Here is a 288,358-nt window from a genome sequence, read left to right on the forward strand (position 1 = left end):
AAATCTTTTTATGCGGTCCTGACTTCTTCTGCAGTGTGACCTTGATGTGCCCTCAAAGACGTGGGTGGATCTAAGCCTAACAAAAAGTGGGTACTGTCTTGTCATTGGTTTAGTTTGGGCTTAGCATGTTGTGTGAATCCACCTGTTATAGGAAAGCCATGGCTTATGACATGCTAAGCCATAATACATTGTACAATTGTGGTTTTATTCACTGTACCATGGTTAATAGTTTTGTGAGATGTGTGAACCAGGACTAAATCATGTTTTAATCCATAAACAGATAGAATTAGAAGAGAAAAGACGTTCTGGAACTATTAGAATTGCTTCCTTAAAATGTGCATTTAAAAAACATATCCTAACTCCAGATGTTTCCACAAGTCTTGTCAAAGTGTTTTAAATCCAAAAGCTGCTTTCATGTCTCTCAAGTGCCTGAAAAATCAGAGACATGTTCCTGTTACGTAACTAGAAATGCCTCGGAAAGAAGTTCTGGCTACAAGCTTTCTGCATCATAATTATTTCAGTGGGCATGTGAGTTCGGATTCCCAGCACAGGGCTTAAAAGCTTTTTCATAAATATTCCATGGCATTTTCCAGCGTGCAATGTGCCAGTGTTACATTAAAGAGGAAGCTGTTTGAAGGGGAGGGATGTCAACAAATTTATCTACCAATAGGGAGCTCTTTTGGCACAAAAGCACATTCTTATCTTTACATCCCATAATGAGAAGGCAGAGCTAGAATATGCTGCTCTAACTCTCCGGGTGGGTAAATACACTGTTGGGAGGAGGAAAGAGAAGAACGAGGAAAGAGAGAACAGCTCGTGTTTCCTTAACTCCTGATCGGCTTGCCCCAATGACGGAGCGAGTTCTGTATTTTTCCTCCTGCGGCTTCTCTAAGCAGAATTAAAGGAAACTTCCTTTCGCATGATGTCAGACTGCGAGGGAATGGCTGTGGGTAAGTGCCGGATTTGTATTTACCACACTGTCCTGGTTCACATTCTCAGCTTGCAAAAGCAGTACATAGGAAACTGGCCTGCTTCTTAAGCAGACATCCAATCCTGTCCTTGTGGGAGAACAAGAAATGAGAGTTTGGGCTGGATTTTCCCTTTCAAAGCCAGTTACATCCTGCAGGGCTTTTGCAGAGCCATAACTGGACAAATATTATGGAAGTGACATGTTCTCTTTTTGTTTGTTTAAAGTTTTGAATAATAAATGTTATTTATTTATTTGGCTTGTAAAAATAATTAACCTCTTCTATGCTGAGGGATTAGGCAAGGAGCACTAATAACATGTGGCAAAATGGTGATAGCTTACAGAGTGACTGATTCCTTTGACACAGCAATGTCCAGATTTGTGTTCTGGATCACCTTGGCAGAGACTGTCTGGAACTGAGATCAGAAATAGCACCCTGCTGTAATATATTCTTGTCATTTCCTAACTGCCAAAGGTTGCAGAAAAGGGAGTGAAAAAGAAACAGGGATTTTTGCTGGAAGATAGAAGTGCACTTTAGTATGAACATGAGTTCTTGGCACAGTATACCTAAGCACATTCTTTTACTGTTAGGAGGCTATGCGAACCTTAGCAATACATCATAGAAATTGGCTGAAATACATGTTCACAAACTTCTGAACCCTCGCTGTAAACACCACATCCTACTGTATCCATTCCAAAAAGGAAATTGCATTAAAGGAATCCAGACCAAATGAATGCTGAGCCATTCCATTTTATGAAAAGGTGAAATAAATCAATTTATTTGAAAGTACTATAGATCCAGAAGTACAAAACTTTATCCTTTTCAATATAGAGTAATTCTGAGCAACCATGGAGTCATTTTATTTCCTGGGTATGTGGTGATGTCCATTCTGGCATTTTAGAGTGCGGATTGTTTTTCACTAGTGACTTGTAGCATCTTCTGTTGTCACCCCACCATTGTTGTGGCAATATAAAAGCAGTCTTTATTGCTGTGATTGTGCCATAACACAATTGATGATTGGTCAATGCTATAAATCAGTAGAAGAAATACCAGAGACTACAGAGTGATGCTAGGCCACCAAGTATCTTCCATGGCTTTGTAGAGAATTAAGAGAATGAAGACCTAAAAACCCATTTATTCATAATATTATTTAGCTTTCTCATTTCTGTTATCTTCCATTACTCAAGTCATTTTTAAAGATTTCCTTATTCTATAGCAAGGTAGATCCAGAGAGCAGAATAAATCTTACATAATAATAAGCAAACAAAAAAAATGACTGAAAAAAATGAACAGATGCAGTCTCTGTTTTTAACAGTGAAATAAATGGCCAAACAGGGACTATTTCAATGATGTTAACCCAGAATTCTTGCATCCAGCACTACAGATATTTCAAAATTTGTATTTAATTTAAAATGCTTTTTGTTGATTTGCTTGTTTATGTCAAGTCTTGTGAGACTAGAAACTGAGGAATTATTATTAGTAGTAGTATTAACTTGTAAATCTCTGTATTCTATGCTTTAATTATATTTTATTCATCATTCTCAAAATATAATAAATGTGTCCTAAAGGATTACCAAGAGCTGAGTGATTGTGCCAATAGGTACATGCAGAAATGAGTTTTGTTTGAGCAATTTCTGTATTCAAAATTTGTATTTCTACATCTCAGAACACATCTGGTTCTAACTTCTGTGCTGAATGAAAAGGGCATCGTATGCATTAGAGGACTAAATTGGAAAAGGAGATTTTTGCCTGCCATATCAAATGGCCTGTTCTCTAGCTTGTACCAGAGCTAGCTGTTTAGAAGATAGAAGCATATTTGCTTGTTAAGCAGAGATGAGTCATATCAGGGAAATGGGAGAAGGCAGGAAGGTGGGAGTTACAGTAAATGACAGAAAGATTATTTACAATGAATCTAATACAAATTAATGCCATAATAACCATGCGTATGATGCCTTTAAAAAGAAAAAAACAGCTTAAGATACACGTTTTTGCAGCTATTGATAAGGAATATAAAGTTTTTTCCTTACTGTGGTGATACTGCATTACAAACTACTATAATCATTGATAGTTCCACTGATGCCAATAGATACTTGCCTCCCAAGGTTAATAGTAGCTTTGGGTGGGGTGATTTCTATCAGGGCGGCAATAAGCGTAAGGAAGGAATTAAAAACATTAACAACAACCCTCTTCCCATCCATCATAGTCTGATTCTGCTACAGTCTTCCTACTTCATGTCCTGATGCTAGATATCTAACAGTATTTAAATAAATACATGAATTGCTTTTATGCAATTATTATGTATAGTTTGATTCAGGGAATTACCATACATGGCTTTAGATCTGTACAGGAAGTGAATTGAGCTCCCTGCCACTTAGCTGACAATCTCTTTATTTACACTAGGTCCTCTCTCTCTCCTCCTGTAATGGCACAGCTTTGTTCAAATGTAAGTTGTTTGCTCAAAACCTTTCTTTGAAGAAGGCAGATCCTGGTGCAATGAAGAATGCCCAGAAACATTGCTGATGAATTGGTAGGGAGCTCAGTTTGGTTCCCCACTGAATCTGAAGCCACACCTGGTAATATTCATAGTATGGCATTTTGATATTGAACAGTTATTGAAGGCTGATATACAGTATTGTTTTATGCTGGTCAATATGACTCCACCAGGCCTAACCCTTCAATTCTGACCATGGATGGATCCACACAGTATGTGACTTGTTAGTTTATGACTCAGGGTATTGTGTAAAGTCAAGCAATTGGGTTAATTTTGTAAACCATGGTTATGTTGGAAGTCCTGGCAAATCTGGCATGCCTCATTAGCATATGGATGGTTGCTCTAGGATGCAAACTCTCCATGCTACTGAGGAAGCTGTTTGTTGCTACTCCAATTTCCTCTCTTTCTCTTCCTCCTTCACCATCAGAGAAGAAGCATGCTTTGCTTCTCTCTCCATCTTGGGCCTAAAGCCATATGGCTGCCACTTTCTACATGCAGCTTTTAGCAGCTATAGGGCTAAGAGATCACTAAATATAGGTAAAGAACAGAAGAAACAAGGAACATCATTTTCCACTAAAGATGAATGTAACTGGACCAAAGAATAAAGTCAGTAAGACTCTTTTTTACTTTACTTTGAACCTACTCTGTCTAAGCGTGTGATTCTTTATGCTTGGGAGGGCTGAATGTGTAAGATCAGTAACCTGTGTTTCTCTGACATGCTCATTAAAGCTATCTGAGATAATACTGTTTTTCTGTGCACAGTTTCTCCGCTGTGTTAAACTCTGCTCCATTATGTGGTCCTAGCTGGCCACTAATGGCTTCAAATTAGTCATGGGATATCATGTTGTGCAAACAGAGTCAATAAGATTTTTGTAAGTTGAGGAATCAGACCTAATGTCCTAACTTCTAAAATCTAACAAAAGGCAGTTGTAAACAATAACTTTTTCTCCAATAGGTGAGGAAAGTATAGATGATGTCTAGATATTATTTACTTTCCCCACTACTCAAAAGGAAAGAGAGAATGAGAACTCATATGGAACAGGAAGTCCATCTGTGCTGGAAAATGAGTTTGAAAAAGAAGCAGAAAGTTGATGTTCTCTGCAGGAAATCCCAAGTCATTATGGATTCCTCTGGAAATCTAATGGAAAACAGGAATCTATTGACATGCTAATCCTGTGAATCCTCATTTTTCCTCAGCCTAGTATATTTGTGTAAACACCAGAAAACCACATTACAGAAGTGTGCTATATGCATAAATAAACTAAAATAATCATAAATCTTAATTATCTTCCTAAAATTCATTCATTCATTCAATATAACTACCCATCTCAAATTCATGACTGAGTGGCTAACAACAGTTAAATACTATACAAAAACATATAACGTAAAAAAAACAGCACAAATATAATCAACAGCTGAGGTAAAAGAACTACCAGCAACAAAATAATACAACCACTGCATGGACTATGCCACATACTTGGACCCTCAAGCCAGGTGATAAAACCGCATCATTAAGGCCTTGCAGGCGTACAAGCTTTTTGATTTGCCTGTATTCCTTACACATCTTCCAAAATATCATATGCTACATATGGACTTACAAGACCCTGTTTATATTTATGTTGCACTGTATTCATGACAGTGAGATTCTCAAGATAATGCATTTCCTGGCCTTTAAGGAACACAAACACTTTTGCATATTTACAGCAAAGATTTGACAAGGAAAACCCTTTGTGATATTCTTACTGCAACCCCTTTTGAAGACTTACAAATATTGTGTCTCTGCTTCCAATCTCCAAAGCAATTTTATTTTTTTCCACCGCCACCCCAGCCTTTTCACCTGCTTTCTCCTTCCACCAACAATATTTGTAAATCCTCCAAAAGAGCAAAGAGACATTACATCTGATGATATTACAGCAATGTATGTGATAAAAATTAACTTGGTTTAGCCCACATAATTCTTAAGCTTTTACAGCAAAATGAGAAACAACAACAAAACTCCACAGAAACAAAACAAAACCAAACAAAGCTACTTCTCTATGAAGTTTGTATTTGATTGTACAGAGGTGATAGGCTACCCCAGGGTTGCTCAACCTGGGCCACTTTAAGATGTGTGGACTGCAACTCCCAGAATTCCCCAGCCAGCACGGGAGTTGAAGCCCAGACATCTTAAAGTGGCGCAGGCTGAGAAACTCTGGGCTAGACCCTATATGCAAAGCTTTCTAAGCAGACTTTATTGCCTTTTATGCTTTTGCCCCTTCTTTAGAGATTCCCCAGCATCCTTAGCATTCAAGGCTGGGGCTTGCTGAGAAACCTTCCTATAGTCTTAGTCTTAGTCCAAAGCAGCCAGTAGCTGAGTTCAGAGCAGTCCAACTTACTTCAGCTATACAATGCTCACTTTCCGTGCTTCACACACGCCACTTGCCAAGTTTACATGTCTATTCCCTGCTCCAAATATTCATGAATTCATGAATAGCAGAAAGAGAAATCAAAGCTTAAAGAGGTACCCTTCCCCCACCCCATTTCAGCGTCTTTCTTCCACTCACCCACCCCCATGTATTTATCCTTACATATTTGTTTGTTGATTTGCTGCTTTGCAAAACAGCCACCAGAATAGGCTGCTCTTTAGGCAGGTATGATGGGTAGATTGGTTTTCAGAACTATAGGAAATTTTGGCTGAGGAGCCAAAAGCATGAACTGGCTTGCAATGGACCACCTTCCTGCTGATGAGTGTGAGTGATCATGCTGCCATGTTGATGGTATTTGGAAGTCAGGATGGATGGGGACAATGCAGGAGAATAGTGTGATGTGATAGGGCTTGGGATGATTTAGGCCTGAAGCAGACAGTGGCATGGCAGAGGAAGCATACTATTTATGACTTTACAGCACGTTGCCACTGCTTTCCTGACAGGGATACGTGAGCAACAAGGACATGTCCAGAAACAGATGCAGAGCTTTTTCCAGCATGGAAGGACTCAGAATCCCCTCCTTATACAGTAAATAACTTAGCATTATCTAGCTGCAGGGCAACTTTAAAAACTATTGTAAAAAGTATACATGTTAATAAATTCATGGAATTGAAGTTTATATAGTAGTTAGAATAACCAAATGCCACAATTTCTATGCCATTTGCATAGCTACAGTATACAAGAAAGCTATTTGAACAGCTGCACAATTGTTCTTGTTGGGTGGAGTGGGAGTAGAATGGAGGCGGGAAAGGAGGAGAGCTACTGTCCACAACCAGTTTGCGAATTTCAGTAACTAGACACTAATTGGTTAATATTTCTTTTCCAATAAGAAGCTTTAATTATGTATAGTTCTTTAGATTTTAGCAGGCAACTTCTCAGTAGAAAGCATTGACTTGCCTTCTTTCATTTGAATGGAAAATTAAATGTGTGGAGAGATGAGAGGACAAGAACATAAAAGAATGGGGCGGTAGAAAAATGCATCCTGGGATTTCAAGCAAGTACAATCAGAAGAAATGCTAAACTATTCTGACATTAGTAAAAAAATAAACAAACAAGTGAGTAAGTCTGCAATCCTATAGACCCTGGGAAAGTAAGGCAGAAACAGGCTATTTCCACACACATACCAATTCTACAAAAACATCCACAGTGCTTCCTGCACTAATGTTGGCATTTTGGTGTCAGCAGAGGGAAGCAGGGAGACCTACAAATAGACTGGGGTAGATCACAAGCAGCTCTGGAGCTTCCTAATCCTCCAAATCTCATCAGGAGGGGGATTATTGTAAATCAGACTTTGAACTACTCTAGAATACTTCCCTCTCACTGCTTGCAATGGAGGTCCTTGCTAACTGAAGCCATTTAGTGGCCTGCTAGAACCACTGAAATGGAGCAGAGCTTAACACAGCTGAGAAGCTGTACTCAGAAAAAGAATATTATCTTAGATAGCTTCAATGAGCATGTTAGAGAAACACAGGTTATTGATCTTACACATTCAGCCCTCCCAAGCATAAGGAATCACACTCTTAGACAGAGTAGGTTAAGAGGTAAAAAGAATATCTTACTGACTTTATTCTTATTTATTTATTTATCACATTTGTCACCGCCCATCTTCTCCCACTGGAGGGACTCTGGGCAGTTACATCCATGTTCGGTGGAAAAGATGAAATCTTTGTTCTTCTTTTGTCCCTAAACATAATTCACCCTTAGCCCTACAGCTGCTAAGAGCTGCGTGGAAGATAGGGGCAAAATTCTTTATCAAGGCCCAAGCACATGGCCCTGATGAAGAGAGCAGCATCCATGCTGCCTGTTCAGTCAGTGGAAGAAGGAGGAAGAGAAGGAGAGGAAGTGGGAGTGGCAACAAACAGCTTCCTCAATAGCACGGAGAGTTTGCATCCTAGAGCAACCATCCATATGCTAATGAGGCATGCTGGATTTGCCAGGACTTCCAACACTAACTTGCTTTCTAGTCATACAGTAGGTAACAGGAAGAGTGCTAAAGTTGACAATGGCTCCATCAGGGCAAGGAGGATTGCTCTGCAAGAATTGAATGCAAGTTAGAAAATACATCATGTAAATATAGTAAAGCAGTGTAGTTACAGTAAGTCAACATGAATATTGTAGCCTTAAAAGAAGACCCAAGTGTCCTAATACAAATTTAGTTGTGCAATATCCTAGTACCACTCTCAGAAACCAGTTTGGATAGACAGCAACATTTCAGATCCTTGGAAAATGGTTGTCAGTCTATGAAGTCAGAACAGTGGAAGCATCTCTAAGCGAATGAACATAAGTATCTCAGACGGCCTTCTACTTATGTGGTTTCCATATCATATTAGGCCATGGTTTGATTAGCCATTGAATAAACCAAAATCAGCTGATTGTACAACATGTTAAACCAAACCAAATCAAATCACATTACGGCGGTACAATGTGTGAACCTTGTCACTTTGACAGACTCTTAGCCCATATGAGCCAATACTGTCACTCTGATTGGCTGAGGCTTTGCAAGAGGAATTTCTCTGCCCTGCTTGCCACTGTTCTTTTACTGGAGCGGTTGGATACTGAACATGGGACATCTGCTTTACTGCTAAGCAACAGGTCCTCCTTAGTTATCCTGAAAGAGGTTCCTATAAGAAGGAGTGGTAACCATTCAGAGACTGTGATCTTCCAGATTTTTGGAAGCTGCACACAATGTACTTCCTTTAACAAGCAGTTAAGTTAAAGAAAGCAGGTCGAGTGTAATGTAATCACAGTTGCACAAACAGACCCAACCATGCTGCAGCAATTTAAGATGGAGATAAAAGGGAATACTGTGTTGCTAAGCATAACTCAAAGCTCCGTTTGTCAAAGAAGGATTAATTCATAAGGTAAGCTTAAAGTAGCCATAGATGCACCTAAGAGAAAACTAGGAGATGAGATCCAGATCTGATGGGCAAAATGTGACATAGAGGGCATGTGAATGCACACATAGCACCTCTCAGGGATACCTTACATGAAATGCATATTTTTCTGAGTAATGTTGCTAACCCAGGAAATGATACAGCTGCTTTAAAATGTTCCCAACAAATGCTGTCTACATGTTCACATGTGTTTTGACTCATATTTTGTGAAAGCCCATTATTTGGATTTGGCTTCCTTTCATAGGAGAGCCTGTTAGAGATTTTCAAGATTTTGTAAATGTATAAGTGGGGTTGGACTAGAAGACCTCCAAGGTCCCTTCCAACCCTATGGTTCTATGATTCTATAAATTGGCAAATATTTATAGAGCAATGAAGGTTGACAGCCTGCGTCAGCTTACAGACACAGACTAGCTTCTTCCCATCAGATCTCTAGCGGGGAATCCTGTACCCCAAAATGTTTCTGTCTATTATTGCATACTTCCTCTGTCTCCTTTACACTCTGTTCTCAAAATGACTTCCTTTGTTTCTTCATACACACGGAGTAATGTACTATGGTATATCTGAACTGTTATGGTAGTAGAACGAAACCCCACTGAGGGTCATGCATCAGATTGTTCTATAAGAAAAAGGAACATTCCTTTGCCAAATTTCAGATACTGATCAGGCAAAGTAATGATGATTGTCCCATGGACAGTAATTAGACAGCAGTTCCATAGCAACAAAGGAAGATGTTTACCTAATTCCTCTCATTGAAAGCCAAGTCCTCACCAGAACAGTGAATTTTACCATCCTTAATGCTGATTTTAAATGAAAAAGAAATAGTCTATAGGAAGAGGGAATGATTTTAGCTTGCTTCCATAGTTGTAAGTACACTGACATACATGCTTTCCATTAGAATAAATGCATAGCTCTTCCATCATTTCTGCATGTTGATAAATGCAAAACTCATCTATTATTTTAGAGTTTCCCCTAGTATCTTTTTTGTTTTGGTAAAGCAGTGGCATTCAAACCCTAGAGGGATGAAGCTCACTATTATGTATTCAGCATTTTTATTAGACTACACATATAGCACAATCATTCTTGTTCTTATTACCACCTCTTTGACCCTGGAATAAATCTGTGAAGTTGAATAAAAGGTTCAATGCTGTATCCTTTCTCTGTTCTGCTACCTCAGAGTTGTTTGAGGAATTCAGGTTTTAGGAATTTTGATGATCTGCATTATCTGGATTCATGAGGTGATCAGAACTTAGTGACTCTCCAAATTGCACACATATTGAATGTTCTGTTGCAGTTCTTGATTTTTAAAAAATTAAGATACATTTTTTAAAAAGTGTATTTTAAGAAAAATATATTTCAAAATATTTCTTTTGAAAGAATGCATACATACATTTATCAGTATGTAAAAGAAATTTTGTATTATTTTTAATTGTGTCAGAAATACAACTAAATGGATACATACATGGAAATAATACTAAGCAAATTCAGATTTGGAAGTAATAGTTTGGAAACAAACATTTGCCAATCCTTAATATGGACATGTTCATGCATGATCAGAAAAATAAATGAAAAGTCCCTTTGCCCTGCACATGGTTTAATAATTGTGTCTTTCTTCTTCCATTTTATCAATGAATTCAGACATTATGTAGGGACAGATTGTATCACGTGAAATGGAACTTCAGTGCCACTCCCACAAATGAAAGTTGTAAGCACTTTCCTATTCAGTGGAATTTTAATTAACAATTAAACACACCTATATTTGTATTGCAAAATGTGATATATTGTAATGGAAATTTCTAATAAATTATAAAGTAAGGTACTTTAATTGTTGTATTTGAAGAACATATGAAGTAGCTAACAGAGTTTATTAAAAATTGCCATTACAATGGACCACATTTTGCAGGATAAATGTATGCACGTGCAAATAAGGGAAGACAATTTTACTTACAGTTAATTTAACCAACCTATAAATAAAATTGTTTTCCATATTTGCAATAAAAAAGTTGTCATAAAAAGTGAACCAATGAGAAGGGGATACCATTATTTGTTGCTACTGAGTAAAAAATAATTATTAAGAACACATATATGTATCAATGTGTTGTGTATATAAATGTGAAATTATTTAGAATAGATTGGGGTTAAAAATAAATGACATATTTTTTAAAAATGTATGTGGGCCTCCAGGTGTTACTGAATTACAGCTCATAACATCCCTTATTTATATATTTTATTGTTCCAATTTAATAGCTGCCCGTCTCACATATATGACTCATGGTCTGATGGACCATGCAGACTGGTTGGCTGGGAAAAGGAGGGCCATTGGTTCCAGCTGTCTGTTTTAAAGCTCTTTATTATCCCAAATAGCAGGACACAAAATAACGGATTCAAGTTATATGAAGGTGGTTGAATGTTAGAAAAAAATTGAAAAAAATGTTAGAAAAAATGGAAAGGAACAATAAAGGCAGTTCTGTAGTGGAACCAGTTATCCAGATAATCAGGGATGTCTGCCTGGAGGGGAGTCCAAGAAGTCAGGATGGGGGCACAACCATGGGATCTAAGTCCTGCCCCTTTTTATTGTATGTGCATGTAAAAAGGGAGTGGGGCTTTGATTGCATGGCTGTGGCCATTGTCTTGACTTTTTGATCCCCCCTGCAGATCCATTGCAGAGAATAAGGCCCATTGAACTATCTTCTGAGCTACTATGCATAGGATAATTTAAATCAGATTAAATCATTTTAAATCAATTTTCTTTCATCAGAGAACCATGGTAATTGTAGTTTTGTCAACTCTGTCTAGAGAGATATCTAATAGAATTGTCTACACCATCAGACAACTATAGTCCCCAGAATTCTTTGAAGAAATATGACAACCAAACTTAATTATTATTCAAATTTGTACTGTAGATATCTTTATGGTAGAAAAGATTTTAAATGAAATAAACAGTTCTCATTTCACCATTATACATTAAGATGGACAAGTGGGATAGGAAGACTAGAAATCTAATGCTTCTGAAATTACTTTTTAAAAATGTAGGTGTTAACTCCTTTGTCTTGAAATCTATCCTGTTTCAGCAAATTGTGTAAGCAAAGGGCAGTCCAAGCAGCTTTTTAAATGGCCAGGAATTAAATTGCCAACCCCTCCTAAGCAGCAAGCCTAGAGATGATGAAAAGTAGGTAAAAAGAGGCTCCAAGCAAAGGAATGTGCGTGTAGAACTAATACCCAAATGGGTTACAACAATGTAAATGGGGCCCTGCTGAGACTTATGAATGAGGGCAAGTCAGAAATAGGCTCTTGCTTTGCACAACACATTTTCATGAGCACCCCTACAATCCATGGGTGTTGCAAGCAACAAAAGATCACAAAGCCTTTGAATTCACAGCATGCAGTCTACATCTGCTACAGGATAACATTAGAGTAAAAAAAAAACCCAACAGCAACAAAGAAGAGGAAAGAAAATAGCTTTCTTTCTAAGTAAAGCCATTCTCTAGTATAGCCTGACTGAAGATTTTCACACTTGGGATATTTTTTTAAAAAATGAAACTGCAGGAGCTCTTTATCTTTTCTCTGCCTCAGATCTTACATTCAGAAAAAAAGAGAGAGATTTTAAGTAACTTGGATGTCTGAAAGCTGGGCACTCATCAATGAAATGACCTTGTCTTGACTCAGAAGGGAAAGGAAATATGGGGCTAAAATCTTTTCTAGAAAGCTGTCGCTTATTATTACAGAGGACTGTATTAGATATGCATTGTGCCAGCTTCTTCAGCAACATCATTAGTCAGACATAGGCAGGGGTGTCCCCTCATTAAAACCATATTCAGTAGGAATGATAAATGAGCACATTCATTAGGATCATTTTGTGTCTGATATACACGATGTTGAACCATATTATTCCCCTTCCTTTTACTCTTTTATTTATTTTTGCAAGTAGTCCAGAAAGAGTTTTACATAACCCAGAACCTGACATGCCACATTGTGAGCAGGGAAGCCACTTCTAGTTGTCAAAAATAGAAGAAAAATATGACAAACGAAGGAGACAAGGGAAGATGTTTTGCATAAAACTTACATATGCTAATTTACATGCTACATGGTAAATTTAGGGGAAAAAGAGGGAGCACCATTACCTAATCTCAATCTATTTTCCAAGTGATAAGTATTGATAAGATATAGCTACAGCTCAGTTTCCAACTAAACATTGAAAAAAACAGCTCAAAGTGTGACAATGGAGCCAAGTATTTGGAGTATTAGTATATTTCCTAATTGGAGTAATTCAAGCCAAATTTGGATAGCAGTGGTGCATGGATCACCTACACTCTGATTTCCATCATCAGTCTGATCATTAGAACTGATTCAGAAAATCAAGTAGATTCTATTCTATTTATTTATCTGGATTGAAGCATCATACAGCACTACTATACAACTATTTTGATGACTTGTTTTGGCTTCGGATTATTTACCTTGATAAATGATTTGGACTAACTTGAAAGATCTCCTCTGACTGTCATCCTATAAATCTTTCTATATAGACTTCAGCAATTGGGAGGATAGCATTTATAATTCCAGTAATTATCATTAGCTTTATTTTTAAATGCCTCCTCATAATCCATTTCTTTCTACTGTACATGTAGTACATACAAATTTCTTTTCAAATTCACCAGAGAAATCAGCATCCTATGTAGTGTCCTTTTCCCCCCCTTAAAAATACTTCATTGTTGTTGCCAGCATCAACAGCCATCAATCAAAGCAGTGGAAGAAAGAATAAGTAAAGGCAAGAAAGATAGTACATCTGTCAAAACCAAGAGTTTCCAAAGTCACCTCTTCTTGCAAATACATTTTCCTGTCTTGCAGCTTTAACAATTTAGTCAGGAAATAATCTTTAGAACAGCATAAATTGGTATTATTAATAAATTTGCAGGATATATATTTTGGCTTAACATTCAGTCCTTGCACCAGTTTCACCATCATGAAGAAAAATAATTAAAATAAAAATCAAGATTAAATCAATGTGCATTATAGTCACTGGAAAACAGAACTAAATCTAGGCATTAGAAATAGCAGATATAGATGTGATCACATTGTATATTCTATGTAAGATTTATTTCTGTCCATATATTTTTTCTGGAATTCATTTGAGCTAAATAATCTTTTGTTTCTCATGTTATTCTGTAACTGTTGGGTATGAAGATTAGGCTGAATGAGTGGACCTGCAATATTATAGTTGGCTTAATCTTTAAATGAAAAAAACTAAAAATATTTGTCTGGAACCTACTGTAAACATGCATAGCAAGAAAAGTGGAAAGCAGTTCAGTGGAATAGGATCAGGACCAATAGAGTAGACTTAGGCATTCAGCACAATATGAAAATCAGTCTACACGTAAACAAAATATTAGGGCTGTGCAATGCTTTGGGTTTGACTTAGAATAAGTGTTTCAGGATACATGAGACCACAAACGCAATACTCATTAAAGCAATTCTCTCTGTTTTCAGGATCATAAGCTACAGTGAAGACCTCCCTGCCGCAGCTGCATGATTTTAGAACAGCTGTATGGCTGTTTTAGCGAGATGCAGATGGGTGTTGCATTCATGTTCTCTCACGTTTCTAAACATCTCTTCCAAACTGAATTCAAAGCATTGCACAGCCTTACAAAGTTCTGTGCATGCAGCTGGAGGCCATTGAATAGGAAAGGGTTCCAAGTGTATGCATACATAGTGAGAACAAATGTGTGTGTTTTATGTGCACAGATACTTCACAGGCTATGTAGAGTAATGGGACAAATGGATAGGTTTTCCCTCCCTTGTGCCCACTTTCAATATAACACATGATACAACTCCTAAAATCCATTCAAGAGAGACAATATTCTCAAAAGAAAGATTTATCTGCATCAACATCATGTTCCTGGAAATAGGATAACCAGCAAAGGGAATTAATCAAAAGTAAGTGGGCCAGCATGCAATATTATGTTTGTGTCAACAAGCAGATAAGCAATGACTTCTTCCCAAGCCAAAATGTATAGAATAAAATGTTGAGAACTTCCATATTTGGAGCTGATCAACCTGAAAGAAAATACTGAAGCGACTATGTAAGGCAAAAACTCTCACCACCACTTCCTCCTCCTCAGATTGGCCTTCCTAACTGCATACCTAGTACATGAGTGTACATAAATATAAGTAAGGATCCTAACATTAATAACAAATTTATAGCAAGCATTTTCTTGCTATGTTAAACAAGATTTTATTGTTACTGTGCAACAATAAAATAGCATCTCTGATATTCGAGGTTGGTCCCAATATCCCTCTTTACTGATTTTCCCAATGTAGACTTGATCAACCTGCCCTCTTTGACAGCAAAGTGAATTAAAGTTGTCCCTCCATTTGGTTGATAATAGCAGGTCATTCATTCTCTCCAATGAAAAAGCCAGCCACAGCAGAAATACATTAAAATGTGTGCTCCACCTAAAGTTGAGAGGTTTTCTGAGGCAAGGAGTTTCCTGATGCTCCAGAGCAGCTAGAATATTTTGCCACTTGCAACATGCCAAAGCTGGTCATCTCTATTTGCCAAGCTGACCATTATATCCCTACATCAAAAAGTAGATTGTGACTATAAAATAATAAAGATAACTCTGACACAATTCTGCATAATTTAGCATATCTGAAGATCAGTATAGACACCATCACCAAATGCAGCTGATATTGGCTGTAGAACTTGACACTGGAAAATGGGGAACCAAGGATGAAACATAACCATGCACATTGTTCTCTAACCATCTGCCTATTTTCATCAATTGTATTATTAAGAACAGTCATGGTCAAATCTTAAGAACAGTAATGGGATGTATTAAAAAAAGAGAGATGGAAGTCCTGTGTTGTAATGTATATCTTCAAATGACTTTGAATTAAGCCCAGAAACCTATAATACATTGATTTAGATTATGGTGGACCAAGACAGCTATGAATTTTATGTTTGAACATTCTATGTGATTTATGAAATGGAATTTTCTTAGGATGAATAGATACAGTCCACCCTTGCTATTAAGAGTCAAAATACTGGTTTAGAGGTCCCACTTTCTGATTCTTTGTGGAGGACCTTGTCTTTTCTAAGGTCTCTCCAAAACTATTAGCAGCTGCACAGAGTGCTGTAATCAGCCACTAGATGTCTCTACATGCTACACCAAACTTCAGAATCAGGAAAGGTGAAGTCCACAATCAACAATAGAGCACAAGTTGTAGGTAGATTGCTGAATGCTTGTTCTTTGGCAAAGCTGTTTTGTTTTAGTGAGTAATGTCTCCTTTGTTAATTGCAACATATTTTTTGTTGGCTTTTGGTGGTCAGGCATAACATAGTGAAGAATGTGCTTTAGCAGTTGTGAAATGTTATATTTATTTCATTAACATGTTCACTCTGAACATTTTGGGATGTTTAGGCTACAAATCTGTCTACACAAACAGCACAACACACTTGCCTATGGTTAGCTGATCTATGATTTACTCAAGTAACACAATTCTCAGGTTTTGCAAAGACACACTGAATTATAATTGCACAGTCTAGATTCACAGAACAAAGTTAAAATGTGGATGATGTACAAATACATAGCCTATGCCTATTTTGCTACCAGTCTTGAACTATCGCCTGGAGGAGAATATACAATAGATGCAAATTAATGAGTAGCAGTAACAGTAAAGTAACTGTGCTAGATAGCATCTGCATAGTTCTTGACTTCTTATTCCCATGAGTACTGTTGCTGCAGAATGTATGTATGTGATTTCATGGACTTTTCAAACCAGCTAAGCAAATGGCACTGATTTCAAAGTAAGTATCATTGTATTCATTATTTCTGTAGATTTTTAAGTTCTAAAGCATCAAAGAATTAGGGTCAACCAAGACATTATGAACACCTAGTTGTCTCTCTCTCTTGTTCCCCATCCCTCCTTGGTGGTTAGGAGTGGGAGGCACTGTGTTACGGTGGTTCTCCTTCTTTCTCTGGGGCTGGTTCCAGTCAGTAATGTTAGGGGGAAGAAGTCAAACTGAGGACCCTGCTTTCCCTCCCCTCAGCTGGAAAATGGCATATTCATAGGTACTGCAGTAATGCAAACAAAAAATGCCAGAAATCAACTAGTGAACTCAGCTGATACCGTGTGTTCAGACAGGTTCACAGGAATTCTGAACTGGTGCAAAGCCTTCCTATGTTGGTCCTTTAAGTAAGACATGGTTAAATAAACTGTGGATAAGTATAGCATGCAAACACAGCCAATGACTTGAGTGGCTGCAACCTATGTAGGTTTATATTCCCAGATGTGGGCAAGTACTATGAAAATACTGAGGCCCTACTTTATGAGTTTCATAGCAGTTTCTAATAGCCTCTTTAGACTCAAACTAAGCAATGCGATTATACAAGCAATTAGAGGCATGTCTCATGTAAATTAGGTCTTCTTGCTTGTGTGTAGTATGAATCCAAAAGATATATTGGATTTGCGCCTGTCCCCCCTTTCCAGTTGAAAAGTGTAACATGGAAAATGACTCTACAGAGATTTGATAAAGTTCTTGTGTAAAACCTTTACAATATCATTTAATGACAGTTTTATAGGGTATTAATCTTGTTATTTTTCTCAGGGCCGCAACTAGGGTCTGTGTCACCCAGGGCAAACATGGACTCTGCGCCCGTTGGCGCCCCCTCAGCACTCATTTTGGCGCCCACCCAGCGTGGCGCCCGGGGCACACGCCCTGGTTGCCCCCCCCTAGTTGTGGCCCTGATTTTTCTTACACTGTACCATATTTTCATACTGTACCAAAAAAATCTCACATTCACCAAAAAACTTCATGGAACACCACTAACGCATTTTCTCCTTCCATTCAGTTCTTTACATCTAAGCCATTATGTTCTTTAATTCAGTACAATATATGAGCCTGTATGCTCCACCCCTTCTGACGTTCCAGAAGTCCCTCATGATGTCCTAACAGTCAGAAATCACGCTGAGACGAGGAGTAGGTCTCTAGTGTTTATTACTGCTACATTAAACAGAATCCTAACAAACTGAAGAAGCTTGGGAAAACCCAGACAGATAAACCCCAAAGGTTAAGGCGGGTCTGATCTGTTTCTCTTTGAATGGCTGCTTAATTCCTCAGTACTGTGCATGCGTTTTCCCCGCTGGATAGGGGCCCCCTCCTGCTCGCCATCATTACTCATGACACATGACCTGGCTATGTCACCAGGCCTGGGGGTCCCAGGGAGCCGGAGATATGTGTAGATGGCTCCACTACTGAGGTGGACATACTCATTCTCTCACTGCCTGGGGTTTGTAAAACAATATTTAATTTTTAAATACTGATGTTACATTTTATATGATAGTTTATAATGTGATTTTTTAAATCTGATTATTGTAAGCCACCCAGAGTCACTTTTTGTGAGATGGGCAGCCATATAAATTTGATAAATAAATTATATATATTGGTGACTACTGGAACACAGAACTTTGTTGAAAGCAGAATTCAGGCTATAATATATGTGAACATTTATGAGTGAGCGAAGAAATAATGTTCAACTGTGAATGAATGCAAGGGGAGAAAATTCTCACCCATTATAGTGTTTCTCAGCTATTAACCAGTTTCTTAAAAGAGCCAATGTTTCTGTAGTAGTATATTATAAACCCATAATCCCATCAAGAGATCTGGTGACAACCAAAGAATCCACAATTGGGAAATGAAAGTGGGTTCTTTATTTCACTACTGTGTCCCAAGAGGGTAATATAATACTTTAATTATGCTCATTTCAGGATTATTATTTAGCATTACTACAAAGACAACTCTCACTAGGTTTAATTTCCAACCTCTTTCAGATATATGTTCAAAAGTCCATCTGAAACTATCTGGTTTAGAACATGATTTACAGGAAAATAACTGGAGTGATAAAGTAGCGTATAAGAAAAATACATTTGTACTATCCTACAAGAACTGAATCCAGTTTCTATATTTAAAATGTTTATAATTTTAAAATCTCACTTAAAATAGTTTATTCACTGTAGAATACATTACAGATGTGAGCTTCTGTTCTACATTAATAAAGCCATATCCCTAAGTAAAAAATAAACACCCTTTGGTCTTTTTTTTCCCTTTCAAAACTTAAATGCAAATTGGTGAAAGAGATATGGGAAGAAGATCAGATTCCTGGAGTTTGCCTGTTCTATAATGCTGTCTTCTACAACCTGGTGCCCCCTGAATCGACATGCTGGCAGTGTAGCTGGGAAGGACACCAGGATGGGGAGTCTGTGATCATGTGATGCTTCAGCTATATTTATCATCCATGCTCTCCCATGGCTCAGCATTATTAGTTTTGTTTTACAGATGTCTACCTGCCTGATTACCCTATTAATTTAAGTTTCTTCCTTTATCAAGTAAAACTAAAAATGCTACTTTTCATTTTTTAAAAATTCTGTATTATATATCCTTAGTAATTATACAAAGGGTTGATTTGCATTCTTTGAATGAGAAGTTTCCTGGTTCAGATAGCAGTTTTTATGGTACTGTAAGAAAGGATGAAAATGCAGTAGAAGTTGTTTTTACAGGATGCACATTAGATTGTGAAATTCAGAAAAGAATTTAAGTTTCAGAGAACTCTTCTTTTCTAAAACACAATTGTAGCCCTCACAATAGAAAAAACCATCTCCAGCATCCTTTGGGAGTATCCTTAAGAATTAAATTGGTATCAAACAATTTGATATGTAAGTTATGTAAATATAAAGTCTATGTTTCCAAAGAAGGTGATAACCTTCACATGATGGATGAACAGATGGATGCTCTTCCACCACAACTTTTATGTACTGGATAGCTGTACTATATTAAATACACAAAGAGCCTGTTTATGCCATTTTGTGTTACCCTTGTTTGTAACCCTTGTTTGTAACCCTTCTCCTTTTGTGAAAGTCATGCAAATGAATGAGACCTTTTCACAACTACACAATCAAAGTATAGGCTACGATTCACATAAGTCTTTGAACTGGACAAAGGAGGTTTATTTTATTCAGGCACAGCAAGGGAACTTCTAATGTACCATTTTCTCTATTCCCCAATCCCTCAAAAGCAGTTTGAAGCTGACTTGCAAGCATCTTCCCTCCTGCCAAGCTACAGAGATTACTCCAAGCCATCAATAGGAGAGAACTAAGAAGGTTGTTAAAACAGTGCCCCACTGCAGGTTCTCGAATAATAAAAATCTCCTTATCCTGAAATATAAATGACTAGAGCCACCACCTAATCTATGTTGATATAATGAAAAAATCATTCCGAAGCATCCCAATTGCCTTGCCACAATTCCTTCATTGCATTTAATGAATCTGCCACATGTCTGCCCAGTGAGTAATCCCACAAGGTTTACAAGCCATCCCCAACAGAGAGCAAACCTATCCTGCTTTTCTTGTACAGTGCTTTCTCCTGCTTTGGTCTGCAGTACACAGGCTGGGAGTGAAAGGGTGTGATGTGGAGCTACCCACTCCAATTGAAAAGCCATGTATGAGACTGATGTGCCTGAAGATGCATTCCTCCTGAAGCAGCAGTGCGGCAGCAGAAAGTAACCCTTTCTTTTCCTGGTGTTCATTGAGCAGCCAGATTACCCCCTGCCCCCCATGCACTTCTGGTGGCATGAGAACTCCAGGAACAGATGCAAAGTTTTTCTTACATATGATGGGGCTCAGTAAAAATCTCCCAAGGAGAAATGGTGGCAGTGGGGTGCAGGGAAGAATCCAGGAGCAGGGAGGAGTTCTCCCAGTGATCAAATGGACCACCCAAAAGCTCTGCAGAGCCAGAGCACTGGAGGAAAAAAAAACCCACTTTGTTCCTCTTTTTAATAAATTGCAGCAGAGCCAAAAGAGATGGGGGTAAAGAACTCAGCTATCAAAACTAGATCACATAGTACATTCAGAAAGATCCAGATTTGTCCTGAAGAGGCAAAAAGCCTCACATGAAGGTGCCCTGTATTAAATGTGCCCTATTCCTTTAAATGAGCCTTTCTCAACCTTTTGACCCTGGAGGAACCCCTGAAATATTTTTCAGGCCTTGGGGAACCCCTGCACATTCAGGCTGAAATATAGGGCAGAAGTTACAAAATTATTTGTTTTTGGGTAGGCCTGTATATATGCATTAACAGTGTTCTTAAACTAAAAATAAAGAATGAAACTTACCTCTTTCATGTGAAGTTGCCCAAATTTGAAATAGTTTTTTAAATAAATCATGATCTCCCAGGGAATCACTAGTGACCTCTCGCAGAACCCTAGGGTTCTACGGAACCCTGGTTGAGAAACCCTGGTCTAAACTATATAATCAGCAAAAAAAAGTTTACCACGTGGATCTTTTATATACATATACATACACATACAGTATACATACATCTCTGAACATCCTTGAGTATGATTAGGAACTAAGCCTTTGCATAACCCTAAAACTGGGCATATTTGGCTCAAAAGTGCTTCAGCAGAAGTATAGTTTCAGGCTCAAGAGGCTATTCTGCATTGGTCAGATTGCACCCAGAATATTTTCTCCAGTTCCAGACATCATGTTTACGAAAGACATTGATAAGTGTGTCCAGAGGAGAGAAGCCAATAAGATAAGAGGCCTGGGAGGAAAAAGCTTGCAAGGAATGGTTGGAGGCATTGGATCTCTTCGTTCTGGAGAGGACTGTGACATGATAGCAGTCTAAGTCTGAAGGGCTCTTAACTAGGAAACAGGCATGAACTTTCAGTATTGTTCCAGAAGACAAGACAAGAAACGATGGGTTAAAATTACAAGAAACTCAATGTTGGTTGCAAATCAGAAAAAAATTCCTAATGGTAAGAAGTATTCAACAGCGAACCAGGCTGCCCAGGTGATGGACTGTTCATTGCTGTGAAGCCATCGGTGGACAGCTAGGACCACTGAATGGAGCAGAGCTTAACTGTCCTGGTGTTCGGAAGACATTTTCCCAAATGTCTCTTCCTTTTTTTTTTTTTGTTCCTCCCTCTTTCAATGGGAGTAGTGAGTTTGTTAGGATTGATGTCCTAACAGTCAGGAACCATGCTGAGACGAATAGGTCTCTAGTGTTTTATTACTGCTACATTAGACAGAAAATCCTAACAAACTGAAGAAGCGTGGGAAAAACCCAGACAGATAAACCCCAAAGGTTAAGGCGGGTCTGATCTTTGTCTCTTTGAATGGCTGCTTAACTCCTCAGTACTACGCATGCATTTTCCCCCCTGGATAGGGGCCCCCTCCTGCTCACCATTGGTATTCATGACATCAACACAGCGGAGAAGCTGTGCACAGAAAAGGAATATTATCTTAAATAGCTTTAATGAGCACATTAGAGAAATACAGGTTATTGATCTTACACACTCAGCCCTCCCAATCATAAAGAATCACCTGCTTAGACAAAGTAGGTTTGAAAGTAAAAAGAGTCTTACTGATTTTATTCTTGGTTCAGTTACATCCATCTTTGGTGGAAAAATGAAGATTCTTTGTTTCTTCTCTTCCCTAAACTTAATAAACTCTTAGCCTTCATAGCTGCTAAAAGCTGCATGCAGAAAATGGGAAAATCCTTCTTCAAGGCCCAAGCATGTGGCCATAATGGAGGGAGAGACAGCAGCATGCATGCTGCCTCCTTGGTTGGTGGAAGAAGGAGGAAGAGAGAGAGGAAGTGGGAGTGGCAACAAATAGCTTCCTCGCACATAGAGAATTGCATCATGGGATCAACTTATCTATATGCTAAAATGAGGCATGCTGATTTGTTAACATCTCCAACATGCTGGAGGTGTTTAAACAGAGACGGGATGACCATCTGTTGGAGATGCTATAGTAACTGTGCTGGGCTAGACATTCTCCAAGGCCCTTTCCAACCCTTACTTCTATGATTCTCCAAAATACTGTGCTAAGGGAGCCACTTTCTAGATTTAACACTGGTGAAAAACAAGCTACTCTCTATTTCAGGGTTTCTCAACCTTGGTGGCTTAAAGATGGGTGGACTTCAACACTCAGAATTCCCCAACCAGCAAGGCTGGCTGGGGAATTCTGGGAGTTGAAGTCCACCCATCCTAAAGCCACCATGGTTGAGAAAGACTGCTCTGTTTAATACAATTGTCTTAGTTCTAGCACATTTCTATCCATACAAAATGGCCAAGTGTGAATAATGTTTAATACAGATAACAGTATCCCCACATTAGGTACTCAAGGACAGAAAGACCAAAGTTTTCCAGAAATAGAATATTATTGAAAGAATATGATGGATAGTTAGTTACTAGAGATTCTACCAGAAACGGGAAAGGAAAGAGAGGAAGGGTTGAGAGTGAAGTTGTAGCAAAGCTGCAAAATATGGATTTGGCATAAGAATAAGAAAAAATGATTTAAAGAGTACATGTAGTTGGGGGGGGTATTAACTGAACCATGGTTAGGCAGCAGTAATGATATTTAGGATGACCACCAGATGGCGGCAAAGAGATATAGAAACCCCCAATGCTTTGCAGCCCAGATTTGGCATGCTTAACCATGGTTTAATGCAGTGTTTGTCAACCTTGGCAACTTTGAGATAGGTGGACCTCAACTCTCAGGATTCCCCACCCATCTTATTTATTTATTTTTATTTATTAAATTTATCACTGCCCATCTCCCAAAAGGGACTCTGGGCAGTTTACAATAAAACCTGAATAAAAATATAAAACTGTAAAACACTATAGTACACAATAAAATAAATATGATAAAAGCCCTGATGGCTGGAAGTTCTCTGTGATTTGCAAGCAAAGCAGGGTCCTTCTAAGAAACTAACCATCCCCAGGAATGGCTACTCACTCTCCCACCCCAGACATAATTACAGAACCAGGTCTTTAGCTGTTTCCTAAAGTCCAGGAGGGTAGGAGCCAATCTTACTTCCAGGGGAAGAATATTCCAAAGGGCAGGGGCTGTTGCAGAGAAGGCCCACCTCCTGGACCCTGCCAGATGGAATTCTCTTGCAGACAGGGCCCGTAGCATGCCCTCTCTGCACAACCGGGTGGGAAGGGTTGATGTGATGGGGAGGAGATGGTCCCTTAGGTAACCTGGACCCGTGCCATGTAGGGCTTTAGAGGTGATAACCAACACCTTGAATTGGACCCAGAAGCATACTGGCAACCAATGCAGCTTGCGGAGCAATGGGGTGACATGTGCTGATCTTAGGAAACCGAAGATCGCCCGCGTGGCTGCATTTTGCACCAACTGTAGCTTCCAGATACTCTTCAAGGGTAGCCCCATGTTGAGCGCATTGCAGTAGTCTATATGGGAGATAACCAGGGCCTCTCGCTCCAGGAAGGGGCGTAACTGGTGCATAACATGAAGTTGCACAAAGGCCCTCCTAGCCACGGCTGCCACCTACTCTTTGAGCAGGAGCTGTGAGTCCAGGAGGACCCCCAAGTTACACACCAGGTCTGTCTGGGGCAGTGCAACCCCATCCAGAACTAAAGATGACAATTTCCCAGAAATCGAGGAGCCATTAATCCATAGCCACTCCGTCTTCCCAAGGTTCAGCTGCAACCTGTTGTCCCCCATCCAGGCCTGCACAGCCCCCAGGCACTTGGAAAGGGTGGCCACAGCATCACTTACTTCCTCCAGGATGGAGATGTATAATTGATGATACCTCACTCCGTAGTGATGGATGATCTCACCCAGTGGTTTCATGTAGATGTTACAAAGGAGCGGAGAGAGTACCGAACCCTGCGGCACCCCACAAAGGAGGGGCCGTGGGCCAGATCTCTTGCTCCCTATCAACACTGACTGGGACTGACCGTGGAGGAAGGAGGTGAACCAGCGCAGAACCACGCCGCCCACCCCCAACTCCCTAAGTTGGTCCAGAAGGATACCATGGTCGATGGTATCAAAAGCTGCTGAGAGGTCAAGAAGAGCAAGGATGGATGCACTGCCTCCATCCCGCTCTTGCCAGAGGTCATCCATAAGTGTGACCAATGCTGTTTCCATCCCATAACTGGGCCTGAAACCTGACTGAAAGGGGTCTAGATAATCCGTTTCATCCAGAATCCTCTGGAGCTGCAAAGCCACCACTTTCTCAACCACCTTCCCCAAAAAGGGGAGGTGGGAGACTGGGTGAAAATTGTCCAGTATAGTAGGGTCCAGCGATGGTTTCTTGAGGAGGGGGTGCATCAGCGCTTCCTTAAAGGCTGCTGGGAACACCTCCTCTCTCAAGGATGTGTTTACCATTGTCTGGACCCAGCCACATGTCACCTCCCGCACTGCTTTCACCAGCCAGAAGGTGCATGGGTCTAATTGGCATGTGGTAGCATTTACAGTCCAGAGGATCCTGTCCACTTCCTCGCATTCAACAGGATCGAACTGGTCCCAGATAACCTGGTAAGTACATTCCCTGGGTATCTCCTCTGACTCTGTCTCATGCTTGGAGTCCAACTCAGTCTGGATCCAAGCAATTTTATCCTGCAGGTGCCTCAAAAATTCCTCCGCACAGCCCTGTAGATGGATTTCTGACTCCCCTTTCCCTAAAAGGGATCAGGTAATCTTAAACAGGGCTGCTGGGCAGCATTCTGCGGATGCAATAAGAGCGGAGAAGTACTGGCGCTTTGCCGCTCTTACTGCCACAAGGTAGGCCTTAATCACGGCTCTAGCTTGTGTTTGGTCGGGTTCGGTTTTTGTCTTCCTCCAGTGGTGCTCTAGGCATCTCTTAACCCTCTTCAACCCTCTTCAAAACCCTCAGCTCCTCCATAAACCACGGGGAGTGCCGGCCCACCTTAAAGTTGCTAAGGTTGAGAAACACTGGTTTAATGAATTAACCCAGTAGCTTGAATTCACATAATCTAGTGAGTCACAAGCTAGCCAACCACGTTTTTACCTTTCTTTACCTCATGTTTAATCACCGTTTACTGAATTAAACCAATTACCTAGATTCACACAGAACCATAATCTAATGATATGGGCTCAGTCTGCATTATGCATGTAATATGGTGGACTAATATATGATTCAGTGTGTTATGCATGCCCAAGCTAAATGCAACACTGTGAAAATAGCAATTCTGTGGACAGTTTTTTAAAATGAATACAAGCATTCATGGGAGCAGCTTGATTGTGTTTGGAATGTTGGGAGGGAGGTAAAATGTTTTCAACCCTTCAGTTTTACATGGTCCTGATTCAGACTGGTCCACATGCTTGTTATTTCTTTTAGAAGGAAAATCTCCCTGTACCCCAGTGGAAATTTGCTTTCCAGTAAAAATACCTGGTAAAGAAGAACTGATCTGATTTAAGGCAGAATTACAGCAAGAGAAGTATAGTTAAAATCCCATTCTCTCATTAAGGTTGTAATCCAGATTAGGGGGGCTGTTGCCTGCTATTTAAACAAATATTGCAAATAATGAATTGCCCAGTAAAGTCACATTTGATTTTCCACTATATCTGCTTAGAAGTTATGGAAAGCAGGAAGTGAAACCTAATTCTGATTCTTTTCTACCCATCCCATAGAATAAATGTGAGAGATTTTGAAGCATCTATACCTAGAGTGAATATAACCCGTTTTGTATAAATTGTATGTGTTGCAAATTTTCTAAAGTGGTTTGACAAAAATAACTGTCAAAGAACTGTGGGGCTGAGACTTTTACCCAGCCCCAGAAGATTCTCTGGTACAGATTCTTAAAATGACAACATTCTGATTAAAACCTTTAAGGTTGGTACTGAAAAGACATGCCCTAAAATGGGTGTAACAGAATGGTGTAAATTCCTTGACTCATTGCAATAGCTGCAAAGCTATGAATTAATTTTTTAAAAAAGTCTCTGACATAAGACATGGACATTTATATTGCTTTTTTTTGCTCATAGGAAATCTCATATTGTGATTTTATTCTTCATTTGGAAAAGTTCTTTTATAGCCTGACAGTGTCCTCTTAATCCCCTACTTTATAAGCCTGTTATAATCTTCTAAGTATTACCAGGCTGATTACAATTAGCAAATGTTTGTAGATGTATCTGTAGCAGCACAGTTAAAAAATGCTCCATTCTGTTTTCTTCCTTTCTTGCCCTCTGAAAGGGTATCTAAAGTGTCTCTTTCACAAGAGTAGCAGTATAGGATTCAAAGAGAGAGGGAGGCAGTGACAGATTTTGGTGATTGAAAATTACTTAGACAATTCTGCAATGGCAGGTCCTGGTAATTACAAGCAGGTCCTGGTAACTTACCTTCCTACATTTTGCTTTTAGACTTTTATCAAACTTGTTTTGATTGCCCAGGCACATGATCTGTCTAAATCAAAACGAGCACATTTCACTCATCTGAAGTGACTTCAGTGGGGCCCATTCTATAATTCAAGTGTTTTCCCCAGGGCTACCTGTATATCCCAAATCTCTTTGCAACACCCAGACCCCACCCCCCCTCCTCGGGGCAACCAACAATTAGTTGTTGGGGAACAGATGTAAACTGTAGTGTAAGCTCTAAAATAGACATACAAAAGTTAAAAAATAAGAATTTCCCCACAGTTCTGCCATAAAGTCCAGCTCCTTCCGTACACTGATGTGTTCCCATGCACTTATTGACTCTCAGTCCCCCTTCCCATGTTACTATAACTCTTGCCCATCAAAACATTGCCCGCCTTATCCTAACTGGAAGGAACCAAGTCCAGAGTGTGACTCATACTAAGATGTAGTAGGCAGTGAGGCTTCTTTTTAGGACAGAAATATCCACCTCCAACCAATATGAACAGGCCAAGGAAAAGTCAGAGCAGTGTAACAGTCTGAGAGGGTGCTTTTTTCATGAGTGCATGGAGTTCAATAAGCTAATTTACTTATTTCATGGCACACGATTTGGGAATTTCTGCTTTTGTGGGGCTGGCTTCTTCAAGGAAATGTTATAGCAAAAAGTATTGGGCTATATGCATACATAAACTGACCTGGCACAGTCTTAAGTTTCCACTTACTTTCTTGCCACAATTCTGATTCAGGTTTCCTTTGAGTTCTCTCTTTGCAGACTGGTACTTTTCTTCATATGAACTAAGGGTTACATCATTGATCTGGTGACAATAAAGGGTGTGAGAACAACAGCAATATATGCACCATGTTTGCCACCCCAGGAGCAGCTCTTCACTTACATGATCATAGGCCATTGTACAATTGTGTCAGGCCTTTGAGGTAAGCCAGGTCAGAAATAGATTCCACAAGTACTGTTGGAATTCTACTTTACCGTTAGAGGATATAACACCAGAATCTTGAAAGCCTGACAGAGCTTCTCTTTCCTCCTCTTATGCCAAAGAAAATCAAGGCAGGGCAGTGTTTTCTTTCTCACCCTTCCCTGTCTTTCAGGGCTAAGCTGATGTTAATATAACCAGTCTTGCATTCCTCCCTAACCCTCTACAAGTAGAGCCAATTAATTTCAAGCTTAATGTGTTGTGAAAGCAGCTCTATAGCTAAGATGTGGAGCTTGGAGGCATGTGTTTCTTCATTCCACCTCCAGGATCCTCAGCTCTTCCTCCTTCACACTGGATTTGAGGTGCTATAGTGCCATAGCACCCTTTCACTGGTCTTTTTAAAGAGCATAAAGGACACCATTTATGTATCTATTTGATCTCCATAATCAATTGACTTTCAGCAGTTTACAGTCCAATTAAAATATACAGTAAAATTACCATTAAAGTGTTAATAACCCTAAAAACAAATAAAATAAAACCTTGGCACCAATCCTAATTTAATAACAGTCTCAGTTAGGTGTCAAGAGTCCGATGAAAGAACTCCGTCTTCACAGCCTGATGGAAGGCTTTCATGGTATCTGATGATTGGGCCTCTGGTGGGAGGCTATTCTGCAGCCTGGGGACTACCACAGAAAAACACTGATTCCAGTTCCGTACTTCTCTTCTGCTTGTGGGTGGGGAACCCAAAGTACTCCCAAATGGGATCAGTGTACAGGACAGGCAGGACAGTTGTGTGTGGAGGAGACAATTCTAAAGTTAACTAGGAGCCAAGCCATATAGGGCTTTGAGGCTTAAAACTAGCATGTTGAATTGTACTCAGAAACTTACCAGAAGCCAGTGCAGCACCCACAACACAGGCATTACCTGGCTGGAATGGTTCTCACCCACTAACGTGCAGGCTGCTGTATTTTTGAAGTAATCTTCAAACGCAGCCCTGTGTAAAGCTCATTGCAGCACTCCAAATCTTTCGGTAGCATGCATGTTGAGATATTGTCACAAGGCCCTCACACTTTTATTTTTTAAATCACTGCAAAAACAAATGCAATATAAATTAAGCACAAAGTTGAAGCAGCAGGGTGCTAACTCAATGGTAATTTTTATGCTGTCATATGGTTCAGAAGAAGTCCATAAGCAGCAGGAGGAAGAGTAGCAATAAGTGAGGACAATTGCAGGATGCTCTGAATTCATTTATGAGGGGTTGCTGGGTGAAAGCAGCAGTAGAATTGTAGAGTTGTCCCTATTGGTGCTATCCTTCATTTATTATGCATTGATTAAATATTGCACTGCTTAGTCTTTAAAAAGGGGTATTTTAGCCTATCATGCCAAATCTAAAGTGTCTAAGAGAGTCCTATATCTGAATGTGTGTGTGAAAAAAGCTCATTTGGAGATGATATAGGCAGAACAAGTAAGATACGTTCACCTAATTTGCAAAAGCAGTTCAGTGCAAATTAAATGAAAATGATATCAATCCTTTGCCACAAATTAGGCACATGCGGTAACTACAGCTCATTTTCTCTAATACTTTTAGGGTAATCAGGTATGTTTCAAATGCTTTGATGAAATCAAGATATCTTATATCTACAGCATTACCACAGTCTATTAAAGAAATTACCTGATTAGCTGGTAGGTTTGATCCAGTTTCCAAAAACTGGCACAGAGCCAGAAAATAGCTCAACTCTTGAAATGCACCAATACCATCTGTCAGACAGGCTTAGAACTGATTTTCGACTGGAACAAAATTCTGATTAGCGGTATAATTCTTCACATATGTATTTGCCAAGATTGTAAGCCACCTTTGAGCTTGTAAATTTACTAAAATGCTTGTTTAGAAGGTTAGCTTTCCTATTCTATCATACAAATAAGTAGTGCAACCATCAATACGTTATTGAATTCCAACACATACCTTGTCGTGGCCCCTAACAAGAATTGCAGTTCAGCAATATCACAATGGAAGAAGCACTTGTTGCCCATTCCTGCTATATGATTTGTCCAGTTGAGGATTGCCAGCTTTTTGATTGGGCAGACAGCTATACATTGGCTTGAGCATTCTAATAATTAGCGGACAACCCTATTTCACATTTAGGCCTTTAAAACAGTGGTAATTAAACCATGAGATGTCTTCTGCTGCCTCAAACTGCTGAAGATCTTTGCCTTTCATTAACTGTTTGATCCTTTGGTTGAACTCTAAAGGTGGTATCACCATATTTTGTTGCTTGCTACCATTAGGTGCTTGCTTATGGGTGCTAAAATATATCATTGTTGTAAAAGCATTTGCCCTCTAAAATGAAAGCTCCTACTGTGAAACTTCCCTCTATGTTGGTGAACCTGATATGGCTCTTTCAACAGGCTGTAGTTAGCATGTTATTACAGGTTGCAAGGGCTTAATTATTTGCTGTAATGCAAGAGAATGGGGCAAGTTGCTTTTTGTCAAACTTTTCATCCATATGGAATGCTCTGACTTGCATCATCTCATGAAGAATGAGTCTTCAGGAAAATATCAACAGTACACTATCATTTTCTTTTGTCATGTTCTCAACCACAGTTTAGCTGTAGAATATGCAAAGTATTACTCATTCCAGCTGACTCCACTTAGACTGATTTCACTTCAGTTTAAGATTTGTGCTTATTTTTTTTAAACATGCCTTTAGTAAAAGATTGCAAACATAGCTCAGAAGTCAGAATGACCAGTGAAAATCCTTCACACCTAAACCAAACATTAGCTATACTTATTATTACTCATTAACTTGAGTATCAGCAGCAACAATGGTTTATTTCCACCATCCCTTCTTAAATTTTAATCTAAATTTTCAGATTATGTTATTTTCCTGCTTTTCCTTGGGTTATCAAACTCAACAACAGACAGGATGCCGAATGGTATGCAGTTGCCACCCACCACTCCTGGGGAAGAATCAGAGCTCTTCTTGGCAGGGCTGTCAAAATGGGGGGACTCCTGTCCTGTCGTGGAATCTGCCAGGTGAAGAACTATTGTTTTTATTCTGATGTGGAGGAACATTCACATAGTAAGCAAAATATAACAGTAAATTTTATAAACTGAGCTATCCTAAAAACAGCGTATGACAGTTTTGGTTGAAATACATCCTAACACTGAATAAGCTATACATTAGTTCCTTAGGGTAAACGGAAAAAATGATGTAATGTAAGCATTATTTGCCCCTGAAATATTGAAAGTCACATTAAAGTTTGTGATCAGACTTAATTATTCATATACATACTGTAACTCTTTGAAAAATAATCCTGTGAATTAGAGCTCTCTGAGAATCCAGCCTGCTTTCATGGAATGGCGCTTAAGCAAGTTCCAGTGCAGTAGGTCTGAAGCCTTCCAAAAGCTCTTCCAAAAACACCTTAGCGCAACCATTAACTTGCAGCTGATCAGTTCTGCTAACACAGCATCTCTCTCTTCTTGTGAGCATTACGGACAGCTTCTCACACTGGACAGAACACAGTTTCTTCTTGCCATCACCAGGACTAAGACCTGGTTCATCTGTTATATTGGCACTTTTTAAAAAATATAACTTTAATAGCCTAGGTGCATAAATAGTGTAAGACAGAAGGATGTCTTTGTAAGGCCTGAAAATGTGGATAAAATCCTCGTAACTGTCTCTTGACTCTTGTTCATCATGACTGATTTGGTTCAGCCAGCACAAACTGAGTGGATAGATCCGGAATGTAACTGTGTGGGAGAGTCACATATTTTAGTGTATTTGCTCTTCAAGACAAGCAACAGTGTACTTGCTGCTCAAGAAACCTGCTGTAGGACCTGTGGCTCCTAAAAACCACCCGGCTATCAATTTCGCTTTCTAGGGAGGATATTCAAGAGAGTAGAGGCTATACAGTTGCAGTCATTCTTGAAAGGAACATATCTGGATTCATTCAAGTTTGGATTCAGGCCTGCTCCAGGAGCTGAATCAGCCTCGGACACCCTAATGGTAGACCTTAACAGGGCAAGAGATGAGGGAGTGCAACTTCTTTGATCTCTTGATGGTTTTGATACAATTGTCCATGATACCTTTTTGGACTAGTTCTGTGTGACAGGAACCACAGTGGTTCAACTTCCTGTAGGACTCTGTCCAGAGGATAGTACTGAGTAATTGTGCTTTAGCCCAATGGTTTTCTGGCCTGGTTTAGTATTGCGGTCCTATGTTACAGGGTATTTATGTTGTTCAAGGTTTCAGCATCTTTTTACAGGTTTGTAATTAATTATCAATTACAATTGTTTTTAATTGTTTTAAAAATGAACTGTGTTGCTGTTTTCAGAATTGTTTTTAATGATAAGGAGAACAAAACTGTGATTAAAATAATACATCAACCATTCAAGTAAGGCTATTTGCAGTATTTTGCATGCCATCCCTGTTTCATGAAATCCACCTACATTTTCCAGTGCTCCCTAATTACCATATTGGCTGTTACTAATATATGTACAATTAGATTACAATGAAGGACTCAGTAACAGAAGCTTAGAAAGTCTGGCAGAAAGCTACCGGAGGGTTGATTATGTCTGAATTTCACTGAATATAATTCTCCAAGCTCTGCCTATCTTCATATTCCTCATCAGCTGTGGTAAAAAGGCCTCTTGTGCAACCTCTCAAGAAAGTGCAAAAAAAGAGCCAATAATCTAAAAACCAATCCACCAGCTTAGCTTTCACAACAATGTTGGACAAGTTTCTATAAAATAAAATGTAGCAAAACAAAAAACAGAAACAAAAACACCCCAAACAGTAGAGAATATAATAAACAGGAATCTTGTTAATGGGCAAAGTTGTTACAAGCAGTTCTTTTCAGTGAAATATTAGTAGCTCTGACAATGAAGTAGACATATGTTTTTGTTTGTGCTAATAAAGCAAAGCAGTGCATCTTTCCAGTTAATATCATGGCTTTTTAAAACTATCTAATGAAGGTAGGACAGCCAACAAAATGCTCTCCTCTGCCTTCAAACTGGCTTGCCGCAGGCCCGACGTGTGTACAAGTGCTGTCCTGTTCCACTGACCTTGGCATCCTAAGCAGCTTCTTATGACATCACAATAATGCTTTGGCTTAAAGGAGGCTCAGTTAATTTGGATGTGTCTGTTTTCAGCCAGCTGTCACTGCAACCCTTACATAAAGATAAGGAAGAAAAGAGAGCCAGATGTCTCTTGTGCAAAGTTCTTTGAATGCTGGGCATCTTCCACTTTCAGTTTTTGAAGCATTAGTGACAAATATGAAATCGATTCCTGAAGAACCTGTTCAAATGGATCATGTTGGACCACCTGAATGCTGTGCAGGTCTCTCCATTTTTTCCCCCCTTTGTCCCTTTAGTTTTGCTATGGGTATGTTGCTATGTCGTATTCTTTAACTCATACTGTGCTGAATATTTGTTAAGGGCGCTCAGGAGATGATCTTGTGGCTTGCGGACATTGTACTGAATATAATTTTCAGTTGCTATTTCCATGTAGAGCAGGTGTAAAAAGAGGGTCTTTTCCAAATACATGTTGCATTTCTTTTCTCCCATCCATGAAAATCCTTACAAAGATATATACTGTATAATCAAAATGGATCACTGGTGCAACTTAGTCAGTAGTGATTCCATTAACTGGAACTATCTAGCAATTCAGCTGCAGCTCCACACATGAGCACTTTCTTCAAAATGATTTTAGATGCGTGCATCCAAGGGAATACTTTCAAAGTCTGACTGCAAAACATTACATCAGAAGAACAGGGAAGGGAAGGGAAGGGAAGGAGGGGGTAGAGCAGGTATTTAATAACATTGTTTAATCTTTGTTATTTTGTGAGCTCATCAAGCCGCTTCTCTTAAGCATCATTATTTTAGAGGAAGGAGCCCTTTTTATCTTGAACTGAAGGCAAGGAACAGCCTATCTGTTCCTTCAGGATAATTAGAAAAGCTGGGCAGGTGGCTGTAAGCAGCCAAACTCAAATAATATTAACATCTTAATCTTGTTTAATAAGAAAGTGTTGTTTCAGCCTCTTGTAGCTTTTAAACAACTGTACTTTCAGGCTCTAATGAGAAAAACAAAGCATTTGTTACAGTCTTTTAGTTGTAATGTATCTTATTTCTGTTGGGTTTATTAATGCTCAGGGAAAGCAACTCTCCTCCGTGCCTGTGCATATGTGAGTATGCATGTGTTTCAGCAACTAGTTAAATAAATCTAATTTCTAGTCTTCCTGAAAGGCCATAAAGGCTTCAGGAAGTCTAGGTTCATGCTGTGACTGATCTATGCAATATAAGAGGCTTCACTGTCTTTTCCCATAAACTCATAGTAGAATGGTAAAGGCCAACTATACACAACAACAGGTTTAAGTGGGGGAGTGTACACATTTTTCTGAGTACCCTGCTCCTGATATATAGGAAATTCTGGACCTTTCCAGGGATGAGGACTTTTTAACTAATTAATTATATTAATAAATAAATAAATAAATATGAAAATGTTTTCCAAAGGCTTAGAGCAGATGAAGTGTTCTAATTCACCTCTGTTAAAGCCTGTAAGGTAGAACTTGTAGGGTCAGCTGTGTTTTTAGGCACTGTACACTTGCATGATCGTGCAGGCAAAAATAACAAAACAAAGGAGAAGCAAAATGGCCAATTTTTCACAATCTTGCAAGATTTCGTAATCTCACCACTGAGATGTCATATGACCTCTCGTAATAATTTTGAAATTTGATTGAATGTCACATTAAAGGAATACAAAGTCTTGCAAGATTTTCATGTTCCTCACTTGAATTCTCATGAGATATGGCCATTTCAGGCCATTGTACAGTATATACTGTATAATCTTGGGATTCCATAGGTGCCAACCAGGGGTCTTGGAAACACCCTGGTACTCAGACATATCACATTGCTGATTCTGTTCTGTTCTATAAGAAGACATCAGCTACAATCTAACACACACATAAAAAGGAATAGTAATGCTTCCTAGTTCAGTGATATTACCTCATCAGTGCCCTACTCACTGAAGTTTTTGCCTGTCCCCACAAAATAAAAATATGCTCCAAATAAACAGACAAACAAACAAACAAATAAATCTCTCCAAATAAAAATCTTCTTGCTCTTTAAAGGTTGCCTACTCCTGCCATAACTGATAACTCTTCAGATCTTTGTTCCCCACAAAGCCACATCTCTTTCAGCTTCAGTCCTCCTAAGGAAATAGCAACATAGTTTGGGCAGATTTCTCTCTGTCTCTGTCTCTCTCTTTTTTTTCTTAATGATTATGTCCTTTTGTTTGTCAAAGCTTATATATGACTCATAAAGAGAGAACTCAGGGGAAAATGTGTAGGGATGTCAAATGTTCTATAATGGAATGCTCTGAACCCAATAAAGGTCATTCCATGTGTTCTGAAGGTGGTTTAACTTTGAAATAGGCCAGCCAGTTTTTTCTTCCAGTACATTTGGAATGGTCCATTTCAAGGTGGAAATGGCCCTTTTGAGGGTTGGGATATTCTGTGACAGAACAGTTTGCACACCCTTAGAATGTTTATATATATTTAATATAAAGTCTATCTAAGTCAAGCTTGACTCCTGGTGTCTTCCTGGATGTGCCTATGTGCCTTTCTTGGCAACACTGTGGAAGGGGTTTGTCACTGCCATTTTCTGAGCTATTCTTTGGCTTCCCTTTCTCTCTTACAACCTGATATTCCCTGGTGATCTCGTATTCAAGTAGTAAGAAGTTCTCACTTAGCTTATCATTTGAAAACCAACCATGGCCTGCTAGATGCTTATTGTATTATAAAGAGATGCAGACTCCGAATACAATAGTTTTTAAAACAATGCCCCTATTCTGAAATCTGGTGAACATGTGAGGGACTTAAGGGGAAGGAGAGGCATACATGCCAGCCCTGCACTCAACAATCCAGTCTGTTGGATCTACTTTCAACGCATGAATACTCAGTGAAAAGATCTGACGGGGATTCTAAGAACGTTCAGTTGAATTTAGCATTTTCCCACCAGACTTTCCCAAGAAATACAAAAAAGTTGGAAATATAGCTAGTGAACTTTGGCAAGGTGGCCTGATTATGGCATCCACCCCATCCCTCTTTATGCCTGAGTATGTTTAACTTCAAGGAATTCTGTAATATTTTTAGGAGAAAGGGTTCTGCATATTGCTGATTCAAATCTGTCAGCTGAGGTTTTGTAAAACTCCTTTGTCAACAAATTTTATACATATTTTGAGTCCATAACCCAAACCAGAAACAGTTGTGGCTACAAAAATGTTTCAAAGTGACCCCTGTGATTTTTTGGAGTGAAAAAAGAAAGAAAAATCCATGTTGGGCCAACTGGAGTTGGCATCACCATGGATAGGTTTAGGGGGATCATATCCTCCCACAACTACTACTATTTATCCCCCATGTGGCTATGAGGTGAAAAGCAGAATGGTGACAAACACACTATGTGCCCAACATTATCATGTATGTCAGAAGGAACAATTAACCTTGCATGACATGAGGAAGCTGGTGAAATTTAAACTCCTGTGACTCACTTGATTTGGTGGGTTAACTCTGTCTTAGAGTTTCCACAAATTCTATCTCCCAGCCTATGATCCAGTTATACATGTTATAGGAATTTAACTAGTGGGTGTTTGGACCTAAAAGCAATTTTCCAAATATCCAATCATAGATTATTTTTCCATTAAAGATTAGCTTCTGAGTAATTCTCACAATCAGCTAAAAAAAAAAAACCTGGGACATCTTTCTAAGCTAGTGAATCATCAGTGATTTTGAGTGTGTGTGTGGGTTTGGGTGTGGGTGTTAAGAGAGGTAAAATCAATTTGAAGGGCAGTGACCACTTCCTAAAAATTAGATACTCATATGTACAAAGCATACACACGATGTTTGGATTTTCAAAGCATTTGTTGGAAAATTAAGATTAATTGGCAACGTATCCTCATATCTATCTATCTATCTATCTATCTATCTATCTATCTATCTATCTATCTATCTATCTATCTATTCTGAAACAAATCACACTAAGTTCAGTGAGGCCTATTCCTGGATGAGTAGATAAAGGATCTGAATCACTTAGATTACAGAATTCAGAAACTACACTGGCTAATAGTGATAGAAATAAAGTAGTAAGTTATACTGTATATTGTGTTGCTTGTTTTTTGCTTCATTTGTACTCAGCCAACAGTTAACAAACCATTAATTTGCATATTATGTAAACTCAGTCAAACAGTATAATATGTTATGGCTAATATTTGAAACTGAATTTCAGTGGTGACCATTTTCTCAGAGACTTCTATTGGCTTCTCATTTTACAGAATTAATCTACTATATAAAAAGATCCAGTGGTGCAACTTTTGTATGATTGTGTCACTCTACTTTCCGTTATGGTATGTTTTCAGTGTTGTGAACAATGTCACTTTAAATTTTGTTCTATTGTTTTTTTTATAAGAATTTTATTAAATTTCAAACAAAGGTAAGAACTACATAGAAATAAAAAAAAATTACAAAGAAAAAAAAGAACTAAAAAGATGTGAAAATACAAAAGAAAATATTTTTTAAAAAATTACAGAAAAAGATTACTTCTGACTTTTAACAGCAAGAGTATACAATTTTCCATAATCAATCCCTTACTCTGTATTAAACCAAAGTCACATTATTTCTATAAATTATACCATTGGCACATTATAAAAATCACTAAATACAATTGCTCTCTCCCCTTATATTAAAATAAATTTGATTGAATAACTGTGTATCAAAAACTAAGCTGTAATGAGATTTCCAGAAAATCACGATTCCCAGAATGTTTTCAAAACATTTTCCCCCCATCCCAAACATATGACCAAGGCTATTTTTAATAGTCATAGTTGTAAGCATACTTTTAGAAGCTAAGATATTATAGACATTTTGTGTGTTCATCTACATGTGTGAGAATGTGTTTGTGTGTGAGAGAGAAATCTACTTTCCTATGATGATTTAACAATGATTTTAAGCATTCAGAGTTCTAAATGTTTGCATGCAACACTTCTGTCTGTTCATTGCCTTGCCAAGCAGTGATTATTATGAATATTCATAAATCTCTTTCCTTATTCATTATTCATGAGACTTCCAAATATTTTAAGAAAAAGGCCAACCCATAGCAAATGTGAAAAGCAGGAGCGCAGCAAGTATGCAAAGTCAGCTTTCAAAAGGGGTTATCTAAATGCACCCAGTGCCCCCTTTGGTGCCATATGTGCTTATCTAACAAGTATTGGCTTCTTTTTTCCCCATAATATTGGATTTTTGAGATGCATCCTCCCAATACAAACCTAATTTTTCAGAGATAATGCTCTGGCTGCTTGCACATTAATTGCTGTGTTGTTTCTATAACAAGTAATCTCTATAAAGGATGAGACAAGATAAGCTAATTTAATGCAGCCACTCCCATTGGTTAAAACAGCATGTGAGCTTGACTTCTTTCATATTAATCGGTACCTTTGCGCCCACACTATTATGCTCCAGCATGATGTTGTTGTTGTTAGTTGCCGTCGAGTCGTTTACCACTCATGGCAACCCTATGTATAACAGAACGAAATGCTGTTCAGTCTTGCGCCCTATGCCTGACTGTTCCAATGTTTGCATCCATTGTTGCTATAATTGTATCAATCCATCACATTGAAGGTCTTCCTCTTTTCCGCTGGCCATCGACTTTACCAAATATGATGTCCTTTTCAAGCGATCGGTCTTTCCTGACGATGTGTCTGAAGTATGATACCACATCAGAAAGACTGCAAATGTAATAGCTTTCAGTTGCCATGTAGTTTCCCAAATCATTGTAAATAACAATGCTGAACCATTTCTGTTTATTCTGTGAGAGTTCAGAGTCTCAATGGATTAACTCCTGGGCTGTACCAGAATCTTATTTAAAAGAAAAAGAAACAAGAAAGAAAATTAACATTCTTGTGACAATTACAAAAAGTTGACTCTCCATTTTTGATACTGTGATGTTTCTCCCTACTTAATTTGTAAGCCTCCTAGAGTTATTCTGGAGTTGGGCAGCCCTAGAGATGTATTAAATAAATAAATAAAGTTTTCCAGCTGATTAACTGCAGAAGATTGCCCTAGATAAATGAATGGATGGATCAATAGATAGAAATATGAAAAAAATGACAGTCTATTTTGCATTTCCCAAGATTATCCAGATCTTAAAACAGTTTGGGAGCATTTGTGGAAATATGATTCAGACCAGGCTGCAATAAAAACAAGCAATTTTTGTTAAATGAGTCCTCTCTTTAAAAATTGTGAAATTCCAAAAAATGTCAAGATTTGGAAGGAATAAAAAGGGAAAAAAAGCCTGAATCAACAGGAACATGTAGATCTCTAACTTTGTGTGTGTGTGTGACACACTTACTTCTCTGACTTTGTTATACCACTTTTTTCTAGCCTGCTGCCTTTCACTTGAGTTGGGCAAGAATTTTGGGACTTGAACTTACAAATTCACCTGGAGGGCTCCAAATTGGGGAAGATGGTATAAGATCAGAGAATGGACTTTCTGGACAGCTTTGCTTGAGACTAGCCCAAGAGTCAGTAATTGATCCACCCCAGTATTTTATAGATTAAAAAGGGGGCATTCTCATGAGTTTCTAACATTAAAAAAAAGATCTACGTAAGATTTCTTTTATCATTACTTCTTCAAATAATAGCTCTTTTTTATTGATCAAATGAATGGTTTGGCTCCTAAGTAGCTTCAAGATCATCTCTTCCAGGTAGAATGGGCCTGTCCTTTGCAGTTGTCCTGGTTGGGGATATGTTCTGTTTCCCATATACAAGAGAAGAGAAGGATGAGGGTCCGGGGGCAGACCTTTTCTCTGCAGCCCACACCCTATGCAACAACTTCCCTTTGGGGTCTGGCTTGGATTGGCCCTAGTGCTATTCTCTAAGTCTGCCAAGACAGAACTCTTTCAAAGGGCCATTGGATAATAGTGTTGCCTGGCACCAATGGCTACCACTGATTTTGACTTTTTGTTTAATTGGTTATGTTGTTACTGGCTTTTTGTTTCTGTTTTGTTTTTAAATGTGATTTTATATTTTAGGATCGTTGCATAGTAAATTGCTGTGAGTCATTCAGAGTTGGTGGTATATAAGCACAATAAATAAATACTGTATCAACAATCTTGATGCAGATCTGTTGCTGAAATTAAGCTCATCTAACTCTGTAGTGGCATAGTGTACTTTGACATAGTGTACCTAGATTTCAGCAAAGCCTCCAATGACTTCTTCTGAATCTAAACAAGAGGAGGACAAAATGTGGATTCAACTGTGCTACCATTAGATCAGTACAGAGCTGGTTGAACAACCATAATTCCAAAATGTACGTCAGTGATTACACATCAAGGTAGAAGGAAGTGTCGAGTGGCATATCACAGGGTTCTGTTCTAGGCACTGTGCTGTTTAATGTATTTATAAATGACTTGGATGAAGAATTAGAAAAATGACTGTCAAGATCTGTGGAATGACTGAGAGAACAGTATCAAGATTCAGAAGGATCCAGACAAACTTGAACGGGCAAAAAACAGCACAATGAATTTCAACAGGGACAAATGCCAAGTCATACGTTCAGGTAAGAAAAATCAAAGATGTGAGTATAGGATGGAGAGGAGGGGGAAAATGAGAGCCAGTTTGGTCTAGTGGTTAAGGCAACAGGCTAGAAACCAGGAAATCGTGAGTTCTAGTCCCACCTGAGGCATGAAAGCCAGCTGGGTGACCTTGGGCCAGTCCCTCTCTCTCAGCCCAACTCACCTCACAGGGTTGCTGTTGTGGGGAAAATAGGAGGAGGGAGGAGTATTTGGTATGTTTGCCACCTTGAGTTATTTATAAAAAGAATAAAGGCAGGATAGAAAATAAATTAAATAAATAAAATAAAATAAAAACCACACTGGGCAGTAATATACACAAAGAGGATATGAACTGAATATACAACAATGTGATGCAGCTGCAGAAAAACAGAAATGTAATCTAGGCTGCATCAGTCAATGTTAGTATAATGTTAACATCATGAAAAGTCATTCCTCTGTATTCTGCAATGGTCAGACTGGCATTAGGATATTGTGTTCAGTTCTGGGTACCACATTTTAGGAAGGATATTGACAAATTTGAGTATGTCCAGAAGACAGCGGCCAAGAAGATAAAGGGCCTGGAAGGAAAGACAGTGGAAGTGTGGGCATGTTTGGCCTGAAGAAGACTGTGAGGAGATATGATCACTGTCTTTTTATTTACTTATTTTTATTTAAAAGTCACAAATTAGGTGGTGTATGTGCATCTGCCATCCTAGTTCAGCTCACAAAAGAAAGGGCAAGAGCAAGGGCAAGGGTGAGAGAAAGAGAAAGAAAGAGAGAGCCAAGGCTTTATGATGCTAAAAAAGGTGAAAGTTTTCAAGTATCTGCAGGCCTGTCATATAGAAGATGGAACTCCATTTTTCAGAGTTGTTCCAGAAGACAGGACAGGAAACAGTGGGTTAAATTATAAAGAAGATTTTGGTTGGACATTACAAAACTAAATTTAACCTCAAGAGGTGTTCTCTCACTCAAGGCACAAATGACCAGGCAAAAATTATTCTACTTCAGACACATTATGTAAAGACCTAGCTCTCTGGGGAAGACTCTAATGCTGGAAAAGGTAGAAAGAAAGAGAATAGGACAACCAACAGCAAGGTGGATGAATTCCACCAGGTTAGGGACAGATCATCATGGAGAAAATTTGTCCCTAAGAGGTCCCTAAGAGTCACCACCGACTTGATCAATCAATCAACAGCTGTTCAACATATGAGTTGATGGAATTTCCTTTGCTGGATGTGTTTCTACAGAGGCTGAATAGTCATCTGTCTGGATGTTGTAGTAGTGGCAAGGGGGTCAGATTAGATATTCTCCAAGATCCCTACCAACTCTTACATTCTATGATGGTTTTACACTACATATTTTACAACTACACACATGATGGAATTTTAAAGGTTAATAAAAGAACTCCAAGCAGCTAACAACAATCTTGCAGAGTAGAAGTGTGAACCAAATACTTGCACATTTAAGCTTAATTACATTCAGAAATAAATTCAGTCTTCACACAGTAATTAGATGAAGAAAAATATAGAGATAGCTTACATTTATTCAGTAGATCTGGATACAAGTAGATTCATAGTAGAAAGTACTTAATCATCACTGGTTCTTTGTAGACGTTTTCTATGGAAATGAAAATGTCTGTGTGCAAGCAAGATGAAAGGATGAGAGCTGCATTCTGCAGCACCTCCTGCATGCAGGTGTGCCTAAGAGGTAGAATGGAGATTGTTAACCCCACACCCAAGAAAAAGAAGGAAGTGGAAATCAGGTGACCCATGTGACATCCCACAAGCACAATAGAGATGTGTTTACTAGAAAGACCCCCTTATGCTTATGAGACAATGCTGAATTGACCCCTGATAATTCCAATACATTATTTATTATTCAAATTTAATTACCGCCCATCTCCCCCAAAAGAGGGACTCTGTCTTTTTCTAATTTTTTACAGCAGTCATTTTCCTATGCGTGTTTTCTTATCCACCAGCTTTTTCACTTCATCATTCCACTCAGCATTCTTTTTCACGCTTCCCATTTGTGTAACTCACAAGCTTCAGTGGCACTATGTAGTTTAATTGTTCTCACTCAGCTCCATGCAGTCTCCATATTTTATTTTCTTATATTGCTTTTCCATACAGGACTCATCCTTTCTCTTTTTGCAATTTTTCCCTCATGTTTCTTTCACTTCTTTTTCTTTCATGTCCATTTTCCCCCAGGATCCACTACTAAAATTATTTATATATATATAAAAAACATAAATAAAAAGGTATGTCTCATATTCAGATCCATTCATCACCCTTCTACCCTTTACTGATTTTCTCAACTGCTTTTCATAAACAATAAAATTGAGAAATTAGTAAATACATGGGGAAACGATCATTTTAAATACATTTAATTATGTTTTAAAGTTTGCCTTAAGGTTAAATCAAATTACATTTTTTGTCTTGGCCCAGCCACCTTTGAAAGCAGGCAAGCCATTGAAGACTATGTGTGACTCCTATCTCCAAAATACTGTATGAACACCTGATTCAAGATGTTTTGGGACTGCAGCCTGTTTTGGGACTGCAGTTCTGATTAAACTATAGTCCCTTTAAATGCAATAAGGATCTATAGTTTAATTTAAGCAGGATTGTGGTGCCAAAGACAGGAAAGAAGAATGTAAGAGATCCTTGTGGCCCAGTTACATTTTTAACTTCTTAAATTATGGATTTAAGGTTTACTGTGTTCAGTAAAATAGACCTGTTGATTTTGATGTACCTAAACAGACTATGGAGGGTATAGAAATTAAGATCTTAATCCAATGCATTTACCAGACCCCACCTCTCCGCTTGCTTACATTTTCTCATTAGTTCAGAACCCGGTAATGATTCCAGGTTTGTGGCAGAAATTAATGCTAGCAACAATCCTATTTGGGGCGATTTCTGTGTGTGTAAAAAAATCTGCTGATCTTTTGCACTATAAAGTGTTAAGAACGTTTTTAAAATAACATACTTCAACAGTAATGGATGCATTTTGGGGGAAGAGAGAAAGAAAGAAAGAGATGACAGAATTACCTTCATTTATTTTTGTGGGGTGCTGAGTTAGTTTGTTAGCAAAAGAACAGCCCTGTGGCATTTTAAAGACTAATGAACATATTTTGCCATCCCTCCCAAGCACAGCCTTGCATCTAGTTCCAAGCCTCATCTTGTTGCTCCAGCACAATTCAGTCTTGCCTCCAGTTTCAAGCTTTGTTGTGATGCCCCTGCCAAGTCCAGCCTTGTCTCCAGATCCAAGCCTTGCCTAGACGCTTCGGTCCAGCCTTGCCTAGCCTCTGTGCTCCAGCCTAGTCCAACCTGTGTGCCCGTTTGCGGACTCGTGCCTCAAGCCTCCTCCTTGCCATACATTCTAGCTTCACCGAGTGTTACAGCTTCAATAAGAGAATTAGCTGAGTTCTACCTCACTGTTTTGCCACAACCTGAACCAGCAGCCTTGCCTGGTCATCCTTTACTGCCAGGGTGGTCTTGACTGAATTGCATTGCCTAATCTATTACAAGGACTTTTGCTGTTGTAAATTTTGTTGTTTATTCGTTTAGTCGCTTCCGACTCTTCGTGACTTCATGGACCAGCCCACGCCAGAACTTCCTGTCGGTCGTCAACACCCCCAGCTCCCCCAGGGACGAGTCCGTCACCTCTAGAATATCATCCATCCACCTTGCCCTTGGTCGGCCCCTCTTCCTTTTGCCCTCCACTCTCCCTAGCATCAGCATCTTCTCCAGGGTGTCCTGTCTTCTCATTATGTGGCCAAAGTATTTCAGTTTTGCCTTCAATATCATTCCCTCAAGTGAGCAGTCTGGCTTGATTTCCTGGAGGATGGACTGGTTTGATCTTCTTGCAGTCCAAGGCACTCTCAGAATTTTCCTCCAACACCACAGTTCAAAAGCATCGATCTTCCTTCGCTCAGCCTTCCTTATGGTCCAGCTCTCGCAGTCATATGTTACTACGGGGAACACCATTGCTTTAACTATGCGGACCTTTGTTGTCAGTGTGATGTCTCTGCTCTTAACTATTTTATCGAGATTTGTCATTGCTCTTCTCCCAAGGATTAAGCGTCTTCTGATTTCCTGACTGCAGTCAGCATCTGCAGTAATCTTTGCACCTAGAAATACAAAGTCTTTCACTGCTTCTACATTTTCTCCCTCTCTTTGCCAGTTATCAATCAAGCTGGTTGCCATAATCTTGGTTTTTTTGAGGTTAAGCTGCAAGCCAGCTTTTGCACTTTCTTTGTTCACCTTCATCATAAGGCTCCTCAGTTCCTCTTCGCTTTCAGCCATCAAAGTGGTATCATCTGCATATCTGAGATTGTTTATGTTTCTTCCAGTGATTTTAACTCCAGCCTTGGATTCCTCAAGCCCAGCATGTCGCATGATGTGTTCTGTATACAAGTTGAATAGGTAGGGTGAGAGTATACAGCCCTGCCATACTCCTTTCCCAATCTTAAACCAGTACGTTGTTCCATGGTCTGTTCTTACTGTTGCTACTTGGTCGTTATACAGATTCTTCAGGAGGCAGACAAGATGACTTGGTATCCCCATACCGCTAAGAACTTGCCACAATTTGTTGTGGTCCACACAGTCAAAGGCTTTAGAATAGTCAATAAAACAGAAATAGATGTTTTTCTGAAACTCCCTGGCTTTTTCCATTATCCAGCAGATATTGGCAATTTGGTCCCTAGTTCCTCTGCCTTTTCTAAACCCAGCTTGTACATCTGGCAATTCTCGCTCCATGAGTTGCTGAAGTCTACCTTGCAGGATCTTGAGCATTACCTTACTGGCATGTGAAATGAGCTGTTGTAAATAGTTATTGTAAATAAAGAATTTAATAGTAATTCTGCCTGGCCATCTCATAGTCTGAACAGGACATTCTCTACCTCCTCACAATGATGGTGATAATTTGTAATTATTAACACATACATATTTCTCTAATGATATAATTCTATACAGCATTTAATTGAGTAGATGTGCCTTACCACAGTGGCTCCAGTAAAACCAGTTTGTAGAAAAAAAGGAGTGGCAAAAAAGAACATTATGGGAGGAAGAATTTGAACTGTCTTATACAGAACCACAAAGCATTGTGGCTGAATGCTGGAGGAGTGAATGGGACAATGAAAAGTATTTGAAGTGGAAAGCCTGACTTTTTTTGGAGGAAATTCTGACGTCCCATTTTAGATTTGTAGGACTTCTATATACAAAAATTGAGATTGCACATCTTAAGGATTTAATGGTATTGCACTTAAGATCCTCTGTTTTTCTGCATATGTAGGTGCCAATGAAGCATGACATGATTCTAAAGAAGGGTTTGTTCAGACTTCATGAGAAAGGGTATTGTTTGAAATCCCGTCCATTTCAAAGCTACGCTGTACCCTGACTTCTCCTGTTCTTATTGTATTTTAAACTGTTTTTATGTACTGTATTTATTTCATGTGAGTTGTATTGAATGCAACAAGCACAAAGTCATATTCTGGCTGCTGAATGGTCACTCTGTATAGAAGGTGTTTGTTTCCCAATATCCAAATGAAATATTCTGATCTCACATGATCCCAGCCAGGTTTTGGTTTATTCTTTGCGGACTCCAGGGCAGTTGTTTGGATTCCAGAAAGGATCATAGGAACAGTAGTAGAAAAGCAATATGGTAACAGGGCCATAGCCAACTTGCAGAGTTCTAAAACTGATTTAATTCTGCTTCACTCCTGGGCCTCTGGTTACTGCAGAACCAAAACCTGCATCAGGGGCAATGCATTACTTTTCCCCAGTAAGAGAAAATAGTTAGGAGATCAAGTAGCTTTATTCTTATGGTTCTTAACTAGGTTTAGAAAGGTTTTTCATGATTGGTAATGCACCTATATGGACACTGAAGCCACTCACTGAAATCACTGTACTGACAATGTGTAGGTATGAGAAATGAAAGCAGGTGGAGCTTAAACTGAATTTGGATAGGGACAACAGAGGGCATAGCCAGATAGCAGCATTAAAGGGCAATATACCCTTTGAGATAGCAGAAAAATATGCTGGCATAAATTGTGCTGTCCTGTTGGCAGAGCCTATTGTGTCCCAGTAACAAGACCAGTGAGTGATGCTGTCCCTACAGTTTTAATGTTGGGCACGTTAAACAAAGTGATTGGTAGATTTCCTAAACATGAACTTCTGGCAGGAAAAGCAACCACCTTAAATTCAATTAATTAATTACTTTGTTTTCCTTAATGAGTGATGGGGCTGGCTGGGCAGGTGCTTTGAATGGTACCTTTAGCTACTTACCAGGTTACCTGATACACAAGTCACAGACACAGAGGAAGAGTTGCAAAGAGCATCAGGGAGCTCCTTCCAACTTAACTCTGTGCCCCTCTTCTGTGCCTTTGGTCTTTAGTTGCTAACACATGAGCTCCGTTCTTCACTGGTGCTGCACAGGTAGCTGCTGCCAGCAGTACCTGGAAATAGCCGGCGGAGTAACCAAAATGGTATCTTCTCCACCAAAATAAAATTCAGCCTTGTGAAACCCTTTAATGACTGAAACAGTGAAAAACCTTTAATGCACAAACTAGTGACAGAACCAGCAGCACAATTCTGGGAGAATCCAATGCTCTTCCCCAATTTTAATCAATGTCCTGTGCAGCTCATATTTTTGAAGCACGGGTCAAACGCACTTTCAAGAGTGCTAAACCTATCATTATCCTGCATAAGACTCCATATGCACCAGTCAAAAGCACCAGTCAGGTAGTGTGTGGCCTCTGCTAAAGCCAGGGGTTCAAGTGTTCTTGCAGCTTAAGCCAAAATGACAACGGAAGGCAGTGCCCAGTGGGGAGGGGGCCTACCCACAGCAGCCTAAAGTGGCCAATAGGACCTGGGGAGATTCCAGCCCCTGATTGCATCATCAACTATATCAGTGACAAAGAATGCTAGATTGTATTCATGGCAACATAAAAGTTGGAAAAAGACAGAAAACACTACTTTAAAACTGGAACAGCTAAAAACAACTTTAAGATCCCTCAGCTATGGCCTGGAGATGAGACAAAGGCAATGTCATGAGGAACATGGCATTAAAAATGATTACTGAGGCATGTGAAGATGAACCCATAGACTGGGTTCACACATAATCCTAATCACAACAAGTTTTGTTTGGTTTTTGTTTAGAGCGCTATGTGATCACAGGCATTTTGTAGAGGCCAAAAACCACACCTACAAGAAAACTTGAAAGAACTGGTGGAGAGACAAGAAAGCAGTTTACAAGGGTATTAAGAGGTATTACACAGAAGATGGAGCAGATTTGTTCTCAGTTGCTCCAAGGAGCAAGACTAGAACGAATGAATAGCAATTAGAGGGAAGGAGATTTCAGGGTAAATATTAGGAGAAATTTTTAGACCTGTTAGAGACTGTCTATAATTGACTCCGGAGGTAGTATACTCTGCTTGCTGCAGGTATTTGTTAGTATTTAACTAGAATTGGATCTTCCTTTCTTCAAAGATGATGCAGTTGCAATATTCCTACAATGAATGATAGAATCATAGAGTTGGAAGAGAACTTGGACGTCATCTAGTCCATGGCTTCATTTGGTGCAGGATCTGTTAAAGCAATGAGCAGGAGGTAGAATTATATGAGTTCTAGAATCCCTTCCAATTTTTAAATTCTACGGTCTTTATATTAGTGCTTGTCATCTACAGAATTTTTAAATCATATAAAAAAAATCCCCTCTCACCCCTATGGGCAGTATGTGTCTTCCTCAACCTTGGGTCCTCTACCAGAGGCCTGGGAGTTTGAGGGTTCTGCACAGTATCTTAGCTGTTCCTAGCATTGCGCTCTTCTGGTCAGAGTGCTCTGATGTTGTTCCTGGGATCTTTTGGAGCTAGTCTCCCAGCTTAGCAGTCACAGCCCTGAGCGCTCCTACCACCACTGGGACCACTTTGGCCTTCACTTTCCACATCCTCTCTAGTTCTTCCTTCAGGCCCTGGTACTTCTCCAGCTTCTCATACTCCTTCTTCCTGAAGTTGCTGTCATTTGGCAGTGCTACATCTATCACCATTACTGTCTTGTGGTCCTTGTCGACTACCATGATGTCTGATTGATTGGCCAGTACCTGCCTGCCTGTATCTGGAAGTCACACAGGATCTTAGCCCTGTCATTCTCCACGACCTTCTGTGGAATCTCCCATCTGGACTTGGAAGGGTCTAGCCCATATACTGTGCAGATGTTTCTGTGCACAATGCCAGCTACTTGGTTGTGCAGTTCAGTATATGCTGTTCCTGCCTGCATCTTACACCCTGCCACTATGTGTTGGATTGTCTCTGAGGCTTCTCTGCACAGTCTGCACCTTGGGTCCTGTCTAGTGTGGTAGACCCCTGCTTCTATGGATCTGGTGCTCAGTGCCTGTTCTTGTGCAGCTATGATCAGTGCCTCAGTGCTGTCTTTTAATCTAGCCCTTTCCAGACTCTGGTAGGATTTCCCAATCTCAGCCACCTCAGCTGTCAATGGTATGTCCCATGCAGGGCCTTGTCTTGTCATGGTACTTCCTCTACCTGATCTTCCTCCTCTACCTGATCTTCCTCCCATGTCTTCTGCTGCCTCAGGCATTGTCAGCAGCTCATCTTTGGGTGCCATTTTGGATGCTCTGGGTTTCATCCAGGACAGTGGCTTTGACAGTCTCCAGACCCCATCCACCCTCTTTCCTCCTGGTGTACACTCTCTGGGTGTTGGACTTGGGGTGGAAACCTCTGTACATTGTGAGGAGCTTCTGGGTCTTCACATTGGCAGCCTCCATGTCCTCCTTTGGCCAGCTTACTATACCAGCAGGGTAACTGATGACTGGCAGGATGTTGATGGCATGGATCTTGTTCTTCCCATTGAGCTGGCTCTTCAGGACCTCTCTTATCCTTTGGTGGTACTGGGATGTTGCTGTCTTCCTTGCCTCCTCATCGTGGTTCCCATGTGTCGGTGGAATTCCAAGGTACTTGTACCTGGTCTGTATGTCTGTTATATGGCCCGCTGGTAGTTCCACCCCATCAGTCTTAACTACCTTCCCTCTCTTTACTACCCTCTGGCCACACTTGTCCAGTCTGAATGAGATCCCAATATCCTCACTGTAGATCCATGTCAGATGGATCAGCAAGTCCAATTTTAAAAATTCTCTGATCTTTATATTAGCACTTGTCATCTACAGAATTTTAACTCATATAGGAATATACAGTACACACACACGTACTCACAAGACATACTTCTATGACTTTAAAAATTAATTTAAAAATGTAATTAACTTTTCTTAATGCTTAACTGTAATCAGCTTTATAATTTTACAGGATCCTTTGCCTGTTTATTTTTCCCCGAATTGAAAGAAAGAATAGATTAATGATTTAATTCTAGGATTAAAATTCTTTCTGGAGAGTAGACTTGTCTATCATTTGCAGCAAAAGAATAAAGGGTTTGACGACATCTTAACACCTAATAAATTTATAAAAGGCTTTTTTTTCTGAGGCCATGAAGAGCCTTTGACAATCAGAGGATACAGTGCTGTTGTACATGTTCCAGGGCTGAACAATTTGCTCAGTGGAAACTATGAATTCTTTTTTCTGCTCATTCTGAGTCATAGCCCCATAATTTCTATACATCATAATATTTTCCCATTGCTATAGTGACTGACTGGTAAAAAGGGGGAAAAAAATGAGTTAAACCAAGGTTTCAGTGAGTCCAGATTACTCACTCCCAAAGGCTGGATCCTGGCTCATATAATTCCTGTTTACATTGAACTACAATCCTCAGTCTTAAATGTATTACCTCTTCCATCAACTTCCACAATGATGCAATTTAGTTAAGAGTATGCAGTTTAATTTGAATTAGTTTGAGCAGGCTATATGCATTTCAATGAAATGTTGCTAATTTTCTGGAACAAAAATTGCAGTAAATGTTTGCCAGAACTAGTTTTGCCAGCTCCCCAATTTTTTAAATTATCTACTCTAAACTAAGGAATAATCTTGTTTAAAGGCAATAGTTAATATTGCTTTATACCACTAGCAATCTCTTCCTTTTTCCTTAAAAGAATGGTTGAAATACCCCCCTCCCCACATGCTACATAGTAGAACAATAAACCTAAAGTATACAACTGAATATACCAGCATGAGAAAATATTGATACTGTCAATGACAACTTTAAACAACACAATCATGTTGTATCACACGTTTATGCACCTGTCTGGCTTGATCACTGTGAAAGTACCCCTGGGGACATTGCAAAGAATATTCATTTTGGTCTAATGCCTAAAATAGTTCCTTGAGTGAGCAATCTGGCTGCAGGGACAAGGTCTGAGGGAAGTGCTCTGCAGGGGGAAGGTAATTGCTGGACCTAGAACGGGCTGAAAGAGGAAAATGCAGTAAGAAGGAGACACACGTTTGTTCCAGCAATAGATGAGGGAAGAGACTTGAAATGTGATGCACAAAATAGAGGTTAGTTAAAAATGATTACAAGATTAGAAAAGGCTGAAGAGTTCTAAATAAGGGATCTTTTGTAAGATTTGTAAGACTGGCCCAATCTTTGATGTCCTTCCTTATGTCCCTTAAAACCTGGATATGTCAACAGGCTTGGGGGTCTCATGGGAATGGGATTGAATGAGGTAGCTACTTCATGTGTAACATCTAATGCTCTCCCTAGCCCTTCTGGTTTTTTTATAATAATTATTTTAATGTTTTAATTGTACAGTAATTTGTAATTACTGTTTTTCACGTTTTTGTTGTACACGACCCAGAGACACGTTTCTGTGAGATGGGTGGCATATAAATATGATAAATAGATTTTAGTAAAATGACATATTACATTCATTAGAATACACATTAGATTATGTTATAATATATTGATTAATTAGTATATTTGCATGCTACTTTTATAAAGAAGTTGCTTGTAATATTGGTGAAAACCATTCAGATTTATTTGTTTGTTTGTTTGATTTCTATAGCCGCCCATCTCAACAAGTGACTCTGGGCGGCTTAGTTATTCATCATTCAGTTATTTTGAAATTAATGTGTCTTACATTAATCATGACGACTAGTTATTTATTAATTTTGATGGTGCTTTTCATTAGTAACTTAATTGGATGTTACCCCATAAAAAGAAGAGTAATAACCCAGAAATGCAGTGTTAAAAGAAAACAACAGAGCTGGATCTCCATTTATACAGATGGTGGGTTAAGTTAAAGTTGCCTTTACACCAATTATTTGCCTCTCAAGGCCAAAAAGGAAAAAGATAAATAAATTCTTACTAACCTGGGAAGGAACTCTGCATTTCAGTCCTAAATGTGGAACAGTTCCTTGAAATATGGAACAGGTGGCAAGTCTAATACTCTGCTAGAGGTATCACTACATTACTGCAAGCCCTTGTTATGTTTTTTTTTTCAGAGTGGCCTGAAAGTTTCCTGAGTTGTTTAGGAAAAAAAAAAGAACCTAAGAGATTCATGGTACCTTTGAGAGTAATCAATTTTATTATATCATCATACTACATGGATCAGACCCACTTCATCAGATGAATGGAATAAATTTCCATGAGAGATTCAAGTAAATATGGTTGTAGAAGAAAAAGAAATAAAAATAGGGGCTCATGATTGTTTGAGTGTTTTCAACTTAATATTAGAGAAAAATCGGCATGGCTCACAAAGTATCCCTTACCACCTGCTCTCCTCCTTGCCCTGAAGCCCATACTTTTGGGACTGGGAAAGAGGGCAGCACCCAGAGATCTTGGCTCTCCAAAAACTATGTTTGTCAGCTGAGGACTATGACCACAAATCTCAGAATTCTCACCAAGAACCTGATGTTATGCGCATAATGTTTGCCAAGAAGGAAGCCTTTCGGAGCAGGGAAAGGAGGAGGCAGAAGCGATGCATTGCCAGATCAAGGCAAGTGCACAGTTGCAAGAGAGCCCCTTGATCTTGCTCACAGGGGTTCGAGCCAAAGTGCTCATTGAGCATCTCTGTGCAGGTGTTCACAGTGTCATTATGAAACCATTATTCAATACAAGAGCTATGGGGAAGCAGCTTCTCATGGTTGACTTTAACTGTTCAAAGCTCATTTTGAAGAGGGGAGAAATGTTCATATCGGCTGACTTCATATCAAGCTAGCATTCCTCCTCAGCCTTTTGATCTCACAGCTGTTGTGTGTTTTTTCCTCTGTTCTTGGCAGTTAAATCACTATTCTCTAGGATATAACGCACACTCTTTGCTTCCTTGTTATCCTTATGTAGCTGGCTGTTTGCCAATGCATATTCGTAATACTTGTGTTTATAACTTTCCAAAATCCATTTCAGAAGATCATTGCGTAGTCCTTTTGAACATCTGTTTGCAAATGATTATGGCAACTCATGAAACATTAATGAACATGATATTTTCAGTCAACTTCCTAATTTGTTTCAGCAGGGAGGAGCAAAAGGTAGATGTGCTGCTTCTGCTGCTCAGTTCCACCTAATTATATCATTTTCTGTAAGTTCACACACTACAGTATGACACTTGCAAATGGTGATTCATATTAGCTCTCTGTAATCCTAAGACTTTACTTGATTTCTCATTCTTGGGTGGCAGCCAAATAAAATGTAAAATAGCACAACTCTGGGGGGAAAAGGCCATTCACAAAAATCTTTTGACAAATGACCTCTTTGGTGACCAGAGCTAGAAGGGTTTTAATATTGATCTCATCTCTTTGCCTGAAAACAGGTTGATGCTTATTAAGCTGGTAATGTATGTTTACAATCTTTGAGGCATGTTGACTTTTTGCTAAATATAATAAAGCTAAAAGAAACAAGATACATCCTACTATAGCAGGGAATTAGATGCACTGCAGGAGGATCTAGGCAGAATACCTGGGCTTCAGATCATCATTATCATTTCTTTCTTTGCATTTCATTTACACTAGATTATTGGTGGTGTGGTGGTGTGAGGAGGCTGTTATCAATTGGTCAGAACTTATCAACCACATTTATGCATGTGGTACCCTATCATATGCAAACTATTCACATGATCAGATACCATGGCAGGATAATGGTATCATACATATAACGAATTGTCACATCATTAAAAAAGAACAAAAACAAGAGATGTGTGGGAACACTAGATTCTATTACATGGTTAATTTTTAATTATTTCCCAGAATTCTAAAGTAAAGTGTAGAATAACAATGACTTTAACAATCACTCTAGGTGTATAGAGTGATTTCCATGAGGCCTGTTCAAATGACAGAAACAAATACAGAATTTACCACCTCTCCAAATCCCTAATACTGCATGGTATAGGTCTACATAGAAGCATTCCATATCTGCTATTCTCCATTGCACACAACTATGCTGTGTTTGCAGGTAACTGAAATTTCACTGACAGTTCAGTTTTACTTTTCGATAAATGAGACACCATACCAATAAATTAATTAATAAATGAACAAATAAAATCTGCTTCCAAGATATGCTCAGTTGATCCCCAATGGCCCTCTGAAGGAGGACAATATCCCCCACTTTCTGGAAAGGGGATAGCTTAGTGCCTGGAGCATGCTCCAGAACATCGGAGCCAAATCAGAAAATATCCAGCCTCCTGCCCTATCATCTTATAAAAAGGGGGATTAAAAGCAGCTTCTCGTGGGAGAAACTCTTCAGACAGGTCAACTTTAGTAGGACTCTAGTAGGTAGTCCCGAACATACTGTACCTAGGGCTTTGACCTGCACCCAAAACTAGCACTCCCGAAACCAACTGGTAACCAATGCAGAGCCTGCAAAATTAGTTTTCATTCAGTGCATGAAAGATGAAATATGGTCAGCCTCAGGCTAAACCAAATTGCCAGTGGGGAAAGGTAAGAGTACAATTCAGTTTCTGTACTGTATGAGGGCATGAATGGCAACAGCCCAGCATAATGGCATCTGATGGGCTTTGGGTACAATGAATGAAAAGTAGTTCTGTTGGAAATGCTTCGGCTTTATCTAACACTTGGTGGTATTCCCAATATCAGCATGAAAACTGGGTTGGTGAATCAGAGCATCTAGATTAGTTTTCAACATTTGGCTGGCCAACTGTTGTCTGGCCAGTCGGGAGGCAGTGCAGTTGGACCATTCTGGAGATTAGGCTGCCAAGCTGGCTACAGTTTTCTCTGAATCTTGTCCTGGACTATGACTTTGTTGGATTGTTGGTGGATTTGGAGTGTAGGATTGGTGATTTTGATCTAAATGGTGGGCAGAAGATGAGTTGACTGCAACAAAGACCTTTCTGGGTGCTTTGGATGTCAGAAAGGGCCAGATTACTGTGAAAGGAGAGCAAGGGAGGAGTGGGGGTGGAGGTTTAAGAGCCAGTGAAATCCAGCCTACCTCAGTAGATCAGTATAGCCCCTCCCTGGCTTTCAGAAGGTGTAGAGAACTACAGAGATGATCTTGGAGAAAGTATGCAGCAACAGTTAACACCATGATTTAAGCCTGGGATAGAAGGACAACAATAGAAAGAAACTTAAACTAGCTCCACCTTAACACTCTTTTGTATGGGAGGGGCATTGTCAACCTTTTTAAGATTCTGTTACTATAGCCTATATCAATAAAGTCGAGTTCTAGTAAATCTTGTGGAGTTTGTTTCCTTACCTGGCCTACCTCAAAAGGTTGACAGCTTATTAAAAACAGTATTCCCAGAGAGTGTTTCCATGATTTCACCTACTGCACCACCTTTTCCTTTTTATATTTTACTGTTAGGATTATCAATTTATTTTTTAATCTTCTTTTTATTGTGTTTATATTTTAATCTTACTGTGGATGTTGTAACTTTTTTTTCTTTACATTATCTTATACTCCACCAACAGTTATAGGATTGTGGCGAGATATAAATTCAATGAGATGCTCAAAAGCCTGTCATCTCCCATTGTTTGACTCTTCCTGTCTTTTTGACTGCTCCCACGTGCACCTTAATGGGCACTAACAGTTGATAAACAAGAGGTATCTCAATAACAGATTGTGTGCATTGTATCTCTGCCAGAAAGAACCCTAGTGTTTTTTTAATACCAGGCTTAAAAAAATGGCTGTGGCACCAATGAGAAAAGCCTTTGCAAATTCCATTTGTAATACCATCTCACTCACTGCTGTAATTCTGCCCCACCTTCTCTACAGTTTGCGAGATAAATTCCAGGTTATGCAACAGAATTTATGAAATAAAATTCTACAGCAAGCAATAAGCCAAATAACAGAGTTCCTGTTTATTAGCGAAGACAAATAGAATATTCGCTTGATTTTACTTTAGTGAAGAAAACAATCAGAAAGCCTGTACAGTTGCACAGTGTTGAGTATTGTCGTTTAGGGATGAGCAGATGACTCTTGTTCTTTTTTTACAATTGCTTCTTGATTCATTGTCATGTCCTGCGAACCATCCAATTTTACATCAAACATTTTGGAAACAAATTTCAGAATTAAAAAGCATACCATTTGCTTCAGTTCTCCCTTGTTTTCTTACAGCTGAAAGAGTACTTGGTTTTCTCAATCTGATGCCCACTAGAAGTCAGATTTCACGGTCAGCATAGAGCATGCTGAGTGCAATACATTTTGAGGACAGATCTAGGTTTATCCATCAAAACTTCATATAAAGAAGACACTTTATATTATCAGATCACATTTTTATGTATAGAGTGTTTTATATAGTATGCTAAGTTCACACAAGAGAAAAAAATGTGAACTGTGAGACTGGGGTCACATATTATGATAGGTTATATTTTATTTAATGGGGGGGGGTATTCCAAAGGTGGACAGCCTGCTATTTGGCTCCCCCCCCCTCCTAGACTGGGAAAGCTGATTTAATATGATAGGTAAGCTAGATAGTATGTTGTTGTTTAAATTAGTAGTATTGCAATTTGCATTTCCAGGCAATGGATGAATCAGCTATGATGCTACTATTATAATCTTTCAATTCTTCTCTGACCAGGAATGTATGTCTTCCATTTTGAAGAAGAAAGGAGGAGATTATTCAACCCTCACTTTTGCTCCTCCCTGCAACTAGCTGCAGCTAGTATAGTATCCAGATTTTCCCTGTGGCCAAAGTGGAAGTGGAAGGTTAATGATGCCATGGAAAGTTGGGTGAGGGGAATTTAGGGCTCAAGGGGAGATTTATGCTTCTCTCTAAATGGGTCCAAGTTATTTCTGTATTGGGGCTAGTGACTCGTATTTCTGAGACAATCATAGAACAGGTGAAGAACACATTGATCCAACCAGGAATCAAACATGGAAGACTGTTTGACTAAAAATATGTTTGAGCTACTTCTCAATAGGATAATGTGTAATTCAGAGCCCCCAAATTAGGAGACAAGTTAGGATAGAAGACAGTTCCGTTAGCATTCCTAGATTTCTTATATATTTTATTGGTATTGCCAGAGGAGGATGTGATGTGTTTTAATGCTACTAATCCAAGATTTTTGAGATAAATTTGAAGGAATATTCAGATTTAAAAAAAGGAATGTGTGTGCTTGGATCAGAAAACTATATACAGCTGAAGCTTTCTTTGTTGAGGTTGACACAGCAGTCCCCACTGCTGAAACAAGCTGCTGTTTAATTCACAAGTGCCTTTTTGGCAGCATGAATAGCCCTGGGACCAACATCAAACAAAGTTCTGGCTTTGTGTGCTTATTATTTCTTTGGATCTTGGCCAGATTCAAAGGATAGTCCAACCCATTACTGCCTGTTAACCAGTCTGACTGTGTGAACAAAAGAGAGATCGGAATACATGACAGGGTTAACTAATCCACATTAATTCATCTTGCAAATGCATCTTAATGTGTGGAGTATTGATGGTAATCCATGTTTATAATTGCAAAGGTAGGAGAATAGAAAAGGGTGGCATGCTTTGTGCAATGATTAATCATGAATACATAAATCCTTAAGGGAGGGTATTTGCAACAGCTGTACCAACACATCATGAAATATGAAATTATGCAAGCAGAGCAGGAATATTGTTTCAAATTTGCAGCCAGGTACAAGTACCACTTTGTTTTTTAGAATTTGAGGCCAATATGAGGAGAGAGTACTGCTTAAAAGTTCATACTGAGTTTGTAAAACCAGTGACATGTTTCATTTTCCCCATGATACTGCCCTCTAAATTTTTGTTACATACATACATCCAGGTAGTCCTGGAATGGAAGCATAAGAAGTTCAGCATCTAAACCATATTGGAAGAAAGTTCTCAGAAAGCAGCTTGGTGCCCTCCAGAGTTTTGGAACTACAGCTCCTAGAATGGTACCTTTTCTCATGGTGGTTGGCAATTTTGGCCATCAGAGTCCCATCACATCTGGAAGGCAACCCAATGGAGCTTATTCAAAAGCTTGTAACTTAATTACCTTCTACAACATGTAATTCATAATAGGGTTATTGTTGTGTCGTGACTGCCAGGTTGAAGGCTAGTACCATGATTTTGATGAGAAAACAAACTATATACCCTAAGAGACATCAGGGGACTAAAAGGAGGAATGCTAAGGTCTATTACAGTAATCTTGTTTTCTGTGTGATAAGAACAGAGATGCATCTTGCAAAACATTACTAGCATCATCAGTTTCCTTGTGGTCACTGCTGAGACATTCCTTAATCCAACTATAATGTTGTGGGTTGCCTCAATGCAAGTTCCCACCAACAGAAATGGATTCAGATGCTCCCTTAATTCACCCAGTGAAATTGGGAATATTTTAAAAGCAGCTATTTGCTTTCATGTATTTATGCAATTCTGTGTTAATCCCTTGGAGAATTAACAATAGATTGCAAAGGCAGAAGCTTTCATGGCCAAGTCCATTTTTTCAAATATATATATAGTACTTTTTGCATCCAAATTCATCTGTTTAGAAACTGCAGTGAAAGTAAACATAAAGAAGAAACAGTTCCACAACCACTACCCTACATGGCAAGATGCCATGTTTAACCTCAGCATTCTCCAGGGGACAATAGCAAAACAGTGACGTGTCAGGGAGCATCATGAATAACTGCCTCAGAGAATTACAGGTAGTCCTCATTTAATGACCACTCATTCAGCGACCATTCAAAGTTATGACAGAACAAGTGATAGTTGTGTCTGGTCCTTGAAGTTCCGGCTGTCCCAGCACCCCCACGGTCATGTGATCACGATCTGGATGCTTGGCAACCAGTTCACACTTAGAACAGTTGCAGCATCCCATGGGCACAAGATCGCCATTTGTGACCTTGCTTGCCAGCTTCCTGCCTGGCAGGAAAGCAGAGTAGCTTTGCTCTCCATTATGCTTGACTGGTGTCCCCAGTGGGGTGTTGGTTGATACAGCTCTGTAATTGTGGCTTCATCATTCAGAGGAATACACATACATCCTCCTTTCCTAATGGATGACAAATGTTTCCCTAACTGCCTCAGAGGAAGGAAAACACTTCTGTTCCTATCTTGCAGATGAAGATGAGGGAGGTGAGTATTTGGGAGTGGATCTTATCAAAGTTTTGGAATGCTCCCTCAAAAATGGCCTCACTTGGGCCTTCCATTACAGTGATTCTCAACCTTGGCAACTTTAAGATGTGTGGACTTCAGCTCCCAGAATTCCCCACCAGCAATTCTTCTTTTATTTCTACTACTGTGTCTCAAAAATGTAGATTTCTAAACATTTTCTGTTTTTTACTTCAAGCAGGGGGTTGCAGTCCCAACACATCTGGAGGGAGGGTGCAAGATTGGAGAAAGACATAAAAAAGCAAAGGAACAACTGGATACAATCCAATGTACTGGTTTGAAATTTATCCTGAGATGTTTATATTCATAATAAGAGATGGCTGTTGGGATATGTCGATCCTTACCACAACCAGCAGATAGATTAGACAACTTATTGGGGTAGTATAGCAACACAGTCTCTCCGGTCGGAGGAGATGGGCGGTGACAAATTTGATAAATAAACAAACACTTTTGTAACCACAACAAAAAAAGGAGAGTGCATTTTCAATTTCCTAGCTGATTGTTATTGATTATTACTATTTACTATTTTAAGTAAAAGCAATTCAACATTTTACATTCCATGAGAAAATGTTTTCCCCTTTAGAACCTGCTGGTTCTAAATGAATGAACAAATAACATTTTAAAAAATGGATTGCTCGATACAAATGGATAACCTGTTCTCACAGTGGTGAATTTACAGCATATAAATGTATTCGTGTTGTAATATTTATGGTGCTGATTGCTAATTTAACCAAATGTGCAGCTGTTCCCTTGAGATGTCCCTATTTACCATAATTGCATTGTGTCTTGATGAGAAAATTTAATTTACAATAATGTAAGAAAATGGAAAATACTTTTTATCAACCAGTATAATCCTTATTACTAAGTTTGTGGGGGGTTGCTTGTCAAATTAATGATGTGCTAGTTTTAGAAAGTATTGCTTACTTGGGATTGATTTGCATAAATATTCTTCAGAAATTGTAACTATAGCCATACAGTTGTTAGATTCACAAAACATGCATAACCTGGTTACAGAGTTATTTTTATTTTATTTATTTGTCATATTTTTATTACCACCCATCTCCCCCAATTTTCTCAGTTTCCATAATATAGGGAATCATAAATTAAGCTTTAAGAAACATACAGATATACTATCCCACTATTCCTTTTCGGGGTAAGTAATGTTAAGCAAAGTGCACAAAAGGAGTAAGAAACAAGAAGCCACAAAGAAATTAAAAGCATGAGATAAAAAGGAAATACCACTATAGTAAATCTAGTTTACATCAGTGCTATTCACCATACCTCTCCATAACCTTTTATCCTTGCTTCCACCACATCTACATCATCTCATAGTAAAGGTAAAGGTAAAGGTTTCCCTTGACATGAAGACAAGTCGTGTCCGACTCTAGGGGGCGGTGCTCATCTCCGTTTCAAAGCCGAAGAGCCGGCGTTTGTCCATAGACACTTCCGTGGTCATTCTTAAAATTTCTCTTTTCAGGATCTTATAAACTTCATCCAACCAAAACTTTCTTAGTCTTGATTAGTCCTGCTCTTAACCCATTCACTCTTCCTTCATAATGTTTCACAATTCATTTTCTCTTATTAGCTGATCTGGTTAAACATGCTGTAAGAACATAGCCAAATATAATGATCCTGAGAATTATAACCACATTACACAAGTGATTATAGTATACATAAGCTAATTCAGGGAAAAGGAAAACATGGAGTATAAAACTCCAAAGTATAATCCTATGCATTTCTATCCAGAAATGAGTTCCAATGGCTCAAATAGGCCTTACTTTTCAGGAAGTTAAACCGCTGAGCTGCCGATCGGAAGGTCAGCGGTTCGAAACCGCGCAGCGGGGTGAGCTCCCGTTGCTAGTCCCAGCTCCTGCTCACCTAGCAGTTCGAAAACATGCAAATGTGAGTAGATCAATAGGTACCGCTTCGGCGGGAAGGTAACGGTGTTCCGTGTCGTCATGCTGGCCACATGACCATGGACGGGTCCTTACGGACAACGCCGGCTCCAAGGCTTAGAAACGGAGATGAGCACCGCCCCCTAGAGTCGGACACGACTGGACTTTACGTCAAGGGAAACCTTTACCTTTACCTTTCAGGAAGTATTTATTGGATTGCAATCCTTGGTCTACCAGTTTCCTCTATAATTAACTTGCCCTACCACATTGGGTGAAATAATCTTACAAGATGGGATAGGGAAGGAATGAGTGTGTGACCAAGGATCCCATGCTTTGGGAGGGCTTGTGCTAACTAGCATCAAAGGTATGGGGAAGTGGCTTTCTTCCTTTTTCTTGCCTGTAATCCTCTTTTGTACTTACGTTCTGTAGCTTTCCTAAAATAAAATATATACCCTATGTATGATTCTGGATTTAGTAGATTCTTGAAAGGAGATGGTACAGGAACCTCCTTTTCTACTTATTATATATGCCTTTGTAACATTTACAATCAGAGTTCTTCAACAAATACCCTCGGTATTTGTTGGTCCTGCTATTCTCAGAATTTATTTGTGAAATTTATACACCACCTCAGTCCAACTGGACTCTATGATATATAAATACAACAAAGACTGAACATACACTGATGGCTCCACAATCAACCCTGGAAAAGACAAGTCTTGACAGCTTTCAGGAAGGCCAACCTAACGGGGGCTATGCTTACCTCAGAGAGTAAGCTGCTCCATAGGAGGAGAACCCCTACAGAGACACCTGTCTTTGCATGCCTTAGATCACCTCCTGGTAGGTGGGAACTCTAAGCAGTTCTGACTATCCAGAACAAATGGGTAGTTCTTATTAGGGAAAGGTGGTCTCTTAGCCATTTAGGTGTTTAAAGGTAGTGACCAGCATCTTGAATTGCACTTGGAAACTGGAAGAATTCTCAGCTAGCATGATCCAAGGCTGGTAACTGTATTTGTAGCACAACTGCAGGGCACCTTGATTCCCATTCTTGCCTAGAATTTTAAGAAATGCATTTCCCACCTATTTAAAGGCACCATGTGGAGGAAGTCTGCTTTAAGGATACTTACTGTAACATGCTGATCATAGTGTCACCCTTGAAAGCTCAGTTTGAAATACCTCACAAAAGTCCTGATGATTACATGAGCTGCCAAAATGGTAAATCTAAATGCAAATACAGGAGTTATCTAGTTTATTTATAATAAGGTTTTGATGGTATAAGTGATATGATGAGGATGTTTACTGTATTTAGTTTCAAGCATTTAAACATTTTAAAGTATTAATTTGCATTTACAACATCTTAGAGCATACCCAGAACTCAGTGCTCTTGAACTAAAATTACATATTAGTCACAATTTCACGTTACAATGCCTATGGGAAGGTTTCCACAGATATGAATTACCATGCTTTTGATGTCAAAATGCGGAAGAGTATCTTTTGATATGCAGTACCTAGTAGTTTTGATAATCAGTCCTCTTGCAACATGGTTGAGAATAATGAGGGAAAATGGCAAACAGCACATTCCGTATTCAGATGCTCAGAGCATATGAGTTCTAAAGAAGATGGTAGGAGCAAAATCCCTTTTGCCTTACAAATCAGAATCAATTATACACTCACACTAAGCCATGGAGATGATTCTTAATCATTTTGCAACAGATTTTGTGGAATCCCTTTGTTTTGACAGAATATATCAGCATTATTTGCGGTTTAATGTTTTACACTGAATATATTTTAATCTGGACACTGTGATGGTCAATGGTGGTTTTGATTCAACATGCTTGTAAAGTTTACTCATAAGGAGTAAAATTTTTTTTTTAGGTTTTTGATTTGCCAGAACTATAAACAAGATAGAAAAAAATGGAACTTGCTGAATTCTCATTTGATGTAATGATGTAATGAAGCTCATTTGATGTAGTGGTTAAGGCACCAGGCTAGAAACCAGGAGACTGTGAGTTCTAGTCCCGCCTTAGGCATGAAAGCCAATTGGGTGACTTTGGGCCAGTTACTCTCTCTCAGCTCACAGAGTTGTTGTGGGGAAAAGAGGAGGAGGAAGGCATATTAGCTATGTTGGCCACCTTGAGTTATTTATAAAAATAATAAAGGCAGGATAGAAAAATAAAATAAAGCAATGAGGAATTCTGGAATTTGGTATTCTCTAAATGTACTACCTTTCAACTCCCTGAATTCTAAAACTCTGAGCATACTAGCCGGGAATTTTGGGAGGTGAAATCCAATATATCTAGAGGGTACTAAGCTGTGGAAAGGTGTCCCAGCCTAAGAGGCATAAAGATAAACCACAATTCTCAGCTAAAAGTTAAAAAGTTTGGTTATATTGTAATCAAATTAATAAATATCACCATCTCTTTTGATAATGACTACTTATGACTGAAATATTTTGAAGAAACTTTGCATTTCACAACAACCTTGGGTAATTTGCTCTAATTTAGCTTTATTGTCCAATTTCCCCAAGACATATAAAATGATATAACATTGATTCAATTTTTATTGATGGTTGCCAAATCTGTAACTAATCTTTTGCTTTGCATCAGTGTTATTTAAAAACATGGGAAATATCATTGGCACGAAAATTAATAGCACAGCAAGTAGTCAAACGAATTTTAAGAATTCTTTAAAGATAGTTTTACCCACATTTGGACTCTGGCTTTTAGATTATTAATAAAACAATTTATATTAAATTATCTTCATCTATGCAAATGTCCTTTTGGCAAAAATATTTAATATGGATATTTAAAATTGTATTTATACATGTATTTATATGATTATAAACACATGTATATTCCCAGACTAGGTGATTTTTTTAAAGAAAAAGTTCCTGTGTAGTTTCTGCTTAGTTTTGTTTATGATCTTTATTATACTTTTAAACATGTTAATGTTTTCTTGATGCATTGCTTAAATGAATGTATTTTTTAAAAAATGTGTTTAAAATGTAATGATTTTTAAATACATACCTTGAGAGAAAATGCACTTTAAAATGCTTATTTAAATGTGAATGTAGATTTTGTTTAAAATATTGATTATGTGAAAACAGAATGGAATGGATTTTTGAGTGAGTGTGCTTGAAAATGACATGAACAAAAATTAGAACTGTTCCATTTTCTTTTATGGCTCAGAGATAATAACCTCCCATTTTATGTCATTCAAAGGGATGTGCTTTCAGACAGATGGCTTCTGAATTTTTTCCCCACATAAACTAATTTGGATTTGTACAAATCCATCAACAGTATTGTTGATTGAACAATGATTTATGGAAAGATATTTTAGTGGTTGTCTCCTACTTCTCAGAGGTCCATTAAAAATGCTTCCAAATCTATTATACTGCTATGCATACTTGTAAGCATATTATTTCCCTCTGTCTCATGTTGTGCTTTAGTAGTCTAACGAGATTATAAAGCATCAAGCAATCCAAGCAATGAAATTACCAGAATGTTTCTCCTTTTGCTAATCTTTGTCCCCAAATATGATAATATCATACGCTGATATTCGCAGACTAAAACTTAAAGTCATTCTATCCCCAAAATGAAGCACTGAAAAATAACATTAACAGTAACAAAACAAAGCACTGAAATGCGCACAGGTCACATATGGTAAGTTTCCTTTACATGAGATTTCAATAATAATTAGATTAATTTTGTCTAGATGTTATTCCTTATTAAATCGTACAGCTGTAATATTATTATTTCATTTCTGAAAGCAAAGAAGGCCAATTGGCAGCCCAAGCCAGATATGGCACCTTACTGGCCTCTACAAGTGACCTAATAAAATATAACTTAAAAAATTGGTAACATAAAAAGTTCCATATGTTGATGAGGGAGGAGAGGTAGACCAAAATCTTTTACGTCATTTTTTCTCTATTTAAATCCATCAGAAAGAGTTTTTACAACTGTTTTATGGTATTTAGGATATACCTACTAAGAATTGTGAAGTAACATTTCCTTGCAGTTTTCCTGAGATCTGGAAGGAAGTGGTTTGCCACTGCCTTCTTCCAGAATGTGTTTGGACTTTCCAGTCTAGTTTGAGCCCGTGATTACTTGGGGTCTCCTTTGTTTGAGCACAAAACTGCCAGGTGCTGCTGCTGCCTGTACAAAGTTCTTTTATTTTTTAGCATATTCCATATGTAACCATATTTTTTCATTGTACATTACAGTCAACAGTAATCTATTTTGAAAGTCCAAGACATATCTGTGCTTATAAAACCAAAAGCACAATACAAAATTCTAGTACTGTATCATAATCTATTGACAACACAACAGGCTCAAATGAAATTATAAGGAAAAAATTAAAAAGAAATTGATGATGCCAAATACTGAGAAGTTACATGGCATTCAAAAATACCCTTCAGATGAAGTTCAGCAAAAACAAGGAGCAAACAGGTGTATCTGCATGGGGGGAGGGATGTCAAAATAGGCAAGATGGCAGCCAGAGTGTCACAACTGAAGGCTTTTTTGTTTGTGCTTGTGACATCTGGGAGTTGGGAGAAATGCTTCAGAATCATATAGAGATGATGCTTAACTTCTATAACATAACTTCTATAAGCTGTATACACAGGACTGTATGTCTCAAATTCTGAAGTAGTTTAATGCAACCAGAACATATGTAATAGGACAATGCAGAATTTGAGGAATATTATAATGTATGCAGTAAATCTTTGATCAAAATATACCGAGTAACTTAACCTATCTACCTGCCTTTCTTCTCTCTTCCTTCTGTCCTTCTCTCTCTCTCTGATAGTCCAAACAAAGTGATATCCTAGTTATGAGAAGATAGTTAAAACTAGCAGAAATACAAATTTTTGGTAAATGTCTGATTTTTATACATTTAATTATGGATCACTGAACTTGTAGAAAAGGTTATTAAAAAGGTAAGAATGACAATTTTTTTTCAAAATATGCCAACTTCTTTGAAATATGGCATAATTTCATTGTATGGAAAAAAAAGTTAATTAAAGGACATCAGGAAACTCCCATGCCTTGTTACAGAAATACATAAGGATAAGGATAAAATCCTTACATTCATCTAATACTGTAAACTTTCCAAAATATAGTTATCACTTAATCCACATATACAATATTTCTTACGTTATTGCTATTTACATTGTTGATGGGGGAAAGTTAGTAATGTATTAGTTACTTCTCAGTTCCAGTACAATTACCTAAAGGTCTATTCAGCATTCCCAATGACTTCAGTGACACTAATTTCTAGGTACATAATTCTATACATGTTTATTTATTAGTAATTCAGACTGTGTTCAGTGGTCTCGTTCTCAGGTTATGTACAGAGGAAATTTAGGGTTATATTCTTTTACACCTTATATGCAATATCTTTGTACTCCTGCATATATCTGCACATAGTGTGTTAATAAATACTCAATTCAGTAAATGTTGTTATAACAAATCTATCATAAACCTTATATGCATTTTCCATCTTTCTTCCTAAGAATTCAGTGTTACATACCTAATCAGCCATCCAGATACTGACTAAATCAAGGTTTGATTAGCATCTGCAATATGCTTGCATAATATACTTTGAATCTGTCCTCTGTGTATTATATCCTTCAGTGGTCCACGGTGTCCAGATGTTTTTATAATTAAGACCTTCTCTCCAACCTTAATATGATGCCCAAGCATTCATGAAAGGCAAGTCTGTCTTGCAATATGCAATTCCAGCACAAAGACAATTTAGATGTATGAACTAGTCCCAAACCCAAAGTATTTTTAAATGACCTATGATGTACTATCCCATTTACTTTGCAGAATATTATGAAAGCTGTGAGATAATATTAGCAGAGCTCTTGTAACCCTGGGCTGTTATTTATAATTATGATAAAAATCATAATCTACCAAAAAGGTAATGTTTTTAGATGCAGTGATTCACTAATTTCACACTATGGTGGGATCACTATGGACACATGCAGAAATTGTTTGGCATCAAAGTCAGACATGATGAGATTTTCATCAATTTATACAGAACATGTTTGACATCTTAATGAAGTATCTATTACAGTTGGGTTGACATCTCGCTGAAAGTGCTATAATTATATTAAATTGTGCACTACTTAATAGGAAATTATCCTCCTTAACCATTTTGCAAGGAATGGAAAAAGATAATCTAAACCTACTTCTAGATGGGTTTTAATGTCTTTGCGAGTTGTAACAGAATGTGGATCCAGATGCACATTCAGATGTATGTTCCACTGCAAGCAATATAATACAGTTACGATGGCTTTCACATTTAGATGTGCATTTATTTGTACATTCACTTCCTGATCTGCATGCACACACTCATTGAATGGTCCATTTTCTGGGTTTGCACAATACACTGAACCATCAACCAATCCTATAGGCTGGTTTGCACAAAATGGTAAGACCCTCCCCCACAAAACCCAATGAAGGTCAACACTAATCAAACATACTATGATGTGAAAATGCTTCTACTGTTTTCTGTATTGTGTGGATACAACCAGTAGATACTATGTGTAATAAGGAAACTTGTTCCTAAGTTAAGGACAACACCTATCAGGAAGTACAGATATTGTGAAAAGGGGTATCTGCTGCGATCCTCCCAAATTAAGCACTTTCTGGTCCCATTCTTTCAAAAAGAAATTATTTAAACAGAAGTTGAATTCTGAAGTTTGAATTAATGGTAACAGCATTTTGATTTTATTGGATTGTACTCATACTTCCTGGAGGCTCAGGTATTACCAAGTAGATCATATACTACTGGTGAATTTTTAGCAGTAATGCAGTGGTATTTACAAGATTGGTATAGTTTAGGCTGATGAGCAGCATGTTTAGTCTAAACAATGCATATTACAGAGATTTCTATTCATACAGCTTGCTTACAGTTTGGTGTCAGGCCTGCACAACTTTCTTGTGGCCTGGTTGCTCTTTTTTTTCCTTTCCAGTTTGCTTTCTCAGATCATAGGAAATGTGGCTGCCAACGCTGTAAGAGAGCAGGGCTAAAATTTTCAGTTCTTTATCCCTTTTGGCTTAGGTGGGATTTATGGAGCCATTAACACTCATTTTGCTTCTTAATAATAGAAAATGAAATAGAAAAAGCTGTTCTAACCATTGCAACTTCTTTTATGTATGGTTGCTCTTGAAAAAAGTCTGGAAACTGCAACTAATGCAAAACGCAGTGGCTAGACTGCTGACTGGTGTGAAGTACAGGGATCACACGCTCCGTCTATTGAAATAACTACTACACTAGTTGCCACATTTGGGAAATTCCTGACAGATATTAAGACATTGGTAGTACCCCTCTCTGTGGCTCCCAGGCTATGGAATGCTTTGCCATTGGCCCCGTCTTACGCTATTGAGGAATAGGACATGGATATTAATTAATTTTGCTTTTAATTGTATTGAATTTAATATTCCTGGTATGTTGGTTTTGACTGCAGCAAGTACCTTGAGTGAGAAGCAGAATATAAGCAGAGAGGCTGGGTAGGATTCTAATAGATAACTAAATATCCAGGCCAATCTTGGCAGAGTGTTAGGAGTTTTGATGTGAAATGAGTGGCTTGAACTACAAAACTCATAAAACTTTCTATCACTGGAAAAAGGGGCCAACACTGTTGGCTATGCCTAGAATGCTCTGAGGATTGTAAAAGAGGTGCTGGTGAGTTACACAGACTGCACCCCTATGAGTGACATGATGTTATAACGTAAGGGTGGGTAATCTTGCTGTGGCTGCAGACCAAGTTTATTTTGTTCCAATTCATTTCAGTCAGGGATACAATGGATCCAGTTCAATTGCACAGAAAGGCCAGAATTTTCCAGTTTTTCTTTTTAAGTAAAATAGTTACACTAAGCCTATTTACAGTTATTTGACAGTTTGTTATGATGCTTTGAAGCTTCATGATGTAGGGATCATTTACAATTAGCAGGCTGACCACTCCTGATATAGATGAGCCATTGATGTGGCACTGAATTTTAAGATCTCAGACTAACAGTGTTTCCAGAGGAATGTGTCATGAGCACTGATGGTGAGCAGGAGGGGGCCCCTATCCAGGGGGAAAGCGCATGCATAGTAGCGAGAATTTGAGCTGTCATTCAAAGAGACACAGAACAGACCCGCCTTAACTTTTGGGGCTTATCTGTATGGGTTTTTCCCACGCTTCTTCAGTTTGGTAGGATTTTCTGTCTAACGTAGCAGTAATAAAACACTAGAGACTTATTCCTCGTCTCAGCGTGGTTCCTGCCTGTTAGGACAGAATGTATGTCAAAACAGTGAAGTTGGTGGTTGCAGAGGCACGATTGAAGCCTCACCCCTTTTGTATGTGCATAGATGTGGCACATATTACAAAGGGGCCAGGCTTCACACTACCACAACTGCCATCTTTACTTTGTTGTATCTTCCCCTCCCCCAATGCCACTATCTTAGACACATGTCTTTCCTAGTTTTGTTAAATTCTGTTACAGAGATGTCAGGGATTGAGCCTAGGACTTTCTGGACGCAAAACCTCCCTCTGCTCCTATCCAATGGCCTTTTTAAAAACCATGGTGGTTAGTTGAATCAGCTCAGTCAGGAGGCCAAAATAATCAGCTTGGTTTTGCATTAAAACAATTAAAAGTAATGACATGTCCTTGCCTAAAGACCTTGAAAAGATCTGTCATTTTGCCATGAATTAGCTGTTCTCCTATGGCCAGCATCCAAAATATGTCAGTCTTGGCTGAACAACTATGCAGAACTGTGAATCTTTTTTCTTTTTCTTTCTTTTTCTTTCTTTCCCCCCCTCTCTCTGAGAGAGAGAGAGAGGATTTGGCTACTCAACTGTATATTTTGTTTTGGGGATGATTTATCAATATATGAATTCTTATTTGCCCTTGCAAATCTTACCTAGTCTACAAAATTCAGAGCACTACAGACTCAACAGCAAAATAGTAAAAAACATATAGAGATACTAGAGCATGTGGTATCTTGGCTGAGCTCAAAACAGCTAAGGACAGTCAGCCATGGTTACTCATTGAAGAAGGTGTGTCTGCTAAAATAGGATCCCTCAACAGCTATAAGAGGGAGCATGAAATTCTGTTCCTGTTATTGGTGACATGTCTAAAGACTTCCCTGTTTGCATTGGTGTGAGGTAGTGCATTGCATCTTCACTGCTGTTCAACACTGTGATCGATGCAGTCACATGGAAGGTCTTTGCTGGTTGGCATGGCATCAAATCTGGATATGATTAATTCATCACAGATCTAACATTTGCTGATGGCAGTGTGATTTTTACAGACAGTGAAAGAATCCTATGACATCCTCCTTGATATAAAAACTGCTGCTTATCCATATGGCTTAATCATCAATACTGACAACACTAAGATATTCTCAACTAATTGCTCTCGAGCAACCATCTACTTTGATGGAGCTCAGCTTGAGCAAGTTGAATCATTTAGATATCTCAGCAAAATTGTCCAAGAACAGAAAACAGCTGCCATAGCCAAAAGCAACAATGGACTTGGCCAGGATGCCTCAGCCTTCAGAGAACTGACATGGTGCCTCTGGCAAAAAACCAACAAAAACACGTAAGCACTGCTACCAAAATGCATATCTACTGATCACTACCAATGCTGCTGTATGGTGCAGAACCCTGGACCTTGCCTCAAAATGATTTGAAAAAGCTCAGAGTTTTCCAAAGTGCTGCTTATGCTGAATATTAGCAATTTCAATCTATGATAAAATACCAAATACAACAAAGAATGGTGCTGCAACCAACCTACAGTAGCTGATGAAATTCAAAAACACTGAATGTGGTGGTTTTGCCACATGGGCCTTTTCTGACTTCTTTATCAATTGCTCCAGAAATCACGTCCCGTAGTTTTCAGCCAAAGAAAAACTTGGTTCAAAACTTGTGGAAGAGGATCTAGTGAAACCTAAGACTTTTAACCCAACAGAAGTGAAACTAGCTCACAACAAACTTAAATGAAGGAATAAGCTACATGACATCAGACCCAAAGCACCTAGAGATGCATACTGATTATACTGTGGGTTGTTACCCAAGTTAAGAACCTCAAGTTTTAAGATCAAAGCCTGGATACTACCTGAATGGCAAACCCCTAGAAGGTATGAAAGCCGCTGGCTAGACTGGAAAGTAAAAAAATCAGAAGAATACATCCAGTTACCAAGAACTGAGCTCAGCTGAAAGGAGATTTTAAATTCACTCATCTACTTCTTGTTGTAATCCTGAACAGCTGTGTGAATGGAGTTTCTTGTTTATTCGTTTAGTTGCTTCCAACTCTTCGTGACTTCATGGACCAGCCCACGCCAGAGCTTCCTGTCGGTCGTCAACACCCCCAGCTCCCCCAGGGACGAGTCCGTCACCTCTAGAATATCATCCATCCACCTTGCCCGTGGTCGGCCCCTCTTCCTTTTGCCCTCCGCTCTCCCTAGCATCAGCATCTTCTCCAGGCTGTCCTGTCTTCTCATTATGTGGCCAAAGTATTTCAGTTTTGCCTTTAGTATCATTCCCTCAAGTGAGCAGTCTGGCTTTATTTCCTGGAGGATGGACTGGTTTGATCTTCTTGGAGTCCAAGGTACTCTCAGAATTTTCCTCCAACACCACAGTTCAAAAGCATCGATCTTCCTTCTCTCAGCCTTCCCTATGGTCCAGCTCTCGCAGCCATATGTTACTACAGGGAACACCATTGCTTTAACTATGCGGACCTTTGTTGTCAGTGTGATGTCTCTGCTCTTAACTATTTTATCGAGATTTGTCATTGCTCTTCTCCCAAGGATTAAGCGTCTTCTGATTTCCTGACTGCAATCATCTAACAAAAACTAGTTCCTTAATCATGTAGTACCACACTGGGAGATATGTTTATCAACCTGTTTAGGATACCATGTTTTAGAGAAATTTACAAAGAAGATATATATCTGAATGTTCTGGAATCTAACATTCCATAACTTGGATGTTCCAGAGATCATCTCTATAAATGGCATGGTTAAAAAGGTACTGTTCCGTTCCTCTAGCACTTTCTCTCTTCAACGTGAACATACTTGGTTGTATTTTATTATATATTCTATCCTATCCTATCCCAACAATGGGACTAAGCCCCAGCCTCAGAAAACTCCTGCTGCCCTAGGCCATTTTTTGAACCGTATCAGTCAGCACAAAAAATGTAGAACATTTTTGATGAGCAAAAGGTAAGTTTTGTTTTGTAAAGAGCAAAAACTGAGAACTCAAATGCACCTAAAATGTATCCTTCCCCCCTTGCCCTTTAATCTTAAAGAAACAGGAGCCCATTAAAAGTGGAAGAAAAATGTTTAAATGGTCTCTGTTCATTACAACACGACAGGTCTGCTACATAGACTAGTTACTACAGTTTTCTAAGGCATCATGTAATTTCTTTGATTCTGATTTAGAGTACTGTCTAAACTCAGACATGATTAGTTGTAAGTCAGTTTATGAATTATTGTGTTGTGCAAACCCAAACAATTGTAGGTTATTCAATTAAATTATGGTAAAATATACCACAGTTTAGCAGTGTGGGATTAAGCCATAGCACTGCTTGCTATATCCGGAATATATCACAATGCTCTTACAGAGGATCAAACTTTATTCTACATTATTATACAGCAGTTACTTTGGTTTCTCCATGCACTTTTCAGGTGGGCCAGAAATTTCATTCCCTATTACCATTCGCTGTAAAGCTGAATAGTTTCAGCAGTTTAATACCTCTCAACCATTATATATAGCACAATAGTCCTAACAGTTCACTCCTGGACAAATTTATTCAGAATTACCTCTGAGTTTACTTCCGAGTGTGAAGTTACAGAATTTCAGCTTAAGGAGGACTAGAATCTTATATTTGGGAGTAAGGAAGACTAAATTTAATGGGAATTACTTCCCACTAAATGCTGAACATGCATTCAACATATACATATGTACAATTCTGATTTTCTTCATGTTATGTGCATCAGGATCTGTTTCAAACTCTGAAAAAACTTGCTGTAAGTCCCTCCTCTGGGCGATGCACATGTATACTAAATTCGCTACAGAACTTTTATCCATAGAAAAGCCGTTTTAAAATCATCTTGGAATTCCTCCAGCCCTCCCATGTAACTAATGACAGATTTCCTTCTTAGCATCAATTAAAGCTGCAATCCTAGGTACGCGTACTTGGGAGTAAGGCCGATTACTCTATGTTAAGGCATTCAGGGTTGCACGGCATGATTTGCAAGTTGAGGCCCACTTCTTTAACCGTAAGCCCCTTTTAATTATGCCGGACTTTCTAGTAAAGAGGCGTGAACTAGAACACAGTAGTTTTAAAAGCCAGTGTCGGAAGTATTTTAAGCAGTCACAAAACATTCGCCCAGCACCTCCCAGTTGTTCAGAAACAGCAGGCAGAGAGACATCTGCTCTTCGACCAGCATCAGAAATGTCTGCTGTTCCTTCAATAACGTTCGTTTATCGATTGCATCGCTCCGCCCTCGGTAATCTCCCGTTACTACCAGAAACTTTTCGCCAGAATCTCTTTTCCTCTTCCTTCCCCTTTCACTTTCTCTCTTCTTGGGCCTCCCGCGGTTCCCGGGTCCTCCCCAAATAGTCGCCAAATCTCTGTCCCGCTTGTTCGGCCTCCTCGCTCCCTTGCCTTATTTTGAAAGGGGAGCTGGAAGGAACATCATCCCCACGACTGGGCGGGGCAGAGCACTTCAGGCTGAGAAGGGCGCCGTTTGCAGTCGCTAAAACCGGAAAGGTTTCTGCTTCTTATCGGGAAGGCCAATGTACGGAAAGGATGAGATGTGTCAGGATCTAAGACTGCTGGAACTTATGGTTTCTCTCCTTAATGTGGATGCAGCAATTCCTGATACGTGCTGGGAGTGATGAAAAGGCATTCTGCACATGCTCGGGACCCCGTTTTTAAATTACGCTTTCATATTGTAGTGGAATCTCTCTGGAGGGGTCTTCTGCACTGCAGCACGTACAGTATTGTGGAGTCCTTGGTGCTACAAATATTCGCTTCGATTGATACATACAATATTTGCAAGCAGCCCTGTGAGCAGTCTACTGTACTTCGCGTCCCAGGGATTGATTATTTTTCACTGATTTACTTAGGGACAATGTGCAGGAAAGAGCTCATTCCACAGGGAATTCCGTATACATTCCCTTTTTTTAAAACTCTGCCTCGGCTATTTTGATCCTTGCCCTTACAGACGCTTCTCCTTTAAGCACACCCTATTTGTGGATGGAACAGCCTTCGGATCGCTACCCGGATAGCTGCACAAACCAATCCTCTTAGCTGTGCTGTGGTGTCAAGGTTGGAAGAGTGATTAAGGGCTAGGTGCCGGCGAGATAGCCTCTTATCATCCTAGGAAGCCCCAGATAATGCTTTATGAAATCACCCTTCCAAAGGATGCCGTCCAGCTCCCTTCGTGCGGAGCAATGAGCTTTGTTACTGCCTTCGGAAAGAAACGGATTGCAACCTAAATTGGGGGCGAAATGCAGCCCGCTCGCCTTCCATTCAACGGCAGGGTAGGGAAACGTGGTCCATCTTTTTCCAAGTCGCGAAGAATAACATCGCCGTTCTTAACTTGGCTCTTTAGACAACAGGCGGAGGGGGTGGGACTTCATTATGCCTAACTCCCCCCAAGTCTCAGAGAGGCAGCCCCATTCTCCCCCCACCCCTCTGCCCCCTCCCCTTTCAGCGGAGGAGAGAAGCGGCGGCGACCCAAGCCACGGTGGAGTGAATGCGTTGTCATGGCAACTGGCAGAGGCAGGAGGCGGGCCGGCCCCAGCCGCCCCAGCTCTTCCTCCGCTCTTGGACTGTGTGGGTGAGAGAACGGAGCGAGCGAAACAGCAGAAGAGCAGCCTGAGTTGAGGAGAGCGGGGGAAGAGGAGGGAAGAGAGGCTGGAAGAGGGGTGATTTGGACTGGGGTTGGAGGGCCAGGATCCCAGGGGAACGGAAGCGGGGCGCGAGATTGGCTTCGGGATGATGGAGGACGGATTCTCCAGTTACAGCAGCCTCTATGACACTTCTTCGCTTCTGCAGTTCTGTAATGGTAAGGGGAGGAAAGTAGGATACCAAACGTGCATGCGCGCACAGAGGGAGAATCCGAGATCAAGGGCCTCTGGGGATGGGTGGTGGTGGTGGTGGGTGGGCATCGCCCTGAAGTCGAGCGGCCGCGGCTTCAGTTTTGTGCCTTGCAAAGATGGGCTGACTTGGCAAGTGGGGTGGATGTGCCGGAGAAGCTGGCAAGGCATAACCGGCCCCGCCAGTCCCCAGCTTTCCTGCTTGGAGGAAGAATAGGGCCTTTTCAGGGCTTTTCTCTTCTTTCTACCTTACACTTTAGTTTTAGGTTAAGTGGAGAACAAGCACTTCGCTTCACCGGCACTCTTATTTTGCATGACCGAAAGAAACGCATGGTGTTTTAGTTAGCCGCCTGCGAAGGCTCGGGAGAGGGCGAGAGCTGTGCCTGCCTGTGCCCCCCCCCCTTTTACAGGAATGCATAGACTTATGTCTGATAGAAGGTCGTGAAGAGAGTGGAAAAGAAAGTAAAAACTCATCTTGCGTCTACGGAGGGAAGAAAGCAGTTTCTATTTCTGGGCTTAACTTCTAGGAACCGTCCCGGGATTAAATGCTGGGTTGATTGACCTGTTCCCTTGCTTTACAGTCTTTAGTTCTGAATAAGCAAAGAAAACATTCAGAATTATAAGGAGTGTATATATATTTGTGAATCATATTATTAATGTCAGCCATTGAAGTTTTATTCTGATGATGAATTTTATTCGTTCACATACTGCACTGCATGAAAGATTTATGGTTTCTTGTACAGTTATTTTTAAAGTAAACACAAGTCTTGAGATGGAAAATATGTTGGTTTCTAAGCTGTGTAGTTTCTGGCCTGTTTCTCTGAGATTATATTAAACCAAATGGTGTTTGGATGGTGATGTGACAAAATGCAGCTTAATTTACAGGAAACTTTTGCAGTAAAATTTTAAAAGGCAGGAAACCCTTCCCGCATTAGACTAGTTAGATAATATATTAACATGTGTACATACTGTCAGTTGGACTCAATTAATAGGATATTTTTAAAATGGAATTTAAAGAATTTGTAAACATTCTAACACACTAGTGATCAATGGGAGTTACATGTGAGTACCTATGTATAGGTTTTGCTGTTAACTTTTAAAAAAACTTTAATTGGGATTTAGAGTGTATGTTTCTTTGCCTGGAGAAATTATAATTAATAGATTGCAACATACCATATCTTTCAGCAGAGGGTAGTTCACATATTGTTTATATTTGTATTCCTGTAGAAGGAACAAATATATAAAATAGTGCATTTGTGTTGTTAGATTCTGTTTTTTGCCAATGATAGAAAAAACAGAATTAATTACTCTTCTAAGTCAGCTGAAGGTTGGGATTATTCGTAGCAAATTTTATACTGTGTTGTAGAAATAAAAAATCTGGTTTGCATCTCTTTTTCATTGTTTGCTTTTCTGTTTAGATTTGTAGATATATTTAAATGTCAATAAGGTTCAGGAAGCCTAATCATAAATTGGAGTTTTGGATGGATAAAATTATATGTCTATTGCTTTCTGTACAAATAACTTAATTTATCTGTGCCTTCCTCATGTGAATTTAGTTTTAGTAGGATTAGCTTTCAAGAAAAGATGTTGTAGAACTGGACTCACAAGCCACTACCTTGGTTAGATCAGATGATAATACAAATTCTGTCTTACAAAGAGACAAAGTAGAGATAAAGTGCTATAGAACTGGTTTTAAAAGGAAGATTGCTTCTCAGTTATGTGGACACTTCAGAAAAGTGTTCTAGCCATAGAAAATAATGTGAGAGAAGTTGAGTGGATATGAATATAACCTAGATGAAGGAAGTTTTCTGCAATTTAGAACAGATGGGAAAACTTGGACCTTTTCAGATATTGTTGAAGTACAACTTCCACCTTCTTTCATTATTGGACATGTTGGTTTGGTAGTTCAGTAATATCAAGAGAGCCACAAGTCCCTCTAGATATTGAGCAAATAAATGGAATGTTTGCATTCTATTCTCTTTAGGGGATTAATTCCACAATCAGGATTCTGCTATAATGAAGACCCTGCCTTGTATACCATTCTTGATGGTGGCATCTGATGAAGATTCATAAACTACAGACTGGCTAATGAGAGGCAGACTTTTTTCAGATGTGCTGGCCACAGATTCTTAGGCTTTGTTAGGCTTTATAGGTAGGGGGAACCTGTATTTTGAAGTGAAAACAAATTTGAAGGTAGTGTATTTGGGATAAAATCTCCCATTGGTCCTTCAGAAGTAATGTTGACTTGCAAAACATCTACAGGTTGTGAGCCTGATCCTTCTGAAGGAGTACAGCACAAGCACAAAACTTAATTTTGATGTTAAAAAATACAAAGGGTACCCTGAGAAATCCCACAGTACAGTGGCCATGAGAATGAACAGTGGCCCCAACATCACTGTCAGGAAACTTTCAGCTGGATAGGATAAGAATCTATGCAAGTCAGACATGAAAAACCACATACTTTTGAAAACATTTTGTTGTCTTAACTACAATTGGATGGGTTAGCATAGTGCTTTAAGCCATAAACCACAGTACTTGGATTCATACAGCTTGCTAAGCCAAATTAAACGAACTGTGTCATAACATAGGCATGCGTGAACCAGCCTGTTATGGCTTATTTACCAGAGCATGATTAGGAAGTAATTACTAACAAAGCATTTGATAGAGTATGCCATGTCATGCTAATTAGCAAGCTAGTTAAATATTTGCTGGATGGCATAACAATTAAACAGATATATAGCTGCTTTGTAAATCCAGGTATATTCAAAGAATGTTAATCAATGGTTTCTTATCAAATCGGAGAGAAGCATCAAGTAGAGTTCTACAGGGATCAGTCCTGGGTCCTCTACTTTTCATGCTTTTAATGACTTGAATAAAGAGGGTGGGAGAATACTTATCTAATTTACAACTGACTCAAATTGGGTGGGATAACTAATAACCTGAGAGCCAGTTAAGGCATCAAGCTAGAAACTGGGAGACCCTGAATTCTATTCCTGCCTTAGGTATGAAGCCAGCTGGGTGACCTTGGGCCAGGCACTCTCTCTCAGCCTAGGAAGGAGGCAATGGCAAGCCACTTCTGAAAAAGCTTGCCAAGAAAACTGCAGGAGCTAGTCTAGGCAGTTACCAGGAGTCAACACTGACTTGAAGGCACCACATACAAAAAAACCTTAGAAGAGAAATAAAATTCAAAACTTTTTCGACAGGTTAGAGAATCGGACAGAAAGTAACAGAATGAATTTTAAGAGATTTGACTGTTTAGGCCTTATTCATTCAGGCCTTATTCATTCAGACTTGGTAATGGACAAGCATGCAGTCTTGGCATGTGTTACCAAGACTTAGTTGGGCAAAGATGGCATCACCCTTTTTGAGATCTGTACTCTTAGGTTGCAGATCCTTCACCAGTTCTGATGTTAGGACTAGGGAGTTGGGGGTGGCAAATATACTGTATCAATGACTAAGGACTCTTCTTCCTGAGGTAGCAAGGTATAAATATATGTTAGGTTGAGCTAGAGAAACAAAGTAGTGGTCTTTATGGTACATCAGCTGCCTGCTGCCTGGCAGGATCTCTTCCCAAGCTGCTTAGTCTTGTCTGTAGGCTGGTTTTGGAATATCCCCAGCTTCTGATCTTGGATGACTTTAATCTCTATGCCCGGGGGGCAGTTTGGGAGTTACTTGGGAGTTCATGGCCTCTGGCAACCATGGGCTTTGTCATACCTTGTGTTGGGAGCTGGTTCTAAGGATCCATCCATCCAAACTCCAGCATGTGCACCTGCTTGTGAACCAAATTTATCTTTATTCATAACATCAACTATAGGAACATCTTTTTTATAGTAATTTTATTAAAAATTACAATTGCAACAACAAAAAACTAATACAAACTAAAAAAAATAAAAGAATAAAAAGAAAAAATAGAAGGTGCAGAGAAGAAAAAAAATAGAAAAGAAAGAAATAATATATTAAAGAGAAAATAAATATATAAAGAAATGACTTCTCCCTTCATCACAACAAGTATAAACAACTTTAGTAACTTATCACCTTCACTTAAAATACAACAAATGATCTCTTGTTCTTATTCTATAGCATCTTTTAAATCCAGTCTATCTATAGAGGCAGACACTCTTAAAATTAACTTCTGGGTCCATTGTTCAAAAATACTCTTTAATATGTCCAATGTTAAAATATTTTGCTTCATTTTGTGTTTGTAAGTTGAATTTAAGTGTTCTTCTCCTTTCATTGTAATCTTTAGTTCTTTCTAGTTCCCTCTAGTGTCCAATTTTTAAAGTCTTACTTTTTTTTAAGAATTCAAGACAAAAACATTTTCCCATGGGAAGGGTTCTTTATAATTAATTCCAAAATCTTATTTCAAATTTATCTGGACCCTTAGTCCATTTGTAACTTCTAAAATCAAAGTTTTAATCATGCTTTTGCTGTTCATTTAAAAAAAAAAAATTAAGTCCTTAAACTTGTACTTAAAACTTATTTCACTAAGGATTGAAGATAACTCACCCGTGCTGTAAAACTTGTCAATCCAAAGGTTCCAAATAGCTAAAAAGCAGTTAATAAGCAATTTCTAAAAGTGATTAGAAAGGAAGTATGTGAATCCAGTGTCCTTTTAAAGGTGCCAACCGTAATTTGAGCAAGATGGCTATTCCCTCATCTCCCAGAGCTCTAAACCTGCTGGAGACCGCTGTTTTGTGGTCTCCTCACAAGGAGCAACTGTCTGGAGCACTTACGGGCAATCTGAAGTCCTCTCCTTGTCTGGAGAGGAATTATGAAGAGCTGGTCTACTCACGAGCTCTTAATTCTGCAGCAGTCATCAGCTCCTCTTTTTGCAGAGCCATCTTCAGTCTGCCATTTCTTCCCCAGAAGTCAAATATAGAAACATCTTAGTTTCTCTTTAAGCATGCAAAGCTAGTTGTGTATGTGGCACTTAGCTTAAGCAGATACACAAAAAGTGTTTCCCTGCTCCTGCCACTGCGTTTGAATGCTGTAAAAGCAATAAATCACTGTATAGCTCTAATTATGTTGACTTCACCAATTAACTATTACCTGCCTGCAAAATAATGTTTCTTCTGAGGTCAGCATGCCTCATTTATTGTAACATGTAGGGCTATACTAAATCCCACCCTTGGAGTTAATCGAGGGTATTAGTTATGCTGAGGTGGCAACCTGTTGTAGCTGGCAGAATCTTGATCTTCAGATCCTGATCTCCATTCCACTCTGCACTAGATAGACATAATCCCATGCTGTACTGTCTTCTTCCATCTTTGGGGATCTTCCTTTCACTCAGGAACTCTTTGATTGTCTTCTTGCATGTCTTCAGCAGCCAAAATTCATGTAATTATCTATGTAAGCCACTCAGAGTCATCAAGTCAGGCAGCCTCAAAATGTAATAGAATGAATGAAAGAATGAATCCCACTTAGTTTGCCAACCATCATCTTCTCCTTCTCACCAGCTCCATCATGGTTCTCTATTCTTGTCAGCTTCTTAACATTTGATCTTCTCTCACCCCATTTGCTCTTTAGAGTTCCGTGCACTTGAGAAACCTTACCTATTCCAGCTCAATGCTTTGCCAGATTTATTACCTTCCAAGTACTGCTCATCTGTCTGGGAGATCATGTGACAGGATGGCAAACATTGCTTAGCTGCTCCATTCTGTCACAGATTTGTTCTAAGTAGTCTTGGGCCCAAACTATGAAGGTGAACATACACGAAAACTCACTTTTGCCTCTTTGCAATTATGTAATTATCTAGGTATCCAGGGCATTACCAGCAGCCCATTGCCATGGTTAGATGACCTCCTAGTCCAGATCAGGCTGACTGCTGCCCATGATCTCCATTGGTTAAAACAGACTGATTAGACTGATCCACTCCAGGGACAAGATGGCGACTGAGATAGTAACATAAGTGACTTTGTCTTAATGTTTTTATTTTGGCTCTGTGGAGTATGTTTTCATTATTTTTAATTCTAAGATGGGGAATATCAACAGAAATAGGAGCTTGGGAAAGGACAAGATCAAAGAAAAAAGTAAGCTGAAAACTAAAACTAAAAAGTATTGATGAAAAAGTACTGAAAAGAGAAGGATATGACTCTAAACAACATAGTACATTCTAAACAGTTTACATTAGATCAGCTTACAGTGATCCAATGTGTCATTAGGTGTTAAATCTTAATGTTTCTAATAATCTAATAATTTTCCAGTACTAAATTGGGAGAGTGAAGAAATTCTAATAATTTTCCAGTACTAGATTGGGAGAGTGAAGAATTAAAAGCACTTGAGGAGAGAAGCTGAGGAAGATGTTAGACTAGAAATGCCTTGCTCTGAGTCTAATATGGATTTAGTAGCAAAAACTGCTTGCTGACAGCACATAATTTCAATTTATCAACAATTACTGTCAACTAACACCAAGTTAGAGGAATTAAAACATTTCTTGGAACAGCATAAATTGAAACAGAGAGGAATTTCCTAAGGAAATTATATTAAGCAACTGAAAGCTACCCATGCTAATGTAACCCTGGAAGGGCATTGATATAGGTAGGAGTACAAAGATACAATCTGTGTCTAGTAACAGAAATTCATGTATTTTTCAGCTGCATCAAATTGTGCTATTTATTACTAATCATATTGCTGATACTTTTGCTACTGAATAGGTCATCTTTAGTATGTTCTCAGCTGCCGGTGTCTTGAATCTGTGCTTCTTCTGGCTTCTCCATGAGGCAAGGGGTGATTTGAAGGCTGATTCCAGGAGGTTATTAATGCCTTTCTTTGGGAGTAGGTGGCAATGCAAATTGCTGGTCATTAAAGCCCCATGTGTCTCTGCACTAAAGTATCCCCAGGAGTACTGCTTTCAGATAGAATTGATCCATCAAAGTTATGTACTGTACCCTGGGAGAAACTGCTGGGAATCTCCCATTTCTCTGTGTTACATACTACGGAAGCATAGATGATGCTGCTTTTCCATGACAATGCCTATATTTTGGAACAGCTTCATGCTTGAAGTGAGTTGTGTCCTTCCAGAAACTATTAAAAACAGAATTGTCCTAGAGGACTGAGGTGATGTATGACACCTAGGATGATTGTAATTATGTTTTTATGACTTGTAATTTGTAATGGATATTTTATTTTTATGTCTTCATTATTGGAAACTTCAAGAGATTCAGGATTGTAGCAGGTATGAAATCCAATATATAAATAAACAATATGACTTGGCATAATATACATGTTCCAAACTAACATAGTTAATGGGCAATCTTGACATAAAAATAAATCCCTGGATGATAGGTTTGCCAGATGATGGCTTACAGCATTTATTTCCTGTTACCGTTTCTTCTGCTGCTTAGCTTTTCCACTTACCCCTCTGTTATCATTGAATGAAACCTCCAATCACATCTGAACCCATCTTAAATACAGTGACTTTTTGCCCCTTTAGATGAAGCAATAGATGCCAACTCTTAATCACACAAGTCACAAGTTATTTTGACATATGAGTCAGAAATCCCATATTTTGCCAGGCTAGGCAAAAAAAGCTAGTAGTAACAAATTAAGTAACTTAAGTTAGCTGCTGTTGTGGCATTCAACATCTGCTGTGTGACGTCACTATCTCAGTGTCTAGTGATGGAGCTGGTCCTGTGATTTTTCCCTTTTAGTCTTCCAAAGGAGTGTACATCAGAGTAAGTCTTTTTGCTATGTATCTGTTATGTGCAGCTTCAAACTTACTTCTTCTCTTCTACCATTATATTTTATAAATGGTTCTTCCTGTTCTTTTGAGGGAGGATTATGTCCTTTTAAAAAAAGCTAAACATTTCTCAGATATGTTTAAGCACAGATCTGCTGATGCTGACCAATGCCTAGCTTCTCTTTAGTACAACATTATCTTGCTTTTATTCCCTCTTTCTATGTGAAGATACTGTTTTATAATACTAATCCTATTAAAAAAAAACCTTGGCTGATTTCATGGCAACACACTGTAGTGTCATAGGAGCACAGAATTTGCCAGACTATTCGTAATTCAGTGTTTAGCTAGCTGGTCATGACACAGCTTGGCAATCTCTCAAAGATGGAAGTATAATACAAAAAGGTGGTCCTTTTTTGTATCCTTTTGTTTTCAGTCTGCACGTATGTATAACAGTTGATGAAAAGCTATTGAGTGATTTCATGAAAGCACGAATGTTTTGGATTCTGAGCAACTTTTTGGTCTTCCTTTTTATCCTTTGCCATCTATGTCAAGAAGGTGCAAGATCTGGCATTCATCCAAGTAACTCAGTCTTCTCTTTTGCTGACGAATGAGAATCAGTGCTATATTGGACAAATACAATAATGGGAAGCTGTTTTGTATTCTAAAAAAATTTAGAGGTATACCTGAAATAGAAATGTGTTAGTTACTGCACGTTTTCCAATTGCCTATATTATATATCATATACTTTTATCAAAGTGCTTATACTGGACATAGCTTATCAGTAAGTCCCAACTATCCTTTAGAGGTGAACTGACCATGGCACCGTGAGGGGGCCAATAATAACATTCTTACTCACCATCTTAAATTTTATATTTTATATTTTTGCACTTACATATTTATATGTATTTATATGTGTATTTGTATTGTTTTATTTTAATAATATGTTATTCTCTATTTTGAACTGTTGTAAACCACCCAGAGTCATTGTTACGAGATGGGCAGTAAAAACATATGACAAATAAATATGAATCTACAATAATTTAGTTATGACTGACTGGTCATACACACTGGATTAGGAGGATACTTTTTATTATAGTTTTATATAATTTTCCTCAGAAATGTTACTATATTAGTTTATATAATATTAACTTTAACTTCTTTTACGGTAAACTGTCATGGATTTTTTAAATTAAACTTTGTTAAGATTTCAAGATAAAAAGATAAAAGCTAACAAGAAATGAAGAAATAAAGTAAGAAAACAAAATAGAAAAAGAGCAAAGTCAGAAGTACAGAAAAAGAAAAAGAGAAGAAAGAAAATACAGAAAAAAATTACTTCTGACTTTCTTTGCTACAGATATAAGTATACATTTGCATTAAACTCTTACTCTAAGTTTACAACATAGCTTTCATTAATTCTATTGTCCATTATTATTTCTAGTGATCAAATCCAGATATCATGATTTCATTTTTTTTCTGTTCCTCTTAAAAAAGTCCAAAAGGGTTTCCAGGTAACATTAAAATTAGTTAATGTCTTTTCCCTAATCAAAGTTGACAATTTTGCCATCTCAGCCAACTCCATCAACTTCACCATCCATTCTTCCACTGTAAGTAATGTTGAATCTTTCCACCTTTGGGCATATAAAAGCCTCACTGCTGCTACCATATATAAAAACAAAGTTCCATGGGTTCTTTCTAGCTGTTGTAAACTGTGTCAGGGACTTTCTGAGGGATAAGGAAAGAAGGTAGAACATAACCAATAAAGAAGCAAATCCTAGACCAAGGTTTCTGTAATAGTTACTCCTAAAATTGATTAACTATCAAGAATACATTCTATCATTATGCTGTTAGGTCTGCTATGGGCTAGATCTGTTAAGCATCACACAATTTTGTTTTTCATGGAATTTCTCTCATACACAGTCCTATCAATTTCTAAGTCTTTTTTATATATCAAATATTATCAAAATTTTTGCCAGACTCTAAACACAACCACTTTGGCCACATAATGAGAAGACAGGACACCCTGGAGAAGATGCTGATGCTAGGGAGAGTGGAAGGCAAAAGGAAGAGGGGCCGACCAAGGGCAAGATGGATGGATGATATTCTAGAGGTGACGGACTCGTCCCTGGGGGAGCTGGGGATATTGACGACCGACAGGAAGCTCTGGCGTGGGCTGGTCCATGAAGTCACGAAGAGTCGGAAGCGATTGAACGAATAAACAACAACAAACACAACCAGGTGCTCCTCCACGAATCTAGTGCATGTTTTCACAGCTACCTAGTCCACCTTCTAATTGTAAACTATATCAAAAACTTGCATGTTCCTGATTAAGTTCTGACCTAGATGCCACTGTAAAAAGTAAAAAATTGTGAAAGTAGAGATGGGGATTATGACAACAGTAAAAGGCAACATGAGACTCAATCACTTACAATGCATTTCAAGGTTTTCTACCATTCTTCTTATGTCCTGTTTGTTTACGGAAAAGAGAAAAATCAGGAGAGCCAAAGGAAATACATAGGAGAGGAATCAGAGTTCAATACCCTTACGCATGTTTCTTGTTAACCTAAGAACCTACAACATATGAGATGAAATTGGATACAAATGTTGTTCTTGTTGCATCTGGTTTTGCCTTAGTTTTAAAATTCTATAGACTCTCTAGGAAAATATTTTTTTAAAGAAACGTCTAGGCCAAAGGTGGGCAACCTCAGGCCACAAGCCTGCCATGTGGCCTCCTGATTCTTTTGCACAGCCACTAAACAAGGGTCTCAAACTTCAACTGTTATAAATGCCTCATAAGGACTAGTTAATTAGTCCAAGGGCCTCAACACTGAAGGTCTTCCAGACATGGGTGCAAAGTCTCTAATGAATGAAAATGAAGAATATCCCAGTATGACATTAATAACAAATTCACAAAATAAATAAAATAAAATAAAATAAAATGATGATAATAACAGTAATAACAACTGTGAAACAGAGCTGAAATACAGCTGTGAACAGAAACACTTCATTTTCATCAATTAGCCTACAATGTTTTTTATTAAACAGAACACCAATGTTTTATTTTATTAATCAGTTGATATGTAATATTTTTACATCCACTAAGAGCTGCCCAATCCACCTTTTCTTTCTCTTCTTTCTCCTGGCTGAGCAGGGCAGACTTCCTTTTCTTCGGTCTTTTTCTTGCTAATTTTTCCTTCTCTCTTGTCTCTTTTCCTGGCAAAGTCCCTTCTTCCTTCCTTTGCCTAGAAAGCCACTCACAACCAAGAAGGCTACATTCTCATAGAATCTTATTAATCAGATTTATTGAAAGGAAAAAGGGGGATTGGTTGTGGAATCTTAGAAATTGGATATATGTTACCTTAGCACCTCTTTTCTCAGTTCATAAGGATGAGAATTCTTTGATCCTCTTGTTGACCACTTCTTGAAGCAATGGGGATGTTGCTACTTGCTATCCTGATACAGATGAAATGTGCAGATGTTCTGGCCCTGTAATACTTTATAAACTACCATCTATTCCCCAGGCTCTAAGAAATACATTATACAGATTTTCCTAGCTCTCTTGCTGTCTTATTCCTTGTTCAGCATAGATACCGCACAGCAGAGTGGTCAGACTTGGGTCTCCTCTTTGGCCACCTCCTCCTTTCTTCTCTCAGGTACCCCGCACCCCCCAGCCTCCTCGCCTGTCTTTCTTGGTTAAGCCATACCTCCTGCTACCCTTGCCCAAAAGCCTCAGAAGCAATAGCAGGCAGGGCTTCTCAGAGGGTGATGCTGCTCAGTGTTAGTAGCCTCTGAGTCCTGACTGCACAGCTGACTAATCAGGCCTGATGTTGCTGGAAGACCTGTTGAGTCTGGTCAAAATGGGGCCACCACTCCAGAAAGTGTTCTTCCTTGAGTGTTTCCCAAGGACCAGCCTGTGCATCTTGCCTTGCTGGATAGCATCCTCAGTGTCTATGAAGTATTGTTGTGGGGGGCAAAAAATAACCTGAAGGGGTGTGAATTTAAGAGCTTTGTCCCTAAACCTTGTCAAGCCACACTACTGAATGTTGATAGCATTACTGCCAAAAACCATCAATGTAGATCTCTTCGTTTATATATAAGTGTCTTTATGATAGCCATAGAAAAGATACATAGAAATATCCACAATTCAAGTTCATAGTACTGTAATAATTTTAGCCCACAACCATCAGCAGGCTATCCACATCCCAGATACACACATATTATCAACATTTCAGCCCCTGAACACCTACCTAATATAGGGTTTTCAAACTGTTCTGCAGAACCCGAGAGCTCAAAGAAAACTGATTGGGTTCCATGAGAGACTGAGGCAAAAAGAAAAGTTACTGTACTGTGTGCAAGAAAAGTTAACTTGAATGCAGCCAATCTTCTACCACTATAGTTTTGCCTTTTAATCAGTGCTCCAGATTTTTTTTAACTAATAGAGTCTACAGCCTGAAAAAGTTTTGAAAAACTCTGACCTAAACAGCCATGTTTTCACCAACCAACTTTATAAATATTAATAACAAGGATGCTGATCTTATGGCTGGAGTCAGTTCTATAGATGGAAAGCGCCAGCTGAAAATGCTCACATAGATGGAAAGCGCCAGCTGAAAATGCTCACAAATGCTCCCGTTGCATTGATGTTATGTGACAATATTGGACATTACAGTTAGTACATGGAAAACTGCATTCTGTATCAGCTGAAATTTCTGGATGGCTTTCAAAGGCAATGCCATATAGAATGAGTTACAGAAGTACATTTAAGAAGTGATGAGGGCATGAGTGATTATTGCCAATGTCTCCCATTTCAGAAACAGCCATAATTGGTCCATCATCCAGAGCTATGGAAAGGGTCTTCTGACCATAGTTTCCACCTGCTGTTGTAGCAGGAGCAGTGAGTCGAAAGCCCCATACAGATTACTGACAAGTTCATTCTGGAGGAGCACAACCCCATCAGTGCTGGAACTGTTCCACGTCCTGCCAGTTTGAGCGAGCAGATATAAACGTTAAAAAACAAAAAACAGAAAAATTCCAACTGACTCTCCCAAATATTGAAAGAGTAGAAAACCACCATTTCCGTACGATCACTACATCTATTGAAACCCTCAGACCCCCTAAAACCATTACATTGGTCTTATCTAGCATATCTACTGTTTATGCCTATCTACTGTGTGCAAGCAAGCAAACAGACTTTGAACAGATGCTGGTGGATACTTCCTCATACTAAATCTGTAATACATCTGTAATGCAGAAGTTACAATTACCTTCAGAATCTAATTTCAAAAAAACTATTTAAAATTTAAATTTATCTGAAATCAAGGGTATTATCTAAAGTTACAATTTGGGTTTTGTTCATATACATTGGCCAAAATCCTACTCCTACTGGAATTGAATAGTAAGTATCTTGAACTTGAACTTCCTAGCACATGACTGGCTGAATATGGTTTCCCAACCAATATGCTGCTGTGGGTGCTACGCGGTCATGGATATTTGATACAATGTCTCACCAAAGCGCTTTGTCCATTGCTATGATTTTAGTTTGATTCAAATCCAGTCTACAATGGATAAGATCAATTTCAATTTGACTGATCCAGATTTTCTCTGGTGCCCAGCACTGAACTTTCCTTTTTTAATATTATATATAATATAATTATATATTTTATATATATATATATATATATATATATATATATATATATATATAAACGATATAAATAAATAAAACAAAATCTGAGGGATCATGGAGAATACAAATGAGCATCTACTACTAGGAAGGCAAATTGCAGTTTAGCTCAGAGGAATTGATCACTTCTCAACATAAAAGTTTTGAAGAGCTACTTTATTTTCATTAGCCTATCAAATTGTTCAGAAGAGATAAAATTTAGTTAACAGTTTTTATAGCATTTAGATCAACTGATCTAGAGCAGCTGAATCAGTGCAAGTAGCACGTACAGGCCATTTGGAGACTCCAGCCACCCCAGAGCTGATTATATCTAGCTCTTTAAGATCAGAAATGACATTATTGAATTCTGCAAGAAGCTGTTACTCATCCATATGGAAGCTTGATTGTACAGTACATGGATTTGATAAACCAGATTTCTAGTTGCAATATAACTAAATTTACAGTTTTCAAATTCACATCTAATTCTTTTGTAATGCCAATGATAATGACACAAATTCTTTAATAGTCATAGATAAAATTTGGTTAATTAAAATTGGGTTATATGCACCTGCATAATCATTTCTTTCCTCAGAATAATTTTTTTTCTCATATTCCAAATGCCCATCAGATTCCATATTGTTTTGGGCCTGGTGGAACAAATAGTATTCCCATATTTGTTCATGGACTATGTGCTCAGACCTTATTTATTTACAATTTCTATCTACTATTCTTCAAGGGGAAAGGCTCCGAGAATGGCTTAGAGATCAAGAAAAAAGGGAATCCCTATCCTTAGTCTTGCTATCTGTAAGAGAGGATTTTCATACTGATAATGTGGCTAGTAATTTTTATGTAAACAAAAAACACTTGTCTGCCTTCTCAGGAGAGATTGGCATCTTCCCCAATACAATGAAAGTGCAGGAAGAAGGTAGCTAGAATCTCACAGCAATAAATAGGTTTCATATTTGAAGTTGCAAGTTACTTGTCAGAATTCTTAACGTTATCATTTCAACCTTTTTCCTAAAGTTCCTTTGCTGTTCTTCTCTAGTCTGATGGTTGCTAGGGAGATCTGACACAGCAAGATAACACAGCACAAAAGGAAAAGAAAAATAATAATGTACAGGTACTAATTCTTAACACAGATCTTACTTTATCCCTCTTCCTCAGTCAGATGGAATGGCTGTTGAATGATAGTTGGGTGAAAAGCAAGTCTGATGTTGCTGGCTTCTCAGGAGAACTAAGATTAATTATTTTAATTTTAATTCTTACTTACTGACAAAGTGTGGTGGAATTGTATAAACACTACAATGAAAGCAGTTTTGTATAGACGAGAAATACATGTAGTCCTTGGGTTATGACAGTAATTGGGACCAGAATTTCCAACGCTAAGCTATCCGGTTGTAAAGTGCGATGCCATGTGACCGCATTGCTTAGTGATGGAAATCCTGGCAGTCCCCGATGCCATTGTTAACCACTTCCCACGGTTGTTAGGTGAGGACCCACCCTGATCCAAGCCATTCCCAGCTTGGTTCCTCCCAGCCCCGAGCCTTGGTAAGTTAAGGGACTGCCTCCTCTTGAGCTACCCCCACCTACCTATCTCCCCCCCATCTCTGCCTTTTCAGCTGCCCTGCACAGTGGCGCTCCTCAGCAGCGATCTTGGCACCGGTGGTGCTGGGGCTGAAGTAGAGGCCTGGGGCCTTCAATTTCAGCTGGCTGCTGCTGCCCGCAGACCTCTACTTCAGTCCTGGTGCCACTGCCACCAATGAGGAGTGCCACCTCAACCCCGCACTATGGCCAGTGCCACAGTGCAAAGCCCCCACTGCCAAGCCCCAGCTGCCCCTGCTGCTCTGCACTCTGCGAGCCCTGCTGCACCCAGCTAACTTTCGCTGTCTTCTTCCTCCCACTGTTGATGTGTCCCCAGCCTTGCCCTATGTGAGGCAGCTGCTGGCCTTGCCAGGCCTTCTCCCTGAGGCCGCATGCGCTGTTCTCCAAATCGCGCACGCCCTTTTTGCAATGCTTTGGAAGGCTTCTGAGGCCTTCCGAAACCTTGCAAGAAGGCCATGCCCCCCTTTCTCCAAATTGGAGAAAGGCTTCTGAGGCCTTCCGAAACCTTGCAAGAAGGCCATGCCCCCCTTTCTCCAAATTGGAGAAAGGCTTCTGAGGCCTTCCGAAACCTTGCAAGAAGGCCATGCCCCCCTTTCTCCAAATTGTGTGTCATGTTCTCCAAATAGTGAATGGCCTTCTCAGAAGACTTCCAAAGCATCTGATTCCATTATGCATTCAATTCTTATCCCTGACCTCCCATAGCAATCATTTATGGTAGTTTCTGAGACCATAACAATAAAAACACAAACTAAGCATGTTAAGTAAAAAAGTACTTTTTTCCAGTTTATAAGAACAAGATTTAAGGAATTCAGTGATATAAAAATAAGTGGGTTTTAGCACCACTCTGGAAAAACACTGTCACCCTATTCCCCACTCTCACTAGTTGAGCTATTGCAATGTTTGTTTGTTTTTTTTAGAGTTTTTATCCTGCCTTTATTAGTTTTATAAATAACTCAAGGCAGGGAACATTGTATATAGGAGGGAAGCTATTTAGAATAGCATTGAGATGAGTTTAACACAAATTGATTGTAATAAATAATTATGTTCATTTTGTTTGTTCTTCTAAATGAAAATCAAAACACATTCAAAATAAGGTCACCTAAAGCTTTGATATTCACTTAGTTCCTGTTTTCTAAGTGTTTCACCATGCTTCAACTGACACCTCAGAAATCAAGCTCGCTATTGCTATTTCTTCCCTTTTGTCTAGCTTCTGTGCCTTCCAATGCCTTCTGATCAAACTAGATACTCTAGATTGATTATTCTGGAAAACTTTCAGCCATACCTCCCTTAAAAGATTGCTTGCATCATTTTAGTATCACACACTACAGAACTGAGATTTTTTTATTAACAATTTACTAACCACAACAGATATTCTCCTGGATCACTGAAACCTAAAACTATAAAGAAATACTAAATATACATCAAAATATAATTAAGTTTACAAAATTTAAATACACTGTAATAATAGGATGCATATACTTATCAACTGTGTATATTTAAAATGTATACTTAAAATAACACATAATATAGTACAATTAATACTTAAATAATTCCTTGAATATCAAACAGAAATGTGACTTTTAGTGAGAATCCAGTCCTTTAATTTAGAATTCTGAATGTTATTTTATTCATAACTGAATTTCTTCTTTTCCACTACATTCCCTAATGAGGCACTAATGCATTTTATTCTTATGCATGCTGCTATATGATATTAGCCCTTTGCACGTGTTTGTTATTAGAAATAATAACAAAAAACTACCAAAAAACCCTTTGAATATAATGCTATCAATAAGTATAAAGGTAAAAGTAAAGGTTTCCCTTGACGTTAAGTCCAGTCGAGTCCGACTCTAGGGGGCGGTGCTCATCTCCGTTTCTAAGCCTTGGAGCCAGCGTTGTCCGTAAGGACCCGTCCGTGGTCATGTGGCCGGCATGACGACACGGAACGCCGTTACCTTCCCGCCGAAGCGGTACCTATTAATCTACTCACATTTGCATGTTTTCAGGAGAAATTGATAGACAGAAAGCACTTCCTGTTTCTCAACATTCATTTCATTACAGTATTTATACAGCTCTCAAACTTGGATGCTTTTTGTATTATATTTTTATCATACAAAGTAAAATCAAACATGAAGATATACAAATATACTAATGCATGAAACACAAAGTTAAGCATTTTAAAATTAATCTCATAATCATAGGGTTGGAAGGGACCTTAGATGTCTTCTAAGTCCACTCTCTGTCCAGGTCAGGAATTCTCATACAGGTACCAACCCAAATAAATGGCTGTCCAACCTTTGCTTGAAAACCTTTGGGAATGGACTCCCATGACTCCAGGAAACAGACTTTAATCTTTCCCTTTAAAAATAAAAGGACTTAGAGGTACTTGCCTTGGCAGTCATCATTTGTATGCAATTTTATTCCTTAGAACCAAACTAGATGTAGTGCTTCATATATTACTTAAAGTTGTGTTGTATTGTGTTTTATATACAGTAGTGGCCTGGCAGGAACTGATTTTCACTAGGATGATAAGGAATTATGTACAGAAAGGAGAAGTTACCTACTTCCCCACTCTAATCCTGATTACCTCTGTCTCCCCAAAAACTTGCCTTCCACTATGCTATGGAAGTGGGGAAGCAATTTAAATAGTACTATGGTGTAGTTTCCTCCCTCAATACTGTATCAATGAACAGTGCCCAAATTCTGCACCAGTCTTAACAAGAGAGGTATATGAATAATCTCAAATCTCAGTTTTGGTCAGATGCATCTATGCAATTTTTCTTGGCAACAGTACAGAACTGCCACTGTGTTACTCAACATTATTTAGTTGGGATGTACTGTTGTACAACAGTTTTTCAGTAGCTACTATCTGCAGATCTGAAAAAAAAAAAACTCTCTCTTTTTCTGAGAAAAGGCAGTGCTACTTTAGGGAGTTGCAAACACGCACCATGTTCACACCCTCATGTACTCCGAAGTACTTTTATGGAATCAAATCCCAAAGGCTGCGTAGTCCTAACGTTTAGTCATTAGCCGTAGTATCCTGGCGATCTCTCAAATACTATCCAGGCCCATTCCTGATTCATTTCTGAACTCAAAGTTTGCCATGCGCATCCACTCGTTGGGACTGATAGTGATACAGAAGTTAGTTTTTAAAAGTTTGCATTGATTTTAAGTTTCTGTTGTTTGATTTTTATTTCCTATGTTCTGCATTTTAATGATTGTAAGCTGCCTTAGTATTTGAGTATAAGGGTAAAAAATAAATAAAATATTAAAAATGTGCACACTCACATACAGTATCTGCTACTTCAAATGATATGACTTAGTGTCATATTAGAATAGCAGTTTACCTTTCTCATGAATGAAATAATTCAAGACAAACCTGGGATAAAAAGTTTCTCCAAATCAAAAACATTTTTATCTTTAATCTTCATAATTCTTTTCAGATTGTTTTTTCTTCAATTATCTATTTGCTCAAAAGTGATTTCTGACCACTGAAATAGACTGTAGGTTTTTTTTTAAAAAATGATTTGGTTACTGCAATCATGTTTTATGGTAAAAAAGCAAGGTTAATAGAAAAACATAAAGCTTTACCAATATGGTATTCAGATGCTTCTCAGAAGTCCAGAAAATTGCACAGCTATAGCTTGCAAATGTATATATCTTGTGCAGCTGCACATTATGGAACTGATTCATACCTCATTATTCATAATCATGTGATCTACAGTCCTGATAAAACCAGGCTATATTTTTTTGCTTCCATTTTGCACTGCTAGCAAAACAACTGTCCTACCTTTCATTATACACTGTCAGAGACTCTGGAGCTTATACTAGACTTTGCTTAGTTAGAGACTGACTTAGTTTATGAGCTAAATGTGGTTAAGCTTCACAGGCTTTTCCACACACACACAAGGAGAGAATGTGCAACATCAGCATCTGTAATTAGAAGGAAGTAAAAAGATTAAAGAGCTTCTTGATGAGGGTGAAAGAGGAGAGTGCAAAAGCTGGCTTGAAACTCAACATTAAAAAAACTAAGATCATGGCATCTGGCCCCATCACTTCCTGGCAAATAGAAGGGGAAGAAATGGAAGCAGTGACAGATTTTATTTTCGTGGGCTCCAAGATCACTGCAGATGGTGACTGCAGCCATGAAATTAAAAGGCACTTTCTCCTTGGGAGGAAAGTTATGGTAAACCTAGACAGCATATTAAAAAGCAGAGACATCACCTTGCCAACAAAGGTCCATATAATCAAAGCTATGGTTTTCCCAATAGTAATGTATGGCTGTGAGAGTTGGACCAGGAAGGCTGAGCGCCGAAGGATTGATGCTTTCGAACTGTGGTGCTGGAGAAGAATCTTAAGAGTCCCTTGGACTGCAAGGAGGTCAGATCAGTCAATCCTACAGGAAATCAACCCTGACTGTTCATTGGAAGGACAGATACTGAAGCTGAAGCCCAAATACTTTGGCCACCTAATGTGAAGAGAGGACTCACTGGAAAAGACCCTGATGCTGGGAAAGACTGAAGGCAAAAGGAGAAGGGGACGGCAGAGGATGAGATGGTTAGATAGCATCGCCGGTGCAATGAACATGAATTTGAGAAAACTCTGAGAGACAGCGGAGGACAGGAAGGCCTGGCGTGCTACTATCCACGAAGAGTCAGACACGATTTAATGACTGAACAACAGCAAAAATAAAAATCTGGGTTGACCAAACTTTGTTTGAAAACTAGGAGCTGGGATTCTTCTCTTGTTTCAAGCTTCACTGCTTCCATTTTCCTGCTGCTTCTAGCTTCACTAATATCTAGAGCAGGCCTTGAATTTACAAGAGCAGACTGAAGAAGTACACAGATTACCTTGAACAGTCACACAAATCACAGATAAGATGTACAACTCCATTTAAATTGCTTAATGGTTTCCAAAATTGGATCTGTGCATATAAATTAACATGTACAAAATTTATAGAAATCTTTAAGTTCTTTCCCCCGCTCCCCATGTGTTTGTGTGTGTATCTTTATATATTCATATTCCCCATCTCCCTGGGGCTTAGGCCGTCTTCATCCCTAATTTCAGTCAGATCCTGACAGCAATGTGTAATTGATATTCCATTGTATTATAATTGAACATTTGATTTTGAGAACTATGTTTTTTGATGTATTTTTTAACACTGATTATCAATGATAGACACGAAGTGCTTTTCCTTCAACATCCCTATTTTTCCCCATGTATTTTCCCCTAGGTCTTTATGTGTCAAAGCTCTCAACCTCTGGTTAGACATATGAACATAACACAAGACCTGCTGGACAAGGCTATAAACCCAGCTAATCCAGCATTCTGTTATATAATGATCATCCTGAATGCTGCTCAACCCCAACTTGATTTTTTTTATATATTATCATCTCACCAATGTGAGAACTGCTTATTTATTATTACTCTGTTTCCTGTGCAAAACTAGTTGACAATCCATGAGAGCCTCTATTCTCTTATCCTATGACAGCTGAGTTTGCTTAGGAAGCTTTGTCAAAGTCCTTTTGAAACTCCAGTATTGTGACGATTCCAATACCAAGCTCCTAACTTAGAAATTCTCCAGACAGTCAATCAGAAAGCTTAAAGAATTCTTTATTAAGGATCTGATTAACACAGGACAGTAATCAAAGCTCCAAGTGAGAATTTGGCGCCAAGAAATTCAAAGTGATTCTTTCCCTCCTCTGATCTTATCCTTCCTCCCTGTCTCGCAAATAAGCTGTTTCTCACTCCTAAGTTCCCCCCTCCCCTCTTGACAGTTCGTTAGCGTAACAACCCAGATGTTTTATCAGCAACAAAGCATACTTGGCTGAAATGGCTGAGGCAAAGGAATGTGAGCTAACACAGGTTGGTTCTCTGGGAATGCGGTAAATGCGTGAAGCCAGCTAATGCACGTAGAAACCTCTAATGGCAGGTGAACCAAGAGAAGGGAGCCTGACAAGTATACAATATCTATCAGATGATCCTTGTCTACATGTTTGTTGGTACCCCCAAAAAGTCTAGATAAATTTCTTTATAACGCTGAAAGGATGTTTACTTGTAAGTAGATAATAGCAGAAAAATAAATTATCTCCTCATGTATAATTGCTTGCTATTCTGTTGTTTCCCAGTTCTTTAATTTGCTTGGATTACCAATCTTTTTAATGACTGGTTTTGGTGTATCTAAATTAAATATTCACTGAAGTGGTTCCTAAATGAGTATTCCTAAACAGATCTGCAGTATGTTTTTTTTTATTTTATCTTTTCTGCCATTTAAATTAATCTGCTTGTTTTAAACAATGGTTTTTCATTTAATAATCTGAAAAGCAGGATATAAATGTTTAAATAAATATGCAGTTGCACACCTGAAAACCTTTTTTTAATCTCCATATAATAAATATGTTTAGTTTTATAAAGCTTCATTACAGGTGGTCCTTGTTTAATGACCACTCATTCAGCAACCATTCAAACTTATGATGGTGCTGAACGAGTGGTAGTTACGACCAGTCCTTGTATTTATGGCTGTCACAGCTTCCCTGTGGTCATGTGATCATGATCTGGGTGCCTGGTGCCCAGCTTGTATTATGATGTCACTGTGTCCTGCGGTCACGTGATTGCATTTGCGACCTTCTTTGCCTGCTTCTTACAATTAAAGTCAGTGGGGAAGCCAGCAGAAAGTTGCAAATGGTGACCACGTGACATCCTCGCTTAACGATCCACGGTGATTCGCTTAATGATGGCAACTGTAAGTGCTGGAATTTTCATCGCTAAGCACGTGATGTTGTGCTTTACAACCACGTCGCTTAGCAATGGAAATTCCAGCACTTATAGTTGCCATCGTTAAGTGAGGACTATCTGTAGTCTTGTGTTTCTGATACATCTTCAGCATCTTCAGATCTTATTCAGTTCAGTCAAAAGATGAATTTAATCCTTCCCCTCTTACCTTCCTGTTTAATCATCTAATACTGTACTGAAGACTGTCAGGAGGAATGTTTCCAGTGACATTATATATTAATTAGAGTAAGAAAAAGAATGGTGTAATGAGTTTTTCCATTTATACTGAGCATTCTTTGCAAGCATATGGGCATCTGTGATGAACTAAATATTAAAATCCTCCTTTTTAGTCTATAACAAATGTGCCAGGAAATAGCCTCTATAGTATTTTTCTTTTGTCTTGGCTCTTCTGGATCACATAATGTATATGGAGATAGTTAATGGGAAAAATTCACCTTTCTGCACCTTTTTGAACCATATTTTGACCACATGCACAGAAACTGTAGAGGGAAGAGGAAATTGCTTCCTCTCTGAATTGCTGGCAGAGTTTTTCAATCTAAAGGAGAATTAACTGAAATCTACCCTGACAGAGATATTGTTTTCTACTAAAAGCAGTGAATATATCTGTATCTTCTCTGTTTGTTTGTTTTGGGAGAATACCTTTCTTCAAATAGTTCTTACGATTATGTACCCTATGAATAATTAGCTTGAAGTAAGCTTAATGTAATGGGACTTCAAAGTAAGGGTGCTAGCAAGATTCTTCAACTTTTAGTTTGGGAAAAAACCTTAGGGATTCTAACCTCAAAAGATTAATTAGGTCTAGGACTCCTAAAATTATTTTTTGGTTTGGATTAAGGGTTGATGATTCAATTTCCTTTTAAAAAAAGACCTTCCACTTCCACTTCCACTTCCACTTCCACCTCTATTCCTTTATCTTTTTGTATCCTATATTTTAATCCTGTATGGAGGGACTGACATTTTAGTAAATTCCTGGGGATGTTTTTTTTGTTGAAGAGTAGGGTGAAATGTTTCTAAGTTACAAACAAAATCACTTTTATTGTAGGCTTTCCTTCTATTTTTTTAAACTAATATTCCAGGCCAGTTAAGGCATCACAATAATCTAATTTCATGTTGTTTTGAGAATGGACAGAAACACGTATGAGGCATGTGGAGGTTGTCAAACTGCCAGCCATGTATCCTGCATTATTTTTGGATTAAACCAGCAAAGAGCTATCCACTATTTTGCATCTATGCACTGTAATAATCACAGTTGCACCTCATTGTTTCCCTTATTAATTACTTGCATGTTTTCTATGGTAAGACTTTTTTTTCCTGAGGGTAAGGGAGAGATTTAAACAAACTTGACAATAAACTTCTTGATATTTTGACTGGCCTTAAATAGAGGTATTAGTCTAAATAGAGGTATAGTATTGTCACTTCAATCTGTAAGTTCCAGTTGTGTATCATAACTATGTATACAGTGGATATGAGAAACTAATGATTTTGTGGGATGCTTTTGTTTTGAGGAACAAAAATGGCTATGACACATGCAACAATACTATACTGGGCAATTTTCGCCCTGTCGCCCACCTTCCCTTTTCAGGAAAGGTGGTTGAGAAAGTGGTTGCGTTGCAGCTCCAGAGGATTCTGGAGGAAACGGATTATCTGGACCCCTTTCAGTAAGGTTTCAGGCCAGGATATGGGACAGAGACTGCATTGGTCGCACTTATGGATGATCTCTGGCGGGAGTGGGATGGAGGCAGTACATCCATCCTGGCTCTTCTTGACCTCTCAGAGTCTTTCGATACCATCAACCATGGTATCCTTTTGGGTCGGCTCAGGGAGTTGGGGGTGGGTGGTGTAGTCTTGCGCTGGTTCACCTCCTTCCTCCAGGGCCAGTCCCAATCGGTGGTGATAGGAGAGGAGAGATCTGCCCCTCGACCCCTCATTGCGGGGTGCCACAGGGTTTAGTTCTCTCTCCTCTCCTATTTAGCATCTACATGAAACCGCTGGTTGAGATCATCCGTCACTATGGGATGAGGTATCATCAATATGCCAATGATACTCAGTTATATATCTCCATCCCGGGTGAGGTAAGTGATGCTCTCCAGCTGCCTGGGGGCTGTGGGGGTCTGGATGGGGAACAACAGGCTTCAACTGAACCCTGGTAAGACGGAGTGGCTGTGGGTTGATGGTTCCTTTGTATCTGGGAAGTTACCATCTTTAGTTCTGGATGGGGTTGCACTACCCCATTCAGACCTCGTGTGTAATCTGGGGGTCCTCCTGGACTCATGACTCCTGCTTGAAGAGCAGGTGGCAGTCATGTCCAGAAGGGCCTTTGTGGAACTTCGTGTTGTGCGCCAGTTACGCCCTTTCCTGGATCGAGAGGCCCTCTGACAGTCACTCATGCCCTGGTCATCTCCCACGTAGACTGTTGCAATGTGCTCTACATGGGGCTACCCTTGAAGAGTATCCGGAAGCTTCAACTGGCCCAGAATGCAGCTGCATGAGCAGTTATTGGTGCCCCAAGATTGGCACATGTGACACCACTGCTGCGCGAGCTGCACTGGATACCAGTTTGCTTCCGGGTCCAATTCAAGGTGTTGGTTATGACCTTTAAAGCCCCACATGGCATGGGACCAGGTTACCTGAGGGACTGCCTCATCCCCTTAACATCGACCCGCCCCACCCGGTCATGCAGAGAGGGCATGCTGTGAACTCCACTGGTAAAGGAATTCCACCTGGCGGGATCCAGGAGGCGGGCTTTCTCTGCAGTGGCACCCGCCCTCTGGAATATTCTGCCCCCGGAGGTGAGACAGGCCCCGACTTCCGGAAGAACCTAAAAACCTGGTTCTTCCGCCTCGCTTGGGGTATGAGGGGCACCAGTTCATCTTGGGGGTGGCTATTATAGATCTCTCCCCAACAAATAAGATCTGTGCTGCTGGATTTTATATTTTATATTTATTTTATTTTTTATAGAGTTATTTATATTGTAATTTATGTGTTTTAATTCTGATTGTAAACCGCCCAGAGTCCCCTTTTCGGGGGAGATGGGCGATGATGGAAATTTGAAATATAAATAAAAGCAAAGAGCAATATTAAAGTTGGATTACCAGATTTGAGCTGAAAACCATCTGGCTGACAACTACTAACTCTGCTTCCGGCTAGTAGTCATTTGGATTTTTGTAGTCCAGATCTGATAGGCCTATAATAAAGGAAAAGTGCTAGAATCAGTAGCAGTATGGCTTTTGCCCATAAAATAGAGATATTGTTGATGCAATTGGTAAAATGTTTTATTTTAAAAAGTCAAAATATTGATTAGAAATGTTTAAAACTACATTAAATTTAGCAGAATGCTTGCTGAGTTATGTTTATTTTATGATGTTTGAAATTAAATACTTAATGGAATTGTCTGTCTACTATGCTAATTTTTGTTACTTCCAGCTGAGTTAAAGTGTAAAATTATTAGATCAGCATGAACATGGCCTCTTTGGAAATAATAGTTTATTTCCATCTAATCTTGTACAGTTGCTAAAGGACTAGTAAATTTGATTTTGTGATTAATATAATCAAACATATATTAATACAATATGTATTTTATTTTCATTAAATACTTGTAAACTATTGGTTCTTCTTAAAGATAGGTTAGTGAACAAATGTGATTATAATATACACAACACAGTAAAGCACTAATATCATATAATCAAATATGTTTTAATAAATTTGATTTGATTTGATTTGGTTGAAGGAAGAATTTTTATATCACTGTTCATATCATTTTGCTAGAACCTGACAAATAATTGTGCTCAGTAAAATTATTTCATACATAAACATTTTTGATGTTTATAATAAAATATTTTTTAGAAGCTCTGATAATTTATTTGGAAAGTAGTCTTCTCTGGCCAACTGCTGATAATTGTGTTTCAGAACTGTTGTTGGTATACCCTCTTTGGCAGTTGACAAGCTCAGCATTCATAGATACACCCCAGTATGCAAGCCATTTATAGTGGACAAGCACCATCTTTGCTTACCTGAGTATTTCTTTTGCATTTTCTGGTGGATTTTCTGTTTAATTGCTGACCTTAATCAAGGCAATTCTGTAACTCCTTTTTTACAATGCTGAATGTATGAATTTTAAGATTTAAGGATAAAGAGGGGCGTTATATTTTACTTTCCTTTTTTATAATAAAATTTGATTTCATTTACTTCCTGGAGATGGGTCTGTCTCCCAAGGAATGAAATCCTTTAGCCACAAATCTCTAAGCTAACAGGAGGTGGGTTTATTGGAAGTTGCATTTTTAAAAAAAAAAAAAATTCTTTTAATTGTCAAAAAAGCAGCCAAAGGTGAAAGAATCCCATCTCTCTCATATGTGGGGGATAGAGGGAGAACTCCAGGTGTTCTCTGGAAGATCAAATACCTATCTGCATCCCCAAATCAGGAGGTGGGACCAGAGTAGAAAACCTGGAAGGCTTCTGGGGAGCGTTGAGAGCTCCAGAACTCTGTGGGCTCTTCAATTTCTATTACATGGGGGCAGTAGTGGTATCAATTTGATGCTAGAGGGCAGCATAGAGTAAAATATTTTCCCCCTTTCTTTCAAGTTGTTTTGAAAAGACAGTGTTGTTTGTGCTTAGCAGACAGATATGCATTTGACCTGGGGTATGTAGGTGGACTTTTTTTTTCTCTTTCTTTTTTTTTCTAAATTTTTTTCAGCAGAGAAAATAAGAGGACTTGCTCATACAAAAGTAATCTTTATTTCTAGCCTCTGCATTCAACAGAATAAGCTAGCATTATAGTGCAGAGTTCTCCTGTATGCTGTTGAGCAGAGGGAAGAACTCTGCCTGTCCAGCCAGCAGAAAACATCTTGAGGGACAACATATTGGTCCTTGAGACTGTCATGCTGGATAGCCCAACCACTTCAGTAGGAGCTACCAGCTCATGTCAACTCAATAAAATGAATCCAAATCCTGATAGAATAATTGAAAGATTGGAATTGTAGAAGGAGGAAAACCTGAAAGAAAGAAGATTGGAGGGGTAGAAAGAAAATAAATCTAAAAATATATGACTTAGAAGTACATATTTTCTAGCGCTGAACTGATCTTATTTAATGCTTTACTTGCATTTATGTTTTTAAGTTTGAAAATGCACTGAGTTTTGAAATTTTAAAATTTTGGTGCTTCAAAAATATTCATTTTATTTTGTCATTTTACATGGTGCAGTAGAATTCCTGCTTGGGAAATAGGGAGCTGCTGTTCCATTTCCAAATCTAAAGTGCACTGCTACCATTCTCTTGTCTTAACAGGGCAGGCGAATTTCCTATGTGATACAATTTTCTTGGTAATTGGGAAAACTTCCAGCTAAACTCTCAAATTTTCCTGGATAAGCTGCTAAAATTAGTCTGGCTTCTACTCCTTTCCTTTTGTTGATATAAAGTCATATATTACAACTCAAATACTCTAGGGTGTATTTGCAGTGAAAGCTATTCCTTGAATAATCTGAATCCAATCAATATAAGATATATTAAAGAAGAATGGGGGAATGGAAGAAGTTTCATGATAAAAGAAAACAAACCAGTTAACTAATCTTATCTAATTCTAACTGAACAATGTGCTATAATAAATACAAATACATAGACAATCAGGAACACTCCAGCATTCAGTGGTACATCTTGAGTTGATTGGAGAATGACACGTAGAGCAACTATTCTACATTTTATTATTATTGGTCAGAAAATCATGAGTTATGTTGGTCTGACTACCAGACTTCTGAGTTTAGAGAGTATATAAATTATAGCAAAGTGTGTGAAAATCTTATAATGATAGGTCTTCTGAGTTCAGGTTTGTGTCAAATAGTTCTGGGAGAATTGTGACTCTATCAAAAGAAACCCTGTAAATAAAACTGCCTTCCTGAATTGATTACTTGATTGTAATCTCATTTGGTTTATCTTTTTATAAAGTTCTGTACTAGGAAATACAAGGCTAATGGGATTGGTCTGTAAACCTGGCTTATGTCCTGGAAACCTGCAGAACCATCTCTTCCGAATAGAATTTGCTAACCCTGTTAAATCAGCCCAGAAGGGGCTGTGCATCCTTGCTTCTTGGGAAGTTAGAGGACAAAAGCCTGGAACCAGGCTTCCTTGGAGACAGCCCTGTCCCTCTGAAAAATCTACCCCTGAGATCCAGCTGGCCTCCACATAGTTAACATTAAGGAAAGCAGTGAAAACCTGGCTTTCCAGTAAGCATTTAGGATTTGGGTATTTGTTGTTTTAAACTTTCTGTGAATTATGTTTGCATTATTATGTTTTTAATTCAGTGTTTTACAGTATTTATTTGGCGTTAGGTGCCAAGAATACAAATCTTGTAAATAAATACATTTAGTTTGGCTTTCCATCTAGTAATGCATGTGCCAAATTTGGGTGATAGTTCTTTTAAAATATACCTTCAAATATTTCCAATATTAAACCCAGCCTTCCAAAATACATACGTATTTTTAGATGACAGTGCTTCTGCTGCCAGCAGCATGGAGGTGACAGACCGCATTGCTTCACTTGAACAACGTGTTCAGATGCAGGAAGATGACATTCAGCTGCTCAAGTCCGCTCTGGCAGATGTCGTTAGGCGCTTGAATATTACTGAGGAGCAACAGGCCATGCAGAACAAGAAAGGACCTACCAAAGGTATTAACCTCCCATTCAAATTCACCTGTTCATGTTAAAATGAAAATGATATTTGGTCTAGTGGTTAAGGTGATGGGCTAGAAACCAGGAGACTGTGAGTTCCAGTCCCACCTTAGGCCTGAAAGCCGGCTGGGTGACCTTGGGCCAGTCCCCCTCTCTCAGCCCGAGCCAATGAGGCATGATAGGAGAGTTCTAGTCCCGCCTTAGGCCTGAAAGCCGGCTGGGTGACCTTGGGCCAGTCCCCCTCTCTCAGCCCAAGAGCCAATGAGGCATGATAGGAGAGTTCTAGTCCCGCCTTAGGCCTGAAAGCCGGCTGGGTCACCTTGGGCCAGTCACTCTCTCTCAGCCCAACTCACCTCACAGGGTTGCTGTTGTGGGGAAAATAGGAGGAGGAAGGAACATTAGGTATATTTGCCACCTTGAGTTGTTTCAAAAAAATAATAAAGCCGGGATAAAAAATAAATAAAATAAATATTTTTAGCCAGTGAAGATGAGATAAATAAAATTATCTGAGAATACTTACTGCCTAATTTTTTTCTGGGATACATAATGATCAGTTTTACAGTTTGACCTAAATACTGAATCTGAAGTATATTTAATGAGCAAAGTCTTCTAAGAAGTGTACAATGATAACTATTTTCTAAATTGATCAGGTCTCAGATTACTTTTCTGTTAAATCAGACTAGATTTCATTCTATGCATATTTGTGTATTTTATGGACATTAGCTAATGTTTACCTATCTGAATATTTTCTCTGTAGTTCAGTTATGTAAATGAATATGAAGAATTTTGTTAAAGTATACCAAATTATTCCAGAAATATTTGAGGTCAACTGTGTTTTTGCAATAGTTTATTCTAAATATTTGTATGTGATGGCACAGAAAGAACGATTTGAAAAACAACAGGTGATCTTTTTCATGACCTTGTATATCTCACAAAACATCTAACCATGTTACTGTTTATGGAATGACATATATTTTATAAATATATGGTATTCTTCCTAAGTTTTATTTTCTAGGCTTAGAAATATTATTTGTTTCTCAAAATCTCTTTATTCTTCCATATCAAGGATGGACAGTTTGACCATTTAACCTGTTTTTGTGGCTTTGCCCACAGTCACTTAGCTGAAGTTTATAGCAAATGACAAAACATCAGTTGTGTAATTTCCTCATCTACTGCCCTGTATAAATTCCAGTTTTCAGGGCCAGAAGGAGTTTGTTAAAGGCACTGAAGGAATCTGCTGAAGATCCAGCAAATGGGTGAAGTCCCATATGATGGGACACGAGTAAACCTTGTCCCTATCTTTCAGAAGGGAAACAGCAGGAGCCAGGGAACAACAGGTCAATCTGTCTGACATTCATAATTAGGACACTTTGGAGCTAATAATAAATTCAGCATGGAATTTTGAAGAACATGTCTTGTCAGTCTAATCTTCATATTTTGGATTGGTTTATTTCTTAATATATTGTGGAAATATATATTAAGATATATATTGATACCAGCTATGCATTTAACAAAACACTTAAGAAATTTGGGTTGGCAGGCTAGTTGGATTTGGATTGAAGGCATGACAGTTAGGTGGACACTTAGCTGGCTTGCAGATCATTCTCAAAGAATGCTCTCAGTCATTCTGTATCAAAATGATGTAGAATATTGACTGGAAATACTAAGGATTTAGTCTTGGGCTATATACTTCAGCATTTTTATTAATACCATGGATGGAGAAGTTACAAGATTTAAAGATGATGCAATTGGGTGGAATAGCTAATATCTTAGAAGACAAAAAATCAGAATGGTCTTGATAAGTCAGAGAAATGGTCTGAAAATAGCAAAACAACATCTTAAAAATGCAAAACGTTTTACTTAGGAAAAAGGAAAGAAATGCACAGGTATAGTGATGGCAAATTCAGTCTTTGTGAAAAGATCTAGTAGTAATAGATAACAAACTGAATATGAATCTCAAATTGCCACAAGAGAAGTTTCCAAATAATGGGAAGCAATCATTCCAGTTTATTCTGCACTGGTCAGATCTTACTTCAGGTATTGTGTGCACTTCTGAGCTTGTAGTTTTCAGCCCTTAATTTATTATTTCTTCATTTCACAGCAAGACCACTAGTTCAAACACTGCCTTTAAAGACTACTGTCAATAATGGAACTGTCTTACCAAAGAAATCCAGTGGTTCTCTACCTTCTCCATCAGGAACCAGGAAAGAAATTGTATCACCAGCAGCAAAAAGGTATTAATTATCAAGTTATAATATATGTGAGTGTACTGCTTGTCTTTAGCTTTTAAAATTACTATTCTGAGTATTTTTCTCTCTCTCAGTAATACTTTCCAGATAAATTTCTAGACAGTTAAACCAAATTAAAACTGGAAACCTTGTTGAAATATCTAACTTTATTTATATTGGATTAATTAATCAGGAAGAATGTAGTTGCAAAAAATTCTGAAGGGCTATATAATTAGACTGTTATTTTCTTTCTTCTATAATTTGAGGTTAAGAGCAGGAAATGTCTAGTTAAGGGTTTTGTCATCTGTTCTGAAACTGAGTGTCTTTGTTCCTATATAAGACCAGTAGAATAATAAAAATGTTTGAGATATATTAAATCCATCTTATAGCCTCACCATTTGCTTTCCCTTGCCAAATTGTGTAATAGATTCCTGTTTTTCTGTTACCGTAACTTTGTGAAAGTAACTTATTAGACTATACAGTGCTTCAGATAAGAAAGCAAACAAGGTGCTTTTGGGAGCATTCATGTAGCAAGGTAGTCCTTGCTTACCGATTGCCTTGTTTAGCGATTATTCAAAGTTTGATGGTGTGAAAAAAATAGCTTTGCAACCAGTCCTCACATTTATGACCGTCATAGTGTCCTGCGGTCACGTGATCACCATTCATATGCTTTACAACCAGCTTCTGGCAAGCAGAGTTAATGGACAACGTGGAAGTAAAATCGCACATTGTGGTCATGTGATGTCTTGCTTAATGACTGAGGTGATTTGCTTAACAACCAAATGGGAATTGATGTCGTAAGCTTGTTGTGGTCATGTGATTTTCCACTTAGTGACCATGGTGCTTAGTGACAATGTTGCTGGTCCTAATTGTGGTCGCTAAGCAAGGTCTACCTGTATATAATTCCTTAAAGCAACTGTGTCTTTTCCTGCCCTCTACTCCTGCAGCATGATCCCAAGAAAATTTGCATTTGATTTAAGGAGTTGCAGTGGACCCTCCTGTGCATTCCAAAGTATCTTTTTGCTTTTGAATCCAAAGCAATGCAGAATGCTGTTGCTTATGTTTGGTCTTGATGAACCGTGAAAATAAAATACAATAAATCTATACCTTTCCTTTCTATTTTTGTCACAGGAAAGATTACTTTTTTGTGATACTTCATTTCCATTTTCTTATATATCTTTTTTTTTTTTTTAAAAAGCTTGTTCAATATGTCTCCTTGCTTTCTTTTGTCAAGCCATTTTGAAATGTACTCTTGTTTTTTTGTTCTAAATTGAGAAGAAATAAAGGATGTTATTTATTTATATTTGTGGCCAGGATGGGGTACTTTTTGTAAACATTAGTGTACACCAGTTATATACCACCACCCAGAATAGAAATCCAGCAATATGCTGTACTCACTGCTGCATAAAACACAGAAGTATGTGACTTGTTTCTCTGTAGATTTAAGTATGCTTGCCAAGACAAAGAGGCATGCAAATGCTTTCTGTAGCTCTTGTTGTAAATTCTTGAACTGAGAAAATGAATTATAGAGTATACTGTGTTAATAAAAGTAAGAGTATTCATAGCATTTAGCTTTCCTGCCTTACTCACAATTTTTATGAATAGAGAAATCACAGTCTTGAGTTCTAAAATCTAACTCTGTTTCAAAATAGCCAGTGCTCATCTGACACAGATTATGAGATGTCCACTTGGTCTTTTAATGGTCATTAGAAAATGTCCAGCTAATCTTAATAGTTAATGCAGATGCAGACAAAAGTTTCCAAAGCAAACTGGATCATCCCATCAAGGATGCAACTATAACCCAGGCAGCTTGTTATTATCAATGGCTTAGTACCAGTCTTAACTCATTTTCTTACTGTGTTCTTAAAAAGTAATATAATGAGCATACTAAAATAATTAATGAATAAGGCAATCATTGTATTAATGAAGTGGTGTATTAGGCTGTTTTCAGATTCTTTTTCATGTTACTTCTTTCACTGTCCAGTACCATAGATAATATATTTTTATAATAAAAGGCACAGTAAAATTAATGATGTTAACATGGATAAATGCTGTAAATGTTTACATCCACATGTAGATCAATGAAAAGTAGAGTGATAAATGAGGGCCAAGGTACATATAATTTTCTCATTACAATAAACTTGCCTACTCTGAATTTTAAGAATCTTGCTTTCTTGGTTGTAAGCTAGGGTTGGACATTTCATTTTAATTACAGGTGTTTTAATTATTTTTCTTCTCAATTTTTTTTTAAAGAAGTCAAACACTTTTTGCACCTAATTTTTTTACTTCACTCGATAGTTTTACAGGAAACATTTACACTGTATCGCATCCAAACACTAGATTTTGATAGGTAAAATTACAAGTCGTTTTCAAGTTACAGCTAAAACCCATCAACAGCCCTTATTTTTGAGAAGAACATTGAAACACAGAATTTGGATTAGGAATACTTCTGTTTCTTGGGAGAAAAGAATTTTTGAACTGCAACTAAATTGTAAAGGGTGATGTTTTCCCCATTAACTCACAGCAGTGACAGGGGAGTATATTCAGATGTGATCACCAGCTGAATCATTAGGAGGGTGTTCAGATGACCCCTAGGATATGGGGACAGCCTGACACCTATTGGCCACTTCAGGTGGTGTAAGCATGTTCCCTTCCCTGGGGTTCTGGGCAGTCTTCCACTTCACCATGCTGCTCTTCCAGTGCTAACTTTTATTTTTTAGGTATGTTTTGACTGTGGGTTTATGCTCTTTTAAACCCTGCAGTCAGAACAAGCTTGCCAGATAGCTGTACAGTGGAGTAGGTGAGCAGAAGACCCTTTCTCACTTTACTGGGCAGCCCACTCAGCCTGCCATCCAGTAGGCTTACAGCTGATCTGTGGATGGTAGGACCTGCTGTACAAAGGAGAACCTCACCTGTTTATGGAGCCCTACCCCAGTTTCTATTTCACATAACATATCAGAATAAGACCTGCCTTGAGTTTTGATGGATAGATATAGCTAACCTTTTTGAATGTGTAATTCATTAGCAAAGAGTGAATTGCAAACTTCTATAAATCACATGGCTACATGTATTCTGTACCAGTACCATCTTCCCAAAATAAAAGCTAGTATCTGTGATCTATATAAATTCCACAAATCAGTTTGTGGATTTTTCTGTTTCAACTAATCAAGAGGATATGGCAAACATCTATGCTGTGGAGTAACCATTATTTCATGACAGTAGTAAGTTGTGCTCATTTCCCACCCTGTCTAGGAGCTTCTAATATTTCACTAGATATTGCCAACAAATTTGTTTGTTTGCTGTTACAGTCTTCAGGATTTTTTTTTTATCGTATGGCATAGCAGTTTGGTGTTCATGCTGCTTTTTTTCTTGCTGGGAAATCCTTGTGAGGTCCAGCAGCCAGATGTGTAGACTGTTTAGCCATGACAAGTCATGTTGCCTGGGGTGCACCATGAGGAGGCTAGTCTACATTGCACCAAATTGGGCTGAGAGAAAGTGGCTGGCCCAAGGTCACCCAGCCAGTTTTCATGTCTAAGGTGGGACTAGAACTCACAGACTCCTGGTTTCTAGCCCAGAACCTTAACTACTAGACCAGACTGGCTCTCAGTCTTCAGGATGATGAATTTTATATCAGTACCTGACTATGCAGTTGTGTGGTGGAAACAAACAAAGAAAAGTGACATTGATTACAGATAGTTCAGGCTTCCTATGCATGTTCACACTTAGTAGTATAGCAATCATTTCTCCGTAGTGTTGTCCAGTATTGCCTGAAGCAAGTTTGTGCAACTTCATTCCTTAATGCATGTGCATACTCATACATACACACAACTCGGTAGCATAGAATCAGGAAAGCAGGTTCTGTGCTGTTCTGGGAGTGAATGTGGGAGAGAGATAGAGAAAGAGAAGGAGGGAAGGGATGGAAATTAAAATGACTGTGTCCCTACTTTCTCAGCATCATAATATAGGGGAGAACATGGTTGCCTGTACTATCTCCAGCGTGTCCAAATTCAGGAGTGTGTGTCCTTAGGCCTTAAAGTAGTTAGGTTTTGCCTTCAGTTTTTGCAGAACTGTGTGTATGGCCAAATCATTCTTTCCCATATTTAGGAGGAATGGAACACAAACATCCTTTATGTGCTGGATTTTATTTTGTGTAAACTGGGTCAAAGAGAAAAAGAAAGGAAGAAAGGGGGAGAATTATGATTTGGCTGCTAGAATAAAGTCAGATAAGTAATTTGACTAAGTTCTTTTTGGAAGAGAACAACTTACATTCATAGCTAACTTTTAATACAGACTGTTGTATGAGACAGTATCGGTCTTTATTACAGTTCCCAACCAACAACAACAAAAAAACATAAAACAGCTATTATCTAAAGAACAGAATTATATCTATTTTTTTAATTCTACCATTTAGTTAGGTTCTGCAGCTAATAAGATAAAAATTTCTAAAGCTAAATCAGACATATGATTACACAGTATCATTAACTCAAGGTGGGAGAAGCTTTTCATGGTTTAGGAAATGTTGCTCTTTTAAACCTCTCTCTCTGCTATTGAAGCTTTTTAAACACTCTTACTCCTGCATATGGTTGCCCCCCTTTGCATCTTACTATTTCTAGTGATCTACTCTTGGTAACAATAAGCATAGAGGATTGGTTTAATTTCTTGATGACACTGTGGATTTTTAAAAAAATATCTGCTATTTCAGATTATTATATATAATAATTCATTGTTTGTGGGTCTCTTTCTGTGAATAAATTACGTTATTTTTGTTACCTTGCTCTCTTATTGAAGTTTCTGTCTGTACCTCTTGATTATTGTTCTTTGGTCTTGTCTTGTCTTGTCTAGTCTTGAACCAAGGGTCAGTAACCTGCAGCCTCTATCTTTTTCTTTCACATTCTTTCTTCTCCGGCCTCTACCACGATTGCTGAAAATTAGTCACATGGTTTCCTACCATTTGAGACAAAAACAAATAAAATACAGTTATAACTTCTAAAATAAATTTAACCTTGGTTTTTTTTTAAGTCCATCCCTCACCTACACAAAACCTGAGAGAAACCCTGAAGATCCCAGGTCTGTTCACTCACAGTACGTGATACAGCCCCACACCACTTGCTGAAGCCCACTGGAAGACTTTGGGTCACTCAATCCAACCTACCTCACAGGGTTGTCGTTGTGGGGAAAAATTGGAAGAGGTAGTGCTAGGTATGCTGCCTTGAGCTCCTGAATAAAAGGCAGGATACCTTTTATTATCTAATATCTCTAATGGATAAATAATAAATACATCCTTGCCTGCCTATTCTGTGTTCTGCTCTCAGAAACTTTAAGTGGTCACCTGTCATGAGTAAGGATGGCGAGCAGGGGGCTCCCATCCAGACTGTCAAGCGCATGCGTAGCACTGAGGAATTGGTCAGCCATTCAAAGAGACACAGATCGGGACCGCCTTAACCTTTGGGGTTTATATGTCTGGGTTTTCCCACGCTTCTTCAGTTTGTTAGGATTGATGTCCTAACAGTCTGGAAACACGCTGAGACAAGGAACTGGTCTCTAATATTTATTGCTAGTACTTACCAGGAATCCTAACAAACTGAAGAAGCATGGGAAAACCCAGACATATAAACCCCAAAGGTTAAGGCGGTCCCGATCTGTGTCTCTTTGAATGGCTGACCAATTCCTCAGTGCTTACTCATGACATCACCAGCCATCAAAAGACTTCCCTGCTTTAAATTAAAAAAAAAAAACGACGTGTCTACCACATACCTGAGATATATCTACTATAGTGCTTTTCAGAATCTTTATTAAAGTTTAAAAATACAAAGGTAAAAGAGTAATACAAACTAATAGAAACAAAAAATGAAAAGAAAAAATGCAGAGAGAAACAAGAAAAGAAAAAATAGGAAAAAAGAAAAGAAAGAAAAAATAGGAAGAAAGAAGACATATAAAAGTGACTCCCCCCTCCCTCCAGACAAGTATAAACAACTCCCATAACTTAACCCTTTCTCTAGAATTTCAATAATGGAAAAAGATCTCTTCTTCCCATGATTCATCTCTTATCAATAAACAAATTATAAAAACTCATTCAGTTCTATTCAGCAAAAGTCCATTAAGAGCTACCAGAATTAATAACATAAGTCTTTTAACCTGAATGAAATAAAGCTTTTCAGAATCTTCCGTATCTTTTGTTCAAAACGCTATCAGGAATTCTTAGCTGGAATTGTCCAGATAGCTGATGAAGGAACTTCCTAAATGTTGTTATTCCTTTAAAAATATATGCTAACTGCATAATGTTTACATGCTATGTATTGTAACTTTTTAATAAAAGTTCTTTGTTTTTACATTCTGATTTACTGCATTCACTATTCTTTTTTGTTCATTTCATTCATGGATTAAGCAGGTCTGTGAATCTTCTCAGTGCATGCAGACTGAAAAAAAGTATTCCAAGGTGAAGGATTCTTATTAACATTTCAACATATATCTGTAGTGTCTATATCCTGTATTTCATAATGAAACCAGCTTTTTCATTAATTGGCAGTGGTAATTTAAAAAAATTCACAGTGCAAAAGAGAGAAATTGTGAAGTAAATTCTCATACATCTTTTTAACAGTAATTTTATATTTAGAAGGGCTTAATTTTATTTCCTTTGTTTCTACACTAACATCTGCTTGAGATGCTGATTAGCAAGGTAATGAACTGTGGGCTGGATGGTATGATAATTAAGTGGGCACATAGTTGGCTCAAAAATCATGCTTGAAGAGTGTTCACCCATGGTTCCTCATCAAATTGGAAAGAGGCATCAAGTGAGGTAACACAAGACAAGCACAGATTTCTTCTCTTAAAAAATAAAAATCAAATGTACAAGTAGAGAATGTAGGATGCTTTCTAAAATTATATGCAAAAAAGGATTTTGGAATAATAATTGTTTGCCAATTGAATATGACTCTACCTCGATCACCATGTTCAGTTTTAGGTATCACGCTTCAAGAAAGAATCAGAGAAATTAGAACAGGTTCAAAAACATGCAGTGAAAATGATCAGGGGACTAGAAACTAAGCTCTGTGCAAAAAATATTAAAGGAATTGAGTATGTTTAGCTTTGAGAAAAGACAAGTGAGGAAAGCTATGATAGTAGCCTTGGACTGAAGAAGCTGCTTGGACAAGCAGCGAAACATTTCTACCAAAAAGAAAGAAATCCAGTTGCCATGACTCAACCTACAGACAATTCCACCTGGATGACTGAGAATCTTCATTGACATAGCTTCTAATTAATATATATATATATATATATATATATATATATATATATATATATATATTTAATTTTTATCCCACCTTTATTATTTTTATAAATAACTCAAGGTGATGAATGTAACTAATACTCTTTCCTCCTCCTATTTTCCCCACAACAACAACCCTGTGAGGTGAGTTGGGCTGAGAGAGAGTGACTGGCCCAAGGTCACCCAGCCAGCTTTCATGTCTAAGGCAGGACTAGAACTCACAAACCCCTGGTTTCTAGCCCAGCACCTTAACCACTAGACCAAACTGGCTAATAACCTTGTTCTAGGGTGTATGCTATGGAATAAGGTTTAAAGTTATAGGAAGCTTGTGTAAAAGGGTTTGCGAATACGGTTTCTATACTGCAACATGCCAGATAGATGAAAAGTGTCTGGATATGACAGGGGAAACCCCTCAGAAGGGACAGGGAAGTGAAATCCAGAGAACATGAAAAGGAAGACAAGTGGAAGCATAGGACCCAGAGAAGCACTCAGTGCTGATGGAACTCAGAAAATGGTATAATGCTCTCATTCTAGAAGACAGTCCATAGTGATTTCAGCAACTATGAGTCAAAGTAACCACAGAGAACAGAGACAAGAGGCATATTGTGATGGTGGATGATTTCTGCTGAGAAAATCTGAAGCCATAGTATGCAAACCTGATATAACATTACGGCAGGTGTTTTATTTTTCAGGTGCATATCTAGGATGTGACAGATAAATTGCTGAGGTTCCTGAAACCCACTAATAACTATCCATTTCTACTGATTTGTGTGGGTTTAACACAACCAAAAGAGACTTTAAGTTGATCTCCTGAGATTTGAAGTTCTGGGCAGAAAGGTGGAGGAACTGGGAGTGCAAGTAGTGTTTTTGTCAATCATTCCAGTTGAGGGTCATGGCATAAGACAAGAGAACATGATCCTGGAAGTGAATAACTGATTATATAAATGGCACTGCTCACAAGGGTTTGGTTGTCAATCCTGGCAGTGCTACCAACATAAAGGATGCCTGGAAAAAGATGGGCTCATGAAGTTGGCAAAAGCTTAGAGCAAAATATACTGCCAAGATGTGGGAACAACAGTGTAGGAAGCAAAGACAGAATTTTGAGGAGGGAGGATAGACTTAGAGATCGGTAGGAAGTGGCAACAAGGAGCCAGTAGAGGATATCCCACACAGTCTTGTTTCTATACCAGTGCACAGAGCATGGGAAACAAATAACCTAATACAGAGGGCATTCATTCATTCATTCATTCATTCATTCATTCATTCATTCTACCATATCTTGCAACTGTAGGTAGTTAACAACTTCTGTTAGCTACAACTATTAAAACATCCACAATAAAATACGAATAAAGTAATCAAGGTATTAATATCACATAATCATACAATCCTGGTGACATTATGTTAACACAAAAAGCCCTCCAGAATTCTCTGTTTCTTTATCTTGTCCAGACAATTCTAATCCTCTAGGCTGAGATTCCCCTGCCAGTAGTGAAGCCCTGACATTTCCTGTAGGAAATGGGAAATAAAATGAATTTTGAAATGTCCTAAATTATTCCTTTGCCTGCATATAGATGTAAATACAAATATCTAGTTTTGGAATGAAACCGCACAGCGGTTTGTTGTTAGGAGGTATCTGGGAGGAATACATATAAAGTAAAAGTGATGCAAGACTTGTTGCAGAACCAACTAAACATGCATTTAGTGCATGTGGTCATGCCTAACATGTGGTAGTGAGAGGCATTTTGTAGCTTCCTTACATCCCCAAGAAGTCAACAAGTGGAATCTTATTTTATTTATTTTCTATCCTGCCTTTATTATTTTTATAAATAACTCAAGGCGGCGAACATACATAATACTCCTTCCTCCTCTTTTCCCCACAAAAACAGCCCTGTGAGGTGAGTTGGGCTGAGAGAGAGTGACTGGCCCAAGGTCACCCAGCCGGCTTTCAGGCCTTAGGTGGGACCAGAACTGTCCTGACTAAGCAAAGACCACGCCCAGACAAGAAAGTCTCTAGTGTTTTATTTACTGCTATTGTAGACAGAAAATCCTACCAAACTGAAGAAGCGTGGGAAAACCCAGATGGATAAACCCCAAAACTCAAGGCCGATCTGTTCTTGGTTTCTTTGAATGACAGCTCAAAGTTTCTAAACTACGCATGCATTTTCCCCCCTGGATAGGGGCCTCTTCCTGCTCACCATCCGTACTCATGACAAGAACTCACAGTCTCCTGGACTCTAGCCCATTGCTTTAACCACTAGACCAAACTGGCTCTCAATTTTAATTTTAGGCTGATTAAGACTGGTTTACCATTTACATTGGAAAATGTGATATTAGAGTCCTCAAAGATTTTGATGTTTATTCGTTTAGTCGCTTCCGACTCTTCGTGACTTCATGTACCAGCCCACGCCAGAGCTTCCTGTCGGTCGTCAACACCCCCAGCTCCCCCAGGACGAGTCCGTCACCTCTAGAATATCATCCATCCATCTTGCCCTTGGTTGGCCCCTCTTCCTTTTGCCCTCCACTCTCCCTAGCATCAGCATCTTCTCCAGGGTGTCCTGTCTTCTCATTATGTGGCCAAAGTATTTCAGTTTGGCCTTTAATATCATTCCCTCAAGTGAGCAGTCTGGCTTGATTTCCTGGAGGATGGACTGGTTTGATCTTCTTGCAGTCCCAGGCACTCTCAGAATTTTCCTCCAACACCACAGTTCAAAAGCATCTATCTTCCTTCTCTCAGCCTTCCTTATGGTCCAGCTCTCGCAGCCATATGTTACTACAGGGAACACCATTGCTTTAACTATGCGGACCTTTGTTGTCAGTTCTCAAAGATTTGCTGTGGCAAATTTTGCAAGGCTGAGGATAAAATTACTCATCTTTAAACTAACCTAAATCCTGTTTTTAATGAAATATATGCTGTGCTATCCATGCCCCATCTGGTCTAATTGTATGGGATAATTTTCAGTTTTTGAGTCAGACATCTATAGTTGCCCAGTGTACTACATGCTATTTTGACATCTGCCCATCTTGACTTACTAGAATTTGCCATAGGTGGATGATTGTGGACATGGATTATCTCAACACTTTTCAATCTTGTTTTAGGCCTGGTTTAGGAACATAATTAACCATGGTTACATTGATTACCTTTTGTTGATTCTGTCTGCTCTCTGAGCAGCGTTTGATACAGTCAGTTGGCATTCAGAGGCACCATGTTACAGTGGTTCCTCTCTTACTTGCAGGGAAAACCCGAGAAAATAGCATTGGGTAGTTATGCTGTAGATGCCACAAAGCATTATTTTGTCCTCACTGCTATTATCATCTGTATGAAGCTGCTGTAGTTGGTTATCTGTGGATCTGGGGCACTATGTCATCAATAAGCTGAGGATACATAACTCTGTCTATAACATCTGAACCAAAAGAGGCTGTGGCTCTTTTGGGTGGATGAGGGCCAATAAACAGACATGGAATCTGAATGAGTTGAAGACCTTGTTTTTAGGTGGTTTCTGGTATGGGAATTGTGACTTTCCTTGTTCTAAAAGAGGTTGCATTTCCTTAGAATAGGTATGTTCTTTGGAGTTGCTCCTATGGTCATTATGGTCACTGGAGGCCCAAGTGTCTAGTGCCAAGGATTGGCAATTGTTAGCCTCATTTGGTATGCCAACTAAACACTTTTCCTGGGTAAGAACACCCTAGCTATTGTTGTTCCCATACTGTAATGTTTAGATTACTGTAATGCATTCAGTACAGGGCTAATCTTGCTATTGGTCTCAAAGGTACAGTTAGTACAGAATTTGATGGTCAGTTTGCTGAGTGGGGCACCTGGCCATGAAGATATTATATCTCTGTATAACTTTTGTACTAGTTCCCAATTAGCTAGTGAGGTGGGTTTAAGGTTTGGTTTTGATAAATAAGACAACTTTAGACCAAGATAACCTGACAGATCATCTTCGCCATTATAGACCTGCTTCTGGATGTATTGAAATGTGAAAGACTTTCACTGTGGTGTTCCCTTCATTCTAGAATTTTCACCCCACTGAAATTTAGAAGTGCCTAACATTACATGCTGTTGTTTGGCTAGGCCTTCGCTGTTCTTTTATTTTCTTTCCTTCACTGTGCCCACTTTTTAAATATTACTTAGAAATATTATTATATTCTAATTTTTAAATTCTAAACTGCTATGGGATGTGATTGTATGGGATGTGATCTATAACCTCCCAGAGTCCCTCCTTTTGGGGAGAGATGGGTGGTGATTAAATTTGATTGGTTGATAGATAGATAGATAGATAGATAGATAGATAGATAGATAGATAGATAGATAGATAAATGTTAAATAACATTCTCAGGATGAAAGACAGAAACAGGACTTCAAAAGTTCTTTAGCAGCAGCTGCTGTAGCATTCTGGAGCAATAATGTTGGGATAGGAGGCTGCATGGTAGGAACAACTTTGCCCAGGATGGATAAGAAATAAATTAAGGAATGCTAGAGAAAAATAGAACATTTTACTGTATAATACAGGTAGTCTTTGCTTAATGTCCATTTGTTCAGGTCTGTTCAAAGTTATGATGGTGCTGAACGAAGGGACTTATGACCCTCATTCACAACTGCCTTTTGGCTGCCTGCCTACTGGCTGCTGCCAGCTGCCTCCGCCCCCTGGCCCTGCCCCCTGGTGCACTGCACACCATGACTGTACTGGCCAGGGCCTTCTTCTGCACCACCACCTTTCGTGCTGGTACACCCGAGGCTATCTTTCACACACCGGTGAAAGAAGCCTGGCATGTGAAAGAAGACCCCTGCTGCAGTGGCATGAAAGAAGGACCCTTCTAGCTGGGTCTTTCTTCCGTGCCAACACAGCCGGGGCCCTCTTTCACATGCCAGGCTTCTTTCCTGAATGAAGGCTCTGGGCAGGGCACAAATGGATGCCCTGGCTGGCCTGTGAATGGAGGCCCTAGGTGGGGCACAAACGGAGGTCCTGAGCAGGGTGCAAGAGAAGCCCTGGCTGCACCAGGGCAAAAGAAGGCCCCAGCCAGTACTGTAGTGGCATGCAGTGCGGTGGGTGTGGTGGCAGCAGGTAAGGCTGGGTGGCAGGGGCAGCTGGCAGCAGCGGCTAGGCAGGTGATCGTAAGGGCAGAGATAGGTGGGGGGAGTATAAGAGGAGGCAGGGGAGGCAGTCCCTTACCTTACCAAGGCTCAGAGCTGGGAGGGACCAAGCTGGGAATGGCTTGGATCAGGGTGGGTCCTCACCTAATGACTGGTGGGATTCGGTTAACAATGGCAACGGGGCATGCTGGGATTGCTGTCACTAAGCAATGCAGTCACGTGATGTCATGCTTTACAACCACATCGCTTAGCAATGGAGATTCCAGTCCCAATTACCATTGTTAACCAAGGACTACCTGTATTTTCTATATAACAATATAGCAAAATTGTGCATAATCTACCAATAAGATCTGCAGTATTTTAAAAAAAGGGAAGAAACTCTTAACGAAAGCAAGATTATTGTTAATTTCTGCCATGGGGAAGTGTCTCTGGGTATGTGTGAAAGCTGAATAGTTTTCAAATCAAAACAAGGAATCCTTGTTCTTCTCTGTTAATGATCAACATCAGAGTATGATTTGTATATATGTTCCATGTAAATCAGTTTTGTTTCTATATTATTTTACTTTTCTGGAGGTTATGTTATGTTGAAGATCTTTTAATGACAAATTTCTCCATGTCCATCCTGCTCCACTCCAATCCTCAGTTTGAAATTGCTGATTAGTAATTTCAACTCAAAAGAGATTTTATTTATTTAATTTATTTAAAAGATTTCTATGGATGCCCATCTTAAACACAACTCTGGGCAGCTCACAACAATAAAATCAATAACTATAAAATCATAAACCATAAAATCAAAAAACAAAAACCTGGCGCTTCAGTTATCCTCTTGGGATGTCCCACAACCAGCTCTAGATATCTTCTTTCTATTCCAGTGCCTGGGTGAAAAGCCAAGTCTGGATGGCCTTCTGAAAGGCTAAAAGGGTGAGGCCTTGCCGAATCACCAATATGATTGCTTGGGAGATGTACTTCTGAAGAGCTTGGCATATGGGTTCAAACTAATGGATTACGTGCCTTTAATCAGTATCCTTGTTTTCCGTTAGCAATATTAAAAGAACCAACTCAGCTGAACGTGTCTCTCCTGGTGGTCGAAGGGAAAGCTATGGAGATTCCAAAGGCAGTCGCAATCGAGCTGGATCCACTAGCAGTTCATCTAGTGGTAAAAAGAACAGTGACTGGTATGAAAAGCAGAATTTCTAAGTTACATTTCTGTGGGGCTCAGGAGATTAAGAGAAGGTGATTTTTCATTGTGGTCTTTGTAATTTAGGCACTGTGAAGAGCCTTGTTTGGAGCCTCCTAGAATTTCAAAATTGTTTGGTGGGAACCCTGCTCCATTGCATGGCTTCTGTCGAATCCCTTCAGATTGTTTTGAACTATCATATGTTTATTAATGCTAAGCATGTTTATGTGCATAGATTATGATCTAAGATTAACATAGGTGTGCACTATTTTAATTCTATTCTACCCACTCTTCCTAATTCTAGACTTAGAGAGTGACTTATAGATATTAGTGGCAAGATTTCCTTTTTCTCTGGTTCAGCCAGATGTACTGGCAACTGTCCTTGATCTAGCAGGTAATCCTTTGATGAGCAAAAATAAAAAAGATTTTCTTTTTCTGTCCTCTTCAATCCCACCAAAGATTTTCTGCAATGAGTAGATTAAGGTCCTGCGTTGGTCCTCTTTTAACTTGTCCTGCCAGACCTTCAAGATACTGTTATTCTACCTTACTACAATGAAGAGCATTTCAGTTATGCCTGCTACGTCTGTTTTTTGAACTGGCCTATCTTGAAGGTCTAATAGGTTGGGCTTCCACCAAAGAATACTGAAAAAACTCTAGAAAGTTCTGAACAGGTTCTTCACAGGCATATAGCCCATGCAAGTTCTCAAGTGACTATTTGAAGAACTTACAGGTAAGTAATTAAATCTGTTGTGGAGGAATTTGAAGGAAGAAAAAGGAAGGTGGCATCATATACTGAGCATTTCAGTTATGGGATACAAAATAAAAAGATAGCAAGTTGAGGGACCTTTAAAGATAAGGACAAGAAGCTTGTAATAGATGTAAAAGTGGATGGAGAGCCAGTGTTGGACCTGAAAGGAAGCACTGCATAGTTTTAATAAAAGTAAACAATCATTTTGACAGCATTGCTTGAAATTACTACAGTGCAACAAGAATTGGTCAGACGTTTAGGGTAGTCAGGGTAAGAGAATGTAAAAAACATAAGCAGGTTTTACAAGTTAGGATGTTGAGGAAGAGTCAGTTACCACGATAGGCAGCATAAAACCTTTTCAGTCTGGGTTCATCCTAGGTATGGAACAGAGACAGCATTGGTCAATCTCTTGGATGACCTGTGTCAAGACGTGGAAGGAAGTAGTGTGCGCATCCTGGTCCTGCTGGGCCTCTCAGCAGCCTTTGACATCACTTGCAGTGCTATCTTGTTAGACCACCTGCAGGGATTAGATGTAGGATACATTGTTTCACAATTATTGTGCTGTTTCCTCAGTGGGTAGTTTCAGTCTATTGTAGTGGGGGAGGAGAAGTTGGCTCAGTGTCCCCTGATGTGGGAGCAGGGACCTGCTCTTTAACATCTATACGAAGTCATTGGGTGAGGTTATCCGACAGTCTGGGGTACAGTATCATCAGTATGCTGCTGATATCTAACTATACATTGCTATCCCAATCTGTAAGGGAGATGCTGTTATTGTCCTTTCCCAGTGCCTGGAGGCTGTGAGAGACCCTGGATGGGAAGGTACAGGCTGAAGTTGGATCCAAGTAAGATGGAGTTGCTATTTGTACTTCAGTACAACAGTGGTTTGTTGTCACCACTGTTGTTTCTTGATGAGTAGGTACTACTTGGAACAGGTTCATGACTTGGGGGTGGGCATTCTGGACTCACATTCTGGACTCACTGGAACAGTAGGTGGAAACCATGGAGTCTATGCCCTGCTGCAGCTGGTGGGCCAGTTCGGTCTTATCAAGTGTTGGAGGACCTGGCTATAATACTCATTCTCATATGGCCACACAGACTACTACAATAAGGCTCAGAACAACAACTGGACCAAAATGTGCCAGTCTGCATATTTATTGGCACTCAACAATAGGAGCACATAACACCAATTTTGTAGACCCTCCACTGATTGCTGATTGGTTTGTGGGTCTAACTTAAAGTGCTAGTTTTGACCTATAAAGCCCTTTATGGCTTGGCACCTGGATAGCTACAGGACCATGTACTTCAACTAGCACTGGCACAACCTATTGGAACATCCAGGGAGAAGCTAGTGATGATCTCACATTTCCAAGAAGTTCAGGGGTCTGAAGGCAAATGGTGCTGCCTTTCTGTGGTGATGCTGATTGAACAGTCTCCTGACAGAGATCAGGGTTTTTAGGAAGATGTTGAAGACCAGACTATCTTGGAGGGCATTTTCTTAGCTTGTACATGATGCCATCTCGCCCTGCTTTTTTTTTTTAAGAATAAAAGGAAAAATGATTCTTTACTGTTACTTTGTTTGGGGTTTTAATCAGACCGCAGATGTTTTAACTTTTTATGTTCTATGTAAGCCTCTGATAGTCATTTGATTGCAGCAGGGTAGAGATGAGATGAGATGAGATTAAGAGAGAGAGCGAGAAAGAGATTTAGAGTGAATGATGATAGTAAAGGAGAAGAATTAATCAAGAGTATATGGGGTATTCAAGGAGAGGATGCTTGGAAGGAAGGATTATGGTTCAGTGTTATTTAAAATAACCTTCCTTGATTGTTTCTACAGCAGACCCAAGGAGCCAATGTTCAGTGCAGGTAATTGTTTTGTTTTCTTTATTGTTTAATAACAATATATAATTATGTTTTAATTATGAATATAAATATTTGAAAGGCTTTCTCTAGATGACTGGTTAGCAGAATTATTATACTTTGGTTCCTAAATCGTGCCCTAGACTACATTACAGTGATTAGCAAATTGCAATAAAGTTCACATTCTAACAAACTACATTACCATATTCAGTTTATATTTTTATTTGCTATTTATCTTGCTACTAGTCTTAAAAGAAGTCTACAGTTTGTTCAGTAATTTATATATTTGTCTGTTGTTCCCACAGAATAAAATGACTTGATGTGGCCACCATGCTCCTTAGTGGAAAGGTGCAATTCCTATATAATGGCTGGATCCACACAATAACGCTCAACCCATAAACCTGGGTTAATGGAACACAGTTATAACATTCATGTAACATGCCAGAGTCAAACTATATCTCTTAACTCAATGGCTTTGTTCACTATGGATTTCCACAACATAGTAGTGATGTAGGAACTGAACAAGCAGAGTATTCTATGGCTGACACTGCACAGTCCTGTGCAAACAATATGCAAAAGAATCTGTGGATAGTGCATACAGACAGTAGTGCCATATCAGTGTAATCCAGACACCTAGCTGAGGAACCATATTGTAAGTCAGGAGGACTATTTTAAGAAGAAGAGAGCACATTGTTTTAGAAGAAGCAATTCTGTATAATCATTATGAAATATCTGGTTGTACACATTGCCAGCCAGAGGTCATTGTTATTCAATGGTAAATACTACCACTTAACTTTTCAAATTAATAATAATAATATGGATCAAGACTATGGTTTTGTAGATAAGTGCTTAAATTGCATGTGTAAAACGTTCCTTGCACAATATAAATCCTCATATACCAGCTTCTGTTTGCTTTAAAGTCAGTGTATCCAGACAGAACTGATGGGAAGGAGTGGAGGTGCTAGATTGTGCCTCTCGAGTCTCCCTGTTAAATGCCATTCAGGTATTTTTAAATCTACACCCATCTAGGATTGAATCTAGAACTAGAAGTCAGCCTAGTTTGTATATGGAAGAGTACCCTGAGTACAGAATTGGCAGTGAGGGGTGATGTTAAACGTGTTTTTTCCCATCTGCTCTTTTTTCCTATAAAGATCTTCCCCCAATTTCTGAGAACCCTGGCAATATGGGCTGAGAACATGTATTTGACAAAACAACATCTCAGTTTGGGTTTCAAATAAAAACTCTCACAGAAAGGTTACAGTCAATTTGGAGTGGGCTGGGCTATTCAAAGCATATTTTTAAGAATATCAAATTACTGAACAACTATTCAACAACTAACAACTATTTACAAGAAAATCCAAATTTATTTTTACTTTTTACCATGCAGGTCTCCTTTATGGTTGATTATACAACGGTTTGGACAGAATGCCAAACCTTAATTTGTATCACCTGAACCAACACTACTCAACACAATAGCAGTATAACAGAATTTGGGACATTCCTCTTCCCTTACAATCTGCTTTTTGAGATAGCACATTTGAATTGTGAAAGGTGATGGAAGCTGCAGAAACTACTGAGTAATGCAATACCTTACATATGTACTTGGGTTTTTCTGTTCGTGTCCATATTAATGCAAAATAGGGACATATCATATTACCTGCATTGACCATAGAATAATACATCTGGGTAATCCACAGAGCAGGGATTTAGATGAGCCTGACTGTTCTTGAATGCATCTTTATCTAGCACTTCTATCTCTGTCTCTGTAACCACAAGGGAAGCGCCGTGTGACACATTGTAAAGGTAGGTACACCTTGCTTCTCAAAATCCTATAGCTCTCTAAACAAGCCTATTAACAGGGCCAAGCAGTTTGAGCTTGTAAAGGCAGTTTATTCCTTGTGTGACTATAATGTTATGAAACACGTTCCCCCTTTCTTTTAGCCAGCTTCTTGTGGAGCATCTACTGGCTTGTAAACCTTGTAGAATTGGAGGTTAATGGATGAAACGAACGGCCAAGAAAAGGTCCAAATGTTAAGAGAGCTATAGAGCGTCACATAATTGTCTGTGTGATAATAGCTGTTTTGCAGTTTGGCTGACAAACAGTGGTAGTGCTTCTTCTAGCGTGCTCAGATAGCATCCTAACATATGCCTAAATAAACCTTTTGCTTTAGATGGAATTGCAGTGCTTATTCACTATCTAAATTATCTTATGTAGGTAATAGCTTTAACTTATGACACCAGTAAGCAAATTCAAGTGGATAACACGTATTTCTGTGTTTTTATGTATTATGTAAATGTTAAATTAAAATGGTGTTTATGTAGTATTGGGAATGCCTGGTAATAATTAACATAGAACCATATTGTAATTTATACATAATATGCATTTCAGTTGTGAAGAGTAAACAGATTTGTACTGCATTTATACAAATGGTTTATTCCTAATGCCTCATTCATAAACATCTTTTAGCTTTATAAAATTCTATGTTCTTGATGGTTAAATTTTTATGGTGGTCCACATTTTAAATATACTGTGTGTTTCTTTAATTATTCAGTCTCTTAGGGGTAACTTGAGGTATTGTTAAAAGGTTATGACTCTCCTAATAGCGTTTAGTGTCATCTGTTCAGGGCTGTTTACAACTATTGTACACAGTTGTAACTAAACCTCATTCAGCAGTTGTCCCTTTAACTTGGTATTCAGTGGCTTAATCTCTGTAAATCTGTATGTCTTATTATAGTCAAAGACACTTACCATATGTTGTTCTTTCTATCTGATGTGGGGCATGCCACTTTTCAGATCAGTCTGCCTGCTGTCAGAGGGTGGTGTGGAAAGCAAGGGTGGCAAATTTCTAATCCATCCCTAGAATATGACCAACTATGTGGTTGGTTTAAGTTAATAATAAGTTTTATAGAACTGTTTTTACATAAATCAAACTGATCTTGAATGATATACCAAAATAATTCCTTTGGCAATATAATATAATGATATGTTGTGATTGCTTCATATACTAATTCCTCCATAGTTTTTACTAGTTTTTCCATGATATTTGCATGAAAATGTGCAATTTTTACAAAGGCAGCTGTTTTTCAATACTTGGATGTTATATCTTTAACCTAAGCAAACATAAAGCACATCCTAAAAAAATAACACTGTGGGAAAAATTAATCTTAAAGTCTAGTCTTAAATGAAACGGGTTCTGAAAAGATATATCCCTGACAATGGGGGAAAACTGCGTATTTACTCTGTACCTTTTTTTTCATGTGTCAGTTCTAACCATTTCTCTTATTAGCTTTAATTAACATTGAAAATTTCAACTGTACCATGCTTTCTATGGTTTGTATCAAAACCTTAACCAGGTTTTGAAGATCAAATCCTGAACATTAATTATGGTTTGCATTGATATAGATTAGCACTGGATCTTGCTTAAAGCCTACAAAAAAGCTGAAAAAAAATTCATGCAGGATAGGGCAGGTTTCCAGAAATCACAACCTGCTTTCTATCTCCTGTGTTTACAAAATTGGCAGTCATAAATCAGTACAAATGTCAATACATACCTTAATGTTAAGGGCAGAAGTATGTTTTGTTCCTTGATATAGGGCTAGAAATGTGTCCTATGGTCCTTGCCCACACAGGAGGTTTTATTATAGCAGGTTTTAATATCCATTTGTACTTATTTTCAAAACAAAAAAGTCAAGTACTGATTAATTAATGCTTTCACAGTTTTCTCTAACAACATGTACAAATAATAAAAAGTGCATATCTGCACTATTGTTCTGCCAGCACACATTTTTCTTTCTTTTATGAAACAGTTTCCTGACTGTCATCCATAGATTCTCCAGGGGTCAGGTTTAGTTAAGATAACTCTAAAAATCTTTAGCTCTAAATCCTTAAATCTTAAGAATTACAAATCACTAAAATTAAATGCATAGATTTGTTGTTACTAGCTACAGATAATTTTGAATAAAACTCTTTTTATAGTCATTCCATGTATTAAAATGAAGACTTCTTTAACAAGAAGTCTCTTCCATAGCAGTCCCTGCCCTGTGGAACAACTTTCCCCCCAGGACCTGAAACCCTTTAAGCCTTCTGGAAGGCTGTAAAGAGCTGGCAGTTTATCCAAGTGCTGGGATAGGGTGAGGTGGGAGCCTGCGGGTGATTCTGTTGAATGTATCTGAGGAGCATGGCTGAAGCACCAGGTTTTTGTTTTTATTGTTTTCTAATTTTTATTGTTGTGAGCCACCAGAATTGTGTTCTTCAGATGGATAGCCATATAATCTTTTAAATAAATAAACAAGAATAAAAGTAGATACCTATTTAATAGAGTTTGAAAATCTTCAGCAGTACTTTAGAAGAGCTAAGTTCCTTCAGCAGATATTCATAATACTGTTACTTCTTTCCTTCCATTTTCTCTACTTTTTGAAATAACATCTAGCAGTGCAGAGTTCATCTTGATCTGTTAATGGTGCGACAGAAGGCAGAAAGTTTTGAGTCTCAGCTTCTGCAGCTTTTAAGAAATTTCATTTGGCTTTACCATTCCTAAAAGTCCAAGTCAAAATATGACATTTCTCAGATCATGTCATTTTTTAAGCCCCATGAAGTCTCTAAGTCAGTATTTTCAGATCTGCTATTAAATTAGTGTTTTTTTACTTGAGTACCTCACTTAAGACAGTATTTCTTGTATTAAATATGTTTAATTAGTTACAGCAGAGCATTTAAAACACAGCCAAATAAAGTATTTCTAGTATTATGTTTGATTAATGACAGCAGAGATCTTATCTGTAATCCTTTTGTCTGTTTTCTTTCTTTTTTTCTTTACAGGTAGTCCTTGTTTAGTGACCATAATTAGGACCGGCAACTCAGTCATTAAGTGAAGCAGTAGCTAAGTGAAACCACAACTGTGCTTATGGTCTTACTTCAGCTTTCCTTTGCTTTACAGACCTGTGAAGGTCATAAATGTGAGGATTGGTCGCAAAGTTACTTTTTCATCACCGTTGTAACTGCAAATGGTCACAAAATGAGGCAGTCGCTAAACAAGGACTACCTATATTTGTTTCAAAATCCAGCTATGTTGTTGTATGCACAGTGCATCAGCATAGTTCTTTTTCTTTTTATAGAAAAAAAAAAGATACATCCTTTCTGAAAGTTATGCTTTCTTTTTCCAGTATATATATATTTCATTATGGAGTTCCAGTTTTTAAAATTGTATGCATAACTGGTTATAGTAAGGTTTGGTTGTTGCTTTAAAAAAGTCAGTTTCCCCCACATAACTTTAAGATGTTGTTTGGAACATGAAATGGTAAAATGTCAGAATACTGAATATGATTGCGTATATATTTTTTAATGTATTTGATTTATTTTTTCAATAGAGGAAGGGTATGTTAAAATGTTTCTGCGTGGACGTCCTGTTACCATGTATATGCCAAAAGATCAAGTGGAATCTTACAATTTGGAAGCAAAGGCAGAACTACCAGCCAAGAAGCTTAAACTGGAATGGGTGTATCCTTTTTTTATGGTCACACTTCAAACTAAATACTGTTTATTTCTCATATTCTATTTTTAAAGTACATCTTTAAGGTTATGAGGCAAAGTAAGCATCTTAATTCAAGGAACTAGTATATTTTCAGAGAAAAAAAACAAATATTAGTGTTATGGAATTCTCATCTTCATCTTTGTATCATTAATAATCTCTCAAGAAAGTTTCAGTTTAATGTAGCCTGAAGGTTTATGTGTAAAACAAGTTAATTATCAGGCTGGTAAATTAGACGCATAACAAAAAATAGGGTGCTGTGGTTACTAATTATAATATACTTAAGGAAGGTTTGTGTTTCTAGTGGCATCTCTATACATGTTGATCATATACTAATAAAAAACACTGGCTATTTTGGATCCCTTCTTTTAAGTATTTCTTACAGTTAATATTTCACATTCTGAGCAGAAGTCAGTATCTTTTTGGCACAAGTCAAATACTTCAGTTTTAGTTACAATACTTGTGTAGATCACTCTGATTTCATGTGGTTTTGCTTTTAGTCGAATTTTTATTGTTCTGTTTTAATAATTAAAAAAATCTAGCTATTTGTTATTGTTGTGTTTTATATTGCCTTAGTTGTCTTGGCTTAGTATCAGGTATGCTGAGTAAAAGAGCTCCAACTTTATCTTTGGGAAGAACCTCTTCCTATTGGCTGCAGGAAATTTGATTTTAAGTGGAAGAAGGAGAATGTTCTATATGAAATTCTGACCCTCCACAAAGTCAGCCCATGAGCAAATTTGCAACTGTTTCAAATCTTCCAGCTCACAGATGCGTTCGTAGGCTTTCTAATAGAAAGTTGTTGATCTTTGAGCCAGCATATGTGATATCATGCCATGAAGTGTGAAAAATGTACAAAATATTACAAAAGTATTTACCTTCTTAAAGGGGAATATGTCCTTGTGCAACTTGGAACTAGAACTTTAATCAATGACTACTACATGTAACTACCACCAATTGTTCCTGAGACAGAAATTGGTAAAATTTCAAGTAGCCAGGGAGCTTTACTTTATGGACCCAGAGTTTCACAATATTGTCACTTCTAATATTTGGTTGTTAACTTAACTAAGATGCCAGCTATGGTTATAGAGGTCGGGATTGTCGCAATAATCTGTACCTCTTACCAACTGGAGAAACTGTTTATTTCATTGCATCTGTTGTTGTATTGTATAATGTTGAAGAACAACTGCAGAGACATTATATTGGTCACAATGATGATGTGAAATGGTAAGCCGTGGGAAAGTAAAGGTTTGAAAACAGATCAGAATACAACATTAAAAGCTATATAGTTTAGCCTATTTCTGATAAAGGAAGTATAATGGCATGCTTAGCATCACATTTCAGGGGCTATGAACAAACATCCTGACTTTGTCTTAGAAATGGTGGTGGCCCCAGGTTTACAGGTAGTTGCCAGGATATAGTACTGTCACTGGGACACTACCAGGGCATTTTCTCACAGTGTAATGACTCGGGAGGAATGGCTAATAAAAATATTTCCATTTTTATGCATTCAGCATTAATAATTCCTGGCTTTCATTTTGGAATGAATAGAAGTTGGGATCTAATTTGGTTCAAGATTTCATTTGCCTTAAAACAAAACCTGTCACCGACTAGGAAGGACATACAGCTAAGAGATTGAAGCTGGCTAAATAATGGTTTGCCTAAAGGAACCTAGGTTCATGGTTGATGGTATTGAATTAATAGGAAATAATATTTGAATGGGACAATCCCAGTTTACACGATATAATCTTAACTATAATCTTCACCAATTCTTCATCACCAAATATGCATAATTAGAAAAAAGGGAACAAAGAGATTGATACAATTGCACTTTTAGCCATCTTCATATTTTTAGTGTTGAAAGATGCTGTAGATTAGTAAATCCAATCTGAACATTTTGTCATGAAAAAATAATGATCAGTTCTGAATAGAAATTTAAAAAGTAAAAATTAAAATAGCATTGTAGGATAGTATAGTGTGTGTTAGCTTTTAATATTAAATAAAAGAGATGATAAAATAAACATTGAGAATGTTTTCTTGTGCACCCCAATAAATACTCAGGAAATATCAAGAAAAAGGTGTTATGCGTTGCTTTAATTCTTGTTGTGAAAAATGCTTTTAAATTTGTTACACCTTTATTAAGTAACAAATATTTCTCCCTCTTTCCTCCCCCCCCCCTTTTTTTTTGGCAGCCTAGCAGTACATCCTGACAGGATTACCATAGCAACTGGTCAGGTTGCAGGGACATCTAAGGATGGAAAAGTAAGCAGCCTATTAGAATTTTATTTCCTTGAAATGAAATTGTTTTTATCCTGTGCTAGGATTGTTTTAATATTAATTTGGAGCAGTTGTGTTAAAATTAATTCCTAACGTTCGTGTTAGTGAATAAGAAATTAACTGGTGTTAATAGAATATATGAAAGAAGTCAAAATTGCTCCTGGGCTTCATGTTCCAGTTACATTTTCAACCTAAAACTGTATCAGTCTTGCCTTTGCTTAAATTTCTCTGCCTCGTTATTTTTTTTATAAGAACTTTATTAAATTTCAAAGTATAGTTAAAATACAAAATAGAAATTACAGAAAAGATAGAAGATAGAAGTAAAGAAAGAAGAGAAAAACTATAAAAGTGAAAATAGATAGAAAACAGAAACAGAGAGTGACTTCCAACTTTCTCCAATACAGATATAGATACAATTAGAAATGTGATCTTTTACCATTAATTAAACCATACTAACATTATTTGTATTGAAACAAACCATAAGCAGTAAAACCCATAATCAAAACTTCATTTTTTTCCAACACAAGCAAGTAGTCTAAAAGTGGTTGCCAAGTAGAGACAAATCTAGAAATAGTATTATCTCTTAACTTAGCCATTTGAGCCAGATCCATTAATTTAATAATCCAGTCTTCCACTGTAGGTATTTGTGAATCTTTCCATTGTTGTGCATATAAAAGTCTTGCAGCTGTAATCAAATATAAAAGTAAAGTTCCATGTTGTTTCTCGTAACTCCTTCTCCATCAAACCCAAAAGAAACAGTTCTGGGTTGTTGTTGTTTTTTGTATGTTCACTTTGAGAATCTTTTCTCAGATAATAGTACATACTTGATTCCAAAACATTTTAGCCTTTTCACAAATCCACCAAAGGTGATAAAAAGTTCCTTCATCCTGTAAACATTTCCAACAAACATTTGTTACACCATTATATATTTTTAACAACTTATCAGGAGTTAAATACCAACAATACATCTTTTTATAAAAGTTCTGTTTTAAATTGTAATTCAGAGTGAATTTCAAACCTTTGTTCCATATATTTTTCCATTGCTCCAACATAATGTTATATACAAAGTTCTTAGCCCATTTAATCATACAGTACATCCTTTAAATTTCTCTGTCTCATTATAACTTTGATTTGGACACTTCATACAGCATCTGTCAGAAACATGGTTGTAGATTATTTTGAATTCAGTACCCAGTTTATTCATCTATATGATAGTTCCAATGTGTAGCATTTTTTTCATTTTGAGAATAATTTGTATCAAAATCAAGTTTTCAGATGTTGGTTCAGAAGATCAAAGCATTCACTTACTGTTAATGCACAGTTTGGTATGGTGGTTTTAGAGTTATTTTGGAGAAACAATATCTTGAGTCACCCTATATCAATGCAGAATGAATGAATAAGAGACAGAATGAGTTTGGAGAAAAGCATAAGCTTGCTAGGGGAAATAAAATTCAGAGAAATTTCTTAATCTGGTATTAAAATTATATAGATATAAACATTAGTATTTGATGAAACCAAAAACCTACTCATTTCTGGTTGGTATTGAAATAAAAAGGGAAGGAATTAAATGAGGACAATCAATCTAAGCAATTTTAGTGAGAATATTTTGGACCACACTTCTTCTCTCCACACTTCTGTCTCCTCTCAAGATGTTTATCTCATCACCATACTTTCTGTCAAGAAGAAAAAAATCATTGTCATCTATAACAAGTCTCAGCCATTCCATCGGTATATAGATAACCTGTTTTAATCAGTACTATTGCTTCCTGCATATTAAGCTAGTTCTTCTCAATATCCATATTACAGCGAACTTCAGGTTCTAACATATTTCAGCTGATGACTATTCAGGTCTCTGGAGCCCCCATAGCCAACGCATTTCAAAATTTTGCAAAATCTTGAGGATGGTTATCTAAGTTTTAGAAAATTCAAGTCCAGAATTTATTACCACATTCAGCAGCAATCCTGGGAAACATAAGCAGAAGGATGCCATTATACTTATATTCTGCTACTGGGCTTCCCATAGCTATCTGGCTGGTCATTTTAACTACGGAATATGGGACTAATACTTAAGTTCGATACAATGTATATACTTTTCATTTTTCAATTTATTTAAACATACTGTAAAACTTTGGCTGGATTAAAATGGTTTGCTTTGAAATGTTTAAAAAGATGCTCTCTGCAGATATCATCCCAAACTTCATCTTCTAATATAATTTTTGTGTCATTAATGTAAAAACTTAAGAACCTATGCTAGGTCTCCTTTGTGGTATACATAAACGTTAGCATAATGGTGTTGTTGGATAAAATAAGAGGAAGGAGTTCTGTGTATACAACTTGAGCTCATAAATGAAAGGCAGGATATAAACCTAATAGATAAAGTGTAATTTGGTGAATTAGCCTATTGCATTAACTTCAGTCATCAGTACATTTTCTGTGTGTCTTCTATACAAGTTGTAGTTAAAATTTAAATTTACAAAGATTGCTCTCTAGTGGTCCTACAGATGCATTGCATGCATATATCATATGAACATATGGTTTATATGTCAAATTTGAACCATAAAAGGTTCTATGCAAATTGGATCTGGAGTTAATTATGATTTAGAAGCATATCTGGTTTTAGCTAAGTTTTGAAGTTTTAATCTGTCAGGTTATTTGGTTTTTAAAAATGTATTTTATCATTTTGAAGATTTCATAGGATTTATACATAATAATGGCAAGCCACTTCTGAAAATCTTGCAAAGAAAATTGCATGGACGTGTCCAGGTAGTCGTCGGGAGTCGAGGCTGACTTGAAGGTGCCACACACAAAAAAATTATATAAAATTAATTTTACTGTAATAAGAAATTATAGAAAGCATTTGAATAAAGCTTTAGAATCCTCATATTATGGAGAGGGACAAGAACACAACAGGAACTTAATACAATTCATGAACCAGACTCCTATTAATTTTAGACAACTCATATCTCCCCCAGAGTCCCCCAAAAATACCATTAAGGGAATTGGAACCCTTCTCCCCAATAATTCAAGCACCAGAATTTTAGAATATTCATAATGCTTCGTATGTAAGAATATTTTCAAAGTTAGACCTTTGTGATTTTTGACTGATTATGTGCCATCAAGTCATTGTTGACTCTTAGCAACCACATACATAGATTTTCTTCATGACAATCTGTCCCTAACCTGATCTTTCAGGACTTCCAACAGTGCACTCATTGCCACTGTAACTGACTCCATCCATCTTGCTGCTTGTCCTCCTCCTCTTCTCTTTCCTTCCACCTTTCCCGGCATTAGAGCCTTTTCCAGAGAGCTGGGTCTTTGCATAATGTGTCCGAAGTAGGATAATTTGGGCCTGGTCATTTGTGCCTTGAGTGAGAACTCTGGGTTGATTTGTTTGATGATCCATTTGTTTTATTCCCATTAGGACTGTGGACTACTTCAGTGCATGTGGGAGTGTAAATGTAGCACCTGTTTGCAACTCTGGAAAAGATTGTGCTTGATTAAAGAGTTGCAATTAGGTGCTAATCCCTACGCACTGTAAAACATCTTTTTGCCTTTGAATCTGAAATACTACATAGCACTAATATCTGAACTGCAGATCAGAGGCTAAGCCTAAGAGTTAATTTACTTAAGACCTCTAACAAATTCATAGCACTGATTGTGGGCTTTGTCATTTGAACCGTGGCACTGTTTGCATTCTCAAAAAAAATTGAATAAAATTGTTTTAACTTCTGTGACCTTGGATCACTGAAAGCAGACAGGGAATATACTATGAGGTGATTGCTGACCAATAGGAGAGAACAAAAATCATCAGTCAGTGTCTTGCTCCCCAACTGCATCAGTTCATGGGATAACAAAATAATATGATTACTGCTCTACACAGAAACAGGAAAAATAAAATTGCAGACAACCCCCCTCCGTTTTTTGACTGAATGTTGTATATGTTTGCCTGTTTTGCAAACAAAATTGAGCTGTTAATAGGAAGGAAAAATGTGTAACATCAGAATGTCATTCTTCCTGCATATAAATTTCCATTAAAAGTAGTGATGTTGGTATGGAACCATAGCTTTTTAGCCAGCTGATTCGGTTGCAAGATAAACTGTCTGTGTAGGTTTGCTTGAACTCACTGGCCAGGAGATAGAATAAGGCAAGAATTCGAAGCATGGTGCTTATACAAGCAGGTAAAATTAAGCCAGGCATTTTTTTTAACAGGGATTGTAATATTGACTAAAAGTATTAAATCTGTGTTCATGAATAAGGTTGCCTATGAAATCTACAAGGAAGCTTAATGTGCAGGGAGTAGGAGGCAGAATGAAGGAAGAATTCCTACAAAAGGGAAAATTGACTGCTTCCAAACTCTGCAGAGCTACAGTGTTGCAAATCATACAGTGGATGTTTTGCCACGTGGCACAGCTCATGTGTTGTGCCACAGCCAAACCAGAGGAAAATGGACCCAGCTGGCCAAGGAAGCCAATGTTGTGAGAATACAGCAGCATGATGTCTATGCCAGATCAGTGCAGCTCCACATGGACAGGTGTCCCAAATCTTTTAGCAGCAACATCATAGTAGTTAATTATTGTACCTTCAAACTTTGGCATAGAATGGACTGTTTTCCAAAATGTCTTGAGCTGAGTTGATTATTTCAGACAGAATAATGGCTTTTGTTAAAATATTCCAATACCAAATCAATTGTTGTAATAATTGAACATTGAGAATAGAGCCTCTTATTTTCTCATCTGTGTTTCTGCAAACTGCAAAAGCTTTACATCCCATTCAGGAAATCTAGAATTCTGTATGTTCAGAGTTTTGCCCTAAGTGTATCTTCTGTTTTTGTTTGCTCACTTTCAACAGCAATTACTGCCCCATGTCCGCATTTGGGACTCTGTTACTTTGAATACACTACATGTAATTGGCATGGGATTCTTTGATCGAGCTGTAACATGCATTGCATTTTCTAAGTCAGTAAGTAATGTTTAATGTATATTTAATATGCTTTGTAAGCTTCTCAAGGCCAGTGGTAAGTTCTTTAAAACTAAAACTGCTGGAAATTCTTCTTTTGTAACAAAATGAGTTCTTGGGCAAGTTGACTTCAGGGTTTGTTGTATAGATTTTACCAATGGATGGTATATAATATTATTTGTTTCTAGAAAATCTCTTGGAAAAATGTGAATTAGTTTTGTTTGAGTGAAATATTTACTTAATTAAAGAAGGTTTAAGTATAAGAACATAGTTTCCAAACTTATTTATAGGTATAAATCTTGTTAAATAATGTTGCTAAATAGCTATGTGTATATTTATCACATTTCCCTACTTTTATACAAAGCAACGGGTGGACCTACTTTTGGATAAGAGGAAAATAGGTCTCTCTGTACCTTCTCTTTCGTTTTATCTTACTGTACTCCATTGCTCCAAGTTGCTTTTTTCCCAGGAGAACCCTGCTCAACTGGAGGAAAATCTGTGGAAGAAACTGAATGCAGAAGGAGAGGGAGATTATTTTATTTGTCTCGGAATTCATTTGCAGTTTGCATTTCACATTAAATACTTCACTGATATCTGACTGCAAATACATAGTTGTTTAAGCAGTTTGGTTCCAAGATTCTCAAGATGGGTTGGTTCTTACACCATTTTTTCAGGCAAAGAATCCATAATACTCTAAGTTCATAACTTTAGTTGGAAGATCAATGCTATTAATCACCTGTCTTTGAAGTAGGAAGCCATATAAACTGAGGAATGATGGACTACTTCATGTTTTATTTCAGAATGGAGGCAGTAATCTGTGTTCAGTGGATGACTCCAATGACCATGTGCTTTCAGTATGGGACTGGCAGAGGGAAGAAAAGGTTGCAGAGGTCAAGGTATTCTGCAATACTGTCACTTGTATGCTACCTGAGACCAGCAGGATTTTTTTTGTGGTCAAAAAATGTCCATAATATTTTACCTTCATTCCAACATCTTGTAGATGTTGATGTGACCACTAGTCTTGCTGTTAAATCCTTTTCCTCTTGAAATACATCATTATAACTGAATGCTAGGGGAGAAAATGTCCTGCCTCTTCTGTACTTCTGCACAGGTTTGTTTACTTGCTGAAGAAATCATAGGAAACACATTTTGTGTGGATAAAGTGGAAGTGAAGAAAACTGCACTATTCATAAATTCTCATTTCTAAACTCTGCAAGGATCTTCTGAGTCTGTAGGCACTATAAAGTTCAGAATTATCTTTTTGGGGTAAAATCCACACTTAGAACATTCTAGTAGTTTGAGGTTCATGCGTGAAAAGCCATTATAAATCTTTGACCAATACCTACTCTTTTGTATATCAAATAGAATGTATTAGAAGACAGAAAAAGTACTGCATAGGTAAAAGTTACATTCTTTTAAGACATGAGACAGCTTCCAAACCTTTACATGAAGTGTTTTGAGTTTATTTTAATTTAAATACAAAGGTCACAATGCACTAATATGCTAACAGATAAGGAGTTCTTAATACTTAATGTTATTAAGTCTTATTTTTTCTTCTTCTAGTGCTCTAATGAAGCAGTATTTGCTGCTGATTTTCACCCTACAGACACTAATATAATAGTTACATGTGGAAAATCTCACCTTTATTTTTGGACTATTGAAGGGAATTCTCTTATTAAAAAGCAGGGATTATTTGAGGTAAGAGTGTTTATGTTCTTATTTATTGTTTTCCCTGCAGCCAGCTGATCATTAGGGGAATGTTAATGTTTTCTCTCCCAGTTTTACTCCACCCACCATGCTGCTTCCTTAGAAATGTTTTACAATGCTTTAATGATACACAAAGTCAGAAACAGCAGAATTCACTTATTTTATTTTATTTGTATCCTGAATTGTTTACTAGCAATCTTCATTTTACTGCATGATTTTATTTTTTTTCTTTTAAATCCTAGCCAAACTGACATTTTTCTTCTCCCATTAGAAATCATGAAATCAGTAATTTAATTATCTGTGCTACTGGATATTTTGTGTATCCCATCAGTTCAGCCAATCTATATCAGAGGTTCTGCTTGCCACAAGCACAAATGTAAATGAATTTGATCCAGACTTAAAGCAGAACAATTAAAGTCAGTGGAACAACTTAGTCATGATTAAGTGAAGTCTGTTTTATTTCAGTGAGATTAAAGTTAGAGTTAACCTAATGTAGCTAAAAATAATTTGTAAGAGTGAATCAAAAATGTACTATATTTCCTGTAAAATTGACAATGACGATCTTATAAAAGCCATGATTTTTTGGTGATTACACTATTAAGATGTTGCTTTTGCAACAATAGTGTAATTTATCAATAGTGTAATTGATCACTTCTTTATTTCACTAACGTTTCTATGCTTAATAGAATCCAAACATGCACATTCTCCTGCTATATCTTTTATTATTTCTTTTCTCTTTTGCTTGATAAATCTTAAAGTGAGGTCTCTCTCTCTCTTTCTTTCTCCTATTTCCCTGCCCTTCTCCTAAGTCAGTAAATACAATCATCTACTAAATAGATGGCTTTGTTTTATCACACTTGTTCTTACGCTTTTTTTGTCAAACTTGTATCACCAACTATCTTTCAAGCATCTTAGCTGGTAGACTGTGGCTCTTGATAGTACATTGCCTTTCAGACCCAAAGGAGAGAAGGCATTTGTACAATATAGACTATTCATATCATATATTAAATACATATGCAGTTCTACAACATTAAGATTGTCATTTAACTTTCTCACTTTTAAGACTTCCTAAACCATGAATGGTTCTTTGAAGCATTATATATTTTTTCTCATTTGGGAGAAAAGCAAATACAATATTTTTTTCAATTGTTAATATATTGGTAAAGCCTGAACTGAATGCATGAAATACATAAATTTGCTTGTAAACCTCCCAGAGTCGTTGTTGAGATGGGTGGTGGAAAAATGCGATAAATAAAATAAAAAAATATAATGGTATAGTTGCTCAGTACTGTTTTAACTATTTTATTCTACAGAAACAGGAAAAGCCAAAGTTTGTCTTGTGTGTGACGTTTTCTGAAAATGGTGATACAATCACAGGAGATTCAAGTGGAAATATCTTAGTATGGGGAAAAGGTAAGAAAAAAATGAGCTTGCAGAATAGTAAAATACTGTTTACTGCATACAAAAGAAAAGAATCTTTGTAGATATACACACGGACACACACATGCACAATAAAAGGTAAGATTTTGGAGAGTATCTTTGAGAAATATTTTAGTCCTATTTTATGCAAAAAATATTGTTAGTCAAAATACTAGATTGCATTATATTAGGTATATGCTATTACAACTACTAAATCAGTGCCGGCAGCGGGAAAGGGTCAGGCAAAAAAGAGGCTGCTTACAGAAATTGCTTGCTTTTTTCTCCCCCCTCCTCATAGAGCAGAGAGATTGGAGAGGAAGAGAGTTCAAGAGAGTACTGTAAGCTGTTTGTGTAGCACACTTCAGGCTTCCAGCCCCAGGCTGCTAGCGCAATCTTCGATGTGTAGAAGAACAAAAGTTTACTTTCTTGCAATCACTTTCTCTCCAATCTATTTGTTCTGCAAGGGGAAAAAAATAAAAAAAAACCCTACAGTTCAGGCATAGGACAATGCGTACTGACTATAATGGTGATCACGTGACTGAGGGATGCTGCGAAGGTTGTAAATAGTCATAAATGGGCCATAAAGTTATTTTTTCAGCACTGTTGTAACTTTGAATAGTCGCTGAATGAATGGTCAGTAAGTGACAACTACCTGTATATGAAATTGCTGGGGGAGATCATCTGTCAGCAAGAGGTCAGGTATCATCAGTAAGCTAACAATACCCAGTTATACTGTACATCCGGAACAGGAGATGCAGTAAAGGTCCTACACCAATGCCTGGAGGCTATTACTGTCTGGAGAAGAAGAACAGGTTTGGGTTGAATTCATTCCCAGCAAGATGGAGTAGCTGTGAGTACAGAAGCCCTCTGACTCAAAGGACATAGAGGTAGTCCTTGTTTAGCGACCACAGTTGCGACTGGCAACTTGGTCATTAAGCAGAACGGTTGCTAAGTACAACCATGATTGTGCTTATGATCTTATTTCAGCTTTCTTTTGCTTTACAGACCTGCAAAGGTTGTAAATGCGAGGATTGGTTGTAAATTGACTTTTTTATTACCGTTGTAACTGCGGACTGTTGCTAAATGAGGCAGTTGCTACCTGTATCGTCTTTGGTTCTGGATGGGGTTGCTATGCAGAACTAGTTCAAAATATGGGAGTTCTTTTGGCCTCACAGCTCCTGTTTGAAGAGCAGGTTGGCAGTGGTAGCTACAAGGGCTTTTCCTCAACTCCATCCAGTGCTCAAGTTATTAGGAGGCTCTGCATACTGTCACTCATGCCTTATCACCTCCTGTTTGCATTATTGCAATTCTCTCCACATGGGGTTGCACTTGAAGAGAATCCAAAAGCTTCAACTGATCCAGAATGTTGCTGCTCAAGTAGCAATGGGACTTCCAAAGTTCTCCCACGTAACACCTCTACAATGAGAGCTGCACTGGTTATCCTTCAGCTTCTGGGTGCAATTCAAGGTGCTGGATGTCATCTTTAATGCACCATAGGGCTCAGGGCTTGGATATCTATAGGACCTTCTATTCCCAGTGGTTTCTGATCATCCAGTGAGATTAAGCAGGATAGGCTCACTCCAGGCCCGCTCCTTTAGGAACTGTTGACTACAGTGCCCAAGGAGTTGAGCCTTCTCTATTGCTACCCACTTCTTGGAATAACCCATTATCTGAGATCAAACTAGCCCCAACCCTGCTATGTTTCATGGGAGCTGTGAAAACCTGTTTTTTTTTTAAAGAAATCCCTAAGAGGAGATCTAGGATAAGTTAGAAACCCAACCCTGTTTGGTGGTTTTGTTCTCAGTGGCTTATAGTTTCTTCTGCTCAAAACTTTAACATTTCATTAGAGTCCCTAACCAGAAAGAAATTATAGTGACCACAATAATTGTATTTCCTCCAGCAAGGAGAGAACTAACTGAATAATCCAATAAAATATTATTATTTAGTGAGCTTCTTTCCTGTTCTTTCCAGGTACCAACAGAATAAGCTCTGCGATTCAAGGAGCTCATGAAGGAGGCATATTTGCCCTTTGTATGTTACGAGATGGCACCCTTGTGTCTGGAGGTGGAAAGGACAGAAAATTGTTATCTTGGAATGGGAATTATCAGAAAATTCACAAAACTGAGGTAATTACTCCAGGCTTTAAAACTTCTCTGTTAACATTTTTGTTTTAAAGAACATTCATTGTTTTACAACCTGACACTTGAAGAGGCACCTTCCCTTATTACCTCTAAAATATATTAGTGTGCTTTTTACTACCAATATATGTATTCTAAGTACATAAAAATCTAACTTTGGATGAGTCACGTAATTCATCTCTTTTGAAGAGGCCATATCTTTTGATGCTTATCCTAGAAGTTTGCCCAGCGTATTCCTGTTCTCTGATATAGCCTATGTTTTTTAATAGCATTTTTGTACCTGTATCTAGATAAGTGCCTGTTTTGCTGTTGCACCCTTGAATAATTGAAGAGACTATGGGACACATACTTTCTAACCAACTATAGTCTTCTTCGTTTGTGGGGAAATGTTCTGCATAGTTCCATAGTCCCATGGACTATCCACCAACTCTCTGTATAGATCTTTGAGGCTGATGGATGAGATGCAGTCTGGAGAAACAGATGATTTGTCTTTTAAAATGTAAAAATTAAGCAATGTTTACTTACATTTGCTCATGAATCAGCCCTGTCATAACCACTCAAGGTTACTTTGGGCTGTAACTGAGAGTGTCTACAAATCTCTCTTCATTTGCTCTGTGTGAGTTTTGTTGCCTAAGGGAAAGGATAGGAAGACTCCTCAGCAGTGTTTTTGGAACTCTTAAAAATGCCTTAGTGCAAGCAAAAAAAAATGCTCTTATCTACTTCATTGTTTTCTGCTAAAGTTACTTCTGTCTTGCTTCCCAAAAGAAATATGTGATTCAGATCAACTTGTATCTTAACCACCCACCCCACCCATATCTTTATATCAGCACCATAGGACTGTATACTTGAAAAATAATTACGTACCCACTCAATCTAACCATTTCACTTTTTTCAAAAAAAACAGATTCTGGAACAGTTTGGTCCTATAAGAACAATAGCAGAAGGGAAAGGTGACATTGTATTGATAGGAACCACTCGAAACTTTGTGCTACAAGGTTCTTTGTCAGGAGACTTCTCTCCCATTACCCAGGTAGTTATTACATTTTAGTACAATCTGTCCCTAAGGCCCTTGTTTTAAAAAATGTGACATGTAACATTAAATTCATCACTTTTTAGAAATATTCTGAATTATAAACCTGAACAAACTATTCTTGCAGATGTTGAGAATTCGCTAAATAAGTAGTAATTTTATAAAAATTCCATGTAACAGCAATTTACATTTTTGCAGTCAAGGAACAGCAGTGTACAGGGTCCTTTTCGAAGTAGTCTAAATGAAAAAAGAAGAAAAAGCCTGGAAAAGCTCACTGTCTGAATTTTGAGAGGTGGGGAGAAAAGAGAAGGGAAGAAGAAAAGGCAGTAACATGTTTATTAATAAGTAAAACTGTATGTGCATTTCAGTTGATGATTTGAATGTGGGGGTTAAGCAGTTTTTTCCATGGGAAAGAAAGTTATGGGGTTGAAAGAAGAGAGAATAGAATTTTAAAGCCATTTTTCTCCAGTATTACCAGTAAGAGGACTAGATGTGGAATTATCTGCATTTAAAGACAATAATCCAGGATTACTAAAACACAGTATGTTGCAGCCTTCCTTTTACGCAAATTAATTATACACAGATAAATTAGCATGATGTTTGAACCTTGAATTTACAGACTACTGCATCCAGACAAGCCAGGATTGCTTCTTTTTACACAAACAAGTAAACTAATTCTACATGGATAAATTAGCATTGTATTTGAACCTTGAGTTCAGATATAACCTTCAGCCCAGATATAATCTAAGTAGATTGTGCCTGGATTGTATACTACCTTGCATAAGTGCGTAAAGCCAAGTGAAACTAAACATAATATTCACCATCAAATATCTTATTCATGTTGCATTTTGATAGGATTTCTGGCTTATGATGCTATGCAAACTATTGTTCATCTACTGAAGAAATGTTTCTGTGTTCATTCAGGGTCATACTGATGAGCTTTGGGGACTAGCAGCCCATCCCACCAAGCCTCAGTTCTTTACATGTGGGCAAGACAAACACATTATGCTCTGGGATGCGATCAGTCATCGTCCAATCTGGAACAAAACTATAGAGGTATTTTTTTTAAAGGGACTTAAAAAACAAGGGAGACTACTTTTCAAATAAGTGCTTTATGGTTCTGCATATAGACAGTAATATAATTTAGGTAATATTAACATAATATTAATAATGTCACAGATAGCTATAAGTCTTTTTTTAAAGCTCTTGATTTTTTCCCAATGGACTGTTCTTAGGGCATATGTGTACTTCAAAAATACAGCAGTTGTACCCTAGGTTAACTGCAGTTAACTACAATGGCTTCCCCAAAGTATGATTGAAATTATAATTTGCTTTGACTATTGAAAATTCTCTGCTAGAGACCTCAGCAAGGAGAATGATAAATCCTGCATTGTGGTGCACTCTCAGAGAGACTGCTTACAGTTATAAAGATTTGAGAGAAATGGTTCATTCAATTCTTCCATATAATAATGACTTCCCAATCAATTTGGATAGTCTATTAGATGTCCTTGTAGAGTATAAAGCCAACACCGTATGGACAACTATCATGTAACATGCTGAGGATTTCATGACGTGACAAGTTTTTATTTCAAGAATGGTATGCTTCAACTTAAAAGACTCTTAGCATTTGAAATGTCATCCACAGCAATACTGTATAGGCATTCATCCAAGGTTCGTATACTTAGTGTTGTTCACTTCTGAAGTTTCTCTTCAGTCAGCTAATAGTAAAAATAACAGTTTAACAAATCTCAGTTTATTTTGATAAAAGTGAAGTTTCAGGGTCTCCTTAGAGCTGAGAAAACTGTTGAGTATTCATAGTTGAATGTCTGACTGATAATTAGGTAACTATGATCTTTTCTACGTTGCTGGCTTTATAGTAAATTTATAAAAAAAAGAAACAAAACATAATATAGCTATATTCACCATTCTAGTCAGGCAGCTAACTAACTGCCACCACAGTGAACTAGTACTCTATGTGAATTATCTATACAGTACATGCTCAGTTGTCTTTGAGTTTTCTTCTACTTAGCTAAATCGTTGATTTTCCTGTGTCTGCTAATAGCTCTCTTGTATGTGGATGGTATTGTCATGGCAACCTAAGCACTAGAAATAGAGGCAATGTTATGAGTATGTTTTGGAAACTTAAAAGTGACAGTACCTTGTTTGCATAAAATAAATTTTTTGGTGTAGTTTCATTGTTGACTTTCTTTAGCAATCTTCTCTTTATAGCAATGGACAGAAATTCAGGCAAAATGAATTAACATTGATTGAACTTGTTTTTTGCAAGAAGATCCAAACAATCCCTCATTCACCTCACTTTCCACTCCATGCCTCTGAATGGCTTTTTATGTTACTTTAGCTGTAAAGTAAATGTATGATGCTTCTGACTTGAATGTCATTTTGTGCAGATACAGAGCTTGCTCTGAGCAGTGAAACTGAAGTCTGTGTAGTGATATGATCATCATATGATAGCTGAATATGCATGCAGTTAGTCCTCTCTTGGGGATGCAGTGGCACTGCGGGTTAAACCGCTGAGCTGCTGAGCTTGCCGATCGGAAGGTCAGCGGTTCGAATCCGCGTGACGGGGTGAGCTCCCGTTGCTAGTCCCAGCTCCTGCCAACCTAGCAGTTCGAAAACATGCAAATGTGAGTAGATTAATAGGTACCGCTTCGGCGGGCAGGTAACTGCGTTCCGTGTAGTCATGCCGGCCACATGACCACGGAAGTGTCTATGGACAAACGCCGGCTCTTTGACTTTGAAACGGAGATGAGCACCGCCCTCTAGAGTTGGACACGACTGGACTTAATGTCAAGGGAAACCTTTACCTTTACCTAGTCCTCGCTTAACGATCACTTGTTCAGCGACTGTTTAATGTTATGGTGCTGCACAAGTGGGACTTACAAACGGTCCTTGAAGTTCCGGTTGTCGCAGCATCCCCACAGTCACGTGATTGCAGTTCTGGTGCTTGGCAACTGGTGTGCAGTTACAATGGTTGCAGTGTCCCAGTCACATGATCACCATTTGCAACCTTCATTGTTGGCTTCTGACAAGCAAAGTCAATGGGGAAGCTGGCAGGAGGTTGCAAATGGTGACCACGTAACATTGAGCTTAACAAGTGTGCAGGATTTGCTTAATAATGGCAACTGGAAGTGCCAGAACTGCTGTCGTAAGTTGGCATGGTCACTTGAGTTGCACTTTATGACCGCACCACTTAGCAACAGTTGGGGGTCCCAGTTACCTTCGTTGAGTGAGGACTACCTGTAGTAACACCCTTGGAGATTTAAATTTATTTATTTATTTATTAAATTTATATAGCTGCTCATCTCACATACATGACTCCGAGTGGCAAACAATATCAGGTAACAATTATAAAACAACAATATGATTGATTGATTATGTGCCATCAAGTTCTTTTCAATTCCTAGCGACCAGATAGATAAATAGATTTTCTCCATGAAAAAACAACATGACACAACAATTAAATATAATATTATTATATTATTGATATCTATGTTTTAAATTATTTAAATTGTTTACATTTTTTAAATTGTATTAAAACAACAATATAATAGAACAATTAAAAATTTTAAAATAATAAATTTAGGTTTCCTAAATGCCTGTCATGAGTACTGATGGTGAGCAGGAGGGGGCCCCTATCCAGGGGCGTAGTTTAGAGGCTTTGAACTTTCCTTCGAAGAAACTCAGAGCAGACCCGCCTTGAGTTGGGTTTATCTGTATGGGTTTCCCATGGTCTTTCAGTTTGGCAGGATTTTCTGTCTACTAGAGTAGGGCAATAAACACTAGAGACCCGAGATACTGTCTCAGCGTGGTTCTTCACTCTAAGATAGGACAGTGGCAATAGATTTGGGGCTAGTCTCACCTTGGGGGGAATGATGTTCCAGAAGGTGGGAGCCACAACAGGAAAGGCCCGCCTCCTGGGTACCATTAGACAGAACTCTTCAGCAGACAGGACCTGCAACATGCCCTTCCTGCCGCACCTGATGGGATGGGTAGATGTAACCAGGGAGAGGCAGTCCCTCAAATAACCTGACCCTGTGCCATGTAGGGCTTTAAAGGTCAAAAACACCACCTTGAATTCAACCCAGAAGCAAATGGGTAACCAATGCAGCTTGCAGAGCAGAGGTGTAACGTGTGCCATTCTAGAGGCCATTGCGCACATTACACCTCTGCGCCATTGCATTTTGTACCAGTTGAAGCTTCCTGGTGCTCTTCAAGGGCAGCCTCATGTAGGTAGTCCATTTGGGAGGTATAATGGTATGTGGGAATGATCTTGGGAGACAGAGCAATGAGACGCAGCCAAGGAAACGGTCAGATAAAAGCCAGCTTAGCCCACAACAGGAATGTGGTCAGGGCAAGAGGCTCAGAAGAAACCCTCCCTAATTTATTGGGCTGTAAAGGAGATGTGGGGAGAGATGTACTTTTAGACTTTCAAGATTCTGTTAATGTAACCTTACAGTAAAGTAGAATTAGCTCATCTGGTCATGTTTCCTGTCTGATCTACCTTATAAGACTGACAGAAGATGACCAGGCATGAGTAACTGTGATTGTGAAGTCTCAGATGCAGAAGGCCCTAAAACCAAAAGTCATTCAGGCTTGCCAGGGTTCAGTTGAAGCCAATTGTTCCCCATCCAGGCCCTTTCAGCTTCCAGGTACTGAGACAGGGTAGCAACAGCATCAACATAAATCGTATATGGCTCCAATTTCCTCTCCCAAGTGCCACCAGTGGGCTCAGGTGCCTTCAGGGATATATTTGATTTTGGAAAGCTTTGTTGATACAGATACTCAGTTCTGGAATCTAGCATCTGCATTCAGCCTTCATCTCAATCTATTGGTCTTAATGTCATTTAAAAAATGCATGATTCTGTTACATAAACACCTTTTTAGAAGTCTCATACTGAAAAAAAAATGATTTTACGTTATTAGTCAAGTTCTTCATCCTATATATTAATGACTCAAATGTCTTAGGAACTTTATTCATATTGTTGGTGATATCTAAAATTTGCTACATACCCTTCTCTGAGAGTATGCTATATCTGTATAATCTTATTTTCAATTCCACAATTCAGTATGATTATTTAAATTATGCTTCAAACTTCCCACCACCAAAGAGACCAGTTTGGTCTAGTGGTTAAGGTGCTGGGCTAGAAACCAGGAGACTGTGAGTTCTAGTCCCGCCTTAGGTATGAAAGCTGGCTGGGTGACCTTGGGCCAATCACACGCGCTCAGCCCAATTCACCTCACAGGGTTGTTTTTGTGGGGAAAATAGGAGGAGGAAGGAGTATTAGGTATGTTCGCCACCTTGAGTTATTTATAAAAATAATAAAGGCAGGATAAAAATTAATTAATCGATTAATTAATTAATTAATTTTGATGGCTTTGAGGCATCGTTTCTGGAATATGTGGAATAATCCATTTCTCCTCTGACTCAGACTGTATTCCTTTTCATTTCCCAGGTGACATGCCAAGTAATACTTGAGAAGATTTCTTTAAAACATACAATATAAAGGATAAGAGAGCATAGGCTGTGCTTTGTGATTATTTGATTTATATATGAATTTTTTGAATGGCTATAATCATTGAACACATGTAATTCTTTTGGAACATTGTAGGATGCAGCACAGTCTTCCAGTTTTCATCCTTCAGGGTCTGTAGTTGCAGTAGGAACACTAACTGGAAGGTAAGTCTTAAAAATGTTGCTTCAGGTGATAGGTTTTCATAGTCATTAAATATTCACAGGGAATAAAAATTTTCCACTTTTTGGAAATATGCAAGGTATTATCTAATGGTATTCCCCCCACTAATGGATCAGTGGAATGGAAATGGAGGTAATTTTCCATATTCCTCCTATTATTTCTGTGTGTCCCTAATTTGATTCAGAATGTTGCTGGATATTTTGGAACACTGTGCAGAATGGCATAGAGTGCTGCAGAGGGAGGAAAGTTCATTGAAACTTGCCTTCATCCCTGTTCAGTTGACAGAAACTTCCCCTAAATTAAAGCTAAATTAATTATCAATAGAAGGAAACAGATAAAATCTAGAGTTGTAACTCATGGGGTATCAGAACGGTTTAAGATATTTCACAAGAATAATTGTGAATACTTATTTATGTGTAAAAATGCGACAAAAGTTTTTTTTCACGCAGCAGGTGTACTAAGGGAGATTTAAAGAACTGCTCAAGTTATTTTACAGAATTTATGCTATCCCATATAAATTTTTGCTTTTTTCTCTCTTAATGGCTAACTTTAGGTTTAGAAATTTTGACCATGGGAAGATTTTATTGTGGCACAGTATTTATAGAGCAGTTCTATTTTTCTGGATGTTGATGTTCCACAATATGACAATTACACAATCTAAAATATTGCTAGGATTAACGTTAGGATTATCTGCCAGAACAGAATTATAGGGTGTTCTTGCCTTTTCTTAGTGTGTTTAAGAATTGTCAGGAGAATGGGAGGATTTTAAATTTAGGAGATCTGCCCCTGCTATGCCTTTTTCCCATCCTCATACTTCTAAGTCAGAGCTGTGGAGAAAGTATATTTACAGAAGTTTTCATTGTTGCAATAAGGAACCTTCAGTGGCATGCTGCCTATGTTGGCCTTCCCCTCCAATTAAGATGAGTTCTATACAGTATCTTCCCAGGGAACCATGAAATTGTATCCTGAACACCATGTGTTATTTTAAGTTAAATTTGATCCAGATTCATATAAATATTGACCATTGTATATGAGTTAAAATAATGTTTCATAAAGGAAGAATAGTAATGATTGATAGGATTCTTCAAGTCCCCGTCCTGAATTGATGACATGTTAGACTTCTTATATATACATTTTATGTATCTGACATTCTGAAATAACATGTAATCTCATGTTCAAAGCCTAGGCATATACGTTATTTGTACACCACCCAAACTCCCAACAACTCTAGGCAGTTCACAAGTAAAACATGAAAAGCAATAAAACAATATAGTACAGTGGTAAACAATAATAAAAGATGGCAAAAAGCAGACCTGTTGATGCAGTGAATTCATTTATGATCTTCTATTCACAGCAAAGACATTTTTATTTAATCAAGCTAAACTGACTCAAAGGACCTTTTTAAGACTGTTGGGTAGATGGCTCAATCTTGGATCAGTGCTCTAATACTATCTGAGGTTGATTATGCTTAGTTTGGGCAGTTTTCCACCAACAGTACCTGGTCTTATGCCAGACTCAGTGTCACTTAGGCTACCCTATCACTAGTGTCTGTCTCAGTTTTGTTACTTGGCCACTGAGGATAAGGTTCTTTGAACAGTTTGTGCCAGTCCTATGATAGAGCCTTCCTAACCATGATGTATTGGGTCACTGAAGATTCCATCCTGATCCTTAAGACTCCATCCTGATCCTGTTGCTCTTTTTCAGAGAAAATTCCCTGCTACCTTAAAAAAAAACAACTCTTGCTTAAAAAGCTATTGTTGGACCTAGGCAATTTTAACCATTAGACAGTGTCCAACACTGTATATTCAATCAAGCAGTTGGAGAGAGCAGTAGCACTGCAGCCCCAGGAGCTTTTACATGAAATGGATTATCTTAACCCTTTCCAGTTTGAGCTTAGAGACAGATTTGGCATTGAAAAACCCTTAGGAAGGGCTAGGTAATGTAATCCTGTTGATATTCTGGGATCTTTTGGTGGCTTTTGATACTATTGATCATAGAATTTTGTTGGAGCGTTTGAGGAAAACTCAACTGAGTTGGAGGGGCTATTTTATAGTGGTTTGACTCACATTTCTCTGGGTATTGTTAGAAAGTTATACTGGGCAACCTCTGCTTAGCCCTTTGAGAACTGTTGTAGATGGTCCTGCAATGCTGTATCCTGTAACAAATGTTACTTAGCATATATGTAAAATTGATGGGGAAGGTTATTTGCAGCTTTAAAACTAGTTATCATCAGTATGCTGGTGATACTTAGCCATGAGCTCAGAGTTCTTGGATGGTTCTTGAACATCAGGGATCTCCAGCTTCTGAAGGATGGATAGAAAAGAAATCAGAGAAGATAGACTTGGGGAGCCTGCTTTCAGGATTTGAGAAATAACATGTTCTGGAAAGGGTTGTGGTCCCCCATATGATGCAGATTTTCACTTGGGGGCCTCAGAATCCAGCATCAGTGGTGGATGCCACATAATACTGTATCTGTTCCAAGGAATGTCTTTTATTACATTCAGCTGAAAAACTAGGTGAGTCTTTGTCTGGAAGAGAGACTTGGGGTTAGTAATTCAAGTGCTGGTAACCTGAAGCCTGGACTATTTCAATACATTTTTTGTATGGTAGCTGTGGCACATGCTTCAGAAATACAGACAGTCCAGGATTCAACAGCATGGATGTGACTGATGCTTCCTGGAAAGACCCAGGTTACCCTGTTTGAAACAGACTCATTGGTTGCCAGCTGCTTCCTAAGTTCAACTCAGGCTGTTCATAATGGTGTGTAAAGGTACATGTGGCTTAGGCCCACATTATATACAGCCTATCCCACACTATTAGGTCATGAATAGGACACTTTTTATGGTTTAAATCATGGATACCTTTGGCATTAAAGACCAGTTTGGCTTTCTCTGATGGGATCCATGTCACTGAATAAATTGCCACTGGGGTTGAGGCAAGGGTCTTCCCTTTTTCAGTTTATATATTTATGTAGGCCTTTTAATCTTAATGTTTTAGTTTTTATGCTAAAAATTATAGCTGTCATCCTTTTAATGTTTAGAGTAATAGTTTACATTCTTTGTAAACCAACAAGAACTGTTAAGGGATGCCAACATACACTTTTTATGTGGTGGATACGAAGTTGTCAGAGCCCAAAATAAAGGTATCTTTGATCTGATTCAACAGCTTTCATATGAAACAGTTTTTTCAAATTTTCCTCCCAATTTTTTTAACAGGTGGTTTGTGTTTGATACTGAAACAAAGGATTTGGTCACTGTACACACTGATGGAAATGAACAGCTGTCCACAATGCGTTACTCACCAGGTTTGGAATTGTTTAGTTTGGCATCATTTGTCCAGTTGATTAAACAAAATAAGAATTTTTAAAACATACAGTATATTTATTAATCTCCATAAATAACAGTTTTACCTTACTTGCTTCTGCTGCTCAGAATCTCTGGAAATAAAAAAGTGAATAGGGAATATATTTTAATTTTTTATCAGAATACCATTTCAACTGAAACTGATTTTTTTTATTTTTTTATCAGTTGCCAATTCACATAATTGAGTTTTAGCATAATGAAGCTGAATTTACATTTCAGTTCATTTGATTTTGATATGGTGTCTGGATTGAGCTCATGCATCATGTTACTAGAATCCCTTTGAAAATAGTAGAATAATGACATGTTGTGTCAAAAAACCCATATACATCAGGTTTGTCCTGAGATAAACATTATGCTAAACTGCCCTGGAGGTGGTAGTGGGGAGCTTGATGTGACATAAAATATGGTTGTAAGAAACAGACTTAAAATCTCTCTTTCAGAAGATATGTTGTTGTTTATTCATTCAGTCGCTTCCGACTCTTCGTGACTTCATGGACCAGCCCACGCCAGAGCTTCCTGTCGGTTGTCAACACCCCCAGCTCCCCCAGGGACGAGTCCGTCACCTCTAGAATATCATCCATCCACCTTGCCCTTGGTCGGCCCTCTTCCTTTTGCCCTCCACTCTTCCTAGCATCAGCATCTTCTCCAGGGTGTCCTGTCTTCTCATTGTGTGGCCAAAGTATTTCAGTTTTGCCTTGAATATCATTCCCTCAAGTGAGCAGTCTGGCTTTATTTCCTGGAGGATGGACTGGTTTGATCTTCTTGCAGTCCAAGGCACTCTCAGAATTTTCCTCCAACACCACAGTTCAAAAGCATCTATCTTCCTTCTCTCAGCCTTCCTTATGGTCCAGCTCTCGCAGCCATATGTTACTACAGGGAACACCATTGCTTTAACAATGCGGACCTTTGTTGTCAGTGTGATGTCTCTGCTCTTAACTATTTTATCGAGGTTTGTCATTGCTCTTCTCCCAAGGATTAAGCGTCTTCTGATTTCCTGACTGCAGTCAGCATCTGCAGTAATCTTCGCACCTAGGAATACAAAGTCTTTCACTGCTTCTACATTTTCTCCCTCTATTTGCCAGTTATCAATCAAGCTGGTTGCCATAATCTTGGTTTTTTTGAGGTTTAGTTGCAAGCCAGCTTTTGCACTTTCTTCTTTCACCTTCATCATAAGGCTCCTCAGTTCCTCTTCGCTTTCAGCCATCAAAGTGGTATCATCTGCATATCTGAGATTGTTAATGTTTCTTCCAGCGATTTTAATTCCAGCCTTGGATTCCTCAAGCCCAGCATGTCGCATGATGTGTTCTGCATACAAGTTGAATAGGTAGGGTGAGAGTATACAGCCCTGCCGTACTCCTTTCCCAATCTTAAACCAGTCCGTTGTTCCGTGGTCTGTTCTTACTGTTGCTACTTGGTCGTTATACAGATTCTTCAGGAGGCAGACAAGATGACTTGGTATCCCCATACCGCTAAGAACTTGCCACAATTTGTTATGGTCCACACAGTCAAAGGCTTTAGAATAGTCAATAAAACAGAAATAGATGTTTTTCTGAAACTCTCTGGCTTTTTCTATTATCCAGCGGATATTGGCAATTTGGTCCCTAGTTCCTCTGCCTTTTCTAAACCCAGCTTGTACATCTGGCAATTCTCGCTCCATGAATTGCTGAAGTCTACCTTGCAGGACCTTGAGCATTACCTTACTGGCATGTGAAATGAGTGCCACTGTTCGATAGTTTGAACATTCTTTAGTGTTTCCCTTTTTTGGTATGGGGATGTAAGTTGATTTTTTCCAATCTGATGGCCATTCCTGTGTTTTCCAAATTTGCTGGCATATAGCATGCATTACCTTGACAGCATCATCTTGCAAGATTTTGAACAGTTCAGCTGGGATGCCGTCGTCTCCTGCTGCCTTGTTATTAGCAATGCTTCTTAAGGCCCATTCAACCTCACTCTTCAGGATGTCTGGCGCTAGCTCACTGACCACACCGTCAAAGCTATCCCCGATATTGTTATCCTTCCTATACAGATCTTCCGTATATTCTTGCCACCTTTTCTTGATCTCTTCTTCTTCTGTTAGGTCCTTGCCATCTTTGTTTTTGATCATACCCATTTTTGCCTGGAATTTACCTCCAATGTTTCTAATTTTCTGGAAGAGGTCTCTTGTCCTTCCTATTCTATTGTCTTCTTCCACTTCCGCGCATTGCTTGTTTAAAAATAATTCCTTATCTCTTCTGGCTAACCTCTGGAATTTTCCATTTAATTGGGCATATCTCCCCCTATCACTGTTGCCTTTTGCTTTCCTTCTTTCTTGGGCTACTTCTAGTGTCTCAGCAGACAGCCATTTTGCCTTCTTGGTTTTCTCTTTCTTTGGGATGTATTTTGTTGCCGCCTCCTGAACAATGTTGCGAACTTCTGTCCAGAGTTCTTCCGGGACCCTATGTACTAAGTCCAGTCCCTTAAATCGATTCTTTACCTCCACTGCATATTCCTGAGGGATATTAGTGAGCTCATATCTAGCTGATCAGTGGGTCTTCCCTAATCGTTTTAGTCTGATCTTAAATTGTGCAAGAAGAAGTTCGTGATCAGAACTACAGTCAGCTCCAGGTCTTGTTTTTACCGACTGTACAGATGACCGCCACCTTTGGCTGCAAAGGATGTAGTCAATCTGATTTCGGTGTTGTCCATCTGGTGAAGTCCATGTATAAAGCCGTCTCTTAGGTTGTTGGAAGAAAGTGTTCGTAATGCAGAGTGAGTTGTCTTGGCAAAATTCTATCAGCCTATGTCCTGCTTCATTTTGTTCTCCCAGGCCATGCTTACCTGTAATTCCAGGTGTCATTTGACTGCCCACCTTAGCATTCCAGTCTCCCGTGATGAAAATAACATCTCTTTTAGGCGTGTTGTCCAGTAGGTGCTGCAGATCCTCATAGAACTGCTCTACTTCAGCTTCTTCAGCATCTGTGGTTGGGGCGTATATTTGGATTGCTGTGATGCTAGATGGCTTGCCCTGAATTCGAATTGAGATCATTCTATCGTTTTTTGGATTGTATCCAAGCACTGCTTTAGCCACTTTACTATTAATTATGAAGGCTACTCCATTTCTTCTGTGGTCCTCTTGTCCACAGTAGTAGATCTGGTGGTCATTTGATGTGAAGTGGCCCATTCCAGTCCATTTCAGTTCGCTGATGCCCAAAATGTCTATCTTTAATCTTGACATCTCACCAATAACCACATCCAATTTGCCCTGGCTCATAGATCTTACATTCCAGGTTCCAATGGCGTGTTGATCCTTAGAACATCGGATTCGCCATTCACCACCAGCACCGTTGGCCGCTAACCGTCCTTTCGGCTTTGAGCTAGCTGCGTCATCACGTCTGGGGCTAGTTGAACTCCTCCTCTGTTCCTCCCCAGTAGCATTTTGACCATCTTCCGACCTGGGGGTCTCATCTTCCGATGGTATACCGACATATCTCTGGTTGTACTGATCCATTTAGTTTTCACGGCAAGAATACTGGGGTGGGTTGCCATTACCTTCCCCAGGGATTGCATTTAGTCTGACCTTTCTGTCATGACCTTCCCGTCTTGGGTGGCCCTTCACGGTTTAGCTCATGGCATCATTGAGGTGCTCAAGCTCCAGCACCACGACAAGGTAACGATCCTTTGCTGAAGTTCAGAAGATATAAAATAAGCAATATAGTAGAATTTAACACACAGGTACAATTCCCTTCTCCCTTGTAGTAATGCAGAGTTTGGTCAGGGTACATCCTAGCCACTTTTGGGATGCAGAGACCTCAGTACTCAACTGCTGTGCAACCAACCAGCATTACTGCTGTGACTATATCTTTTGCCATGCTCTCACTTGTCACAGGTGGGCCATGCTAACAGCTTACTTTTGATGTGGCCTCAGTGCAGTGAGCTTGTGCGTTCGTCCCTTGGGATTCAAACCACCAAGTGTTGCTGTTTTCAAGTCACATTGATCTCAGTGAAACATGAATAACAAATTGCCCCTTCAGCAGCTAAGCAAGTCTTAAGTTTTCCATTATCTTGTGGTTTCTATGATTGAATACAAGGTCTCAGTGAAATGTATGCCACATTATATTATAATCCTAGTAATTATCAAAACCTCAAACTGTATTGTGATGGCTCCTCAAGGGCAGCATCTAAAATACAATTCCTTGTACAAAACAAAACAGGTACAATAAATTAAACAAATCATATGGTAAAAGTCAGCTAAGAATAAATTTTGTAAAAGCAGTCATCACAGCCCAACACCATGCCCCACTACCCTAAAAAGCTTTGGAAATGCCTTAAGGAGAGAATTGCACAATTAAGGTGTCATCGTTAAAATGGTTCTGTTGTTTATATCAATTGGCATAACTTAGATGTCTTCATTCCCTGAAATAGGGCCTTCTCAGATTTAAGCTGCGCACATGGAGAGATTCATGTAGGAGAAACTGATCTTGCCAGTACCTTGGTGTATACAATCTGACTTTCAGATATCTTTTAAAGTGCTTGCTCAAGTGGTATTTCTGCTTCATAAATCAGTGTGATTATAGTTTTATTGCTTCTGTTTTGCAGATGGCAACTTCTTGGCAATAGGTTCTCATGACAATTGCATTTATATATACAGTGTTAATGACAATGGAAGAAAATACAGTAGAATTGGCAAATGTTCAGTAAGTCATAATCTTGTTACATTCTTAGGCATATAGGCTTATTTTTGTGTATATTTATTTAACATTCTCAGTTGATTTATTTAATGTCTTGAAGGTTTAAGACTAACAAAAATGTTTGAAAATATTGAATTCTATTGAAAAAATATTATTTATATTTAAATGATTAAATTTTATCTGTAGTGGTGCCTACCCCAGGGAACAGTATCACTCACTAAGGTGTGCATGGCCCCAAACTTGTTGGCCTTTCAAAAGTTTAAAAAAACATGGCTCTTCCTCAGGCTTTAGGACCAGGATGTTAGTGGTATCCTGCACTGATTGAGGGGCTGAGTATTTTTACCTGTTAAAGTTCATTGTTCTTTCTCCTGTTTTTATATGTACTGTATGTTTTTGTTTTAATACCTTTGTTAGCTGCTCAGAGTTACTTGATTAAAATGGGTGGCCATATAAATTTGCAGAATGAATGAATGTATGGGAAAAAAAATAATACTCATTTGCACTCCATGTCCAAATGGTGAGACAGTTGAAAGACTTTTGTTTTCTTGGAAGCAGTAAAATATTCTTAATCACTGAAGGTTAATATTTGTGTTACCTGTACTTTTGATTACAGATACATGCAGGCTGAGTCTAAGATTGAGAGTTGATGATACCTGTATTTCAACAGATTTCTGTTTATCAATATATTTCTATATGACTGATCTATTAGTGAAGGATGCATCCTTTCTACAGCCCCCAGAGCCCTCTAGGTTACGGAGGATGTCAAAGTTTCATCCCTCTTGACAAGACAATCACATTCATCCACATCTATCATCAGCTGTTGACAGGCATTGTGTTAGGGTGCCAATGCTTGATAGCTCATCTGACAGTAATCTTAAATATCCCCCTAACTGCAGAATCAATATGCTTCAGTAGTTACTTTTTTCCTGCCAATATCTCATGAAGTTGCTGAGACAGCTTAAAGTCATTCTTCCAGTGTTAAAACGTTTTCTCCTGACAAAATTTTATCATGGATAAGATCTAACACGCTTCACCAATGATGTCATTTGTGACAGAAGTCAGGGATTAGGATCTGCCCAGCTGCTTTTGGCCAGTTGCATGATGCATGTTCCTTCCAGTCACTGGGAACTTCCTTCTGTGGCCATTTTAATTCAGGCCTGATTAGTGCTTTTCAGTCTTACGCTGGCTTTTTATAAATAGGGTTTAGCATTCTTTTGGAAAAGTGCTAAACTCACATTTTAAATATGGATTTAGCATGCTGTTGAAACTACTTGACTTGTTTAATGTATCTCTTGAGAGAGTGCTTGTGCTGTTTAAAGTGGCGAGAGAGTCAGGTTTAGAGCTCTTTCAGAAAAGCAGTAGACTTGTGTTCAGAAGTAGCTTAACTGACAGATCACACATACAGAGTAGGGATTGTATGGAGTAGGAACATCAGGAGATCTGCCTTCTACTTCATCCTGCATTCCTCTTCCATGCTTGTGACCTGTCATCTGAGTATAACACTGTACCAGAATTGCTGTAGATCCAAATTCAGAAAGTGACTAAACAGGTCAGTGCAGAGCCCCTCCCAAGAAGGCTTCATATCAGGTATGGTGATTAGGCTCTTTCCACATTCTGCATTCCCAAACAAACTCAAAAAGGTTAGATAGATTTATTACAGAGGATTAGAAAACCAGACATAAAAGAAATTCTCTCTCTAACATTTGTTGTTTATTCATTCAGTCACTTCCGACTCTTCATGACTTCATGGATCAGCCCACACCAGAGCTTCCTGTCGTTTTTTGCCACCCCCAGATCCCCCAAGGTCGAATCCGTCACCTCTAGAATATCATCCGCCTATCTTGCCCTTGGTTGGCCCCTCTTCCTTTTGCCTTCCACTCTCCCTAGCATCAGCATCTTCTCCAGGGTGTCCTGTCTTCTCATTATGCGGCCAAAGTATTTCAGTTTTGCCTTGAATATCATTCCCTCAAGTGAGCAGTCTGGCTTTATTTCCTGGAGGATGGACTGGTTTGATCTTCTTGCAGTCCCAGGCACTCTCAGAATTTTCCTCCAACACCACAGTTCCAAAGCATCTACCTACCTTCACTCAGCCTTCCTTATGTTCCAGCTCTTGCAGCCATATGTTACTACTGGGAATACCATTGCTTTAACTATGCGGACCTTTGTTGTCAGTGTGATGTCTCTGCTCTTAACTATTTTATCGAGATTTGTCATTGCTCTCCTCCCAAGAATTAAACATCTTCTGATTTCCTGGCTGCAGTCAGCGTCTGCAGTAATCTTTGCACCTAGAAATATGAAGTCTGTCACTGCTTCTACATTTTCTCCCTCTATTTGCCAGTTATCAATCAAGCTGGTTGCCATAATTTTTTTGAGGTTTAACTGCAACCCAGCTTTTGCACTTTCTTCTTTCACCTTCATCATGAGGCTCCTCAGTTCCTCCTCGCTTTCAGCCATCAAAGTGGTATCATCTGCATATCTGAGATTGTTAATGTTTCTTCCAGAGATCTTCACCCCAGCCTTGGATTCATCCAGCCCAGCACATCACATGATGTGTTCTGTGTACAAGTCAAATAGGTATGGTGAGAGTATACAGCCCTGCCGCACTCCTTTTCCAGTCTTAAACCATTCCATTGTTCTGTGGTCTGTTCTTACCATTGCCACTTGGTCGTTATACAGATTCCTCAGGAGGCAGATGAGATGACTTGGTATCCCCTACCAAATCTCTAACACACCCAGGTGTATTCTGTGAAGTTTCTGGTGGCACCAGAGACTGCTAGAGCCTACAGTTGTGTTTTGGAGCCCAGTTGGATCTGATGTGTAAAAGGAATCAGTAAATGACCACACATTTGGGTTCCACTTAATTTTTGGATCCCCCAGCCTCTGAACTTTTGGAGGTTGAGACAGATTTGTTTCCTGACAGGCTAGATTTGGAGCATTTGGGTCCCTTGTTTACAAAATGCCCCCTTTCTTCACAAGTACAACCATTAATTGATGGTTTGGAAAGCAGGAGAAGATTTTGGTAGGGCACTAGTGTGTGAAGTGACATGGTTTTCCACAAAATAAGCTTGCCTATGCTGGTACAGATTTTATTGGGCAGAAAACATTTCTACTACAGTAGTTTCCAGCTCCTTGGGTTCAACTTCTGAATGCAGCCAAAATTTCTAGGGTGCCTTGGCAAATGCGTTCCTCCCTATATTTCAAATATATTGCTTTATGCTAGTCTGTTAAGTCTCTTTAATTCTAGCCCATATCCTGAGCAAACAACTGAAAATTAGCGATATATTCTCAGACAGAAAGCTTATAGGTAGGCAGAAGATTGATGTTACCAGATTGTAATCCTCAGGAGTGTCAACAAAATTGGCATAGCTGTCCAAGTTCAGGTTGTTCTGTATCAGAAGAGGGTTGCCCATTTTGCACTTCTCTGATAAATAGTTTATGAGGCTGAAGAGAATAGTTAGTGGGAAAATCCTCAAGTTTTAGGCAGATGTATAGCTCACATTGAGTGAGGAAGGTAGTAAATTTGACCAGATGCCCATCATATTTTTTAGGCAGGAGGTGGGTATTCTGCTTTGGGTGACTCTAATTGTAGCAGCATCTTAAACCAGGAGCAGCACTGGAGCCATGCATTTGGCCAGTTCTACATTGTTTCATCATCTGGGTTAATTGGTCCATCTGGGTTGCAACTTGGTTCTGATATTGGAGCAAAGCATCAGCATTCTGATCTACAGTCAGTGGGGTTGAAAATGGAACTGTAGCCATTGCTTAATCTTGGGGTCAGAGCATGGCAATGGGAGTAGTGAGGTGGAGAACTTGCTGTCGGGACTTCATATCAGTTATGGCATTAGACTCTCCCCATTTCACGTTCCCAAGCAGACTCAGATAAGCAAAGCAGTATGAAGCCATGCATACAATATGTCTTCCATTTACAATACCCAGAAATCATGCTTTTTCTGTACAATAGATTTGAATCCAAGTCTCTATCTCCTGCTTTTTCTTTTTCTTTTTTTTTTTTGAGTAAATGATTCTGTGGCTATTTACTTGCCAGCTTTGAAGTTTTTTTTGCCATCTGTCCATAGTTTACAGAAGGGCTTTCTTTGGCATGAAAATCAGAGATTGCTGCCTCACCAGTTCCAGACTTCCATTTCTGCATTGTGACTTGGTAGGCAGCTTGAGGTGGCTAAACCCGTTGTTCTAAGCACCTGCGTACCCTTGCCTAATCCCACTCCATCCCACTTTATGTGAGAGGGACTGTTTGGTGGTGGTTTTCCTGCCAATAGGCCACACTTGATAGAAGGGGAAACAAAGCCAGGGAAATCCACCAATCTTCTTCCTTAATGTGGCTTGCAGTAGATATGGAAAGGCAGTACCCTTTATCAGTCTTATTGCTATTGCAAAATAGGGATCAGCAATGCGGGTAGCATAATTTATGTCAGTTTACTTTTCTGTTGATGGATAACATTCCAATGCGGCTATGTGGAAGAGCCCTTACACTCACGAGTATAGTTCGAAGAGATCCTCTGAGGCTGTCATGTCTAACTGTCAAACCCATTACATTAATTTATAAAACAATTTTTAAAATAAAATACTCCATAAAATATCCTTCAAGCAGTGACATCTTAAATTATTTTCAGTGGGTTGTTTTTACTTGCTCACAGACCTGGATTGTTTTCCTTCTGTAAATCCAGTTCAGTCTTGCAGTTCACTTTAACATGATTTAGGGACTAGAGTGAGTTTTTTGGCATCTCTTTTTTTCTTTGCTCTTTTTGCTTCTAGGTAAACAGTAATAATAATTTGGAGTTCAAAAGCAAAAGAGTGAATAGTTAGGAATTTGTTTAATTTATATACCAGTACTTAAAGTCATTTTGAAATTGGGGAATGAATTACTGATTTCTCATTCAAATTATATAGTCAGGATTACCATAAAATAAACACACAAGGTAAATATACTTTGTTGTTTAAGGCCAAAGTAGCAGTATAATGGTATGTGGGAAAGATCTTGGGAGACTAGGCAAAGAGACGCTGCCAAGGGAATGGTCAAATAAGAGACAGCGAAGCCTGCAACTTGGGAGGGACAAGAGGCTCAGAAGAGACCCTCCCTAGGTTCTTGGGCTGTAAAGGAGATGGGGGGAGAAATGTACTTTCAGACTTACAAGCTTCTGTCAATGTAGCTTTACAATAAAGTAGAATTCGATCATCTGGTCATGTTTCCTATCTGGTTTGCCCTGCGAGGCTGACAGGGAGAACCTCTTGATTCTTTTGATTTTTCACAGTGAAAACAGAGGTTGTTAGTTTTTCAGTCACTGCACTGGAAATGTTCCACTCCTTTTGGTTTGCTACCAGATACAACTATGTATAATGTAAACAAGGTTTCAGTATATCTTTCAAGCAGCTTTTTATATGTAATAGTAGTACAATTCTACTGAGGGATGTTATGCTGTTGGAATTAATATAATGCATCTCTTCATAGGGTCATTCCAGTTTCATCACTCACTTGGATTGGTCTGCTAACTCTCAGTATCTTGTGTCTAATTCAGGGGACTATGAAATCCTATACTGTAAGTAACAAATAGTATATTGCCCTTAATACGGAGTACATTCTTTATTGTCAAGATTCCATTACAGAAAGAGACTTATCTTTGGTCTCTTAGTTTTCAGTTAATTCTTATTCTAAACCTTTATCATTAATGTTATGTCTTTTTCCCTTCCCCAACCTTTATTCTTAATAGGGGTTCCTTCAGCTTGTAAGCAAGTAGTAAGTGTTGAAACCACTAGAGATATAGAATGGGTTACTTACACCTGTATTCTAGGATTTCATGTTTTTGGTAAGTATGTAATGTTTCTCACAGACTAAGATTTGGCAAATTAGTAGAGAGTTTTTTTATCTTAGTGTGTAAGATCAAGAACTGGAATCCTCCATTCAGGAATGTTTTGTGACCAGTGCAAAAATAATAAGTATTTAATCAATATTGAAATAATATTTAGTAATTTTATAATTCAATAATATCTTAATTATTAATAATGAAATAATAATCATTGTTGATAGAAGGTGGAAGAAGGCTGTAGGACTGCATATCTACTCTGTAGCCTCATCTTGTGTTTGAATTTTCTTCATTTTGTTTTTGTCATGATTAAGACCTATACTGACACTAGGTTAATCCCAGTTAATGTTAATCACTATGATCTTAATAAACTTAAAAGTACATATTATGATTTATATTTATGATTGCCTGGTTTTCATGCTTTACACTATCCTGCTTTATGCATCCGTAGCCAAGCATGGGTATGCACTGGCCTAATTGTGCTAATTTATTATCTGTAAATCATCATCCTACAAAACTGATACCTGAAATTTCAAAAAATCACACTTACTAATATGCCTTGGGAATAATAAGTGGGAGCTATGACTTTTTCAATTATTGGTTTGTTTTTTTAAAAAAAGGTGTTTATAGTCAACTCTTATTTTGGTCCTGAAGTAGAATTAACCCATTATGCAACTTTAAGCTTGAAAATATAACAAATGCTAACTCAGTTGTAAAAATAAATAAAACTCTTTCTACAAATGAATCTGTTGTAAGAAACTTACAACTCTTTATCTTTATTGTGTTTAGTTATAAATGCATGATAGATGAAGGTACTACTACTAGTACTAGTTCTCCATTCACCTTGAGTAAAGGTGATTGTGGAGCCCCCTTTGTCCTTTGGTTTGGTTTGGTTTTGAATATTTTGCTCTTCCAGTCACTTGTATCCTCTGTGGTTCTTTTATATACAGTATATATAATGGTTTCCAATTATAAGCCCCTCAGAATTGTTTGGGAATCAGGCAGCCTATAAATTCAATAAATAAATACATAAATATCTATCACCACCAAAAATCACTAAAAACCTTACTGAAGGTAAAAAAAATAACAACTTAATTCGAATGTATTGATTTTGATATTACAAGTGTTGAATGAAAAGTAATACCTCACTTCCATAACTTTAGTTTAAACAAGGATATTTTAATAAATAAAACATGTATTTATTAAAATGGGAAAATAATCCTTGAAATGAGTTTTTTGTTACCTGTATTTAGTTCTCCACATAATCACCACCATTTGCTGCACACTTCTGCCAATGATGGACAAGCTTCTTAAGGCCATCATGAAAGAACTCCACACTTTGTTTCTTCAACCAGGTCCTGACAGTCCTTTCCACCTCTTCATTTGAATCAAAAGCTACCCACAAAGGCATTCCTTCAATTTTGGGCAAAGGTGGAAGTCGCACTGTGCCAAGTCTGGCCTGTATGGTGTATGGGGTAAGACAGTGAGATCCCACTTTGTAACTGCCTCTTGGGTGGCTTGCAAGGTGTGAAGCCTAACATCATGTTGCAGCAAAATTTCCTTTTTTTTTGGTTCTGAACTCTATTTAATAATTGTTTTAAACTTTTGAGTGTTTCAGTGTAGTACTCTGAGTTGATAATGGTGCCAGGTTCAAGGAAATCCATGTAAATAATACCATCTGCATCTCAAAGCCTGTAACCATGATTTTTCCTGCCAAAGATTGGGTTTTGAATTTTTTTTCCACAGGTGAAGCTTTCTGATGATATTCTCTGGGCTGATGCTTCATTTCTGGGTCATAATGATGAGCCCATGTTTTGTTGGCTGTCATGATGCTCTGAAGAAATTCCTCACTTTCATTCTCATAGTGTGATAACCACTGTGACAAATTTCAGCTGTTAAAGCTTTCATTTCTACCATCAGCATGTGAAGAACCCATCTTGCACAGAACTTCCAGTACTGGCAAACGTCAGTAATGTGACCTACACGTTCCTATGAAATGCCAAGCCTGACATCAATTTCCTTTCTAGTGATCATTGTCCTTAATAAGCTCATCAAGCTTTCTCATGTGAAACTTGTTAGTTGCTGTCACAGGTTGTCCACTTTGTACTTGATAGCAATTTCTGGTTCATCATCTTTACATTTTTTGGCCCAGGGACACACAGTACTCACATCAACACAGTCATCATAATAAAAAATCTGCATTCAGCAGTAAATTTCAATTGGAGGTACTCCTTTGGCAGTCAACATTCAATCACTACTTGTTGCTTAAAGCCCACTGATGCATACTCACCACAGGCTTTCATTTCACAAACAATAGCATTACAGCTTTTTCTCACAGCAACTTCCCACCAACTGAAGTGAAGGAGCGGATGCTAAAGAACACATCAAAGCTTCTAGCGCATCAGTACTGCCATCTATTGGCAATTTATAATATTGGAGGCATTACTTTTCATTCAACTATTGTAACATGTTATGGCTCTTCTGGGTTTGAGGCACCTTGTTTTATATTGTGATTTTACAATTGATTGTTGCTGGTTATAGTATTAATATCTGTTTTTATTCCATGCTTGTATTCTTCTTAGTTATACGTGCATGATAAATCTAGTAGCACTACTACTGTTACTACTAGATTGTAATCTCCATAATCTCCATTTTTCTTTCCTCACAGCAGCTGAACCATAATGGGCATTGCTTGACTCTGCATTGGCCCATCTTATGAATCCAGCTACCATTATTTATAAACTATGGTTTATATTGTATAGTTTAGGTAAATCTAGCCATTGTCATATATTGAACAATCCACAGTTTAGCCGTGAGGTGTATATGCAACCTGTGTCTTCTAAACCTGCACATATACAAATCTAACAGAACACTTTTTATCCTAAACCAGTGATATATCTCAGCACGTTTTCAGTCTCTGTTTTAATCTGAGAGATCTAGATTCTGATATGTGCCAAGAAATGGGATCTGGACTGTTTGGTGCCATAGCTTAAGCAGTTCAGAAATCCAATGCAGATAGATTTGTGGTTTTGGCTAGAAGTTGGGGTGTTCAAAAGGTTAAATAAATAAATGATTATTTCTTGTCTTAGGTGTGTGGCCAGAAGGTTCAGATGGCACAGATATAAATGCTCTTTGTCGCTCACATGAAAGAAAATTATTATCAACTGGTGATGACTTTGGCAAAGTACATCTCTTCTCCTATCCTTGTTCACAGTTTAGGGTAAGGCACTAGCTATATTAGAGGCTATTTGTATAAGTTGTTCTGATTAAAGCATTCATACCATTTGATTTGAAGATTTTGAGCGAAATATCTCTTATTTGCATTCCACCAGCTCCGGTTTGACATTGTTTCAGTTATTGTTTTAATAATTAGAAAGAGAAACTACATTATAATATTTATAATTAGATATGTTTCTTTCATTGAATTTAATGCAGATTTAGATAATACTAGATCTATGTAACAATTTCTATTATGGTCATTTACTGAATACATATATTGGTCTATATAAGTCTTCTCATTAGCATTTTAAAATGGTATGTTATGCTATTAATTAATTTAGATAAAGCTGTTCACCAAAGAATTACAGAACAATTTATTTAAATAAGTGCAAAACAAAAAAACATTAGAAGAGCTGCATGCCTGAAAGAACTTAATTATTTGATCCCCGTCTTCTCAAACAGGCTAGGAAATGCAATTACACTAAATGTTATATCCATTCTTATAATATTAAAGATAAAAATGGCTTTCTTCCTTTTCTATAGCTTTCAAAATATATCCCCAAACCCCTAAACTAATCTGACGTGTTACAGATGAATATAGTGCTCATCATCCTAAAAAGTTAGTAAAGTCATTTTCAATGAGGTGTTCACCACTAGGAAATGTACTGCTTTCTTAAAAAAAGAAATGTAACCTTTTAGCCTTGCAGATAAGTAACTTGGCTTACTGATTTTTAGTTTTAACAATAGATAAGTTGCCACAGGTAAGAATACTGAATTGAAATATTGGAGACAAGATCAATATCCCTGCTCCACTGTGAAATTTGTTTAAATGTTTAAATCTAAATGGTTGTTTACATGCCATGGGCAAGTCAGGTTTTGCAGTGATGATAAAATAAGAAAATAATAGCAAATTGTTCTGGGATCAATACAGATTACGCTGTGTAATCCAGCTGCCAACCAAAGAGGGAGATAGTTGGCTAGGAATTCCCACATCAGAAACAGTGAGAAGCAAATGCAATGTTTAATCTAAAATAATCTATTTGTCTATATGCCATATGTGCCTTTTATGCTGGACTAATATCTTGGCAGAGAACCAATTTGGTGTAGTGGTTAAGGCACCAGGCTAGAAACTGGGAGACTGTGAGTTCTAGTCCCACCTTAGGCACAAAGCCAGCTGGGTGACCTTGGGCCAGTCACACTCCCTCAGCCCTAAGAAGAAGGCAATGGCAAACCACTTCTGAAATCTTGCCAAGAAAACTGCAGGGATTTGTCCAGGCAGTCACCAGGAGTCAACACTGACTCAAAGGCACCAAAAAAAAAAAAAAAGTCCTGGTGGAAGCAGCCATGTGCCAACTGCTGCCTATATCATCCATCAGTTATTCTGTGGAGAACAGCTCTTCCCCAATCTACATTCATTGGGAAGTATCGGTACTAGCCATAAGCACAGTGATGTACTTTCCTGCATGACTGATAGAAGCAAAAATGCTAATCTCCTTTGAGTCTGACTTATAAGCAGATCCATGCCATTTTCATGTCAAGAATATAGAAGTGGTTGGCTGTTACCTTCTTCCTGTGTGTTTTTTATTTTCCAATCTAACTTTCATCCCTGGTATTCCCTCGTAGTTTCTCATCTGGTCTGACCTTTCTTAGCTTCCAAGCTGAGTCAAGGTCAGCCAGGGGCTACCACCTGCTGGACATGGCATGATTTCCCTCTAGATTGGCACTTAATCACTAGCTGTAACTGACAGCTTTTGTTGTAATAACAGTTCCCCTTACCAATGTTGACTCCTCTGTTACTGAAAGTGCCTTTTTTATTTATGTCTTTCAGGCTCCAAGTCACATGTATGGTGGACATAGCAGTCATGTAACCAATGTAGATTTTCTATATGAAGATACTCATCTCATCTCCACAGGTGGAAAAGATACCAGTATTATGCAATGGCGAGTTATTTAGAAGAATCCTTGCATGAAGCTATATGTGCATATAAGAACTGGCCTTGCATTGAAGTTCTGTACAAAATGTATATTGAAAATTTAACAGTATGGTTACTGTCTAGCCTAGTCACTGTGATTTCGAAATTTTGAAGTTCTTACAAACCTCAGGAAAGTTAAGTCCTTGGCTACGTATCATCTTATTTTGTTTATTCATTAAGCATCACTTCAAAAAACAATTATCATCTCTCTGTTTTTGTTGTACATTATATGAAGAAATTCAAGTTTAAAATGAAGTCATGGCTTGAATATTTATGCAATACACACAAAAAAACCTTTTCTATTAAATAGTCACCAAAAAGCTTATTCTAATATTACACATGGCTGCTTCGCTGTTTTATTATTTACCCACTTTGTACTGTCTAACTATATTGTTAGAATATCAGTGATTGTAAAATTGATGGTACATCTGTTTCTAATAAACAGTGAAGAAAGCAGACAGAAACTTTAGGCCAAGGTGAAATAAGTAAACAACCATTAAGCACTGCTATTCTGTGTTGTTCATTTCAATGGGACCTTCATAGATTTGCCTGTGAAATGAAATAAATGGTTCATGCAACATTTTTGGCCAAGTTGTTACCAGAGTTATAAGCCCTTTAAAAGGAGAAATGTGAAGATTAGAATTTTCATTAACTTGCAACTAAATAATTGATTTCAGTAAGATTAACACTGTTGGATTGTGCTTTGATTTCATTATCTCTGAAATTAAACATATGTAGAACTACTGTATCTCTGCTGCAGAAATCCAGATGAACGCCAGATGGCAGGAAGGAAATAAGAGATTTTTTTTTTTTTTTGCCACCATCTAGTGCTTACCCATATTTTTTGCAGTACAGATATGGTGGCCCTAAATATGGAGTACCACAGTTTTAACTTGAATATATGAGCAGGAATTACAGCTCCAACTTAAATTGAAAGATAAAAATTTAATGAACATTTCTTACAAATAATGAATCTACTTGATCCCATTTCAGATGTTTCGTTGATAGAGGAAATCATTCTGTATGTTGATCAGCATGAATGTTTATACTTGTGTAAAAATGTTAGAAGTTCATAAGAAATAGTAAGTCATTCAAAGCTTTACTTGTCTTTTGCTTATGGATATTGTATATTTGTATTTTAAGGTCCAGTAGATCATGTATAAAGAGATCTTTTTAAGCTTACTATAAACTGGCAGAGGAAATGGGAAAATAAACATGTGAACCATTAAGAAAGATTTCTGGTCTCTGGGGCTAATATATTTGCTATGTTTTTAGATGTGTCAGTGCAACAGTGTTCAGTTCAAGAGATCTGTGGTCCCAGTTACCTTGCAATATTGCAGAGGATGCCTGATGTCAAATAATGTAATGCAACCGCTTGGCAAAACATAATGTTTGGGAATGTCCTGCATATTAATGAACAATTTACCTCTTTTTGCTCTGTGTTTTTCATGGATTGATATTTATAGTACAAGAAGATACGCATATTGCAATAAAGACTAGAGATAGCATAAAATAAAGCTGGTCCTTGAGTTATGGCCATTCGTTCAGCAACCGATTGAAGCTTATGACTGGTACTCAAAGTTCTGGCTGTTGTAGTGCCCCTGTGGTCACGTGAACAAAATTCAAGTGCCTGGCAACCAGCTCATGCTTACGATCAGGTGCAGCGTCCCGTGATCACGTCATCGCCCTTTGCGACCTTCCCTGCCAGCTTCTCCCAAGCAAAGTCAGTGGGAAGCCAGCCGGCAAGGAAGGTTGTAAGTCACTGGGGTAAGTTCCCTCCCCGACAGCCTTTCTTCTTTCGCACATACCACACCCTTCTTCCCCTCTTCACTCACATACATCCCACGCCCTCTTCCCACAGCCTCCCTGCAATCACAAACACCCCGTGCTCTCTTTCCCTGGCCTCCCTGTAAACACACACATCCCGCGCCTTCTTTCCACAGCCTCCCTGTGGTTGCACACCCCATGCTTTAATTCCCTGGCCTTTCTGAGCTTGCACTGCATTGAGCACCCCTCCCCCATATTGCTCATGGCCTGCGCCAGGCCTCCCAGGCTCTCCCCCACCCCCCTGCAGTACCCCTGTGCTCCTTACCTGGGATTCCCTCCGATTTCTGCTTAATGAGCAACGCATCTTGGGTTACAACAACAACCAAGGCTGCCTAGATTGCTGTTGCTAAGCGATGCAGTCATGTGCCATCACACTTTATGGCCGCTTCACTTAGCGACAGCAAGCCTGGTCCGAAATGCAGTTGTACCTCAAGGACTACCTGTAGCTCAGATGGCCTTAACAATTTTTGATTGTGAAACAAACTGAAAATTATTATTTTTATTGGGAAATGTATCTAAATATTTGAAATGAGCAAAGTTATAAGCAGGCTCTGAAAAGCTAAATAGTAAAGGGTTATTTTTTCTAGATGGAAAGGAATTAATTGAGCTCTGAAGTAAGGTTTTTAGCAACTGAAGTTTTAATAAGTTGGAAGCTTTTTAAATTACATCTCTAACCTGCTACACTGAAAATGCAGGACACCAATAAACATCAGTGCATTGTTCTGATTTATGTTATACCTTTCAATGTGAGTTAAATTTGACATTAAAACTTTTAATGTAGTACTACACAACAGTAGAACTTTCCAAAGCAATCTGAATCTGCATGAACTTTGCCTTTGTATTTGTAATTATTAGCTTTTATTCAGAGAATGTGAAATCAGACCTTCGGTGCTGGATTCCTGTACGTAAACTTTATTGATAGAATTGATTTGTTGCATCATGTGCCTAAGGACTTGAAGCAAATTGTAGTGAATGCTGCAATAAATCAGAATATTTGTATCAAAACATCTAAACTCAGTAAAACCTTTAATAAAATCAGTGCTAGATAAAGTAACAATATTAACAGACTTTAGGAGTCAAAAATAGAGAAAATCAGAAAAATTCTAGAATTAGGAAACTATACTGGAAAATACCATTTAAAAATAAAATGGCTGTCTTAATGTTTTTTCATATACTCCTTTCCCCAAAATAGTTTTCAATGGACATTTTTCAGTGGACATCAAAATCGTAACAATGAATTACCCAGAGAAGCCAGTAAGTTGTTGTGAATTGTGGTCAACACCTCCAAGTTATTTCTGTTCTACCCCTGAAAAGTCCCTTATCTGGCTCCACCAAATTGATTCAGGATTTTAGAAGGGTCTTGCTGGCAAAAGGCACTGGCTACTCTTTCTTTTGTATGTGTACATGATAGGTGGCTGCAGTGTATTTGTTTTGTTTTAATCTAATACTATAAAAACAAAAGTCTTGTCAGGATGTTTTTCACTTAGGATTGCTCAGTATTAAGTTCATGATTTTTTAATCTTTACTACCAGCATACAATGGTAGCTCTGCTGATCAATCCATAGAGTCAACATAGTCCACCGTACTATTCCTCACAGTGGCCACCCAGATGCCTCTGGGGTGCTCTCAAGCAAGAACAGAAGAACAGACACAAGAACAGGAACAGAGACCCTCTAGCTCTCTTCCTTTGCAACTGGTATTTGGAGGTTAACGTTAAGTCTACAGGACTAATAATATTTAGTAAATCACTCCTCCATGGATGTATCGAAGCCAGCCAAGTTAGTGGCCATCACCGTGCCTTGTGATGAATTCCACACCTTAATTATATGTTGTGTAGAGAAATGCTTTATTTTGTTTGTCTTGTTTACCTTCTAAAAAGCTTTTTTGGATGGCCTAGTGTTTGGGGAGGAGAAGAATCTTTTGCTGTGTACTTTCACCATGCCATGCATGATTTTATATATCTCATTTACGTTTTTCTAAGGTAGAGAATCCCAGAGGTTCCAGCTTTTTCTCACAAGGAAGGTGTTTGAGTTCCTGATTCAATTCCCCTGATTGCCTGCCCCTTTTTGCCCTTTTTCAAGCTGTATTACAGTATATGCTTTTGAAATGCAGTGGCCCGATGTAGTTGTATCATAGATTTGTATAAGAGCACCACAGTGTTCGCAGTTCTTTCTTCCATCTCTTTCCTCATGATCTCTAACACAGAATTTGCTTCTTTCATAGCTGCTACACACTAACTTCATATCTTGAGTGAGCTATCCACCATGACCTCATGGCATGACCTTGTGCTGGGCCATATAGAATAAAGTTATAACCCACACCTTGAACTAGGCCTGAAAGCTTACTGGCAACCAATCAAACAACTGCAAGATAGATGTTATTTTACAGTACTGTAATGATTTCCCTGTTAACAGTCTAGCTGCCACATTCTGTACCAGCTGTAGCTTGCAGGTCATCTTCAAAGGCTGCCCCCCACATATAGTACATTCCACTAGTTGAGCCACATAGTAATAATGGCAACTTAACAACTGCGAAGTCTTCCTAGTTCAGGTAAGCCATAAAACTGCCATTCCTCATATTAGTCCAGCATGTGAACTGGGGCAGTGAGCTCATTTCCTTTTAGGGTTAGGATTGCCCAGTAACTACCCCTGTCCTAAGCCATGCACCCAAGATGGTTGCATTAGAGCTGGTGAACTAATAAAGGAATTACACCACAGTTGCAAAAGACTGGTATTGTAAACATTGGTGCTGGGCCAAACAGGAAGAGAGTTGAAGTTAAAAAAACAAGCTGGTAAACATGTGCCATGTGTAAGTAATGGATGGAATAAGCATGGAGTAAGCAATGTAAGTGGGAATTTACTAGGTGTAAGTAATGAAGGAGGCAGTAGCACCAGCAGGATTGAAGGCTTTTATTTTAAAAAAAAAACCATAGCCAACCTCCCACCATTGCTATGCAAGATTCGCCTTTTATGTATATGTATGAGACATTGTGAGGTATATGAAAGAGCTGAAGCTTGTATTGCAACCGCACACTGCTGCTTTCATTATTTGTCCCTTTGACCACCCCCTACCCCCATGGATGCCTTTGTAATGGAGTTAACAGCTAGTTGCAGAGATTTTTAATTAGAGGCTGTAAACAACCAAGGGTTATAAGAAATAGGTAGATATCAGTGGAACAGGTAAGAAGCTGCTGATAAAGTGGAATGAGAATTTGAACCTCCCAAGGAGTAAAGCAGAAGAAACAAATCTTAAGGAGAGTATAAAGTTGAGTTAACTGTGGATGCAAAAAGGAGGGACTTCTATGGAGGGGGGCTGTATGTAACAGGAGTTTAGCTTGACAGTGGTGTCACAGATAGGAAAAGGAAGAAAAGTAGCTTAAAAAGCCAGCCTAGCATGTTGAAAGACTTGGACCAGGTTGGGGGCAGATCCTCTTGGAGAAAATTATGTGGTTACTAAGAGTTGACTCTGACTTGATGGCACATAATTGGTCAGAGAGAGAAGGACAGAACTGGGTAGTAATTTTTCTTTCTGAAGTAGGAAACATGACAAATAAAGGAGAATTGTTTGTTTGTTTGTTTATCCCATTTGTCCCTGCCCATCTCCTCCCATTGGTGTAAAACTTGTTCCTGCAATGTTCTGTTCGGTGGGGGTCCTCTTTGGGGCAAACAGGGAGGAAGAACAGTTTTGAGGTGTCTTGGTTGGCAAGATATTGTTCAATGGTAGAAAGAAGACTGACAAGCGCCATCAGCAAAGAAAATGCTCAGGGGATCAGCCAGGAAGGGATTGAGAATCAAAGGAAGTAGCAGATGGGATCAGATGGGCCAGAATGGAGGAAAGCCAACCCAGAAAATGGGATCAAGTAGGAGGACAGAATCAGAGTTAAAAATTGCTACAAGAGGCTTTTTTCCAGACCAGCTGTTGATTTCAAGCTTTCTGCAAAGAGAGCAGGGAGAGTTTAGTCTGTTTATTAAGTATTATGCTTTTAAAATGTTTAGTGCCCTTAAAACTGTTCAATTTATAGTGAGCTGAGAGCTCCAAAGCAGCTTTGGCAAGAATCAGAGTATACACATGGGTAAGTAGAGAGAGAGGACAGGAAGGCCTGGCATGCTATGGTCCATGGGGTCATGAAGAGTCGGACGCGACTTAAGGACTGAACAACAACAAAGGAGAGAGAGATTCGTATATCATACTAAGCCACATTGATTTGGTTTGGACTTAAGGCAATATAGGACCTATCCACTGTGGTTTGTAAACCATTTTTTAAATGTGTGAACAGACAAATATGGTGTATTTAACAAATCTTGGTTAAAACAAACCATGACTTAGTACAATGTGCAATGTGAGTATAACAGCAGTATACACACATACCATCTTTGCAATATTTCCTATAGCAAGAACTGGAAACACTTTGGTCAATCAAACTTTGCTAGCAATTACTGAATGCTTTAAAAATATACAAGGGGCTTTAGAAGCAAGTGACTTGTCAATCAGCATTTGCACATCTATTTAAGGTGCCTAAACATCTTAATAAATGTGTTGGAGTGCTATACTATTCCAAGGTCCTCATAATTAAGAATACTTTAAAAAACAACAGCAACAACATTCAGCTCTGTTAGTCTAATGTTGTGATTCAGATACACAACATTTGGGCAGGAAGAAAAAGTTTATTTTTATTATTTATTTATTTGTTAAATTTTGCCACCACCCATCTCGCCCCAAAGGGGGACTCTGGGAGGTTTACAAAGATAAAAACATTAAAATAGCATAAACATAAATAGATATAAAATACAAATATAATATTAAGCATAAATACAGTATAAAATCCAGATGATGATGATAGTTGTGGCATCGCTCATGTATATCTAAAGGGCCATTTTAGGGCACTAGCCATCTCCAGGAGTGATTACTTCCCTTCCTGCCCCAAGCAAGGTGGCAAAACCAGGTCTTCACTTGTTTTCAGAAGGCCAGAAGAGATGGAATCTGTCTTATCTCTGGGGGAAGGATGTTCCAGAGGGTGGGAGCCACTGCAGAGAAGGCCCGCTTCCTGGACCTTGCCAGATGGAATTCACTTACAGATGGGGTCCGTAACATGCCCTTCTCTGTATGATCGGGCGGGACGAGTTACTGATAAAGCATGAATTCAACAGTTTTGCACTATTGTTTATCCCTCAGCAGCTAATATTTATATCTTAATATCTTATACTCCCTCAGGGGCAATTGCATGGGGGTCAAAAAAGTCAAGATGGCAGCTTCAATTGCATGGTCACAGCCGCAATCTGACTTTGACACCCTACCTCCAGACATTCCTGCACACCCTCTGACTTCAGAGGTTCCCTAAACATTAATTATAGTTCAGAGGCATTTCATATGTGTCTCTTTTCTGAATTGTGTAAAATGTTTTTAAAGTCTTCTAAGTTAGAGACTATTGTCATCTTCTGTGGTCTCAGAAATCCTGAAACTGAAGAAGTAAATGTCACAGACCATGTAGGCATGTTGTTGTGGCACTTTAAAGGCCCTATATTTGTGTGGAGTCATAATAAGAAACTTCCAAACGATGGGCCAAATGTCACCTGGAAGATGCTAGATTCCATTCCACAACATTTCTTCTTTGGTCTGTATAGCAATTACACTTAGGAGGAACTCTTCCATTCAGCAAATGAAAGCTTTTTGTCCACTAAGACCAACTGCTACTATATGTATCATTCACCCTGACATATACAGGAATAAACCCATTAAATTGAAGGGTATTTACTTTTGAGTACACTTTGTTTTTCTGGCAAAAACATTGGACTGTATACATTCTGTGTGTACACACACCAATTCAGGACAGTATTTTAACTGGTAGAGGAACCGGATGCCGCCCACTGAAAACACGAATTCCTGCATCTAGTGCTTAACGTTCATAACGGCATCTAAGCAAGTCGGCTCCACTACCAGGATGTTTGGGCCGTATTTTGTTCAATACTCAGGTGAAAGAATAACCTTTACCGATTGGAACCTTCTCTGTTTGATTATGAGCTGAGTTCTGTTAGGTTGTGAGGTAAATCATAGTCCAACTCATAAGGCCCGGCGCCAGACTGGACGAGGCTAAAACACACACACTGTGTCTATCACACATACATATCTTGTATGGGTTTTGAGGAATAAAACAACGGGAAGAGTCCTCCAAAGTTTGTACACACACAATACGTTTAATAGGCTACCAAAGACTGCGTTAATTGTATGCACGGAAAGTACCAACGCTGGAGCCCCGACTTCTTTTAAAGGAGCAATAAACACAGTAGAATGCAGTCCTACAAAATGAAGCAGAACGGCGCCTGCACCTTGATTGCACCAAGAGGCGCGTGCGCGTTTGCCGGTGTTTGTGTGTTGCAGGAACGTTCAGCGTGTGTTCTCCCCTTTGCGCGTGCCTGGACGGGCCTGCCTAGTCCGCGGTGCTCGTGAGAGCGGCGGCGGCGGCGGCGGCGGCAGACAGGCTGGCGGAAGTGCCTCTCGGCAGCAGTGGGCAGCAGAGTCCCGCGGGCTTTGTGCGCTTCCTCCTCCTCCTCCCTCGCCAGCGATTTGTCCCACGCCCACTCTTGCCTCGCCACATCCCGGGAAAACGGCGGGGGGAGATGGCCGGGGCCCTGGACCAGCTGCCAGGCGCCGAGGAGCGGCTCCCCAGCTAGCGCACTTGGCCAGGGGGAGGTAAGAAGATGCCGTTGCCTGCGAGCCGGAGGAGCCGAGCGAGGCGGCAGGATTGAACAGCAGATGCAACGGCGGAGTCGCCAGCGCTCGGCGGGCTTTTCTTCCTCCTCTCGGGCGCTCCTCCATTGAGCATCTGACAGCCAGAGTAGCAGCTGCTGCCGCTTTTGCTGCAGGAGCGTCGCCGAATCCCGGGCCGGGGCGGGGAAACTTCCCGCTGTGCGGTGGAGGGAAAGGCGGCTGGCCAGAAACGGCTGCGCAAAGCTCAGCTGCGGGGAAAATGAGGTGAGTCGGCCGAGCTGAGGCGGGTGCTTGAGCTCTCTTTCTTCTCCTCCGCGGAGAGGAGGGCTGGCGCTTTCACCTGGCAGCGGGCAGGTGCAAGTAACGCTGGTTCTGCCCTAAGAGGAGTATGCGTGGAGTGGTGCAAACGCAGGACTCTTGGGTCTGCCTCTAGCAAGGACACGTGTGCATTGCTGTCTTGAATCCTCTTTGCCTCTGGCCTAGAATTTCCAGAGCTTTAGTCTAGATGGAATTGAGCTTCTGTATCCGCTTCCATGGAGAACATGAATAGAACTGCCAACTCTCTCTTTTAATTAGCCATTGCTCCTGTGCTCTTTAATAGCAGCGGCATCCACAGCTGTAAGAGACAAAAAGAATCCTTTGTGGCATCCTTATGGCCAGCAGTGAATGCCGGATTGATACCTTCTTCTTGTGAGTTGTCTCAGGGCCGCAAGTGGGGGGGGGGCAAGCAGGGCATGTGCCCCGGGTGCCATGCTGGGGGGCACCAAAATGGGTGTGGAATCCATGTTTGCCCTGGGTGACGCAGACCCTAGCTGCGGGCCTGAGTTGTCTTATCTAGTTCATTAAAGTCTCAGTAAATCTGAAGGCTCTACCAAGTGATCTCTTTTGCGGGTGTGACAGATTCACATGACTATCTCTCTAGAATTTGTCAAGCGTTTGCAGATGGCTGTGCTTATCTCTCTGTGGTATGGTGCAAGGCTTTACTTACATTCCTTGCTGATTTCTGCAGATCTGTCTAAAAGTGTTTTTTTGGGTCAGTTGCCAACCTGAAAACTGAGATCTATTGTGAGTTGCACCTGATCACATACATTTTCTTGTTCTCAAAACTAAGGTCCTTCATGCACTTCATCACTTTTTGATTTGTCTGCTGTATATCCAAGGAATTAACATGTACCCTAATCCTTTGGGAGGTAGGCATTATTCAGAGTTGGGGAAACATGTGATCCCCTTCAGGTAATTCAGCTTTACTGTGTGTGCACATTGTGGAAACACATTGGCCTCACAGAATAGCAACGAAATCATGGCAGCTGGCACTAAGAGGAATGGCTTCCAAGTGGGCGTCAGGCTTGGAGCCTGTCCTAGAAATGTAAACCCTGTCATTTTGTTTGTGTAGATTCCTCCCTTCTTCAGTGAAAAAGAAAGATTACTATGTCCCTCAGTCTTCCACCAAATGAATAGATGGATGCAGAGTGGTTTAGCATATTGTTGACTATCATGACTTAAACTAGTATGACTGATTGCCTAAGTTTGTACTAATTGAGGATTTTTTAAAACGTAAATTTGTTGAACAAATTATAATGTCTTGTTTGCATACTAAGCTGTAATCAGGAAGGTCATATGCCCTGCTTAGCCCAAAATAACCACATAGCATGCTTTTGTGAAAACAAGTCAATGCTAAGTACCTAATGTTTTCTCTCTTGAGCAGCTAACTAGCTGTGGCAGTTTTACATGTGTGTGACCATTTTGTAGATGGCTCTGTCAGGTAGTCCCGGGGTGTGTGTGTGAGCTCACTCTGGCTTGTATTGTCCATTTTAGGCTGGTAGGAGCACAACCTCTCTTATTCAGTCCCTGAGGATTATCTTCTGGTTTGGGCAGCAGAAGAACCTGGTCTTTTTAGACAGAGCAGTCTCCCTGTACACATCAGGTCCCTTTACCACCCCCACCTTGGAGATTGGACCAGCCTGAATAGCAGCTGACCAGTGGTGGTGGTGATGAGACTGCAGGAGGAACAGAAGAACAGATTAGTACTTCATCCCACTCCTTTCGCCTATTGTTTGGGAGCTGCTTTGAGAATGAGTTCCATGCTCTTCAGAGGGGAGGGGGTTACACCATGAACAGCAGAAAAGAGTGGGCTTGTGTAATCCCCACCAAGCTCTTATTAGCTGTTGTTTTGAGCTAATTGCACTCATTGGCTAACATAGGTCTCTGGGCCACAGGAAGCTCTTCCCATTGCAGGAAACTCTTCTCCAGACTGGAAGAGATTACAGGTAAAAGTGGAGGGCAAGTTCTGAGAGATGGCTAAAGTTATGGATCTAGCCATGTGTTGAAATCATCACCAGTTGGATCAATGCTGTGATTGGTAGATGGTTTTTCCCCCAGCTGATGATATTAAGAAGGGAGGGCAAAGCAGCCTTCTCTACATGGGAAATGAGGACATCATCTCCTGGGCGTAAGCCAGAACAGAGGCAGTTGGAATTGACGGTGGGAAAGGGTTTAGAGTTTACGGTTCTGATGGCTCACAGATGGGAGCAAAGCATTTAACTGAGTTGTGGGAAAGAGCTCTTTGTGTATGTGTTTAATAAAGAGACCTCTAAGCTTTGTATGTATGTGATTTTAGTATTGCTCAAACTTGCATTAAAAAATTGTGCGTTTTATCAATCAGCTCTTACATGGGGAGGAGGGAACAATGAAAATGGGCTTTTATATACCAAATAATCGTTATGGAATACTTCATGTGGAGAAAAACAGAGTACATGCATGGCAACAGACTGCTCGCTTCTGTTGCCATGAATGTGGGTGTGCCTTTCCTTCATCACTATTGCCATGCATTAACTGAGAGTGCTAAGACTCCTTCCTTTATCTCTTGGAAGGTAGCTCAGTGAAGTCTTGTATCTGTTTCTCTACACACTGTAGTATATGTCCTGCATTTTCCTTTGTATTTGAAAGTATGTGTGGTTTTGAGTTAGAGAAGAGATTTCTTCATTCCATTTTTTCAGTTTATTTAAAATAAATATGGAGTTGAAGCTTCACACACTGTTGTTCTATATGTGTGTCTTGCAGGACCAATTTAAGTAGATGGCATTATTAGGTACCTGCCAAGACACAGATTCTACGGTTGGACCAAGTAATGATCCCTCAGAGATTGCTGATCTTACTTCAGATCTTATTATACTTCCACCAGTGCTTTCTGAGAATAAAAACAAAGCTACTAGAACAATCTGTATATGTCCTCTTGATGTACTAAATATCTTCTTGAGCAATGGGGCAGATTGGGTACAGCAAAAAACCCCCCACACAAGTGAATGGGCAGCAGTGATACCCTGAGCTACCTATATTCTCTACTATTGGAAGCAGTGATACCACATAGGAAGAGATGGGACTATTAAGAAAAAATGTGCCACTGAGGATTTCTGGGCCAAGGTCTGTAATAAAGTCTGTAATTAAGGTCTAGGAACATATTGTAATGGTGGTGTTCTTTATTTGCTTACACATGTGGGTGTTCCTGGATTTATGTTATTGTTACATATCTTGCCAGTGGCACAACAGTCTATGCATTCCTTTCTCAGGGCACGGAGAACGGAATAGTCTAGCAGTCCTGATTATTATTGTTGTTATTTTGATAAACTGCAGCTTGTACAAGTGGATGAACCCTACATTTTTCCCTCCATGCTTTATCAAAGCAGGTGCCTTTAGGAAGAATTCTGGAATAGAGTTTTTCCTGGAGCTTTGGGTTTAAAATGTAAACTGTGTGCAACTGGCATAATTGCCACTGTTTCTGGCACTTCATATTTTATATGGCAGCCTCTTGGGGCAAGAGCAAAATGAAATGGAGAAGATTTTGGCCTTTGAATTTTGTCTACTGAGATGCCCCTTATGTTGATTCCCAGGACATAATTATGACACTGATTGGATCACATTCTGAAATGTCAGAATGTTCTGCAGCTGCTTGTTAGACACAGATGATTTATTAGACAGGAACTGGACATTCCAGGAACAAAGGACACTGAAGTATCATTGTGTGTCTCAGACCTTCAGCGGGATGGATAGATATCATGTGAGTGGATGGTATGTTTTGGCATGATTGACCATCATTATTTACATTGGTATGACAGAGTATGCCAGGGTTTATTAAAAGCTGCAGACAACACTAGAAAATAGTGCACTGGTGTGGAGCTGCATAGACTACATACGTATGTGTAATGTGTAAGTTTTGTCTTTTGCTATCCCAGATAGTACATGAACTAATTGGAGTGCCTCTCAAAGGTCTCATTTTACCCATGTCTTTAAGGGGTTATAGTTTGCAGAATACTACAGAGCAGTGGTCAAAAAGTTGTTTGGCAGAGAAAGGAAAATATTATTTTCATGAGCATCCACTGGAGACTGGCTTACTTAGTTCACAGAAGACGAACCTTGTTCTCTCTTTTCTGGTCACAAAATAGCTACCCTCTTATATTCGTGCATGTGAAGGCCTTCTCTTCTTTTTATAGACTCTAAAGCTGGCTCTGTAATGTTGACAGAGGGTTCACAATCTTGGCAAGCCTTGATAGCCAGGCATTGTCTGTAGTTGCCACCAACTGTTTTCCTCCCTTAGATCCCCTGGCATACACAGAGAAGGCAGTGTTTTAACTCTGTTCTGTATTGAGAATGATACACTCACTGTGTGAAGGCAGAAAGCAAACTGTTTTAAGATGCAAGAGGATGGATCTTACACTTCGAGTTCTTACAGTGCTAAGCCATGATTTATTAAACTGTGGTTTAATAAATGGGATTGCACATACATACACTGTGCCAAAAACCAAATAAAACACATTACTTAGCACAATATGTGTACCAGATCTTTGCATTTTGTTCTGGGAGCACATTGTTGAGATCTGATTTCAAAGGTCGACAGGTAGGGATTGTTACTTGGATTTTGTATTATATTTTGGATAATAACCATTTACAACTTACTACCAGACAAGTGGGTATACAATTGCAGTTTTAGTCTCTGGAGAGAGTATTGGTTGTGGGACTAAAACAGCAGAGTTGGAGATATGTTTGCAGAGGAAGGTAAAATAAAGCAGAGTAACATTCAGATAATGGGGAATTCTTTATAATTTCTCTGCAAAGGTAATAGTTATACATCCCTTTCAGTGTGGCAGAGGGCAAGATATTAAAGTGGTCCAAAGAAAGAGCTCTATGGTGTGTTGGACAGGTAATATTGAATAGATAATTTGCTGGCGTGAAAAGTTTCCTGTTTATATTCCAACAAAGTATGATTCGCCATGATGTTTGAACTGACTTGTTGTAAGTTGTATTAGAAATCAATTATAGGTTATTAAAACTTCAGGATATAAATATTTATTTGTAAAGCTGGGTGCCTGGTGCTCAACCATTACACTTCTGATTAATGAACAAAATGTTTTGTCTATCTACTTGCTGTCCAAGTCTACTGTCATTAAAAAGTACATCAAAACCAAAAAAACAGGCTGATGGACCACAAGGGGAAAAACCTTAATGCAATATCATTATGAGACCAAGAAATTTCCAAAATAATGTGTGCATTTTTTAATTTTCATGTTCTTACTCTGGGGAGAATTGTTGAACACTCAAAAGCTTGTACACCACTGTTGTAAATCTTGAGTTGGCTAATAAAGATGGTAACATATTAGGCAAGCAGGGATGTTGTTTGAGAATTCTAAGTATTTTTAAGTGACTGGGGGGTGGATTGCTTTGCTGTGCCTTTATTTAAAATATTGGTATGTCACCTACTTCCTTAATGGCTTGTGGGAGGGCTTACAAAAAAAATTAAACAGTGAAAACTTGAAAAAAACCCCTACATAATATACAATGACTATGAAAAATAGGAGAATATGCAAACGATGATGCATGATACAAAAAGAATAATAAATAATGAGCATAAAGATCATTGGCAACAGTGGCAAACAAGCAAAATACTTGTGGTAGTGGAAGTGCCAAAAAGCTCTGGGAAGAAACGTCTTGGCATGGATTTAGCTCCCTGCTGTGTAAACAGACAGTTCACTTAAGATTTGGCAACATGTTTCTGAGCACATACTCAGATAAAAAAAGCAGTGCGAGTACAGTATGTGAATTAATACTCAGTAGAATCGAACTGTGGCAAACTGCAATGTAGAAAAGCTCAAAGTGCCACCATTTTGTCCACATACTGATTCTCAATTGCACACTACTTCCTGGTATTTGTATTTAATTAAAATAAATGCATTCTTTTTTTTATCTTGTCTTTTCTAATCCTATGCAGAGGCCACCCAATCGGTATTAGAGCCAAATCCAGAACTCTTAAAAGTTACTTGGTCAAAGCTGGATCATATCAAAGTTAGTTCAGGTTTACTTGAAAGCTGAATTCAGAGTGACTTTGCGGGGAAATAACCATCTATTCTTCCATAGTTTTGTCTGGAATAAACATAAATGTCTGAAACATTATTATTAGAATGGGATATTCTGGAAAGGCAGACCTTTCCCAGAGAAAGAAAGGTTCCAGTTTTTATATATATTGGTTTTTGTGCTCTATTCCTTTAAAACTCTTGGAACTTTTTTTTTTTTGTGGAGAAGACAGAATATGATGAAATTTGCAGCATTAGTTGCCTTGATAGTTGGGAATACCCATGCCAAAATTTCAGATGTATAAGTTGAAGGAGATTTATGCAATTGATTTTAAAAGAAGCAATGGTACACTTTCCTGAGTACAGTGGAATTGAATGTCAGGAGTCAAGATAAAAGTGTAAGGGATGAAACAATGGTCTTTTCCATAATTTAAATCAATTGTTAGGTTTTACAAACCAGCTTACAAAATAGTATCACACAGTTTTTCAAAATGAGAGACTGGATGACCACAATGTAAAGACTGTGAGATCTAGGCCTGCCTTAGGCATGAAAGCTGGCTGGGTGACTTTGGGCCAGTCACACACTCTCAGCCCAAGAGCCAATCAGGCATAGTAGGAGAGTTCTAGTCCCGCCCTAGGCATGAAAGCTGGCTGGGTGACTTTGGGCCAGTCACACACTCTCAGCCCAAGAGCCAATCAGGCATAGTAGGAGAGTTCTAGTCCCGCCCTAGGCATGAAAGCTGGCTGGGTGACTTTGGGCCAGTCACACACTCTCAGCCCAAGAGCCAATCAGGCATAGTAGGAGAGTTCTAGTCCCGCCCTAGGCATGAAAGCTGGCTGGGTGACTTCGGGCCAGTCACACACTCTCAACCCAACCCACCTCACAGGGTTATTGTGGGGAAAATAGGAGGCCGGAGTATAATAACTGAGATCTTAATCAAACCTCAAAAGCTGTTCACTTTCAAAGGCAATGATGTGATCTAGCAGTTCTTAAACATTTTGGTCTCCAGACCCCTTTACATTCTTAAAAATTATTGAGGATCCCAAAAAGCTTTGATTTATGTGGGTTATATCTATTGATATTTACGTATTAGAAATCAAAACTGAATAATTTTAAAATATTTATTTAACTTCGCTGACCCCCTGAAAGCTTCTTGGCTCAACAAAGTTAGTCACTCACTAAATCCTGTACACCTCTGACCTGCCATGTTATTTTAGACATATGATGGCTGAGATTATGTTTTCTTTTTAGTGTAGCTGTTGTGGTACAGTCCTTTGAAATGCAGTATATAGGAGTTGTGGGAAAACAGATTGGGACCAGAATCTAATTGCAGCTAGGTTAGAGCAGAATCAAAAGCATCTGCTCCATCCCGTTCCAAATGACTCTGCTGGACTCTGCCTCTAGTTCTGCTTAGTGACCGTGCTTATCTGTAAGGCCAGCCTATCTTGAGTCCCCTGAATTGGAAGTATGTTGATTCGAATGCAAAGCAGTGACCCTGCCTACCTGAACATGTTTTGTTATTTAAATAACAGGAGACATGAGCAGCTCTAAGAATGTGAAAACAGGGAGGGAGGTTTGTTTTATCTCCCTCTCCCAGGCCTAATTAAAATTGCCTCTCTGAATCTGTAATTTGTGTTGCAAGGTTAACTTCATATGTGCAACAGAAAGAAGAAGCCATTTAGGGCATCAGGTCAAGTCCCCTCTAAAACTAAAACATGGCTGCCTAGCCTTTCTTTAAACATATCTGGGAAAGAGAAACTCACTATGTCTCCTGGTAATTCGTTCCACTCCGAAACCATTCTTACTGTTAGGATTGTTTTCCTTCGGATCTAGTAGGAATCTGCCTTCCTTTATCTGGTGCCTTGCACTTTTGGATGGTAGAAACAGATCATGATCTTCTGTGTGACCTTCTGCATATTTATTTTTTTATTTTGAGGGGAAAAGGTTATGGCAAGCAAAAATGGCTAAACTTCATTCTCTATGATTCTGAGATTGCTGGAGTTTCTTTTGATTTTTATGCTTATAATATACTGGTTAATTTTATTCACACAACGATGCAAAGTCTAGTTTTGCAAGTGTTTGTATCTGAAGGCAGAGAAGATCCAAGTTTGTGGTCAAAGAATATTATCCCACTGGAGGCTGGATCCTTTTTCTTTGGCTTTAGGACAGTCTGTGCTGACTTGGCGCTTTCCAGATATCTTTGGATAAGAGTTTTTAGGATGCCAAGTCGCCACAACAGTTGGAGACAGATGTTGGTTTTTCAGAAAATATTGACAGGAAGCATTTTGCATGCAACTGTGCTATTATGGAGAGAGTAATTGCCATTAGAACATTTCTAGTTTGTATTGGAAAATTTTCTGATTTGTATCATATACTTTTCTCTTATATACTTCTTGGGAATAATCTCCTGAAAAATTATTAAACTTTGAAACTGTGATATTACCTAATGTTGCCTATTTATTTTGAATCCTATTATTACCACTACTAGTATTATTACTGTTATTGATGGTTTCCCGAGGGTGCTGTGCCATGAATCTGTTTATGTTCAGGAATTTGGAGGTGACAGCGGCACGGAATGAAGCAGCTGAAGAGACACGGAGGGCAACAGTGGAGGAGAACAAAGGATGTGATTGAACATGATTGTGTATCCATATTCAGGAATATACCATGCTGATAAAAATGTCAAATCATTGGTGTTGGTACCTGGATAGCTGGACTGTACCCCTTCTGATTCCATTAGACCTCTCAGTGGCATTCTGTACCATTAGCCATGATGTCTTTCTGGAACCCTAGGGATGATTGGATGTAGGAAGCATTGTTCTGCATTGGTTCAGCTCCTTCCTAAGCAGAATACAGCATATTATGCTGCTCTCCATTGGGGGAGATGGGCGGTGACATAAATTTAATAAATAAAATAAAAATAAATATGTAGGAGAGGAATGGTCATGCTTAGTGTAGGGTACCACAGGGACTGATTCTCTCCCTCATGGTATTTAACATCTATATAAAACCTCTGGGGAAGGTCATCAACTGTTTGAGGTGAGGTTATCAACAATATGTAGATTATGCTTGCTGTATGTCACTCTGTGTAGGGCCAAAGATGCTGTGAAGGTCCTGACCTGGTGAACAAGAAACTAGGTATGTCCAAACAAGCCTTAAAGAAATCCCTGCTGCTGTTTGTTTGTGATCAAAGTGGCTTGATTATGGCTCTGAGGTTAGTTCTCCGTGGAGTCTCACACCCCTTGAAGGAGCAGGCTTGCATCTGGGAGGTCTTCCTGGTCTCATTGCTCCTGCTTGATAGCAAGTGGGACAGTGGCCAGAGAGGACTTTCCCCACCTTTTGGCTTCAGCAGCTGCGGCCTTCTTGGACTCAAAAGCTATCACAAAAGTGACTCATGTCAACAACCTCACCTTACGCTTAGATTAGTGCAACATACTTATCATGACACTGCCCCTAAATAAGACATGGAAGCTGCCCTTGGCCCCAAATGCAGGGCCCAGCTTCTAACAGGGAACAGTAGATTTAGTAGCATTACACCAGAGTTCTGGTAGCTGCATTGGTTGCTGGTAAGCTTCAAGACCCAATTCAAGGTGCTGGTTTTGGGATCGTGTTTTCACCCAGACTGATCATTCTGTGTATTTACTCCAGGAGGGGCTGGAAAGATTCCTACCGCTCCTGAGGTGAATGGTGTGGGAGCCAGGAGACATGTCTTTTGGTGGCCTCCCCCATGCTGTGGAACAGCTTGGCCAGTGGATTGTGGTGGTCTCACTTTGCTCAACTTTCTCAAGGCAGTAAAAACTGTTCTAATGAGCTGGACCTGATCTATCATTATAAATTGGTTTTGGTACTTAATTTTTGTAATGTTCTTAACTGTTTTTAGTTGTGCTGTACTGAAAACTGTCGTGAGTCTGTTGACATAGGCTGGTTTATAAACATCCAGGTAAATAATTAAATACTAACTAGTATTTACAATTGTGAAATAATTTTTTTTTCCTTCAGAAAAATTAACTGCTGAAAAATTTCCTTTGGAAAATTTTCTACTTCTGATGATTGAATTTGGGCCAGGAATTCTGAGGTAGTTGGGGAAAGGTTCTGGTTAAGGTAATCACTGCAGATATTATAAATGTTGTTAAAATAAAGAATAAAGATGTGTTTGTTGTTTAATTATTCACTGTGGTTGGTGTTTGATGCATGATTATGCATGTTCTTGAACTTAACATTGAAAACTTGAATACCTTTCAGATTTTCATACCTGGTGCCCAAAAGAATTTGGTATTTGTGAATATGTGTTGATTCGTGCTAATAAACTATTACAAAATTTGCCATTGAGAGGCAGCAGCAAGCCTTTTAAAGAGCATTTTTAAAAACCCTTGGTACTGTACTAGTAAAAGAAATGAGAATAAGTCCTTTTTATTGACAATTATCTTAGACTTAAAAGAACTGTTATGATCGAGTGGCTATATTTGGTTTGTGAGCCCTCAGAAGAGAATAGTCCTGTGAAATGGAAATTCTGGAGACTATAGAAAAGACTGCAGGATGCTTTCCTTTGGTCAGAATTGAACTATAGTACTGAAAGCAGTAATGAAATTAGCTAATGCTGTGACATTAATACTAGAGATTAAAACATTGGCTTGGCCTTAAAGTACAGGGATTTTTAAAAGCTGAGGGAATATTTCTCTTATATTGCATTTAATTCCTCGTTTCAATAGAGAACACTTCCTACTGTTGAAAGCTGCATTTGCCTCATTGCCAATTTTATTGGGCATTGATGAGTAAAAGAAGTAATCCAGCATGGTGTTAATAAAAACAATATAAAATAACCTTGATGAAATAATGTTTCTAAATTGGTTACATTTCCAGAAAATAATCCTAGTATAACATTGATAAGTATTGATAAGTATTGATTCAGATTCATGACCAGTAAAGTAAGGTACCTCATTTATAAAATTAATGTCCTACTTTTATATACCAACTATTTTGTCTCTTACACACATGCCAGTTTCACACAGAAAAGCGTGCAAATGCACCCATATATAGTACATTCACTTTTCAGCAGAAGAAGCAATACATATATATGTACAATACAAGATGGCGCAAGAAAGAGAGATAGCTTAATTGGGAAAAGAAGGGAAGAGAAAGTGGGGAGCTAAACTATAGGGAGAAGAGGGGAAGAGGCAACTGGACAGGGAAGGAATGAAGAGAGAAACATGGTATGTTTAGTTGTGTTTAACTTCCAAAGGGTTAACCTGACTAGGGAAACAACTACTCCCAAGTAACCAGCTAATCTTTAAATTTATTTTCAAAGGCAGCAGTGTCTTTAGTCATTTGTACCTCCAGTTAATTTCAGTCACAGCTACTATAATAGTTTGAACTGTGAATGGAAATAGACTGACAGTCGAAGAAATACTAAATTACTTGGGGGCAGGGAATCTGAAAGACTGCTTCTATCTGTCAAAGTGCTCTGATCATCTTCTATAGAAGTGAGCACTTATAGTCATACATAACCTCTTATGTAACAGTTACGGAACTTCCTCTGAAAGACTGTTAGGATGAGCCTCTTTCTTTTCCTTAAGATCTCTAATTATAAGGCATCATGATTGTCAGGCTTTAAAAAGCGCATATATCCATTCCCTTTTGTCTTGTTAGACAAATAACAATTTGAATGCAATATATCATTCACATGTACTTTGACTAGAAGTATTTTTGGTGATCACTTAGATGATTTTATGAAATGAGCACACAAAGTATATGTTTTTCAGTTTCGATAAGTAATGATAGCTAAAAATATAAAGATTGTATATTCTATGGCAATTTACCTTTGGAAGGTATTGTTAATAAGATGAAGACTGTGTCACAAATTACATTCAATTACCTCAGTGGAAAATAAACATGTATTTCTATAAACATTATTTATAAATGCTTTAAATAAATAAGTATTTATACAATGAAAATATGATGGTTTTTTCTCAAGAGGATAAGTTTATTAAGATTTTCTTTTACAACACTGTATGTGTGCCTAATACAGATTGACACTGCAGGCAGGATTCCTTTGGGTAGAGGGCAGGATTGGGCAGTTGTGTGGCAAAAGTTTAGAGTGACCCAGCTGGGTTGATTTCCATAATTACAAGGGATAAATTTAAATTTAGATGGTGAATGCATGTGATAGGTAAAATGTTTGTGATTGGTCTGTTTCTTGAGTTTCTGCTAAATTTAGGGTTGTATAAAGCCAAGAAATCAATTAGATGAATGATTGGAGCCATAGAATTACAGTATGAGCTGACATATCACAAAGATTTCTGACCACTAAGGCTTATGTCTGAAAGATATGTGCGTTCTCTTATTTCAGTTATAGAATGACCTCTGTTCAAGTCTGCTTTAATTCTTTCCATCATCTTGGAGGGTAGATTTAAAACATTCCAGTATCACAGAGGCAATTCCCATGTGGATCATGTGTGGTTAGATCTATGGAGCATGTTTTTTAGGTTGTACATGGCTATTTCAGCCATTATTAAAGAATTCCCTTAGTTGCACTAATTTGTGGAAAAATTCCCTTAGTTGACACCTGATTTGTCGCAAAATTTTGTTACTTAGCAACAAGGATAAGCAATGAGCAGGTTACCATCTTGGAACAGAATGGTGACCTGTAGAGACTGGTAATTTTACTTATATATGTAGACGGCAGAATGTTGTAGCTATTATTTATTATACTGAGTATCTGATCTGTGACTATAACGAAGTATGTACTTTAAGTTATGTCCTTCAGTCCCCTTTTTTGTGGCCTGTGGTGGCTTCTTATTGCAGTTGTGCACAGTTGTTGAAAATTGATGGCAGTTTCTTCTCACTTGAGTTAGCAAGCACGTGAAACTGTAGTTTAATCCCTAAAATAAACAAAACAAAGCAGAAAATGCCATCCTTATCCCTTTACTCATCGCAGCCTACCTGTAAAGGTAAGGCTGAATCCCCAAATGTTGTTCCAAACCATTTTATGGCATTGTGTTGGAGTGAACTTGTTATGACTAAACATAACATGGTTTATTTGATGAACCCAGCTGGTGTTATTTTTAAGCTTTTGTAATTACTAGAAATGGAACTTTTGATACACCCCTGAAATATTTTCAACATGACTTTTGTTATTAAACAGTGCCTGTGCTGGAATAGATTATTATAGTAATACTTCTCCCTGGCATTAAATCAATCAAATGAAAAGCTAATGCCACATTTCAGCACTGACAGTAAATGGTGGTAAATTGTCAGGTATTATTTCAGATATGTTTTCAGGAAAGTCATGATATCTAATAATTAATTGAGGTATGCGGGCAGCTATTCTTAATTTTAATTAATTATATCCTACACGGCTTCTGCGTACACATTTTATATGTGGGAGAGATACAGTCAAAACTATGAGAAATGGGAATCAACTTCTTTTCAGTCAGGATCAATAACATATTGTTTAAAGTATATTTGAATAATTTGTAACTGCATGAGAATGGGTTGCTAAATAATTGATTTTTGAAGATTTCATCTTCTGACATTGTGGAAGGCAAAATAAGGGATTGACTAGAGATAATTGTATTTCTCATCATAAATGAGGAAGTGTGATTGCTGAAGCAGAGAAGATGGTAAATTTTGCACAGGTCATGCAGTGGTTTAAATCATGTTCCTACTTTAGTTCCCTCCATGTGTTTGAATTACAGTACAGTGTTTAAGAATTTTGTTAGCTACCTGTTAACTTCTAAGCATCATTATATTGATCAGTAAAACCACCAAAGATCTAGAGCACTTAAGAGTCTACCCACTTGTGATCCTCATCAGAGACTTGTGCAGTCTCTCATTCATTCACCTGGCACCTACTTTGATTAATGTTAGCTGACAGATTAAAAAAAAGTGCTTACCCATTCATCTGGTGCAATGCTGAAAGTTTTATTTGTTGCTATTTTCAACTAACTTGTTTTACTTTTCACAGCCTGCTGCCCTGCAGTTGGCCTTCAGCACCCAAAATTCACCTCCAGCATGCCAAATGACCATGTTATCTGAGAGAAGATGGGAGTTAGTTGCAACACAGATCAAAGATGTCAGGCTTAGAAATACAGCTTTATTGTCTGTTGGTCTGTCTATCCTGACCACAAAGAGGGATTTATAGTAGAACATGATATTAAAATTATTGCATAATAGATAAGTTGCCATTTAATGAAAACAGTTAATAATATTAGAAGTGGAGTGGAAACAAAAGGAGAACATAAGAAATTGCTGAAGAGTTAAAGCGTTTAAAAATCCCCAAGAGATCCCCTACAATGTAAAACTGGTAGCAGCAAGAATTAAGATATTCAGAAAATCATAATAATTTTAGATTTAGAAATGAAGCTATTGATTTCTTTAAAAGCATGCAGCTAAATCAAGAGAGAAAAGACTGTGGGAGTGAACCACAAAGTATTGCAGAATACTGCATGCCAAAAAGAAATGAGATATTTGACATAAGTTTCACTAATAGTTCAAAAAGAAGGCAAATACTTGAGAGATTCCTTGCAGATTTAAGGGCAAAAAAGAAGCAGCATTGTACTGAATGTGGCTTTGCCAATTAAAGTTATATTTAAACCCAGAAGAAATCTTGAAAGGATATAAATGGACTTTTAAATTTTTGGGGGGTTTAAATGTAGAAAGTATATAAAAGGACAGAGAGCCAGTTTGGTGTATTTATGTGTGTGCGTACGTGTGTGTGTGTGTATGTATGAGCATGGACAGCATTTTACCTCCTCTAATGAGGTATATTTAGTGAAATGGCTAGTATGAAATGTTATACATTGACTTTTGGGGAGGTATGGCGAACTAAAGACAGCTCTGCAAAAGCGGAGCTGACGACCACAGCAAAGAACCAAGGAACCAGTGAGTAGACCAGTCCCTTGGAACCTCTCTGGATAAGATGGGAGATAGCCCTTATGTACTCCAGATGGCTGCTCCCTGTGAGGACACTGCAGGTTTGAGCACTGGGAGACAATGGGATTGGCCATCTTGCTGGCAACCACGGCAGCGACTTTTAAAGGACACTAACTTCGCAAACCTTACTTTCTAATCACTTTCAGAAATTGCTCATTAATTACTTCTAAACTACGATCAATCTGTGACTGAGAATGCTGGGAGGCGCAGATGTCATCAAGTTCGGGGCTGCACTGAAGCCATAAAACGGACACTAAATCTTACCACCCCATTTCTAAAACACCAAGGGTTTTGTTTGTTTGTTTGTTTGTTTGTTACCTTTTGCAACAAAGAAATGCGAAGCTCTTGGTGATTTTCATTATTTTTGGAATTTATTAATTTGGAAAGTTGGCTTTTTAAATATTTAAATTCTAATATTGGGATTTAAAGATTTTTATTTATTTTTATTTTCTTAATGTTTTGAGGATTATAGAAGATTTATCTACTTCATTGAATCTGCGGAGTTGAATTTTGAGCTATCTGCCTCTGCTTTCCTGTGAGAACGGCTCTTCTTTACATCTTTTTTCTCCTGATAACACACTGTGGAAAGACATGGAAGAAATGAAAGCAATCTTTAAAGAACTCTATCTTGACGTCACCCAAGCCCTGGATCGTCTCCTAGAACTTGTAGAGTCTAAAGCCTACCAACAACTTGAAAAAGAAGACAAAAGTGAAAACTACTTTGATAGTAGTGCTCCTTCTTTAAAGAAGAAAATGAGGACTATCGTTTTTAAGTCAAAAAGTGAAGGGAGAAAAATTGGACTGTGGAGAGTTAACTTTGATTCTGAAGAAAGAAGAGTTTTGGGCACAACGGGAGAGAGACAATTGGCTTCGTTCCTGGAAAATCGAGTCCAAGAATCAAGGCTGGCTGCTGAATTTGAGACTTGTAAGGGGAAAGCTTTGTGTGTAATACCGAGATATGTAAATGCCTTAGTCTATTCTGAAGTCGGATAGTTGTTTAAATGTGTTTATCAGGATGGTCTCTTAAAGGTAAAAAGACATTAACCAAATGTAGATAATTTATTTATTGTTATTTTAGTAGGCAGAGAGGAGTAAAATTTTAGTGAAGTAGGATAATATTTGAGTATTTGCTTATTAGGCGAATAATTACGTTAGAAAGGGTTTTTTATTTTTTTTAAGAGGGAGAGATAGTTTGTTTTAGAGGAGAATGTCATATAGAGATGGAAATGCTTTATAGAAATAATGTTTATTTTAGTTTAAATGAGAGTAAGAGATTGATAATGGGTTATATATATCTTTGTTGTAGAAAGTTGGAAGCCACCATGTAATAGTCCTTTCTGTATTTTCGTACTTTTTTAGTTTTCTTTTTTCTTGTATTCTTTGTTTCATTCTTTTTAGTTTGTATGTATTTTATGTATATGTTGAAAAAATTAATAAAGCTTTATAAAAAAAGAATTTAAAGAATCTGAAATAAATAGCAAAAAGCTAAGTAAGATTTTGATCTTAGAAAGTTATAAATTTTATTTATTTCTTGAATTTCTATCACTGCCCATCTCCCCCCAAAAGGGGGACTCTGAGTGGTTTACAATAAAATCAGCAATTAAAACCATAAAAATATAAATTACAATATAAACAGCCAATAAATGTAAACACATTTCAGAATTCTTTCCTATCTTTGACTTTCGTTGGTTATGCTCCTAGGGGGTGCCATAAGCTACTGCTTGAGACATGGAGGATTTTGAACAAACTTTTTCTTTCTTCCAACAAGATTTTAAACAGATTCTTTCTGATTCCTACCAACTTTTTAATGCAAGGCATTCAGGACATTGTGGAAAACATGAGGTCTAAAATGTGTCATCTGGTTGGGGATGTCATGGATGAAACTGAGGAATTTAACAGCGACAGAAATGTCTCTTAGAGTGAGATCGGGACTTCTGTTGAAATACTGGATGAAGATCGGATAGTCGAGTTGAAGAATTTAAGAATATCTGGTTTGCTTTTGGGGTTTGGCTAATTTCATCTATCTTTTAAAGATTTGGATTAAGATTATTAAGGTATAAAAATGGGTTTAATAAGATTAAGATTATTAAAATTGTATTAAGTACAATGGCAAACAATTTATATCTATTTTTAGTTTGATCTTTATTATAGTAGACAGGAAGGTACAGAATAGTAGGAAAGAAATAAATGTTATCTTTGGGGGGGGAGTTGGTTAGGAGGAGATATTTTCATTCTTTTAAAATAAGGGGAGGGAGCAACTGTATTTAGTGATTTTTATAATGTGCCAATGGAATGACTTATAGAAATGTGATTTTGGTTTAATACAGAGTAAGGGACTGATTATGGAAAATTGTATATCCTTGCTGTTAAAAGTCAGAAGTCACCTCTTTGTGTAATGTAAAAAAAAATTATCTTGCGTTTCTACACTTTTTTTTAGTTTTTTCTTTTTTTTGTTTGTAGTTTTTTGTTTTTCTGTAGCTTTTATCTTTGCTTGAAACTTAGTAAAATTCTTACTAAAAAACTTAGAAATTTAGATGTGATGATGTTTAGATGTGATGATCTACAAAGGTCAGAATTGTGCAGGCAATGATTTTCCCTGTGATACTCTATCAAAGTGAAAGTAGGACTTGAAGAAGCACTATAGAAAGAGTATTAATGCTTTTGAACTTCGGTGTTGGAAAAGATTCCTGAAAATATCACGGATAGCCAAGGAAACAAACAAATGGGTCATCAAATAAATCAACTCAAGAGTTCTCACTTGAACACAAATGACCAGACTTAAATTATAATACTTTGGACACATTATGAGACCTTTCTCTCTGGAGAAGGCCCTAATGCTGGGAAAGGTGGAAGGAAAGAGAAGAAGACAACCAGCAGCAAGATGGATAGACTCAGTTACAATGGCAATGGGTACAGCATTGGAAGACCTGAAGGACCAGGATGGAGACACATCCTCCAAGAGGTCTATCTGTGCGGTTGCTGAGTTGACACTGACTTGATGGAACGTAACCAAAATCAAGTAGAATAATGGAGGACTGTTTTTGTTTTTTCATTACATTTTGTAAATTCTAATCTATTTTTTAAAATGTGTGAATCCCTCTTTCTGTTCCTTTTTTCTTATTTTCTTTCCTCTGGTTCCATTCTTAAACATTTTTAAAAGAGAAAAAACTTACCCCAAAAATGAAAAGAGAATCAGTACAGTTTTTGGGAAAAGGGTTTTGAAGAGGTGATATGTGGGTGAACCTTAAACCTCCCTAGAACAGAAAAAAGGATTGGAAATTTCAGTCCCGCCAACTCTGGGAGGAGTCTGGAGGCTACAAATTGAGGCTGCAAATAGTTGCCCTGATCTAGTGGAATCTGCCAAAATCTTGAGGAGGTATAACAAAATTTATTGTATATATATATATATATATATAAAATAATTTTTATTATAATATTAAAATCTAATATGAACTAAACTTAAAGGAAAATAGAAGGAGTAAAAAGTGCAAGGAAAAAGAGAAAAGAAAGAATATATTAAAGAGAAAAATATATAAAGTGACTTCCAACCTTCATCACAAGTACAAACAAATTTAGTAGTTCTTCACCCTCTAAAGTTATAAACATTTATCTCTTCATCCCATATCGCATCTCTTATCTGCAAACAAATCCTTAAAACTATTTTCTGATTCCATTCTTCAAGTCTCCTTCAGTATTAGTCTGTTTATAGCTTTCTAAGATCAAAATGTTTAGCTTTTTGCTATTTTTTCAGATCCTTTAAATTCTCAAGTTTATGATTAAAATTTTATTTCATTCAGAATTGAAGGCAGACTCACCTGGCATTTTCAAACTTGTTCTGAAGTTCTCTAATAGGTTAGAAGTAGTTAATAAGCAATTTCTGAAAGTGACTAGAAAGTGAGGTTTGCAAAGTTAGTGTCTTTTAAAAGTCTCTGCCGTGGTTGCGAGCAAGATGGCTAATCCCGTCTTTTCCTGGTGCTCAAATCCACGGAAAACCGCTGTCCTGCAATCTCGGGAGGAGCAACCATCCGGAACACATGTGGGCGATCTCCTGTCCTCTTATTATCTGGAGAGGTTCCAAGGAACCGGTCTCACCGGTTCTGGGTCTTTGCTGCAGCTGTCAGCTCTGCTTTCACAGAGCCATCTCTAGTCTGCCATACCTCCTGCAGGAGTCCTTTGGATGATGTTTGATAGCATCAGTAATGGCATCCTGCTGGACAGTTTGGAGTTAGGGTTAGGGTGGAGGTGGTTTTAATGGTTTACCTCCTACCTGAGAGTATGGTGCCAGTCAGTGCACAGGCGAGAAGAGTGGTCAAGCCCTTGGCTTCTCCATTGTGGTGTGCTGCAAGCTTCAGCTATGCTCTTGAATGTGGAGGTGAAACTACTAGGAGAGGTCATATGTCGCTTTGGGGTGAGGTACCTACAATATTTCATTATATTCAATTACACATCGCCATACCAAGCCAAGCCACAGGTGCTTTGGAAGTCCTGACCCAGTTTTTGGCGGCTATAAGATGGAGGTGCTGTTTGTAGGTGAGGGAGTGATCTGATTAAGTCCTCCTCCCTCCATTGATTCAGGATGGCTTTGCACTCCTCTTGAAAGTGCAGGTATACAATTTAGAGGTTGCTTCTGGCCTCACAGTTACCACTTGCAACAGGGATTCATTTTTCATCAACTGTGGTTAGACTACTGCAGCAAGCTTCTAACCTACACAATCCACATTTTACAATGTTCACAACAATAGCAAAGTGGCAGGCTGGCAGCTGAATAGCAATACATAAAAATTCCCACAAGCATTCTGTGGTAACAAAGTTAAAAAAAAAAGATTTTTATTTTTTTCAATCATGATCTCTCATGGAACCCCTAACAACTTCTCACTGAACCCCAGTTAAGAAAGGCTGCTTTAGATAATGACTTTTGTAATGAGGTTGGAGAAAAAAGTTCCTCCTTAACAACTCTCCTATGCAGATCATTGTTGTATACACAACACTGTACTATAGGCTTGTGAACAACTACTCCAGCACCAGCTAAACTTTTCAGCAGACCATTTGTGACCTGTGTTTTCTGTTTTGTAATTCTGACAAGTGTTGGAGCAGTTCTAGCAAAGCTGTTTCTTTGCCTTCAAGCTAGCATCCTGTATCCGTGTAGAAATTGAAGCCAAAAAGAGCAAGACAGTGATGCAAAACATACCTCCAAATCAGTGGTGTGCTGTTTAATGTTTAAGAACGGTTTTATTGTAAACCGCCCAGAGTCCCTCTTTTGGGGGAGATGGGCGGTAATTAAATTTGAATAATAAATTTGAATAATAAACTGGTTCTGCCAGCTCCATTGCTGCCACTGTGCCACACTGCTAGCTGTGGAACAGCTGATCATTGCACTAGGTGCTGTGGCTCAGCTCTACTCTCAATCAGTTTGCAAAATTCAGAAAATGTAATAATTAGCTCTCATAAGGCAGTCCAGCATCACATTTCATGTTTGCCCTATGTTCTTGTTACTTCCTGTGAGGGCTGGAGCTGACAACTAGAAACAGACAAGCACGTTACGTAAACATAGTGCAGGTGCATTAGCAGCCTGGCCTGAGAAAAGGGAGCATGGAGTCTGTTTCAACAAAAAGGGAAGAGAATGAAACTCAGGATTTATATCTTGGAACACACACAAGTGTATATGGCAGATTAAACTCTGTAGAAACTGATTTATTTCTTCATTAGGAATATTTTGTATCTGTAATAAACTTACCTGTGCTAACCCAGTCCTTGACTTCCCAAGAAAGATCCTGAGTGAGGGTTGGAAGTTCTAAAGAGCTATTTACTGCTGTGGCCTTGGGTATAAACCTGACACTTCAATTTCTTGAATTAATTCTTTCCCATTGGTTAGTATCAAGGCAAACATGGCTGATCCTTTTGTGACTCATCCTCTTATACATCTCCCTAATTCACATGAGTATAAGAGGAGGAGGAGGTACTGCACAATCAGATTTGCAAGATTCTGCTATTATAGCCGCTCGCAATAAAAGTAGTTTTAGCCTTTTTGTGGAGTTGATTCCTGATCTGGTCTACCTAGTGGGGCTGACAACAACCTTTGATTACAACCTCAAAAGTGGAAATATAAACTTTGAAAATGAAAGATAATGTGGTAACATGGAAATAGATATTTGATCAGATTACATGGTCTATGATAAATCTGTGGACATAATAGACTGTGTTTTAATAAAGTAAGCCTTCAAATTTCCATGTAATTATTTTGTTTAATTACTGGCTTTCTGAATACATTCTAATACATCATTTGGTCATACTTAATGTTATGTATGTTTATTATTTTTAAATTGTGGGAAGTTGCTTTAACTAACATACAGTGTATTTGTCTACAGACTGGGTTAACTGGATGTTTTTGAAATATTTTAATAAATATACAATTTTTTTGTTTTCTCTCTTGATTCCATTAATAATTTATGTTTTTGTGTAAGTGGATTTAAGGTAAGGGCCAGAGATATACCAGTTTTTTATCTATCTATAGTCATATATTACAGATAATTTCTGATTTTTGAATGATTGTTGAATCATGATTAACTACTGGGGGATTAATAGGATGGTCTCTGGAGGAAAGATACTGGAAAATATTGACTATTACAAAACAATTGTAGATTGTAAAGGTGTATGGTGAAGAGAAAAATGGACTGTAGGGAAAGTATGTACTACTGGATTCTAAAGCATCATCAAATTTAATTGTGAGATCTCGGAATATTTCATTACTTATTCATTTTTACCATGTAAAAATACAAACAGGACAAGTGTGTGTGTATGAGTGCTTCATTTATCTTAGGAACTGGTGAGTTCTAAATGTTGCATAAATTCTGTTCAGAAAGTTTTACTGATTTTGAGTCATTATAACTGTATAAATAAGGATAAAGAATATTTAAGTATTCTTGATGCAAAGCCATTATTTCTCTCTAACAGAAGTCTAGTTCTTAGCTGAAGTAAAGCATCACATTTCCCATTGCTTCTTTTGAGTTGGTCATTCACTTAGGCACTTGAGCAGAAGTTTTAGTCCTATTAAAGGTCTCTTTAATGGGATTGCATATCTGAGTTATTACAGTGATAAGATAATGTCTGAGACAGAATTTACAAGATTTCTTAGTTGGAATACATGACAATTAGAAAAGTATAAATCAGGTTCAAAACTGTAGTATAGAATTTTTTTCCGATGAAGTTCAATGAACACTGACAGAAAATGTGACAAGGTTGCAGCCTTAAACCTTTAATGAACCAGATTCTGTCACCAGTTGACTTCAAAGGAAATGAATTTAGGATTGATGAGGAAGTTATGTTTACGTGAACACCATCTTTTAAAGCTTTTTGGGGGGTAGTTGGTACTTTGGAAATATTCCAGAAATGCTTTCCTAGACAGCCTTCTTTCTCTTTCTGCACATTGCAAAACACTGAATTTTCTAATATCCTGCAAATAAATAAGGCTTCTTTTTGCAGACGACCTGCCTCTTTTTTAAAGGCCATGTTTTTAATAATGAATGCTGCTCATGTTTGAAAGTTTGTTCCCATGACCGTATGTTGTCTGCTAAACTAGAATGTTCCACATTGCTCCTTGTACTGTTGCTAGGCAGACAAGCTTTTGCCTGATGCATATTTCAATTCCTGACACTTTCGACTTCCCTCAGTCAGCGCTGTTTCTTTCAAAATGTGACTGCTGGTTTGGCCCTTTTAAGTCACACTATTTAGTTGGTCTTTTCTGAGTCTCATTTTAAAACTTTTCATTTGCTGAACACTAAACATTTGTTAAACATTCACAGTTCCTTTGCCATAATATGATGATCTGGTTCGCATAACATGATAAGACAGTGTCTGAACCACAGACCCCATTTTAGATTATAGTAATATAGCATGTTGTGGTAATCTAGCCAATTAATCATGCATTTTAGTGATTTTTGATAGCCATCATGCCCCCCCCCCCAAAAACAGTGGAGAGGCAGGAGCAGAAGGGCAAGATTCCTACATGGCAAAGGACTCATTATAGCTCCAGCCAGCCATTTTACTGTACTTACACAGTTTGGACAAATTAATGGAAGATAATGTTACTAATCATAACACCTGGAGTTACCATCCATCTGGGACTTCCCAGTGGGATCTTTCTTTTAAACATCGAACTCCCTAGAAAACTAAAAATAGCAAAAATGTGTGGGATTCCTTGTTTTTAAAGAGGTTGGAGAGCCCTAGAAAGAGCAGGTTTGCTTAGTTGTGAGGAAAAAACAGTGCTGTAGTGATGTTCTGTTTTCGCTTTCTCTGACCTGGAAGGTCATCACTTTGATGCATCAGAGGGTTGAGAATGGCAGTGGCCACCATGGCTGCTACTGACTTGTGCGCCTCCTGGCCCCAGGGTTTGTATGGCAAGAGTCAAGCCTGGACCATGTTTGATTATTTCTCAGCTGCAGTACTCCCTTCAGATACATTGTCTTGAGTTGTGAGTGTGAAAGTTGTTTAATTTATAGTGTGTCAGACTTACAAAAAAGAAATCAGATTTTGCTTTTGCTGAAGAGCAGTCTTCTAGGTTTGATCCCTAGCCTGTTCAGGCATTACCTTCATGGATTCAGACCAGCATAGGAGGAATTGAGAGTAGCCCTGTTGGTTACATATTTCACTTAAATCCTACTTATCCTGGAAATAGAAGTGAAGGGACTGTTTCCACACTTACAGCACAGCTGTCTGCAGGGAGGAGCCTTTGCATATATGCACTTATGCACATGCTTCCATGTGGAAGCTACTGTAGACAGATTGCACCCATATCCTCTTTTTTTTTTTTTTGCAGGGAGTGGGGATGGGAGAGTTCAAATATGGTAATTCTATCACAGTTATATATTACTTCCAGGTTTACAGACCACATACCTCTGAATATTAGCTGATGAGGTACAGCAGAAAGGATGTTCGTATGAGCTACCAATAGCCAACAGATAGTTCAGTTAAGAATGCTGATCTATGTAGTGTTTTCCAACTAAACTACCTGCTAGTTTGGCTTCCTGAAAATGTAAGATCTGCCTGTTATCAATTGAGACCTGTAACTCCTCTGAATCAGTGTTAAATGTGAAATAACTATGAAAGTTCTAGACCAGATTGTTTGGAAGGCACCTGGTTACTTATTTTTGATGAGTGCATTGGTTCTCAAACTTGACCCAACTATTGAACTATAATTCCTATTATTCCTAACAGAACTCCCAGTATCAGAGATGAGTGGAGTTGAGTCTTCTGGAATTGTTTAGATTTTTAGATTTTTTTATCCCACCTTTATTATTTTTACAAATAACTCAAGGCAGCAAACTTACCTAATACTCCTCCCTCCTCCTATTTTCCCCACACCAACCCTGTCAGGTGGGTTCAGCTGAGAGAGAGTGATTGGCCCAAAGTCACCCAGCTGGCTTTCGTGCCTGAGGCGGGACTAGCAACAAAATAAGAAATGATCACTCTGCTGAGAGACTGCAGCTCTTCAGGTGCTCAGACTAGTTTTTTCTAGCCCTGTTTGGAGATGCCTTTTCATGCAGTTGTATACAAATTGTGAAGCAGTTAACATAATACAGTATGTAGGATTCATTGCCATTTTCGTAACATTTTGCATAAAAAAAAGCTATAGTAAACAATATAATTAACATCCTATTCCCACAGTCTTAGTTTGTGGAACTCCAGTGAATCCTGTTGAAACAACACGTTATTTGATCCCATATTTTCCTTTTCTGTGAATAAATGTATCATTTCATTTAAAAAGGCAAAAAAACCCACAAACCCCAAATGAGAGGTGCTAAGTGTTGTGTGTTTCAGGTTTTGTAAGTATGACATGGATTGGCTTGAATAATAAAGATATCAGCCTGTATTATTAGAGTATGCTGCATTAATCAGACTTGCTGGAATGATCACATGGTATTCTATCGCCTTTCCCTGCGAGCTGCTGCTTGTCAGCAGCTGGTTGAGCTGCAGGCTGCAGGCCAATATCTGCAGCCCCTTTTCTTCCAGAATCTTTACAGCCTACTGCTCTTGGTTATGCCTGTGACTTGGCCAACTAAATGTTTCTCCTGAGTCTTATCAAGGTTATCTTGCAGACTTCAAGGCCTCTGTCCTATTTCCTAGGCCATGTATGCATTTGAAGAATTCAGGTAGGCTGTGTTTCATACATCAGCATGCTTGGGTTTTTTGTTCCTGGAAGATTTTTGCTGTGTAATGTCAGTCTGCTTTTTCAGTTGCAGAAGGCTTCCAAAATGCAAGAGGGATTTTTGCCTTCATCTAAAAATTGCAGCTCTTCCGTAGTGTTTGGGAGGTGGGTGTGTCAAGGATGAGCTGCAGGTAAACAATAGCTAACTGCATGATGAAGTACATAGATGAGTAATAGCTTCTTACATCTTACTGGAATTTTTGTCACTGCTGCTGCCTGAAGCTGCAAGTATAATTTAGAGTTATAAAAAGATGGTGTTCTGTCAGGAAAAATAAAAAGGATCTTTGCTATCTTTGGTGCATGGCAAATGTTTCTCCTCTGTAAAGAATGTAGATTATGAGAGTTAAGGAGCAAGATATGCTCGGATCACATATAGGAATAAATTGGGGAGCTTCTGCACCATATACATGTCTGTCTGTTTCTTGTGGTTCCATTGCTGCAGGATTTCAGTAACACCACTTAGTAAAAATAAAATGCTTTAGATACCAGTACAGGGATTTTGTGTAAAAATATAAAGTACTGTATACCTAATGGGTAAGTAGGGAAAAATATTAAATATAAAAAGTGTTTTCTTTTTGTGAGATGTTGATGGCACCTTTTTTAACTATTCAGTCTTAAAAATTTATATTTAATAATTGAACCTCAATGCTGTTCTTAATGTACAAATAAATAATATAGGGATATATTATACATTATAATCTTCAGTGTTTTTTTAACTTATTATTTAAGATGTATCTACTAATTTCTTACTGAAACTAACTGGTAAAAATAATGAACAGTTCCATGATGTTCACATTTTATTTTGTTTTGTCATAATGTCATTTTATTATGAGATTATGTAAAAAGCTAACTTGGTGTCTTTTTGTATGAGAGAAGCAGATCGTTTAACTGAACACTAGGCTAAGAGGGGAGTATGGACTTTACTCACAGCGACTGAGTGATTAACATAATTTAATGTCAGATGTTATATTGGTAGCATCTTTGCTCTTGTCTGCCTGATACATCCTTAGCAGATTATTGACAATAGTTAATTCTTAATTCCTGAAAGTATGTCATCGGTGTCAGTGGAATTTAGGATAAAAAATAAAAGGAAACTTGTGCTATTTAATAAAAACAGGAAAATTACCATCTTGATAATGGAAGGATTTTACTAGAAATCGGTGCAATGATGTATTGTAACTGCAGTTGTAGCATTGTTATGAGAGTGCTACCAAACCTTGAAGAGGGCCAATTACTGTCACCAAGTTACACTGCAAATAGAGAAGAGAGACCAATCCTACTGTCTTTTTGTGCTGTCATCATGCACAGATGGAAACCAAGTGATGCAAAAGTGATTTTCGTCATGATGTTCAGATCAGATTGTTAGATAAAATAAACTTCACTGTTATATACCAACTCACAGAAGGCAAAGCCACACAGTTATCTGTTGATAGCCTCAAACAAGATTATAATATACCTAGCTGTCTTGGAGCAAGTAGCATACAAGGCTTTTTTTTTTTTGTTACAGAGGTTTATTTTGGGGGAAACGGTACCTCATTTCTTCAGTAGCTACTAGAAGTGTCATCCAGCATCACCAAGTCATTGTTGAGGCGATATAAAACCTGTCCCCGTTATTCTGTATTGGCACTAAAATGGTGTTGGCTGTCTCTAGAATACACTATAAGCAACTAGCATTGATTGTACCATAGTCACCATGCTCAGCATTTTTTCATTCATTTGATGTCATGATTATATTGTTATACTTCCATAAGAATGTGAAAGTTTTTAAACTACAAATAATTCTTTATCAGCCAGAATGAAAAATTAAATTCTAAATTCTACAGTTGTTGATTCAAATTGAACATAGCTGATTAAGAAGGAAAATGTTCTTATTTGCTACTGCATAAGTAGCATTCCAATTAGGATTGGTGATATCAAAAGCAAATTTTACCAAGTATTGATGAAGATGTAATTGAAATAAATGAGTATCATTCTGTTACCCTTGCATCCATTTCTTTTTTTTTTCTTTTTCTCCCCTCATTGCAGGTTTTTGAGGGGGATCTGTCATCTAGTATATTGCATAGGTTAGCCTTTTCTAATTTAGTACTTTTCAAATATGTTATGTTGGATTATATTTCCCATAATTCTCAGCTACCATAGCTAAAGGCACTGACAGATGAAGAAATGTGGAATTCAGATAAATATCAAATAAAATGGAAACCCTAATTATACTATAATATTTTGTAATATTTTTAAGTGGGTGGGAGCATTTGACAGATAAAGATTGTGGATATCGAAAGCACTGCCATCTTCTTTAGTTAGCCGTATGTAGGCTTCCTTTAGGTGAACTAATAGTGGAAGATGTTAAGCCCTCAGGAAAAGAAGAGCTGGAAATTAGGCTAAGAAACATGCACCCTTCTCCTTTTGACTAGTTCTCATTTTTGTTTATTGACCTTCAGTTGTGTTGCCTTTAACTGGAAAACTGGTTGCTGGGATAGAATGTAGCTCTTAAGGGAAAAACAAGATGTAATTTTGAAGTCACATAAAACCAATACATGTAATTGGAGTTGTGTATGATTTCTGACAATTTATTGTGTTGCTGCACTTGATGTGTTTCTGCATGTCTTCTGGATGCCAAGTCTGTTCATTTGAAAAGACTCCACTTGTATTCAGGAAGGACCATAGGGGCATTTTAAAAAGATTATAAAAATTGCAGTGTGACAGATAAACTCAGAGATGAAAGTATTGGGTTAAGAGTGGGAATACTTTTACAAATTGAATGAATCAGTGCCATTATATATCTAAGGTATTACAGTACAATAACAGGTTGATTATAGCGTTACTTAAGTGTTGCAGAGTTTTCTGACTCTTTGGATATTCAGAACATAAAAGTGCTTATCTAGAACATTTGGCTAGCTTCCCAATGAGGTCATTATGTCTGTTTACTCTGCAGCTTGATGTACACTCTTCATTTTCCATCTTAATAAACCAATGGATATCTTTCTGACGTCTGATTTTGGTGTGGGATCTAGCATTTGATGATGTGGAGTCTATGAAACAAGCAACATTGAAAGCGGATTGTTTAAAGAATTAAATAATTAATACATCATATTTATTTTGAAGCAGAAAACATCAGTTCATACCTATAGTCATTATGTAGTTATTAAATTATGATGTCCTCTAATGGATTCTTTCTGCTTCTCCTTTTACATGGCATAATCTCCACCACACTGAAGTTGCTGATTTTGATCACTCTGGTAACCTCAGTGGCCTTTTCTATATAAAATGAAAATGAAGATTAATATACTTGAGATAACAGTCATGTAGGTCCAAATAGTGGTCATATCCTTCATCAGTGAACTCCACAAAGTTCTGAGCTTCTTTGCTTGGCTTGATGGAGTTTTTAAAGGTTAATAAAAGAACTCCAAGCATTTAACAGCAATCTTGCAGAGTAGAAGCGTGAACCAAAAGAGAACTTGCACATTAAGCTTAATTACGTTTAGAAATAAATTCAGTCTTCACACAGTAGTTACTAGATGAAGAAAAATAGAGATAGCTTACTTTTAGTCAGTAGATCTAGATACAGGTAGATTCATAGTAGGAAGCATTTAATCATCACTGGTTCTTTGTAGACACTTTCTAAAGGGCAAGAGCGGCATTTAATATTCAAATTTTGCTACCACTCATCTCTCCCAAAAGAGGGACTGTGGGCGGTTTCTGCAGCATCTCCTGCTTGCAGGTCTGCCAGAAGGGTAATGGAGATTGTTAATCCCCAAACCCAAGAAGAAGGAGGAAGTGGAAATCAGGTGACCCATGTGACATTCCACAAGCACAATAGAGATGCGTTTGCTAGAGAGACCCCCTTATGCTTATGAGACAATGCTGAGTTGACCCCTGATAATTCAAACACCCCTTCTCAAATTAGCATGTCTCAGAGTCCACAAGGTTCAACTTCTTCCACAGTTCCTGGTAACTGCTCCTCGGCAACGGCTTTGTGAGAATGTCCGCATGTTCCTTGTGGGACAATAGTCTAATCTGACTATTCCTTGCTCTTGCATGTCCTTTAATACATGATACTTAACATCAATGTGTTTAGTTCTCCCATTAATCTTTTCTGACTGTGAGAGTCTAATACAACTTTGGTTGTCTTCATAGACCTGAATAGGTGTATATTCCTCTATTCCCACATCTTCAAGCAGTAGCTTGAGCCATGAAACCTCTTTGCATGCTTCTGCTGCTGACACATACTCTGCCTCTATGGATGAATGTGCAACTGTAGCTTGCTTATGGCTTCCCCAGCTTACTGCTCCACCCGTATAGAAAAATACATACCTGCTAGTGGATTTACGGTCAGTAATGTCTTTTGCCCAATCTGCATCTGTAAACCCCACTAGTTTAGGATTGTCAGTGGTTGGTAGCTTTAGTTTTAAGTGCATAGTGCCCTTTAGATACCTTCCCACCCGCTTAACACCAGTCTCTGTGTGGGTGTGCTAGTTTTTCTGCATAGAACATTTACTGCAGCTGCTATGTCTGGCCTAATGGTAGTGGCTAGATACAATAGCTTACCTATGGCACTTTTATAGCCATTTTTCTCAGGTAAGAGTTCACTAGGTTCCTGTTGCTTGTGGAAACTTGTTTCCATTGGTGTTGGCATAGGATTGGCATTTTCCAGTCCCAAGCTCTCCAACAGTTCTAGGATCTTTTGTTTCTGGCTTAGAATGCTTCCATCTTCATCTTTTTCAATCTGTATCCCCAAGTAGTAGCTGGCATTGCCCAGATGCCTGACTTCTTCTTCTTTGTTCAGGTTGGACACGATTTCATCAATGTCTCTTTTGCTTTTATGGCAAATCATCAAATCATCCACATAACAAAGAATGTACACCTCTCTGCCATTTCTGCATCTTGTCTAGAGACAGGGATCAGCTTTGCCTTGAACAAAACTTTGCTTAAGAATTACTTGGTTCAACTTCTTATTCCTCTGCAGTCGCTCTGGAGGGCTTGAAGGGTTCTGTTGAACTTGTTGGTCACGGCTACATACGGCTTGTTGGGCATGGCTACATACGCTTTCAGCATGTCCACTGTTCGGGATTTCTCCTTCATTAGGTAGGTCACACAGTATCTGGAAAAATCATCTATGCTCTTGCTGCTTGGTTCAGGCCATAAATCCCCTTCTGAAGTTTGCAAATGAGTTGCTGTGTCTTGGGATTGGCAAAGCCTAGAGGTTGTAGCATCTACAGTTCTTCTATCTCTCCATGTAGAAATGCAGTCTTTACATCTAGGTGTTCAACATTCATGTTCCTGGAGGCTGCCAGACTTAGGAGCATTCTGATTGTGGAATGTTTTACAACAGGAGAAAAACATTCATCATAATCAAGTCCATGTTTTTGTGAATAGCCTTTTGTGACTAGTCTAGCTTTGTATCTTTGTACTTCTCCATTTTCATCTTGTTTGGCTTTGAAAACCCATTTGCACCCTATGGCTTTCTTGCCTTTTGGTAGTTTTGTCAAAGTCCATGTTTTGTTCTTGTATAGAGCCTCTAGCTCTTCTTGTGCTGCCTTCTTCCACTTGCTTGCTTCATCTGGTGGCATTTGCTGCACTTTGTTCCACAATTCAGGTTCTTATGGTAATGATGACCTTGTGAGGTAGGTGAATCTCTCCTTTGTTGGGTTGTGATGAGCGTCTTGGAGCAGGTTCAGGAGAGGCACTTGGCAGTTCAACCCCTTCTGCATTCTCAGCCTCATCATCTGACTCTGGTGGAGTTTCTGCCTGGGTGTCTTTCTCCCTCTGGGTTGGTGTGGTGGTTGTGACTTTGAATATTGGGCTAAACATCTCAAGCTGGTAACTGCCACTGTTGGTTTCTGTGCAGTCATCATCAGCATGACTATGGTAGCCTCTCTCTCGTTCATTGAAGTACACCTCTCTGCATGTGCTTACTTTTCCTGTCTTCAGCTTCAGGATTCTGTATCCCTTGCTTCCTGGAGCATACCTGACCATGATGCCTTCTTCAGCTCTGGGGTCTTGTTTGGATCTCTTCTCCTTTCGTATGTGTGCATAAGCCTTGGATCCAAATACTCTCAGATGCTTTACGCTTGGTTTGCATTCATGCCATAGCTCAAAAGGTGTTACCTTGTTGGCTTTGGTTGGCAGTCTATTCTGTTAAGTATGTAGCTGTTAAAACAGCATCTGCCCAGTATTTGTCAGGCAGGTCTGCTTCTAAAAGCATCTTACCATGTCCATTAGTGAGTGATTTTTCCTTTCTGCAACTCCATTTTGTTCAGGTGTGTTTGGAGTGGTTAGTCTGTGTTCTATACCTACTTGTGTTAGGTATGTTTGCATGGCTTTGCAGTCGCTTTGGAGGTCTTGTAGGGTTCTTTTGAACTTGTTGGTCACCATGGCTACATACGCTTTCAGCATGTCAGCTGTTCGGGATTTCTCCTTCATTAGGTAGGTCACACAGTATCTGGAAAAATCATCTATAAAGCATATTTATTTCTGCCCACTGATGCTAGAAGAGGTCCACACAAATCAGTGTGGATAAGTTTGAGTGGCTTGGTTGCCCGCCTTTCCCTTTGTTTGGGCATGGCTGGTCTTGTTGCCTTTCCTTTGATGCATATCACACATTTTGATTGGCATTTATCATGGTTGCTTATTTCAAAGTCTCTTACCATGCCTTCAGTTTTCATTCTTAAAATTGCATTAAAATCACAGTGCACAAAATGTCTGTGCCAAGTGGTGGCACTGTTGTCCTCCTTTTGTTGCTGACAGGCGAGGCTGACATCTAGTGGCGGTTGTTCGCAGTGCACCTGGTAGACACCAACCTTTTGAAAACCTGTAACATAATTCTTTTCTCCACTGGTGACTTTACATTGTCCATTAGCATTAAAAATCACATCAAAACCTTTGTTGTTCATTGTTGAGACGCTTAGCAAATTGGCTTCTAAGTCTAGTACATAGAAAACATCTGCTGCCACAAGATCTTTGTGTTCACTTCCATTGAAGCATAGCAATGGCACACTTCCTTTTCCTTGAATTGAAGTTGAATTGCTATCTGCTAATGTTGTGCTTCCTTCTGTGGTTTCATTTAGCTCACAAAAGTCACATTTATTCCCACATAGATGCCTGCTGGCCCCAAATCGATTACCCATCGTCTAGGACATTTATTGGTATCAGTTTTATAAACTGTGTGTAAAGCCTTTTCAGTTTTAAAAGGTTTTTCCTTGGATTTATCCTTGAAAAAAAATCCTTCTTCATATTTCTGCAGAACCTTGCAATAAGTCCTTGCTTTTTACATGAATCAGAGATAATGGCTCTTTTTTCTTTCTTTTTGTTTTTCTGATGTGTCACTGACTGCTCTGGCTCACGTTTACCCTTTCGTTGTTAGGTAACTTACGTCTCTGCCAGGCTCTTTATTGTTATGCAGATTATTTTGCCTTCGGCATTCTGATCTGATCATTCCAAAAATTTGAGAAAGATTTTTCCCTTCTACATTCAGACCAGCAACAAATTGAAAAAAATTATTTGGTAAAGTACTCAGCATGAAAGACATCTTAAGTTTTTCATTCATGAGATTCTGAACTGTGCTCAGCTGATCAAAGATTGCCTGTAGCCTGATCAGGTGGTCATTTACATTTCCATTGTCTTCCAAATTGCATGCATGCAGTTCTCGTAATGAAGAGATCACTTTCTGATCATCAGCTTCTGAATATAGGGTGCATAAATTCTCAGTGATTTCCTTAGCAGCCGAAATATTTTTAATCTCTGTTAATCTTTGATCTGGAAGAGATGTAGTATTAAGAATTTTAGCTCTCTTATCCTTTTTCTTCCACTGGTTTTTGACTTCCTCCCCATCCTCTGGTTTAGGTCCAGGTAAATCCAGAGCATCTAAGCAATCTTCAAAATCTAGCTGCATCCTCAATCTGAATAGCCATGCTGAGTAATTATCCTCAATCAATCTTGGTATGGGGGAAACTCCCTCCTCTCTCTCCACTGTTCAGAGAGAAGAAAAAAAACTTCTGAACTTTGCCTTTTAAATGTGCAAGCAGCTTTCTTTTTGGCTGTGAGGCCAAGCCTTTTCAAAAATCAGTTCTTGGTCAGTATACTGAACTCTGCTGGGCTGCACTGGTCTGTACTCGGCCCATAACCCTTGATGGAGTTTTTAAAGGTTAATAAAAGAACTCCAAGCATTTAACAGCAATCTTGCAGAGTAGAAGCGTGAACCAAAAGAGAACTTGCACATTAAGCTTAATTACGTTTAGAAATAAATTCAGTCTTCACACAGTAGTTACTAGATGAAGAAAAATAGAGATAGCTTACTTTTAGTCAGTAGATCTGGATACAGGTAGATTCATAGTAGAAAGCATTTAATCATCACTGGTTCTTTGTAGACACTTTCTGAAGGGTGAGAGCTGCATTTCTGCATTTATCCTAACCTCTAGCCCTGAAGGACTTTAAAGGTGACAACCAGAACCTTGAATTGCACCTGGAAGCACACTGGTAGCCAAAGCAGCTCACAAAGTAGTGATGTGACCATGAGTAGGGTCTCCCAGTCCAGGAAAGGGTGTAACTGATGCACTGACCCAATTTTTTGGGCCTTGAAATGGTGCTGTGCTAATTCTTCCACAACCCTTCATCATACAAGTTCCTCAGATTGTCTCTGACCTCCATGTACCAGTCTTGCAGAGCTCATGTGTGGTGGTCCACATTAATCTTGTCCCACAACATGGATTTGCTTGTTAGCATTTCCTTGACTATAATATTCATCAGCCACATGTGCTCCTTGTGGGAGTGGTGCTATTTTGCAGTCTTTTGGAACCACTTTGCAGTCTTGTAGCATAGATATATAGAAGTTGACAACTGTCTCCTTCCATCTTTCCTTCCTCTGTCTGTCTAACCAGGTTTCAGCTTTATTTTTGTAAGCCATCTTGAAAGCCCATTATGGTGAAAGGCAGGATACAATATTTGAATAAACAAATAACTTGAAATTAGAAGATGCCCTATATTGAATTAGCCCTGATAGTCTGGCTGATAGATTGCCTCACATATTTTAGTTTGGACATGCCAGGGATTGAATCTGGATTTACTCACTTTCAGAAATCCTTACAAATTATGTAGAACTGTTTCATGTAATGTTAGGCTGCATCTTAGTATAAAAACAGTCAGTGGATGGCTGTTGAATTGCACTATGTCAGGAATAGGAATCATGGTGCCTGCTGCTTGTCTCTCTCTTCAACAAAAAACAAACATTAAATCTGTGAAGTGCCAGCGTCTGGCATCATCTTTATTCAAAAGAATGTCTCTGGGAATTCTTAAAGAAATAAAATTGGCTAAAACCTAATGTTTTATTTGGAAATGTGCCCATTTACCCAAAACAAAAAGCTGAAAAGTAAGCTGGTATGGCAGGAAGCATCCTTTGGCTAGAAAGAATGGCAGGGAATGACACCCCCATTCTGCCTTCTTGCAGTTGTTTTGAGAGAGTGCCTGCCCTTCAGGAAAGCCATTTGGAATCAGCACCCACACCTTGCTCTCAAAATTCCAGCTGTGCCCTCTGTCCCAAAAATCTTGCCTGGCTGTTTTACAAACTCCCATAAGTACCCCACTATAAAAGCAGTTTTGCAAGAAACAATTGGTATTTTATTATGTTCATCAAACTTACTTGAACTGAATTTTTAGGAAGATCTGGTTTGTTTAGGGGGACTTGTTTTGGTTTCTTGTTCTACTTGTAAGCAAAGAGATCTGTAGCAAGAATTCATAAATCTTCAGTGGTTTTCTCCAGTATTCTGCCATTTAAGAAAATTGTTATGTTTGGAGTCGTCATCTGCCAATAAAAATAGTGAACTAAGAGTCCTTGGTGCTCTCTGAGCTTGGTTGTTTGCTTGCAGATGTTTCTTTACCCGACTAGGTAACATCATCAGTGCACTGATGATGCTAGGTGACTGATGATGCACTGATGATGTTACCCAGTTGAGTAGTGAAATGTCTGCAAGCAAACAACCAAGCTCAGAGGGCACTGAGGACTCCACAGTTCAACCCTGAGCTACATATATTCTCTTTTATAGTGAACTGGGAATTAAGGAATTGAGTTTATTCATGTCAGAACAGGAAAAATAGGAAGAGCTATTTTAAAACAGAGCACTGAGGTGTTGCAGATACAGATTCCAGGGTGATTGTACTTTGCCAGACACTATTGTCTCAGACGGTCAGTCTGCAATTGATACTTCAATTGTGTATCACATTAACAGTCTTTCCAAAGTCCTCTTTTTTTTAATCAGCCTTTTTTTTTAAATGGAAGAACACATTTTGATTTGCTTTCTACAAATCAAAAACTTATGGGACAATTCACAGACATGTAGAATTATGCACAAAATATTATGCCATAGCTAATCTAATGTAGGCATTTTGATAGGCAGGGTTTTTTTTAAGGTGACTAAATTCCTCTTACATCCACTGAAATAATATTGAGGGTAAAATCAGAGTTTAATCCATTTCCTCCAACCCTCTTGTAAAGGTATTTCATGAGTTAATTTTAAGCATTATAACATGTCTTGAAAATATCTATATTCCTCACTGGTTTAATTTTACCTGTGGCAGGTACTTGGAGGCATTAAAGGGGGGAAAAAGGTATTATTTTTAAACCTGCAGATAAAGAAAAAGCAATAGAAGTAATGGACACACAAGATTACATCCAGAAGGCATAGTGACAACTAAAGAAAACATCACATTACAAAAAAATACATCCCTGATCAAACAGAGTTAAAAAGGTTTGTACTCTTTTAAATGAAGGCCTCATTCATCACTATATTTCTAAGTCCATGCATGAATATTTATTTGGATTAGTGTGTGGAACATAACTATTTTATTACCTAAATTTATGAAAAAACATCTTCTCTGGTGGCCTGCTGCTTCTGGATGTGTATGAATTTTGGGACTATGTGGAAGCTTTTCTTAAACTTTTCGTTCCAATGATACCATTGTATCCTAAAGATTCTAACATTTAAAAAAAATTCTTAATAGATTCCAGATGAGTTGATTCCTAGTATACCTGATTATTTGAAAAGTGACTTGTTTGAATACCAGAGACACCTCAGGAATGCTTTGGGATATTATGAAAATAATTTTGAATTCTAGAATTGGCAGCCAGCCTCCCCACTGCCCATTTTTGTTCTTTGGCAAAGTTGGTTTTTTTAAAATTCAGGATCAAAAGGGTCAGCCTAGGGTTGCAGATTTGCTCCTGGCTTGGCCAGATTCTACATGGATCATTTTGAAGAAAAAAATACCTTGAAACATGAAAAATTTAAGTTATAAAAATGCTATTTCATAAAATCAGGATTGGAAAGTACTTTGGAGATCATTTAGTCCAGCCCCATGTCCAGTGCAGGAATCTACTACTACAGCTTCCCCAATAGATGGCAGTGCAGCCTCTGTTTAAAGATTTCTAGCAAAGGAGAGTCCACCAACCCCAAGGCAGTTTGTTCCATTGTTAATCAGCTTGTACCATAAGGAAATCCTTTTTGATGTCCAATTGAAATCTGCTTCCTTGAAATTTAAAGAAAATTATCTGTCATTTGGCAGGGTAATGAGGATTTACTTATCAAATCTGGCAATTAGTTAATGTTCTACATGAGACTATGTAGTTTGAAATGTGTTACAGTGAACATAGTGAATTTTATCAATATTGAGATTAGCACAGATAACAATTATATTATGACAAAATAGGATACCTATGTTAGCTCCTTGTTGAGATATGAAAACCAGCATTTATTGTACCTTAAGAAAAAAATATTCTCAACCCTTCTAGGCAAGCACAGATCTTGGAGCATCTGCTGTATGTCCCAGAAAGTTAAGGAAACCTTACAGAGAGTTAAGGGTGTGAAATAAGAGGATTTACTTAAATGACAAACTAAAAACATAGCAATTTTTCTCTCTTTCCATTTGCCTGCTAAGGCTACAAGTGAGCCCAGAAGTGAACATACTTAAAGAAGCTGCATGAATCAGTCAGGGAGAGAGAGTAAAACAAATAAGACTCCAAAACAAACAAACAACTTTCTTATTGGGCAGTGCTGAGCTTCAGGGTTTAGTGACCACGGCCTAGGCAACAGATTTCTTCATGTTTCCCCAGCAACTGTGGCTGGTATATTCACAGGCAGGGTAGTCTGCTATGCAGATCACAGGCAACTCAGCAGGGACTGTCTGGGCTCCTGCCTTTATACCTGGGTGACCTGACTTCTGATTGATCTTTAGCCACGCTGGTTTCTGATTGGTGCAGGTTGGTGAGGGCTGTCTCTGATTGGCTCTTTGTGCCCAATCCTGATTGGTTGTTTTGGTGGTGTTGGTTCCTGATTGGTTCTTTGTTTATGCCAGCTTCTGATTGGTCATTTTTGGAGCTCTTATTCCTGATTGGTTCTTTGTATATGCTGGGTTCTCTGGCCGGCTGTGACCTGATTGGGTCTTTGTCCAGGCAAGTTTCTGATTTGCCCATTTTAGGGAGCTGATTTCTGGTTGGTCCTGCTTTTGGGTAGGACATTGGGGTGGTGCAGGGCAGGTAGCAGACCACCTTGCCTCTGAAGATGCCAGCCACAGTTGCCAGCGAAATGTCAGGAACTCTGTTGTCTAGACCACAGTCACTAAACCCTGAAGCTCAAGACTGCCCAACAGATACTGGCCTGAAAGTCTATACCAGTAAACCAATTTCTGTTTGGAATGTATTATATAGAACTATATATGTGTAGTGTGTTAAGCTAAAGCCAGAATATACAGTATATTGGAAATATGCACAAATTTTATATCTAAATGCAGTGCAACAATAAACATCATTGTAATTTGATGCACTGTATGTGCATCTGAAAAGTTCCTGTCCATTTTCTCTACCGTCCATCTAATATTAGTTATACCTTTAATTTATGATTGCTCTACCTGTGTAATTAGAAATGTAAGTTTTAAACACTAGCATTTACTACAGGATATACATCATTGTAAGAATATACCTCTGATCACATACAGATGGAATGACAATTGTAACAATAGTAAACATCTCCTTTCTGTACAAAGGTGCATTATAAACAAAGGTAGACCCAGATATTGCTTCTATCAACCTGACAATCTGGGCTTATATAGCACTCCAATCATTCCAGGCCCTGATCTCAAGGTTAAAAAAATGTAAATTACAATAGCCAAACAAGATACACAGAGGACAGTTACTTACGCCTTTGTCTTCCCTTGTTTAGATTACTATAATTTGCTCTACATTGGGCTTATTGGTAAGTCTTGATATTGCCATATTACACCGTTGCTGTGGGAATTGCATTGTGTCCCAGTATGTATTTGAGTGTAACTGAAGGATTCTGGTCATTATCTTTCAAGACATTAAGAACCTTGGAGCCTGGGTGTCTGTGAGAATGCCATTCCCTGAACAAATCTGCCCTCCCATCCTGGTTAGTCAGAGAACAGGAAGGGGTCCAACGATAAGCATTATCTGTAAGGACTCTTCTTACAGCCTACCGGCTGTGAGGGCTCCCAATCTTAGGGCCTTCCAAAAACTTCTAGACACTTGTTTTTTCAGAGGGCCTTTTGGGATTAATTTTGGACCCATCAATGTAAGCTTTAGTTTTATTATAATATGTTGTACATATATATTTATTGTGTTTTATATAGGTAGGTCTGGATTACTGCAGTTAATGAATCCCACAAAATGGTTGCTTTATTTGAATTTGCGCTAATCAAAGTGATATTTCTATGGAAAATAGGGTAATTGGTTCTAGCTTGACAGAAATAGGCAATGAAAATTTTTAAACATAAATGTTTGTATGTATATTAATGAAATATGACCATAAAGGATAAAAAGAATATACTTATAATTTAAATTTATGGTTAACAAAGTCACAGAGTAGTTATAGAAAGAAAAAGAAAAAAGTTCTAAACATCATTCATTCCCAAAGGAATGCTCATACTGACAAAAGTATCTTTATTGTCTCTCAAAATATTTTACCAGCATAGACTGAACTGTTTTCTCTTTATTTAAATCTTTATACATATGCTGGCAAACACAGAGTGTTTTATACACACCTTGGTGAATTTGCATGCTTTGATCAAGGTTAGGGTCAGCATCCATAATTTTTTGCTTCACAACTTCTACAGCTTGAAAGATACCTTCAAATTCCTTAAGAGTGAACTGCTTCACTTGCACATTACAGTTTTCCTCTTTCTTTTCTCCATTTTGCACACATGAAGATTAGCAGCATCTAAACCCCAAACCACAATTGCGCATATACCAGCCTTGCATTAACCATATTTTGGGCCGTATTAAATGCAAACTGGTATCAATTTACAATTTACAATTTGCATTAAATAAAATATCACATCGTTCGAACTTGCACTAATCATGACCTACCTGTGTATGATGTACACCATATTATTTAGCTAGCTAGCATATTTTTATCACCGCCCATCTCCCCCACAGGGGGACCCTTTATTATGTCATCTCATTCCAACTGGCCTAGTTTTAATACCTTTTTAAAACTCAACAGTGTTGGGGTCATATAGGTCTTAGTGGAATGCTGTTCCATAGAAGGGGGACAAGTCTGAAGCCCATTTTGGTAAATGCAGAACTTGTAAAACCTGGTACTGATGCAGCACTTTTATGATTTGTATATGACTTGTAGCACCTGTATTTTAAGGGACCTTTTTACCCATGCATCTTAAAGGAGTTATCTGTGGTATCCAGTGTCCATATATGTTAATGTATATAGGTATGCTATCCAGGGACCTAGAACATGCATAGACGAGGATTGCCGCAAAAGAGATAGGCTTCAAGCTTCGTACGTACAGTATTATGTAGAGAAATGCCATACAACACAGGTAGTAAAATTCAGGTGCCTTGAGAAGAATAAATATGAATGTGGTGGTTTAAGAAACGAAGAATATTGGATTAAAAACATGAGGTTGAGTTTTGTTTGCTTGGTAACATAATGTGATTATTAGCACATATCCAGTTTTATCTTTGTCATTACAGATAGTCCTCATTCAGTGACCACTTGTTCAGCAATGGTTCGAAATTAGGACAATGCTGAACAAGGAGACTTATGACTCATCATCATAGTTGCAGTCATCGCAGTGTCCCTGTGGTCATGATTGCAATTTGGGCTCTTGGCAACTGGCTTACAATTACAACATTGCAGCATCCTGCAGTCACATGATCACCATTTGTGACCTTCACTGCTGGCTTCTGACAAGCAAAATCAACGGGGAAGCTGGCAGGAGGTTGCCAATGGCAATCACATGACGTCATGCCTAATGACTGTGAGGGATTCACGTAAGGACAGCAACTGGGACTGCCAGATCTGCCATTGTAAGTCAGCGCTGTCATGTGACATTGTGCTTTATGACTACGTCACTTAGTGATGGAGTTCCCGGTCCCAATTATGTTGTTAACTGAGGACTACCTCTATTTATATGTTGATATGCAATTGATTTGGGTAGTTTCAGTGCTGCATTTCTATATGTTGTAATAATATACACCTGTAACAATCATGATATAACCAACAGTGGTGCTTCCTTAGGTTCTAGAAATTGTAGTCTGAATGTAGAAATTGTATTTGTCTAAAGCTCCTGTAAAAAAATATTTTTGAACTGCATCATCAAGTGTGTGTGTAGGAATCCATGTTCTCCTGTATATATGTTCTCCTGTATATATATGGCACAAGGAAGCCACAGAAGAAGTAAATGAAACATGACTGGCTTGGCTGAGGTCCTTTGTGATTTCTGCCGTAATTCTGACATTCCATTCTGTTTGAATTCACTAACTTTGTATCAGATGTTTACAGACTTGATTTTACGTCCATGTATATTTTGAGAAAGATGCGAGAGAAAGCCCTAACAGAATTATTATTGCATCTGTGTATTCTTTCTTTATACCTTTCCCTCTTTGTTCAATTATCCATTGTAATGGCTTACCTATTAGTCATATTAATACTAACAGGTTTATAAAACTGCATATAGTATGGGCTGGTATTTTCCTTTCATTCTTTCACTGAATATCAGCTCTTTTTATGATCAGTTCTTGAAGCTTGTAAGGAGGAACATTGCTCCTTTAAGGTAAGTAAATTATGTGGGTTTTCTGGCAAGGTAGAATAGCATGGCCATATGCATACAGTTTCTGACATTGATTCTTCTCTACAGTTCTAGCTGAATGCTATGGACTTGCTACACAATCTTTTCTTCAGTCTCAGTGTTTCAAGGGGTAGGTACAATTATAGTATAGTATATTCTAAGTAGTCAGTCTGCTGTATTTTGTATCTGAGGAAGTGCAGTTATCCTTCCCACCTAATATAGTCTTCAATCACTTGTTACTACAGTGTTGAATAAGGCTTTATGGATGTTGTAAAGACTTCTTACATACTGCCTGTGCTATCATAGGTGACCATATTGCCTTCTTAAGTTGTTTCCAAAATATCTGTTCTTTATTTTGTTTCCTCTGTCCTTTGGGGGCTGTGTATCTCCGTTATTGTTGTATTTTTTTAAAATATGAAATTATGAGAAAATTTATATATCTATTTTTGCTTATCCCTAGAAGTTGTGTTCTTCCTACCATTGTTAAAACAGATGTACACCTGTTTGAAAAAGTGATGGGAAAAATAAACTATTTTTGGGAAAGCAATCACTCTGCATCCTACTGAGAGGGTTTACAACTCATGTAAAAGTCACAGAAAATGTAATAAGAGCTATTTGATGAAGAATGTGAGAAACTATAAAAGCACTTTGCAATCCAACTGACCCTATGGAAACTGAAATTAGTTGTTGAAAGGAGAGTATGTAAAATGTCATATGATTACGGGGACGTTTACCAACTTTCAGAAATAAGGTTTTGCTGATATGGTGTATTTAAACTACTGTATAACATTCTAAACATTCTAAAGTAGTGGTTTTCAACCTTTTTCATCTCATGGCACATATCTTATAGGTGGGACTTCCAGGTTGTGAAACCGGAATTCCCATGACATCACGAGTTGCTGGGATTCGGGAGGAAAAATGGAGGCAGTCCACCCCTGGTTATGGCATGGAGGTGGGTTTCTGGCTGCACAGCTGTGGAGCACTTTCTGCCATTTACTTGTTCTACCTCTGTTCTAGAGTATCCAACTAGGATCAGACTATGATACCAATCATCTGCTGCTAACTTTTTTCATAAGTCTATTCCTTGGAAACATAATTTATGCATGTGATTTTTTAGGGCATGCAAAAATTATTGTCATAGTTGATTTCAGCATCTTTGTTTTCTCCTTGCTAGAATCGAAATTAACAAAGGATTTGCTTTTGCAAATAAACACTAAATCATAGGACTAAATAAATTTACTTGAAATAGAGCAGGTGGCAAGCCTAGCAAGTAAACTGTTGTGTTAAAACATTATCAAGTATTCTAATAAAAATTATTGCTAAAGAAAATTTTAAATATGTTTGAATATGACATTAAACTTCCCTGCCAGTACAAATCCATTCATCCTTCCACTATTCCAGTGAGCCTTATTTCTAGCAAGTCAGTATATTGTTGCACAGTAGGATTGGATTCTCTCCTCTCAATCAAATGTTCCAATTCAACTACTTTTGGTTATTTGGAAAAGTTATAGATACAGCATATATCCATCCTTGACCTCTCAGTGGCTTTCAGTACCATCAACCATGGTTATCCTTTTGGATCAGCTCAGGGGATTGGGGGTGGGCGGCACGGTGCTGCATAGGTTATGTGGGGTTGCCCACATAATGTTATGTGGGGTGTTATGTGTTACGTGGGGTGCCACAGGGTTCGGTGCTCTTCCCTCTCCTATTCAATATCTACATGGGGCCACTGGCTAAGCTTATCTGTCAGCACAAGGCAGGGTATCATCAGTACTCTCATGTTACCCAACTATACACGTCTGCCTCTGGAAAATTAAGTGATGCCATGAATGCTTATCCTGGTGCTTGGAGGTTGTGAGGGTCTTGATGGGGATCAGGCTTCAACTGAACCCTGGCAAGACTGAGTGGCTTTGGGTTTGGGGTCCTACCAGTTCTAGGATCATGCCATCTTTGGGGCTGGATGGGATGGCACTGCCCCAGACAGATATGGTGCTCAGTCTGGAGGTCCTCCTAAACTTGCAACTCCTGCTCAAAGAGCAGGTGGCAGTCGTGGCTAGGAGGGCCTTTGCACAGCTTTGTGTTGTGCGCCAATTGTGCCCCTTCCTGGATCAGGAGGCTCTGTGCACAGTCACTCTCTGGTCACCTCCAGATTGGACTACTGTAATGTAATCTTCATGGGGCTGCCCTTGAGGAGTATCTGGAGGCTTCAGCTGGTGCAGAATGCAGCAGTGTGGGCAGTTATGTGTGCTCCTAGAAGAGCACATCTTACACCTCTACTTCGCGAGCTGCATTGGCTGCCAGTTTGCTTCCGGCTCCAATTCAAGGTGCTGTTTTTGACCTTTAAAGTCCTTCATGGCATGGGGCCGGGATATTTGAGGGACCACCTCTCCCCAATTACATCAGCCCTTCCCATTAGATCAAGCAGGGAAGGCATGTTACGGATTCCATCGGCCAGGGACTTGCATTTGGTGAGTCCCAGGAGGCGGGCCTTCTCTGCCGTGGCTCCCTCCTTGTGGAACACTCTCGCCCCTGAAATTAGGCTTGCTCCTTCCCTGCTATTGTTTAGGAAGTCCCTCAAGACCTGGTTGTGTCATCAGGCCTGGGGGTCTTTGGGATCTGAAGACATTCTTAGATGGTTCCGTTGTGATTGATACTCTTGCTCTCTCCATAGAGTTTGTATATTTTATAATTCTGATAATATTTTTATTTTAATAATTTTAATCTTTTTATAAAGATTGCTTTTTATCTATTTGCTGTTTTACTTTATTGTTGTATGCTGCCCAGAGTTACTCTGTGTGAGATGGGCAGCCATATAAATACGAATAATAAATAAATGAATGTAAAATGAATACAATATACTTTTTAAAAAAATAAATTGAGAACAGTGGGGGAAAAGTCTAAGGAAATTTTCTTGTGAAGTATCCAATTCTAAACGATCCACAAACTATCACTGGAAGGGAATAAGAGGAAATTAAGACTTTTCTGCATCCAGATACTTAACAATTACTCCTACCCTCTTACCCCCACTTGCAGGCTGCATGTAGCAAGACATGGAACAATAATACAATGGAAGAAATAATCAGTGTGTTGCTTTTAATCAGGGTTGTTGACATCCTGACTGGAATATCAAAATGTCTAACTCATAGATCAAATATCTGTTATTCGAGGTTCCAGTTCTGCATATGATTATGTATATATTATGTGTGAAGGTTTGCATTTGAAGAGTTTTTTAAAAATACTTCATATATCAGACATGGATGATATAGTTCCTTTTCTGCTCAGCATATATATAAAGCTTAAAATCTGCAAAAAGATAGAACTGTAAAAGTTGCAAAGCCTGCGAGATTTTTTTTCTCATCTGTATGCTGTATTCCCTCCAACTAATCATCCCCTAACAAGTCACATTGCTAATAAGAAACAAAGCAAATTGAGACTTCATCCGTTATCACACACTTAATTTGGCATAAAAATGTGACAGCTGCTTTCAGATTTTTTTAAGGCAGATCCAGCAAGTGAATGGTTTATGAGGAGTTTTAAACTTTTAACTATTTGTTAGGTTCCTTGTATCCTTCATAACTGACATGTTAGTTTGATCAATGTACTGTATTTACATTTTGAACAAGTCAAAACTTCTGCAAAAAAGCATATTTTGTCTCTGAAAAAATCTCAGTTTAAGTGAATGTCATTGTACTGATAAGTATGACTTTATAGTAGCTAAAGGCAATTGCTTTTTTGCATGCAAGCAAAGGATTTTGAACTTTTTCAGGAATACAGTATATTCATGAATGTTCCAGTTCTGCCAAAATAATACACTATCACTGCTTGTGCTTTGAAAACAAAGGGTGCATCCACAACTTTATCATGCTCTAGCACAAGGAAAATAAAACTTACAAATCTGTCTAAGGACACGTATTTATGACAGGAGGATATGGGGCAAACAGGAGGAAATGGGCAAAATATATTGGTTTTGGAAGAAATCCCTGATATTGCTGGGGACTTTAGGTACTAAATAGCAAATAGAAACCCATGATCAGATTGGAATACAAATCCAGAACAACTGATTTAAGATAATGCATTCATTGGATCCTATGCTGTTTTTAAATTCAGTAAGATTGACTGAGTTTGAAGGAACTTTCATTCAAGTCCTCCTCCTCCAATTTTGTGGGTATGATTAAAATATTTGCTTGGATAGTTTTTCAAGACTGTGGTCACATGTTTAAATTATTCTCAAGTATTCTTTAGATGATAATATTTCCATAAAATATACATGTACATGCCAGTTCCTATATGACTACAGTAGATGAATGGATCAGTCTGTTTTCCACGTGCATCATTTTCTCAAGCGTTTGTTCATAAGTCTATTCCATCCCATTTCAGCTGGAAGTGGCAACAACTGAACCTAGGATTTTACATGCATTTGAATAAAACTTAGCAACACTATTAGCCATAGCTGTACTCTGAAAAGAACTGTTCATTCCAACAGTGGTCTTTGCCCAGTGTGAAAGAGGATTATCCAAAATAATGAAAAATGGCACAGCCCTTATCATAGTAATTTGTTAATATAGCACTATCAATGTGCATGGTGATTTATATGAAAAGCTTGTGCCCCAAGAAACATACAACTTAAAATTCATAAATTTATCTACTGAGTTTACAAAATGCAGTGTGTCAGAAAAGCAGTGCTAAGACTAATACTGCAGGTACAGAAGCTGTACCTATAAGCATCTGTTGGGATGATAAATCACCATGACTGGATGATTCCCAGGAGAAGAATGAAGCCAGCAGTCAAATAATAAGCTTGACAAGAGTTCTTCAGAGCATACAACATGAGGAACAATATGGTAGCCACTGGTGGTTAAAGAAATCTGTCAAATGTGTGAATGAGCTTTTGGCAAAGAGGAGCTTATTCTTGCTTGCTGGAGAGTTCATAATATGCTAAATATGGTGTGATTTGAACCACAAATGTTTTGCAGACAGTTTACCATTGAAAGGCTTCTTTAAGGGATAAATATCTTTATTGTGACAGATGAGACATCTTGCCTTCACAAAAAAGAAAAATGTGGGTGGTGTGCTATGATCCTAGCATTTGTGAGACTGTGTGTAACCTGCAGTTGAACCATCTGTATAATTGCACCGAGTGATTGACATTAGACTAAGAGCAGTGTGTGTGTGTGTGTGTGTGTTTCTTTCTTAGATGTAAATGTATGACATCTTCCCTTGTAGGAGCAGTTTATGCAGAGATACAAGATACAGGCAGAAGTAGCTGCAGCCATCATCCCCCAGTTTGCTGTCTCCCAGTTTAGGATAACTTTAGCCAGGCTCACCCCTGCAGTTCATGGCACTTCTATGTAACCATTGTCATAATTCCCCAAACTCTCAGAACCCATCCTACAATGGCCTGCAGTTATCCTCACCAAAGCTGCCATAAACTCTTGATTACTTGATCAGTGCTTTTGGCAGGTGACTTACGTGACAGAGTAAAAATAAGAGTAAGCTAGTACCTGTCCCCATCCTTCCCTCATTGCTACAAATTTACCCTTTTGCCCTGTGGAAGCCAAGTGAGAAGCATAAAGGTAGTAACGGAGATTGGTACTTGTAGGGAGTGGAACTAAGGAGCTGAAAGGTAGAAATCGGCAGAAGTTCCCATTAATAAGAAAATAGCCTGCTTCCATGTTGCAGCTTGCAAAACGAAAATTTTGCAATTCATGTTGAGTCTGAAGTAAATTAGCTTAGTCATCTGATGCCTTCAACAGTATGGGAACACTGGCACTAATCTGGGATCAATACCAAAACCCCATGTAGAAGATTAAGCATAGTTTCTGCAGACTTGGAGGAAAGTGAGCAAACATTCCCCCCGTCAATTCTAGTAGCGCTGAGGTATTGTTGTTTATTCATTCAGTCGCTTCCGACTCTTCGTGACTTCATGGACCAGCCCACGCCAGAGCTTCCTGTCAGTCAACACCCCCAGCTCCCCCAGGGATGAATCCGTCACCTCTAGAATATCATCCATCCATCTTCCCCTTGGTCGGCCCCTCTTCCTTTTGCCTTCCACTCTCCCTAGCATCAGCATCTTCTCCAGGGTGTCCTGTCTTCTCATTATGTGGCCAAAGTATTTCAGTTTTGCCTTTAATATTCCCTCAAGTGAGCAGTCTGGCTTGATTTCCTGGAGGATGGACTGGTTTGATCTCCTTGCAGTCCAAGGCACTCTCAGAATTTTCCTCCAACACCACAGTTCCAAAGCATCTATCTTCCTTCTCTCAGCCTTCCTTATGGTCCAGCTCTCGCAGCCATATGTTACTACGGGGAACACCATTTCTTTAACTATGCGGGCCTTTGTTGTCAGTGTGATGTCTCTGCTCTTAACTATTTTATCGAGATTTGTCATTGCTCTTTTCCCAAGGATTAAGCGTCTTCTGATTTCCTGACTGCAGTCAGCATCTGCAGTAATCTTTGCACCTAGGAATACGAAGTCTTTCACTGCCTCTATGTTTTCTCCCTCTATTTGCAAGTTATCAATCAAGCTGGTTGCCATAATCTTGGTTTTTTTGAGGTTTAGCTGCAAGCCAGCTTTTGCACTTTCTTCTTCCACCTTCATCATAAGGCTCCTCAGTTCCTCTTCGCTTTCAGCCATCAAAGTGGTATCATCTGCATATCTGAGATTGTTCATGTTTCTTCCAGCGATTTTAACTCCAGCCTTGGATTCCTCAAGCCCAGCATGTCGCATGATGTGTTCTGCGTACAAGTTGAATAGGTAGGGTGAGAGTATACAGCCCTGCCGTACTTTCCCAATCTTAAACCAGTCCGTTGTTCCGTGGTCTGTTCTTACTGTTGCTACTTGGTCATTATACAGATTCTTCAGGAGGCATACAAGATGACTTGGTATCCCCATACCGCTAAGAACTTGCCACAATTTGTTATGGTCCACATAGTCAGAGGCTTTAGAATAGTCAATAAAACAGAAATAGATGTTTTTCTGAAACTTCCTGGCTTTTTCCATTATCCAGCAGATATTGACAATTTGGTCCCTAGTTCCTCTGCCTTTTCTAAACCCAGCTTGTACATCTGGCAATTCTCGCTCCATGAATTGCTGAAGTCTACCTTGCAGGATCTTGAGCATTACCTTACTGGCATGTGAAATGAGTGCCACTGTTTGATAGTTTGAACATTCTTTAGTGTTTCCCTTTTTTGGTATGGGGATATAAGTTGATTTTTTCCAGTCTGATGGCCATTCTTGTGTTTTCCAAATTTGCTGGCATATAGCATGCATTACCTTGACAGCATCATCTTGCAAGATTTTGAACAGTTCAGCTGGGATGCTGTCGTCTCCTGCTGCCTTGTTATTAGCAATGCTGCTGAGGTATTAGCAATTCTCTATTACTGGGGGACGTCGGTATCTCAGAATTTTAGGAAGTGATTTCTTGGTTCATTATCATCTTGCTCCCCCCCAGGGATCTTAAACTAGTGGGGAGACATCTGCCACGAATATCTATCTATCCATCCATCCATCCATCCATCCTGCCTCCATCCAAATCAACTGTCTTGAAACCTATGTATCATCTTGATGGACACAGAACCCATTTCTATTTTTTTAAAGATTTTTTTTATCCCGCCTTTATTATTTTTATAAATAACTCAAGGCAGCAAACATACCTCATACTCCTTCCTCCTCCTATTTTCCCCACAACACCAACCCTGTGAAGTGAGTTGGGCTGAGAGAGAGTGACTAGCCCAAAGTCACCCAGCTGGCTTTCATGCCTAAGGTGGGACTAGAACTCATGGACTCCTGGTTCCAGCCTGGAGCCTTAACCACTAGACCAAACTGGCTCTCTTTCCTTGCCTTCCACTCTTCCACTTCAGACTATATAAGAACATTAAAACAGGGATGGGTCAAAGACTAAGCCAGAGCCAGCATTTCACAGGCAAATGCTCCTTTGTACTTGTTCAGTAAACATATTGTTCATTTCTGTATTATGCTACAGATCTGACAGAATGTTCATATTTTACTTAGTACTTGTTGATGTGTTCATGCATTGAAAACTAATTCTTCTATTCTGGATTTAATTTTTTACTTAACTTGGAATGCTTTTTTTGCAGTAGCACTTGTGAGAAAGATCTGTGTATGTTGGTAGATGATAGATTAAGCATGAGCCAGCAGTGTGCTGCAACTGCCAAAAGAACCAAAGCAGTCTTTAGCTGCATCAAAGAGGTATCATGTTGAGATTGTAGGAACTGATAATTCTACTGGTCAGACCACACCTGGAATACTAGTTGTTGAGGAACTGGAAATAATGCAGAGAAGAGCAACAAAGACGGTGAGGAGTTTGGAGGCTAAATTCTAGGAAGAACATAAGTTTAGCCTAAAGAAGAGAAGGCCAAGGGGAGATATGATAGCTGTGTTTCAATACTTGATGGGCTGTTGCTGGGAAGAGGGTGTGGATTTATTTCCTATGGTGCCTGAGGGTTGGACAAGAACTAACAAGTTAATGTTTAATGTTATTAAAATGAATATTGTGTTATAAGAGGTATTCCAATGTTAATCCTAAATAAATATTTACTTCAGATAAATTAATGAAGAAATTTATATGGAAAAATGGCCCACCAAGGATTTTTAAAAATATCATTAGGCATATATTCTACCAGCTGTATTCATTGGAATAAAATGTATCAGATTAAAAACCTTTGTGGACCTTATTGGATGTCCCAAAGAAATTTTTTATGTATTTCCATTAAGGTTTTGGCGATTACTTGGGTCAAAATATAGTAGAGCGTTTCATTTGTGGGATGGTGAACAGCTAGACATGGTTGGACCCTGTTAGGTGGCAGATTGGATTTTGATGTTGAGGGACATGAATATTTAACTCTATGGAAGAATTCTACTTTAAAAATAGGTGGCAAAACACTATAGGAAACTATAGATGAAATCACTTTAAATCACTTACTTTGAAATAATTATTTTAAACATTTTTCTTGACTTCAAAGGGAATTTTGCCTCCCTAACTCACAACAGTGGCAATATACTCACTCAAGCAATGTCTTGATAGCTCAATATGGACCAGATGTTTTGGCTGCTTCAAAGGAACCTGAAGTGGTTTCTCTACCAATGGTGCGTGTGTATGTCTAAAACAAAATTCACATTGTATTTATAACAAAAATTAAATAATTTCAAAGTTGATATTGACATTTACAACTTATGCACAAAGGAACTAGAACAGGGGTTCCTAAACTTTTTGCCATCACACCTCCCTTTAGTGTAATCTTAATATACACAACTCGCCTAAAACTTTAAACACCAAAATAAACACAAATGAACAATGAAAACAATACAATGAAACTTTGGGAAAGGGGGATTTATTGTAACAATGTAACTAAAAGGTTCTTCACATCTCCCCTGGACTCAGTCTGCACCTCCCCAAGGGAGGTACACCTCACAATTTGAGAAATCCTGAACTAGAACATCCAATAATAGAACATCAATGGCTGCATGTCTTAAAGAATATTAAATTAGTTTCATTGGATTGAGGGCTAAAATTAATTCATCAAAAGATTCTATTTGAAGTTTACTGGATGCCCCAAAGAATGTATTCAAAAGGATGAACATCAAATTTTCTTTGCTGGCAATGTAAAAAATTTGAGGCGTCATTGACTCATATGATTGGGTGTTTTGAGTCACTGGCACCTTTTTGAAGCAATATTTTCACAAATACATTCATGGAAGAATTTCCTGACCATAGTCCCATTAAGCAGTGGAACAGTCTGCCTCCTAAAGTCATGGGTGCTCCATTACTGGACGTTTTCAAGCAAGGGTTAGACAGCCATTTGTCTGGGATGGTATGAAGATTCCTGCCCTGGGCAGGGGGTTGGATTAGAAGACCATAAAGGTTCCTTTCAACCTTTCTATTATTCCATCAAAAAAATGTGCAGTGTGCAATGTTCTCAATGAATACAATCCAGGGGAGAAATTAGGTGACATGTATAAATGGGTAGGAACAAGACAAGAGTACTGAAAATGTGACAAGGCAATTCAGAAAGCCCAGAATAAATGAGAATGGTGATTGGTGATATCTCCTTAGAAAAAGATCTGTTTAAACCATGAATGTGTGGTTTAAGTGTACATCTATTGAGACATACACACGGAAAAGGGATGAATCTAAAAGAATGGTTGATTTGATTGTTTATGATTAACAATTGTGAGTACTAGTGAAGGATATTAGGTGATAGGAGGTTCTGAATGTGGAACATACCACTTTTTGTAGTGTCAAGTGTGGATCTTGGGAAAAATGACATGGAAGAAGTGAAAGAAACTAGAACGAAAGAGTACACAAAACAAATATATGAAAGAACAGTGAATAAGTCAAGAAGATGGGAAAGAACAAGAACTCATGGTTAGATGGAATTGATGAGATCTTCAAAAAGAGGGGTGAGAAGTTCAAGAAACAGAAAATCATTGTATGAAGCAATGTATATAGTAAATGTGGTGGAAACAAGGATGATTTTCAAAGAAAGTGAGTAGTGTAATAAACTGCATTTAGCTGTACTTTTTATTTTCTCTATCATGTTTTTAGTTTCTCTTTATTTCTTATTCCTTTTCTGCACTTTGCAAAACATTGCTTATCCAGAAAAGGTATATATGCAACTATGTATGTATATATGTTGAAGGGGAGAAGCTGACAGGACCAGAAACACTTTCAGCATGGCATTGTTTGTGTGCTTGCAGTTTTGCAGCTAGTAGAAGACACCTTTAGCCAATCATTGCTCAGCCAAACTGGCCAATAACTGAATGCCAGACAATGAGGATGTGCTTCAAAGTTGTTGTTTCCCGCCTCCAGAACTTCCTGTATTGTGGTCTGTGAGTTAACAGATTGCTTTTTTTCCCTTCTTTCACAAAATGTAGATCAAGTAAATTTCTAGCTTCCTCCTCCTACCACCACACAGTCTATTTCACATGTATTTCAGTGTATTTATCTGCTGGTTTTCAAAACATTCCTCCTGATAAGTAGAGGAGCAATTACAACAGAAGATTGATGTTTGAAGATATTAATGAATGGACTTAGAAGTCTAAAAAGCCTGTTTCTTCATGATATCAGATCATTTTTCCAAGAAAAGCTTGTTTTCCCCACAAATCCTATATCCAGGAAAACTTCATTTGAAGATTATTCCTTGAACCCAGCTGTATTAAATACAGGGGCATGTCAGGCAATCTCCCTAGTGAGAAACCAAATGCAATCAAACACTGAATGCTTATCTGTCTCTGAAGTAAAGGAGGACAAAAACTGGCTGTCAGGAGCGTTGAAGAATTGAGTTCTGTGCTGATTTGCAGAGAATGTTGTAGAACTGGGTGGGGCGTAGGTCAAATTCTACCCAAATGATTGGAATGAATAATATGGTTATATATCTTGTTAGCAAATCCTTTGTCATTAAGTGCCCATTCCCTGCATGCAGTACATAGCCATATAACATTTTGTTGGGTTTTTGGTGTTCTCTGAGTTTGGATGTTTTCTTGCAGACTTTCATTACTAGGCTAGGTAGCATCATCAGTGCATGGGAGAATGAAGTTTGCAGGTTGGTTGTATATATTGTAGGTTTCCTTGTCAGTCTTTTTGTAGTGTGAGTTCTTTCTTGATTAGGGCGTTGTTTCTTCCCTGATTGTTTATTTGATCCTGTTTTCTGCTTATCCTGGCTGCTGGGGAAGATGTGTGGTGGAATGTTTGATTCCTTGACTTTTGGTTATAACTTTTAAATGGTATGTTCATGGGGTTTATCTCTGTGTGTCAGTTGATAGCTGATTTGTCAGAATGCTAATCTTATAGGGATTCCCTAGCATTTGTGGATTTGGCTTGATCTAAAATGTTTACAGTTTCCTAGTTGTGTTAATGTTAAGAATATTTATTTAAGGCTTCCATATCTAGGCTGCAAAAATCTGTTGTGTTAGAAATTTCTGTATCTCTTCTAGTGGTTATTTGGAATTTTGCAGCCCAGATATAGTAGTATTGGTGTTAAAGTTGTGTACACTTGGAATGATCCTTCCATGGATAGTTACCTTGTAATGGCGATGATGATGATGATGATGATGATGATGACTTTTTTATCCCACCTTTATTATTTTTTATAAATAACTTAAGGCAGTGAACATACCTAGTACTCCTTCCTCCTCCTATTTTTCCCACAACAACAACTCTGTGAGGTGAATTGGGTTGAGAGAGAGTGACTGGCCCAAAGACACCCAGCCAGCTTTCATGCCTAAGGTGGGACTAGCTCATGGTCTCCTAGTTTCTAGCCTGGTGCCTTAACCACTAGACCAGACTGGCTCAGTTCATGTTGTATGAAGCTTCTCTAAGTGAAGAATGAAGTTTTTGAAACCTTCACAATTGTGAGATAATGACACACAGCATTTTTAATTGGGAATTTGCATGGAGAGACTAGGCTTTACAATCTTTTAAACAGTTTGCAATAAAGTGAAGGTAAACAAGCTCATAAAGATAATATGATTATCCCACTAATTCCCAGCCCTCATACTCAGTGTGCCTAACATTGTACTATAGAGTTTGTTCTCTACAAGGGAACCAGAGTTATATGATGTATAAACCAATGGAATGATTGTTGCCTGTCATGTATATTTTAATTGAACAAGTGCTCTGTTAAGGAAAAAAGCTTCATGCTCTTGAGAACTTTCTCCATCTGTGATACAGTTTAGTATAAGCTTTGCAGCTATAGGTTCTATTTTAAGGCAGCCTTTCAGTCAGTCTTGAGAGTGGGAAAGGCTGGAGAATTATACTATTGGCAAATGGTTGCTGCTGCTGATATACGATAATACAAGATGCAGAATAAGGTGCAGTTGGAAACTCTCTACAGTGGCCAAGAGACTAAAACAGGGTGTATTTCTGCTTAATAGTCATATAAATTTCTTTACTGTATTAAATGTCTGGAGGGGATAGATTAACATGCCTGGCAAACATTTTCCTATTTTGCTTTATGCAGATGACACTGTCACTTTGTTATTGACTCTGATTGGTCTCAGGAGAGCTCTTGGGGCCATTATTCAACAATGCAGCTAATCATTAACAATAATAAAACAGAAAGTTGTTTTTTCCCCCAACAGGACTCAAATCCATAAATGGCATATAGACAGCCATGAACAAGCCAAGTACTTCAACTTTCTAGGAGTTGTTTTCCAAGCTTCCTGAAGAGAAACAAACTTTTTGTTGCAAAATCAACCACACAATTATTATATGGGGCATATACTGTATAATAGGACCTTATTCCAGCTATGCGCCCTTGAAATACCATGATTTCTTTTTCAGTCCCTCAAATGCATTCCTAATGCACTTCTAAAACTAAAATCAGGTTGCCCAAAATTGAAGCCAACATTTGTTTGTTTGTTTGTTTGTTTGTTTGTTTGTTTGATTGATTGATTGATTTCTATAGCCGCCCATCTCAACAAGTGACTCTTCAGTTAGCTATCTTGACAGTCTGGCTAAGGCTTAACTTAGAACCAGTTCCACTAATATCATCTGATAACTTTAGAGAAAGCATCAAAACAAATTGCATTTGTATGGTCTTTTACCCATGTATCTGTTGTATCCAGGATCAGAAAAGATGGAAGAGGTTATAAAACAAAGGATCTGGACATTGAATTTCAGCACAATTTTAGTCAAACTTACACATTTATCAGCCTCTTAGACAGTTCCAAAGAACTGCTCCAGCAGCTTACCTCTATAGACTTTTATTGATCCCAAGTATTGATGAGCCTTATTTACAGCTCAGTTTCTCAGAAGTTCTGCCCACGTGATCAGGTGAGATTGAATCAACTGAACACAATCTCCCATGCTGTGAATTTTACTCTACTGAACTAATTCTACTTTACTAAAAATTTCAGTTCATTGACATGAGTTTTATATTTAATTTCTCTTAGCTTACAGAGATTCCTAAGGTTATATTTCTAGTTTCAAAAATTTGTTTCCTAGTGACAAGGTCTCATCATAATTTGTATCCCCCACAGGATTGCCTGAAACAAGATGCCTGAAGTGAGAGTTAGGATGTATAAATTTACAGTGTACTGATTACTATTATTATATTATCGTTATTCTATTATTTTTATTTTAATAAACAATGTTTTAATTTTATTCTTGTCTAACATAATGAAGTTTGGACTTTGGCACTATGAGTTCTTTGTTGATGGGCATAACTGGTTGAGATCTTTCAAATGATACTCTGGTTTTTATGGTTTTGGCTCAGTATGGTGCGTTATGCCAATAAGTGATGACTAATTTAACAAATCATGGTTAAGGATGATGTGAACCTAGCTACTGTGAATCCAGCAGGGCTCAAATAAGGATCACTGGGAATGAGCATTCCTTCTAGCCTGAAGCTTCTCTACTCTGTGGCTACTTGCAGTCTAATGTGGATAAGAGAGCAGTTACCAACTTGGTTGCTACTGCCTGAGTGGGATGAGATTGCCCAACTGGAATGCATGGAGATGGAATAAGAATGGATGATAAGCTTTGCTGTGACAATAAGCAGCAGACCTTGTCTGTTAAGCAGTGTATTGGTTTATGTAGAAACAACCTAGTTTCCCCAACAAGCAAGGCAGAGTCTGGCTTTGAGAGGTCTCTGGATAATTTTTCCTGCAATTAGCTTGTTCATTCATTGCTGTGTCTTGACAGTGTTATCTGGCAGAGTGATCCATGCAACCCTGGCTGGTAGTGGCTACTTTTTTAATTGCCACATTGCTTAAGAATGGTGGTACATAATGGGAATTGTGAAAAATTAAATCCCTGCCAGTGCAGTTTAGAACACTAGATCTTAACTGATTTTTCAAAACAGTACCAAGGCAGGTAGTTGTGGTAGATCTTGTCAGGATGTTAGGACTCCTACAGTTGTTCAAAGATGGTAAGAGCTGATAATGGCATTGCATTTAGGTTAGTGACCTTGAAAACATGAATCTGAAACCCTAATCCAGATGGTGGAGTTACCCATCAGTTTTTGCTAAGGAAAATGAGCATGGGCAGCGAGTCTATTTCTTGCTAATAGTGAAAAGGGTGTAACAAATTAGGGGATGTAACATGACTTTGAGATAGAGTGCACACACAATTATTTGAACAGAATTCTAACATTTTGAAATATTACTGGTGCTCAGTTCTAAAGAGAAAAAATAAATTTGATTGCCTCAGGCTTTCCAGGCACATGTACATGCCTCTACCAAATATACTCTTTGTTTATATCCTTTTTATACAGTTTGCTGTGTGAAGCCCCAGTATTCATTTGTATCTCCTAACATAAGAGGAATGAAAGCCTGACAGACAGCCAAGAATATTGTACATCCAGCTGCCTGGCTTACGTCCTGAATTGTTCATCCTGAATATGTTCACTGTGTGGTAAAATATATATGAACTGGAGACAATAGAAGCCAACCTCTCTCCCCCACCCTTCCCCCTTTTCATTTTCATTTTAATGTTTTCATGATCTCTAAATATTACCATTTGCCTAACTATGGTTTGTTGAATAAGCCATTTCATATATCTTGCTGTCATGAGAATTGCATACCATTATGGCTAAATTCATACCAGCATGTTAGGCCAAAACCTAACAAACCACATTATGCTTAATAATGGGTGTGAATCCAGCATTGTGGTTTATAAGCCAGCTATGACTACTAATTCACCATCGGTGAAACCCAGTGCAGTTTTTGAATCCAGCATATGTATTAAAGCTTGTTGGAGCCCCTTTGTTTTTCTAGAAACCGGGATACCTTGAGTTCTAGTCATACCTTAGGCACAAAGGCAGCTGGGTGATCTGGGCCAGTCATACACTCTCAGCCCTAGGAAGCAGGCAGTGGCAAACCACTTCTGAAATCTTGCCAAGGAAACTGCAGGAACTTGTCCAGGCAGTCACCAGGAGTCAAGACTGACTCGAAGCCACCAAAACAGAAACAAAAACAAAGCCAGAAATTATGTTTTGTATTTGTATTTTATTCTTTTCCTGCTCAAGTGCTACTATGCTGCCGCATCATGGCAGGAGAAGGGGGATGTTTCTGGGAGAGATGAGCAAAGAATGCTGGGAATGTATGGCAAGAGGGTCACCTAAACTGTGAAAGTCATCCAGGTTGCCCAGGTAAATCAAGCAGGCACCTATTGTATATTGGGCAGCAGAAATTTAGGAAGATGCTGGAGGTGGAAGATCACTTTAATAACAATGGCAAAGGCATCATTTCATACTGCATGGGAGAAGGTAATTGTGAATCACTTATATATTTTATCAAGAAAATCACATGGATAGACAATATAAAGTGATTAACAATTAGTGACCGTTGATAGGCCCCTCAGGTTGAATGGCACTCAAAATGATACAGAGGAATTGCTGACTATCTTTTGGATTATTAATGCTATTGATGACATGGCAATATTAAAGTCTTTGGGATGTCTAGCTGCTGATGTTGCTTGCAGGAAAGGAAAATCAAAAGCTGCGCAGACAATTACAGTGGAAACATGGCATGTAAGAATCATGGACATAGGAAAGTTCAACAGCGAAAAGAATCCACTATACATCGACATCTTAGGCTTCAGCAAATTAAAATGGACTGGAATTGGACATTTTCAACCATATCATACTGTTTACTATGCAGGAAATGAAAAAAACAAAGGAATGGCATTGATTTCATAGACAACATGGAGGTAGCAAGGACAGTTCTTGTGTATAATGCAATCAGTGATTGAATAATATCAATTAGACTTCACAGACACCCTTTTAATACGATGGTTATCCAAGTTTGTGCTCCAGTCTCCGATGCAGAAGAAGAGGAGCTGATGGTCAAGTTCAGTCTGAAATCAACAGAACGTGCAGCAAGATGTGCTGCTTGTGGTTTTAGATTGAATGCTAAAGTTAGAAATAGTGAGGAGGAAAATGTAGCTGCACTATTTGGCCTAGGAAACAGAAATGAAACCAATTTCAGCCAATCCTATGATTTCTTTGCCATTGTCATAGTCTTTCAACAACCAAAATGACACCTATATGTATCTATGGACATTACCAGTTGGAGTGTACATACTGTATAATTGGTAGAAGAAAGTGGGAGGGTTCAGTTATAACAGCAAATATTTGGGAAAGGCTAATTGTAGAACAAATCACAAATTGCTCACATGCAACATCCAAGTCAAGCTAAACAAGAAGAAAATCAACCAGTTTCCATGACATGATCTTGAAAATATAACCACCATTTTCAAGAAGAACATCAGGAATTGCTTTGAAGTCCTGACCCTTATTGATGGGAATCCAGAGGAATTGTGGAATAAAGACAAATAAGTTGTTAAGGATGGATGTAAAAAGAGACCAAGGAGCAAAAAAAGCAAACTGGATATCAGAATGGACAGTAGAAATTAATCAAAGAGAATATTTGTAGCTCAGGATTGAACTGTGGAGTCCTTGGTGCTCTCTGAGCCTTGTTTTCTTGCAGAAGTTCTTTTTTTTTTTTTTTTGCACTGAAGATGTTGCCTAGTCTGGCAATGAAACATCTGCAAGAAAACAAGGCTCAGAGAGCACCAAGGACTCCACAGTGGAAATTGCCAAGAAGAGAAGAGAATCCAAAGCCAAAAAAGAAAAAGAGCTCAGGAAGGAACTTAATAAAGAATTTCAGAAAGCTGTTAGAAGAAACAAAAAACAGTATTACAACATCTATAAAGATATTGAAGGTTGAAACAGATACCAAAAACAAGGGAAGTCTTCCAAAAGATCTCTGAACCGAGAAGGAGGTTCCAACCTCAAATTGGTATGCTAAAGGATGCCAATGGACAGATAGTAATTGATTCAAAGAAGATCAAAGATGGAAGGAGTATTCTGAAATACTGTACAGTAAAAATGTCAACTCACATGCTAGCAAAATAATGCTTAGGATCATTCAACACAGATTAGAGCCCTTGATGGCCAAGGAACATGATAAATTATTTCTGATGCATGCTGCATAACTGAGAAAGCCAAAGAATACCGAAAAGAAGTCAGTATGTGCTTCATTGAGAAACCTATATACAGGTCAGGAAGCCACAGTATGGACAGAACATGGCAAAACAGATGGCTCCAGGTCAGTAAAGGAGTAAGAGAAGGCTAGATACTCCCCGCTTATTTGTTCAGCCTATATGCTGAATATATCTTGAGAAAACTGGATTGGAGGAACATGAGCGTGGTTTTAAAATTAGCAGAAGAAACATCAATAATCTTTGATATGCTGATGACACTACTCTGAAAGCTGAAAATGCAAATGATCTGGGGTGATGGGTATACCATTGGAAGACCCGAAGGACCAGATTGGGGACAGATTATCCAGGAGAGGGTTTACCTATATGGTCCCTAAGAGTTGGCATCAACTTGATAGCACATAGTCCCTCAACCAGTTCTTTTAACATGTAGTTCTTCAAATGCCAAGGTGCAGCTGCCTTTTATATTGCAGAGTAGGCTTCTTTTTGGATAAATGTGTACAGAAATGGTATTTTCATGTCTCAAACTCTTTTGTTTATAAGAATAAGGGAAAAAATAACAGATAGTGTTTCTCAATGTTTCCCAACTGAATTTTCCACTACTGCAGACATTTCCTTTCAGAAAGATGATTTTCAGATATGTTGCTTACCTGTCCAAAGTTGTCCTTCTGCTAGAATTGTTTTTACTATTGTTTTGCCTGGAGGTTTGTTAAAACCAAAACATGTGATACAGAAAATATAAAGCCTTTTTGTTGAGGAATTTGCAATTGAGAAATTTGCAATGAGCTTGATAATTAAAATATTAAATGTCTGCTGTTATTATGAACAAAAACAATATTTATACTCTGAACTCTAAAGCTGAATGAAAATAAGAGGTTGCTTATAAAGTGAATGTTCTGTTTTTTGCAGATATGCATAGATTTAGTTGCCTTGTTCACACGTCATAGTATGTCAAAATATGGTTCGTTGGTTGTGACATAGTATGCTATATGAACCCAGATACTGTGGTTTGTAAACCATGGTTTGTGGTTTAGTGTGATGTGCAAATCCAGTAAACAGTAATTTATTTAAACCATGCTTAAGTAGATCATGGCTTCACACACGATGTGTACTAGACCATTGCCCAAGGATTAGGTCTGTTAGGATTATGCTTTCTTGGGTCTTTCCCTGATATACACACATTCAGTCTAGTGCAGTGTTTCTCAGCCTTGGCACCTTTAAGATGTGTAGACTTCAACTCCCAGAATTCCCCAGCCAGCCATATTTTAAAGATGCCAAGGTTGAGAAACACTGGCCTAGTGTCTTTACAGACAGTTTGCTGTCCTGATTTTTAATAATTTTAGGGCTATGTTTGGAAATATGATGAATGTTTTACTAAAATGTTGTTACTTTTTGTTGAAGATACTGTTTCATAGGTAATTGTCTTTTTTGTTCATGGAAAATGCGGGGGGCGGTGTTGATTAACAGCTGTGGGAGCTGTGATATTGTGAATCAAAGGAGAAAGATATGCTGGAAACCAGTGACTCAGAAAAGTATGAACTACAGCACAGAAATTAATATGGGTTCATTCTGAAAAGAAGAAGCGACAAGGCAGTGTATGTGTATGCACACATATTCCTTTTGAGTGACTAGCTAACAATTCTTTACTGTAGTGCTGTTAAGGTTCTGTAACTTCTTGCTGGGAGTAGTTAAATCTTTCCCTTCCCTTCCCTTCCCTTCCCTTCCCTTCTTCTGAAAAGTATAAAGCAGAAATTGTGTATGTACAAACTTCACTTTAACTTCAGAAAAAAGTTTTTTGCTTCTACCTTTCTCAATTTTAGCATTTTCATCCTTAAAATAGGAATTCAAGAATTACAGTGAAGTTCATCTCAGTATTTACTTTTCAGTTTTTAAAAACAGTATTAGAAGTAGACTGACTATCTGATATCCTGACTATTGAATAACCATAGGTGGGAAAGGTGGGAAATACTTATGAGGTTCAATCTTTGTGTCACTAGCATGCAAACATTTGAGTTTTAATTACATATGTTTGTACTGAAAACATAACCTCCATAGCGTTGCAGGAAAGCAGATCACATTATATAGGCAGTTCAGCCTTCAGTGTTCAGTAAGTTTATTTTTAGTGGAATTGTGAATTAATAGCTTTAATTTTAGAACCTTTTACTCCCAGAGTCATGCCTGGCACCCTTATTGTTGGCCTTCCTCAAGGTTATCAAAACCATTTATTTTGGCAGGGTTTTGAAAAGTAGTGGAGACCTATGCTGTGCTTTGGGAGATTAGTTTTATGTTGATACGTTGTTTTATATCATTATTTTATAGTATATTGTAAATCTCCTAGAATCTTTGGATTGGAATAGTAACAGATAATGTAAACAAGTAAGCGCTGTATGTGCTTAGTGCTGTTTCAATTACCTTTTTGTTTTCAAGTCTAGGAACTGTGTATATACCTTCACATAACTCTCTTTCCCTCTCGCTCTCTTAATCTCTGTTTGCCACTTTTATTCTAAACTAGGATATAAGTTTTTCTTGATACCATTTTTTTTCCATTCAAAAAATTAGTACTTCCATCATTCGTGAAATCCGTGCTGGTGATACCTTTATATTACTAATATTTTTATCCCAATGCAGTAGTTGATATGAGTTCCACTAAATAATTTGCATCATAATTTAGGCTGTTTTTAGACTTTAATTATATTCAAAAATACACAGTTCTGAGGGTGTCATGTTCACTGATTCAATGTAGTTTATACATTGTAACGTTTCACGTGCCATGACGCCGACACACGTTTCTGTTTGGGAGGGAGCTGCTGTGAGGCCATGTACCAAGCTCTGTATGTGAAATCATTACAATGGAATGTGTTTGGGTTATGTTATCTGTTCAAGGCCTTTTCCCGCAGACCATCAGAAACCGTTAGGAGCACCTGGGATTGTGAACTTGAGAAGATTCTAACGGGGGGAGGGATTTCATTTGCACCAGGGGTTTTTAGTTTGAATTTGGCATGCTTTCATCATTCTCAGCTTTCTCTGTGATCCTGCATGCTATTCTTTAATAAATCAGATATCTTTGAATTCCTACTCATGAGTCTGATGGTGTTTTAGAATAGGCAACCATTACAGAGGGAAAATGTCAAATAACCATAATGTTGTCTTAATTAGTCTAGGATGATAGGCAAAATAGGCCCACGTTAAGACTGTTACTCATTTTCCATTTTGCTGAGTATGGAACTTCAGTCTTGAAATTAGAATATTGACAGAGAGTGCAGAGAGAGTACAGAGACAGTGGACCTTCTATAGGGGAAGTTAAAATGTTCAACAGCTGGGATAATATCTTCATATGAGACCTAGAGAGAGCTGTAGGTACAGGCTGAGTGAGAAATATTTGAAACCTGAGGAAATGAAGAGGGCGGTAGAAGGGGCAGTAGAAGAAGAGTAGTGAAAGAAGGATAAATTAGATTGTGCTTTGTATTTAAAATGGGGATCTAGAAGTTAATGCTACACAGAACTTGCTCAGAGTTCAAATAAGTTTGTAGGTACAGTTTAAGTCAAGCAGATTTGCAGGTAAATTTTATACAGAGTCTAGGGCTCAGCAACATTTTGTGGTATTGGCAGAAAAGGCTGTAAGGAAGTATAAGTACATCCTGTGGACTTTCTCTGAGCTTCTCTGAGCTTTTACCCAAAAACAAACAAGGAGAAAGTCTGAAGCCCTGTCTGGCACATGAATTACCTAGGTTCTATGCTTACATGTGTTTAACATACAGTTAATACTTAAATACTTATAAGCATAATATCTTGGTCATTACAAATACAATCATTCTGATTTGACCAAATGTGTATATATTCTACAAAGTGATTTATGATGAATAATATCACTATGAAATTGGACCTAATTAAGATGGACCTATTTAATAGTTACCAAGCAATAGCATAAATGACAATGCAGTGTTGAGGGGAAATGATTAAATTTACAGATGCCCTTCCTTCCAATTAGGCAATTAGAAGATACTTCCATCATTCTGAATTAATGCTCTTCAAACATGCTTTTCTTTCCTGCCCCTTTATCTTTTTTATCTACTTTTTAAGGTTTATCCTATTTTAAAAATGCAGATGAACAGAAATAAGATAAAAAGATGGCCAAATTAGTTATCTAAAACACTCTGTAGAACAGCTGTTTTTATCATTGTCCTGAGTGCCATCATGGATACTGGGGAAGAATAAGGCGGAGAATAAGACATTAAATGGGTTCTGGCTGGAGAAGTATAAGACAGAGCTGGGTACAGGTCTGATCGGAAGAATTTGTTTTTCCTTGTCTGTTCTACTGGTACTACTAATCTCTCCTGAATTGGAAACACATAAAAAATACATACGAAGTACTACAAAGATGGGAAGGAGTAATTTAATATCAGATGCAAGATGGCTGAAATGATACTGCTTGTAGAATATTCCTCCTGCAGAATGAGCCTTCTTTTTTTTTTTAATCAGTAAAATGCAGGACACATTCACTGAGCACTTGGATGCTTAAAGGCCACCGCATGCAATGCCAGAGATACTGTGATTGTTAGAGGAACTGAAAGCTTTCCCTCAAGCTATAAACGTTGTCTACTTTCAGCAACATAAATGTCAAAATGTCTGCCAGACTAATTAGAGCAGTAGGTCAGCTACTGCTTTCTGTATATAAACCTGGGCCATTAGCTTACATCAAAAGGATAGATTTTGCTAAATCTTTTTTCAATGTTCTGATGTAGAAACTCAGCAGGATTATTTCCTCATGTAGTTTCATTAATAAATGTTAAAATACATGCACACACATGGTGAACATTTCATACAGGATCACCCTGCAAAAGACAGATTTTTCTGGTTTCAAAATATGTACCAAAGGAAAACAAAAGTGGTTTTTGCAACCCTTAAAGCAGCAATAATGCAAATATAAAATTCATAGCTGAAATATACGTATCTGTAGAAAATGTCTAATCTCAGCTGAAAACCAAAGAAGGCCAAGTACCACATTGAAATCTGGGTTGAAATCCTTACTATATTAAAGGCATTATAATAAAATAAATGGATTTTATTAATTGTAAATCAAGGTTTAGATTAAGATTTAAATTACCCATGATGTATTGCTTTGAAATAATCATCCCCTTTCTTATTTGATACTTAGAGACAAATTTTAAAAAATAGGAATAGATGTTACAAGTGAGCGGTGCAGTGACTCCCTAATGGCATATTTCCCCTGTTTTATAGAATATAGTGTTTCCGTACAGTAATATCTGTACGTATTCCCTAACTGGGACCAGGAGAATTTCATTCACTATCAGGAAATGAACAGAAGCTGATTAAAACTGGTGCAAGGCAAAGTGTTTTCATGCATACTGTACTATTCCATTAACGCAATAACGTACATTTTCTGCTACAGATTTACCAAGTAAGGGTCAACGTTTGGGTATGAGAAATTGCTGAACCTTCACACAGAAAGGGCTGAAATGGGCAAGCACGAAAGTAGAATTATTGAAGGAGAAAGAAAGACTTCTAGCCCAAAAAGTGTGATTTAGGAAAGGCACCTTTTTAGTTGGATTTGAAAAGGGCTTGGTAGGTCAGTATTTTCATCTATTAAACTATCCAAATAGGTTATGTGACATGGGAGGGCTTGGCTTGATTTATATTCTCTTTATAGTGGGGAAGTTGATTTTGTTCAGGCAAGAGAGCAGAAGAGCATCTTTCAGATGATACCAAATCAATTATATATCCTTTTTAGAAGTTCACACAGGGGGTTGCACAGGAAATGTATTAGGGCTTTGCTCTGAGTTGGATTTTTGGAGATAGGCTAATGGAATAAAGTAAGATAGCCATGAAAGTAATTCTTAAATTATTTCTAGCCAGCTTGGTATTAAAAAATTGCCATTGGTTGTGCTTTGCTGCGGTGTTCTGGTTGGACTAAAGAGATGTAGTCAGGAGAACTTGGGAAACTGAGCATGTACCATTGTTCACCAAGATTAGATCCTTTAAGTTTTATTTTTAACAGCTGTTTTGCAAATTGCAAGGAGCATACTGCAGTTGATTCATGGTTAGGCCTTATCCTTTCAGTTTATGTTTAGTAATCTACAGAATATGTCCTGCTGCTTTTTTGGCTTTAATTTTCTTCTCAAAATCTTAACCAGACTGCTTACCTTACTTCTGACTTAGCTATGCTCCAAATTGCCTGCCCAGGTTTACCCAGCCTCTCCTTAAAATAGGTGAATTGGGGGGATAAATAGACATGAGAAGCCTTCCCCCTTCCTGGTCCACTGATTTCTTATTTATTCACTGCGGGTGATCTCTGTGTGGGTTGTGTAACCAGCCTGGTTTATTTCTTTTACCACTCCTATCTTGAACCTGTTTTATTCCTGGTACTGAGACTGGATTGAAATATTTATTTTATATATGTTGTAAAATGTCTCAGACACTTCAGGCTCCAAATTCTTGGCTGTGTGTGTGTAAAAAAAAAATTATAAAATATTTTGGACAGTTTGGAAGAGGATAAATGCATTTCCACACAAATGCTGTGTCTGTGACAATGCATTTATCCTACCGTTAATTATTTTTAAATGTGCAATACACTGACACTTGTGCAAACACGATTTTGAAAACTCCATTGTGTGTACGAATTGGCAGAATATTTTCCTCCATATGGTCTATAAATTGTTTCATTGCTTCTCATTGTGGGGTTAGGATTCATTATCCACATCAACAATTTACTGAGAGTATATTTTCAGCTTCCCACTGAGTTAAACTGTTAGGATAACACTGTGTCGCCTAATACAATATCCAACTTGCTCTGATTGTTCATTCACAGCTGCAGAAGGCAGCTGATCTTCAACCAAAAGCAAGGGCATCTTGATCTTGCTACATGTTTGGAACTGAAAATTTTCATCATATTAAGGTTTGGGTGAAGTTGTTCCAGAAACAGTTTAGTTTACAACCCTATTTTTTGAGGTTGCTGTATGGCAAAAATACTTTTCTTGGTTGGTTGGTTGGTATCCTGACTTTCTGTCAGAAATATAATTCAGAATAAGTGCTGAAGAATTTCATTTGTATTCTTGCTAGATGGACAGGATGTTTAAGCCCAGTGGTTGGGATACAATTTTTAGCTCCATAACCATTTTCACTTCAGGATCTCCTCTTTTTATATTCTTCAGTGACCTCTTCCATATGTCTCAGCCCAAAACTATCAGTAACACTTCAGTTGGCCAATTAAAATAATAATGTAAGACTCTTGTGGGTCAGCTAACAGCTGTCAAATCAGCTGTCAAATATATATTATATATTGCTCTATAAATCTTGTATTTTTGAATACAGTATATAACCCATTCTAATTAGGTGGTGGGCAGCTCATGGGCACATGTGGCCCTCCATGTAATCTCTGATCATCTATATACTACTAAAACTCTCATGTCTGTTTGTCTGTTTGTAACCTTCAATTGGATGAAACGGTGCATCATAGGGCAACAATTTTTGAAGCAAGGTACCTCAAATGGGCTAACTTAAAGAATGCGTCCAAAATATGGGACCCATGAGTCCCATGGAATTGAACTTTCAAGGATCTTCATACCATTTCTTTTCGCAAAGTTGTGGCTGCTGCAGCATTGCCACCATTAGCCACGGTCACATGATTGTGATTTCCAGCTACACTTCCCAGAAATCCATAGGTTGCATGGTGCAAGGGAAGTTGGGAGGGGCATATCCCTGCCTTCTTTCCCACCTCCCTCTGGCCCCTGCGCCCATTCAGTTGGCAGCAAGGCCCAATGGGCAACCAACAATTCGCTCCTTTGGAACCAAATTGAAATCTCTTAACAGTTGTGGGCAGTGAGGGAAGGACAAGCGAGTGAATTGGATGTCTGCTGGTGAGGGCGGGCTCCAGTGGTTGAGGGGTAAGCCTTCTTCCTCCCTGGAAGGGGGGGCCTTGGGGACATGCTGGGATGGGGCGTGGTGGTCCAGTTTTCCTCATGCTCCATAGCTCCCTTTGTTCCCCCTCCACCCAGCAAAGTGACAGGGATTCTGCAGGTCAGCCGAGGAAGAGGAGGCAGGTTCACCAGGGCTCTGCTGAGGGTCGTGAGGGGAGGGGAAACAGCGCCAGTCTACTGTATATAATATGTGGAAAGAAGGATGACTCAACAGGTTGTCTAATGCCACCTAAATTCAGTGGTAATAGACAATTTTTTCATGGCATCATATGGCATTTTTTAAAATAAAGGTTAAAATAATGCATCCTTGTTCTTAAAAAGCATGTTATAATTAAAATAGGACTGAAAGCATCAGGCCTGCCTTCACTACTGATTTCATTGTAGCGCTGCCATGTAACTATGCATGTCAGGATTCAAAGAAAAGGAAGTTAGTTATTCCAGGTTTAGATGAACAGTGCTAAAATTCTCTTAGTACAAAGTGTTCTAAATAAAAATAAAATATTTTTCACCCTGAGTTTGGGGATATTCTATGGCTTTGGCATGATCATTTGTTTACATAACAACAACAAGAGGAAAATAAATCTTAGCATGGCTCACTTCTGAATAGATATATGTAGTATCTTCTTTTGAGTATCGTTGACTCCAGGAGGAGCAGGAGCACACACACGAAGTTTTCCTTTTGTGAATTTTCATGAGTGTATCTTAAGAGCCAAGCCTTAAAAAAAAAAAAAGCAATATAGGTAATCCTCGGTTAACAATGATAATTGGGATTGGAATTTCCATTGCTCAGCAATGTGTTCGTAAAATATGACATCTTTTGCGCCAGCACAGCCAGGGTATTCTTTCACATGCTAGCGAAAGAAGCCCAGAGCATAAGAGAAGTCCCCTGCTGCGCCAGCACGAAAGAAGGACCCTTCTAGCTGGGTCCTTTCATGCAGCTGGGGCCTTCTTTCACACTCCAGGCTTCTTTCATGAAAGAAGACCTTGAGCGGGACACACAAGGATGCCCCGGCTGGCCTGTGAACAGAGGCCCTGGGCGGGGTGTGAAAGAAGCCCTGGCTGCACCAGCGTGAAAGAAGGTGGAGTAAAAGAAGGCCGCAGCTGGATGAGGTACAGTAATGGTTGTACATTACAGTAATGGTTGTACAGCTGGTACAGTAATGGCTGGCAGTGCAGTGGCGAGCCGGGCCGGGTGGCAGGGACTGCTGGCAGCAGAGGGTAGGCAGTCAACCAAAAGGTTGTCATAAATGTGGGTGGGCCTGAGTAGGCCTGAATTTTGTTCATGTGACTGTGGGCATGGTGCAATGGCCAGAACTTCGAGGATCAGTCGAAAGTCCCTTCGTTTCATGCCATTGTAGCTTCAAGCAGTCGCTGAACGAATGGATGTTAAGTGAGGACTACCTGTGTGTTAATTTCTACAACTACCCTTCCTTTGCTTAAGTTACAAAAAAAGTGACTGCTTATCTCCAATCATTTCTGCCTGCCCGGTACTTTCTGGCAGAGTGGGTGGACTCCAAGTCCCCTCTATTAAATGTTATCATTTTGTGGGACCAAGGCCTTTTCTGTCATAGCCCCCATCCTCTGGAACAGCATTCCCCCAGAGATAAGAATAGTACCCTCTCTCCTAGGGTTCCAGAAAGCTCTGAAAACCTGGCTTTGGTCCCAGGCCTGTGGTTGATGTATTATTGTTTTTGGAGAGACCCCCTGTTTTGTTCTGTTTTGTTCGATTTGTATCATTTTTAGATTGTTTTCGGGGAGAGGATGCATTAACAGAAGTATAGTGTTAAGATCAAGAGAAGACATCATTCTTCTCTGTTCTTCAATATTCTACACGTAGAATATTGTGTCAAGTTTTGCCACTGCATGTTAGGAGAACATCATCATCATCATCATCATCATCATTATATTTGTATGCTGCTCAACTCTCAATGACACATTGGAACAGTTCCAAAGGAGATTATTCAAGATGATAAGGGCCTGGAAGGAAACACTTCTGAGGAATGGTTGAAGGCAGGTAAGTTTACCTTGGAATGAAGAAGACTATGGGGAGACATAATCTCTTTTTTCAAGTATCTGAAGGGCTGTCATGGAAAAGACAAGGTGGAATTGTTCAGAGTTGTTCCAGAAGATAGTGTGTTTAAATTGCAAGGGTTAGTCCTAGGAAAAAATCCTGAATGCAAGAGCTTGTTAATAATGGAACAGCAGTAGTGGACTGTTTCACTGGAGGAGTTTAGAGACCAGATGACCATCTGTTGAGGATGCTGTAATAATAAATTGGACAGGGGTTTGGATTGGATGACCTTCAAAATCCCTTCCAACCTTTACATTCTGTGAAGAGGACTTACAATATTTACTCTTAGTAAAATAAGAAGAGAAAGTACATGCTGGTTCACACAATATTTAAGAACTTATGCAGAGCTCTTTATTTGCTACAGTGAATTCTGAAATTGCTAAAGGCTTTTAATATAGCTGCAAATCTGCATAGAGTAGTTGGACATTTGGGGCTCTCAGGGTTGTTTTGTTTTATAAACAAATCATTTGGCCATAGGTGAGACTTTTGAAGAGGACAGTCAGGAAGAGGAGTTGACAAAAAATAAGCAGAGCTACTAATGATTTAGGAAAGTCCCTTCCATTAAAAAAACAAAAAACTTGTAAATTAGATCACACTGCATGTCAAATCTCTAACCTAGTTCTGAAAACAGTACTCTTCCTGCTTTGCTGTCCTCAGTGATAACAATAGGAAGAATTTGGAAGGCTGTCATGTGCTGCAGTGGTGAGAGAAAGTTTGTGAACTCTAAAGTTATCCACAATCCTGCAGGACTGTGATCCAAAGTGTGATTAGAGCTTCATCTAGGTCCTATTAATAGATAAAGAGACTCTGATTGAACAGTATACTGTATCATATCTTTATTGAAGACATTGAGCCAACATTCATTATCTTGATTTGATAAAGTTTTACATTTAGTAATTAGTGGCACATTAGTTAGCAGCAATAATGTCAACCATATCTTTCCTGTACCTATTGATCAATGTCCCGCATTGGCTTGGAGTTGTTATGGCCCATTCCTCATTCAACTCACTGATATTTTGGGGCTGCCTGTACTTCAGATCATGCTACAACATTCTAATTGGATTAAGACTGGAACATCCAACTCAAATTTGTCCCTTTAAGAGAGCTGATTATTCCAGGCCTTCATATGCTTTCTCCAGTAAAAACAGTGAATGTTGTTTCAGTGTTTTCAATAAAGACATGATACAGTACACTGTTTTGGATATTGTTTGTTTAACCAGAATCCCTTTATTAAGAGGACTTTAGAGGAGACTGATTACGTTGTAGGTCACAGTACTGCAGGATTTGTTCTAAAGTGCTCCAAAGGGTTATAATGTTGGAAATCCAGTGTTTGCTATGGAAACTCACTGATAAGCTTGAACATATCAGGCCAGTCTCTTGAGTATATATGCTTTCTTGAGTTTCTGGAGAAAAGACGGAACATAAATCTGACAGAAAACAGTTCAGCTGGCTCCTGTAAGTGGTAGTAGCTTTTTATAACCTCAGCTCTTGCCATTATGCCAACTTCTGAACATGAATTTGATATTTTAAGACTCTTGTGTCTTTCTCCACTCACCTTTTGATCAAAATTGGTTTTTGATCAAAGAACACAACTATAACTCGTTTCCTGTGTGTACACTTTCTATTTTGGTAAAGCTTCCTTTTTCCTGTTTGGTTATAAGATTCTATAAAGTTAAACAGTTTGGTTTAGTTCAAGCTTTGGACTGTAATGTGTACTTCTCCTTTGCAAATTGAAACTACATGCTGTAATGCAGTAATTGTACTGGACAGATCATTAGTACTCTGATTTTCCCCAATAATATATCGGGTTGTTTCTGCGATGGCAGCAAGGTAAGATTTTGGCAAACCTACAGAGAATATGTGATACAGTTTCTTTGAAGAATAATACTATGCATTATGACAGGTAAGAGATTATATCTAAAATATCAGTCCAAAAGTAAATTAGGTTTATTTACTATTCTGGGGTGTTTGTTTTTTTTCAGTCTCCAGGTTGCGGCTGAAGCTTAAATCTTACTTGTTAGTTAACATGCCTACCTAGTGACCTGTCTCTCACTTTAATGAGTCTCAATGAATTTTTTTTTTAAATGTCTTCTTAAACTACCGTTATAGAGAGCCAGTTTGGTGTAGAGGTTAAGGCATCAGGCTAGAAAGCAGGAGGTCATGAGTTCTAGTCCCGCCTTTGGCACAAAGCCAGCTGAGTGATATTGGGCCAGTTGCTTTCTCTCAGCCCTAGGAAGGAGGCAATGGCAAACCATTTCCAAAAAACATTGCCAAGAAAACTTCAGGGACTTTGTCCAGGCAGTCTCTGAGAATCGGATACAATTGAATGTATTAAAAAAAATGCCTTTATAGTAATGATATGAACTGAATGGCATTCTGTTTAAATAAATGCAATTATTTTGCCATGTGCTGCTGTTTTATTGAATATGACATGCAAGATGCATACAGAATTGCTACATTTTTTGCAATGTTAATAATTCTGTATTCAGATAATTCTAAAGAGATTTAACTTGCTGTTCTAGTTAATCAAGTACATTTACAGAGCTATTTCTTTGATGCTACTTTTTCATGTCAATGTTTATTTGTGGCACTGTTGAAAATAGCCATCTTTTACTTAATGCTATATAGTTAAGGTTTTTGTTTTTTAAAGAATCAGCTGTGAGGATTGTGGGGTCAGATATCTTAATAGAAATAATCCTCGCTATAAACCATTTAGGTTTTAAGAAAGATATTTTATTAAGATACAGTCCATTGCCCTGCAAAGACACAAGTGAATCAGAATCCCCTAGTCCCCTCCTTAAACTCATCCTATTTTCCTGCCTTTCATTTGAAATTGAATCTTTACAATGCCTCAGTTTACAATCTGGTTCCCAGGCTGCATTCCTTGGGATGGTGTCAGTTGGAGATAAACAGATCACCACAACAATTCATTCAAATTGCTGCTGTGTCTGCTGACAATGTCTCTGTTCCTAGGTGGCAATCAGACCTCCCCCCTCCCTCTTGTACACTCCATGACAGAGGAGAGGAACCAGAGACATTTTATGGCTTCTGGGACAAGCCTCTGACATCAACAAATCACCATTTTGTTTACTGTACTGTCAAATAGTAAGCAAAAAGATTCTTCAGCAGGATGAGGATTATCTGGCCTTTCAGTCATCTAGCCTGCAAGGTCTCAAGTTTAACTCCCCCTCGCCCTCACATTAACTGTAGGTGCCTCAGTTGATGTGCATACAAATGAGATTCTGTCTTAGCTACCCTTTTCTTTCGCCTAAGTAAGAGGACACAGTATCACTGAGAGACATGACTATATGCTTGTAATGTTCCAGTTGGAATCTGGTTCTATCTTGGCTATCCCATATCTACCCTAAATAGGAAGACATGTGGTGGCTGAAATTACCAGGAGGAGCTACCTGAAGTGACTCTTCCCAGAACTGAAGAAAGTCATGCAGGCAGAATTTGAACCTTGATTCTAACTCATCCAGCCTGTGCAAGAACAGGAAGAAATCAAGACATAGTCTTGATCCTGTTCTCTACTCTGTCTCACTATATAAATATATGTTTAAAATTAAAAGTCCCAGCTACAAAAGAGGCATAAACAGTATAAGAAGACAAAGGGCCTTCTCAGTAATTCTCGTATTTCTTGAATATATTGTTATATGAAATAACAATATATGTTTGTAATTTTCTTCACTTTGGGGCAAGAACAAGGACGTTCGTATCACTGTAACTACCTGGTTCTTTCTTATAGTAAGCCTGGAATAAGCACTGATGCTGAGAACTGGAAAAAGGCTGCTCACTATCTGTCAGTGGCATCTTTTAACAGGAACATTTCTTTGTAAGATTTTGAATCAGCTGTCTGTTTTCCATGGACTGAATTTGCATAGTGATTGATTTATTGATTATGAGCCATCAAGTTGGTGTCAGTTCTTATTGGCCACATAGCTGAATTTGCTCAAGAGGATCTGTCCCCAGCTTAGCCCTTCAGGTCTTCCATTGGTGCACCCATTACTGCTATAATTGAGTCCATCCACCTTGCTGCTAGTCATCCTCATCTTCTCTTTCCTCCTACCTTGCCCAGCATTATAGATATCTCCAGATTTCTTGACTGCTGGTTTCCTTACTGCTGATAGTTGATCCTTAAAAGGCAAAAGTTATCTACCACTTCAGTATCTTAACTGTTAATTCTTAGACTGGTTGCACTACCTCTTGTCATTATATATTTAGTCTTAGACCCATTTTTAAATTATTCTCCGTGACTTTTGTTATGAGAACTTTGTGATCATTTGCATTTTCAACTATTAGTGTCATCAGATGTGATGGAAGCTGACCCTGAAGGGGAGGGTGATGTGATGGAGCTCAGGGAGGAGGGAGTGGAGAGTGCATTCCAAGCTGATACAAGTTCCCATAGCTTGCATAATTTAGAGAGTGGGGAGGGGCTGAGGAAGGAAGTTAGGCCGGCACCGCCCTAGATCTCCCATGAGTATTTTTCCCTCAGTTGGGAACCTTTAGTCTGGTAAGATTTCTGTGTGTGGTAGAAACAATAAAGTGAACTAGAGTTGCATTTCCAACTCAGCATTGTTTCTTCGCCTATTCCCCTGACATCAGCATAGTGCAGGTTTATTTATTTATTTTATAGCTCAAATTTGTACTCAGAACCTCAGAATGCAAGCTAGCAAACCAGAGGTCATGACCCCAAGTGAAGAACTCAAATTGAGGATAGCCTTCTTAGAATAAGATGTAGAATATTCTGTGTCCTTTGGAAAGGATCACAAAATAGGATTGGGCAGTGTGTGTGTGTGTAAATTAAATGTTGCAAGTCTATGCAACCAAGTAACTATATATGTGTCCAATTTAATAATAGTAGAAAAGCACATCTTTTTGACCGCAACCACCACTTCTGGCAGTGTAATCAGAAGGAAGACAACTTACTGTTCTTTTTTTTAAATAGACTTTTTTTATCCCGTCTTTGTTATTTTTATAAATAACTCAAGGCAGGGAACATACCTAATACTCCTTCCTCCTCCTACTTTCCCCACAACAATAATGCGGTGAGGTGAGTTGGGCTGAGAGAGAGTGACTGGCCCAAAGTCACCCAGCTGGCTTTTGTGCCTAAGGTGGGACTAGAACTCACAGTCTCCTGGATTCTGGCCCTATGCCTTAACCACTAGACCAAACTGGCTGCAAAAAAGTGATTCAGAGGTTGCATTTGGCCTATAGGCTGTGGACTGCCCATCTAGAACTTCATTTGTCATGGTTTTCCTTTTGCACAATTTTGAAGTTATTTCATGTTCTACCAAAATGGTAGCCAGATCAACTAGTCTCTTAGTATATTTTAATCCATTTAACTTTGCTAAGCTATGTTTCCCATTGGCACAGAAACTCGATGAGTGAAGAGAATTGAAACAGCAATAAGATGTTAGGAATTGTAAGTATCTATTCAAAAATAAAGTTCAGTCTATCTTGAGGTGTAAAGTCTCTTGAAAGTCAGCATAAATTATCTCATGATTCACTGCACATCCACATCAATAATGTTTGAGTTTCTATATTATAATGCTGAATCTGGCTTCAAGTAATGTCATGCTATCTGTTCTGAGGGCCTGTTTTGCAGACTGTGGACTTTATTGAGGAAGTCAACTATTGAATAAGTGCTGTATTTGCTCATAATGTTCCTTAAAAAGGAGAAAATGACTTTGTCTTTTTGTTTTGAATCATGTACTGATACATCTTTTGTCTCTTTCATCATGCAGTTTCCTAATATGTGCTGGTTATGATTTGACGTCTGTTCTAGTGATAGTTCAAATTCCTCAGTAACTCAAAAGCATCTTCTAGAGTCTTTTCAAACCTATCATCATTCCTCCAGTCCTTCAGAAACAGCTTGGCTTTAAGTAGCTTTTGTGTAACAGAAATTATGCTGAAAGCTATTGTCTGAAGTGTTTTACTGGTGAGGTTAATCTCAGAATCATACCACAAAATGAATGATGTTAAAGATTTAAACTTGAAAAAGTTATTTGCAAGAGAGTCTACATGTACATGTCCTGTATTATTTTAGGATAGTAGAATCAGTATTTTCAGTTAGTACCTCGTAGATATTTCCAAGCACAAATTGAAGAGGCTTCAAGGCATTAGTGTGACTTTTCGAAATTGCCGAACTCAGTACTTTCAAAATTAGAGCATGCATACAGGTAACAATGTGTTGAAATTGGGGGAAAAATACACATAAGCACTGTGCCCAGTCAAAGCAATTATTTGGGTCAAACATTTGGCAGCATTTAGCAGCTTCTCTTAAAGTTTTGTTCAAGTCAAGCTTGACTCATGGTGGCTTCATGTCCATGTAGCTTTCTTGTCAGCTGCACAGACATAGTTTGCCACTGCATTTTGTGTTTTGTTTTGTCTTGTTTTTTTTACCTCCCAGCCCATTCTAGAATTCCTAGGAAATTCCCATTCAGGTCCTAAGTAGGCCGAACACCATCCATTTTCTTAGGCAAGTGGCATTCAGAGGCATATTATCTTTGATATGGGAAGTTATTTTAGTGTCAAATATATTACTTTGCTCTGTAACTAAATTATATTTTCTCAATTCAACCAATCTTGTATTAGATAAGTTTACATAATCATACATTTTACTTGATAATTGCCGTAACTAATTCTATTTTAAATAACTGTTTAATGCATGATCTCTTCAAAGTAAGTGGACTGTGGCAACAGGGATGTGGCTTCTTAGCTCTATCTTACTAGCCTGTTAAAATGAACATAGGTCAGCCGTACATCCTGTATAATATGTCTCAGTTTTTTTCCTAAACAACAAGTGCTAAATGAAGTTTACATTGGCTTTAGCCAACTCATTCTAGTGAAGTCAGAACCATAGGTTTGTGATTTCCTGTTGCCTTGAGAGAAAACATATTACTGTGTTCACATATAATAGTTTAAAAAAAGGCCCTCTGGTTAACCAACAGGAATTAGATCTGCTTGTTCTCATTTATAATAGAGAAAGAGCCAGTTTGGTCTAGTGGTTAAGGCAACGGGCTAAAAACCAGGAGACAGAGTTCTAGTCTCTCCTGAGGCATGAAAGCCGGCTAGGTGACCTTGGGCCAGTCCCTCTCTCTCAGCCCAACTCACCTCACAGGGTTGTTGTTGTGGGGAAAATAGGAGGAGGAAGGAGTATTCGGTATGTTCGCTGCCTTGAGTTATTTATAAAAAAATAATAAAGGCGGGATATTACAGATACATAACTTGGCACTTGCCTGCTCCCATAAGTTAGAGAGAACTACAGTAGAATGATACATTGTCTCAACCTCTTCAGCACTGATATCTGCTTGCATACTGCTTCCTGTGATATTTTTTCTTAGCTTTCTTTTTTTCTTTTTGGCTTAAAGAAAGGCATGATAACTGAGTGTCTCTACTCAGGACTGTTTCTCAGAAGTTCTACTATGAATGGGACAGCATGAAAACTTTGGTCTTCCCAGTGGTCTTCTGGGATGCTGTTTTTGTTTCTCTGGGGTATGATGGAGCAGGGGAAGCAAGCAGGGATATATATGATGCTTGGTGGTGGTGATGGTGCTATAGGCACATGTACATAACTGGTGAGCTCCCAAAATAGCATGAAGATGCCTCCAGCTTACCAGGCCTCTTGATCCCTGCAAAGGAAAAACTAGTATGCAACTTACTGAGATATTTAAAAAATACAGTGGAATTTAACAGTAGGAAATAAAGAATTAGTTTTTAAAAATTACTCGTTTGTATAACTCAGGAGCTGAGTTGGAGATAATTGTAGGCCTCAGTCCTGTCATTCAGTTAATAGTGGAGCAGCTGTCAAATTATCACTCTGGAAGATTAGGAAAAAATCTGTTATTTCTGTCCTTCTCTTGTATGGCTTTATTCTTTTGGGGTGCCTGTTTCTCTCTACTTTCCAGAATCTCTTTCAACCACTTGCATCAAAAAAGTTTTAAGAACATCTACTTCTTGATCATCTCAGAATCAAACTTTGCTATGTTTGAAGTATTCCAGAGAAGGCTGCACTGCACAGCTTTTCCCCAAATTTCAGATATATTGGGAAATTGCATTTGGCTGCAAATGCCAACACCAACACATCAGAGGAGGCTGCACTGTTATTATATAATCCCAACCAACCTTTGCTTCACTGCAACAAATGGAAGAAAAAGGTACTATGTCACTACAGAGGAACAATGTAAGGCTTCTGAGAGAGTATAAAGACACAGAAAGGTCTTTCAGCCTTCTAGCACTATGTATGAGAGAGATCCTCTGTTCCTCATATAGCTAATATAGGTAATATAAAAAGTTGCCTCACACCATTGACTGTGTTAACTTAATATTTTCTTTACTGCCTGTCAGAATTTCTGTAGAGTCTTGATCAGAGGTACCTTTTCCAGTCAGGGAAATATACCAAAAATATTTTTATCTTCTGGTAACTGAATCAACTCTATACATGTTGAAGTGGTAGACCACTGAGCTACAACCCTGGCCAAAGTGCTTTTATGTTTTGGTATTATAAATTGTTCTTTAATGATAAGACCTGAGGTGCAGCCTACCAGGAACATCTTCTGCTCAATATGAATGAAAACCATAACGCTATGACTCGTTTCCTGCCAGATGTGAAAGAATATCTATGGCTGCTTCCCAAACCACCAGCCCCAGCTCTTCCTTCTCTTCCCCTTTGCATGGCATCACATTGTTGTGGTACACATTTCATTGCCTTTCCTCAAATTCATTGGGGCTTTGGAGAATCAGTGCTGAATGATACTACATCATGTCACACAAACCCAGACATCTCAAACCAGGAGGAGGCAGCAGCTTCTGTTTTTGCAGCAATCTTACCATCTACCATAGTGTCTCATTCAATCCCCAATGGAGTTAGACTGGATAAGATTGATTGTGCTTCAAGTGTTGCCATGTATTTTTAAAAACTGCCACTTATTTAAAATAAAAGTTGTAATTCCAGCAGTCACCATTAATCACCCAGTGTACTACAGTATGAGAAAGGTCCCTGAGTCATTTTCTGACTCTTTGGGAGATGCCGCTTTCGTGACAGACTATAGAGTGGGGTGGTTTGCCATTGCCTTCCCCAGTGATAATTACCTTTCCCCCAGCAAGCTGGGTCCTCATTTTACCCTTCTTGTGTGGCGCAAAGTGGTAGGCGATAGTATTGCAACTGAAACTCTCCCCACAACCCAAGTTCAATCCCAGCAGAAGTTGGTTTTTCAGGTAGCCGGCTCAGGTTGACTCAGCCTTCCATCCTTCTGAGGTTGGTAAAATGAGTACCCAGCTTGCTGGGGGAAAGGTAATTATCACTGGGGAAGGCAATGGCAATGTACTACAATATGCATATTGTTAAGTTTCTATGTTTGGGATCATTTCCAGAAGAATGCTTCACTGTTTCTTTTTCTACGCAATGATAATTCTTGCGAAGTTTGCAGCTTTAGGAGAAATGTGTTCTAAGAAACTGGTTGGCTTAACCCTGAGAATTACACATACCAATAAGAGCATTTGTTGTTCTCAAAAGCCGGCATGTAGAGATTCAAGGACTGGCTCCTTGATAAAACTAGAAATTAGAGCAGAAAATCTACAGCTGCCCACCATAGGCTTCAAGCATATAGTTCCTTCTAGCCCTCACAGGAACTCTTTTTTACCATGAATATAAATGTACACTTGAACTCAAAGTTTTTTTTTTTCCTATCACTTTTGATAGCTCCATCTATTTTGTTTTCACTTGAGAATTCTGGGGGATTGATACCCAGCTCGTTTAGATAGGGCCAGCTTGGGATGACAAGCTGTATTGATTAGCACTGACACTCCATGATTTTATATAGGAGTCTTTGCCAGGAGATTACCTGGAAATGCTGGGGTGGATCAGGATTTTTTAAATGGAGAGAAGGGGATCTTCTTGCATGGTGACCTTTTTCCATTATTCATCACATGAAGAAAATGTTTCCTTTACCTGTCTGAAGATACTGCCACTCTTGACTCTAGTATTAGGAAATGCAAAAATACAGGGGACATACAGCTCTCTGATCCTTTTCTTGTTGGAAAGGCTTTTCATCACCCAGATCAGCTTGATTCTGTTTTATTTCATAGTTATGCTTTCTAATACCTTCTGATGCTTCTAATAGTGCAGATAGTATATGGTCCCTCAGAACCTTTCCATATAATTATTTATAGGACATTAAATTCAAAAGAGCTACTCTGTAAGTACTTTGAAGATACTTTGGGTGACCTAGACATCTTCGTGAACAAAATACAGTATATCTATTATTTATTTGCTAGATGTATAGTATATTTTCTTCCAGGATCTCAAAACTGTATACATAACACTCCTTCCTCCAATTCTTCTGTTCAATAACTCTGTAAAGTATGTTAGGCTGAGACATCCTGACTGGCACAAAGTCATCCGGTAAGTTTCCATGGCTGAGGGTGGATTTGAACCAGGATATTGTCAGTCATTGCCCAACACTTTAACTACTGTACTGTACTGGCTCTACTATACCACTAGACTAGAGCATACCTGATAATGAATATACCATTTTCCCAATGTGTTCAAACAACAGTATTTTGTTGCCAGGAAAACGTGCTTAATTTTTCCTACTGATATGGCTATTGTAGTTGCGTTGTGTGGAAGATCATTTGTTCAAAGGGTAATTTAATTTGAGAATGCTTGTGATGTAATTTATGATGTGAAATATATTAATGATGCTTTTAATGTAATTGATGCTGTGATATTAATAATAGGAGGACTGTCATTAATTTCATGATAGAGTCCTGCCATCAGTTGTGAACCCTTAAACAAATATTAGCATAAGAGTAGAAACTCCTGAAGCAATGTGGAAGCAGGCTCTCAGACTTTATCATGAGAGTTTATCAGAACGTCTTGCAGAGGAGAAATTGAAAGGTGAAGAGGCCTTCTAGTGTAGTCAGTCTGGTAATACATTTGTTGCATTCACTAAAAATACATACATTCCTCCCTGGGTTCAGTTCTAGAAGGAAAATATAACAGGTTTTTTTACATCTGAAATGAGAACCCAGCAGTACCTAATGATATTGCTTGTCCATTGTAAACTCCACTTTTGCAACACCATAAGAACATAAGTGTCATGTTAGATCATATGAATGGTCCATCAGTATGGCATTCTGTGCCTCACATTGCCCAACCAGATGCTTTCAGCCCCAAATGTGAACCAGAGAGTGATAACCCTTCCTTGCTATTCAAATCTAGCAGTCGGTACCTAAGGAAGTGGTAAACAGCTCTTTAGACTAGTAGCCACTGATAGCTCAATCTTCCATGAATTCATCCAGACCCCTTTTAAAATCATCTAAATTGATAGCCATCACCGTAATTCCGCAATGAAACTATACATTGTTTAAAGATGTATTTGTTTTTATTAGTTATGTATCTCCCTTAAAATGATGATCCTGAATTCTAAAATCGCAAGGGGAGAGAAAGAAGAAAAATACCTCCCTCTGACCACATTTTTCATACTGTGTATGTTTTATGTATCTATATCATGCTGCACTTCATTTACTTTCTCTCCATGCTCAGATGTCCAGAATGGGAACTGCTATAGCCCCTCAGTCATTTTGGTTGCCTTTTTTTTTGCACCTTTTCATTCTCTATAGTATCCTCTTTTAGGTATGTACGCAATATTCCAATACAGTCACTGATTTAGCTAAAGGGATTGCAATATTGGTGTTTCATTTTATAATTTCTGAATTTTTCCTTCCCCCCCCCCTTCAGTTACTTTCTGAGTTGATACTTTCTTTGGCTTATTCGCCATCACTCCAAGGTATCTTCCCTGATCAGCTACTGCCAACTCAACACCTATTAATTAATGTGTGAAGTTTGGATTTTTCTGCTGATATACATCACTTTGCGTGCAACTGCATTTGACATTTGGTGCTTACTCATATAATTTGGAGAAATATTTTTGGAGCTCTTCCCTGTTTGTTTTGTTTTCCTCTCATGATAAATTTTGTAGTATTAGCAAATGTGGCCACCTCTATGCTCAAATGTAGTTTCTGATGGTTCATAAACAGATTAAATTGTTCTGGCCCGAGTATGCAAGCCTCTCCAGTGTACATTGCAGAGCATTAATGGTAGTTTCACTAGATCAGAGCTCTAGTTCTCATACCAGCAGCTCTAATAGATGTAAATTAGAACTCTAGTCACAATTTTATCCTGATCACCTGCTTTGCACTTTTGATGCTACGTTCTTTTCTCATCTATTTTTATAGTGTTTTGTGATGGCACCCTCTATCCTAAAATGCACTCTCCGTGTGAAATATACAAGAAGACTATAAATTAAGCAAATAAATGCTTTTAATCTTAACTGTAGCATTCTTCATTGCTTTTTAAAAACATTCTTAGCCTAGAAAGAAGATTGAGGAGGAGGTGATGTAACAAGAAAAGAGAAAAATTGTTTGTCCTTTCATTTATCTGCTTAGAATCACTGCTAATAGTTTGCTCAACAAGTGTTCAGTGCTGCTACTTTTTAAGTCATGATTAAGTTAAGGCACAGATGACAGTAGTGTGGTTTAGGAAAGATTTTTCTTCACATAAAAAGTTGTGTCTTTTTTATTTTAAAGAAAACAAAATGAAGTTTGTGTATAGAAGACTGGCTAAGACTTGTTTTGGTTGGCTTTTATGTCTATTGGGAGTGATAATTTGGATTGTTAAATTACTTTATTTCAGTGGTGCATTGTTTTTTTTAAAAAGTGTGTGTAAACAAATGAAGTTGCACTGTTCTGTTATTTTTTAAATTATACCTCAAAATATAATTTTATATCTTGTAAATATCTTTGTAAGTATCTCAGTTTATTACATCACATTATTAAAGCAAGTATAAGAATGTATTACAGTAGGCCATTGTTCTGGGTTGTGCTAGCTTCGTTGGAAAGTTAGATTTCTTTGATTTAACTGGCAGCAATTAAAAAATCCCTCTTCATACAATATGTGGGAAATCCTACTGGTATTTGTGCAGTAGGATTTCCTGTACTTTTCTTCCTTTGCAAATTTCTTTGGTGGTCTTTGGGAACTGCAAGGGAGAGAAACAGTCATGTTTGCCAATCCATTTGTTCTACTGGCAGATGAACCCAAATTCATAAATCCGATAAAAAGAAGTTCTGCTGTGAACAGTCCTCCTAGCACTCCGCTTGGAACTAATGATCTTGAAATAAGGATAAATGGTTTGAAATAAATTTGAGATTTGATTAAGTACTGGGGCACTTAGATAAAGCTATGATAACAACCAGAATTCCTTGTATATGGCAGTTCCCTAAAGAAACAACAATCAGTAAGGTCAGCTTTTCCCTGAAGTGCAAGCCAGTACAACAAGGTCAGCATTGTAGAAAGTTCTAAAGGCATAAAACTGGGTGGGGGTCATATCCTAGGCATGAAGTATGTATTTTGTATGCATATGGTCATTTTTAAACATTATGTCTCACAGACTAGAGAGGATGTGTGGATCAGTCTGTTTATTTTCACATAAGCCTGTTCCATCCTTATTTTGCTTAAATCAGCATCGGAAAAACAAAAACATGTTTGCATTTAAGCATGAAAATATTTTTTCACAGAAGATACATTTTTTCTGTGCATTTTATCCAGATAGATATATATATAGATGGTTTTTGAGCCAAAACAGAAACTACAAGATAATGTTCAGATCTCCATTTGGGAAGTTTGAATAGAAATGATCCATTTAAAATGCAAATATCCCAAATTCTCAATTTCAGACTATAAAATATATCACAGATCTTGTGCTTGTCTTTGATTTACTGTTTATTCTTATTGATTTATTTTTCAGTGAACAGAGTATATGCCAAGCCCGGGCATCAGTTATGGTTTATGACGATACCAGTAAGAAATGGGTGCCAATAAAGCCTGGACAGCAAGGCTTCAGCCGAATCAACATCTATCACAACACGGCCAGCAACACATTTAGAGTAGTTGGAGTTAAACTTCAAGATCAACAAGTGAGTGGTTTTTCAGCATTTCAACCATACAAGTTCTAAAATAGAATTCGAAGAACAGTGGTTGTTCTGTTTTAGAAAAAAGTTTATTAATGTGTCTATACACATACACATTTTTTTATTTTAAGAGTACATTGTTTCCTCTGTGGTTGAAATATATAATTTACTCTGAGCAGAGGAAACCTTATGCTGAAATGGGCTGTTGCTCCATCTAGCACAGAACTGTCTCAAATGATTACAAGTAGCTCTCCAGGTTTCAGATAATTCCAGCATTACCAGGATATGCCAGTTTTTGTACATAGGATCTGGTATAAATAAAGCATGTTGTACACTCCAAGCTTTAAATCTTCTTTTCTGTTTGATTGATTGATTGATTGATTGATTCGTTCCTTCAGTGCTTTATATATTGTTCTACTTCAAACCTAACATAAGGCAGCTTACATTACAAGAAAACTCTCATTAGCATGATAATTATCTCTAGTCATGGTCTCCTTGAAAGTCCATTTAACAGTATGGTCTTAATGATTTTCAAAAGGGAAACAAGTTGAATCTTTCCATACCTTCAGAAGCAAGATGCTTCTTAACATCTGGACTTCTACTGAGAATGAGACCCTTCGAGTTCACAGGATAGAGATTCTCAGCAGCCCTTCTTAAGATAAATTCACAGGACTAATGCTAGTCAAGAAAGATGATCCAATAGGTATAATAGCCATGTAGGAATTGAAAGGTTAAAACCTCATATTGGCCTGGAAGCCTATTGGTTACCAATGGAGTAACTCTATCTATCTATCTATCTATCTATCTATCTCTCTCTCTCTCTCTCTCTCTCTCTCTCTCTCTCTAATTTGTCACTGCCCATCTCCTCCCATCAGAGGGACTCTGGGTGATTAACTTCAACAATGTGGTATACTACCAAACCATCTTTTTTCACATTAATAATTGCACTGCTCCAGTTTGAGCCACTTTCAGCTTCTGAGAATGCTGAATGAGGCAATGAATCACAGTTATAAGGGCTTTCCATTTTCAAAAGGGTTGCTTCTGGGTCAGCAGTTGAAGCTGTCTAGAAGTTCTCCTAGCCAAAGTCTCCAGCAGGAACCTGTGCCTCTTACTTTCAACTTTTGCAGGCAGCCTACAAGGATACCATAATTGATGGTGTGAAATGCTGCTGAGATTTGCAATAGGACCAGGAGGTATACAGTCTATCTAGGTCCTGACATAGGTGATCCCACCGGAGCAACCACTGTTGTTTCTCTCCCATGTCTAGGCCTGAGTAATGATTGAAAGGGATCTAGATGATCCATTTCTTTTAGGATTTTCTGTAGATGAAGCTCTACCATCTTCTCCAAAAAAGGAAGATTGGAGATTGGGCAGAAGTTTTATAATATAGCTGGATTGAGGTATGCCTCCTTCAATGTGAATGGTTTCTCTCTTTCCATGAGAGAGGTATTAATCTCCTCCTAGATCCAGCAGTATGCATCCTACCTGTCTGCCCAAGGAAGCCAGGAGTGGCATAAATCCAGTCCATGCTGCAGAGGATTGTATCCACTTCCTTGATCTCTACAAACTCAAAGGGATCCCAGATAATCTTGTTAGACTTCATCCTAGTCACCTCACAAGATTCTGTCCAATTGGTATTTAATGAATGTGAGTCAATTTATCTTAAAGAATCCCATAAAAATATTGTGGCAGTCACCAGGGAGATCAACTTCTTTACCCAACGCTCCTGGATGCAAGTCTGCAGACACAGGAAAACCTGTGAAGAAAACACATTCCACTCCTTTACACCACTAAATACTCCTGAACACTCGTTGTTTTCTGCCAGCATATATATACACTATATCTCTTTAGCTGCTTTATTTCTTGAAGCTTCACAGAAAATCAGGGAGGCCATGGTGTCTGCAACTTGGGAAACCTACTTGTATACAATCTTGTTTAATGCCCTTGTTGAATTCCAGAAAGCAGCTACCTGAATGCTGGAAAAATCCCCAGGTGCCCTCAGAAAATCTCTTGGATTCGTTAGCTGCCTAGGGGAAGCCATTTTAACCATCCCATTGCCCCCACAGAGGTCAAGCAAGGTGACAATGTGCATGCAGATCAGGGACTGATTGGACTATGGCAGAGGGCTGATGACAATGCCCTCTACCTTCAGATCACATTAGCACATTGCTCTAAGGTAAACACCAAGAGTTGCATGTGATGACTTATACACATTAGGCTAGAGGTGACCTGGAACAAGCCTGTGATTGTCACACCCTTGCAGAATGTACATCTCTTCCAAGCTGTATCTGTTTCAGGCATTTGGATCTGAAGAGGAAGAATACTTAAACTGAAAAGAGGAATGTTTATGATATGGGGGAATTAGGAGTCTGAGCTGTGAGGGGAGGGCAAAACAAGGACCTGTGTAGACCTCTGGAGCCTCAGTACTGGTGACTCTAGCAGGACTGTTGAGACAAACCATAGCAGAGTTATAAATATTTGCTTTATATATACAGTAGGGGCCCTCAGCTATAATCCCTAGGATCTGCAGTTGAAAGGGTCAGATGACAGGTGTTGAGAAAGATTTATTTATGTTTGGGCCCATAAGAGAGCAGACCTTACTGGACTAAATGGACAGATAGAGCAATCTGATAACAAGATATCTTCTTATGTTTGTTTTCTGTCTTTCTGGAAATATATTTTGGGGAAAAAATATCAAAATTTATTTTCCAAAAGAAAGAAAAGAACTCCTACCTAAAGAGAAAAACACAAGTATAAAATATCTGACTGTTCAACAATATTAAGATGATATGGGTTTGTGTGTGTCTTTCTGCAGTAGCTGCTAATTCATTATTGTTTTAGTAGGTTGCTGTACTGCCTTTTAGGGTATTTTCCCTTCTGATGCAGCTAATATTAAGCCATTCATAAAACAATATAATAAAATTACACACTATTATGGTAGTAAAAATAAAACAGTATCAAAATAATGGCAGCGGATTAAAGCACAATGTATATATTTTTTCTTAGTGACTGTTCATCTCTCTTATTTCGATTTCAGGTAGTGATTAATTATTCAATTGTGAAAGGACTGAAGTACAATCAGGCAACACCAACATTCCATCAGTGGCGTGATGCACGGCAGGTTTATGGACTGAACTTTGCTAGTAAAGAAGAGGCAACAACATTTTCAAATGCAATGCTATTTGCCCTAAATATCATGAACTCACAGCAAGATGGAGGTAAGGCAAATAATTATGTTTGTCAAGTCCCCCAACAACCACCACCATCTTTCTTAGCAGATTAGTTATAAACTGTTATAGTACAAATAATAGTGTCAGGATTTACATGACTCATTCAGAGTACAATACCTGCCATTTTTTTAAAGCAAATAAAGGTAAAACCTGGGTATCTTTAAAATGTACATTTTTCTGTTCTGAGGTGAGGTTGTGTTAAATTGTATGAGAACAGTACATTAGCTCCCCTCTGCCCCATGGGGGAAAATATGGCTCCCCATATTCTCTCAATTCATAAAACAAATAATCTGGGTAGGCAGTTTTCATAGCTGAAATTGTACTTCTTCCATTATTATGAAGAAATGTGTTACCTTTCATTTTTTATCCACCTGTGTGAGATCTAATAATGAATTTGCCATGTGATGTTTAGTTTTCTCCTGTCAGCCCCATTAGCTAGACCAGACCATGAAATTAACTCCACAGATCGTCTACAACTACTTTTATTGTGCTGTAGCTCCTTCTCCTTCTTATAGTTCAGTGAATTAGGGAGGTGTCTGTCTGAGTCACCTTAAGTCACCTGGATTTAAAAAAATGTTTTGGCCCCTTTTACCTAGGCTACAGATTGTGCATATCTCCAGCAAGGTCATCTTCCTCACTCTCTACAGGTCCTTATTCCTAAAAAAATGTGAACATAAGATTTGGATGACTGAGATGCTTACTTGCTGCACCAGTATCCTAGGTAGTCTTATGAAACAGCAGTGAGACTTCAGTAGCTTGGTCAATTTAGGTTGCGTTGTTTCCCAAGGTGTCCTGTTTAATTTTCTTCTGTGCATTCAGTGGTTGATTCTGATGACTTAGCTCAAGATCATGCAATTATTAATATTTTCTACATTTGTGATACCTAGCTGACATTTAGCTGTGCATACAGCTAACATGGATATGAAGACATTTTTTTTAAAGCAAACTTATTTGGAAGTAAAGTTTTTGCTAAATCAATGGAACCCAGATTAAAGTAAACATGTTTTGGTCTGCAGTCATAGGAACTTTATATGAAAATCTGTATAAGTTACAGCCAAGATCTTTTTATTCTCAGCTGCAAACACTAATCTAGTTTTCTTCCATGAAAAAGAGAGCATACAAACAGTATGAGGCTTCTAGATCTAGTAAGACCATTGATTGCATATGTAGGATATCCTTTTAAATAGTCTGCTGACCACTATAATATAGAGTTACATCATAGTCAAGATTTCTTTAAGAGTTCGTGATGGTGAGGGCTGTTGTTCCATAGACATACGTAAAAAAGACCAACTGCTGATATCAGCAGATTAACTCAGGAAATTATGGTATGTTCCCATCTCTCTTCCTGTGCCATTTGTCCTAGCCTATTACAGTGTAGGCTAGCATACTGCAACATTTCCTTGCAGGAATTTTTGGTTGGATTTATTTATCATAACTCTTAGGAACTTTTACACTGTTTTAATTTGATGTCTAGCAGACTGGAAACTATGGCTTGGTTCCTCATTTTGTGAAAAATCCTCTTCATCATGAACTCTGAGATTTCTCAGATTTTTATGAGGAAAGTTTAAGAGAAACAGGATGAGAAAATCATGACAGAGTAAGAACATAATGGAAGCTTTTCAAATACCTGACGGAGTGCCACACAGAAAAAGCCTGTGCATCTTTATAACCCTGAGTGAAGCAAGTAGAATAGTATTAAGTTACAAGAAAGCAGATTCCATGTTAATGTTATAAAACATTTCTTAATAGTAAGAACAGTTTTTAACAGTGGAGCCAATGACCCAGAGGGGTAGTGGGCTCTGCCCGTTCTGGCAGAGACTAGATAACCATCTTTTTGGAAAGTTTTGAATTAGATCTTAGCACTGAGCTAGACTTGATGTCTTAACTGGTGCTTTTCAGTACTATGATCATGCTAAACCATGTCACATTTCTAACAAACCATAGCAACCTGGTTCACACATTATGCTAAATCAAAACCAAATGAACCATATTCAGTGCAATGCATTAATGAAGCTTACAACATGCTAGATTGAGAAGAAGCAACTGATCCCCAGCCATGTACACTGGCTTGCCAGTACAGGTATGGAGGAATGATTATCCGTCAGATATTATGGGATAAAAACTCCAGAAGCCTTTGCAAATAATACTTTTAAAATTCTGAGTTACAATCTTTAACCATCTGTGTGTATCCTCATTGATGTTTTAAGATATATAAACTAGCCCACCAAAGGAAAGGATATGGATTCAGTACGTCACAGTGCAGAAATACCATTCCTTATCTCTGAAGAGTTGGACCAAAGGACCAGCCTAACCCTTAAACTTTTCATATGCCTGCAAGGGTTCTCTTCCCATGGCATGTAGAATAACAGTAAGTTAGAATAATTCATAGCAGTTTTTTTCTAGATAACGGGTTTTTTTCAAAGTCTAGATGCAGTAGATACCCTTCCTACAAGACACATTTAAAGCCAGTGTTCAGAATATGAACAAAAATATGCAAAAATATCAGTGCATAGAGCTTTCCCAATTGATTCTTGATGTCACTAAATCAACATGATTGAGTCTGTTCAGAGATGAAGAAAAGTCACATTGTATTTCCTGAACTCAGATTATTATTTAACAGGTCAGTGTTTGACAGTAGGAATTTTATTGTACATCATTGTGATCATGTTTCTTTCATAAAGCTTCTTTGTTAAAAAAAAATCCCTTTACAAATATAGATAACATATGTTCTTATTTTCCTAGCAGAGGAGGATTTTTCTAGGTTCTATATATAGCACTGACTGAAAAACCTGAAAGGCTAGTTATAAAATGCTCATAATATGAAAAGTGCAGTTCAGGCATAATACTTAAGAAAGAAGTAAGCATGTCAAATTCATGGCATTAGTTTCTTAGCTATTTCTGGATGTTCTATTTTTAACATTTGCTTTCTTCATAAACCAGACTCTCAGTACTTTACATTGAGGTGTTTGTTAAGCTTACATAGATCAGTTCAAGGGATTGGCAGTAAACTGCTTATTTCACTCAGACACCCAGTTGTACGACCACCATGAGTCTGAATTGATTTGGCAGCATACAGATGTAATTGATTGATTAATTGATCTGCTCAGTGGTGTAGGATAAAAAGGAGAAATTAACAGTGTCTGCTCTCACCAGGTCCCATTTGTTTTAGCTGCAGCAAAACATTTTTGAAACAGCATATTCTTGGGAGGTCATTTAGAACCTGGGGATAGTGCTGTCCATTTTTTCAGCAATTAGAAATATCTTCAGCAGTTTTTGTTTTTTGTTTACAGAGTCCCGAAGAAAATACCTTCAGTCTTTAATAAATAGAGTGCAAGCATTAAATCAATTTGTTATGCTAATATAATCAATCCATCCCAACATTTCTCTGCTGGACAATTCCACTGGATTTTCTTATTAATCTATACTAGAAGAAACACAAGGTCCATAATAAAGTCTTTGGCAAAGACCTTTTTAAAAAAATTCATTTGGAGGGCATGAAAATCCTGAGGGTTACTCTTGTTTTTTTCTTGTTCTTCAGTTCTATCATATGACAGCATACTTGCTAAAATAGAAGCTTACATTCTGCTAAACACAAGCTTTGTGACTTCAAAAGCCTCATCAATAGATGTAAAAGTCCTCTTTATGCAAATATGACTTTGGCCTCTCCTCCCATCATTTAAAGAGGGACTCTTGTTTGATCTCATGATTCAAAACAGATTTTGTGCCTTAGCATTCTGCTATCAACTCTGACATTGGCAGATTTTGGTCAGCATTCCTCCTTTCCACATACAGAGGCAAGCTACATTTTAAACAATTTTATTTCCCCCTTATGCTAAAATAGTGTAAGTGCAGACTTCCACTTGGATTCGAGTGCTGGCAAAGAAAGTTGGGGGATTGAACTTTTGTCCCTCTGTTGTCCAAAACTGGCTCATCCCCCTTTTACATTTCTAATTTATATTGCCAAATAACATTTAGAAGCAAATTGATAACTGTATTTCTGTTAAAGAAACACAGTGCTCATGCTGATATATTTACATTTCTGAAAATGAAAATTTATATATAGCCATGTTTACAAAATGTAGCAAGATCTTGTGAAGCAAATAACATAAATGGAGAATAAAAGGTAAAGGTAAAGGTTTCCCTTGACGTAAAGTCCAGTCGTGTCCGACTCTAGGGGGCAGTGCTCATCTCCGTTTCTAAACCTTAGAGCCGGCGTTGTCTGTAGACACTTCCGGGTCATGTGGCCAGCATGACGACACGGAACGCCATTACATTCCCGCCGAAGCGGTACCTATTGATCTACTCACATTTGCATGTTTTTGAACTGCTAGGTGAGCAGGAGCTGGGACTAGCAACGGGAGCTCACCCCGCCGCGCGGTTTCGAACCGCCGACCTTCCGATCGGCAGCTCAGCGGTTTAACCTGCAGCGCCACCGCGTCCCTCAAATGAATACATGACAGCATTTTATTTCTTACTGCCCAAAGAACAAAATACAGTATAAACCCCCTGACTCTTTTTTCTAAACATATTTTGTATGTTCATGACACTTCAACCCATAACATAGAATTAAATGTGCTTCATAATTTCTTAAATATTTCAGATCACCATAACTGGTTAAACCTTTTCTTATGAAAACAAACAAACAAACTTTTCTAAACATTAGTTCTTTTTGAGCAGTTGTATGCAATCATTTTCTATCGATGTCTCTTTCCAAGGTTAGTTTTAAAGAAGGTAAACAATTGTCAACTTAGCAAAATAATAAATATGAGAATAATTTATATATTATAACTAAACCTAATAATCTGAGTATGTTTCCTAGCAGCAAAAGCATTAAGACATCTTGCAGTAAAAAAAGAGGTAACATTGAACATTCTGGTTTTTGGTTTTGAAAACCATGAGAGTCACAGCGATGAAGCAGTGCCTGAGACTTTTCATTCTCATACAGCCTGTAGTGACCTTTTACATGAACTTAAATAGGATGAAAGAATTTTTGTAAAACAGTGAAAACACTTACTAACAAATAACATAAACTAAATGGTCACAATATTTTTGATGCAATTCATTTCATTTCATCATTTCATTTCATTTCATCTTTATCCTTTTCCTTCCCTCATTTTGGACAGTATTTAACCAGGTAACATAAGAAATTGCATTGGAATAGATTGAAAAAAGGTTTTAATAGATTATCTTCTCCTTAAACAATACAGACTTCAAGGACTCCGTGCATGAAGTTTAAAGAAGTGCATGAATGAGTTCAACACTAAGGAAAAAATAATGAATGTTCCTCTTTAAGGTTCTAGCCTGTAGCTTAGTGTATTAAGCCAAGCAACAATTGTGGTTTGTAAAGCTTTGTTCATGGCTTAGTCTGTGGTGTGACTTCAGCCAATAGTTTATTTAGTGAGTCATGGTTGAGTAAACAATTATTTAGTGCAATACTATGAATGCAGCCTAGACTGCAACTAACTTGAGCGGTGTTGGGAAATCATCTTGTTTGTTTGACTACAAAAGGAAGACTAAAGCTATAACCCTAAACACACATACATAAACATAAGCCCAGTGAATCAAGAGACTTATTTCTAAGTAGACATGTATAAGATTGAAATGTAAAAGACTTTATGAAGTGAATAATTCATATACAAAGTGCAGCCCTGTTTATACTTAAGCATGTCTTACTGAGTTCAGTAGGGCTTATTCCCAGCTGTGTGTATATAGAATTGCAGTCTAAATGATCCTGAGTGTACTTGCAAAGATTTTTAGACTAAATGGTAGCTCTTATGTTCATTTACAATATGGTATTTTGAAGAAAGTTATAAAAGGATCTCAAATAGCATGGGATGTTCAACATACAGCTGAATATTGTTTTTATGAACTCTTACTGAATTAAAAAAGAATTGCAAATGGTAATCTAATGACCATAATGTTAGTTTTAATTTTTAAAACCCAGTCATTTTAAGATGGTTAATATATTCTTTGAAAATCACTGAAGTATTAATATTTTTATACTACTTTGCTGCCCCTTAACACCTTTAAAAAGGCATTTTCTTCTTAGGAAGTGAACCCAGTCAACCAGTAAAAATTAGAATTTGTGATATTGTAAAAGTAATATATAGCCAATATTTATTTATTTATTCATTTATCTAATTTGTCACCGCCCATCTCCTCCGAGCAGAGGAACTCTGGGCAGTTTACAATATAAAACAATAAATATATAATAAAACTTCAATATAAAACACACTATAAAACAATTTCCCAGAACTACCAAATATAATAAAATCCAGATGGCTGTGATCTCATTCAGTCATTGTATAGGAGGGGCACTTCAAGGCACTAGCCAGCCCCAAGTATGACTATTCTCCTCCCTGCCCCAAGCCCAGTGACAGAGCCAGGTCTTCAACTTCCTCCAGAAGGCTATGAGCGATGGGGCTAATCTCACCCCTGGGGGAAAGATATTCCAGAGGGCGGGTGCTACTGCAGAGAAGTCCTGCCTTCTGGACCCCGCCAGATGGAATTCTCTTATCGACGGGACCCGTAGTATGCCCTCTCTGCATGATCGGGTGGGACGGGCTGATGAAACGGGGAAGAGGCGGTCCCTCGGGTAACCCAGTTCCATGCCATGTAGGGCTTTATAGGTGATAACCAACAACTTGAATTGGACCCGGAAGCAGACTGGTATCCAATGCAGCTCACGTAGCAAAGGTGTTATGTGCGCCCTTCTAGGGGCACCAAAAATAGCCCGCACAGCCACATTCTGGACCAGCTGAAGCTTCTGGATACTCTTCAAGGGTAGCCCCATGTAGAGCGCATTGCAGTAGTCTATCTGAGAGATAACAAGGGCAGGAGTGACTGCTCGAAGGGCCTCCTGATCCAGGAAAGGGCGTAACTGGTGCACAACACGAAGCTGTGCAAAGGCCCTTCTGGCCACGACTGCCACCTGCTCTTCGAGCAGGAGCCGTGAGTCCACGAGGACCCCCAAGTTATGCACTGGGTCTGTTTGGGGCAGTGCAACCCCATCCAAAACCAAAGATGACAAAGTCCCAGATACAGAAGAGCCCTTAACCCACAGCCACTCCGTCTTACCAGGGTTCAGCTGAAGCCTGTTGTTCCCCAATATATTATTATTATTATTATTATTATTATTATTATTATTATTATTATTATTATTATTATTTACAGTCTTCTGTAAACAGAAGTCAAGAAGATAGTTAACTTCTATAATTTGCATTTAGTATGCCCCATAAGTCCAGCAAATTGACAGGTCAGTAGGTTAGAAAAGTCTATATTGATGCCAACTCAGACTGAGAGCAAGGAGGAAGAATATGGCCCTCTTCTTAGGCAGTCAGATGCTCCTTGTATAAACATCCTGCAGTGGCTCAACATTCTCCACAGTTGTTCCTTTGGCCTCCTTGCTTTGATCTACTCTGTTGTCAGAGCAACAACACTTTCGTTTCTCCACCTGCTGTGCTATAATGTCTCAACAACTGGTACTCTCGCTTCTGTTTCTAGCAGAATAATCTCTATGCCTCTACAAAGGCATACAGTACTATTTACAGTTAGGACCATGAGCTCAGGGCTGAAGAAACATGGATGACCACTAGGAGATCACCATGCTAGTTCTGCCTAGTTCTGCACCAAACAAGCAATGGTAGAAATGCTGATGCAGTGCCTTGAGGCTGACAGAATCTGGATTGGGAGGAACAGATTCAGACTGAATTCCTCCAAGACGGAATGGCTTTGGCTCTGTGGGCCAAATGATTCCAAGGTGGCACCATCTTTAGCTCTGAACACGTTGTATTCCCCTGCTTAGAGGTGATTTGTAACTTGGGGATCCTCCTGGACTCACAGTTCCTGTTCAAGGTGCAGTTGTCAGGTATGCTCAAGAGGGCTTTTACACAGTTGCTTCCGATCTGGTTTAATTTTAATTTAATGTATTTGATTTAGGTGCTGCCCAACTCCAGAATGACTCTGAGAGACTTGACAATCTTGTGTGTCGTTCTGGATCAGCAAGCCCTGCTCACAGTCACCCATGCCCTAATCACCCCCCTGTTTGAATTACTGTAATGCAATGTATATGGGGTTGCCCCTGAAAGCACTTGGAAATTACAGGTGGAACAAAATACAGCAGCCCAGGTGATGATGTGTGTTTCCCATTATACTTGGGTGACCCCACTGCTTTAGAAGTGCACTAGTTTCTAGATGGCTTCTGGGTGTGATTCAAGGTGCTGATTGTCATCTTTAATTGCTCTAGACCTGGCTATCTGCAGGACTGCCTTCTCCCATATTCATCTGCCCATCCGATCTGATGAAACAAGATCAGCTCCCTCCTGGTTCCATCTATTTGAGAATTTATCTGGCAGGCCCAAGAAACTGGTGTTTGGAACTCCCTCCCTACTGAGATCAAATTTCTCTCTTCCCTCCTGGGTTTCAGGGAAACAAGCCCCAAAGCCAAAAAGCTAAAGTCAAAAAGCAGTTGGCTTTTCCATCTAGGCCAGGCAGAAGTCATATTAGGAATCTTGGGGTGGATTGGTGGATGCTGGGCTTTGATGTGTTCCTCTGTCCCCTGTGATCTTGTTTGGATTTTTTATTATTTGGAGGGGCATTTCATTATTTTAGTTTGGAGGGGTTATTTTTATGTTTTTGGTTGTTAGCTACTCAGAGCCCTCAGGAATGGCAGCATACAAATAAAAATTAATAAAATAAACTGAATAAATATATGGCAGCAAAGAAATACATATATCTTTAACTCTGTGCTGCCATCTTGTGATTGTCTGGAATTTGTTGCCTACATCTGATAGCCCTCTTTATAGTGGCTTCTGGAGATTTTTGTTTTGTTTTGCAGCTGTGAGTATTCCTGTGAAAATGCTCCTACTATTTCCTTCTGTGATTATAAATCAGTGTAAGACACTTAATCCAGACATGTAGCCATTTTAGTTTTTGTTGGGGTTCAAGTTACCTGTGCCTGAATGAGTGTTGCCACAAAACTCAGATGTTATTTACGTTAAATATATAATTAAATTACTTAGTGGTTGTTTCTGCTTGAACAGTAAATTGAGATTGAGAGCCAGTTTGGTCTAGTGGTTAAGGCACCAGGCTAAAACCAGGAGTCTGAGAATTCTAGTCCCGCATTAGGCATGAGAGCCGGCTGGGTGACCTTGGGCCAGTCACTCTTGCTCAGCCCAGCTCACCTCACAGGGTTGTTGTGGGGAAAATAGGAGGAGGAAGGAGTATTAGGTATGTTTGCTGCCTTGAGTTAATTTATAAATAAATAAATATAAATAAATAAATAAATAAAGGTAGGATAAAAAAATCTAAAAAAATATGCTTATAACACCAACCTAAGTAAAGAAATATAATATAATTTTTTCTTCTTATACTATTGACCTTATATGGAGAAGATTGTCTTTCAGTTATCTTGTGGTGTGGGCCAGAGCCCTGGAATCTCTGTTTAGAAATGTAGCAGAAAAAGAATTGCTGTTGCTTATGTACATAAGGATTTACTAGCAGTAACTTTGAAGCACATTTTAATACACATAACAGCTCTTGGGAAAGTTCCTTGATGTTTTGCAACTTTCACAGAAATCAGCATTGGCTGGGGGGTAGGGAAAAAGGGAGAAAAGGTACAAATAGAAAATAGATAGATGCTGAATCAAAACAGTAAAGAAAATCAATATTTCTCCTTTCTTCATTTTAGATTTTAATTAAATAAGCTTTTTATTTCTCCTACAAGAATGTGTTAGTTTGAAGAGTTGTGTTCTCGTTAAGACTCCTGATCTCCCTTCTTGCCTGCTGCGCTTGGAACTCCTCTGCAGAGCTTCTTTCTGATCTCCCTCCTCCTCTAGCTATATGGCTGCTGAGCTTGGAATTAATACTGGGACCTGCTCCTTGCTGCTGACCCCTGATATTGTGAGGATAATATAGAGCTGCTGATATTAAATGTTTTTTTTCCAAGCATCCATTCTCAACTCATAGATATTAGAGGAAGTATGTTAACTTTGCCCTGTAGTATCATGGATGGGCAGATACAGGTATGTATCTAGGTAATTTACGAAGAGAGCTTCCTTTACATCCAGTTTAAAAGAAGCCCTTGATGTATCTATTGATCCTAATACCCAATTTAAAAACAGAACTAAGGAATTTATAACATAATTGTTCCCTTTATAATCCTCTTCCATTTACACATTCTCTCTCTCTCTCTCTCTCCTCTTCTTTCCTTTAATCTACTCCACTCTTTGAAGGTAATTTTTAATCCATTTAAATTGTATCTGATTCCTAGTAAAGGTAAAGGTTTCCGTCGACGTAAAGTCCAGTCGTGTCCGACTCTAGGGGGCGGTGCTCATCTCCGTTTCTAAGCCTTAGAGCCGGCGTTGTCCATAGACACTTCCGGGTCATGTGGCCAGCATGACGACACGGAACGCCGTTACCTTCCCGCCGAAGCGGTATCTATTGATCTACTCACATTGGCATGTTTTCGAACTGCTAGATGAGCAGGAGCTGGGACGAGCAACGGGAGCTCACCCAACTGCGCAGTTTCGAACCGCCGACCTTCCGATCGGCAGCTCAGCAGTTTAACCCACAGCGCCACCGCGTCCCCTATTCCTAGTGATACAGAAACTGATAGAGGAACTACCTTCCCCCAATTAAAGAATAGTGTGATGTTCATACTATGCATATAGAAAGTCAAGTTCAATTCCCAGTATCTTCAGTTAAAAAAGGATCAGGTAGTATATAAAATGAATTTAATATAGTCTTGGTTTATAAGTACATATTTCACAAATAAAGTGGATTTTGGTATGGATACTAGAAGTGTCTTAGAATTTAGAAGCAACAGTCAGAATATTCATATTCAATTCCAGTTTTGTTTTCTCTCCTCTCTGAATCATTCATATATACACTCACACATACACACAAAAACCCTCTAATATTCTAAAAAACAGAACACTTTATCCCAGTAGCTCAAGTAGACCGCATACTTTGCATGCAGGGAATTCAGATTTCAAAGCTCCCACCCTATTTTTATTCCTATAATTTAAAACTCCCAAGTTATTTTTGCTGTGTTAAGTTTAGTTCCCAATTAAAAGAGCAGAATAAAGACTTCTGCCTTGGGGAATGATGTCAATCAGAACATGCTATATGAAGCAGTGATACCAGCTTAGTTCATATCTTCATATAATCACCAGTCTTCCTTTGCCTCTTAGTTTATAAATGGTATTTGAAATAGTGTGAGCCTTATTCATAACATGAAATACATTGAGCAATGAATTAATAGCAGACATCTGTCTTTTATTTACAGCTTAAGTGGATATGTTGACTTTCTGAGTTTTACCTTTGGCTTAGCCTGTGGGAAGTTCTTTTGTGGGAACTTCTTAATCAGGAATTTAATTTTCTTTAGCAGAATAGAGATTATTCTCAGTAGTGGTCTAGATTTTAAAATTTTACATCAGTGTCTTCTTAGCTATTGGCCTGGTTTCAACAGCAGTACTTTGATAATCAATATCCTATATTGCTGCCTAAGAAGAAATAACTGAGATAGCTAGAACAATGATATTTTGTTTCCCCTCCCAGTTTTTCATTGTTTAAAAATTGCAGACGGTACGTATGTCCAATATTAAATTACCCAACTGTTTTTTAAATTATATAAATTTCCAGGGAATGTTGAATGCTTTGTGTTAGTTTTCAGTTTCATGGGGTAGCATGATATCATGGTATTCTGCTATCCCACTTAGTTTTCCCAATTTGATGAGGGAAAACTTAAGCACATGTACCTTACAGCAGTGAGAACGGACAACCAGGTTCCCAGAATACTTGAAAGGTAAGATTTGACACATTATTCAATCACTAATGTCTTGATCTAGCAATTCATAATAATTTCTAACTCCACCTCCTCAACTGACTAGGGGTCAAGCAATCACAGGTTTTGTGCTGTTTCTATTAAATGCCAGGTCAGTCTTCAATCTGTGATATAAAAATAGGCTAAGGAGACAACGTGATGCGTATCATGGAAACCTGGCAGAATGAGTTCAGTCATATAGGCCCATTTGATGTAAGCTGGATGCTACGGACAAGAATTATCAGGGACAGGGTGTTGCAGTAGTCCATAAAGACTTTATCTCGCTTTCCTGTAGCTGTGTAATGACTGCCTATTCAGGAACATTGGAACAGGAACCATGACAAGCTGCTTTTGAGGGTATATATTTTGTTTAAAATCATTCAGAGATTCTGTTGGTATACTGAAGCCCTGCTGCCTAGTGAAATTCATGACTGAGCTGATTCAGCCTCAGAGATGATGTTAGAAATTCCAAGGACTTTGACTTTGGGGGACTTCCACATATTCATACTCAAGCTGCCTGTCAGAATTTCATGCGTCCAGATCATTTCTGTACCTATTCATAGGGCAAGTCATACCCTCAATCTCTTTTTGTCTTAGGAGGAAGTGAACATTAAAGGAGTATTATAGAAATGTCCTTGTCACAGTTAAAGTTGAGCTATTTTGACCAAGGCTGGGATCAAATGTTTATGATTTGCCTTGTGGAAATGGATCCAGCTGGATTCTAGAGTGTTCTATAGAATGTTTTTCAGACTTGGCCATCCACCGTATTAACTATCTGGTGGAGACCTAGATTAACGAAGTATCTCAGTTTTTGATGAATCGACTCCTAAGTGACCTCTGTCCTGTGTCAGACCCTGTTATGCTCCATGGTGCATAGAAAATTGTGTGCTGAAGCATAAAGTTAGTCTGTTTAAGGATGGAACTGGGTGAGAAGGGAATCTCTAATTCTCACAGCAGAGAAAGCTATTTGCTAAAGAAGAGGCAGGTGGCAGAAGCCTTCAAGTCTGGGAAACAAGCAGCTACACAGCCACCGGGGAGGATGGGGCCCAGAATTTAGTATGTAGATCAGGGTTTCTCAACCAGGGTTCCGTGGAACCCTACGGTTCCCCGAGAGGTCACTAGGGGTTCCCTGGGAGATCACAATTTATTTAAACAATTATTTCAGATTAGGCAACTTCACATTAAAGAGGTAAATTTCATTCTTTATTTTTCGTTTAAGAACACTGTTAATGCATATATACAGGCCTACACATGAAATGAATATAATCATTTTGTAACTTGTGGCCTATATTTGAGCCAGAATGTGCAGGGCTTCCCCAAGGACTGAAATATATTTCAAGGGTCAAAAGGTTGGGAAAGGCTGATATACAGTAGAGTATATAGAGGGCAGATTCCATGCATGTTAAATGGAAAATATTTTTGTATATATAGCTTCCTAATTTGTATATATGTACAAATATTGTATGCATATTTGTATATATGTCTTTCTGATTTTCTGCAATACAGTTATTTAACTTAACTTTTTATGTCTGCCTGAAAATGCAAAGTGAGGAGAGTTTACCTTGACAGGTGATATTAGTGACTATGGCATGGGTAGAGGTAACTATATGGATAATATATAGGCATAAGGATCTCAGTTCAACCTGAGATCCTTTTGCCTCCAGCGCGGCCTAGGGCTGTTCGGCAGCGGCCAACCTCTCCCTCTTTTCCTCTCGCCAAGTCCCTTGATACCGCTTTACTCTTGTTCAGGCGGAATTCCTGGTTGCCTGCCTTCCCTGGCCACAATCGCATTGACTTCCAGCTTGATAGGGAGTTTGGAGCCGTCTTTGTGAAGATTGCTGACTTATGTTTCCTCCTCCTCTAAGAATGAGTGAGACTAGGAATAATTGATGCCAGTGCCAGGCAATGCTGGGATTTGTATTAAAAAAAAAATCCAAGATGGCTGTGGCGAGAAAGACGCTGCGAGGAAGACTCTGACCCTGGTTTTCTAGGGGTGAATTAGTCTCCGCAAGCCTCTGCAAGTCCTGCCTCTGGCGGGCAGCAGAGGTTTTTGGTGGCGGCGGCGGCAGCTGCATACCTGGGAGGGTGTGAACAGTCCTCCCGTGGACCCTGGAGGACCCCGGCGGAATCCTGGTAGCCCCCTGTGCTCCCCTGGTGGCCTGGAGACAAGTGGAGTCCCCCCACCAAATGAAGCGGCGTGCGGTGGGCAGCAGAGGTTCTGGCAGCAGTGGCAGCATACCTGGGTGTGGACTCTGGAGGACCCCAGCCGAATCCTGGTAGCCCCCTGTGCTCCCCCAGTGGCCCCTGGATACATCTTGATGGGCCAGACGGCGCCCCGCAACGGCAGCCTTGCAATAGACTGAACCTGTTGGGGCGACGGACTTGGGGGGGAAATGGGAAGGATTGTGGGGTGAAGTGGCTTTGGGAGAAATCCCTGGCTTTTAAAATCTTAGGGGATTCTGGAGGGGGGGAAGGGAAGGGAGACTGGCCATTCCCATTATATTAGGCGGCAGAGGGCTGGGGTCCCTTGGTGTGAGTGTGAGTGTGCCACTCCTCCTGTGGGTGAGAGGCTCGGGATGAGATTAGGATTGGTTTGATGTGGAAATCTACCCGCCCCTGAGTGAGAGTCAGGGGTGGTTAGGAGTGGCTGGTGTGTCCCGCCTCTTCTAGTGAGAGAGGTTGAGGTGGGGCACTGTAAGGGTGTGGATGGCAGGGGTGACCCACCAGCGCCGAGAGCAGAAGCTGGTGTGTTGGGGGGGGATTGCCACTGCCTACGGTGGATGATGTGGGAGAAGATGGATGTGTGGGAAGAGGGACCCCTGGTTAAGCCCAGGAGTTCTGGAGGTCCGGGAGTGGAGGCTACCAAATTAGGTAACTGGGGGCTGTGGGGCAGGCTATTCCATCGAGGTGGTGACGGGCTGGGGACGTTATGACGGGACCCGGAAGGCAGGCCATCTTCATGGAAGACGCCCCCGGTTTTAATTACTGGTGGCGTGTTCCGGCCCTCCGGGGTCATACCTGGGCCCTGGACGACAGACCCTTGTGAGCCCTGGTCTTCGGCTGCTGCTCCTTAACACCAGGTCAGTGAACAACAAGGCCCCCCTCATATGTGATTTAATCACAGAGGAGGGGGCAGACCTGGCGTGTATCACCGAGACCTGGCTGGGCTTGGAAGGGTGTGTAGCCCTCTCCGAGATGTGCCCAGCCGGGTTTCAAGTGTGGCACCAGCCAAGACACCAGGGCAGGGGAGGCAGGGTGGCAGTTGTCATCAGAGAATCTCTAGTGGCCTTCAGGGGCCCTGCTCCGCAAGTGGCCGGTTGTGAGACCGTGTTTTTCAAGCTGGGATCCTGAGAACAGTTGATGTTGCTGCTGTACCAGCCTCCCTGCTGCATAGCAGCCTCCCTGCCCAAGCTACTGGAGGCCGTCTCGGGGTTGGCAGTGGAGTTCCCCAGGCTTATGGTTCTGGGAGACTTCAATCTGCCATCCCTGGGACGTGCCTCGGAGACGGCCTGGGAGTTCATGGCTACCATGGGAGCCATGGGCCTGTCCCAGATTATCTGGGACCCAACTCAAGACAGTGGTCACTCCCCGGACTTAGTTTTCTTGTCGGAGCAGTGGCAATGTGATCTGAGGGGAGAGTTAGATCTGTCCCCATTGTCATGGTCAGACCATACCCTGGTGACCCTGAGATTCTATTGTGCCACCCCAGTCCACCAGGAGGCTGGACCCATTCGATTGGTCCGCCCCCGGCAACTGATGGACCCAGTAGGGTTTCAGAGGGAGCTGGGGGTTATTCCCAAGGGCCTGCTGCACGGTCCAGCGGAGGTCCTAGCCACGGCCTGGAATAGGGCCGCGGCTGGGGCCTTGGACAGGATCACACCTGTGCGTCCTCTCTTGCCTCGCTCGACCTGTCACTCCCCGTGGTTTACGGAGGAGTTGAGGGTTTTGAGGAGGGTTAAGAGACATCTGGAGCGTCACTGGAGGAAGACGAAGACTGAATCTGACCAAACACAAGCTAGATCCGCTATTAAGGCCTACCTTGTGGCGGTAAGAGCGGCGAAACGTGAATATTTCTCCGCTCTTATTGCATCCACAGAAAGCCGTCCGATGGCCTTGTTCAAGATCGCTCGATTTCTTCTGGGTCAGGTAGATCCAGGGACCCACCTACAAGGCCGTTCGGAAGAGTTTTCACAGCATCTGCAGGATAAAATCACTCAGATCCATTCTAAGTTGGACTCTAAGTGTGAAGCGGAGTCTGGGGAGATGCCAGGGGAATGTACTTACCCTGTTATCTAGGAACGGTTTGATCCTGTTGGGCCTGAGGAAGTGGACAGGATTCTCCGGACTGTGAATGCAACCACATGTCAGCTTGACCTGACATGCTTGATAAAATCAGCCCGGGAAGTGACTTGTGGTTGGGTCCAGGCGATGGTTAATGCATCCTTGAGGGAGGGGGTGTTTCCAGCTGCCTTTAAGGAGGTGCTGGTATACCCCCTCCTCAAGAAGCCATCCTTGGACCTTACTGTACTGGGCAATTTTCACCCTTTCTCCCACCTTCCCTTCTTGGGAAAGGTGGTTGAGAAGGTGGTTGCGTTGCAGCTCCAGAGAATTTTGGAGGAAACGGATTATCTGGACCCCTTTCAGTCAGGTTTCATGCCAGGATATGGGACAGAGACTGCATTGGTCGCACTTATGGCTGATCTCTGGCGGGAGCGGGATGGAGGGAGTGCATCCATCCTGGCTCTCTTGGACCTCTCAGTGGCTTCAGATACCATCAACCATGGTATCCTTTTGGGTCAGCTCAGGGAGTTGGGGGTGGGCGGTGTAGTTTTGCACTGGTTCACCTCCTTCCTCCAGGGCCATTCCCAATTGGTGGTGATAGGAGAGGAGAGATCCGGCCCTCGACCCCTCCATTGTGGGGTGCCACAGGGTTCGGTACTCCCTCCTCTCCAATTTAACATCTACATGGGTGAGATCATCTGTCACCATGGGATGAGGTATGATCAATATGCTGATGATACCCAGTTATATATCTCCATCCCGGGTGAAGTAAGTGATGCGGTCTCCACCCTCTCCAGGTGCCTGGGGGCTGTGGGGGCCTGGATGGGGAACAACAGGCTTCAACTGAACCCTGGTAAGACAGAGTGGCTGTGGATTGATGGCTCGGGTTCCAGGAAGTTGTCATCTTTGGTTCTGGATGGGGTGGCACTGCCCCATTCGGAACCAGTGTGGAACCTGGGGGTCCTCCTGGACTTGCAACTCCTGCTCAAAGAGCAGGTGGCAGTCGCAGCCAGGAGGGCCTTTGCACATCTTTGGGTGGTGCGCCAGCTACGCCCATTCCTGGACCGAGATGCCCTCCAAACAGTCACTCATGCCCTTGTCATCTCCCATATAGACTACTGCAATGTGCTCTCCGTGGGGCTACCCTTGAAAAGTATTTGGAAGCTTCAGCTGGTCCAGAACGCGGCTGCGTGGACAGTTATTGGGGCTGTAAAATCAGCCCATGTGACACCACTGTTACGCGAGCTGCATTGGGTACCAGTTTGCTTCCAGGTCCAATTCAAGTAGTTGGTTATTACCTTTAAAGCCCTACATGGCATGGGTCCAGGGTACCTGAGGGACCGTCTCGTCCCCATAACATCGACCCATCCCACCCTGTCAGGCAGGGAGGGCATGCTACGGACTCCATCAGCAAAGGAATTTCATCTAGCGGGGTCCAGGAGGCGAGCCTTCTCTCCAGTGGTGCCTGCCCTTTGGAACATCTTGCCTGCGGAGTTGAGACAGGTTTCCTCACTCTCGGACTTTCGGAAGAAACTTAAGACCTGGTTCTGCCACCTTGCTTGGGAGGGGGAGAGTGATAGCTCCACCTGGGGATGGCTGGTGCCATGGCACCTCTTAGTGATTGTGTTCCATCTCCACTTGGACTTTACATTTGTTTTTATGTATATTTTATTGTAATTTTTATATTGCTATATTTTTAATGCTATTTATTGTAAACCGCCCAGAGTTCCCCATTGGGGGAGATGGGCGGTGGTATAAATTTAATAAATAAATAAATATTATAAGGCCTGGTTGTGGACCTGGAAAGAAAAGAGACAATGGATTTCTTCTTTGACTGCTTCTCCATAGAACTGATCAATGGAGTTTTTAAGATTGTTGGCCAGATGACATGAACCTTGGAACTTCAGCTGGCACTGTGGTGTCAACAGAGCTCTGCTATGAGCAGTTTGAGAAGTCTGGATCAATGCCATTCTTTGACCCTTGACCCTTGAGGAAATGGATAAGGTTCTTGTATGTTTACTCCACTACTTGTCTCCCTCCCTATCCTGCCTTATTAGGATCTTCAAAGACACTTTCCTACTAATAATTTCTGAGTTTATTAACTTTTTTCCAGCAAAGAGAGTTCTCACACTCTGAAAGGAGACAGTGGGGAGATCCTTGTTATGCATGAACTATACTAAGAGAGAAATGACAAACTGTGATGGTGTAAAATTCCTGGATCTCTCAAAGGCTTTTCACACAGTTAATTACAGTATTTTCTTGAAGCACTTGGGGGTTTAAGGCACAACCTGGCAATGGTTTTAGATCTTCTTCTCTGCGCACTATCAGAAGATGGTATTAGGAGAATTCTGCTCAACCACTTGAGAATTGTTTTAGGTGCGGGGGGTAGATTTTTTTATACCACCTTTATTATTTTTATAAATTACTCAAGGCAGGGAATATATCGAATACTCCTTCCTCCTCCTATTTTCCCCACAACACCAACCCTGTGAGATGAATTAGGCTGAGAGAGAGAGAGAGAGACTGACCCAAAGTCACCCAGCCGGCTTTCATGCCTAAGGCGGGAGTGGAACTCACCCTCTCCTGTTTCTAGCCTGGTACCTTAAATTAATAGCATCCAGCCAAGGGGGTAGGATGGGAGACTACTAAGAAATCTTGGGGCTGTAGGGCAGGCTGTGAAGTAAATTAAAAAAAAATGTGAAGGAAGATAATAGTGAATAATTTCATTTATTGCCAAGAAAACAATGAGGTCATGACTGTGTAGTTAACCAGTAGTCAAACCTGACTCAGGGAGATGCTATTTATGATGCTGCTATGAAAGGTCATGCATGAGTTTGGAGTTAATTGCCACCAGTGCACTGAGACTCAGTTGTACTTCTCCCTTCCATGGATGCCTCAAAATCCTTTGCATGTCTCCTGGTTGTAAAAAACTGAATGTAAGAGAACAAACTGAAGCTAAATCTGGGTAAGACAGAGTTGCTGCTGATTCCAGAGGCTGACTTTAGATTTTGAAAGATACGCCTGCACTGAATGAGCTTGCATTTCCTCTTCACATCTTGGGATCTGTCTTTAATGCTGAATAGACAAATTACATCAGGGGAAGGGAGCCTTTTCAGCATTGGCTGATAAAACAATTGTATCCTTTCCTGGAGGTAAGAAACCTGGCATTGATTAGGCGTATTCGGGTAATTTCCAAGATGGATTATTGCAGTACACTGTTCGTGGAACAAAACTTTTATGTGGCTTAGAATGGAGCACAGGAGTGTTGTTGGTGTTGGTAGTGGTGCTTCTAAGAGATGCCACATCACTACTGTGTTGAAATTGCTACACTGGTTACCAGTTGCTTTCTGGGCTCAATTCAAGGTGCTCATTGGGCTATATAACACCTTACATAGTTTGGGCCCAGATTAGATGCAGGACCATCTATACCCATTCAGTGGAACATGTTTTGCAGAACCCACTTAATATCACTAGCTAATTCGGAAGCTGAACCCAGATTGTGGAACAATATGTCAATGGATCTGAAGCTTTCCCCCTTCATATTACAGTTTAGAAGGGGACTTTAAATATTTTAAATACAGGCCTTGTAGAGTTTTACACAATTTGTTTAGAGTTTTTAACTGGGATTTAATATTTGTGGGCTGAGCCATTATTGGGATTCAACAGCATATATAAGTGTAAAATAAAGAGAAAATGAGACAACCTTAACCATTGTAGTATTAAGTGTTGTTTAACTCAATATCAAAGTACACAATAGCAAATAATGATACTAAAATAAGATCCTCTTAAGTCAGATGATCCTCATTAAGTCAGATGATTAAGAATGTTTTTCAGTATTCTGTTGATGAAAGTTGTCTATTTTAAAATCCTAGGTGTCAGTAAGACAAACTGACCCGTCATGAGTACATTTTTGGCTATCGTTTGATAATCATGTTACTTCGTTCAGCCAGACTGGAACTTGTGACTTAGTAGTGAAAAGCTTCCTATCCCATTGCTCATAGGTACGGATTTGTTTAGTCTTCGTATTTTTGACACGTGTTTCGTACAATGTGCTTATTTATGGAGAGAGTCCATATATTATATTAGAGTGAAATCATTTTTTTAAAAGAATCCTCCATGCTGGACACATTCCAGCTTTGTTTAACAATATATAAGTCCTGCTCATTCCTTTGGAGATAATTAAGTACAGATACTTAACTGTTACCATTTATATCAATGGGAAGGCTGAATCAGACCTATTGTAATTGGATAATTGGTTTAGCCAATATATCAGCTGGGGACAGCTGAGGTATGCTTAATCATTTATGTTAATGTTGCTCCCTGCAACTTAGCAGGAATGTGGTGGAGGAATATCTTTGTGAGATTAACTTTTGGAATGTAAACCAAATGAATGAAGTTCTTTAAGGATACATGTTGGGCCAAATAAACATATTACTGTGTGTTTGTGTATGTGTCAGGAGGAGGTATCTGGAAGCAGAGGAATCCCCTTATCCAATGTTCGGTCAAGCCTCCACTAGTAAAGCAGAAATGAAGGTGTGTGTTTTTTTTGTTTGTCCTCCCCACTTAAAAAAAAATCCATAAGATTACCAGTCTATTGGGTGCTTCTTTTCAGGTTGTGTTGAGGAAATGAGAAGGTTATCAAAACTAGGGATCCAACTCCTCCCCTGAGACCCGCATGGAATGCCTCCTTCCAGAGCAGTTGGAATGGATTGTCAAGGTCTGCCTTCCCTGCCCTCAAATGATGGCGTCAAAAATGTATGTCAGGATTACAGTATGGGACATACTCTCAGGGGTCATAGGGATTGCAGCCAATATTAAAAAAAATCTTAATTGCAAACAGGTACAAAAAACATATATGCAGATGATACCCAATTATACATCTCCATCCCGGGTGAAGTAATGCTGTGGCCACCCTTTCCGAGTGCCTGGGGGCTGTGGGGGCCTGGATGGGGGACAACAGGTTACAGCTGAACCTGTGGAAGATGGAGTGGCTGTGGATTAATGGCTCCTCGATTTCTGGGAAATTGTCATCTTTCGTTCTAGATGGGGTTGCACTGGACGGGGTTGTACTACCCTTGAATAGTATCCGGAAGCTACAGCTGATGCAAAATGCAGCTGCGCAGGTGATCTTGGGTTTCCCAAGATCAGTACACGTCACTCCTTTGCTCCGCGAGCTGCATTGGTTGCCAGTATGCTTCCGGGTCCAATTCAAGGTGTTGGTTATCACCTTTAAAGCCCTACATGGCACAGGTCCAGTTTACCTAAGGGACTGTCTCCTCCCCATCACATCAGCCCGTCCCACCCGGTCGTGCAGAGAGGGCATGCTACGGACCCCGTCTGCGAGAGAATTCCAGGAGACGGGCCTTCTCTGCAATAGCACCTGCCCTTTGGAATATCCTTCCCCCGGAAGTGAGATTGGCTCCCTTCCTCCTGGACTTTAGGAAACAGCTAAAGACCTGGTTCTGTAATTACGCCTGGGGCAGGAGGGAGAGTAGCCATTCTTGGGGATGGTTAGTTTCTTAGCAGGACCCAGCTCTGCCTGCAAATCATAAAGAACTTTCAGCCATTGAGGTTTTTATTATATTTATTGTATTATGTATTATAGTGTTTTATAGTTTTATATTTTTATTCAGGTTTTATTGTAAACCGCCCAGAGTCCCTTTTGGGAGATGGGCGGTGATAAATTTGATTAATAAAATAAAATAAATAAATAACACTGTCAAAGTATTCCAGGTGAAGAATACTAGAAGTGGAATGAAATGGAGTGCTCTGGCCATGGAACATTCTATGCAGCAACATATATTTTTTTTGTGCTAGTTTTACTTATTGAAAGTAAGAGAGCCAGTTATTTAAAGTATAGAGAGTCAGTTTGGTGTAGTGGTTAAAGGATCAGGCTAGAAACTGGGAGACCATGAGTTCTAGTCCTGCCTTAGGCACAAAACTAGGTGGGTGACCTTTCTCTCAGCATTAGGAAGGAGGCAATGGAAAACCACTTCCAAAAAACTTTGCCAGGAAAACTGCAGGGATTGTCCAGGCAGTCACCAGGAGGCAACACTGACTTGAAGGCACAAAAAAAAAACCCTTATTAAAAGTACATCTTGACAGAATGATTATTATGGTTCATTAAAATAGCATAGACTTATTGGTGCAAAAAGAGCTGCGGTGGACTAAAGCGCTTAAAATAGGCAGCTAAGAGCAGCATTTCTATAAAATAATATTAATCTCATTTTGATCATATCTGTTCTCCTCTATGAATAATACCATAAGAACTGTTTTTTCCTACCTAAATACAGACAGAAGGCATTCATATACATAGAAAAAAGATCTGTTGAGTCCTTGGTGCTCTCTGAGCCTTGTTTTCTTGCAAACGTTTCATTGCCAGACTAGGCAACATCTTCAGTGCAAAGAGGGAGTGAGCCTTGCTCTCAGTTTATATACTGTGGCTTGCCCTGCTTGTGTTGGTAGGGGTGTTGTTCTCTCCTTGGGAGTTCTTTGATTGGGCTGTTGTTTGCTGCTTGGTTGGTTGACTGAGTTAATAGTTCCTTGATTAGGGTGTATTGTGCTGTTTGATGGTTCATCTGGTGTTAATCCTAGTGTTGATTTTTGCATATCTGGGTGTTGATTGCTGGCAAGGGAGTCTTTTGGCTTTTCTATTGTCTCTTTTGAATGGTATGTAAATGTTGTTTACCTCTATGTGTCTGTTGATGACTGCTTTGTCTGAGAGCCAGGCTTCCAGGAATTCTCTGGCATTTTTGGATTTGGCTTGGTTTAGGATGCTCACAGTTTCCCAGTTGAAACTATGGTTGAGTCTGTCCATGTGTTGTGAGATTAAGGAGTTCTCATTGTGTCTTCTGACTGCTAGTTGGTGTTCGTGGATGCGCTCTGCTAGTATTCTGCCTGTCTGTCCTACATAGTGGCTGTTACAGTCTTTGCATTGTATGTTGTAAATAACTCCTGTTTTTTCTTCTTGGGCTACTGGGTCTTTTGGGTTGCTTAATATATTTTGAAGAGTTTTAGTTGGTTTGTGTGCTACGGTGATGCCATGTGGTTGTAACAGTCTGTTGGTGGTTTCTGAGATGTTTCTGAAAAAAAAAATCTGTGAAAGAAAATTAAGGAAAAATACAATCTTTAGATACATTCTCTCCCCAAAGAGTAATTGGAATCATAGTATTGCATAAGTTGTCAGTAAAAAGTAAAATAAAATAAAGTCACCTTTGGACTTGAACTTTAACTTGACTTTTGCTGCCTTACATGAATGTATCCATTAAGTTTTCTTGGCATGTTGCGGGAAGTGGTGGCCTTCCCCCAGGAAATCTTTTTGATTTCCTAGTCTTGTCTGGAGGCAATGAAAATATCGAAGTGGTGGATAGCTTCTGCCTTTTAGGATTAACCATCAATAGTAAAGGAACAAGAAGTCAAGAAATACGCCGCAGATTAGCACTTAGTAGAGCATCCATGAAGGCCTTGAAAAAGATATTCAAATGCTGTGACATGTCTACGCCTACAAAGATCAGAATCGTGCAAGCCATGGTATTCCCTGTGACACTCTATGGAAGCAAAATTTGGACTTTAAAGAAGCAGGATAAGAACAGTATTGTCACTTTTGAACTTTGGTGTGGGAGACGACTCCTTGGCTGTGGACAGCCAAGAAAACAAACCAATGGATCATCAAGCAAATCAACCCAGAGTTCTCACTTGAGGCATAAGTGACCAGGTGGGAGAATTTAGAGAACAGGTTAGGAATAGATCATCATGGAGAAGATCTATATATGTGGTCACTAGGGGTCAAAAACAACTTGATGGTACATAATCAGTCCTGCCTACAGCCTAAGACTTCTCAGATAGCCCCATCCAAGTACTGACTAGAGCTTTCTAGATCAACTAAGATTGGATAGGTATTGCCACTTACCTTCTTTGCTCAGTATAAATTGTCTGAAAAGCCAGGTAACCATATTAGAATCTCACTGAAAATTATGGTAACTAAATTAAATCCTTTGCTTTCATGCACCGAAAATTACTCCAGTTTACAACACAGATACTTTTTGAACTATCCAACATTGGTATTTAGGCAGAGTTGCTCTTTCCCGCACCACTAAAATACCACAATAAGCCCTTGGCAAGATGGGAGAAGCTAATGCTGTAATTTGTCCCTCCCTCAGTGAGACCAGTTGGACCATGTTGAATTCCAAGACCATGTAATCAGTACACTGCCAAAATGGCCACCACAGAAAGCAGTTTACCAGAAGGTAAATGGTTGAGGTTGCTCCCTACCACGCTTTCTTTCAAGCCTAGGATATTCTCTGTGACTTCACTGCCTTTTTTCTGGATAGGTAAGCATGCTTCCAAATAAAGACTGAGGTGCAGCCTCCTATCTTCATTCTTTTAGGAATGCCTCTGGGATTTCTAAAAATGTTTATGGAAATAAAAATCATGTTTGAGGCTTTGCCTCAACAACTTTCCATTTTTAAATTGAAAGAATTGATTAACTTCCAGTGGAGTATAAAGCTTTGGGGTAACAAGAGAGCTGTTCTTAAGCATATTAGTGATTGCAGGAGCCACTTTGGGGACCCAAAGCATACTTGAATGTCAATCATAAAGCAACACTGGGATGGGAAGTGCCATAGGGTCCTTCACATATAAAGGAAGTTTCTTGCATATCAAAGTAGTACAGAGTTGACCAACTCTGCAGCAGCTGCCATACCACTTGGCCAACAGACAAACCAAGGGCTGTAATTTTGTGAGGCTGCTTCAGATACATAGTATAGTATGCTAGTGCCAGCAACTATAACAAAAAGGGTTTTTTGGGGGGGGGGGTGGAACTTTATCATTAAAGCTCTTAATGTCCTAACAGCCAGGAACCATGCTGAGACAAGGAATGGGTCTTTAGTGCTTTATTACTGCTACATTAGACAGAAAATCCTAACAAACTGAAGAAGCATGGGAAAAACCCAGGCAGATAAACCCCAAAGGTTAAGACGGGTCTGATCTGTGTCTCTCTGAATGGCTGCTTAACTCCTCCGTACTACGCATGCGTTTTTATCCCCCTGGATAAAGGCCCCCTCCTGCTCACCATCAGTACTCATGACATCATCCTCCCCTCCAGATGCACATTCCATTTCAGCCCCCTCCCTTCCAGAGGTCTCATAAGAGTCCATCTCCCCCTCTAAGCTCCCATGGGAACTGGGCGATGGAAATTCTTCAAAGGAAAACTCCTCCAAGGACAAATCAGTGCTGCTCTCCAGGTCTGATAACGCTTCTGGCCCAGGTGGCTGCTGCTGGAAAATAGCTAGATAATTAGAAGATTCTTCCCCCCTCCCCCTTGGGAAATGCAAGCCCGAGGTGGAGGGCTGTGGCTCTCCCTCCTCCTCTGTCTCTGGCCTCAGAGCCTCAGGCGGGGGTGGAGGTTGCCAACTTATGAACTCCTCTGCTTGGGATTCCTCTGCTTGCTCAGCCAAGTGAGGAATCTCTGGTAGAGTGCGAGGCTTGGGTTTGTGAGGGAAAAGCTGATGGAATCGATGAACCAGCGCTGGTGCATGCACATCTCTGGCATTCTCCCACATGCACTCTTCCTCAGGTTACCCTTTCCAGTGTATGAAATATTGGATGCCCCTTCCCCTCCTCCTAGAGTCCAGAATTTCCTCGACTTCGTATTCCTCCTCCCCCTCCACAATTACTGGAGGTGGGGGGGGGAGCATTTGCAATCGTAAGGTACTTGGGGGAGGGTCTTTGGCTAGCAAGGCTCTGTGAAAGACTGGATGGATTTTCATGGATGCTGGCAGCTTTAAGCGATAAGCCACTGGATTTATCTGCTGAACCACAGTGAAAGGGCCCACAAACTTAGAGTCCAACTTCTTGGAGGGCCTGGTAGAGGTCAAAAACTTGGTAGAGAGCCATACTTTGTCTCCTACCGCAATCGCTGGCCCCTCTTGTCTGTGAGCATCTTCAGCTCTCTTGTAAGCACTCTTTGCCCTGTTCAGCTGCTCCTTTAACAACTCCTGTGCGGCTTGTTGCTCTTCAAGAAAATCAGCCGCGGCTGGAACAGTTCCCTGCTGGGAAGAGGCGGGCAACACCCGAGGGTTAACCCCGTAGAGGGCTTGGAAAGGAGGCATCTTGGTAGAGGACTGTACAGAATTATTATATGTAAATTCTGCCATGGAGAGCAGGGCTGGCCAATTGTCTTGCTGATAAGTGGTGTAACACCTGAGATACTGCTGTAACCATTGGTTAATTTTCTCAGCTTGCCTGTTACTAGCCGGATGATGCGATGATGATGGGTGGATCTGGTCCCCTAATGACTGGAAAAGGGTCCTCCACGACCTGGAAGTGAACTGAGGGCCTCTGTCACTCACCAAGTGATTTATCATGCCTCTATACCTAAAAACATGGTCCATAAACAACTGCGCTGTAGCTTGCACAGATGGGAGACCCTTGCAAGGAATAAAATGCGCCATTTTAGTGAAAAGGTCCACCGCCACTAGTATGGAAGTCAGCCCCTGGACCGGGGGTAAATCAGTGATGAAATCCATGGAGATTGTATCCCAAGGCCTACTGGGGGTGGGTAGAGGTTGCAAGAGTCCTGTGGGCTTCCCTGGGAGAGGCTTGGCTCATCTACAGGTATGACAAGAAGCGATGTAGCCCTTTATGTCTGCAGTCATCCTAGGCCACCAGTAGTCTCTCAGAGGTCTATGGAGAGTTTTGAAAACACCTCCGTGGCCTGCCGTTTGATGGTCATGGCAAAGTCTCAGTACTTCTTCCCTCAATGAGGGGGGAATGTATAATCACCCACTACGCCAGAGGATTCCTGCCTCCACATTAAAGGGGGAGGCAGTGTCTTGCGGGCCCCTCTGGAGGTCATCCATCCTGGCCCTGGCATACGGGTCCTGTTGCTGCTGAGCTCTGACTCTTGTAAATAGGTCCTCTGCTTGTCTGCCTGCTGCTAAAATCTCTGTCTGGTTCCCCCTCATAGACTGATCAAAGTTGTGAGGTTGTAATATAGTAGCCTGTACCTCCTGGTGAGTAGCGGGGGTTGCCTGAATGGACCGAGACAGGGCATCTGCCAAACAGTTCTGTGACCTGGGAACATAAGAAATAACAAAATTGAAATGGGAGAAAAACTGGCTCCATCTGATTTGGCGTGGGGTGAGGGATCTGGTGTTTTGTAGAAGCTGTAAATTCTTGTGATCGGTGCAAACTTCCACAGGAAAGGTTGCACCTTCTAGCCAGTGCCTCCACTCTTGAAATGCTGCTTTAATTGCCAGCAACTCCTTGTTAAAAACATCATAGTTTCTCTCTGCTGGTGAGAGCATGCGGGAGAAAAATGCACAAGGGAGCAATGTATTCTCGGTTTTGTCTGTATATTGCAATAAAACCGCACCAATGGCAATATCTGAAGCATCTGAATGCATTATGAATTGCTTCGTGGGATCAGGGTGCTTTAACAGCGGCTGGGATGCAAAGAGTTGCTTAAATTCTTGGAAGGCTGCTTGCTCTCTCTCC

At 38.8% G+C, this 288,358-nt stretch overlaps 2 protein-coding genes across 4 annotated transcripts in view; both read left to right on the plus strand.

Annotated features, from left to right (window-relative positions):
• Nucleotides 1-723: 723 nt before the first annotated feature.
• Nucleotides 724-166,740, plus strand: EML1 (EMAP like 1). Of its 3 annotated transcripts, none has more exons than XM_063290316.1 (22): nt 724-950; nt 103,148-103,330; nt 105,435-105,567; nt 118,961-119,095; nt 121,680-121,708; nt 127,067-127,196; nt 128,302-128,451; nt 129,417-129,486; nt 134,350-134,460; nt 135,258-135,353; nt 136,021-136,155; nt 137,478-137,577; nt 139,555-139,709; nt 140,626-140,751; nt 141,676-141,807; nt 146,382-146,449; nt 149,681-149,769; nt 154,403-154,500; nt 159,962-160,049; nt 160,221-160,316; nt 163,403-163,533; nt 165,361-166,740. In XM_063290316.1, exons 1-22 carry the CDS (start codon nt 920-922, stop codon nt 165,484-165,486), a joined length of 2,412 nt encoding a protein of 803 aa, XP_063146386.1. In that variant the 5' UTR covers nt 724-919; the 3' UTR covers nt 165,487-166,740. The 3 variants fall into 3 exon arrangements, 2 of the variants coding, with proteins under 2 accessions (XP_063146386.1, XP_063146385.1); XR_010066926.1 differs by lacking the exons at nt 724-950; nt 165,361-166,740 and adding exons at nt 74,815-74,921; nt 161,669-161,788 and having other exon boundaries at nt 163,403-163,483; XM_063290315.1 differs by lacking the exon at nt 724-950 and adding an exon at nt 74,815-74,921.
• A 32,556-nt stretch (nt 166,741-199,296) lies between these two features.
• Nucleotides 199,297-288,358, plus strand: part of EVL (Enah/Vasp-like) — a 142,997-nt gene continuing 53,935 nt past the window's right edge. The window contains exons 1-3 of the mRNA XM_063290317.1: nt 199,297-199,455; nt 257,365-257,533; nt 260,565-260,745. Of these exons, the coding sequence (XP_063146387.1) occupies nt 199,433-199,455; nt 257,365-257,533; nt 260,565-260,745 (373 nt within the window). The 5' untranslated portion in view covers nt 199,297-199,432. The remainder of the gene's footprint in view (nt 199,456-257,364; nt 257,534-260,564; nt 260,746-288,358) is intronic.

The sequence above is a fragment of the Candoia aspera genome, chromosome 1 (genome assembly GCF_035149785.1).
Source record: "Candoia aspera isolate rCanAsp1 chromosome 1, rCanAsp1.hap2, whole genome shotgun sequence".
NCBI classification, from domain to species: domain Eukaryota; kingdom Metazoa; phylum Chordata; class Lepidosauria; order Squamata; family Boidae; genus Candoia; species Candoia aspera.

Bases quoted from the DNA above. Each gene is read 5' to 3' on its own strand.
- EML1 (XM_063290315.1), top strand. From the start codon at position 74,852: ATGATGGAGGACGGATTCTCCAGTTACAGCAGCCTCTATGACACTTCT. The intron at 140,752-141,675 runs GTAGTTATTACA...GTGTTCATTCAG, and splicing joins ACTTCTCTCCCATTACCCAG to GGTCATACTGATGAGCTTTG. The intron at 154,501-159,961 runs GTAAGTCATAAT...ATCTCTTCATAG, and splicing joins GTAGAATTGGCAAATGTTCA to GGTCATTCCAGTTTCATCAC.